Source organism: Notolepis coatsorum, assembly GCF_963971535.1.
Source record: "Notolepis coatsorum genome assembly, chromosome: 14".
In the NCBI taxonomy this organism is placed as follows: Eukaryota; Metazoa; Chordata; class Actinopteri; order Aulopiformes; family Paralepididae; genus Notolepis; species Notolepis coatsorum.
In genome coordinates this window covers 302,501-540,198 of record NC_140178.1, presented here as the reverse complement: position 1 = coordinate 540,198, position 237,698 = coordinate 302,501, and the positions used below count along the sequence as shown (strand labels likewise).

Below are 237,698 nucleotides of genomic sequence, written 5' to 3'. Positions count from 1 at the left end.
CGTATCCTTCTGACGTTGCTCAGGAGGAATCGGCAGGTTCTGGTCGTCGCTGCGATGTGAGCAGAGAAGTTCAACTGGTCGTCGAGGACAACACCAAGGTTCTTGGCGGTCGGGGACGCAGTCACAGCTGCATTCTCGACTGTGATTGAAAGGTCGGTTAGGGGGGAGGATTTGGCCGGCAGGTGGAGCAATTCTGTTTTGCTTAGGTTCAGTTTGAGGTGGTTGGACGTCATCCAGGCTGAGATGTCGGACAGACAGGCCGAGATCCGCACAGAGACGTGGATATCTGAGGGAGGGAAGGAGAGGAAGAGTTGAGTATCGTCGGCATAACAATGGTAGGAGAAGCCATGAGACGTGATAATGTTACCCAGTGATTTAGTGTAGAGGGAGAAGAGAAGGGGTCCTAAAACCGAGCCCTGGGGGACACCCGTCCGCAGGGGGCGGGTGGCCGACAGGGTCCCTCTCCATGACACTTGGTAGGAGCGGTCATTGAGGTATGATGACAGCCATGTCAGCGCAGAGCCAGCCACTCCCATTCCTGCGAGGGCCGCAAGGAGGATCTGGTGGTTGACTGTGTCGAAGGCTGCAGATAGATCTAGGAGAATCAGGACAGAGGAGAGGCCTTTCGCTTTTGCTAAGTGAAGTGCCTCTGTGACCGCAATGAGGGCTGTCTCTGTGGAGTGACCAGTCCTGAAGCCTGACTGATTAGGGTCTAGGAGGTCATTCTGTAAGAGATAAGTAGTAAGTTGGTTGGATACAGCACGTTCAAGTGTTTTAGAAAGGAAGGAGAGAAGAGAGACAGGACGGTAGTTGCCTATGACAGTAGGGTTCAGGGTTGGTTTTTTTATGAGCGGCGTGACTCTGGCTTGTTTTAGGGAGGTGGGGACCACCCCCGAGTTGAGTGAGGAGTTGATGGTTGCAGTTAGGAATGGGAGGATGTCTGGTGCTATGGTCTGGAGGAGTGGGGAGGGTAGCTGGTCCAGCTGGCAAGTAGTCGGACGGTTTGACGTTACCAGTGTCAGGGTCTCTGCTTCTGTAATGGGAGAGAAAGATGACAGAGTGAAGGATGAGGTTCTCGATTCAGCATTTGGAATGGGTGGGGGTTGGGAGAAGGAGCTGCGGATGTTCTCCACTTTTTCCTCAAAGAAGATCGCAAAGTCTTCGGCAGAGAAAGATGAGGGAGGGGGGGGGGTGGGGGGGGAGTGAGGAGGGAGGACATGGTAGCATGCAGTTTGCGAAGATTCTTGGCAGAGGCCTCGATCCTATGGTGGAAGAAAGAAGCTTTGGCATTAGTGATGGTTTTGGAGAATGTTAACAAGAGGTTGTGATATGTGTCGATGTCAGCAGTGAGGCGTGACTTTCTATACTTCCTTTCAGCTGCTCTCAGGACCTGTCTTTGTTCTCTCACTGGATCTGTCAGCCATGGACTGGGTGGGGAACGGCGGGCAGGTTTCTCAACGAGGGGACAGAGCTTGTCGAAGGAGGTTGCCAGGGCTGAAAGGAGGGTGGAGGTTGCCATCTCTGTGGAGAGAGCAGAGAAGGTGTCACTCAAAGGTAGAGCGGATAGTATGTCAGAGGAGAGGGTGGAGGGGGATAGGGAGGGCAGGTTGCGTCTGAGTGAGACTGTTTGAGTTGGGGTGAAGACCTTTCGGTTAAGCATGAGAGTTAGTGAGAAGGATATGAAGGAATGGTCAGATACATGTAGGGGAGTTACCGTGGTGTTAATGATGCTGGAGTTACGGGAAAATATGAGATCCAAGGAGTTGCCTGCTTTGTGGGTGGGAGGCATGGCAGTGGGAGTCAGGTCAAACGATTGTAGGAGGGAGACTACTATGACTGACTGAGATGAGTCAGGCAGGTTGAAGTCGCCCAGTAGAAGGAGAGGGGTACCATCTTCCGGTAAGGAGCTAAGAAGCATGTCCAGCTCATCTGTGAAGTGATCGAGCGGACCTGGAGGGCGGTAGAGTGTAACAATGGTGAGATTGAAAGGATTAGAGACAGATACTGCATGATATTCGAGAGAGGAGAGTGACAGTTCTGGGAGTGGTGTTACGTTTGTAGCCCATGAAGGAGATGTCATGAGGGCAGTGCCTCCACCCCGTCTGGAAGGTCGAGGTGTGTGAGTGAAGTTATAGTTTGTAGATAATGCTGCAGGTGTTGATGAGTTATTGGGGGTTATCCAGGTCTCAGTTAGAGCCAGGAGCTGCAGATTTAGACTATGGGCGTAGGCAGTAATGAAGTCAGCTTTCTTGACTGCTGATTGACAATTCCATAAGCCTCCCCGTACTGTGACAGGTGTATTAGTGGCTGTAGGAGGGTAGGAGAGATTAGCCGGGTTACTAGCAAACTGTCGTGGATGGGTAGAGTCAGTTCTGGAGGAGCAGATTGTGGATATAGGTATGAGACACATTGTATTGTCGAGAGTGGCAGGGAGGAAGTAGAGAAATAGCAGTGTGGGAGGGAAATATAGGATTATGGTGTACTTAGCACTGGGTGGATCGGTGGATCCCTCGGCGGTGAACTCCAGGATAACTCCTCCTCTTTGTCCCTCTTCGTTTCTCGACGCTTCGCTGACGCTACACCAGCAAGCCTTTAAATCACTATCACTAATTAGTGCTGTCTTAGCACCTGGCCCTTAATGGGGGCACTTAACTAAACAAAATGGCCGTTTTAAACACGCCCCTTTAATCAAGTCAGCTGGTTCCTCACTTTTAAGATTCACTAATAAACTTAAAATGGCTTACCCTAGTTTTCAGTATAAAGCAATGTTTCTCAGTGAGAGTGTCCTGTCCTTCCTTAACAGAGCCCAGTACAGAGTGACTTCAACACAGTGTGGACCTCTGCTTTTAAACAGGGCAGCTCTTAATGGCTCACTCAGCAAATCAGATGCTACTAGTAAACAGGAAACAGTCCCTTAATGGGGGCACTTAACTAAACAAAATGGCCGTTTTAAACACGCCCCTTTAATCAAGTCAGCTGGTTCCTCACTTTTAAGATTCACTAATAAACTTAAAATGGCTTACCCTAGTTTTCAGTAGAAAGCAATGTTTCTCAGTGAGAGTGTCCTGTCCTTCCTTAACAGAGCCCAGTACAGAGTTACATAAGCTAGCTAACATCTCTCTGCGGTCTAAGCTAGCTAACATCTCTCTGGGGTCTAAGCTAGCTAACATCTCTCTGAGGTCTAAGCTAGCTAACATCTCTCTGAGGTCTAAGCTAGCTAACATCTCGCTGAGGTCTAAGCTAGCTAACATCTCGCTGAGGTCTAAGCTAGCTAACATCTCGCTGAGGTCTAAGCTAGCTAACATCTCTCTCAGGTCTAAGCTAGCTAACATCTCGCTGAGGTCTAAGCTGCGTCTCTACAATTCGTAGCCGCATTTCTGCAGACCCCTCTCTGATTGGTTGAACTCCATTTTTGCAGACCCCTCCCATTTCTGCAGACCCCTCTCTGATTGGTTGAGCGAAGCCCCTCTCTGATTGGCCCCCCGCATGAGCCGAGACAGGCTCCTCTAGCCAGGAGTCGAAACTCCGTTAACTCCAGAGAGAGAGGCTGAACGCAATTTATACGCATGGAAGTATTGATTACGCCATAACGAATCATTAAAAGATATATACCGTTAACTGGAATATGTTGTGTGTGCCTTTACACATGTTGGATAGGATTATGTAATTGGTTTGTATAGCGTCGCGTATAACGTTATTTCGCGTGACTTCACGGTTTATTCACATTTCACAATTCATCGTCGTGTTTACATCAGGGTCCCCCATGTTCAATTCATGATAACATATATGACATACAGGTAGACAGATGGACAGTACTGCTACATCTAGACATTTATGACATACCAGATTTTGAACTTGTGGTAGGCCTAGACATTTTCAATTCATCGTCTTGTTTACATCAGGGTCCCCCATGTTCAATTCATGATAACATATATGACATACAGGTAGACAGATAGACAGTACTGCTACATCTAGACATTTATGACATACCAGATTTACAAATACAGTACTGTTTGTGATACAAAAAGAGTCCAGAAAAGAAAGGCTATACATTTGACGTAGAAACTGTACATTGGAGGAGGTTGGGTGGGTGGGGGGGACTATACATTGCTTCTTCTAAGTGTCTATGCTTTTTTTTGTCAGTATTTACTGGCTTTCAAAAAAATAACATCTTGTTGCTTGTGTGTTGAAGGACTTTTACCGAAGGGTTACACATATCATGTCTGCACGTACAGACGTGCGGTGAACCCATCCTGGACCTGCGTTGACCATACCTCTTTTGAGGCCACTGTGCGAATGACTCACCAGTCTGAGGAGGAGATCCTGGTGTGGGCAAGGTCGATGCAGGTCACCTGGAGAGTGGCCCATACATATATGTCATATATGTTATCATGAATTGAACATGGGGGACCCTGATGTAAACAAGACGATGAATTGAAAATGTCTAGGCCTACCACAAGTTCAAAATCTGGTATGTCATAAATGTCTAGATGTAGCAGTACTGTCCATCTGTCTACCTGTATGTCATATATGTTATCATGAATTGAACATGGGGGACCCTGATGTAAACAAGACGATGAATTGAAAATGTCTAGGCCTACCACAAGTTCAAAATCTGGTATGTCATAAATGTCTAGATGTAGCAGTACTGTCCATCTGTCTACCTGTATGTCATATATGTTATCATGAATTGAACATGGGGGACCCTGATGTAAACAAGACGATGAATTGAAAATGTCTAGGCCTACCACAAGTTCAAAATCTGGTATGTCATAAATGTCTAAATGTAGCAGTACTGTCCATCTGTCTACCTGTATGTCATATATGTTATCATGAATTGAACATGGGGGACCCTGATGTAAACAAGATGATGAATTGAAAATGTCTAGGCTAATAAACAACTTGTGACAAATAACTCTTGACTTGACCACCAGCCTCTCTCTCTTAAGGCATTAACTGGGTTAATTAATCTAATGTTATATTGTAACTGTCTAGTTATTGATTGATTGAATTGATTGAAAACTTTATTAACAGATTGCAGAATGGGTATACAGTACACAGTACAGCTCAATACATACAATTGTTAAGGGAATGCAGACCCCAGAGAAAGACTTTCGTCTTGTTTACATCAGGGTCCCCCATTTTCAATTCATCGTAACATATGACATACAGATAGACAACTGGGTTAATCTAAATGTTACATTGTACAGTAAGTGGGGAGTGTAAACAAGTTGACCGCTGGCTGTGTTGTGAATTGTGAATAAACCGTGAAGTCACGCGAAATAACGTTATACGCGACGCTATACAAACCAATTACATAATCCTATCCAACATGTGTAAAGGCACACACAACATATTCCAGTTAACGGTATATTTTTTAATGATTCGTTATGGCGTAATCAATACTTCCATGCGTATAAATTGCGTTCAGCCTCTCTCTCTGGAGTTAACGGAGTTTCGACTCCTGGCTAGAGGAGCTTGTCTCGGCTCATGCGGGGGGCCAATCAGAGAGGGGCTTCGCTCAACCAATCAGAGAGGGGTCTGCAGAAATGGGAGGGGTCTGCAAAAATAGAGTTCAACCAATCAGAGAGGGGTCTGCAGAAATGCGGCTACGAATTGTAGAGACGCGTCTAAGCTAGCTAACATCTCGCTGAGGTCTAAGCTAGCTAACATCTCGCTGAGGTCTAAGCTAGCTAACATCTCTCTCAGGTCTAAGCTAGCTAACATCTCTCTGAGGCCTAAGCTAGCTAACATCTCTCTGAGGCCTAAGCTAGCTAACATCTCTCTGAGGTCTAAGCTAGCTAGCATCTCTCTGAGGCCTAAGCTAGCTAACATCTCTCTGAGGCCTAAGCTAGCTAACATCTCTCTGAGGTCTAAGCTAGCTAACATCTCTCTGAGGTCTAAGCTAGCTAACATCTCTCTGAGGTCTAAGCTAGCTAACATCTCTGAGGTCTAAGCTAGCTAACATCTCTCTGAGGTCTAAGCTAGCTAACATCTCTCTGAGGTCTAAGCTAGCTAGCATCTCTCTGAGGTCTAAGCTAGCTAACATCTCTCTGAGGTCTAAGCTAGCTAACATCTCTCTGATGTCTAAGCTAGCTAACATCTCTCTGATGTCTAAGCTAGCTAACATCTCTCTGATGTCTAAGCTAGCTAACATCTCTATGAGGCCTAAGCTAGCGAACATCTCTCTGAGGTCTAAGCTAGCTAACATCTCTCTGAGGTCTAAGCTAGCTAACATCTCTCTGAGGTCTAAGCTAGCTAACATCTCTCTGAGGTCTAAGCTAGCTAACATCTCTCTGAGGTCTAAGCTAGCTAGCATCTCACTGAGGTCTAAGCTAGCTAACATCTCTCTGAGGTCTAAGCTAGCTAACATCTCTCTGAGGTCTAAGCTAGCTAACATCTCTCTGAGGTCTAAGCTAGCTAACATCTCTCTGAGGTCTAAGCTAGCTAGCATCTCTCTGAGGTCTAAGCTAGCTAGCATCTCTATGAGGCCTAAGCTAGCTAACATCTCTCTGAGGTCTAAGCTAGCTAACATCTCTGCAGAGTGGAAGTGGTGGAGAGATGCAGAGAGGGGTCAACAGACAGACCCTTCCAGCAACAACATGGTTACGGCCACAGTAATGTAACCTAATGCAATTACCCTGATGCAGCTGGCACACACACACTGATGCAGCTTGCACACACACACTTTGCCCAGAGCCCTAAGTTATATTGCGCCTTTTTCAAGGGTCCATTATGGGGTCGGGGGGGGGGGGGGGGGGCAGCTGTGATGGTTGTGATAAGGGAATATTCAACCGCAAAAGACATCCAACCTTGACACAGATACAGCGCTCTGTCCCTCGCTGAGGCTGGAGTGCAGCGCTCGCTCGCTCCGCACTGAAGGGGAGTATTGTTCTTTGTTCCTGCCTAAGGAAACAGGGCGCTGGTTATTATTGGCTACGCCGGAGCAGCTGGGTGCTGGACCTGCCTTGCAGCTGGACTAGTGGTGAGCCAGGCCAGTCTACTGTGTGTCCTGTATGAACCAGACCAGTCTACTGTGTGTCTCTGAACCAGACCAGGCTACTGTGTGTCCTGTATGAACCAGACCAGTCTGCTGTGTGTCTCTGAACCAGACCAGTCTACTGTGTGTCTCTCTGAGCCGGACCAGAGGTGTGTGTGTTTGTCCAGAGGTGTGTGTTTGTCCAGATGTTGTGTGTTTGTCCAGAGGTGTGTGTTTGTCCAGAGGTGTGTGTGTTTGTCCAGATGTTGTGTGTTTGTCCAGAGGTGTGTGTTTGTCCAGAGGTTGTGTGTTTGTCCAGATGTTGTGTGTTTGTCCAGAGGTTGTGTGTTTGTCCAGAGGTGTGTGTGTTTGTCCAGATGTTGTGTGTTTGTCCAGAGGTTGTGTGTTTGTCCAGAGGTGTGTGTTTGTCCAGAGGTTGTGTGTTTGTCCAGAGGTTGTGTGTTTGTCCAGAGGTGTGTGTGTTTGTCCAGATGTTGTGTGTGTTTGTCCAGAGGTGTGTGTTTGTCCAGATGTTGTGTGTTTGTCCAGATGTTGTGTGTGTTTGTCTAACCCTAACCCACAATTACTCAACTGCACTCAATATTTAAATACCAATGCTAGTCTAAATAAATGTAGACAGACAATGTATGTATAAAAAAATAAATAATAATAATAATAATAATAATAATAATAATAATAATAATAATAATAATAATAATAATAATAATAATAATAATAATAATAATAATAATAATAATGCAATAAAAGTCTGAAAATGAAGGGATTATGTCCATGAGTGTCATTTTTAGAAATTAAGGCCTGCCTCTTATATAAGCCTCTCTCTAATAAAGGCCTGGTGCTCTTTGCAGCTGAGGTAAATAGAAGGCCATCTTATATTTGAGGATTTACGGTAACTTGAAAAAAACTCAACGAAAAAAGCGCAAAATAGTGGTTAGGAGTTTGTATTCTCCATTGGGTTAGGGTTAGGGTTAGGGTAAGCCCCATCGGGTGGCACAGAGTCAGACAGTGTGCTTCAGCGACTCGTTCATTTCAGTCATTACAGCTTAATGTCGGGTCAGCTTGTCATTTATTTCTGTCAATGTGCTGGTTCTGTAGCAGGACTGGGTCGGTCAACATCCTTGGCTCCCGGCGGCGCACCGAAGATAGTCTACACGCTCAGCGGAGTTGTCTGTGAACTTGACAACTTCATTGGATTTATTTATTCTCTAAAAATATCTATAATCATACGATTAAATATTATTTAAAATTAAAAGCTAAATACTATTATTCTGTGTGTCTGTGTCATGTTTCCAAATAAGATTGTTCACAACGGGAAATGCTGTATACGTTCAATTTGTTGGTTAGACCTCCGTGATCAATCTCGCTCTCGGTGAAGTTTCTCATAGTTTGCTTAGTCCATTATTTCACATTCCATGGGGGTGTTTCATTACCATATATGGTTGATTGGGGGCGGTGTAAACACGCAAAACAACGCATCTGGTCTGTCCACTTTGGCTGGTCCAATGTAGCTGTAGTGTCCATTTTAAATAAACCTTTTCATTCATTCTGTATGCAAATGCTTACAATCGTGCACGAGCATAGACGGTAAGAACACTTGGTATTTATCAACACAGAGTGCACGCATGGTTGATCGATCAGATTTGTCTGTGTGTAGAGACATTCTAAATTCCGTGCGTAGGAACGAAAATAGAACACTTTCTATGCATTATTGATAAATGTAGAGGAGTACATGTGTAAAGGAGGATCCATGCCAGTGGGGGAGTAGCATCAGGTTGAGTTCCCACAGGAACTGGACCCAGAGGTCGTATTACCTCCTGACGTCTCGCTGTCTCTCCGTGACGACACACAGTCCTTTGTCTCTTGGTAACGACACACAGTCCTTTGTCTCTCCGTGACGACAGACAGTTTTTCAGAGCCCTCTTTTTAAAGGGTGATTAAAGGGGGTTCAATTGAAACCACATTTTCTGGCTTCTTTCTGTCGCCTATTTAGTTGCATACAAAAACGGAATTCCTAACTCTCCAATGATGAGAGTAAACCGTTTCCCGCTGTATTTGCATACTACAGTTTAAGCGGGATTCCGTATTCCAACCACATCAGTCGACGTCAGGCAGGTTCATTTGGATTTGACTGTGATCTATATGTAAATGTGAATTAGAACTCCCGCTCTCTATCTCTGCTATCTATTTACTGTGTGTGTGTGTGTGTGTCTGTGTGTGTGTGTGTGTGTGTGTGTGTGTGTGTGTGTGTGTGTGTGTGTGGTGTGTGTGTGGGTGTGGTGTGTGTGTGTGTGTGTATGTGTGGTGTGTGTGTGTGTGTGTGTGTGTGTGTGTGTGTGTGTGTGTGTGTGTGTGTGTGTGTGTGTGTGAGTGTGACTGCTTCACGATGGGAGAGTGTTGCCTGGTCCAGCAGCTCTGCTGAAGTCAGAGAGGTAGAGTGGAATGGAACTCCCGACAACAATGGCGTGTGTTGACAGCCGGTGAGCTTGGACTGGGTTAGAGGAATGTCCCCTTTGAACTGAAACCAGCCTGACAGTGTTGTTGTCTGAGCAACTAGCATTCTGTCTGACAGTGTTGTCTGAGCAACTAGCATTCTGCCTGACAGTGTTGTCTGAGCAACTAGCATTCTGTCTGACAGTGTTGTCTGAGCAACTAGCATTCTGTCTGACAGTGTTGTTGTCAGAGCAACTAGCATTCTGCCTGACAGTGTTGTCTGAGCAACTAGCATTCTGTCTGACAGTGTTGTCTGAGCAACTAGCATTCTGTCTGACAGTGTTGTCTGAGCAACTAGCATTCTGCCTGACAGTGTTGTTGTCAGAGCAACTAGCATTCTGTCTGACAGTGTTGTCTGAGCAACTAGCATTCTGTCTGACAGTGTTGTCTGAGCAACTAGCATTCTGTCTGACAGTGTTGTCTGAGCAACTAGCATTCTGTCTGACAGTGTTGTTGTCTGAGCAACTAGCATTCTGCCTGACAGTGTTGTTGTCTGAGCAACTAGCATTCTGTCTGACAGTGTTGTCTGAGCAACTAGCATTCTGTCTGACAGTGTTGTCTGAGCAACTAGCATTCTGTCTGACAGTGTTGTTGTCAGAGCAACTAGCATTCTGCCTGACAGTGTTGTCTGAGCAACTAGCATTCTGTCTGACAGTGTTGTCTGAGCAACTAGCATTCTGTCTGACAGTGTTGTCTGAGCAACTAGCATTCTGCCTGACAGTGTTGTTGTCAGAGCAACTAGCATTCTGTCTGACAGTGTTGTCTGAGCAACTAGCATTCTGTCTGACAGTGTTGTCTGAGCAACTAGCATTCTGCCTGACAGTGTTGTTGTCTGAGCAACTAGCATTCTGTCTGACAGTGTTGTCTGAGCAACTAGCATTCTGTCTGACAGTGTTGTCTGAGCAACTAGCATTCTGTCTGACAGTGTTGTCTGAGCAACTAGCATTCTGCCTGACACACACGTGTTCCCGTTTACACACGATGCACCAACTGCTGAGATATACTGTCCTGAACGGGAGAAATATTCTATGTAATATATTGAACATGAAAAAATATATGAATATGAATATGTTTTTCCCGGAAGCGTTATTCTCAGTCCCTCCACTCTGCAGTAAACACTCTATGTTACTGACCAGACACTCTATATCAGTGATGACTGTTTACTGCAGAGTGGAGGGACTGAGAGACCCATGTTACTGACCAGACACTCTATATCAGTGATGGCTGTTTACTGCAGAGTGGAGGGACTGAGAGACCCATGTTACTGACCAGACACTCTATATCAGTGATGGCTGTTTACTGCAGAGTCGAGGGACTGGGAGACCCATGTTACTGACCAGACACTCTGTATCAGTGATGGCTGTTTACTGCAGTGTGGAGGGACTGGGAGACCCATGTTACTGACCAGACACTATATATCAGTGATGACTGTTTACTGCAGAGTGGAGGGACTGAGAGACCCATGTTACTGACCAGACACTCTATATCAGTGATGGCTGTTTACTGCAGAGTGGAGGGACTGGGAGACCCATGTTACTGACCAGACACTCTGTATCAGTGATGACTGTTTACTGCAGAGTGGAGGGACTGGGAGACCCATGTTACTGACCAGACACTCTATATCAGTGATGACTGTTTACTGCAGAGTGGAGGGACTGGGAGACCCATGTTACTGACCAGACACTGTATCAGTGATGACTGTTTACTGCAGAGTGGAGGGACTGGGAGACCCATGTTACTGACCAGACACTCTGTATCAGTGATGACTGTTTACTGCAGAGTGGAGGGACTGGGAGACCCATGTTACTGACCAGACACTGTATATCAGTGATGTCTGTTTACTGCAGAGTGGAGGGACTGAGAGACCCATGTTACTGACCAGACACTCTATATCAGTGATGGCTGTTTACTGCAGAGTGGAGGGACTGAGAGACCCATGTTACTGACCAGACACTATATATCAGTGATGACTGTTTACTGCAGAGTGGAGGGACTGGGAGACCCATGTTACTGACCAGACACTCTATATCAGTGATGGCTGTTTACTGCAGAGTGGAGGGACTGGGAGACCCATGTTACTGACCAGACACTCTGTATCAGTGATGGCTGTTTACTGCAGAGTGGAGGGACTGGGAGACCCATGTTACTGACCAGACACTCTATATCAGTGATGACTGTTTACTGCAGAGTGGAGAGACTGGGAGACCCATGTTACTGACCAGACACTCTATATCAGTGATGGCTGTTTACTGCAGAGTGGAGGGACTGGGAGACCCACATTACTGACCAGACACTATATCAGTGATGACTGTTTACTGCAGAGTGGAGGGACTGGGAGACCCATGTTACTGACCAGACACTATATCAGTGATGGCTGTTTACTGCAGAGTGGAGGGACTGGGAGACCCATGTTACTGACCAGACACTATATCAGTGATGGCTGTCTGAATGTAGAGCTATCTAACACTTAACAAAGACAAATACCACTTACAATTGCCTTCAAACATGTCGAGGTCCTCCCAGAGTAGTGTGCTCATGCTGATGTATTACAGTGATTAATAAATCCCTAACATGGCGGCTGGGATTGCCGTTCACATTTCTATCCCAGCCCGTTTGTCTTGCATAGCTCAAAAGCCACAAGTGTCTGCCTGTGTGGGTGCAGCGCAGCGCGGGAGCAACTGGACACAGTGTGTATTCATAGCATGGGGAGCATGCGGCCACACAGCCCTCTCTGAAACACACTTAACCCTGCCATTGGAAGGAAATGCCGGATCTTCATTGATTCTCTCTTGTTGTACGGTCTATGTTGGGTTAAGCTCGAGCAATCGGGACATTAAGAACAATAACCCACTCTGGATCATCTTTTTTGATTCTTGAAAACAGCTTTCAGAAATCTCCGTAAGCCTAGTCTTCACTCAAACACTCCCCGGTGGCAGAGAAAGAGATGGGTTAGAGAGAGGCTCGGTTCCTTTGCGTCTACAAACACATTGAGACATGTTCTTTAGGTTGGGGGTTTTTGTATTGTCAAAGAAGTGGAGTGCAATGCACTCTTCCATCCAGAAAAGGCTTGTATTCCTTGTCTGGCTTATTAAGTGAATATAAAACAACACACTACAACGTGTTTTAGCCTCTAGGGGTTTAAATCAAACTCCATGACGTGTCTTTGGCTTCGTGCGTTTTAACCAGTTTTTGCCAAAAAATTGCCTTGGACTCAATCTCTTTGATCTTTGAATGCTGAACAACTCTCGTAATGAAAATGAATTTCTTTGCTCAGAATCATTTTCCTTCTTTTCTGTCAGGATGAAAGGGCTCGTTATATTATTATATTACAACATTTCCTCTGCCAATAGCTCCAACCGTGTCCCCCCTGGTCCCACCCCCTGGTCCCACCCCCTGGTCCCACCCCCTGGTCCCTGTTCCCTGGTCCCACCCCCTGGTCCCACCCCCTGGTCCCACCCCCTGGTCCCTGTTCCCTGGTCCCATCCCCCTGGTCCCACCCCCTGGTCCCACCCCCTGTTCCCACCCCCTGGTCCCACCCCCTGTTCCCACCCCCTGTTCCCATCCCCCTGTTCCCTGGTCCCATCCCCCTGTTCCCTGGTCCCACCCCCTGGTCCCACCCCCTGTTCCCTGGTCCCACCCCCTGGTCCCACCCCCTGGTCCCACCCCCCTGGTCCCATCCCCCTGTTCCCTGGTCCCATCCCCCTGTTCCCTGGTCCCACCCCCTGGTCCCACCCCCTGGTCCCATCCCCTGGTCCCACCCCCCTGGTCCCATCCCTCTGTTCCCTGGTCCCATCCCCCTGGTCCCATCCCCCTGGTCCCATCCCCCTGGTCCCACCCCCCTGGTCCCATCCCTCTGTTCCCTGGTCCCATCCCCCTGGTCCCATCCCCCTGGTCCCATCCCCCTGGTCCCATCCCTCTGTTCCCTGGTCCCATCCCCTGGTCCCACCCCCTGGTCCCATCCCCTGGTCCCACCCCCTGGTCCCACCCCCTGGTCCCATCCCCTGGTCCCATCCCCTGGTCCCACCCCCTGTTCCCTGGTCCCACCCCCTGGTCCCACCCCCTGTTCCCTGGTCCCATCCCCCTGTTCCCTGGTCCCACCCCCTGTTCCCTGTTCTCTGTTCCCTGGTCCCATCCCCCTGTTCCCTGGTCCCATCCCCCTGTTCCCTGGTCCCTGTTCCCTGGTCCCATCCCCCTGTTCCCTGGTCCCATCCCCCTGTTCCCTGGTCCCTGTTCCCTGGTCCCATCCCCCTGTTCCCTGGTCCCACCCCCTGTTCCCTGTTCCCACCCCCTGTTCCCTGTTCCCACCCCCTGTTCCCTGTTCCCACCCCCTGGTCCCATCCCCTGTTCCCTGGTCCCATCCCCTGTTCCCTGGTCCCATCCCCTGTTCCCTGTTCCCACCCCCTGTTCCCTGTTCCCACCCCCTGTTCCCTGGTCCCATCCCCCTGTTCCCTGGTCCCATCCCCTGTTCCCTGTTCTCTGTTCCCTGGTCCCATCCCCCTGTTCCCTGGTCCCATCCCCCTGTTCCCATCCCCCTGTGCCCTGGTCCCATCCCCCTGTTCCCATCCCCCTGTGCCCTGGTCCCATCCCCCTGTTCCCACCCCCTGTGCCCTGGTCCCATCCCCCTGTTCCCTGGTCCCACCCCCTGTTCCCTGGTCCCTGGTCCCACCCCGTGTTCCCTGTTCCCTGGTCATATATTGTAGCTGCATAGCATAACACACACACTCTCTCCCTCTCTATCTCTATGCATCACTAAATGGCTCCGTGTCTCTGTCTCCGTGTCTCCCAGGTGACCCACGCGGCGCCCCTGAGATGTGACTGACCGCCACCCGTCTCCTCCCGAGCGAGATGACCGCCGGCCCGGACGCGCTCCGCCTCTCCACTGTGTGGATGTGAACACTTTGCCGTAAAGCCGCTGTGCTCTGCCAGCCCGTTGCCATGGGGAGCAAGTACTCCCAGTACACCAACACCAGCGTGATCAGGTCCTACTACGCCTACGCCAAGGAGATGACCAGCCAGCAGCTGGACGACCGCACCGCCAAGAAGAAGGAGTTCTCCATGCTCAACATCGCCGTCGTCATCCTCTGCAGCTTCATCATCCTGGAGAACCTGCTGGTCCTCATCGCCGTCTTCCGCAACAAGAAGTTCCACTCCGCCATGTTCTTCTTCATCGGCAACCTGGCCTTCTCCGACCTGCTGGCGGGCGCCGCCTACATCGCCAACATCTTCCTGTCGGGGCAGCGGACGTTCGGCCTGGTGCCGGTGCAGTGGTTCATCCGGGAGGGCACGGCCTTCATCGCCCTGGCCGCCTCGGTCTTCAGCCTGCTGGCCATCGCCATCGAGCGCTACAGCGCCATCACCAAGGTGAAGGTGTACGGCTCGCACAAGACCTGCCGCATGTTCCTCCTGATCGGGGCCTGCTGGGCCACCTCCATCCTGCTGGGCGGCCTGCCCATCCTGGGCTGGAACTGCATCCTGGAGCTGGACGACTGCTCCGCCGTGCTGCCGCTCTACTCCAAGAAGTACATCCTGTTCGTGGTCACCATCTTCAGCATCATCCTGCTCTCCATCGTCATCCTCTACGTGCGGATCTACCTGATCGTGCGCTCCAGCCACCGCGAGGCCACCAACACCCAGGCCTACGCCCTGCTGAAGACCGTCACCATCGTGCTGGGCGTGTTCATCATGTGCTGGCTGCCCGCCTTCACCATCCTCCTCCTCGACACGTCCTGCAGGATGAAGGCCTGCCCGGTGCTCTCCAAGTCCGACATCTTCTTCGGCTTCGCCACGCTGAACTCGGCGCTGAACCCGGTGATCTACACGCTGCGCAGCAAGGACATGAGGAAGGAGTTCCTGCGCGTGCTGTGCTGCTGGGGCCTGCTGCCCGGCGGGCGCCCCGCCGACCGCTGCCTGGTGCCCCTGAAGAGCTCCAGCTCGCAGGACCACTGCACCAAGCCGGAGCACAAGCACCAGAGCGTGCCCATCATGCACGACACCACCTGTGTCTAGAGGGGACCCGTGTGGGTGTCAGGATGTACGATAGAATGAAGAAGTGTGTGTGTGATGGAGCGAGGGATGACACGCAGGTAAAGAGACTTCAGAACGACGAGGGTGGCTGACCTGGGAGCAGCCTCCTCTGCCCCCTCTATAATGTGGACACGGCTCTCTCGTTACAGGGCTGACCTGGGAGCAGCCTCCTCTATAATGTGGACCCGTCTCTCTCGTTACAGGGCTGACCTGGGAGCAGCCTCCTCTGCTCCCTCTATAATGTGGACACGGCTCTCTCGTTACAGGGCTGACCTGGGAGCAGCCTCCTCTGCCCCCTCTAGTGGACACGTCTCTCGTTACAACAACCAAATGGTGTGAATTCACAATCAACGTTCGATGGATCCACCCGTGCAACAAGGGTGCGTGAGAAGTGAGAACACAATCATTCTAGCGGGAATTCACTTGATTCAATGGACTCGCAATTGTAGCTGAGAACTTTAAAAAAAAGAAAATGTGAAAATTGCTTATTTTTTTTTATGGGCACTGTCACCGATGGGGGAGTGTATTAAGTATTTCTGCCCCCATTAAATATGTCACCAGAATGGTCCACCTGTTCCACAAACAATGCAAAGCATCTTTTACTGTTAGCTAGAATTAGCGCTAACATTAGCTACCAAACATTCTGCTATGTCATCTACCACATGTTACAGCTGTTAGCTTCATCTACCACATGTTACAGCTGTTAGCTTCATCTACCACATGTTACAGCTGTTAGCTTCATCTACCACATGTTACAGCTGTTAGCTTCATCTACCACCATGTTACAGCTGTTAGCTTCATCTACCACATGTTACAGCTGTTAGCTTCATCTACCACATGTTACAGCTGTTAGCTTCATCTACCACATGTTACAGCTGTTAGCTTCATCTACCACATGTTACAGCTGTTAGCTTCATCTACCACATGTTACAGCTGTTAGCTTCATCTACCACATGTTACAGCTGTTAGCTTCATCTACCACATGTTACAGCTGTTAGCTTCATCTACCACATGTTACAGCTGTTAGCTTCATCTACCACATGTTATAGCTGTTAGCTTCATCTACCACCATGTTACAGCTGTTAGCTTCGTCTACCACATGTTACAGCTGTTAGCTTCATCTACCACATGTTACAGCTGTTAGCTTCATCTACCACCATGTTACAGCTGTTAGCTTCATCTACCACATGTTACAGCTGTTAGCTTCTCTTCCTGTCGGGGACGTTCACCCTCGTCTTGGGCGGTACGGTGGCACAGTGGTGAGCGATGGCCTCACGGCAAGACGCTCCTGGTGGAGGCCTTTCTGTGTGGAGTTTGCCTGGGTCTCCCCTGTGTTTGCCTGGGTCTCCCCTGTGTTTGCGTGAGTCTCCCCTGTGTTTGCGTGAGTCTCCCCTGTGTTTGCGTGAGTCTCCCCTGTGTTTGCGTGAGTCTCCCCTGTGTTTGCCTGTGTCTCCCCTGTGTTTGCGTGAGTCTCCCCTGTGTTTGCCTGGGTCTCCCCTGTGTTTGCGTGAGTCTCCCCTGTGTTTGCGTGAGTCTCCCCTGTGTTTGCGTGAGTCTCCCCTGTGTTTGCCTGGGTCTCCCCTGTGTTTGCGTGAGTCTCCCCTGTGTTTGCCTGGGTCTCCCCTGTGTTTGCGTGAGTCTCCCCTGTGTTTGCCTGGGTCTCCCCTGTGTTTGCCTGGGTCTCCCCTGTGTTTGCCTGGGTCTCCTCTGTGTTTGCGTGAGTCTCCTCTGTGTTTGCGTGAGTCTCCCCTGTGTTTGCGTGAGTCTCCCCTGTGTTTGCCTGGGTCTCCCCTGTGTTTGCCTGGGTCTCCCCCGTGTTTGCCTGGGTCTCCCCTGTGTTTGCCTGGGTCTCCCCTGTGTTTGCCTGGGTCTCCCCTGTGTTTGCGTGAGTCTTCCCTGTGTTTGCCTGGGTCTCCCCTGTGTTTGCCTGGGTCTCCCCTGTGTTTGCCTGGGTCTCCCCTGTGTTTGCGTGAGTCTCCCCTGTGTTTGCGTGAGTCTCCCTGTGTTTGCGTGAGTCTCCCCTGTGTTTGCCTGGGTCTCCCCTGTGTTTGCCTGGGTCTCCCCTGTGTTTGCCTGGGTCTCCCCTGTGTTTGCGTGAGTCTCCCCTGTGTTTGCCTGGGTCTCCCCTGTGTTTGCCTGGGTCTCCCCTGTGTTTGCCTGGGTCTCCCCTGTGTTTGCGTGAGTCTCCCCTGTGTTTGCGTGAGTCTCCCTGTGTTTGCGTGAGTCTCCCCTGTGTTTGCCTGGGTCTCCCCTGTGTTTGCGTGAGTCTCCCCTGTGTTTGCGTGAGTCTCCCCTGTGTTTGCCTGGGTCTCCCCTGTGTACTGTCTCCAGTTTCCTCCGACACCATAAACCACTCCTGCCGCTGAGCTCGTGTCTGACCAAGGTACTGGTACTGGAGTCGGTCTGACCAAGGTACTGGTACTGGAGTCGGTCTGACCAAGGTACTGGCACTGGAGTCGGTCCCCCGGGCGCCCGTCTGTCCGCTGCAGAGGGCAGGTTTCCCACAGGGATTAAGAGTATTTTAACTTAGTTAGTGGCAACTTTCGGCAGCGCTGACATTAGCTCTAATTGTGTCGGAATGCGTTGCATTCTGGGTTAAATCAGGAGGACTTCAGTGACCTGGTTGGCGGGGCAGCCGTACTCAAAACAGTCCCCCGGGCAGAGATATCGTCTTCATAGGGAGTTTGTAAAAAAAACATTTTAATGTACTTGCCTGTCCGCTTGTTTAACATGTATACAGATGACCAAATACACACAAATCAAAGTTACGGTGAATTGTTGTGACCCTTTTACAGGTCTGCGACAATACAAAGCTTTGTAGACTTGTAGACATCGTGGGATTGTTTTTATTTTTTTATTTTACTGTGTTACTGTGTTAACCCTTGCTAGGCCTTCGCCACAGAAGTCTGTTGATATTTTGTAGACATTACTTATTGCACCTGTCATGGTTTACAGAGTGACAGGAGGCAGGGCCCCACTCTCCTGAGGGCCCCACTCTCCCAGGGGTCCCCTAACCCAGGGCCCCACTCTCCCCAGGGGCCCCACTCTCCCAGGGGTCCCCTAACCCAGGGCCCCACTCTCCCAGGGGCCCCACTCTCCCGAGGGCCCCACTCTCCCCAGGGGCCCCCCTAACCCAGGGCCCCACTCTCCCAGGGGCCCCCCTAACCCAGGGCCCCACTCTCCCAGGGGCCCCCCTAACCCAGGGCCCCACTCTCCCCAGGGGCCCCCCTAACCCAGGGCCCCACTCTCCCAGGGGCCCCCCTAACCCAGGGCCCCACTCTCCCCAGGGGCCCCCCTAACCCAGGGCCCCACTCTCCCAGGGGCCCCCCTAACCCAGGGCCCCACTCTCCCCAGGGGTCCCCTAACCCAGGGCCCCACTCTCCCCAGGGGCCCCCCTAACCCAGGGCCCCACTCTCCCGAGGGCCCCACTCTCCCCAGGGGCCCCCCTAACCCAGGGCCCCACTCTCCCAGGGGCCCCCCTAACCCAGGGCCCCACTCTCCCCAGGGGCCCCCCTAACCCAGGGCCCCACTCTCCCAGGGGCCCCCCTAACCCAGGGCCCCACTCTCCCAGGGGCCCCCCTAACCCAGGGCCCCACTCCCCAGGGGCCCCCCTAACCCAGGGCTATATACGCTCTATATAACCTTGCATAGAACCCTTTGATTAACTGCGACAAGTTCAAGTACTCCTCTTACATATATTGCATGAGATCCTAACACACGTGTGAGCGCTGATGTGTATAGTATTCTGTTCGCCAGCTCCTGCTTCATCATTAACACCCCCCCCCCCCCCCCCCGCTCTCTATTTGTCGTCATAATCTGTCCTCCTCGCTTTTACTGTTGTCTTTTGTAACTTAACAGTTTCCTGAGAGGAAGGCCCAATCAGAAAGCACGTTTCCTGAAGTGAGTTGGCACTGATATAAATGTCACTCAATGACAGCCCAGACCAACGGGGGGCGCTGTGTCCCGGCGACAGAGCGGCGTTGCCCGGCGACAGAGCGGCGTTGCCCGGCGACAGATCGTCCCGGCGCTCTCTCTCTCTGTTGGTGTCTTCCTCCAGGGAGTCTCTGTTGGTGTCTTCCTCCAGGGAGTCTCTCTGTTGGTGTCTTCCTCCAGGGAGTCTCTCTGTTGGTGTCTTCCTCCAGGGAGTCTCTCTGTTGGTGTCTTCCTCCAGGGAGACAACGCTGAATGTATGAAGTGTTTGGGGGCAAAACGATTTAAAATGAAGCTCCACTGTTGACAGTATTATTGATGATCGTTGTGCATTAACTTGTCATCGACGTGCGGAGAGTGGAATGAACAGGGTGGGACGCTCTCACTGTGAAGTCTTAAATAGTACCATAGAAGAAGAACCTATAAACATCCTGCTTCAATAGGCAAGACACACACACCTGTTGAAACCAGGAGGGTCCTGGTCAGAGTAAACACGTCTCGTCTTTCAAACAAATAAATAAATCCCTTACTTCCTGTCCCATAACGGGCAGCAGATCCGGTTTCAAAAGAGCAGGAGGCCCCGCTGTGGCCTGGTGGGAGGTCAGAGGTCAGCTTCATTCAGCCACAGGAAGTCCTGGTGGGAGGTCAGCTTCATTCACACACAACACACGCTACTTCCTGCAGCCACAGGAAGTCCTGGTGGGAGGCCAGCTTCATTCACACACAACACACGCTACTTCCTGCAGCCACAGGAAGTCCTGGTGGGAGGCCAGCTTCATTCACACACAACACACGCTACTTCCTGCGGCCACAGGAAGTCCTGGTGGGAGGCCAGCTTCATTCACACACAACACACGCTACTTCCTGCGGCCACAGGAAGTCCTGTTGTTCAGGGTTAACCTTCTTCCTTCTGACACACACACATAAAAACACTATAGTTCATGTGTTGGACAGGTAGACAGGTAGACATGTAAACAGGTAGACAGGTAAACAGGTAAACAGGTAGAGATAGACAGGTAAACAGGTAAACAGGTAGACAGGTAGAGATAGACAGGTAAACAGATAGACAGGTAAACAGATAGACAGGTAAAGAGATAGACAGGTAAACAGGTAAACAGGTAGACAGGTAAACAGGTAAAGATAGACAGGTAGAGATAGACAGGTAAAGAGATAGACAGGTAAAGATAGACAGGTAGACAGCCCAGACGTAGAAATGGTAAAAAGCACTTTGGCAGCTTCTGTGATTTCTGCTTCCCAGGTTTTCCCAGATGGAGGCGTGTTTCAGTACAAGCCACCATCACTAACCCTGACCCCTGACCCCTGACCCTAACCCAAGCCACCATCACTAACCCTGACCCCTGACCCAAGCCACCATCACTAACCCTGACCCAAGCCACCATCACTTCATAATGTTGTCTAACTCTGTATGAATTAATTTTTTAATGGCAAATATATGAATAACAATGTATGTATGTAAAGTATGTATGTATGTATCTATGTACAGTATGACGTGTGTCATTGTATGGAATGTCTTGTGTGCAATAGCCTTGTGTGTCCAGTAGAATGCTGCCTGTGTTTAAATCGGTACAATCTTAAAAAACACTAATAGAGGTACATAAACGTTTTTGTTAATTGCATTCCCTTTTTTATAAAATAAAAGAAATACCAAAAGAATCCTGTGTGTGTGTGTTTTCAAGTTCAAGTTTCAAGTTTCTTTATTAGTTGTCATACAAAAATACAGAATACTTTTATATGAAATGCTTTTTTTCTGTTTTGCTCCTGCGAGTGTGCTAGGTAAAAATAGATAAAGTATAAAATAGAAAATCAAAAGTATGTAAACAAAGTGTCAACAAAAGCGTTCATCAATATACATACAATATACAATACATATATACAATAATAATATTCATACACAGTCATTCCGGTGGTGGTAAGCTACAATTGCAGCCAGTAGAATTATTTTTTAACTGAGTTACAATACAGTATACAGTACAATGCAGAACTGGGATGAGGTACAACTTAGGGAAAGGTGCAATGAGGTGTGAATTGGTCAAAAGTACGTCTTTCAAACTGCTGCAGGACTATAAAGGTCTTGTCTCAGTGCTGCTGGACTATAAAGGTCTTGTCTCAGTGCTGCTGGACTATAAAGGTTTTGTCTCAGTGCTGCAGGACTATAAAGGTCTTGTCTCAGTGCTGTTGGACTATAAAGGTCTTGTCTCAGTGCTGCAGGACTATAAAGGTCTTGCCTCAGTGCTGCAGGACTATAAAGGTCTTGTCTCAGTGCTGCTGGACTATAAAGGTCTTGTCTCAGTGCTGCAGGACTATAAAGGTCTTGTCTCAGTGCTGCAGGACTATAAAGGTCTTGTCTCAGTGCTGCAGGACTATAAAGGTCTTGTCTCAGTGCTGCTGGACTATAAAGGTCTTGTCTCAGTGCTGCAGGACTATAAAGGTCTTGTCTCAGTGCTGCAGGACTATAAAGGTCTCAGTGCTGCAGGACTATAAAGGTCTTGTCTCAGTGCTGCAGGACTATAAAGGTCTTGTCTCAGTGCTGCTGGACTATAAAGGTATTGTCTCAGTGCTGCAGGACTATAAAGGTCTTGTCTCAGTGCTGCTGGACTATAAAGGTCTTGTCTCAGTGCTGCAGGACTATAAAGGTCTTGTCTCAGTGCTGCTGGACTATAAAGGTCTTGTCTCAGTGCTGCAGGACTATAAAGGTCTTGTCTCAGTGCTGCTGGACTATAAAGGTCTTGTCTCAGTGCTGCAGGACTATAAAGGTCTTGTCTCAGTGCTGCTGGACTATAAAGGTCTTGTCTCAGTGCTGCAGGACTATAAAGGTCTTGTCTCAGTGCTGCAGGACTATAAAGGTCTTGTCTCAGTGCTGCAGGACTATAAAGGTCTTGTCTCAGTGGTGCTGGACTATAAAGGTCTTGTCTCAGTGCTGCAGGACTATAAAGGTCTTGTCTCAGTGCTGCTGGACTATAAAGGTCTTGTCTCAGTGCTGCTGGACTATAAAGGTCTTGTCTCAGTGCTGCTGGACTATAAAGGTCTTGTCTCAGTGCTGCTGGACTATAAAGGTCTTGTCTCAGTGCTGCTGGACTATAAAGGTCTTGTCTCAGTGCTGCAGGACTATAAAGGTCTTGTCTCAGTGCTGAAGGACTATAAAGGTCTTGTCTCAGTGCTGCTGGACTATAAAGGTCTTGTCTCAGTGCTGCTGGACTATAAAGGTCTTGTCTCAGTGCTGCAGGACTATAAAGGTCTTGTCTCAGTGCTGCAGGACTATAAAGGTCTTGTCTCAGTGCTGCAGGACTATAAAGGTCTTGTCTCAATGCTGCAGGACTATAAAGGTCTTGTCTCAGTGCTGCAGGACTATAAAGGTCTTGTCTCAGTGCTGCAGGACTATAAAGGTCTTGTCTCAGTGCTGCTGGACTATAAAGGTCTTGTCTCAGTGCTGCAGGACTATAAAGGTCTTGTCTCAGTGCTGCTGGACTATAAAGGTCTTGTCTCAGTGCTGCAGGACTATAAAGGTCTTGTCTCAGTGCTGCAGGACTAAAGGTCTTGTCTCAGTGCTGCAGGACTATAAAGGTCTTGTCTCACTGCTGCTGGACTATAAAGGTCTTGTCTCAGTGCTGCAGGACTAAAGGTCTTGTCTCAGTGCTGCTGGACTATAAAGGTCTTGCCTCAGTGCTGCAGGACTATAAAGGTCTTGTCTCAGTGCTGCAGGACTATAAAGGTCTTGTCTCAGTGCTGCAGGACTATAAAGGTCTTGTCTCAGTGCTGCTGGACTATAAAGGTCTTGTCTCAGTGCTGCAGGACTATAAAGGTCAAAAGTACGTCTTTCAAACTGCTGCAGGACTATAAAGGTCTTGTCTCAGTGCTGCTGGACTATAAAGGTCTTGTCTCAGTGCTGCTGGACTATAAAGGTTTTGTCTCAGTGCTGCAGGACTATAAAGGTCTTGTCTCAGTGCTGTTGGACTATAAAGGTCTTGTCTCAGTGCTGCAGGACTATAAAGGTCTTGCCTCAGTGCTGCAGGACTATAAAGGTCTTGTCTCAGTGCTGCTGGACTATAAAGGTCTTGTCTCAGTGCTGCAGGACTATAAAGGTATTGTCTCAGTGCTGCAGGACTATAAAGGTCTTGTCTCAGTGCTGCAGGACTATAAAGGTCTTGTCTCAGTGCTGCAGGACTATAAAGGTCTTGTCTCAGTGCTGCTGGACTATAAAGGTCTTGTCTCAGTGCTGCAGGACTATAAAGGTCTTGTCTCAGTGCTGCAGGACTATAAAGGTCTCAGTGCTGCAGGACTATAAAGGTCTTGTCTCAGTGCTGCAGGACTATAAAGGTCTTGTCTCAGTGCTGCTGGACTATAAAGGTATTGTCTCAGTGCTGCAGGACTATAAAGGTCTCGTCTCAGTGCTGCAGGACTATAAAGGTCTTGTCTCAGTGCTGCAGGACTATAAAGGTCTTGTCTCATTGCTGCTGGACTATAAAGGTCTTGTCTCAGTGCTGCAGGACTATAAAGGTCTTGTCTCAGTGCTGCTGGACTATAAAGGTCTTGTCTCAGTGCTGCAGGACTATAAAGGTCTTGTCTCAGTGCTGCTGGACTATAAAGGTCTTGTCTCAGTGCTGCAGGACTATAAAGGTCTTGTCTCAGTGCTGCAGGACTATAAAGGTCTTGTCTCAGTGCTGCAGGACTATAAAGGTCTTGTCTCAGTGGTGCTGGACTATAAAGGTCTTGTCTCAGTGCTGCAGGACTATAAAGGTCTTGTCTCAGTGCTGCTGGACTATAAAGGTCTTGTCTCAGTGCTGCTGGACTATAAAGGTCTTGTCTCAGTGCTGCTGGACTATAAAGGTCTTGTCTCAGTGCTGCTGGACTATAAAGGTCTTGTCTCAGTGCTGCTGGACTATAAAGGTCTTGTCTCAGTGCTGCTGGACTATAAAGGTCTTGTCTCAGTGCTGCAGGACTATAAAGGTCTTGTCTCAGTGCTGCAGGACTATAAAGGTATTGTCTCAGTGCTGCAGGACTATAAAGGTCTTGTCTCAGTGCTGCTGGACTATAAAGGTCTTGTCTCAGTGCTGCTGGACTATAAAGGTCTTGTCTCAGTGCTGCTGGACTATAAAGGTCTTGTATCAGTGCTGCAGGACTATAAAGGTCTTGTCTCAGTGCTGCAGGACTATAAAGGTCTTGTCTCAGTGCTGCTGGACTATAAAGGTCTTGTCTCAGTGCTGCTGGACTATAAAGGTCTTGTCTCAGTGCTGCTGGACTATAAAGGTCTTGTCTCAGTGCTGCAGGACTATAAAGGTCTTGTCTCAGTGCTGCAGGACTATAAAGGTCTTGTCTCAGTGCTGCAGGACTATAAAGGTCTTGTCTCAGTGCTGCAGGACTATAAAGGTCTTGTCTCAATGCTGCAGGACTATAAAGGTCTTGTCTCAGTGCTGCAGGACTATAAAGGTCTTGTCTCAGTGCTGCAGGACTATAAAGGTCTTGTCTCAGTGCTGCTGGACTATAAAGGTCTTGTCTCAGTGCTGCAGGACTATAAAGGTCTTGTCTCAGTGCTGCTGGACTATAAAGGTCTTGTCTCAGTGCTGCAGGACTATAAAGGTCTTGTCTCAGTGCTGCAGGACTAAAGGTCTTGTCTCAGTGCTGCAGGACTATAAAGGTCTTGTCTCACTGCTGCTGGACTATAAAGGTCTTGTCTCAGTGCTGCAGGACTAAAGGTCTTGTCTCAGTGCTGCTGGACTATAAAGGTCTTGTCTCAGTGTTGCAGGACTATAAAGGTCTTGTCTCAGTGCTGCAGGACTATAAAGGTCTTGTCTCAGTGCTGCTGGACTATAAAGGTCTTGTCTCAGTGCTGCAGGACTATAAAGGTCAAAAGTACGTCTTTCAAACTGCTGCAGGACTATAAAGGTCTTGTCTCAGTGCTGCTGGACTATAAAGGTCTTGTCTCAGTGCTGCTGGACTATAAAGGTTTTGTCTCAGTGCTGCAGGACTATAAAGGTCTTGTCTCAGTGCTGTTGGACTATAAAGGTCTTGTCTCAGTGCTGCAGGACTATAAAGGTCTTGCCTCAGTGCTGCAGGACTATAAAGGTCTTGTCTCAGTGCTGCTGGACTATAAAGGTCTTGTCTCAGTGCTGCAGGACTATAAAGGTATTGTCTCAGTGCTGCAGGACTATAAAGGTCTTGTCTCAGTGCTGCAGGACTATAAAGGTCTTGTCTCAGTGCTGCAGGACTATAAAGGTATTGTCTCAGTGCTGCTGGACTATAAAGGTCTTGTCTCAGTGCTGCAGGACTATAAAGGTCTTGTCTCAGTGCTGCAGGACTATAAAGGTCTCAGTGCTGCAGGACTATAAAGGTCTTGTCTCAGTGCTGCAGGACTATAAAGGTCTTGTCTCAGTGCTGCTGGACTATAAAGGTATTGTCTCAGTGCTGCAGGACTATAAAGGTCTTGTCTCAGTGCTGCTGGACTATAAAGGTCTTGTCTCAGTGCTGCAGGACTATAAAGGTCTTGTCTCATTGCTGCTGGACTATAAAGGTCTTGTCTCAGTGCTGCAGGACTATAAAGGTCTTGTCTCAGTGCTGCTGGACTATAAAGGTCTTGTCTCAGTGCTGCAGGACTATAAAGGTCTTGTCTCAGTGCTGCTGGACTATAAAGGTCTTGTCTCAGTGCTGCAGGACTATAAAGGTCTTGTCTCAGTGCTGCAGGACTATAAAGGTCTTGTCTCAGTGCTGCAGGACTATAAAGGTCTTGTCTCAGTGGTGCTGGACTATAAAGGTCTTGTCTCAGTGCTGCAGGACTATAAAGGTCTTGTCTCAGTGCTGCTGGACTATAAAGGTCTTGTCTCAGTGCTGCTGGACTATAAAGGTCTTGTCTCAGTGCTGCTGGACTATAAAGGTCTTGTCTCAGTGCTGCTGGACTATAAAGGTCTTGTCTCAGTGCTGCTGGACTATAAAGGTCTTGTCTCAGTGCTGCTGGACTATAAAGGTCTTGTCTCAGTGCTGCAGGACTATAAAGGTCTTGTCTCAGTGCTGCAGGACTATAAAGGTATTGTCTCAGTGCTGCAGGACTATAAAGGTCTTGTCTCAGTGCTGCTGGACTATAAAGGTCTTGTCTCAGTGCTGCTGGACTATAAAGGTCTTGTCTCAGTGCTGCTGGACTATAAAGGTCTTGTATCAGTGCTGCAGGACTATAAAGGTCTTGTCTCAGTGCTGCAGGACTATAAAGGTCTTGTCTCAGTGCTGCTGGACTATAAAGGTCTTGTCTCAGTGCTGCTGGACTATAAAGGTCTTGTCTCAGTGCTGCTGGACTATAAAGGTCTTGTCTCAGTGCTGCAGGACTATAAAGGTCTTGTCTCAGTGCTGCAGGACTATAAAGGTCTTGTCTCAGTGCTGCAGGACTATAAAGGTCTTGTCTCAGTGCTGCAGGACTATAAAGGTCTTGTCTCAATGCTGCAGGACTATAAAGGTCTTGTCTCAGTGCTGCAGGACTATAAAGGTCTTGTCTCAGTGCTGCAGGACTATAAAGGTCTTGTCTCAGTGCTGCTGGACTATAAAGGTCTTGTCTCAGTGCTGCAGGACTATAAAGGTCTTGTCTCAGTGCTGCTGGACTATAAAGGTCTTGTCTCAGTGCTGCAGGACTATAAAGGTCTTGTCTCAGTGCTGCAGGACTAAAGGTCTTGTCTCAGTGCTGCAGGACTATAAAGGTCTTGTCTCACTGCTGCTGGACTATAAAGGTCTTGTCTCAGTGCTGCAGGACTAAAGGTCTTGTCTCAGTGCTGCTGGACTATAAAGGTCTTGTCTCAGTGCTGCAGGACTATAAAGGTCTTGTCTCAGTGCTGCAGGACTATAAAGGTCTTGTCTCAGTGCTGCTGGACTATAAAGGTCTTGTCTCAGTGCTGCAGGACTATAAAGGTCTTGTCTCAGTGCTGCTGGACTATAAAGGTCTTGTCTCAGTGCTGCAGGACTATAAAGGTCTTGTCTCAGTGCTGCTGGACTATAAAGGTCTTGTCTCAGTGCTGCTGGACTATAAAGGTCTTGTCTCAGTGCTGCAGGACTATAAAGGTCTTGTCTCAGTGCTGCAGGACTATAAAGGTCTTGTCTCAGTGCTGCTGGACTATAAAGGTCTTGTCTCAGTGCTGCTGGACTATAAAGGTCTTGTCTCAGTGCTGCAGGACTATAAAGGTCTTGTCTCAGTGTTGCAGGACTATAAAGGTCTTGTCTCAGTGCTGCTGGACTATAAAGGTCTTGTCTCAGTGCTGCTGGACTATAAAGGTCTTGTCTCAGTGCTGCAGGACTATAAAGGTCTTGTCTCAGTGCTGCTGGACTATAAAGGTCTTGTCTCAGTGCTGCAGGACTATAAAGGTCTTGTCTCAGTGCTGCTGGACTATAAAGGTATTGTCTCAGTGCTGGACTATAAAGGTCTTGTCTCAGTGCTGCAGGACTATAAAGGTCTTGTCTCAGTGCTGCTGGACTATAAAGGTCTTGTCTCAGTGCTGCAGGACTATAAAGGTCTTGTCTCAGTGCTGCTGGACTATAAAGGTCTTGTCTCAGTGCTGCAGGACTATAAAGGTCTTGTCTCAGTGCTGCTGGACTATAAAGGTCTTGTCTCAGTGCTGCAGGACTATAAAGGTATTGTCTCAGTGCTGCTGGACTATAAAGGTCTTGTCTCAGTGCTGCTGGACTATAAAGGTCTTGCCTCAGTGCTGCAGGACTATAAAGGTCTTGTCTCAGTGCTGCAGGACTATAAAGGTCTTGTCTCAGTGCTGCTGGACTATAAAGGTCTTGTCTCAGTGCTGCAGGACTATAAAGGTCTTGCCTCAGTGCTGCTGGACTATAAGGGTCTTGTCTCAGTGCTGCTGGACTATAAAGGTCTTGTCTCAGTGCTGCAGGACTATAAAGGTCTTGTCTCAGTGCTGCAGGACTATAAAGGTCTTGTCTCAGTGCTGCAGGACTATAAAGGTCTTGTCTCAGTGCTGCTGGACTATAAAGGTCTTGTCTCAGTGCTGCAGGACTATAAAGGTCTTGTCTCAGTGCTGCAGGACTATAAAGGTCTTGTCTCAGTGCTGCAGGACTATAAAGGTCTTGTCTCAGTGCTGCAGGACTATAAAGGTCTTGTCTCAGTGCTGGACTATAAAGGTCTTGTCTCAGTGCTGCAGGACTATAAAGGTCTTGTCTCAGTGCTGGACTATAAAGGTCTTGTCTCAGTGCTGCAGGACTATAAAGGTCTTGTCTCAGTGCTGCTGGACTATAAAGGTCTTGCCTCAGTGCTGCTGGACTATAAAGGACTCAGTGCTGCAGGACTATAAAGGTCTTGTCTCAGTGCTGCAGGACTATAAAGGTCTTGTCTCAGTGCTGCAGGACTATAAAGGTCTTGTCTCAGTGCTGCAGGACTATAAAGGTCTTGTCTCAGTGCTGCTGGACTATAAAGGTCTTGTCTCAGTGCTGCAGGACTATAAAGGTCTCAGTGCTGCTGGACTATAAAGGTCTTGTCTCAGTGCTGCAGGACTATAAAGGTCTTGTCTCAGTGCTGCTGGACTATAAAGGTCTTGCCTCAATGCTGCTGGACTATAAAGGTCTTGTCTCAGTGCTGCTGGACTATAAAGGTCTTGTCTCAGTGCTGCTGGACTATAAAGGTCTTGTCTCACTGCTGCTGGACTATAAAGGTCTTGTCTCAGTGCTGCTGGACTATAAAGGTCTTGTCTCAGTGCTGCTGGACTATAAAGGTCTTGCCTCAGTGCTGCTGGACTATAAAGGTCTTGTCTCAGTGCTGCAGGACTATAAAGGTCTTGTCTCAGTGCTGCAGGACTATAAAGGTCTTGTCTCAGTGCTGCAGGACTATAAAGGTCTTGTCTCAGTGCTGCTGGACTATAAAGGTCTTGTCTCAGTGCAGGACTATAAAGGTCTTGTCTCAGTGCTGCTGGACTATAAAGGTCTTGTCTCAGTGCTGCTGGACTATAAAGGTATTGTCTCAGTGCTGCTGGACTATAAAGGTCTTGCCTCAGTGCTGCAGGAATATAAAGGTCTTGTCTCAGTGCTGCTGGACTATAAAGGTCTTGTCTCAGTGCTGCAGGACTATAAAGGTCTTGTCTCAGTGCTGCTGGACTATAAAGGTCTTGTCTCAGTGCTGCAGGACTATAAAGGTCTTGTCTCAGTGCTGCAGGACTATAAAGGTCTTGTCTCAGTGCTGCTGGACTATAAAGGTCTTGTCTCAGTGCAGGACTATAAAGGTCTTGTCTCAGTGCAGGACTATAAAGGTCTTGTCTCAGTGCTGCTGGACTATAAAGGTCTTGTCTCAGTGCTGCAGGACTATAAAGGTCTTGTCTCAGTGCTGCAGGACTATAAAGGTCTTGTCTCAGTGCTGCTGGACTATAAAGGTCTTGTCTCAGTGCTGCAGGACTATAAAGGTCTTGTCTCAGTGCTGCAGGACTATAAAGGTCTTGTCTCAGTGCTGCAGGACTATAAAGGTCTTGTCTCAGTGCTGCAGGACTATAAAGGTCTTGTCTCAGTGCTGCTGGACTATAAAGGTCTTGTCTCAGTGCTGCTGGACTATAAAGGTCTTGTCTCAGTGCTGCTGGACTATAAAGGTCTTGTCTCAGTGCTGCTGGACTATAAAGGTCTTGTCTCAGTGCTGCAGGACTATAAAGGTCTTGTCTCAGTGCTGCTGGACTATAAAGGTCTTGTCTCAGTGCTGCAGGACTATAAAGGTCTTGTCTCAGTGCTGCTGGACTATAAAGGTCTTGCCTCAGTGCTGCTGGACTATAAAGGTCTTGTCTCAGTGCTGCAGGACTATAAAGGTCTTGTCTCAGTGCTGCTGGACTATAAAGGTCTTGTCTCAGTGCTGCAGGACTATAAAGGTATTGTCTCAGTGCTGCAGGACTATAAAGGTCTTGTCTCAGTGCTGCAGGACTATAAAGGTATTGTCTCAGTGCTGCAGGACTATAAAGGTATTGTCTCAGTGCTGCTGGAGTATAAAGGTCTTGTCTCAGTGCTGCTGGACTATAAAGGTCTTGTCTCAGTGCTGCAGGACTATAAAGGTATTGTCTCAGTGCTGCAGGACTATAAAGGTATTGTCTCAGTGCTGCAGGACTATAAAGGTATTGTCTCAGTGCTGCTGGACTATAAAGGTCTTGTCTCAGTGTTGCAGGACTATAAAGGTCTTGTCTCAGTGCTGCAGGACTATAAAGGTCTTGTCTCAGTGCTGCAGGACTATAAAGGTCTTGTCTCAGTGCTGCAGGACTATAAAGGTATTGTCTCAGTGCTGCAGGACTATAAAGGTCTTGTCTCAGTGCTGCTGGACTATAAAGGTCTTGTCTCAGTGCTGCAGGAGTATAAAGGTCTTGTCTCAGTGCTGCTGGACTATAAAGGTCTTGTCTCAGTGCTGCAGGACTATAAAGGTATTGTCTCAGTGCTGCAGGACTATAAAGGTATTGTCTCAGTGCTGCTGGACTATAAAGGTCTTGTCTCAGTGCTGCAGGACTATAAAGGTCTTGTCTCAGTGCTGCTGGACTATAAAGGTCTTGTCTCAGTGCTGCAGGACTATAAAGGTCTTGTCTCAGTGCTGCTGGACTATAAAGGTCTTGTCTCAGTGCTGCAGGACTATAAAGGTCTTGTCTCAGTGCTGCTGGACTATAAAGGTCTTGTCTCAGTGCTGCAGGACTATAAAGGTCTTGTCTCAGTGCTGCTGGACTATAAAGGTCTTGTCTCAGTGCTGCAGGACTATAAAGGTATTGTCTCAGTGCTGCAGGACTATAAAGGTATTGTCTCAGTGCTGCTGGACTATAAAGGTCTTGTCTCAGTGCTGCAGGACTATAAAGGTCTTGTCTCAGTGCTGCTGGACTATAAAGGTCTTGTCTCAGTGCTGCAGGACTATAAAGGTATTGTCTCAGTGCTGCAGGACTATAAAGGTATTGTCTCAGTGCTGCTGGACTATAAAGGTCTTGTCTCAGTGTTGCAGGACTATAAAGGTCTTGTCTCAGTGCTGCAGGACTATAAAGGTCTTGTCTCAGTGCTGCAGGACTATAAAGGTCTTGTCTCAGTGCTGCAGGACTATAAAGGTATTGTCTCAGTGCTGCAGGACTATAAAGGTCTTGTCTCAGTGCTGCTGGACTATAAAGGTCTTGTCTCAGTGCTGCAGGAGTATAAAGGTCTTGTCTCAGTGCTGCTGGACTATAAAGGTCTTGTCTCAGTGCTGCAGGACTATAAAGGTATTGTCTCAGTGCTGCAGGACTATAAAGGTATTGTCTCAGTGCTGCTGGACTATAAAGGTCTTGTCTCAGTGCTGCAGGACTATAAAGGTCTTGTCTCAGTGCTGCTGGACTATAAAGGTCTTGTCTCAGTGCTGCAGGACTATAAAGGTCTTGTCTCAGTGCTGCTGGACTATAAAGGTCTTGTCTCAGTGCTGCAGGACTATAAAGGTATTGTCTCAGTGCTGCAGGACTATAAAGGTCTTGTCTCAGTGCTGCTGGACTATAAAGGTCTTGTCTCAGTGCTGCAGGACTATAAAGGTCTTGTCTCAGTGCTGCTGGACTATAAAGGTCTTGTCTCAGTGCTGCAGGACTATAAAGGTATTGTCTCAGTGCTGCAGGACTATAAAGGTATTGTCTCAGTGCTGCTGGACTATAAAGGTCTTGTCTCAGTGCTGCTGGACTATAAAGGTCTTGTCTCAGTGCTGCAGGACTATAAAGGTATTGTCTCAGTGCTGCAGGACTATAAAGGTATTGTCTCAGTGCTGCTGGACTATAAAGGTCTTGTCTCAGTGCTGCAGGACTATAAAGGTCTTGTCTCAGTGCTGCTGGACTATAAAGGTCTTGTCTCAGTGCTGCAGGACTATAAAGGTCTTGTCTCAGTGCTGCTGGACTATAAAGGTCTTGTCTCAGTGCTGCAGGACTATAAAGGTATTGTCTCAGTGCTGCAGGACTATAAAGGTATTGTCTCAGTGCTGCTGGACTATAAAGGTCTTGTCTCAGTGCTGCTGGACTATAAAGGTCTTGTCTCAGTGCTGCAGGACTATAAAGGTCTTGTCTCAGTGCTGCAGGACTATAAAGGTCTTGTCTCAGTGCTGCAGGACTATAAAGGTATTGTCTCAGTGCTGCAGGACTATAAAGGTATTGTCTCAGTGCTGCTGGACTATAAAGGTCTTGTCTCAGTGCTGCAGGACTATAAAGGTCTTGTCTCAGTGCTGCTGGACTATAAAGGTCTTGTCTCAGTGCTGCAGGACTATAAAGGTCTTGTCTCAGTGCTGCTGGACTATAAAGGTCTTGTCTCAGTGCTGCAGGACTATAACGGTCTTGCCTCAGTGCTGCAGGACTATAAAGGTCTTGTCTCAGTGCTGCAGGACTATAAAGGTATTGTCTCAGTGCTGCAGGACTATAAAGGTCTTGTCTCAGTGCTGCAGGACTATAAAGGTCTTGTCTCAGTGCTGCTGGACTATAAAGGTCTTGTCTCAGTGCAGGACTATAAAGGTCTTGTCTCAGTGCTGCAGGACTATAAAGGTCTTGTCTCAGTGCTGCAGGACTATAAAGGTCTTGTCTCAGTGCTGCTGGACTAAAGGTCTTGTCTCAGTGCTGCTGGACTATAAAGGTCTTGTCTCAGTGCTGCTGGACTATAAAGGTCTTGTCTCAGTGCAGGACTATAAAGGTCTTGTCTCAGTGCAGGACTATAAAGGTCTTGTCTCAGTGCAGGACTATAAAGGTCTTGTCTCAGTGCTGCAGGACTATAAAGGTCTTGTCTCAGTGCTGCTGGACTATAAAGGTCTTGTCTCAGTGCTGGACTATAAAGGTCTTGTCTCAGTGCTGCTGGACTATAAAGGTCTTGCCTCAGTGCTGCTGGACTATAAAGGTCTTGTCTCAGTGCTGCAGGACTATAAAGGTCTTGTCTCAGTGCTGCTGGACTATAAAGGTCTTGTCTCAGTGCTGCTGGACTATAAAGGTCTTGCCTCAGTGCTGCTGGACTATAAAGGTCTTGTCTCAGTGCTGCAGGACTATAAAGGTCTTGTCTCAGTGCTGCAGGACTATAAAGGTCTTGTCTCAGTGCTGCAGGACTATAAAGGTCTTGTCTCAGTGCTGCTGGACTATAAAGGTCTTGTCTCAGTGCAGGACTATAAAGGTCTTGTCTCAGTGCTGCTGGACTATAAAGGTCTTGTCTCAGTGCTGCAGGACTATAAAGGTCTCAGTGCTGCTGGACTATAAAGGTCTTGTCTCAGTGCTGCTGGACTATAAAGGTATTGTCTCAGTGCTGCTGGACTATAAAGGTCTTGCCTCAGTGCTGCAGGAATATAAAGGTCTTGTCTCAGTGCTGCTGGACTATAAAGGTCTTGTCTCAGTGCTGCAGGACTATAAAGGTCTTGTCTCAGTGCTGCTGGACTATAAAGGTCTTGTCTCAGTGCTGCAGGACTATAAAGGTCTTGTCTCAGTGCTGCAGGACTATAAAGGTCTTGTCTCAGTGCAGGACTATAAAGGTCTTGTCTCAGTGCAGGACTATAAAGGTCTTGTCTCAGTGCAGGACTATAAAGGTCTTGTCTCAGTGCTGCTGGACTATAAAGGTCTTGTCTCAGTGCTGCAGGACTATAAAGGTCTTGTCTCAGTGCTGCAGGACTATAAAGGTCTTGTCTCAGTGCTGCTGGACTATAAAGGTCTTGTCTCAGTGCTGCAGGACTATAAAGGTCTTGTCTCAGTGCTGCAGGACTATAAAGGTCTTGTCTCAGTGCTGCAGGACTATAAAGGTCTTGTCTCAGTGCTGCAGGACTATAAAGGTCTTGTCTCAGTGCTGCTGGACTATAAAGGTCTTGTCTCAGTGCTGCTGGACTATAAAGGTCTTGTCTCAGTGCTGCTGGACTATAAAGGTCTTGTCTCAGTGCTGCTGGACTATAAAGGTCTTGTCTCAGTGCTGCAGGACTATAAAGGTCTTGTCTCAGTGCTGCTGGACTATAAAGGTCTTGTCTCAGTGCTGCAGGACTATAAAGGTCTTGTCTCAGTGCTGCTGGACTATAAAGGTCTTGCTCAGTGCTGCTGGACTATAAAGGTCTTGTCTCAGTGCTGCAGGACTATAAAGGTCTTGTCTCAGTGCTGCTGGACTATAAAGGTCTTGTCTCAGTGCTGCAGGACTATAAAGGTATTGTCTCAGTGCTGCAGGACTATAAAGGTCTTGTCTCAGTGCTGCAGGACTATAAAGGTATTGTCTCAGTGCTGCAGGACTATAAAGGTATTGTCTCAGTGCTGCTGGACTATAAAGGTCTTGTCTCAGTGCTGCAGGACTATAAAGGTCTTGTCTCAGTGCTGCTGGACTATAAAGGTCTTGTCTCAGTGCTGCAGGACTATAAAGGTCTTGTCTCAGTGCTGCTGGACTATAAAGGTCTTGTCTCAGTGCTGCAGGACTATAAAGGTATTGTCTCAGTGCTGCAGGACTATAAAGGTATTGTCTCAGTGCTGCTGGACTATAAAGGTCTTGTCTCAGTGCTGCAGGACTATAAAGGTCTTGTCTCAGTGCTGCTGGACTATAAAGGTCTTGTCTCAGTGCTGCAGGACTATAAAGGTATTGTCTCAGTGCTGCAGGACTATAAAGGTATTGTCTCAGTGCTGCTGGACTATAAAGGTCTTGTCTCAGTGTTGCAGGACTATAAAGGTCTTGTCTCAGTGCTGCAGGACTATAAAGGTCTTGTCTCAGTGCTGCAGGACTATAAAGGTCTTGTCTCAGTGCTGCTGGACTATAAAGGTCTTGTCTCAGTGCTGCAGGACTATAAAGGTCTTGTCTCAGTGCTGCTGGACTATAAAGGTCTTGTCTCAGTGCTGCAGGAGTATAAAGGTCTTGTCTCAGTGCTGCTGGACTATAAAGGTCTTGTCTCAGTGCTGCAGGACTATAAAGGTATTGTCTCAGTGCTGCAGGACTATAAAGGTATTGTCTCAGTGCTGCTGGACTATAAAGGTCTTGTCTCAGTGCTGCAGGACTATAAAGGTCTTGTCTCAGTGCTGCTGGACTATAAAGGTCTTGTCTCAGTGCTGCAGGACTATAAAGGTCTTGTCTCAGTGCTGCTGGACTATAAAGGTCTTGTCTCAGTGCTGCAGGACTATAAAGGTATTGTCTCAGTGCTGCAGGACTATAAAGGTCTTGTCTCAGTGCTGCTGGACTATAAAGGTCTTGTCTCAGTGCTGCAGGACTATAAAGGTCTTGTCTCAGTGCTGCTGGACTATAAAGGTCTTGTCTCAGTGCTGCAGGACTATAAAGGTATTGTCTCAGTGCTGCAGGACTATAAAGGTATTGTCTCAGTGCTGCTGGACTATAAAGGTCTTGTCTCAGTGCTGCTGGACTATAAAGGTCTTGTCTCAGTGCTGCAGGACTATAAAGGTATTGTCTCAGTGCTGCAGGACTATAAAGGTATTGTCTCAGTGCTGCTGGACTATAAAGGTCTTGTCTCAGTGCTGCAGGACTATAAAGGTCTTGTCTCAGTGCTGCTGGACTATAAAGGTCTTGTCTCAGTGCTGCAGGACTATAAAGGTCTTGTCTCAGTGCTGCTGGACTATAAAGGTCTTGTCTCAGTGCTGCAGGACTATAAAGGTATTGTCTCAGTGCTGCAGGACTATAAAGGTATTGTCTCAGTGCTGCTGGACTATAAAGGTCTTGTCTCAGTGCTGCTGGACTATAAAGGTCTTGTCTCAGTGCTGCAGGACTATAAAGGTCTTGTCTCAGTGCTGCAGGACTATAAAGGTCTTGTCTCAGTGCTGCAGGACTATAAAGGTATTGTCTCAGTGCTGCAGGACTATAAAGGTATTGTCTCAGTGCTGCTGGACTATAAAGGTCTTGTCTCAGTGCTGCAGGACTATAAAGGTCTTGTCTCAGTGCTGCTGGACTATAAAGGTCTTGTCTCAGTGCTGCAGGACTATAAAGGTCTTGTCTCAGTGCTGCTGGACTATAAAGGTCTTGTCTCAGTGCTGCAGGACTATAACGGTCTTGCCTCAGTGCTGCAGGACTATAAAGGTCTTGTCTCAGTGCTGCAGGACTATAAAGGTATTGTCTCAGTGCTGCAGGACTATAAAGGTCTTGTCTCAGTGCTGCAGGACTATAAAGGTCTTGTCTCAGTGCTGCTGGACTATAAAGGTCTTGTCTCAGTGCAGGACTATAAAGGTCTTGTCTCAGTGCTGCAGGACTATAAAGGTCTTGTCTCAGTGCTGCAGGACTATAAAGGTCTTGTCTCAGTGCTGCTGGACTAAAGGTCTTGTCTCAGTGCTGCTGGACTATAAAGGTCTTGTCTCAGTGCTGCTGGACTATAAAGGTCTTGTCTCAGTGCAGGACTATAAAGGTCTTGTCTCAGTGCAGGACTATAAAGGTCTTGTCTCAGTGCAGGACTATAAAGGTCTTGTCTCAGTGCTGCAGGACTATAAAGGTCTTGTCTCAGTGCTGCTGGACTATAAAGGTATTGTCTCAGTGCTGGACTATAAAGGTCTTGTCTCAGTGCTGCTGGACTATAAAGGTCTTGCCTCAGTGCTGCTGGACTATAAAGGTCTTGTCTCAGTGCTGCAGGACTATAAAGGTCTTGTCTCAGTGCTGCTGGACTAAAGGTCTTGTCTCAGTGCTGCTGGACTATAAAGGTCTTGTCTCAGTGCTGCAGGACTATAAAGGTATTGTCTCAGTGCTGGACTATAAAGGTCTTGTCTCAGTGCTGCAGGACTATAAAGGTCTTGTCTCAGTGCAGGACTATAAAGGTCTTGTCTCAGTGCAGGACTATAAAGGTCTTGTCTCAGTGCAGGACTATAAAGGTCTTGTCTCAGTGCTGCAGGACTATAAAGGTCTTGTCTCAGTGCTGCTGGACTATAAAGGTCTTGTCTCAGTGCTGGACTATAAAGGTCTTGTCTCAGTGCTGCTGGACTATAAAGGTCTTGCCTCAGTGCTGCTGGACTATAAAGGTCTTGTCTCAGTGCTGCAGGACTATAAAGGTCTTGTCTCAGTGCTGCTGGACTATAAAGGTCTTGTCTCAGTGCTGCTGGACTATAAAGGTCTTGCCTCAGTGCTGCTGGACTATAAAGGTCTTGTCTCAGTGCTGCAGGACTATAAAGGTCTTGTCTCAGTGCTGCAGGACTATAAAGGTCTTGTCTCAGTGCTGCAGGACTATAAAGGTCTTGTCTCAGTGCTGCTGGACTATAAAGGTCTTGTCTCAGTGCAGGACTATAAAGGTCTTGTCTCAGTGCTGCTGGACTATAAAGGTCTTGTCTCAGTGCTGCTGGACTATAAAGGTATTGTCTCAGTGCTGCTGGACTATAAAGGTCTTGCCTCAGTGCTGCAGGAATATAAAGGTCTTGTCTCAGTGCTGCTGGACTATAAAGGTCTTGTCTCAGTGCTGCAGGACTATAAAGGTCTTGTCTCAGTGCTGCTGGACTATAAAGGTCTTGTCTCAGTGCTGCAGGACTATAAAGGTCTTGTCTCAGTGCTGCAGGACTATAAAGGTCTTGTCTCAGTGCTGCTGGACTATAAAGGTCTTGTCTCAGTGCAGGACTATAAAGGTCTTGTCTCAGTGCAGGACTATAAAGGTCTTGTCTCAGTGCTGCTGGACTATAAAGGTCTTGTCTCAGTGCTGCAGGACTATAAAGGTCTTGTCTCAGTGCTGCAGGACTATAAAGGTCTTGTCTCAGTGCTGCTGGACTATAAAGGTCTTGTCTCAGTGCTGCAGGACTATAAAGGTCTTGTCTCAGTGCTGCAGGACTATAAAGGTCTTGTCTCAGTGCTGCAGGACTATAAAGGTCTTGTCTCAGTGCTGCAGGACTATAAAGGTCTTGTCTCAGTGCTGCAGGACTATAAAGGTCTTGTCTCAGTGCTGCTGGACTATAAAGGTCTTGTCTCAGTGCTGCTGGACTATAAAGGTCTTGTCTCAGTGCTGCTGGACTATAAAGGTCTTGTCTCAGTGCTGCTGGACTATAAAGGTCTTGTCTCAGTGCTGCAGGACTATAAAGGTCTTGTCTCAGTGCTGCTGGACTATAAAGGTCTTGTCTCAGTGCTGCAGGACTATAAAGGTCTTGTCTCAGTGCTGCTGGACTATAAAGGTCTTGCCTCAGTGCTGCTGGACTATAAAGGTCTTGTCTCAGTGCTGCAGGACTATAAAGGTCTTGTCTCAGTGCTGCTGGACTATAAAGGTCTTGTCTCAGTGCTGCAGGACTATAAAGGTATTGTCTCAGTGCTGCAGGACTATAAAGGTCTTGTCTCAGTGCTGCAGGACTATAAAGGTATTGTCTCAGTGCTGCAGGACTATAAAGGTATTGTCTCAGTGCTGCTGGACTATAAAGGTCTTGTCTCAGTGCTGCAGGACTATAAAGGTCTTGTCTCAGTGCTGCTGGACTATAAAGGTCTTGTCTCAGTGCTGCAGGACTATAAAGGTCTTGTCTCAGTGCTGCTGGACTATAAAGGTCTTGTCTCAGTGCAGGACTATAAAGGTCTTGTCTCAGTGCTGCTGGACTATAAAGGTCTTGTCTCAGTGCTGCTGGACTATAAAGGTATTGTCTCAGTGCTGCTGGACTATAAAGGTCTTGCCTCAGTGCTGCAGGAATATAAAGGTCTTGTCTCAGTGCTGCTGGACTATAAAGGTCTTGTCTCAGTGCTGCAGGACTATAAAGGTCTTGTCTCAGTGCTGCTGGACTATAAAGGTCTTGTCTCAGTGCTGCAGGACTATAAAGGTCTTGTCTCAGTGCTGCAGGACTATAAAGGTCTTGTCTCAGTGCTGCTGGACTATAAAGGTCTTGTCTCAGTGCAGGACTATAAAGGTCTTGTCTCAGTGCAGGACTATAAAGGTCTTGTCTCAGTGCTGCTGGACTATAAAGGTCTTGTCTCAGTGCTGCAGGACTATAAAGGTCTTGTCTCAGTGCTGCAGGACTATAAAGGTCTTGTCTCAGTGCTGCTGGACTATAAAGGTCTTGTCTCAGTGCTGCAGGACTATAAAGGTCTTGTCTCAGTGCTGCAGGACTATAAAGGTCTTGTCTCAGTGCTGCAGGACTATAAAGGTCTTGTCTCAGTGCTGCAGGACTATAAAGGTCTTGTCTCAGTGCTGCAGGACTATAAAGGTCTTGTCTCAGTGCTGCTGGACTATAAAGGTCTTGTCTCAGTGCTGCTGGACTATAAAGGTCTTGTCTCAGTGCTGCTGGACTATAAAGGTCTTGTCTCAGTGCTGCTGGACTATAAAGGTCTTGTCTCAGTGCTGCAGGACTATAAAGGTCTTGTCTCAGTGCTGCTGGACTATAAAGGTCTTGTCTCAGTGCTGCAGGACTATAAAGGTCTTGTCTCAGTGCTGCTGGACTATAAAGGTCTTGCCTCAGTGCTGCTGGACTATAAAGGTCTTGTCTCAGTGCTGCAGGACTATAAAGGTCTTGTCTCAGTGCTGCTGGACTATAAAGGTCTTGTCTCAGTGCTGCAGGACTATAAAGGTATTGTCTCAGTGCTGCAGGACTATAAAGGTCTTGTCTCAGTGCTGCAGGACTATAAAGGTATTGTCTCAGTGCTGCAGGACTATAAAGGTATTGTCTCAGTGCTGCTGGACTATAAAGGTCTTGTCTCAGTGCTGCAGGACTATAAAGGTCTTGTCTCAGTGCTGCTGGACTATAAAGGTCTTGTCTCAGTGCTGCAGGACTATAAAGGTCTTGTCTCAGTGCTGCTGGACTATAAAGGTCTTGTCTCAGTGCTGCAGGACTATAAAGGTATTGTCTCAGTGCTGCAGGACTATAAAGGTATTGTCTCAGTGCTGCTGGACTATAAAGGTCTTGTCTCAGTGCTGCAGGACTATAAAGGTCTTGTCTCAGTGCTGCTGGACTATAAAGGTCTTGTCTCAGTGCTGCAGGACTATAAAGGTATTGTCTCAGTGCTGCAGGACTATAAAGGTATTGTCTCAGTGCTGCTGGACTATAAAGGTCTTGTCTCAGTGTTGCAGGACTATAAAGGTCTTGTCTCAGTGCTGCAGGACTATAAAGGTCTTGTCTCAGTGCTGCAGGACTATAAAGGTCTTGTCTCAGTGCTGCTGGACTATAAAGGTCTTGTCTCAGTGCTGCAGGACTATAAAGGTCTTGTCTCAGTGCTGCTGGACTATAAAGGTCTTGTCTCAGTGCTGCAGGAGTATAAAGGTCTTGTCTCAGTGCTGCTGGACTATAAAGGTCTTGTCTCAGTGCTGCAGGACTATAAAGGTATTGTCTCAGTGCTGCAGGACTATAAAGGTATTGTCTCAGTGCTGCTGGACTATAAAGGTCTTGTCTCAGTGCTGCAGGACTATAAAGGTCTTGTCTCAGTGCTGCTGGACTATAAAGGTCTTGTCTCAGTGCTGCTGGACTATAAAGGTCTTGTCTCAGTGCTGCAGGACTATAAAGGTATTGTCTCAGTGCTGCAGGACTATAAAGGTCTTGTCTCAGTGCTGCAGGACTATAAAGGTATTGTCTCAGTGCTGCAGGACTATAAAGGTATTGTCTCAGTGCTGCTGGACTATAAAGGTCTTGTCTCAGTGCTGCAGGACTATAAAGGTCTTGTCTCAGTGCTGCTGGACTATAAAGGTCTTGTCTCAGTGCTGCAGGACTATAAAGGTCTTGTCTCAGTGCTGCTGGACTATAAAGGTCTTGTCTCAGTGCTGCAGGACTATAAAGGTATTGTCTCAGTGCTGCAGGACTATAAAGGTATTGTCTCAGTGCTGCTGGACTATAAAGGTCTTGTCTCAGTGCTGCAGGACTATAAAGGTCTTGTCTCAGTGCTGCTGGACTATAAAGGTCTTGTCTCAGTGCTGCAGGACTATAAAGGTATTGTCTCAGTGCTGCAGGACTATAAAGGTATTGTCTCAGTGCTGCTGGACTATAAAGGTCTTGTCTCAGTGTTGCAGGACTATAAAGGTCTTGTCTCAGTGCTGCAGGACTATAAAGGTCTTGTCTCAGTGCTGCAGGACTATAAAGGTCTTGTCTCAGTGCTGCTGGACTATAAAGGTCTTGTCTCAGTGCTGCAGGACTATAAAGGTCTTGTCTCAGTGCTGCTGGACTATAAAGGTCTTGTCTCAGTGCTGCAGGAGTATAAAGGTCTTGTCTCAGTGCTGCTGGACTATAAAGGTCTTGTCTCAGTGCTGCAGGACTATAAAGGTATTGTCTCAGTGCTGCAGGACTATAAAGGTATTGTCTCAGTGCTGCTGGACTATAAAGGTCTTGTCTCAGTGCTGCAGGACTATAAAGGTCTTGTCTCAGTGCTGCTGGACTATAAAGGTCTTGTCTCAGTGCTGCAGGACTATAAAGGTCTTGTCTCAGTGCTGCTGGACTATAAAGGTCTTGTCTCAGTGCTGCAGGACTATAAAGGTATTGTCTCAGTGCTGCAGGACTATAAAGGTCTTGTCTCAGTGCTGCTGGACTATAAAGGTCTTGTCTCAGTGCTGCAGGACTATAAAGGTCTTGTCTCAGTGCTGCTGGACTATAAAGGTCTTGTCTCAGTGCTGCAGGACTATAAAGGTATTGTCTCAGTGCTGCAGGACTATAAAGGTATTGTCTCAGTGCTGCTGGACTATAAAGGTCTTGTCTCAGTGCTGCTGGACTATAAAGGTCTTGTCTCAGTGCTGCAGGACTATAAAGGTATTGTCTCAGTGCTGCAGGACTATAAAGGTATTGTCTCAGTGCTGCTGGACTATAAAGGTCTTGTCTCAGTGCTGCAGGACTATAAAGGTCTTGTCTCAGTGCTGCTGGACTATAAAGGTCTTGTCTCAGTGCTGCAGGACTATAAAGGTCTTGTCTCAGTGCTGCTGGACTATAAAGGTCTTGTCTCAGTGCTGCAGGACTATAAAGGTATTGTCTCAGTGCTGCAGGACTATAAAGGTATTGTCTCAGTGCTGCTGGACTATAAAGGTCTTGTCTCAGTGCTGCTGGACTATAAAGGTCTTGTCTCAGTGCTGCAGGACTATAAAGGTCTTGTCTCAGTGCTGCAGGACTATAAAGGTCTTGTCTCAGTGCTGCAGGACTATAAAGGTATTGTCTCAGTGCTGCAGGACTATAAAGGTATTGTCTCAGTGCTGCTGGACTATAAAGGTCTTGTCTCAGTGCTGCAGGACTATAAAGGTCTTGTCTCAGTGCTGCTGGACTATAAAGGTCTTGTCTCAGTGCTGCAGGACTATAAAGGTCTTGTCTCAGTGCTGCTGGACTATAAAGGTCTTGTCTCAGTGCTGCAGGACTATAACGGTCTTGCCTCAGTGCTGCAGGACTATAAAGGTCTTGTCTCAGTGCTGCAGGACTATAAAGGTATTGTCTCAGTGCTGCAGGACTATAAAGGTCTTGTCTCAGTGCTGCAGGACTATAAAGGTCTTGTCTCAGTGCTGCTGGACTATAAAGGTCTTGTCTCAGTGCAGGACTATAAAGGTCTTGTCTCAGTGCTGCAGGACTATAAAGGTCTTGTCTCAGTGCTGCAGGACTATAAAGGTCTTGTCTCAGTGCTGCTGGACTAAAGGTCTTGTCTCAGTGCTGCTGGACTATAAAGGTCTTGTCTCAGTGCTGCTGGACTATAAAGGTCTTGTCTCAGTGCAGGACTATAAAGGTCTTGTCTCAGTGCAGGACTATAAAGGTCTTGTCTCAGTGCAGGACTATAAAGGTCTTGTCTCAGTGCTGCAGGACTATAAAGGTCTTGTCTCAGTGCTGCTGGACTATAAAGGTATTGTCTCAGTGCTGGACTATAAAGGTCTTGTCTCAGTGCTGCTGGACTATAAAGGTCTTGCCTCAGTGCTGCTGGACTATAAAGGTCTTGTCTCAGTGCTGCAGGACTATAAAGGTCTTGTCTCAGTGCTGCTGGACTATAAAGGTCTTGTCTCAGTGCTGCAGGACTATAAAGGTCTTGTCTCAGTGCTGCTGGACTATAAAGGTCTTGCCTCAGTGCTGCAGGACTATAAAGGTCTTGTCTCAGTGCTGCAGGACTATAAAGGTCTTGTCTCAGAGCTGCAGGACTATAAAGGTATTGTCTCAGTGCTGCAGGACTATAAAGGTCTTGCCTCAGTGCTGCTGGACTATAAAGGTCTTGTCTCAGTGCTGCAGGACTATAAAGGTCTTGTCTCAGTGCTGCAGGACTATAAAGGTCTTGTCTCAGTGCTGCTGGACTATAAAGGTCTTGCCTCAGTGCTGCTGGACTATAAAGGTCTTGTCTCAGTGCTGCAGGACTATAAAGGTCTTGTCTCAGTGCTGCAGGACTATAAAGGTCTTGTCTCAGTGCTGCAGGACTATAAAGGTCTTGTCTCAGTGCTGCAGGACTATAAAGGTCTTGTCTCAGTGCTGCTGGACTATAAAGGTCTTGTCTCAGTGCTGCAGGACTATAAAGGTCTCAGTGCTGCTGGACTATAAAGGTCTTGTCTCAGTGCTGCAGGACTATAAAGGTCTCAGTGCTGCTGGACTATAAAGGTCTTGTCTCAGTGCTGCAGGACTATAAAGGTCTTGTCTCAGTGCTGCAGGACTATAAAGGTCTTGTCTCAGTGCTGCTGGACTATAAAGGTCTTGCCTCAGTGCTGCAGGACTATAAAGGTCTTGTCTCAGTGCTGCAGGACTATAAAGGTCTTGTCTCAGAGCTGCAGGACTATAAAGGTCTTGTCTCAGTGCTGCTGGACTATAAAGGTCTTGCCTCAGTGCTGCAGGACTATAAAGGTCTTGTCTCAGTGCTGCAGGACTATAAAGGTCTTGTCTCAGTGCTGCAGGACTATAAAGGTCTTGTCTCAGTGCTGCTGGACTATAAAGGTATTGCCTCAGTGCTGCTGGACTATAAAGGTCTTGTCTCAGTGCTGCAGGACTATAAAGGTCTTGTCTCAGTGCTGCAGGACTATAAAGGTCTTGTCTCAGTGCTGCAGGACTATAAAGGTCTTGTCTCAGTGCTGCAGGACTATAAAGGTCTTGTCTCAGTGCTGCTGGACTATAAAGGTCTTGTCTCAGTGCTGCAGGACTATAAAGGTCTCAGTGCTGCTGGACTATAAAGGTCTTGTCTCAGTGCTGCAGGACTATAAAGGTCTCAGTGCTGCTGGACTATAAAGGTCTTGTCTCAGTGCTGCAGGACTATAAAGGTCTTGTCTCAGTGCTGCTGGACTATAAAGGTCTTGCCTCAGTGCTGCTGGACTATAAAGGTCTTGTCTCAGTGCTGCAGGACTATAAAGGTCTTGTCTCAGTGCTGCTGGACTATAAAGGTCTTGTCTCAGTGCTGCAGGACTATAAAGGTCTTGTCTCAGTGCTGCAGGACTATAAAGGTCTTGTCTCAGTGCTGCTGGACTATAAAGGTCTTGTCTCAGTGCTGCAGGACTATAAAGGTCTTGTCTCAGTGCTGCTGGACTATAAAGGTCTTGTCTCAGTGCTGCTGGACTATAAAGGTCTTGTCTCAGTGCTGCTGGACTATAAAGGTCTTGCCTCAGTGCTGCAGGACTATAAAGGTCTTGTCTCAGTGCTGCTGGACTATAAAGGTCTTGTCTCAGTGCTGCAGGACTATAAAGGTCTTGTCTCAGTGCAGGACTATAAAGGTCTTGTCTCAGTGCTGCTGGACTATAAAGGTCTTGTCTCAGTGCTGCAGGACTATAAAGGTCTTGTCTCAGTGCAGGACTATAAAGGTCTTGTCTCAGTGCTGCAGGACTATAAAGGTCTTGTCTCAGTGCTGCAGGACTATAAAGGTCTTGTCTCAGTGCTGCAGGACTATAAAGGTCTTGTCTCAGTGCTGCTGGACTATAAAGGTCTTGTCTCAGTGCTGCAGGACTATAAAGGTCTCAGTGCTGCTGGACTATAAAGGTCTTGTCTCAGTGCTGCAGGACTATAAAGGTCTCAGTGCTGCTGGACTATAAAGGTCTTGTCTCAGTGCTGCAGGACTATAAAGGTCTTGTCTCAGTGCTGCTGGACTATAAAGGTCTTGCCTCAGTGCTGCTGGACTATAAAGGTCTTGTCTCAGTGCTGCAGGACTATAAAGGTCTTGTCTCAGTGCTGCTGGACTATAAAGGTCTTGTCTCAGTGCAGGACTATAAAGGTCTTGTCTCAGTGCTGCTGGACTATAAAGGTCTTGTCTCAGTGCTGCAGGACTATAAAGGTCTTGTCTCAGTGCTGCTGGACTATAAAGGTCTTGTCTCAGTGCTGCAGGACTATAAAGGTCTTGTCTCAGTGCTGCAGGACTATAAAGGTCTTGTCTCAGTGCTGCTGGACTATAAAGGTCTTGTCTCAGTGCTGCAGGACTATAAAGGTCTTGTCTCAGTGCTGCTGGACTATAAAGGTCTTGTCTCAGTGCTGCTGGACTATAAAGGTCTTGCCTCAGTGCTGCAGGACTATAAAGGTCTTGTCTCAGTGCTGCTGGACTATAAAGGTCTTGTCTCAGTGCTGCAGGACTATAAAGGTCTTGTCTCAGTGCAGGACTATAAAGGTCTTGTCTCAGTGCTGCTGGACTATAAAGGTCTTGTCTCAGTGCTGCAGGACTATAAAGGTCTTGTCTCAGTGCAGGACTATAAAGGTCTTGTCTCAGTGCTGCAGGACTATAAAGGTCTTGTCTCAGTGCTGCAGGACTATAAAGGTCTTGTCTCAGTGCTGCTGGACTATAAAGGTCTTGTCTCAGTGCTGCTGGACTATAAAGGTCTTGTCTCAGTGCTGCTGGACTATAAAGGTCTTGTCTCAGTGCTGCTGGACTATAAAGGTCTTGTCTCAGTGCTGCTGGACTATAAAGGTCTTGTCTCAGTGCTGCAGGACTATAAAGGTCTTGTCTCAGTGCTGCAGGACTATAAAGGTCTTGTCTCAGTGCTGCAGGACTATAAAGGTCTTGTCTCAGTGCTGCTGGACTATAAAGGTCTTGTCTCAGTGCTGCAGAACTATAAAGGTCTTGTCTCAGTGCTGCTGGACTATAAAGGTCTTGTCTCAGTGCTGCTGGACTATAAAGGTCTTGTCTCAGTGCTGCAGGACTATAAAGGTCTTGCCTCAGTGCTGCTGGACTATAAAGGTCTTGTCTCAGTGCTGCAGGACTATAAAGGTCTTGTCTCAGTGCAGGACTATAAAGGTCTTGTCTCAGTGCTGCAGGACTATAAAGGTCTTGTCTCAGTGCTGCAGGACTATAAAGGTCTTGTCTCAGTGCTGCTGGACTATAAAGGTCTTGTCTCAGTGCTGCTGGACTATAAAGGTCTTGTCTCAGTGCTGCAGGACTATAAAGGTCTTGTCTCAGTGCTGCAGGACTATAAAGGTCTTGTCTCAGTGCTGCAGGACTATAAAGGTCTTGTCTCAGTGCTGCAGGACTATAAAGGTCTTGTCTCAGTGCTGCAGGACTATAAAGGTCTTGTCTCAGTGCTGCAGGACTATAAAGGTCTTGTCTCAGTGCTGCTGGACTATAAAGGTCTTGTCTCAGTGCTGCAGGACTATAAAGGTCTTGCCTCAGTGCTGCAGGACTATAAAGGTCTTGTCTCAGTGCTGCTGGACTATAAAGGTCTTGTCTCAGTGCTGCTGGACTATAAAGGTCTTGTCTCAGTGCTGCTGGACTATAAAGGTCTTGTCTCAGTGCTGCTGGACTATAAAGGTCTTGTCTCAGTGCTGTAGGACTATAAAGGTCTTGTCTCAGTGCTGCAGGACTATAAAGGTCTTGTCTCAGTGCTGCAGGACTATAAAGGTCTTGTCTCAGTGCTGCAGGACTATAAAGGTCTTGTCTCAGTGCTGCAGGACTATAAAGGTCTTGTCTCAGTGCTGCAGGACTATAAAGGTCTTGTCTCAGTGCTGCAGGACTATAAAGGTCTTGTCTCAGTGCTGCTGGACTATAAAGGTCTTGTCTCAGTGCTGCAGGACTATAAAGGTCTTGTCTCAGTGCTGCTGGACTATAAAGGTCTTGTCTCAGTGCTGCTGGACTATAAAGGTCTTGTCTCAGTGCTGCAGGACTATAAAGGTCTTGCCTCAGTGCTGCAGGACTATAAAGGTCTTGTCTCAGTGCTGCTGGACTATAAAGGTCTTGTCTCAGTGCTGCTGGACTATAAAGGTCTTGTCTCAGTGCTGCTGGACTATAAAGGTCTTGTCTCACTGCTGCTGGACTATAAAGGTCTTGTCTCACTGCTGCAGGACTATAAAGGTCTTGTCTCAGTGCTGCAGGACTATAAAGGTCTTGTCTCAGTGCTGCAGGACTATAAAGGTCTTGTCTCAGTGCTGCAGGACTATAAAGGTCTTGTCTCAGTGCTGCAGGACTATAAAGGTCTTGTCTCAGTGCTGCTGGACTATAAAGGTCTTGTCTCAGTGCTGCAGGACTATAAAGGTCTTGTCTCAGTGCTGCTGGACTATAAAGGTCTTGTCTCAGTGCTGCTGGACTATAAAGGTCTTGTCTCAGTGCTGCAGGACTATAAAGGTCTTGCCTCAGTGCTGCAGGACTATAAAGGTCTTGTCTCAGTGCTGCAGGACTATAAAGGTCTTGTCTCAGTGCTGCAGGACTATAAAGGTCTCAGTGCTGCAGGACTATAAAGGTCTTGTCTCAGTGCTGCTGGAGGCTTCATCTGATCACGTGTGACGTCATCAAAAAGTAGTTTAATCCAGACGTGCTCCAACAACGTAGAGAAAAACATGAGCTTCAACATGAAAAGCTCTGAGGCCGTATGCAAATGCTCCCCCCATTAATCATCGTCCTCGAACCGAACTAAATTGTTCATTTGCTTCAAGGCAAGGGCGTGGGTAGGTTTCAACATGCGGTGGGGGGGGGGGGGGGGGGGGGGGGGGGGGGGGGGCTTTAACGGGTGGTCTGTGGGTCCTCCCCCTGGACATGTTCATTTCCTGCATTCTGGTGTACTTTTATGCAATAATTTGTGCCTTTTCTGTATCCATTTATGGTGGGATTTATTCAGACACAAATATAATGGAATATAATGCAGTAAGGCTCTCAGGCATTCTGTATTGCTTTCAAATATTTATTCTCCTGTATTGTTTCTGCACATTCAAAACACATCACAGGTGTTTTGGGTCGTTTTTTTCTAAATCAAGTTCAAGTTTTGTTTTATTTGTCGCATATAAAGTACATTACAGTGAAATGCTTGGTTCACGAGCCTCCTGAGATTGTGCTTCATACAGTAAAACAGTTAAAAGAATAAACACCAAACACTATACAAAATATACAATCTAAAATACAAAAACGAGGTAAGAGATGTAGTGCAAGTCGTTTATCTATTTTAAATAGATAAAATATAGTGTTACAGTTTTTCTCAATTGCTTTGGTGCATTTCTCTGATCAGAATTAAAGTTCTCATAACTGGTAGTTCAACCTCCACAACATTTTATAATTTGTGCACATCATAGTAGCAGTTTCTCATTCCTCCGAACAAATTGCAAATGCTTTTGTACATGCATCAATTGCTTTCATACAATTATCTGCTGTTTTATGACATTATCATTTGCTTATGTCATGTCAGTCAAAATTAACTAAACTTATGACTGCTGAATAGTCATTCCCTATAAAACTAATAGTCCACATTTCATTGCTTGAGTCATTACATACAAAAATTTTGAACTAGTTGTCAAAATCTGTCAATCACAGCCTCACAATGGCTGAGGCTGGTCGAAGGGTGCAGCCAAATGTTGAGAGAACCACTGTAAATAAAATTACTGTATTCAAACATTTAGTCGGGAGAGCAGGTGTGTATACTGGACAGTAATTCAGCACTAAACAATCTGCACTGCACTACTGCCATTGTGTCATACATGAAGCTTGCAGTGGGACAAGAACTTGTCACTTTTTACATTTTACATTTAGACAGCTTTACTGCAGCACAGATTTACTGTATTGTAGTGTAAAGTAATGTTACAGTAAAGATTTGCCATATTTACAGTATGGTACTGTACTGCAGCATTTTACAAGTGGGAAGCACTGTTATTGTACACTACAATAATATGGGTTACTGTAAAGCAGTATATCTCATGTTTGCTGTACATTACTGTAATTTTACTCTGCACCACATAGGATTGCAAGACAACCTCACAGAGGTGGAAGAGGGCCCCTTTTTACTCCGCAACAAGAGGAAGCCATTTGTGCAATGGTGATTGCAAACAATGCCATAAGGTTGAGAGAGCTACAAAGCACAGTTATAGAGGATGACAATATCTTTGGAATATTGAATCTGTTTCAATCGCTACAATTGACAGAGAGCTCAGGGGAAATTAAATGCGCATGAAACAATTGTAGTACAATGTGCCATTTGACCGGAACAGCGACAGAGTGAAGGAGATCCGCCACCAGTATGTACAAGTAAAACATTTATGTGTTCTATGCATACTCTAATGTTCATTGCTGTAAACTGGTTACTTTGTGTAGTGCCATGCAGTACACTTACATGACAGTTCATACTGTACAATATGTTGTCCAAAATGCATTATGTTACACAGGAAAAGTTTATAGTTTTTCTCTCTCTCTCTTCTGGGATAAAGCGTGTACCAGGGAACCGCTGCACACATTCATATACGTTGATGAGGCCGGTTTCAATCTGGCAAAAGGTAGACCGCGTGGAAGAAATCACATTGGACAGAGAGCAACCATTGATGTCCCAGACCAACAAGGGGGGAATATTACAATGTGTACAGTGTGTACAGTAATGTGTAACTGTAGATGTCAAATGGCTGTGCAAATAGTGTTTAGGGCTGTCTTGAGCATTTTCAGGTAGTGTCACCAAGATCTGACTTTTTTGCATTGGAAAACACTTACAGAGTGATCTGTCATAACGAAAACATGGCAAAGCCATTTGACTATCTTGTTCATAAACAATGGTGTCAGGACTTTTCATTTTGATGACAGTGACACTTTCATTGACATGAATACTTGCTTTTGAGGAATGAACTATCCATTTTGAGCAAGTGATACGCTTCTGCAGGTTATCAACTAGGTTTAGCAGTTTGTACTAATTGTTTTGAGAAATGCACTAACAGTTATAATAACTTTAATTCTGATCAGAGAAATGCACCAAAGCAATTGAGAAAAACTGTAAAAAGTGTTTAAAGTGTTTGAAGTGAAGACAAGAAGAGATGTACATATCAACAACAAATCTGGAGTCAAAATCACAAGAAATCACAAGAACTCTTAGGGACGGGCTTGTCTTTCGTGTTCGCTATATTTCTTTGAGGGGTACAGATTTACCTCTTTTCAATATAGATAGATAGATAGATAGATAGATAGATAGATAGATAGATAGATAGATAGATAGATAGATAGATAGATAGATAGATAGATAGATAGATAGATAGATAGATAGATAGATAGATAGATAGATAGATAGATAGATAGATAGATAGATAGATAGATAGATAGATAGATAGATAGATAGATAGATAGATAGATAGATAGATAGATACTTTATTGATCCCCTTGGGGAGATGCATGTATCCAGTAGCAGCTCAGTAAAAAAGGACAATCAATACAACAAACAAAACAATGAAGGTCAGCGCTGAAGTAAAAAGTTCCGATGGAATAAACAAATAAACGGTGAGCACTATTGCACAGTATTAAGTCAAATAGAATCAAATTGCTGTATAAAATTACAGTATACAAATTTACAATTAATTGCACATTGTCCCCTGCAGCCCCCCCCCCCTAAATCTGAGCCTATGTTTGAGTGGAGAGAGAGAGGGTTCTGGTGGGGGGAGGGGAGGGGGGGGGGGGGTTGGACATGGGTGTGGTGCTGGTGAGGAACGGCTATTTATGAGTTGGTTTGTCTGGAAGCAGCGGGAGGAAGGGCCCTGGGAGAGGGGGGGGCCCTGGGAGGGGGGGGGGGCTCTTGGAGAGGGGGGGTGGGGTGGGGGGCCCTGGGAGGGGGGGGGGGCTCTTGGAGAGGGGGGGTGGGGGGGGCTCTTGGCTCTGGAGAAACTGGGAGCGGCTGACAGATCTGGCCTCGGCTGCTGTCAGACGGCCAGGATTCTGGGAGGGAGCGCCGGCTGCATCAGAGCCCCGGGAGGCCGCCGCGCTGCCGGGAAGCCTGCCAAGTGTTTCCCAGCGGGCCACAGGAAGTGACATCAGAGGGCCGCAGCCAGGAAGTGACGTCATCACACTCAGAAGGCTGTAGGTGAAGTTGTGCACACAGAGGACGCTCTGAGCACACGGAGGACGCTCTAGGAGCCTCATACCTTCTGTCGCAGGCCGGCGTGAGCATCTTCACGTCGAAGGGTCTTAAGCAGAGCGTTGACAAGCGTCCGTGGGTAAATAGACAAATAAACATAGTGCATGTGCACTTAAAAAAAGTAAAGACCCACTTAAAATAGGCTTATCCTATGTGAGCCTTTCAAATGACAACTATAGAATAGATAATAGAGATAATACAAGTACATTTGGCTATATATCATACAACACCCACACACACAGGTTACACTAGACATAGCATAGGGAGAGGGGTCCGTTTGAGGATCAACTTTATGAAAAGAGTAGATGATATTTTGGAGATGACTGTGAGGAGCTGGTGGGGAAGGATGGACAGAGGACTGAGCTCCAGACCAGATGAGCCACTGGGTGGAGGTCAGGCGCTATAGCTTGATGTTAACCAGATGTTGTGAAATAAATAGTCAAAGACACAGACTTCAGGTTTCAGACACTCTTTAATAGTGATGTAGTGCCACCTGGTGGTGGTCAAGTATACATATAACTAATGAATTCCTCTCAAATGTATTCAAATTGATTGTCATTATACGGCACAAATACAGTACAACGAAAAGAAGTTTGGAGTCCAACCAGAGTGACAATGTAACAGTAAATAGTAATATACAATGTACAGGTGATTAAACTGGATATAAAATAATATAAATGAGTACTACTGAGTATAGTGCTAATCAGTTGTATGTACAGAGTTGTAGTATTAATGTGTACAGTGATACAGGTATACAGACCTGTAGATTGATAATGGAATTACCATGTTTCTGATTTTATTATCAGTGTCAACGTTTTCAAAGTAATGACATTGGGCACAGTCTTAGAGCCTCACTCTGCCTTTGTGAGGAGACTGCAGGCCGAATCAGTTACACGACCCCCCATAACGGTCAAATCAGTTATACCACACTACTCCATATATACCATATCAGTTATACCACACTACTCCATATATACCATATCAGTTATACCACACTACTCCATATATACCATATCAGTTATACCACACTACTCCATATATACCATATCAGATATACCACACTACTCCATATATACCATATCAGTTATACCACACTCCATATATACCATATCAGTTATACCACACTCCATAACGGTCAAATTGTCTGATAGGATCATTCTTAAGTTATAACACAAGATCCGTTTCTCTGTTTTGCCATCTGTTCTGTAAGAACATTTTGATAAACCAAAAAGACAAGACTGAACTTACAAATACATGTATAATAATAACATAACAACTTATGTTAAGTTAACATCTCACTGGATAACAAAACTAATTAATTTAGGACCTGCTCAGAGGTCATCAATCGGCATGCATGCGATTCGTATCTGCGATTAACCCATCCCGTCGTCCTTCCCCCCCAAGGGCAGCCTGGAGCAGACAGGCGTCAACGTGAGCCGCGCCAGGGGACCAATCCAAGTGCTGCTGTCCGTCTTCGTCAAGGACGCCACAGCGTTAGCGATCTGTTGTTGTGCATGTTTTTTCCGTTGGGTTTTATGTTATCAGGGGGGAAACCCTTGCGAGCACGGGGAGAACATGCAAACTCCACACAGAAAGGCCCGGGAGATACCCCACCTGGGTACCTGGCATCATGAAAACCCAAAACTGCCCATTTCTCTGCTAACTGTTTTATTCCATTAATTAACATATATTGTATATATAACGGTTTCTTAGAGCATCTCTCATGTATATATACATTTATATTTACGGCATATATATTCATATCTGTCTGAATAACATACCTGTGTGTATAATCCTTCTATATACTTACTTATACACCTGCATATAACCCATATAACTCTGTATGATAGTATGTACAATAATGCTGTATATACCATATATATATATATTTATTCTTACCATATACTGTGTAACGGTTGTGACATCATCACCTTAAACTTCGAACCCGGGTCTCCCACACCGCGGGCAACAGCATGAATGAATGAATGAATGAAAACTTTATTTAACAGATTGAAGAATGGGTGCAATACAGCACGGTATTTTATAACATGTATATTTTTGAATTTTTGTATGTTTGATTTTACAAAACAGGGGAAGTTCTCGATAAGCCTCAATATGATTATAACTTATTATGTTTATTTTTTTTACTTTTGTTTAACTGTGTTAATAAATAAATACAAAATACAAATACCAGAGGGAGTTCCACAACAGTTCGGCTTAAACAAGGGACTAAACACGTTTCGCAATTATGCCACATCAATGTGGAACGCCCTACCCACAGCTGTAAAAGAATGTGAATCACTACCCACATTCAAAACCGCTCTCAAAGAGCACCTACGGGAGGCTGCTATTAGAAACTGGCCCGTGTAAATTTCCAACCCCCCCCCACCCAACCCCCTCCAATCTACAGTTTCTTCCCCCTCGTATGTATATATTTTCTGTTAGGATCTCTGTTTAATAGTACTGTATATTTGCATATCTTGTATGTCACAAATGTAACAGTACTGTATACCTGTATCTGTATGTCATGTATGTCATAAATGTCAAGATATATATCTGTATGTTGTGTATGTCATAAATGTCATGATGAATTGAAAATGGGGGACCCTGATGTAAACAAGACGAAAGTCTTTCTCTGGTCTGCATCCCCTTAACAATTGTCTGTATTGAGCTGTACTGTATTGTACCCATTCTGCAATCTGTTAAATAAAGTTGCCAATCAATCAATCAACCAATCAATCAATCAATCAATGTTATCGCTGATAACAAACTATCATTACACATGGGCAAAACAGAGTCCATTCTCTTCGGTTCAAATAACAAACTCAGCAAGACCGACGGCTTCTCAGTTACAGTGGGTGACAATATTGTCACAAGGAAAGATGAAATTACCTACCTGGGTTCCATCCTAGAGGCTAATCTTTCCTGTGACAAAATGGCATCCAATGTAATAAAAAAAGTCAACCAACGAACTAGATTCTTGTACCGGATCTCCTCTCTGGTAAACAAGAATACCCTGAAGACTCTGGCAGGAGCACTCATTCAAGGGTACTATGACTATGCATGCACCTCATGGTACCAAAGCACCTCAAAGGCGCTTAAAACAAAATTACAAACATCACAAAACAAACTGGTCAGACTACTACTTGACCTGAACCCCAGAACCCACCTCACCCCTGCCCACTTTGACAACCTAGGATGGCTTAGAGTAGACGACAGAGTACAGCAACTTGCAATGGGCCTGGTCTACAAGATACACTATACGACCGGGGTGCCCATGTACATGTCAAAATACTTCCCAAAGGTCAGTGAATACCACAACCACTACACCAGAGGAAGCTCAACAAATCATGTTAAACCCAGATTCGGATCAAACAAGGGACTAAACACGTTTCGCAATTATGCCACAACAATGTGGAACGCCCTACCCAAAGCTGTAAAGGAATGTGAATCCCTGCCCACATTCAAAACCGCTCTTAAAGAGCACCTACGGGAGGCTGCAATTCGAAACTGGCCACCGTAAATGCCCAAAACCCCCACCACCTCCTAATAGACAGTCTCCTCCCCACCGCATGTATATATTCCCTCCCCACCGTATGTATATTTCTCTCCCACCCACCCACCCCCTCCTAATGTACAGTCCCCTCCCCATCATATGTATATACTCTGTCAGGATCTAGGGGTAACAGTACTGTATATTTGAATACCGTTTATGTCACAAATGTCCCTCTCCCCCTTCTCTCTGAGTACCCGTCTCCTGGCGCTGACCAAGGTGATGGATGCCTCGGGGTCTTGGCCAAGCTTGTAGTGACTGCTCTACATGCACCTCCGAGGCATTGGATCAGTTATTCACCGCCGTCTGTCCGTGGTCCTGTCAACTGATTAACAGACTGTTAACAGATTAACAGTCAACGCGGTTTCATTGCTGGGTTAAGTACTTCTATTCTATTCACATAATACGCTTACTTCATATATCTACTCCATTCACATATATGCCTACCACTTGTATCTATTGCTATGTCCGCCTACTACAATCTCATGAGCTGTCTAACGCCTGTCCCGTCTCCCTGTCTTCCTATGACTTGCTGTCCTGGAGTGTTGACCGGAGTGTTGGACGTCCCGTGACGAAGGCCGGGAGATTGCGACCCCCTCTGCGTGCCCCCCTGTCTTCGGAGGTTTCGTAGTGGTGACCGGAGTGCCGGATGTCCCGCGATGATGTCGGGGAGTTCGCGACCCTCTCTGTGCCACCCCCCCTTCCCCCTGTCTCCGGCTGTCCCTGAGCAACGACCGGAGTGTTGAATGTCCCGTGACTAAGACGGGGAGGACGTGACCCTCTTGCGCCGCCCCTGTGCTTCAAATAGATCCGCTATCAACTCTATCTTTAATTTTTCAAAATGTACAGTTGCTATTGCATGCACTCATCTGTGTTTCACCACACACATGAGTGCATGCTTACCAACTGTCCGTCTGCAACACTACTATCACCGACATCTAAGAAGGGAGATCCCCCCTTGAACGGCCCTTCTAAGGTTTCTCTCCTCCACATTGCCTGTGGAGCTTTTTTCCCTATTGTTAGGTTTTAGTGAGTTTTTCCTTACCTTCGCGTGGGGTATGTCTGGGAGTGCTTGCATTCTTTCATTTATTTGCATTCATCTAAAAAATGTTTGGACCCTATGGTATTCTTGTTCTGTTCTTGACTTATTGTTATGTTGTCTTCTTGACTTGTTTAAAGAAGACCTGTACGGCCCATGGGGACATTAACGTGTGTTGTCGGGCCCTATAAATAAATTTGATTTGATTTGATTTGAAATGTATCAGTACTAAATACCTATATGCCCCTATGCCATAAATGTCATGTATGTTGTGTATGTCATAAATGTCTATATGAATTGAAAATGGGGGACCCTGATGGAAACAAGACAAACGTCTTTCTCAGATCTGCATCCCCTTAACAATTGTATGTATTGAGCCGTACTGTATTGTACCCATTCTGCAATCTGTTAAATAAAGTTTTCATTCATTCATTCCACCTCTTGTTTGATGTGGTCGTTCAAATAGAGAAGGCATGTGTCAGTGATAAATACCCCCTCCCATCCCTCCGCCCCCACCAACTATGTGCGTCTTGTTAAATGCAAAGACACACTTTCATCCGTATAACATAAAGTATAAAAACATATATTACCATTTAATCATATTAATTAAAGTGAAATCTCTCCCTCGACAGATTCCAATGTACAGTTTCTTCGTCAAATCTTTTTTAGACTCTTCTTGTATCACAAACAGTACTGTATTTGTAAATCTGGTATGTCAAATGTCATAAATGTATAGATGTAGCAGTACTGCGGCATGTTCATGCTGGACCTACAAAAGGCCTTCGACACTGTCAATCACTCCATTCTGATTGACAAGCTAAAAGCAATTGGTTTTGATAGTCTATCAGTGAGCTGGATGCAATCCTACCTGGAGGGGAGAGAACAGATGGTGGAGGTAAACGGTACCCTATCCCCCCCCCTCACAGTGAGCTGTGGTGTTCCACAAGGAAGCATACTAGGACCGCTACTGTTCCTAAATTATGCAAATGACATGTCGTCAGCTTGTGACTGCAACTTGTTCCTGTTTGCGGACGACTCAGCCCTGCTGGTCTCTGACAAGAACAAGTTACAGGTTGAAAAAACCCTCAGCTCGGAACTAGGCAAAATCTGCATATGGCTCGCTGATAACAAACTATCATTACACATGGGCAAAACAGAGTCCATTCTCTTCGGTTCAAATAACAAACTCAGCAAGACCGACGGCTTCTCAGTTACAGTGGGTGACAATATTGTCACAAGGAAAGAAGATATTACCTACCTGGGTTCCATCCTAGAGGCTAATCCTTCCTGTGACAAAATGGCATCCAATGTAATAAAAAAAAGTCAACCAACGAACTCGATTCTTGTACCGGATCTCCTCTCTGGTAAACAAGAATACCCTGAAGACTCTGGCAGGAGCACTCATTCAAGGGTACTACGACTATGCGTGCACCTCATGGTACCAAAGCACCTCAAAGGCCCTAAAAACAAAATTACAAACATCTCAAAACTAACTGGTCAGACTACTGCTTGACCTGACTCCTAGAACCCACCTCACCCCTGCCCACTTTGACAACCTAGGATGGCTTAGAGTAGACGACAGAGTACAGCAACTTGCAATGGGCCTGGTCTACAAGATACACTACACGACCAAAGTACCCATGTCAGGTACATGTCAAAATACTTCCCAAAGGTCAGTGAATTCCACGATCACAACACCAGAGGGAGCTCCACAAATCATGTTAAACCCAGATTCGGCTCAAACAAGGGACTAAACACGTTTCGCAATTATGCCACATCAATGTGGAACGCCCTACCCACAGCTGTAAAGGAATGTGAATCACTACCCACTTTCAAAAACACTCTCAAAAAACACCTACGGGAGACTGCAATTCGAAACTGGCTCCTGCAAATGTCCTGACCCAACCCCCTCCAATGTACAGTAAATGACCAAGTATGGCTTGTCAATATTCCAATGTACAGTGTACAGTGTCCCCCCCCCCCCACCCCCTGTATCACAAACAGTACTGTATTTGTAAATCTGGTATGTCATAATGTATAGATGTAGCAGTACTGTCTATCTGTATGTCATATATGTTATGATGAATTGAAAATGGGGGACCCTGATGTAAACAAGACGAAAGTGTTTCTCTGGTCTGCATCCCCTTAACAATTGTGTGTATTGAGCTGTACTGTATTGTACCCATTCTGCAATCTGTTAATAAAGTTTTCAATAAATCAATCAATCAATCAATCAATCAATCAATCAATCAATCAATCAATCAATCAATCAATCAATCAATCACAGATTCCATTTCCTGTATTGGCCAAACAACCGCGTCGACATCCGCTCAGTCCGCTGCCTAGTTAGTACATCTGGCAAAGTTAAGGGGTAGACCCTTTTAATTAATACATTTAGAGATGTTGATAATCGGGCGAGGGATATAAATATATACAGAAGAGGATCACAATGCAAACTGAGCGTGACATTATATTCCGTAGTGTATCTGATAGAGTCCCAGACGGAACATTACAGCGTGATGTTCACCCCTCACCCCTACAGAGCCTCGAGATGGTTCAGCCCGACATGCCCGGGTTTCCGCGCGAAAACACGGCCCGCGCGCCCTGGCTGCGCGCGCATATAGCGTCGTCCATCACTGAGACCCACGCGCCTCACCTTTGTGAACAGAGAGCGGGATTTTAACGGTTTGTTTTTCTTCCACTTTTAATAAAAGACGTTTTTATAAACTTCGAGTCGCTGATATCGTCAGGATGCTGCCGGTCAGGAGCCCCGCGTGTCCGCTGCCGGAGGAGGTGCGCAGGAGGTACAGTAACTAGAACAATAATAACGTTATTAGTGTTGGAGCGTCACGTCTGCAGCTGGTTGACAGAAGAATAATAAACCCGTCTGTTGCCTTTGTTGTTATTATCACACAACGGTTAACTGTAGTTACTGTATTAACAAACAACATGTACCTGAGCAGAGATATGAGCTGACGTTAGCATGTCCTGTAGTTAGCATGTCCTGTAGTTAGCATGTCCTGTAGTTACATGTCCTGTGGTTAGCATGTCCTGTAGTTACATGTCCTGTAGTTAGCATGTCCTGTAGTCCTGTAGTTAGCATGTTCTGTAGTTAGCATGTCCTGTAGTCCTGTAGTTAGCATGTCCTGTAGTTAGCATGTCCTGTAGTTAGCATGTCCTTTAGTTAGCATGTCCTGTGGTTAGCATGTCCTGTGGTTAGCATGTCCTGTAGTTAGCATGTCCTGTTGTTAGCATGTCCTGTAGTTACATGTCCTGTAGTTGGCATGTCCTAGCATGTCCTGTAGTTAGCATGTCCTGTATTTGGCATGTCCTGTAGTCCTGTAGTTAGCATGTCCTGTAGTTAGCATGTCCTGTGGTTAGCATGTCCTGTAGTTAGCATGTCCAGCATATCCTGTGGTTAGCATGTCCTGTAGTTAGCATGTCCTGTAGTTAGCATGTCCTGTGGTTACATGTCCTGTGGTTACATGTCCTGTGGTTACATGTCCTGTAGTTAGCATGTCCTGTAGTTAGCATGTCCTGTAGTTAGCATGTCCTGTGGTTAGCATGTCCTGTGGTTAGCATGTCCTGTAGTTAGCATATCCTGTGGTTACATGTCCTGTAGTTAGCATGTCCTGTGGTTACATGTCCTGTAGTTAGCATGTCCTGTGGTTAGCATGTCCTGTGGTTAGCATGTCCTGTGGTTAGCATGTCCTGTGGTTAGCATGTCCTGTGGTTAGCATGTCCTGTAGTTAGCATGTCCTGTAGTTAGCATGTCCTGTAGTTAGCATGTCCTGTAGTTAGCATGTCCTGTGGTTAGCGTGTCCTGTGGTTAGCGTGTCCTGTGGTTAGCGTGTCCTGTGGTTGGCGTGTCCTGTGGTTGGCGTGTCCTGTGGTTGGCGTGTCCTGTGGTTGGCGTGTCCTGTGGTTGGCGTGTCCTGTGGTTGGCGTGTCCTGTGGTTGGCGTGTCCTGTGGTTGGCGTGTCCTGTGGTTGGCGTGTCCTGTGGTTGGCGTGTCCTGTAGTTGGCGTGTCCTGTAGTTAGCATGTCCTGTAGTTAGCATGTCCTGTAGTTAGCATGTCCTGTGGTTAGCATGTCCTGTAGTTAGCATGTCCTGTGGTTAGCATGTCCTCCAGCTACGATGAAACACATGGGAGATTTGGCGCCACTGAGGAAGTTTGGCTGCTAGCTCTGCTGTCAAACTCTGCTTCAACGTAACAACAATGCTTGTGACCTTAAGCACGGCTGGATAGCCACTTAGCGTTAGCTTCATGGCTTTATTTGTATGAATCGTCTCCGCATCCTAATCTTGGTTAGTTCTTCGGCACTTGAAGTGACATGTTTTGTTTTCACAGACTGCAGGTGTTGGAGCAGGACGAGGAGGGCTGTTCAGACGAGGTGGGTTTGGTGCTGTCATAGTGGGACGAGGTAGAATGTTAATCTACGGAGTCTTGTTTAAGTCTCTTCCTTTTCATGATAACTATATATCTGTGCTCCATCAATGGGCAATACTGGTAGTTTTTCAGCTATGTATGCTAGTATAATGTATATGATGCCAGTTAGGAAACTTTGTACATACTCACTGATGTTCCGATACCATTCTTTTCCTTCCCGATCCGATATCGACTGATACTGATCCGATACCAGTGCATACATTAAAAATGTTTATATAAATTATAAAAGTTTTAATTATTTTTTTATACAGCTACTGTTTTATATATATACTGTTTTTTAGTAATAACTATAAAGTAATGGTATTTATTCAACAACAGGTGATTGTATAGATTAGTATTAGTATCAGTAATTGAAAACTATCTCAATGAGTTCAACCACGGAAAGGTTGTTGGCACATTAGTTCCACACGGACATTATTTGTTGCTGCACTTGCTTCCACAACGCTCCGTTTAGGTTAACTACTGTAGTACCAGAGACTCTGTTGTGATTTTTGCACAATAAATATTCAACATTCTCTTTTGAGACTCCGCCTCAGACTCTCATTTGGCACTAAAAGCTAAACATTGTCACCGATATGGCTGTCCGCAACATGTCATTAATTGTGTACGCGACGTGGTCGATCAGTGACGACGTTAACGTGAGCTAGGTTAGCTAGCATGAGCTACCGGTAGATGGAAAGACTGTAACGTTACTGGTGAAAATGTGATTTAACTTGGAATACTCCTTTGCCAACTTGCTGTACTTTGCTTGCAGGTCTGCAGCCATTATTGCTGGATTATGAATAGCCCCAACTTTAGCCAAGGTAACGTTAAAGCTAAAACTTTAACGTTAGTTAACGCTAGCTTTCGGTTAGCTGTTCAATGCTAATAACACCACCAAGCGAACCCATCAGAGCTCCCCGTCAACAGCGCTCTGTTGGGACGAAAGTATCTGCTGTTAAAATGGCATTGACACTTTAATTCACGTCGGTTAAAAACACGTTTGTTTTATAATGCTCACTCAGCAGACCGCAGTGTTGTTGATAAATTACGTCATATGGTATCGGAGCGCAGAATTAGAGGGTACTCGCCGATACCAGCATTTTAGGCAGTATCGGCAGCATTTCCGATACTGGTATCGGAACAACTCTACTCACTGTAGTGTTTACTTTTACTCGTAGTATACATTCATATTAAAATTGATTCCCTATATTTATTGTAACTTATTATATAACCAATAGGTCATAGAGACAATCATTTGCACCCTTCTTTACACAGTTTCCTCACATTTCTATATTCAGTTACCGGTAATTATATTGTTTACACTTGTTTATTTTTCTCATGTATTTGTAAAGCCCGACAGACATCACAAGGTATTGTCCCCATGGGCTGGACAAGTCTTCTTTATTAAACAAGTCAAGAAGAAACATTACTATAAATCAAGGACAAAAGAAATATTTATATTTATCCTTCTCGTTTATATTCACAGCTAATGGTATTACCTATATTTATGTCTTTATACTATTGCTCTGCCCATACCTGTACTTCCCCTCCCCATGCTGCTATGAAGCCTGCGTTTCAATAAAGGAATATCTTATCTTGGCTATATCTGCCCCATGGTATCATGGATGTGGTCGTTTAAACCAGGGGTTCCCAAAGTGGGGGTCGCGAGATGATTGAAAAAAAATTATATAAATAAAAAGATTTTTATTTAAATTTTTTATTTTTATTTTTTAATGCAGTCAGGCCACTGAACTTAGAAGCAGGCCAGGCCAGTGTTTCTAGTTGCAGAGATCACTGCAACTCACAAGTTGGAGAACTCTCTCTCTCTCTCTCTCTCTCTCAAACACAAAGGGAGCCGCATGTGAATTGTGGAGGTGGGACCCTTACAAAAAGTCCATCAAAATCAGTGTTGCTAATCATTGACACATGCTAGCCTGTAATAATCCCCCCCCCAGAAAAATTAAAACATTTGATATATTGCAAATATATGCCATCACACACACTGGCATTTAAAGGGTTAGAATTAAAAATGAATTGGATATGTGGTGTTATGATCAGGGCTGAAGTTGAATAAAAGATTTATGAAAGAAAAAGTGGTAAATTATTTCAACATATAGTCATATTTTGATGGCGTTTTTGAAGAGGACAATTTAGTCCCTTATGGTAAGAGTGAGTATTCTTTTCAATCTGACATTACAAAAAAACTGAATCCATCAAAATCAGTGTTGTTGCTAATCATACATTATGCTATCCTGTTAACAATAATTTGTGATGCCATCACAAACACTGGCATTTAAAGGGTACAAATAAAAATGCCTGCACCAGAATGCAGGAAATGAAGTCTTTGTAACAAAATGTCCTGGTGGGGGACCCCAGACCCCCTGCTTAAAAAGTGGCCTAACTGGGGCTATATTTCGCACTATATTTCCTGGCCTGAATGATTTCCCCAGTTTAAAACGTTTCAAACGTCCCTGGTTAAAAGCCTCCAATGCTTATTTAATAGTGTGTGCGTTTGAACGTTTGCATGTTTCAACCATACTTTTCCTTTATAAAATTGTTTAATTCTTTAGTAATTTTCTTTTACCTCCTATAATAGTGGGGGTCACGGCTCTCTGACACGTTATTTCGGGGGTCGCGGCCTGAAAACTTTGTGAACCCCTGGTTTAAACAAGCTGCTTTGGGGATGGATCCCCCTTTGTCTGCCTGGTTAACCCTTTCACTGCCGCACTACAGAAGGTTAACCCTTTACTATCACACTACCGACGGTAACTGTTGGTGGTAACCGTCAGTAGTGCGATAGTAAAGGGTTAACCTTCTGTAGTGCGGCAGTGAAAGGGTTTAGAAAAACAAAACGTGACATGCTCCTATAACTCCCCGTCCAGGAGCGTGTGAAGGAGAAGCTGGGGTTGGTGCGGGAGTTCCTCCACGCTGAGGCCCAGGAGCAGCTCCGCAGCCTGGAGGGGAAGAGGGAGAGCTCGGAGATATCTATGGTGAGCTTCTGACCACGTCTCAAACCACCAGGACACCACCTGCTGGGGAGGGAGGGAGACCCACCTGCTGGGGAGGGAGGGAGGGAGACTCACCTGCTGGGGAGGGAGACTCACCTGCTGGGGAGGGAGGGAGGGAGGGACACCCACCTGCTGGGGAGGGAGGGAGGGAGGGAGGGAGGGAGGGAGGGAGACCCACCTGCTGGGGAGGGAGGGAGGGAGGGACACCCACCTGCTGGGGAGGGAGGGAGGGAGACTCACCTGCTGGGGAGGGAGGGAGGGACACCCACCTGCTGGGGAGGGAGGGAGGGAGGGAGGGAGGGAGGGAGACCCACCTGCTGGGGAGGGAGGGAGACCCACCTGCTGGGGAGGGAGGGAGGGACACCCACCTGCTGGGGAGGGAGGGAGGGAGGGAGGGAGACCCACCTGCTGGGGAGGGAGGGAGGGAGGGAGGGAGACCCACCTGCTGGGGAGGGAGGGAGGGACACCCACCTGCTGGGGAGGGAGGGAGGGACACCCACCTGCTGGGGAGGGAGGGAGGGAGGGAGACCCACCTGCTGGGGAGGGAGGGAGGGAGATTCACCTGCTGGGGAGGGAGACTCACCTGCTGGGGAGGGAGGGAGGGAGGGAGAGAGGGAGACCCACCTGCTGGGGAGGGAGGGAGACTCACCTGCTGGGGAGGGAGGGAGGGAGGGAGGGAGACCCACCTGCTGGGGAGGGAGGGAGGGAGGGACACCCACCTGCTGGGGAGGGAGACTCACCTGCTGGGGAGGGAGGGAGGGAGGGAGAGAGGGAGACTCACCTGCTGGGGAGGGAGGGAGGGAGACCCACCTGCTGGGGAGGGAGGGAGACCCACCTGCTGGGGAGGGAGGGAGACCCACCTGCTGGGGAGGGAGGGAGGGAGGGAGGGAGACCCACCTGCTGGGGAGGGAGGGAGACCCACCTGCTGGGGAGGGAGGGAGGGAACGTCTCAAACCACCAGGAGACCCACCTGCTGGGGAGGGAGGGAGGGAGGGAGGGAGACCCACCTGCTGGGGAGGGAGACTCACCTGCTGGGGAGGGAGGGAGGGAGACTCACCTGCTGGGGAGGGAGGGAGGGAGGGAGACCCACCTGCTGGGGAGGGAGACTCACCTGCTGGGGAGGGAGGGAGGGAGACTCACCTGCTGGGGAGGGAGGGAGGGAGACTCACCTGCTGGGGAGGGAGGGAGGGAGACCACTTACATCCACATTGTCTGTACATGTCTGGTGTAAATATTTTGCATGATGTGCTTTTAACCGTTTCTGCGCCAAAAACTAGTTAACTCGTTATAGCCCTCCAATTGTATTATGCCAACGAGTAATAATAATAATAACTTTATTTGTATAGCACTTTTCATACAGAGGTTGCAGTTCAAAGTGCTTCACAACAGTAAAAAATACAGGCATAAGCGAGCATAAAAAGATAGACGGTTAGCAAGGAGTGTACTCGTTATTATGATCGTTATTTCTTTTATTCGCTATTTCCACATAATTCATCCTGCTGTGGGAATGTTTGGCACTCTGTTTGAGATCGCAATGGCCCGATACGCAGCCTGGTGGTATGCGGCCGATGTTGCACTTTCTGGAGGAAGCTTGACTCTGCGTCAGTGAATGTCTTCCGGGCGGTGTCGTCTTGTAACGTAGATCCAGATACACACTCGATTGCATTGAATCGCCTTCGAGACGCCAGAATCATTATGCTTTTGGAGCTTATGCAGTGGCGTCCATTCAGTAAAAGTGTTGTGAAGGATCAGATTAAACCGAATATATATATTTATTTATGGATATATATTTAATAGTATTTGTATATCGTTTGATATCCCTTGTATATTCCTTGTACATATACACTGAATATCCCTTTAGTCTACTAACAGCCCATAATAGTTTCATTCTCTCATTGGACAAGAACTTGGCGCCAGCAGCCAAGCCCCTTGGTTCAAGTTCAATCGTGCCGACGAACATGTCGTTACTAGCCCCGGTTCCACGTAGGAATACGTCTGGCGAAATACGAATGGTACTATTTGTTCACAGCGCATATATATATGGCGCAAGTAAAGTAGAACCTTCCTTTTAGTCCCTTAGTTCTTTACCCTCCAACCTAGTGGCAAGACGTTAAGCCTCACCCACGATACACGTGTGGTGCAGTATGGTCAACTTGGCCTCAGAATGGCATTGAGACATCGTGTGGATTAATAGTTGAATTGTCATAGTTTGGCACTATACCGTCGAGTGGGACGTATTTCTATTAAGTTAATAATAGTCTATTATGTATGGTGCATCGTTCGGTTAGAGTTATAAAGTGAGCAGTACCCCCATCGTTTCCTCGCGTTATCTAGAGTCTTAACCAGGCTGGGCAGACCACGTGTGGTGCTTTCATCCGAGGAGTTCTGGGCTAGGACGAGTGGACCTGCACATTGGATTACCTTACCCGGACGACGGCGAGCCCTACACGGCTTGGATTATCTACTTGCTTTGGGTGCTTTGATTATGTCATGGATAACAGCCAACACTGGTAAGTGTTGGAACTACCCCCGAGAGGAGTCCAGGTGAGACGGCGCTCTAACCCGAGTGAGGTCGCCTCACGTCTCTTCGTTGTGGACCGGCAGCTACCGTCTACAAGAGGGCCCAACGGTATTCATCTGTGGACCAAGGTTCTGTGGGCACCGTGTTCAGCACTCTGAATTCTCCCAAGAAATCGTTGGCCAGATGGGATATCGCCGGCGGCTCTCCTAACCCCCCCCCCCCCTACTGACTTACAACCAGCGGGACCCCCTTTAGTGTATCCAGCTATAATAATTTAAGTACCATCGCTATAGTTCCCTAAAGAACCAGGTTGTATACTTGCTTCCTGCGTAACCAGAGATTGGACATTCAATGTTGATTTGCCTACGAATACTCATTTGCCTTACAAGTGCATTCAAATCATAAATGTCATTAAGTGAACGTTGTATATACCCTTTGCTATATATTAAATATTCGATTTATACATTTGTGTGGACTTGGTTTCATGGTGGGAAAGTGTTCATCATATCTATATCATGTACTGTGTGGCCAGTAGTTAAAGTACATAAAGCGGTAGTGGTTTAATGATACCATACTTATCAATACAGTCAGGGAATTGTACCCCTCAGTTACAAAAAGGCAAGGTATGGCAAGACGGAGGGAGGGGGGGGGGTCTTTTTTTTGTCAAATCTGTTCTGCAATAGTCACTTTTGGTGAGTTGTTTCTATACAATTCACTTTAGGTAACATTAATGAACAAAGGAGACAAATACAGTATGTAAGTAGTTATACAAGTTATGCTCTATCCATTGAGCTACACAGGACTACAAAAGCATTTAGTATAGAAATGTGTCAACAGACTAAAGCAGGGAACCACAATATTTTGCATACATATTATGCTGAGCAGAATGAAATATCATAACTGTCTATTATTTTTCTTGCAATTGAGCCAATTTTCCTTAGGTATGGTTTTGAGGTGCGTGTTCAACAGAATGTTGTATCAAAAACACGTTCACAAAATGTATGGGTTACTGAATGCTGAACTGCACTGTTATAAACTAAGCCATTAAGACCTTACCTGAGGCTGTGTCAGTCTCTGCTGCCCTTTGATTAAAAAACGTCCGTATATCAATTTCCCTTCTTTTTTTCTCTTTCTGGCGGCGGCATATTCTCATTTGAGTTAGTCACCTAGTAAAAGTGAGATGATTGACAATATCAAAACATGCTTCACTAAAATAACATAGAACGTGTTCGTATATTGACGCAACATAACATGGACTTAATTAATTTGAATCAACAGTATTATGGCGTTTATACAGTTTGTTTAATTTAACCCCACCTGAAATTCAGACAAGGTTTTAGAAAACGTTTAGGCAGCGAAGGCTCCGGCGTTAACGTTAGTAGTCAGTCGCTTGGTTGTTTATTATTAAATAAAGAGCATCACCACCTCTACCTGGCGTTCAACTACAGCGCGGCAGTGCCATCTACAGGCTGGGTGGTGGTAGGGTAGGGTGTCTAACATGACAGAGATCAACGTTGCATCACGCAAATTAGATAATTTTTTCACAGGCCGCCGCCAATGTATGGCGAGTGCCATACCTTGCCATACCAAATGGACGCCCCTGAGCTTATGGCGTCGACCAAATGGACATACGATCTAGCAGATGGCAATCAAATAATTGGAATATTCTTTTTGCAGTCTCCAGAGGTAAGAGGAATATAACGTTAATTTCAGCATGATTGTCCATTGCCATCATTGCCATCGCTCTGATCAACGTATGCTGTTGTACTAACGATTGCCGTTATTGACAATCAATTAATCATAAACGACCCCCCCCTTCCCTGCATGCATGATGCAACATAATATATACAGATCATATGGATTTGAATTTTTTATTGTAGCGTGTATAGGGACCAAATGCCAATGCGTCGCGGCCTATTACTAGCGTTCCAGGAATGACCCCAGACCGCTCTAAAACTATACTTCTATTCACCACGGTATAAAACGGGAATGTATGGATGGAAAAAATATTACTTTTCCACATATTGAACGATAGCTATCCGATGTACGATAGCTACCCTCAGCTCAGAACTAGGCCAAATCTGCATATGGCTCGCTGATAACAAACTATCATTACACATGGGCAAAACAGAGTCCATTCTCTTCGGTTCCAATAACAAACTCAGCAAGACCGACGGCTTCTCAGTTACAGTGGGTGACAATATTGTCACAAGGAAAGAAGATATTACCTACCTGGGTTCCATCCTAGAGGCAAATCTTTCCTGTGACAAAATGGCATCCAATGTAATAAAAAAAGTCAACAAACGAACTCGATTCTTGTACCGGATCTCCTCACTGGTAAACAAGAATACCCTGAAGACTCTAGCAGGAGCACTCATTCAAGGGTACTACGACTATGCTTGCACCTCATGGTACCAAAGCACCTCAAAGGCGCTAAAAACAAAATTACAAACATCTCAAAACAAACTAGTCAGACTACTGCTTGACCTTACTCCTAGAACCCACCTCACCCCTGCCCACTTTGACAACCTAGGGTGGCTTAGAGTAGACAACAGAGTACAGCAACTTGCAATGGGCCTGGTCTACAAGATACACTACACGACCAAGGTACCCATGTACATGACAAAATACTTCCCAAAGGTCAGTGAATACCACGATCACAACACCAGAGGGAGCTCCACAAATCATGTTAAACCCAGATTCGGCTCAAACAAGGGACTAAACACGTTTCGCAATTATGCCACATCAATGTGGAACGCCCTACCCAAAGCTGTAAAGGAATGTGAATCACTACCCACTTTCAAAAACACTCTCAAAAAACACCTAAGGGAGACTGCAACTCGAAACTGGCCCCTGTAAATGTCCGAACACAACTCCCTCCAATGTACAGTAAATTACAAAGTATGGTCTTGTCAATAATCCAATGTACAGTTTTGTTTGTACAGTTGTAGTGTCCCCCACCCACCCCTCCTACCCAACCCCCCCCCCACCTCCAATGTACAGTCCCCCCCCACCCCCACCTACCCAATCCAATGTACAGTTTCTACGTCGAATGTATATACTCTTTTTTTCTTTTTTTTTTGACTCTTTTTGTATCACAAACAGTACTGTAATTGCAAATCTGGTATGTCATAAATGTATAGATGTAGCATGTATAGATGTAGCAGTACTGTCTATCTGTATGTCATGTATGTCATATATGTTAGGATGAATTGAAAATGGGGGACCCTGATGTAAACGAGACGAAAGTCTTTCTCTGGTCTGCATCCCCTTAACAATTGTATGTATTGAGCTGTACTGCACTGTACCCATTCTGCAATCTGTTAATAAAGTTTTCAATCAATGTCAAATGGGCCATAGTATTGCATATATAGCTATAATATTTAAATAGTTATAGCCCTGCAAACAAGGTGAGCGACTCCCACCGTTTACAGTGATGGCGTCAAGCTGCTAAGGATGCGTATATTGCGTGGCAGTTATTGTGTTAATTACCTGTATGCCATATATGTTTGTTTTTTAGCTGCTTTTTAACACCAGGCCCAGGGACAACAGTTGAAAATGAGCTTTGGCGAACACTGTCTTCTCACACATTTACTTTATGTTCATTAATGTGTGCTGTCCCGGTTCAAATCAAGTTTAAACTGAATTGGAACACCTCCATGTAATGTGCCTCTGTTCTCTGCTCCCTCCATGTAATGTGCCTCTGTTCTCTGCTCCCTCCATGTAATGTGCCTCTGTTCTCTGCTCCCTCCATGTAATGTGCCTCTGTTCTCTGCTCCCTACCTCCATGTAATGTGCCTCTGTTCTCTGCTCCTACCTCCATGTAATGAGCCTCTGTTCTCTGCTCCTACCTCCATGTAATGAGCCTCTGTTCTCTGCTCCTACCTCCATGTAATGTGCCTCTGTTCTCTGCTCCTACCTCCATGTAATGTGCCTCTGTTCTCTGCTCCTACCTCCATGTAATGTGCCTCTGTTCTCTGCTCCCTCCATGTAATGTGCCTCTGTTCTCTGCTCCCTCCATGTAATGTGCCTCTGTTCTCTGCTCCCTCCATGTAATGTGCCTCTGTTCTCTGCTCCCTCCATGTAATGTGCCTCTGTTCTCTGCTCCCTCCATGTAATGTGTCTCTGTTCTCTGCTCCCTACCTCCATGTAATGTGTCTCTGTTCTCTGCTCCCTCCATGTAACGTGTCTCTGTTCTCTGCTCCCTCCATGTAACGTGCCTCTGTTCTCCGCTCCCTCCCCCAGGAGGGCTACCTCTCCAAAGTCCAGGCCCTGCTCGGCACGGAGCTGTGCCTGGAGAACGGGTCGCGTGTTGACGGCACGGAGCAGAACGGAAAGAGCAACGGCTTCGCTGCGAACGGCTCCCATGAGGAGGAGGAGGAGGCGGCCATGGACACCCAGGAGGCGGAGCCCATGAAGTCTCCCCCGGCTCCCAAAGGCAAGGGAGGCCGCAAGAGCAAGGCCTCCGAGTCCAAGAGTAGGTCCTCCATCACACCCTCCACCAGGGGCTTTAAGTCCTCCATCACACCCTCCACCAGGGGCTTTAAGTCCTCCATCACACCCTCCACCAGGGGCTTTAAGTCTTCCATCACACACCCTCCACCAGGGGCTTTAAGTCCTCCATCACACCCTCCACCAGGGGCTTTAAGTCCTCCATCACACACCCTCCACCAGGGGCTTTAAGTCCTCCATCACACCCTCCACCAGGGGCTTTAAGTCCTCCATCACACACCCTCCACCAGGGGCTTTAAGTCCTCATCACACCCTCCACCAGGGGCTTTAAGTCCTCCATCACACCCTCCACCAGGGGCTTTAAGTCCTCCATCACACCCTCCACCAGGGGCTTTAAGTCCTCCATCACACACCCTCCACCAGGGGCTTTAAGTCCTCCATCACACACCCTCCACCAGGGGCTTTAAGTCCTCCATCACACACCCTCCACCAGGGGCTTTAAGTCCTCATCACACCCTCCACCAGGGGCTTTAAGTCCTCCATCACACCCTCCACCAGGGGCTTTAAGTCCTCCATCACACCCTCCACCAGGGGCTTTAAGTCCTCATCACACCCTCCACCAGGGCCTTTAAGTCCTCCATCACACACCCTCCACCAGGGGCTTTAAGTCCTCCATCACACACCCTCCACCAGGGGCTTTAAGTCCTCCATCACACACCCTCCACCAGGGGCTTTAAGTCCTCCATCACACCCTCCACCAGGGGCTTTAAGTCCTCCATCACACACCCTCCACCAGGGGCTTTAAGTCCTCCATCACACACCCTCCACCAGGGGCTTTAAGTCCTCCATCACACACCCTCCACCAGGGGCTTTAAGTCCTCCATCACACACCCTCCACCAGGGGCTTTAAGTCCTCCATCACACACCCTCCACCAGGGGCTTTAAGTCCTCCATCACACCCTCCACCAGGGGCTTTAAGTCCTCCATCACACACCCTCCACCAGGGGCTTTAAGTCCTCCATCACACACCCTCCACCAGGGGCTTTAAGTCCTCCATCACACACCCTCCACCAGGGGCTTTAAGTCCTCCATCACACCCTCCACCAGGGGCTTTAAGTCCTCCATCACACACCCTCCACCAGGGGCTTTAAGTCCTCCATCACACACCCTCCACCAGGGGCTTTAAGTCCTCCATCACACACCCTCCACCAGGGGCTTTAAGTCCTCCATCACACCCTCCACCAGGGGCTTTAAGTCCTCCATCACACCCTCCACCAGGGGCTTTAAGTCCTCCATCACACACCCTCCACCAGGGGCTTTAAGTCCTCCATCACACACCCTCCACCAGGGGCTTTAAGTCCTCCATCACACACCCTCCACCAGGGGCTTTAAGTCCTCCATCACACCCTCCACCAGGGGCTTTAAGTCCTCCATCACACCCTCCACCAGGGGCTTTAAGTCCTCCATCACACCCTCCACCAGGGGCTTTAAGTCCTCCATCACACACCCTCCACCAGGGGCTTTAAGTCCTCCATCACACACCCTCCACCAGGGGCTTTAAGTCCTCCATCACACCCTCCACCAGGGGCTTTAAGTCCTCCCTCACACACCCTCCACCAGGGGCTTTAAGTCCTCCATCACACACCCTCCACCAGGGGCTTTAAGTCCTCCATCACACCCTCCACCAGGGGCTTTAAGTCCTCCATCACACACCCTCCACCAGGGGCTTTAAGTCCTCCCTCACACACCCTCCACCAGGGGCTTTAAGTCCTCCATCACACACCCTCCACCAGGGGCTTTAAGTCCTCCATCACACCCTCCACCAGGGGCTTTAAGTCCTCCATCACACACCCTCCACCAGGGGCTTTAAGTCCTCCCTCACACCCTCCACCAGGGGCTTTAAGTCCTCCATCACACCCTCCACCAGGGGCTTTAAGTCCTCCCTCACACCCTCCACCAGGGGCTTTAAGTCCTCCATCACACCCTCCACCAGGGGCTTTAAGTCCTCCATCACACACCCTCCACCAGGGGCTTTAAGTCCTCCCTCACACCCTCCACCAGGGGCTTTAAGTCCTCCCTCACACCCTCCACCAGGGGCTTTAAGTCCTCCATCACACCCTCCACCAGGGGCTTTAAGTCCTCCATCACACACCCTCCACCAGGGGCTTTAAGTCCTCCATCACACCCTCCACCAGGGGCTTTAAGTCCTCCCTCACACCCTCCACCAGGGGCTTTAAGTCCTCCATCACACCCTCCACCAGGGGCTTTAAGTCCTCCATCACACCCTCCACCAGGGGCTTTATCAACAGGGAGGTCAAATCTCTGCAGTCACTGAAAATATAGATCTTTTTATAATTGGTGGTAGAGCCAATATTTATTTAAATAACTTATCGCCTCTAAGATGGTCTACAACACGAATTGGCACGAGAGGTAAATTGGGATGGGAGAAAAATAACAGAAAAAAGGAGAAAAAAGTAGACAAAAAAAAATCTAAATATTGGGTTTTAATATTTATTTAAATAACATATCACCTCTTAGATGGTCTACAACATAAAAAAAGAAATCTTGGGTTTTAGTGGCAAGAAACTTGTTACGGCAACTTCTGTATGGATCATGGAAAACTGCCTCGAGCTCAGAGGATCGTAAATGGCGGCGCTAGAGGATTGGAATGGAGGGAACTCTCGCCACATTGAATTCCTAATGGGTGACGGTGCACAATCTGACTTCACACGGTTCCTAATGGGTGACTGGGCACAATCTGACTTCACACGGTTCCTAATGGGTGACGTGCACATGCACAATCTGACTTCACACGGTTCCTAATGGGTGACGTGCACAATCTGACTTCACACGGTTCCTAATGGGTGACGTGCACAATCTGATTTCACACGGTTGTAGTCGAGACTTGGGGCAACATTTGGATGAAACCCATAGTTGTTGGCTCCTATTTTTAAGGGGAGCAGCAGCCATTTGAATGGAAAACGCTGATGCCATTTTCTCCAACAAATCATCAACTGACTAACTCCATTATGTGGCACAGGGGGCGTGATGTTTGTTCTACCAGTTGAAAGTATCGTCTGGGACTTTAGCTCTTTGAGGGAAGTGGCTCGAGGAGCTGAAGCTGTGGCGGAGCTCCCATCTGATTACATTATGGCAGAATGTTTGACCTCTGACCTCTCTATAAGACTTGCATCCAATGACATGACATGGAATGGTTTGTTAAACGTACTCGTGTCCTTTCTTGTGTTGCTCTTTAGAATCCCCTGCCAGGGTCACAAGGAATGCTGGGAAACAACAGCCCACCATCTTGTCCATGTTCGCCAAAGTGTGAGCGCAACACACCTTACAACACAACACACCTTACAACACACCTTACAACACAACACACCTTACAACACACCTTACAACACAACACACCTTACAACACACCTCACAACACAACACACCTTACAACACAACACACCTTACAACACACCTTACAACACAACACACCTTACAACACACCTTACAACACAACACACCTTACAACACAACACACCTTACAACACACCTTACAACACACCTTACAACACAACACACCTTACAACACAACACACCTTACAGTACAACACACCTTACAACACAACACGCCTTACAACACAACACGCCTTACAACACAACACAACACACCTTACAACACAACACACCTTACAACACAACACAACACACCTTACAACACAACACACCTTACAACACAACACACCTTACAACACAACACACCTTACAACACAACACACCTTACAGTACAACACACCTTACAACACAACACACCTTACAACACAACACACCTTACAACACAACACACCTTACAACACAACACAACACACCTTACAACACAACACACCTTACAACACAACACACCTTACAACACAACACAACACACCTTACAACACAACACACCTTACAACACAACACGCCTTACAACACAACACGCCTTACAACACAACACACCTTACAACACAACACCTTACAACACAACACAACACACCTTACAACACAACACACCTTACAACACAACACACCTTACAACACAACACACCTTACAACACAACACACCTTACAACACAACACAACACACCTTACAACACAACACAACACACCTTACAACACAACACACCTTACAACACAACACGCCTTACAACACAACACACCTTACAACACAACACACCTTACAACACAACACACCTTACAACACACCTTACAACACAACACACCTTACAACACAACACACCTTACAACACACCTTACAACACAACACACCTTACAACACACCTTACAACACAACACACCTTACAACACACCTTACAACACAACACGCCTTACAACACAACACAACACGCCTTACAACACAACACACCTTACAACACAACACGCCTTACAACACAACACGCCTTACAACACAACACAACACGCCTTACAACACAACACACCTTACAACACAACACACCTTACAACACAACACGCCTTACAACACAACACGCCTTACAACACAACACACCTTACAACACAACACGCCTTACAACACAACACGCCTTACAACACAACACAACACGCCTTACAACACAACACGCCTTACAACACAACACGCCTTACAACACAACACACCTTACAACACAACACACCTTACAACACAACACACCTTACAACACAACACACCTTACAACACAACACACCTTACAACACACCTTACAACACACCTTACAACACAACACACCTTACAACACAACACACCTTACAACACAACACACCTTACAACACAACACACCTTACAACACAACACACCTTACAACACAACACACCTTACAACACAACACACCTTACAACACAACACACCTTACAACACAACACACCTTACAACACAACACACCTTACAACACAACACACCTTACAACACAACACACCTTACAACACAACACACCTTACAACACACCTTACAACACAACACACCTTACAACACAACACACCTTACAACACAACACACCTTACAACACAACACAACACACCTTACAACACAACACACCTTACAACACAACACACCTTACAACACAACACACCTTACAACACAACACACCTTACAACACAACACACCTTACAACACAACACACCTTACAACACAACACACCTTACAACACAACACACCTTACAACACAACACACCTTACAACACACCTTACAACACAACACAACACAACACACCTTACAACACAACACACCTTACAACACAACACAACACACCTTACAACACAACACGCCTTACAACACAACACACCTTACAACACAACACACCTTACAACACAACACACCTTACAACACAACACACCTTACAACACAACACACCTTACAACACAACACACCTTACAACACAACACACCTTACAACACAACACACCTTACAACACAACACACCTTACAACACAACACACCTTACAACACAACACAACACACCTTACAACACAACACACCTTACAACACAACACACCTTACAACACACCTTACAACACAACACACCTTACAACACAACACACCTTACAACACAACACACCTTACAACACAACACACCTTACAACACAACACACCTTACAACACAACACACCTTACAACACAACACACCTTACAACACAACACACCTTACAACACACCTTACAACACACCTTACAACACAACACACCTTACAACACAACACACCTTACAACACAACACACCTTACAACACACCTTACAACACACCTTACAACACAACACACCTTACAACACAACACACCTTACAACACAACACACCTTACAACACAACACACCTTACAACACAACACACCTTACAACACAACACACCTTACAACACAACACACCTTACAACACAACACACCTTACAACACAACACACCTTACAACACAACACACCTTACAACACAACACACCTTACAACACAACACACCTTACAACACAACACACCTTACAACACAACACACCTTACAACACAACACACCTTACAACACACCTTACAACACAACACAACACAACACACCTTACAACACAACACACCTTACAACACAACACACCTTACAACACAACACACCTTACAACACAACACGCCTTACAGTGCAACACAACACACCTTACAACACAACACACCTTACAACACAACACACCTTACAACACAACACACCTTACAACACAACACACCTTACAGTTCTAGGTTTCTTTCTTCCGGCTCCTCATTTACCAAAGAGGATCTGAACACTTCTTAGTGGATGTTTTTATAGCCCTTGTTGAATAAACATGCCTGTTCCCTGTATACATTCAGATTAACATTTTATAATGCCTATTTATAATATATCCGATGCAGCATACAGACTCATCTGCACCCTTGTTACACTGTTTATTAGGGGTGGGACGGTTCACAAAATGGACGGTTCGTTTCGTATCACGGTTTTGGGGTCACGGTTTTCGGCTTGGTTCGATATATAATTTATAAAAAAAAGAAAAAAAATTACACTCAAAAATCTAAACATGCTTCATTTATTATATATATATATATATATATATATATATATAAAAAAAGTTTAGTGTTTACAGCCTTAAATAATGTTTGGTACACAAAGACCGAACTGACAATTTGTCAAAGTATTAACTTAGTGCAAACAAACAATATGCTCAGCCAGCACTAGACTTTCCTTTCTTTAATATAAACACAAAAAAACAATGTCAACCATGTTTAAATTCCCTGATTGTCGGTTCTTAATGGAAAGGTTAGTTTTCTGCTTGAAATTAAAGTGCAGTATTTGAAATACAATGAAAGGAATATGGCTGGATTTTTTATCAAAGGGAAAAGTGTCAAGTTATTTAAAATAAATAAACAAATTAGAAGGCCATCGATATAAATGGCAGCATACATCAAACTAACACACACACTGTACTGTTTAAAAACAACACTGCTCTGTTCATTCTATTTTTAAAATACGTACATTATCTGTCTACATTTATTTAGACTAACATTATTTAAATATTGAGTGCAACTGTGGTGGATTACGTAATTCGGTGAGTTGGAACTATCTATGGGTTGGCGGGTCCCCACGGACATTTTAGCGTGTGGCACCTTCAGCTCCGGTAACGTTAGGAGGAGTTCATAACGTCAACAAGTAGCACGAAAGCGGCAATAGTCCCGGTTGGATTTAGTAAAACACAGTTGTATGTTAGCCTTCTTGGATGTTGAATAAACTCCTATCATTGTCTTTAAACACCCCGCCTCTCAGACTCCCATTTCCTCCTCTGCTAGCTAGTAGCCACGGTAACATTTCGTTGACTGTATTAGCTGGCGGGCTAGCGGGGCTACCATAGTTAAAACGTGCGTTGTGTTGTACAAACTGCTAACGCTATGGCAAGATGTGTGTAGGCCTATGTAATGTTAATGGCTATGTTTTTAAAGTTGTAATGAAGATTGATTTATATTGTGCTTGCCATTTTTACACAAACTGACTAGCACCTGGCTGCAGTGCTGCTGCTGCCTGCAGCCAGCGCTCACCTCTCCCGGCTCCGCCAAATTAAATTTTATTTATTTGCGCGTCATCTGAACCGTACGATACACAGACGCCCCGAACCGGTTCGAATGCGTATCGTCCCACCCCTACTGTTTTTATTTCTATATTTGAATACAATTTTATTGTCTGTCTTTCTACAATTACCCTGCCCATACCTCTACCCCCCCCCCCTCCCCATGCTGATATGACCTGAATTCCCCCCCAATGGGATCAATAAAGAAATATCTTTTACAGCCAAAAGCGCAAATCTGATGAGGTGGATGGAGAGCCTACAAATGCACTAAAGGAACCTACAAATGCACTAAAGGAACCTACAAATGGACTAAAGGAACCCGAGAAAGAGGAGGAGGATGATGATGTTGAGGAGGTGAAACAAATACTGATCAACATGTTGTTTAGGATGTTTTAACTTGTTAAGCAGCCAGTAAGTGACTAACCTGCCTCGTTTAGGATGTTTTAACTTGTTAAGCAGCCAGGAAGTGACTAACCTGCCTCATTTAGGATGTTTTAACTTGTTAAGCAGCCAGGAAGTGACTAACCTGCCTCATTTAGGATGTTTTAACTTGTTAAGCAGCCAGGAAGTGACTAACCTGCCTCATTTAGGATGTTTTAAACTCGTTAAGCAGCCAAGAAGTGACTAACCTGCCTCATTTAGGATGTTTTAAACTTGTTAAGCAGCCAGGAAGTGACTAACCTGCCTCGTTTAGGATGTTTTAACTTGTTAAGCAGCCAGGAAGTGATTAACCTGCCTCGTTTAGGATGTTTTAACTTGTTAAGCAGCCAGGAAGTGATTAACCTGCCTCATTTAGGATGTTTTAACTCGTTAAGCAGCCAGGAAGTGACTAACCTGCCTCACCATCTGTTCTGTTCTAGTGTCGGGAGGAGAAGCGTCTTAAAGTGGATTCAGATGAAAAGTAAGTGGGTTCAGATGAAGAGGTATAATTTTCCCCTCGATGTGCAGACGTACTAATGCTGTTCTCTCGATGTGCAGACGTACTAATGCTGTTCTCTAGATGTGCAGACGTACTAATGCTGTTCTCTAGATGTGGAGACGTACTAATGCTGTTCTCTAGACGTGCAGACGTACTAATGCTGTTCTCTCGATGTGCAGACGTACTAATGCTGTTCTCTAGATGTGCAGACGTACTAATGCTGTTCTCTAGATGTGCAGACGTACTAATGCTGTTCTCTACATGTGCAGACGTACTAATGCTGTTCTCTAGATGTGCAGACGTACTAATGCTGTTCTCTAGATGTGCAGACGTACTAATGCTGTTCTCTAGATGTGCAGACGTACTAATGCTGTTCTCTCGATGTGCAGACGTACTAATGCTGTTCTCTAGATGTGCAGACGTACTAATGCTGTTCTCTAGATGTGCAGACGTACTAATGCTGTTCTCTACATGTGCAGACGTACTAATGCTGTTCTCTAGATGTGGAGACGTACTAATGCTGTTCTCTAGATGTGGAGACGTACTAATGCTGTTCTCTAGATGTGCAGACGTACTAATGCTGTTCTCTAGATGTGCAGACGTACTAATGCTGTTCTCTAGATGTGCAGACGTACTAATGCTGTTCTCTCGATGTTCAGACGTACTAATGCTGTTCTCCTTGCAGGCCGGCTGCTGTCGTGGTGGAGAGAGAGAAGACTAAGCCTGTTTCTGCTGTAAAGGTAATGTACACCGTTTATCTTCCTAATTCTATATATAGATATTCGGATCAAATTGTATTGCCTATAATGTCTCTACTATTACCCTGCCCATCCCTGTACCTCCCCTCCCCCCTCCCCCATGCTGCTATTACCCTGCCCATACCTGTACCTCCCCTCCCCCCTCCCCCATGCTGCTATTACCCTGCCCATACCTGTACCTCCCCTCCCCCCTCCCCCATGCTGCTATTACCCTGCCCATACCTGTACCTCCCCTCCTCAAGGGGATCGATGAAGGAACATCTCTGGATGCATTGAGCAGCTCTCACCCGGTCAAGAGGAGTAATAAATAATCCTGATGGGAAATGACTAGTTTTAAAAATGTGTTTCTTCAGACGCCGCCCCCAAAATGTCCAGACTGCAGGCAGTATCTGGACGACTCGGACCTCAAGCTGTTCCAGGGAGATCCTGATAATGCGGTGAGACTAGATCAATTAAATCAACTTTCTTTAATGAATATAACTAATCAGTTTATTTTAATACTATAATATTAGTGTAGCCTAATCTTTAACTGTGAAGAAAAACCCCATTGGTTTAAACTGAAAAAATATAAAAAAAAAAAATCGAATGTTGATTTAGAATTCGAATGCCTTAATGTTCGAACGTTTGGGCTCAGCCCCAGTGAGGAGGTCAGTAGGTCAGTGGGTAACGTTTGGGCTCAGCCCCAGTGAGGAGGTCAGTGTGAACGTTTGGGCTCAGCCCCAGTGAGGAGGTCAGTGTGTAACGTTTGGGCTCAGCCCCAGTGAGGAGGTCAGTGTGTAACGTTTGGGCTCAGCCCCAGTGAGGAGGTCAGTGTGTTCAGCCCTGGTCAGTAGGTCAGTGTGTTCAGCCCTGGTCAGTAGGTCAGTGTGTTCAGCCCTGGTCAGTAGGTCAGTGTGTTCAGCCCTGGTCAGTAGGTCAGTGTGTTCAGCCCTGGTCAGTAGGTCAGTGTGTTCAGCCCTGGTCAGTGGGTCAGTGTGTTCAGCCCCAGTGAGGAGGTCAGTAGGTCAGTGTGTTCAGCCCTGGTCAGTAGGTCAGTGTGTTCAGCCCTGGTCAGTAGGTCAGTGTGTTCAGCCCTGGTCAGTAGGTCAGTGTGTTCAGCCCCAGTGAGGAGGTCAGTAGGTCAGTGTGTTCAGCCCTGGTCAGGAGGTCAGTGTGTAACTTGACCCTCCACCTGCAGCTGGACGAGCCGGAGATGTTGACGGATGAGCGCCTCTCTCTGTTCGACTCGAACGAGGACGGGTTCGAGAGCTACGAGGATCTGCCGCAGCACAAGATCACGCACTTCAGGTGAAGAATTCATTTAAATCAACATTTAAAGATTTTACACTTACTGTGTATTTGTATTTTAGAATCGGGCTTCGCACAAGGTCATTAAAGAGCATAAAGTTCTGTGATTTTTCTCCCCAATTTACCTCGTGCCAATTCTCCCTCCCCTGTCCTGATCGTTGCTCGCATGTGCCCCCCACTGGCCGGTCGTAGGGAGGATAGAAGCCTTGCATCACGTGTCCCCTCCGGTACATGTGGAGGCAGCCAGTCACATCTTTTCACCTGCCAGCGTGGACTCATTGGCGAGGTGTAACGTGTGGGAGGCTCACACTGCCCCCGCCATTTTCCTGTCTTTGCTATGCAGGCGCCCTGACCGACCTGTAGGAGTCGCTGTTTACAACGACCAGACTGCGTCTATACTTCCCACAAGCCAGTTGTCCTTCCGCGTTCGCCTTTTGCGCTCTGATTGGCCACTGACCTACGCTAGTTTTGCCCCCACGCCGGTATGAGCGTAATGCATGGAGGGGGAGAGCGGAGAGCGAGCCTCGCACACACGCACTTTGAAATGGGTATCACAGTAGTACGCCCTACTGTAGAACATGACATATTAGCATGACATCTGATTTATTAATGCCAATACTAAAGATTCGGGACAAACGCAATTGGCACAAGTATATATCATGGATTAGTCACTACTATCTGCTGACTTAGCTCAACTTGTTAGTCAGCTAGTTAGTCAGCTGGCTGTGGAGCCTGTGGTCACAAGTTCAAATCACTCTTAGTTAAAAAAAATTAATAATTACGTTTAATTAATTTATCCACTCTGGTTGGATGGTGTGTATGTATATGTATGTATTGTGCTGTATAATGACAATACATTTGAATCAAATCTCATTTTGAAATCGCTACGCTGCCTATGGACACAACAGTGGCAGACAGCTTCGGAGGTGATCCACTCAACGGGTAGCGATTTCAAAATGAGATTCGATTAAAATGTATTGTCATTATACAGCACAATACATACATACACACCATCCAACCAGAGTGGATAAATTAATTAAACGTAATTATAAATTTTTTTTAACTAAGAGTGATTTGAACTTGTGACCACAGGCTCCACAGCCAGCTGACTAACTAGCTGACTAACAAGTTGAGCTAAGTCAGCAGATGTTAAAACTGAGTGACTAATACATGATTTACACTTGTGCCAATTGCGTTTGTCCCAAATCTTTAGTATTGGCATTAATAAATCAGATGTCATGCTAATATGTCATGTTCTACAGTAGGGCGTACTACTGTGATACCCATTTCAAAGTGCGTGTGTGCGAGGCTCGCTCTCCGCTCTCCCCCTCCATGCATTACGCTCATACCGGCGTGGGGGCAAAACTAGCGTAGGTCAGTGGCCAATCGGAGCGCAAAAGGTGAACACGGAAGGACAACTGGCTTGTGGGAAGTATAGACGCGACCAGACTACCACCCATCGACTTCCCACCCGCTAACTCTGCCAAATGAGTCGGTATGACGGCCGGCCCAAGCCGGAGGCAACGCTGACAGCCGGATTCGATACCGGTGTCTCTTGCGTTGGTGACGAGCGCAATGTCCGCTGCGCCACCCAGCCGCCATAAGGCCTGGAATTCCTTAAATAACAAGGTGCTTTAACACTTTGAATGCCCAGCAGGGGGCGCACATTTAGTGCTTGAATGCCCACCATCCGCTTCAATGTTAACGTTAATATCTCCTAATCTATGTTTTAAATTATGGTTATGTGTCTAATCTGCCCGTCGCATTATCAATGACCCATTTCCAGTCAACATTGTCGAAGCGGATTGTTTTTTTATCTGTTCATTTCCGTTTTATAGCGTTTTGAAAAGCCCTTGTTTTCACGGAAAAAAGAAGAGATTCCATGATCGCCTTGTACTGTAATATTCTAGAACGTTGTAATTTTTCGGCCTATTTATGAATTGTTTTCAAATAAACGCTAGATTATCGATAGTATATGTGTACGTGTGCACGCTGGTGCCGCGCGCTGAAAATCGATTCTCTCAGTTCCTGATCGCTCTTACAGTCAAACAGCCATATCACATTATAGGGGAAAAGCTTATATCTCCATGAAAACGGGTCTGATTATCCTAAGACTGGAAAAATAGATTCCTTACCTGAGATCAGATGGTATCCAAATGGATTATTCCAATTCCTGATAGCATTCCAAAAATCGATCCTTTTATTGATCCCACGCTTATACTGTAAAACACAGTAACCACACTGTGCTGAGGGTCCAGCATGAAGCTGATCGGCTCCGGTTACATGCGTGAGAAGTAAAATGTGGAGTCAGAGTTTTATTTTCTCATGCATTTTCATTGAGTCCAATCCAAAAGGGTGAATTACCATCTGGGAGATGATAGGGGGTGCTTTTTTCACATCTGAGCGCCTGGGGTGGCTGATTTACCAACGGTAGACTCGGTTGGTTGATGAAATATGAATTCGGATCGCTAATAAAAAAAAACAAGAAACTAATATTCTCGTTATGGGCATTCAACCCGCGGGGGGTAAACCCGAGAATATTCGTTATGGGCATTCAAAGTGTTAAAAGTCCTTGCAAATCAACCATTCGTATTGAACGTTTTCTTCCATGATAAAATTGTTCTGAATCAAGAAATATAATTTAAAGTGTAACTAATTTCGGAAATTGTTTTAAGCCATAAATATTGGATCCGATTATATATATATTTTTTAAAGTGAATTGGATCCTTTATTGCTTGGAAAAGTACTTAAGTCCTTGAATCTCATTTTGCAATGTCGGGGAACCCTGTAGAATGTGTGTACTGTATACACATCAGATTGTATATCCCGGAGCGTATTTTATTCTTTGTGACTTTTGTTTTTGACTACTTAAATGTTGACTGAGCGATCTGTAGTGCTGAATTTCCCTCGGGAAAGTATTTCTATTCTGGGTCCAAGTGAACATGCCCTGCCTTCAACCCGACGTCTGCTTAAATGTGAGCCGTTCTCTTGCAGTGTGTACGACAAGCATGGACATCTTTGTCCGTTTGATGCCGGACTGATCGAGAAGAATGTGGAACTCTACTTCAGCTGTGCTGTCAAGCCCATCTATGATGACAACCCCTGCTTCGATGGTATACAAGTCCAGACATCATGTACCTGGGAGTAGGGAGGGTATACAAGTCCAGACATCATATACCTGGGAGTAGGGAGGGTATACAAGACCAGACATATACCTGGGAGTAGGGAGGGTATACAAGACCAGACATCATATACCTGGGAGTAGGGAGGTTATACAAGACATCATATACCTGGGAGTAGGGAGGGTATACAAGACCAGACATCATATACCTGGGAGTAGGGAGGGTATACAAGACCAGACATCATATACCTGGGAGTAGGGAGGTTATACAAGACATCATATACCTGGGAGTAGGGAGGGTATACAAGACCAGACATCATATACCTGGGAGTAGGGAGCGTATACAAGACCACACATCATATACCTGGGAGTAGGGAGGGTATACAAGACCAGACACATACCTGGGACCACCTAGAGCAGTGGTTCTCAAACTGTGGTACGCGTACCACTAGTGGTACTTGGTGGTACTGCTGGTGGTACTTGAAAACATTTACAAAAAAGCACTTTTTTTTTTTTTTACATTTTTTTTTTTTTTTTAAACATAACATCAAATTAGACACACAGGCATTAAAGTGGAAATGAAGCAGTGCGATAAATACATATTCATAGCATCACATTAGTATTTAGATAAGCCACAGAAGAAGTCACGTTATAAAAATAAGCAGTTTCTAAGAAAAAACGATTTGTTGTGTAAATTTCTGAAGCATTTAGCTGTTGCTGACGTCATACCGTGGGTTGGGTGTATACACTCTGGTTAGCTGCCTATAGTGAATGGGTCAGTCAGCAAATAAAATGTTGCCTACAAAACAACGGGACCGCGGTGGTTCTGTTTGTATTGCTCCTGGCTGTTCAAACTAATTTTACCATGTGAGAGAGAGGAAAGTTGGTTAATTTCCACAAACTACCAGTGAAAAAAACAGTGTTGTTGACATGTTGGCTCGGGCTGGCTGCACTCAGGCGGCGCGACCAGCCTGTTGGACAGGGAAGGAGGATCTGCAGAGAACACTTCATTGCCTCGGATTATGTTGTTGGGGTGGGATGTTTGTCCAGAAGACCACTAATCAGCTGAAGCCGGACGCGGTTCCCTCGGTCTTCGACAGACAGACCGGCGTTAGCTCTCGGGAGCGATCGCTAGCTAGTTGGCACCAGCCGGGGCCCGGCGTTAGCTCTCGCTAGCTAGTTAGCGTTAGCAACCGGAGCGTCGCGGAGCATTCAGCCTGCTTGCTACACAACTTGTCGGTGTGCTGGAGACTGGAGCCAGCTACCGTTGCAGAGGCTCCAGCACACCGACAAGCTGTGTAGCCAGCAGGCTGAATGCTCCGCGACGCTGGTTGAAGTGGGTCTAGGTAGCCAGCAGGCTGAATGCTCCGCGACGCTCCGGTTGCTAACGCTAACTAGCTAGCGAGAGCTAACGCCGGGCCCCGGCTGGTGCCAACTAGCTAGCGATCGCTCCCGAGAGCTAACGCCGGTCTGTCTGTCGAAGACCGAGGGAACCGCGTCCGGCTTCAGCTGATTAGTGGTCTTCTGGACAAACATCCCACCCCAACAACATAATCCGAGGCAATGAAGTGTTCTCTGCAGATCCTCCTTCCCTGTCCAACAGGCTGGTCGCGCCGCCTGAGTGCAGCCAGCCCGAGCCAACATGTCAACAACACTGTTTTTTTCACTGGTAGTTTGTGGAAATTAACCAACTTTCCTCTCTCTCACATGGTAAAATTAGTTTGAACAGCCAGGAGCAATACAAACAGAACCACCGCGGTCCCGTTGTTTTGTAGGCAACATTTTATTTGCTAACTGACCCATTCACCATAGGCAGCTAACCAGAGTGTATACACCCAACCCACGGCATGACGTCAGCCATGACGTCAGCAACAAAATGGCGGCGCCCATGTTGAAAACAGGGATATTATATTATATTTTTCAGACAAATAAGATAGATTTCACATTTGATTATAGAACCCTGTCTTACACAAGGTACACAACAAACAAACTAGGATCACATTGCTCACTGCTTCATCTCCACTTTAACAGTAAACATCCAGTAAAAATTTTTTTTGCAGTCAGGCCACTGAACTTAGAAGCAGGCCAGGCCAGTGTTTCTGGTTGCGGTGGCGCGATAGTTAGATAACCTAAGTGGGGAACAACCAGGAGATCACTGTGACAGAGAGTAATGCAGTCTAAACAGTCATAAATCTTTAATTCAACTTCAGCCCTGATCATAACCATTTATTTTTAGATTTTTTGTAATGTCAGATAAAAAATCTGACATTACAAAAAATCCATCAAAATCTGTGTTGCTGCTAATCATTGACACATGCCTAGCCTGTAACAATCCCCCCCCCAGAAAAATTTACTTTGCATTTGATATATTGAAAATATTTTACTTTTTGTGTTTTTTTAACAATAATTTGTGATGCCATCACACAAACTGGCATTTAAAGGGTAAACATTAAAAAATGTATTGAATATGTGTTTTCTTTTCTTTTTTACAATAATTTGTGATGCCCATCACAAACACTGGCATTTAAAGGGTAAAAATTCAAAAATGCCTGCACCAGAATGCAGGAAATTAAGTTTTTGTAACAAAATAATTGTGTGTGTGTGTGTGAGAGAGAATGATGGACAATCGCTTGCTGTGTGAGAGAGAGAGATAGAGAGAATTAAGTACATTTGCTGAAATGCAGTTGTTCTTAATTTTCTCACTTGCTATGTGAGAATGTTAGTTATTATGTTCTCAATGCCCCTTGCATTGTATGAGTTGTGTGGAAGCGTTTGCTAGTTTTAGTGTTACCCTTTGTACATTGTGGCTGTGGCTGACAAAAGTTAACAATAAATAATGCTATTAGGAATACATTTGCCTCCTGCGTGAACTGTGCTTAGCTGAATAGACTGCATTTTAACGCCAGTCATATGGTGGTACTTGGAGAGCCAGCTACGTTCTCAGGTGGTACTTGGTGTAAAAAGTTTGAGAACCACTGACCTAGAGGCTACAGAGTGATCTGTATCAAGGTTACTGGTCCATCACTCACTGGGCTGTGTATACCACCATCTAGAGGCTAGAGAGTGTATTGTGTATCAAGGTTACTGGTCCCATCACTCTTTCTACCAAGTGGCAGTAATGCATAAAGTTCAGTGTTTCCACCTTTTTAAATTTCATGAGGAAGAAGCTGTTTTCTTCTAGGTAGAAAACCTGAGTTTTCTGATGGCGCGGTAGTTGTGAGAATGTATTGGCTGTACTACATCGATGGGAAGTACTCCCTCGAATCTCTTGATTTAAACTTGTGATTTAGGCCTCTATTGCTGCAGAAATCTGCTTGAATGCCGGGGTTGTGTTTCTTCCAGGTGGTGTTCCTGCCAAGAGTCTTGGGCCCATCAACGCCTGGTGGATCACTGGCTTCGATGGTGGAGAAAAGGCTTTGATTGGCTTCACAACAGGTAACTTAAATGTCCTGTGTCTTATAAATGGCCTTTTCCAGTGTTTAGCATTGTTTTATAGCAATGGGGGTTTGTATCAATGGGTCTGTTTCTCTAATCCTCATTTTGGCGCATTGCTCTAATTCAGTTGAGACAATCTCCTCCCCCAGTGAACTAAGCTATTCTGATTTGACTCGCTATCCTACGTAGCAAGGAGCTGATCTGCAGTAACGCCCCCTCTATGGTCGTAGCGCAACCATTCGCTCAACAACAGTGAGTGGAAATACCCGACACTTCCTCAAGCAGGTTTTGACAGAGGCAGAGAGGGAGAGGGACGAGAGCTTCTGTCGGGGAAACGCACGCATTTACACACGCACAATCTCGACAGGCGCGCAGAGAAACGCACGCATTTACACACGCAAACCCCGACCGGCGCACGGGGCTGGTATGGGTCTCCCACGCACACGCCCATATTCCGATCCGTGCAATAATATTCACAGGGGTATAGTCATTTCAAACAAGTTACCAATGCATTGTCACGTGGGATTATGCCCCTCCGTGGCAAAATTAATTAGTATCCCCCTCAATCTTTCTCTCTCTCCGTCTGCCAGTCGCAGACTGTTGGTCACTGTCACTCAAAGCGCTTATGGGCCCAGCCAAAACGGCTTGAAATCTTGAAGTCGAAATTTTTTGCTTTTGAGTACTTGATTAAAAATATAAAACAATGAATTATTCCATAGACTCACAGGAATTGTGTAAAGTTGCCCAAATAGTGAAAGGAATAGCAATGAATGTCCCCTTTAACCTCTTCCACCCGACGGGACCGGTACCGGTCCCGAAATGACATCTGGTCATAAATCAATATTTTTTAGACTGTTGTATAAAAGTTGCGATTTTAATTTCAAACGTATTCAAGTATTAACATCATACACATGTCACAACAGCATGTAGAATGTATATTATCATCAATACGTTAGTTTAGCAATAGGTTAAAAGTGTCATTAGATAGATTTAACTTTTCGATGTGGTCAAGTCTATTCCGAGAGGGTGACCATTTTGGAAATTTTTAACCATGGGAATTGTAGTTTCTTTGTGGCCATTTTGTAATAGACATCGCTAGCTGTCGATCAGCGTTGGAATTTTTCAAAACGACACTTCCTGTACATTTCTATGGGGTTCATGCGACAATTGCATCTGAAATTTGTTTCAAAATGGTTGCGCTGTGGTGAAAATAAAAAAGTACAGTAGATTTCATTATCTGTTCTTATGCACGCCTGGTGATACTAAATCCAAATTGAACTCGGGCATTTGAAAGATAATATATGTATATATTAGTGCTGTCAATAGATAAAAAAAATTAACTACACAATTTTCTGTATATTAATCTAGATTAAAAATAGCATTTTTCTACTTGAGACCAAAGCTTGTAACAGATATTTACTTGAGTAAAATCATGGAATTAATGTAAAATCAACACAAAGTATATTTAGATTCAAAGACTAGCTTTCTTTGAATACAGTTTCTCTCCTGTGAAATACATGAAGCATGAAGGGTAAGTGACCCTAGTATATACAAGACAAACAGGAAGTGACAACATAGGAAGTGACAACACATTCCCACAAGAGATCTACAAAAGTGCGTGCCTGGACATTGTTTCCCTATTTTTATGTATGATATTAGAGGTTACAGCACCCAGTGTCAAGTCTAGTGAGGTGAGCGCGTTCTACTACTTTTTTCTCCTGTGAAATACAAATGTTCAACAAAACCATCAACATTGACTCAGCTAGACCTCTTTCTTATATCTGCGGCGCTAAAATTGAAGATTTTTCACTCCATAGATTAATCTAGATTAATTTATTTTAATGATTTAAATAATTTAAATTAATCTCAAGTTAAAGCATTAATTTTGACAGCCCTAGTATATATATACATGTGCGAATTGGCTATAATAAGGTAATTTATAAGCCTCCTATTCTATATTCTATAATATTTCAAATTGCATTGGTCCGGATGGGAGAATTCAGTACTGTATCTACAGAACCTTCTGTTTAATCATCTTCCCTTTATTAGATCAGTGGCAGTTTTCAATGTTTGGTCATTTTTAACATGGTGTTATTCACTGTCAAAGATGCAATGAAAAATCATAATTCATATTCTCCTTGTTTCATCACAATTTAAGCAAGCCTAGTAATAGACACAATATTTCTGACACTGAATACATTCCCGGAGGTCCATAGATGTCCCTAGATACCAAGAACATGCAAGTGGACCTTGTAGAAGTGGAGTAATATTCCATTTACCTAGGTATCTATTTTAGACTGATTTTCAGAAAATATTCCACGGGTGGAACAGGTTAACATAAACCCGTTTTAGATATTCCCTCCAGTTTCTTAATGTTTATTACCTGTATCGGTAACTCACTTAATATTGGTCCCCTCCCATCTCAGCCTTTGCCGACTACATCCTGATGCAGTCCAGCGAGGAGTACGCCCCCATCTTCGCCCTGATGCAGGAGAAGATCTACATGAGTAAGATCGTGGTGGAGTTCCTGCAGAAGAACCCTGATGTCTCCTATGAGGACCTCCTCAACAAGATCGAGGTGAGTGCTTGTGAATGTTTGAGCAATATTGGGCAGATCGGCGAACATATGTTTAGCATTTCTGTGTTTTATTGGAAATTATGTTTTTCTGTCTATTTTTCTCTGTGCTGACTAGGGCTGACCTTAGAATTTTTTTTTGGCATTCGAAGCTTCGGGCCGCGATTCGATTTTAATTCGAAGCTTCGAGATAAAAATAATAATAATAATAATTTTTTCTATAAAAAAAAAATAATTATGTTGTGGGACTTGTACAGCACTTTGTTCAACTTTGTCAGTGCTGTAAAGTTTAAACCTTTTTAAATCTTAGACAAACAACACTTTGCTTTCATGAAATATTGTAAGCCGTCATTTGAGGCTTTATAAAAGCAGCACAATGAACACATCTGTCAGTGCCGAGTCCGACCTCATCTTAAATAACAAACAGCATTGCTGTAGTTAACAAAGAGGCAGAGTTGATTTTGCACAAAAAAAAATAGAATATATATATATTTTTTATATATACCGGTATTCGAATCTTTTATTTTCCCATTTTGAAAAGTATTTGAGACAGCCCTATTGCTGACCCCCTGCCCTCTGTGACCTCTGTGCTGCCCCCCCCCCCTCTCTCTCCTCAGACCACAGTGCCCCCTGCTGGGCTGAACTTCAACCGCTTCACGGAGGACACGCTGCTGCGCCACGCCCAGTTCGTGGTGGAGCAGGTGGAGAGCTACGACGAGGCGGGGGACCCCGACGAGCAGCCCATCATCGTGACGCCCTGCATGAGGGACCTCATCAAGCTGGCCGGGGTCACGCTGGGCAAGAGGTAACCTTTAACCTTTAACCTTTAACCCTGCATGAGGGACCTCATCAAGCTGGCCGGGGTCACGCTGGGCAAGAGGTAACCTTTAACCTTTAACCCTAACCCTGCATGAGGGACCTCATCAAGCTGGCCGGGGTCACGCTGGGCAAGAGGTAACCTTTAACCTTTAACCCTAATCTAGCTGCTTTTATCCTACAAATATGATTATTATTGTACATCTAGCTGCTTTTATCCTACAAATATGATTATTATTGTACATCTAGCTGCTTTTATCCTACAAATATGATAATTATTGTACATCTAGCGATGGTGTGTCAAATATGATATGAAATAAATATAATATAATCGTTAAACATGTCGTCTGAAACTTATTTTAGGTTCAACTTTAGGTAGAAAAGTGTGAGCTGCAATATTGTATACGTGCATTTTCTCAAGATATCATCTTCACATGCGTTACATCTTCATACGTTACATCTTCATAATCATCTATTGGTCTTTAATTGCTTCTGGAAAGTGCGGAGGGAGGCAGGAGGAGTGGCTGTGCTTACCGCTCCAGTAATGACTAATATAGCATTAAAAAAAAGTAGGGCTGTCCCCAACTTAACCAAATAACGTGCACGGAACGCACGAAAGTCACGGCACTTTGCGAGCGTCTAGCGTCTGCATTTTTCGGCAAACATAAATTACTGTTCGAAATATCTATTTGTTGCCCGTCGAACGCCACCTCACTCGACCAAATCTGTTCTCGACTTACATGGCGATATGCCAGGCGAGCGTCTTTTTACGCGGCACGCGGCGGATGACCACCCGGACTCCCGACGCTCCAGAACTGCCAATCATCCACTGATGGCGAAAACTATTGGTCAGTGTTGTAGCCAATGAGTGGCAAGTTTCCATTTAAACCAAATGTGCAGCATTTGGAACGGTACAGTCTCCGCAACTGCCCTTTTTATTTACCAATATTTATATTTTTGGTATCTAATGTAGGGATGGGCATTGTAACTGAGGGGTACAATTCCCTGACTGTATTGAATAAGTATGGTATCATTAAACCACTACTGACTTATGTACATTACTACTGGCCATACAGTACACAGGTATATGAGATGAACACCTCCACAATGACACGGTTCCACAACAATATTGGTTAGAATAATATTTATTAGCAGCACGAAGATTATCTTACATTACTTGAGAATTAGAGTTGCGCTTGTAAGGCGAAGAATGTGCATGAATAGGTCAAGAGCGTAAGTCCATTAGAATATTACGCAGGAGATAATGAATACCACCTGTATCATAGGAATTATATCTATGGTACACTAGTAGGGCAGCGGGAGATACTAGTAGGGTCCCTCCGGTTGTAGGCCAGCAGGGGAGAGGATTTGTCGGTAACGAAAGTCTGGGTCAACGAAGAATAGGGAGACTCCAGGTACAGGAGACAGTGCAATAATCTCTTGATCCGCAGACGAACAACAGCTATTCTCCGGTATGCAGTGCAGCATGGAGGAAAGCTAGCCAGCCTCAGGCGTCCTAGAGGCGGGCTCGACGATGCTCCTCACAGGGTAAATCCCACACAGTTGTGGGTGTAGACGATTCTCCGCTCCATCAGATACAGGACCAAAGCAAATATAATCCAGCCGAAAAGGGCTCTGTAGTCGTCGGGTAGGTTATCCAGTGTACATATCCACACTGTCCTCGTCTAGGGCTCCTCGGATGACGGCACCAGGTTAAGCCGCCCAGCCTGGATAAGCACACTAGCTAGGTACGAGGAAGCGTTGGTAATGCTGGTCACTGTAGAACGGTAGCCGCACGATACACTATACATAGACTATTACTGAATAATAGAATAGGTCGAACTCGACGGTACAGCGTTAAACTCTGACACTTCAGCTATCAATTCGCACGCGGTCTCAAGGCTCTATTTTGGGGCAAAACGGGCCCACTTCACAGCACGTTGTATCGTGGTGTGAGGCTTCAACTTATTGGGTAACAGTACTTCTGTATTCACCTGCGCCGTATTTATACGTTAGGTGAACAAACTAGTACCAGCCTTATTTCTGTCTCGTATTCTTGCGCAGAGCCGGTCATGTCCAGGCATGTCTTTGGCGGTGACTTTGAACTAGACCTTGGGGGTATGGCCGTGGCGCCTAGTGGATCGCTATCCAATAGGAGAACGAAATATTATGGTCTGTACTAGGTAAAAGGGATATTCCGTGTATATGTACAAAGAATACACAAGGGATATCAGACGATATACAAATACTATACAATATATATCAAGTAATAAATATATATATTCGGTTTAATCTGATCCTTCGTAACAGGCATCCATATTCCAGTAGTCGTTAAATTAAATTATATATATTTATGTTAGAGGTTACCCCCACCACCTCCTAATAGACAGTCTCCTCCCCACCGCATGTATATATTCCCTCCCCGCCGTATGTATATTTCTCTCCCACCGACCCACCCCCTCCTAATGTACAGTCCCCTCCCCATTATGTATATACTCTGTCAGGATCTAGGGGTAACAGTACTGTATATTTGAATACCGTTTATGTCACAAAATGTATCGGTACTAAATACCTATATGTCCCTATGCCATAAATGTCATGTATGTTGTGTATGTCATAAATGTCTATGAATTGAAAATGGGGGACCCTGATGGAAACAAGACAAACGTCTTTCTCAGGTCTGCATCCCCTTAACAATTGTATGTATTGAGCCGTACTGTATTGTACCCATTCTGCAATCTGTTAAATAAAGTTTTCATTCATTCACCCTATTAACCGTTACACCGCTGAACGGCATGCTGGGTACAGCTCTCTGCCAGGTAGCATAACGGTAAAGAAGGATGAAGAGACCGGTTACATAGTAGCGTTGAATGCTTTGTTTTCTCTGTATTTCACTAATTCCCCGAAAAACCTCAAACGTTCGACGGTTTGGACCTCGTTCGTTACGTTGGAACTCTAATCTTAATTAATGGGTTAGAGCTAGGCCATATGGCCTAAAAATTAAATCTCCGATTTTTTCACACCACATCCGATTTACGATCTTAATTGATTTTCTTCTCTTAAAAACTAGAAATGCCGGGGCGCCCTCGTGGCGCATACCATAGTGCCTCGCGCACCTACGCGGCCGACCCGGGTTCGATCCCAGCTCCCGTCGTTATTTGTCGCATGTCCTCCCCACCTCTCCTCCCGTTCGCCCTCTCCTCTGTCGGTCCTGCGTGACCAATAAAGCTGTAAAAATGCTAAAAAATTATAATAATAAAAAAACAACTAGAAATGCCAAGGAAATCATTCAAATAAGCTTTGTTTTTATTTTACACAAAAAATTATCAAACCAAGAGGAATTTCCATTGGGATTGAAGTGCAAACCTAACTTTCACCAATCTTCATTTGAATAAAAAAAATAAAGGTTACTCTTGATCAAATGTCCCTATTGGGATTAATAGTGCAATAACTTGCTTTTTCACCAAACTTCACTTAAAACAAATAAAAGGTGCCTCTTGAAAATAAAATCGATTAATCGCCCAGCCCTAGTTCGAACCTCCGCTTTAAATCTTTTTCCCTGTTATTTTACACACAAAAAATATCATATCACCGTACTATGTGTTAACAATAATTTGAAGTCACACGCAACACAGTCGTGGTGAGGAGGGGTCACGTCATACATGATCAGGAAATTAATCGATGCTATGCACGTTTAGCTTGCTAACGTTAAGATGGCAGGAGCAGTCTGCCAACAAAGATGTTGTTTAAACAAATGTATTCACAAATGAGTGGCGCAGGGGGCAAGGCGCTTGCCACTAACGCAGGAGATGCTGGTATCGAGCCCAGCTATCGGCGTTGCTACCGGCTTGGCCCGTCGTTCATACTAACACAATTGGCAGTGTTAGAGGGTGGGAAAGCTGGTGGGTGGGGATTGGACGTTGTGGACAGCGACTCCTACAGGTCGGTTGGTGCGCCTGTACAGCAGAATCGGGAAGTATCGGGGGCAGCGTGAGCCTCCCACGCGTTACTCCTCGCCACTGAGATCGCACTGTTCAGGTGAAAAGATGCGACAGGCTGCCTCCTCGTGTACCGGAGGGGACACGTGATGCAAGGCTTGGTCCTCACTGCAGCCGACCAGTGGGAGGCATGGCCTAGCAGCGTTTGAGACAGGGGAGGGGAGAATTGAAGGGAGAATTGGCGATACGAAATTGGGATGGGAGAAAAAATGAAAAATAAGGAGAAAAAGTGGATAAAAAAAAGATTATTCACAAAATGAAATACCATCGTTATTGAAGACTCCTGTGACCAGTAAGTCGATGCTGCTACTACTCTTACTAACCATATGTTCTACGTTATGTGCGGCGCAATGTGCCTAAAGTCGAGACTCGACAGTACTGAACCGGAAATTTTTTTCTGGGAGCACATGTGACCGTTCGATGACGTAAACTAATGTTGGCTGATAATGTCAACTGGTAGGGCCCGATTTTTATCCTACAGTGAGGGTTGGTGTGAGTCTCTCTCTCATATGATTTAAAATCGATGGTCCGTTTGAAAAACCCTGCCGAAGTTCGAATCCTAAAAACCGTCTTCGGGACGGCTCTCGTTCCCAGTGTTGTGAGCTGTGCCCCTCCCTGCTCTAATGCTTCAGACCTTTCTGACTGTATCCTTTGAGTTTAGCTGGTTGTGTTCCTGCTTGTTCCCCGTTCTCATGTCTAACGGTCCCTGATGTTCTCCTCGTGTCTAACGGTCCCTGATGTTTTCCTCATGTCTAACGGTCCCTGATGTTCTCCTCATGTCTAACGTTCCCTGATGTTCTCCTCGTGTCTAACCCTCCTCTAACGTTCCTTAACGCAGCATGCTGTTGTCCTGGTAGGTAGGCCTGGTTCTGAACGCTTCCTCCACCTGTTTGTGACGCTAAGTGTGAAGCATTTTGAGGTCGTCTAGACCAGGGGTGTCCAACCTTTTTTGAACCAAGATCTACTTTTTTATTTACCACCTAGCCCGAGAGCTACCAGCCAAAATTGTATATTGTAAGCCGTCATTTGAGGCTTTATAAAAGCAGCATAATGAACACAAATCTGTCAGTGCCGAGTCTGACCTCATCTTAAATAACAAACAGCATTGCTTGTTGTAGTTAACAAGGAGAGGAAGAGTTGATTTTTTTTTTTTTTTTTTTTTTAATAATCGAATTTTATTAATCAAGATCTACTTGAAATCAGCCCGCGATCTACCTGTCGATCGCGATCGACTGGTTGGGCCCCACTGATCTAGACTATTACCAGCATTCTTACCAGAGTTCATGCTAGGATTTAAAAACAGTTTTCATTGCACCAATTTGTGTTTTTCATTGCATCTGGTTCAGCTGAGCTTGGTGTACAAATGTATTCTGCTGAGCCAACATTCCACTTTTTAGCTTTGAGAGTTTGTCTGCCCGCATTTCGCCTTGCAAGCTATCATACTTGTCTTTGTGATGGGATTCATAGTCTCGGCGCAGATTGTAGTCTTTGAATACCGCCACTGCCTCTCGACAGATGAGACAAACAGCCTTTTCTTTGCGTTGAACTAAAAAATTATCGTTTGACCACTGCATGTTAAATACCCTGCATGCTGAATAAATTGTTTTCTTACCTAACCTTTTCTCCATTATTCCGTTCTATTTGACATTGGAGAGTCTAGGATTCACATGGCCAGACTGAAAAGAAATCATAATGCGTCTCTGGTATTCAGCGGGCCGGGCCAAATGTATCGAACTACTGCCAGGACAGGCAGAGATGCAGTCCCTACTATCCAAAGTGTCTTTTCCCTCCTGGATAATAATAATAATAATGCATTTTATAAGGTGCCTTTCAGGACACAAAAAGAAAGTCCACAAATCGGTGAATGAGAAAATTATAGGATCAAATGAAAACTACTACTTACTAAAAATGGATGTTTAAAAGTACTAAACCAACAAATATCAAACACTAACAAACATTCAGCACAGACCATGGAAATGCTGTCACAAAAAAAATAAAATAAAAATCAATTTCTATATATATATATTATTTTTTTAAGCTCTAGGGGGCCGGGCCAAATGTGGAGGCGGGCCGGATCTGGCCCGCGGGCCGTAGTTTGGGGACCCCTGGCGTAGACTCTTGTCTCTAATGGGAATAGATGGTTGAGTTCTGAACACTAAGTGGGATCTAAAGGAGCCATGACGTCTGCTGTAACTTGAAGTTGGCATTCAAGCTGGATGTCTAGTTTTGTAATTCAGAACTAGTGCCGTCCCCAACTAAATACATTCTGTCGCGGATGCGGAGCTAATGATGGAGCATCGCCGTCGGTTGTGTGATAGTAAAGGGTTAACCGGCTGTCGTGTGGCAGTAAAAGGGTTAACGCGAACTCTGCATGGAACATCTTCCTGTCTTGTCTGCTTGTTTCTCATCGCATGGCTCCATGGTGTGGCGGTGCGGGTCCTTCATCCCCTCGGCCAATCAATGAGCGCTCCCTCCTCCTCCCCTTGTGTTCGCAGGAGACAGGCCCGGCGCCAGGCCGTCCGCCACCCCACCAAGATAGACAAGGAGGGCAAGACGCCCACCAGGGCCACCACCACCAAGCTGGTCTACCAGATCTTTGACACCTTCTTCTCCGACGAGATCGATCAGAACGAGGCTAATGGCCTCAAGCGGCAGCGCTGTGGTGTCTGTGAGGTCAGTGGGTCTGGATCTTTACCATAGTGTCTTTATACCTGTACATATTAACACTTTGATCGCCATGGTTAAATTCATAATTTACCATCCCTCGCCAGCTCTATTTGTCTATGGAGAAGTTCCCCTTCTTTGCAGGGCTATAACTTTTTAAATTGTATTGCTACATTGACATTATTATGGCCCATTCAAGGTCCTATATATATTGTACAGGGTGTAGCAACGTTATACTTTTTCATTCACATATTCATACTAAAATACGGTCTAAAGTATAAGTATGTTTTTATCGTTTTCTGCAGCTTTCTCCAGAACTTGATTTATAGCCCTAAATGCATTATATTGATGATCAAATACAGTTTGTTAGGAATCTGTGCGAGATAAAAAATGTCAACTGGACGTGGTTCTAGGAGTTACTACGTATCATCTGATGTTGACCGGATGGGCGGGGGGTCGTTTATAATTCCGTGGGCAACGTTATATCATTCATCTAGTGTGGGTGATATGATCATCAGAGCAGTTTATATGGAACACGTTAAAAAAAACGCTGAATCTTAACGTAGCTTCCTCATAGCGTTGGGCGATGAGCGTGGAGCAGAGATATTCCTATTATGGGATGTAGAAATACCTGATCCATTTCCAGGTTGTATAATAGTATATACGTCCAAATCATGTTGTTTACCGAGTTATTTGCAACCGATCGCTGTCCCGTGTTATCAAGATGGAGTCCCTCTAACGATAGCGAGTGCCCGGACGAAATATGGGTGAGCACCACTTCATCCACATGACTTCCTGTTGGGCGATCTGCCGATCGGCCACCAGATGGCGCTCTTTAACCGTTAGAGTTGAGTGGTGCTCTGCAGTATATCTCAGGTCTCCAGGGGAGAAATATGATTTCGATCACAGATTTTTGAAATATTGATATCAAAGACGTGTTTCGGCGTCTCCGGCGATTAAAGTGTTAATACTGTATCTATATCTGTACATATCTCTTACCTACTCTTACTAGTTACACTGCTGGCCAGTATGACTTACTACCATAGTGTCTTTATACCTGTATCACTGTACATATTAATACTATATCTATATCTGTACATATCTCTTACCTACTCTTACTAGTTACACTGCTGGCCAGTATGACTTACTACCATAGTGTCTTTATACCTTTTATCACTGTACATATTAATACTATAACTCTGTACATACATCTGATTAGCACTATTACTCATTAGTACTATTTTATACCCAGTTTAAATCCCCTGTATATTGCTGTTGCACTTTACTGTTACATTTGCACTCTGGTTGAATGCCAAACCTCTTAGAAAATACATTAGTTCTATTCACCTATATTGGATTCAAAAGTGAATAATAGAAGTAAATTGAATAGAAGCTCTTAACAGATTTGACCATAAGGAACGTCTTGCATGTTCCTACTTTTTCTGCTCTTAGGTTTGTCAATCTTCGGACTGTGGCAAGTGTACGTCTTGCAAAGACATGATCAAATTTGGAGGAGGTGGCAAAAGCAAGCAAGCTTGTCGGAAGAGGAGGTGAGTCGGTGTTCTTCTCCCAGATCACATTCTGTGGCTTGGAATCCAATCCGCTAACTATGTTCCAAACACATGGTCCCAAGTTCCATGACCTCATTCTGCCTATTTTGTAATGAACTCCAGAGCCTCCTTTAAAAACAGCCTAGAAGGAACGAGCTGTTTAATAAACGACTGCGCTTTGCTGTCGACAAAAGAAATACATACGTTTGTTCACATTCTCTCACATTTGCATGTTCTTGGCATCTATGGACCTGGGGGAATGTATTCCCAGTGTCAAATGTTGTGTCTAGGGTTGAGTAAATTGTAATGAACCAAATGAGAATATCATTTATTTTTGTACATCTTTAATGGTTAATAACACCATGCTACATTGACAAAGTGAAAAATTGCCACTGAGCTCATTCAGCACCTGAGATCAAGTGTACTAAAAATCTAAGGAAATTAATAAAGGGCAGATGATTTACAGGGGTTACCGCCATTTTTACCGGATTATGACATGTTTATTTATTTTTTAATTAGACGTTCACAGAAAGAAACGGTATACGTTGTATTTCATGACATTGACGTTTAAGTTTTGTTCGACCCGTGAGATATAATCACGATTTTCTTGTCTTTTATTCACGCCAAGCGGCTGCAGCTTTGACTGCAGTGATGTGAGATGGTTAGTGTCGTTTTATGAAAGCCCTGGGTCTCCTCTTCCTTAGGACTACACCGATTTCATGACTGTGGTTTCTGGTGCAATGCGCTGATAACTTAATGCTAATAACAGTTAAAGTCATTGGTAATCAAACGTAGTGCTGAAAATATACACTTTGACTGCTGTTTCGATAGGGTTAGGGTCTTTACTCTTGGCTACATTTGAAAAAGAAACACTGCATCATTTAATCACTATTTGTGACATAAATAAATATTGTACCGGGTTGATCAGGCATAAGAGGTTAACCCTTTCACTGTGACAATACAGAAGGTTAGCCCTTTACTATCGCACAACCGACTGCGATGCTCCATCATGCTATTGATGGAGCATCGTCGTCGGTTGTGTGATAGTTAAGGGTTAACCTTCTGTATTGTCACAGTGAAAGGGTTAAAGGGGTAGCCTACGGTGACATTTTGAATCACAGTTGATTATTTATCTTCACTTGTCTCACTGGAGGAAACGGTTTGTCCGTATGTCCTCTAGTTTCTCCAAAATTACATAGAATAGAATAGAAATACTTTTTATTATCCAGAGTGAAATTTGACACTGCAAATCGCTCAACATTAAACAGTTAAACGGAACGGGTCACGAATAAGAATAACAAAACAAATCAAATTGCCTAAGATAAGAATAGAATAAAATAGAATAAAAATGGAATCAAATATACAGTAAAGTCTACAGTAGGTGTAATATTGCACAGTGCTGTTTCAAAAGTAAGAGTCCAGGAAGATGGTAACTGTCACTCTGTGCTCAGTGATGCAGTGAGGCACAGTGATGATGCGTTAGTCTGATGGCTGTCGGAATGAAGGACTTCCTGTGCCGTTCAGTGCTGCATTTAGGTAGTGTGAGCCTAGCACTGAACCCTTGTCCATTCTGGCCATATGATGGACTCTAATAGTTTTCTTTGGAACCCTTGTTCAGGCCAGGATGGACTCTAATAGTCCTAACCCTACCATAATTTAATAGTTTTCTTTATATATAATTTGACACTTTCCGCCCGCTCTCCAGATGTCCCAACCTTGCAGTGAAGGAGGCGGAGGATGACGAACACATCGAGGAGGATGATGTCGTCCCTCTCCCGAAGCCCATGAGCAAGAAGCAGTCTCAGGCCAAGAGGAAGAAGCAGACTCAGAGCAAGCTGTCCTGGATCGGAGCGGCTGTCGAGGTACATCTCTCACGGTGTTGGAATGGTGCCTTCCTGTGGGGCTAATGATGCCTTCCTGTGGGGCTAATGATGCCTTCCTGTGGGGCTAATGATGCCTTCCTGTGGGGCTAATGGTCCCTTCCTGTGAGGCTAATGGTCCCTTCCTGTGGGGCTAATGATGCCTTCCTGTGGGGCTAATGATGCCTTCCTGTGGGGCTAATGATGCCTTCCTGTGGGGCTAATGGTCCCTTCCTGTGAGGCTAATGGTCCCTTCCTGTGGGGCTAATGATGCCTTCCTGTGGGGCTAATGGTCCCTTCCTGTGGGGCTAATGATGCCTTCCTGTGAGGCTAATGATGCCTTCCTGTGAGGCTAATGGTGCCTTCTTGTGAGGCTAATGGTCAACAGTAAACATGTCCTTCCTGTGAGGCTAATGGTCAACAGTAAACATGTCCTTCCTGTGAGGCTAATGGTCAACAGTAAACATGTCCTTCCTGTGAGGCTAATGGTCAACAGTAAACATGTCCTTCCTGTGAGGCTAATGGTCAACAGTAAACATGTCCTTCCTGTGAGGCTAATGGTCAACAGTAAACATGTCCTTCCTGTGAGGCTAATGGTCAACAGTAAACATGTCCTTCCTGTGAGGCTAATGGTCAACAGTAACAGTAACGTGTGTGTTCTCCCAGACGGTGGGGAAGAGGCAGTACTACAGGAAGGTCCACGTGAACAACATGGAGGTGGAGGTGGGAGATTGTGTCTCCGTCTCCTCAGAAGACCCGTCCACTCCTCTCTATTTGGCCAGGTATGTTATTAATGTCTTAACATGTAATACCACACTCTCTGATTAACATGTAATACCACACTCTGATTAACATGTAATACCACACTCTGATTAACATGTAATACCACACTCTGATTAACATGTAATACCACACTCTGATTAACATGTAATAGCACATACTCCGCTGTGCTGCTCATCCCACAAATTCATGTTCCTTACAAATGGGGCGCCATTTAAAAGGGAAATAAAACGGGCTTTCCAACGGTATAAAATGTAACGAGAAGCATTGTTACAATAGAGAAATAATCTACCAAATGCACACTTCTAAACTTTTTGTCTGTTTATATATCTTTAGGATCACATCCCTGTGAATTGAAAATGGGGGACCCTGATGTAAACAAGACGAAAGTCTGTTTCTGGTCGTCATCCTCGTAGCATTTGTATTGAGCCGTACTGTACTGTACTGTACTGTACCCATTCTGCAATCTGTTAATACAGTTTCAATGTGGGAGGACTGATCTATAGCTGACGTATATCTTCAGGATCACATCTCTGTGGGAGAACAGAGGGAAGGTGTTCTATAGCGGATATATATATATCTACATCTTCAGGAGAACAGAGGTGTTCTATAGCTGATATATATATATCTACATCTACAGGAGAACAGAGGGAAGGTGTTCTATAGCTGATATATATATATATCTACATCTTCAGGAGAACAGAGGAAGGTGTTCTATAGCTGATATATATATCTACATCTTCAGGAGAACAGAGGTGTTCTATAGCTGATATATATATATCTACATCTACAGGAGAACAGAGGGGAGGTGTTCTATAGCTGATATATATATATATATCTACATCTTCAGGAGAACAGAGGAAGGTGTTCTATAGCTGATATATATATATCTACATCTTCAGGAGAACAGAGGTGTTCTATAGCTGATATATATATATCTACATCTTCAGGAGAACAGAGGTGTTCTATAGCTGATATATATATATATCTACATCTACAGGAGAACAGAGGAAGGTGTTCTATAGCTGATATATATATATATCTACAGGAGAACAGAGGAAGGTGATCTATAGCTGATATATATATATATCTACATCTACAGGAGAACAGAGGAAGGTGTTCTATAGCTGATATATATATATATCTACATCTACAGGAGAACAGAGGAAGGTGTTCTATAGCTGATATATATATATATCTACATCTACAGGAGAACAGAGGAAGGTGTTCTATAGCTGATATATATATATCTACATCTACAGGAGAACAGAGGGGAGGTGTTCTATAGCTGATCTATATATATATCTACATCTACAGGAGAACAGAGGTGTTCTATAGCTGATATATATATATATCTACATCTACAGGAGAACAGAGGAAGGTGTTCTATAGCTGATATATATATATATCTACAGGAGAACAGAGGAAGGTGTTCTATAGCTGATATATATATATATCTACAGGAGAACAGAGGAAGGTGTTCTATAGCTGATGTATATATCTACATCTACAGGAGAACAGGTGTTCTATAGCTGATATATATATCTACATCTACAGGAGAACGGGTGTTCTATAGCTGATATATATATCTACATCTACAGGAGAACAGGTGTTCTATAGCTGATATATATATCTACATCTACAGGAGAACAGGTGTTCTATAGCTGATATATATATCTAAATCTACAGGAGAACAGAGGGGAGGTGTTCTATAGCTGATATATATATATCTACATCTACAGGAGAACAGAGGAAGGTGTTCTATAGCTGATATATATATATATCTACATCTTCAGGAGAACAGAGGAAGGTGATCTATAGCTGATATATATATATATCTACATCTACAGGAGAACAGAGGTGTTCTATAGCTGATATATATATATATCTACATCTACAGGAGAACAGAGGAAGGTGATCTATAGCTGATCTATATATATACATCTACAGGAGAACAGAGGAAGGTGTTCTATATATATATATATCTACAGGAGAACAGAGGAAGGTGTTCTATATATATATATATATCTCTACATCTACAGGAGAACAGAGGAAGGTGTTCTATAGCTGATATATATATATCTACATCTACAGGAGAACAGAGGTGTTCTATAGCTTATATATATATATATATCTACAGGAGAACAGAGGGAAGGTGTTCTATAGCTGATGTATATCTACATCTTCAGGATCACATCCATGTGGGAGGAGAACAGTGGGAAGATGTTCCACGCCCACTGGTTCCTGCGTGGCACCGACACGGTGCTGGGCGAGTCCTCTGACCCCCTGGAGCTGATGCTGGTGGAGGAGTGCGAGGACATGCAGCTCAACTACGTGGAGGCCAAGGTGGACGTAGTGTACAAGGCGCCGTCCGACAACTGGTTCATGGAGGTGAGGAGCCCTGGGCAGAGTGAGGGCTGGGCCATCAATCGATTTTATCGATTAATTCGAATGAATGATTTGAGGACTATTTTAAAAAGAAAGAGAAATTTATTTTACGTTTGGTGAAAGTTAGATTTGCACTTTATTAATCCCAATAGGGAAATTCATTCTAGTTTGATGATCAAGAGGCACCTTTTATGTGGCTTCCTAAGGATTTTGACAAAAATGGGCCTTGGATCAAAGCCATATAATTTTAACTGTTTACTTTTTTTTTTTTTTTTTTTTTTTCATGATTAACATTAATAGCCTAATCTCAAGATATCTGTAACAAATGACATATATTTTGGAATTTTAACCACTTAAATTCGTGTTAGTTTGATACCACGTCAGTTTTTATCGGAAAAAAACGGAGAAACAGTCATATTTCTATACATTTCTGATGCCACATTACAGCGTATGTAAACTCGACGAAATACCTCTGAATAAGAATCTGCCATTAGAAAAGAGGTTGACTAATTCGGTCAGAAATAGCGGAGACGCTAAACGTTAGTAAGCGCTGATTATTATTAATATATTCTGCGGGCGAGCAATACTCAATCTCCCGGTATAATTCTGAACACAGATCGCTGTCGGCCGACTACCAGAGTACTTCCGCAAAGAGAGCTCTAGTCACACTTCCTCATAGAAGCGGAGGCGGGCCTGGGGGTCTCGTATGTCAGCCTGTAACACGCGCTAGGAGAGAGGACGCGGAAGAGAGGTGGAAATGTGGTTCATTTGTGTTGAGCGCTGCCCCCCCCCCCACCCACCCGAGCAGAGTGGTGAAGTTGCAGCCACATTCGCCGGCATGATCACCGCCCCCTGTCTGCTTATGTGCCGGCAAAGTTGGCTGTAGAGTAATTGCGCCACCGTGTGTCCTACATCGTGAACAGCACATTTTAAAATTCGTTCTAGCATTGCATTAGACATTACACATTGCATTTGGTAATTCTATCTAGAATTGAACGAATGATGGCAGAGAAAATGCCTTTTAACATGGGAGCGGTGCTGATGAAAACGGACCCCAGGTACAGCGTAGGGTACCCTATGCTAATCTTTGTTTTAGAGCGTTTCAAATCATAAGCTTTTGACATAATGAAAATATATGTAAAATGAAAATATTTTCCCAATTTCATGAAATAATAATAAACACAGACACCGCTGTGCTCACACACACACAAAAAAAAATCCCAGAAAGTAGAAAACGGTACCAGGAATGGACAAGGGTTAAGTGAAGTTTGGTGAAAAAGCTAGTTATTGCTGCCCACACCCTATAGGGTGAGGGGAGCCCTGTGGAGGGTGAGGTCATGGTTCAGTGTGGTCGTTGACACCATGGTGTGGTTCTCAGGGTGGCGTGGACGACGACGAGGACGAGACAATCGAGGACGACGGCAAGAGCTTCTTCTACCAGTTCTGGTACGAGGGGGACTGCGCTCGCTTCGAGCACCCCCCCGCCGCCCCGCAGGAGGAGGACTGCAAGTACAGGTGAGCAGAACCCTAACCCCGCCTCCACACCGAACCCTAACCCCGCCTCCACACCGAACCCTAACCCTGCCTCTACACCTAACCCTAACCCCGCCTCCACACCTAACCCTAACCCCGTCTCCACGGCCATGTTTCCATTGACTATATTCACACACTGGCCATGTTTCCATCGACTATATTCACACTGGCCATGTTTCCATCGACTATATTCACACACTGGCCATGTTTCCATCGACTATATTCACACACTGGCCATGTTTCCATCGACTATATTCACACTGGCCATGTTTCCATCGACTATATTCACACACTGGCCATGTTTCCATCGACTATATTCACACTGGTCATGTTTCCATCGACTATATTCACACACTGGTCATGTTTCCATCGACTATATTCACACTGGTCATGTTTCCATCGACTATATTCACACTGGTCATGTTTCCATCGACTATATTCACACACTGGTCATGTTTCCATCGACTATATTCACACTGGCCATGTTTCCATCGACTATATTCACACTGGTCATGTTTCCATCGACTATATTCACACTGGTCATGTTTCCATCGACTATATTCACACACTGGTCATGTTTCCATCGACTATATTCACACACTGGCCATGTTTCCATCGACTATATTCACACACTGGTCATGTTTCCATCGACTATATTCACACACTGGTCATGTTTCCATCGACTATATTCACACACTGGTCATGTTTCCATCGACTATATTCACACTGGTCATGTTTCCATCGACTATATTCACACACTGGTCATGTTTCCATCGACTATATTCACACTGGTCATGTTTCCATCGACTATATTCACACTGGTCATGTTTCCATCGACTATATTCACACACTGGTCATGTTTCCATCGACTATATTCACACTGGTCATGTTTCCATCGACTATATTCACACTGGTCATGTTTCCATCGACTATATTCACACTGGTCATGTTTCCATCGACTATATTCACACTGGCCATGTTTCCATCGACTATATTCACACACTGGCCATGTTTCCATCGACTATATTCACACTGGCCATGTTTCCATCGACTATATTCACACTGGCCATGTTTCCATCGACTATATTCACACACTGGCCATGTTTCCATCGACTATATTCACACACTGGCCATGTTTCCATCGACTATATTCACACGCTGGCCATGTTTCCATCGACTATATTCACACGCTGGCCATGTTTCCATCGACTATATTCACACGCTGGCCATGTTTCCATCGACTATATTCACACTGGCCATGTTTCCATCGACTATATTCACACTGGCCATGTTTCCATCGACTATATTCACACTGGCCATGTTTCCATCGACTATATTCACACTGGCCATGTTTCCATCGACTATATTCACACTGGCCATGTTTCCATCGACTATATTCACACACTGGCCATGTTTCCATCTACTATATTCACACTGGCCATGTTTCCATCGACTATATTCACACTGGCCATGTTTCCATCGACTATATTCACACTGGCCATGTTTCCATCGACTATATTCACACTGGCCATGTTTCCATCGACTATATTCACACTGGCCATGTTTCCATCGACTATATTCACACTGGCCATGTTTCCATCGACTATATTCACACTGGCCATGTTTCCATCGACTATATTCACACACTGGCCATCAGGGGAGGAAACTAACTTTTTGGCTTACCAGCCAACTGGCGGGTATCTGATTTTTTTTACCAGCCAAATAGATTTTTTACCAGACAAAAAAAATCGCTAATTGTGATAATTACTTCTTTGTACGTCTTCGTCTAAATTGATTTTCAATCATAGTAAATTAATCACACTGTCTCTACTCTTCAAAATATTACATCATTAAATCACATATTAACATGAAAGAGGGAACTATTCTGGACTGGGTTGGGCTGAACTGGGCAGTGAAAGATGCTGGGTTGGGCTGGTCTAGGTTATACTGAATTATGAATTGAAAATTAATTGAAAATGGGGGACCCTGATGTAAACAAGACGAAAGTCTTTCTCTGGTCTGCATCCCCTTAACAATTGCATGTATTGAGCCGTACTGTACCCATTCTGCAATCTGTTAAATAAAGTTTTCATTCATCACAGCTCAACTACTAGGAATGTGTGTCTGACTCTTAAGTGCAGGAAATATTCATCAGAAAGGGGGGACATGATGGAGGGAATGGAAAGAGCAGGTTTGACAGGAGCAGGGTTGAAGGGATTGATTGATTGAAAAGTGTATTAACAGATTGCAGAATGGGTACAGTACAGTTCAATACATACAATTGTTAAGGGGATGCAGACCAGAGAAAGACTTTCGTCTTGTTTACATCAGGGTCCCCCATTTTCAATTCATCATAACATATTGGAGTGTGGAGGAAGTGGACAAGGCATTAAGCAAACAGGACTGAAATGGGGGACCCTGATGTAAACAAGACTAAAGTCCTTCTCTGGTCTGCATCCCCTTAACAATTGTGTGTATTGAGCTGTACTGTATTGTACCCATTCTGCAATCTGTTAATAAAGTTTTCAATCAATACTGGGTTGGGCAGTGAAAGAACCAAGCATTTCACTGTAATGTAATAGCTAAATAAAACAACTTGAACTTGACTTGTTACATTTGCACTCTGGTTGTATGCCAAATGTATTCTGGTTGTACTGTACTTGTGCTGTAAGATGACAATACATTGGAACCGAATCGACAACGCTAGGGGTTCAGCGGGTGTATTCTGAATGCCAAATATGACAACATCACCGTTGTGAAGGGCATATGGGCGAGTGGTGATATGCTGGGAAACCCGGTAATAATAAAATGTCACTCGGCTGCATTTAAGCAAAGCCGCTCAGTATAGTCCACTATGATGAATGCGCGTTATGGTAGCTTGTTACATGCTAGGTAGCTAGCCGGCTAATGTTGTTGACTTGTCATTCTCATCCGACTCGAAGGAGACGCGTCGCGTGCTGTTGTTCGCCCCCATGTCAGACCGCACCGATATCCGAAAGCGACGACTCTACATGCAATTATTTTCATCCACTCATGTGTTTTTGTAAGTTTGTCTACGTTGTCAAGCCGGCTGCCGGTGGCAGGAGTTTGTAGGTCTGCGCGCAGTCAGTGGTCTGTCCACTTCCCCTAGATGGGCGGCATCTTCTAGAAAACGAGTGTTCATTGGAGGAGCTTAGAGCGCATCTGTACAACGATGATGTTCATTGGTTATGGTCTGATTATTATGTGGCGCAAATGGGAGGAATCAAGGGGGGAGTCAGAGTTCGGTTTGTGTCAGTGAGCGAATCAGCAGATTGCAGAATGATTTTTTTGTTTTGTTTTGTAATTACTAGTACTCGCCAGACTGGCGAGTGCTCTTCATGAATTACTCGCCAAACGTAAAAAATACTCGCAATTGGCGAGTAAAGTGGCCTAATTTCCTCCCCTGCTGGCCATGTTTCCATCGACTATATTCACACACTGCCTCTGTGTGTGATCAGGTTCTGTGGAAGCTGTATGTAGTATTGATCTGTGTGTATGTAGTATTGATCTGTGTGTATTGATCTGTGTGTGACCAGGTTCTGTGGAAGCTGTATGTAGTATTGATCTGTGTGTATTGATCTGTGTGTGACCAGGTTCTGTGGAAGCTGTATGTAGTATTGATCTGTGTGTATGTAGTATTGATCTGTGTGTATTAGGGGTGGACGGTATGGTCTAAAATTTATATCACGGTATAATTTGAAGCATAGACGGTAACGGTATATATCACGGTATCATCGTTTTTGATTAAATTTTTTTTTTTTTTTTTTATATATATATATTTTTTTTTTATATAAAATATATATATTATATAATTAGACTTGTACTTGTATTATCTGCGAGACATCGCCACCACGCAACAAGCTCCACTGTCTGTGTGTACATTAGTAGCCTCTAGCTACGGCCAGGATTCTCCGGAGCTGCAGCTGGACCTATACTCGAGTAGCCTCGAGCTACGGCCAGGATTCACCGGCGCTGCAGCTGGGCCCTAGTATTGGTATAACGTTAAATCACATTCACAAGCCCTCAGCTCGAATACGCATCGAATCAGTGTTATAAGACATTGATATCAGGAGCTATCTGTAGCTACTGCTAGCCGGATATATAACGTTAATACAACGCCTCAGTGAATTATTTAGTTCAATGGGACATTTCGTTTTGAACGGTGAACTAACTTGTGTTAACGTGAGCTAACGGCTAACGGAGCTATCATACACGTCTACTCTCTACTAGACTTGATGGAGCGTTTGTTGATGTCAGGAGCTATCGGTAGCTGGCCGACTAGATACCGTTCGGTTAGACAATGCCTCATCATGTATTAAACTAAAAGTGAATAGTTGACTGGGTCATTTTGTAACGGTAGCTAAGCTAACGTTAGCTCAGGGAGACGTCCCGTCCCACTAGACTACTAGTAGTAGACTCGTGTTTACATGCGTGCGGGAGGGGCTGGCACGCCCACTGCGCGAAGCCTCCTAAATAACTTTTTCCAGTTCGCACATATCTATTATCTATGACTAATTCTATCTATTTTTAGGGGCAAATGCGAGTGAAATAGTCGCGCTGTGGTTACATGACGTCATTGCTATTTTAGAGCTGCACTACCGGTTACACGGTATAGGCAAAATCCATACCGTAGAGCAAATTCATACCGTTTATACCGTATACCGTTTATACCGTCCACCCCTAGACTGTGTATTGATCTGTGTGTGATCAGGTTCTGTGGAAGCTGTATGTAGTGATTTGATTTGATTTGATATTTTTTATTTTCGTGTCTTACATACAGATGTATGCCCAGCCCATATGGGCTTACAAGACACATAACAATAAGTATATAATAATATACTTTACCAATTACTTAACAAATGACATAGACCAAGATGGCCATAAAAAAAGAAAAATACAAGAAAATACAATAAAACGTAATATAACACAAGCTGTACTCAATGTAAATAAACAGAAAAACAGAAAAACAAGGTGAATTCAAATACAATTATATAGGATACAGTGTGTTTTGTCTCAGGTGCCATTGATGTAGTGTAGTATTGATCTGTGTGTATGTAGTATTGATCTGTGTGTATTGATCTGTGTGTGACCAGGTTCTGTGGAAGCTGTATGTAGTATTGATCTGTGTGTATGTAGTATTGATCTGTGTGTGACCAGGTTCTGTGGGAGCTGTATGTAGTATTGATCTGTGTGTATGTAGTATTGATCTGTGTGACCAGGTTCTGTGGGAGCTGTATGTAGTATTGATCTGTGTGTATGTAGTATTGATCTGTGTATTGATCTGTGTGTGACCAGGTTCTGTGGAAGCTGTATGTAGTATTGATCTGCCTGTATGTGTATTGATCTGTATGTAGTATTGATCTGCCTGTATGTGTATTGATCTGTATGTAGTATTGCTCTGCCTGTATGTAGTATTGCTCTGTATGTGTATTGATCTGTGTGTGACCAGGTTCTGTGGGAGCTGCAGCAGGGTGAAGGCCAGGGAGGAGCAGGAGACAGTATTGATCTGTGTATTGATCTGTGATCAGGTTCTGTGGGAGCTGCAGCAGGGTGAAGGCCAGGGAGGAGCAGGAGACAGTATTGATCTGTGTATTGATCTGTGATCAGGTTCTGTGGGAGCTGCAGCAGGGTGAAGGCCAGGGAGGAGCAGGAGACAGTATTGATCTGTGATCAGGTTCTGTGGGAGCTGCAGCAGGGTGAAGGCCAGGGAGGAGCAGGAGACAGTATTGATCTGTGTATTGATCTGTGATCAGGTTCTGTGGGAGCTGCAGCAGGGTGAAGGCGAGGGAGGAGCAGGAGACAGTATTGATCTGTGTGTATTGATCTGTGATCAGGTTCTGTGGGAGCTGCAGCAGGGTGAAGGCCAGGGAGGAGCAGGAGACAGTATTGATCTGTGTGTATTGATCTGTGATCAGGTTCTGTGGGAGCTGCAGCAGGGTGAAGGCCAGGGAGGAGCAGGAGACAGTATTGATCTGTGTATTGATCTGTGACCAGGTTCTGTGGGAGCTGCAGCAGGGTGAAGGCCAGGGAGGAGCAGGAGACAGTATTGATCTCTGTGTATTGATCTGTGATCAGGTTCTGTGGGAGCTGCAGCAGGGTGAAGGCCAGGGAGGAGCAGGAGACGCCGCGCGCCTCTGAGCCTCTGGACCCTGAGGGCCGTGAGTCCAAGGTGCTGTACGCTCTGGCCTGCTTCAAGGGAGAGCAGTTCAGGGTGGGGGACAGCGTCTACATGCCCCCCGACACCTTCAACTTCAGGTGAGCCCTAACCCCCTACATGCCCCCGACACCTTCACCTTCAGGTGAGCCCTAACCCCCCCGACACCTTCACCTTCAGGTGAGCCCTAACCCCCTACATGCCCCCGACACCTTCACCTTCAGGTGAGCCCTAACCCCCTACATGCCCCCGACACCTTCACCTTCAGGTGAGCCCTAACCCCCCCGACACCTTCACCTTCAGGTGAGCCCTAACCCCCCCGACACCTTCACCTTCAGGTGAGCCCTAACCCCCCCGACACCTTCACCTTCAGGTGAGCCCTAACCCCCCCGACACCTTCACCTTCAGGTGAGCCCTAACCCCCCCGACACCTTCACCTTCAGGTGAGCCCTAACCCCCCCGACACCTTCACCTTCAGGTGAGCCCTAACCCCCCCGACACCTTCACCTTCAGGTGAGCCCTAACCCCCCCGACACCTTCACCTTCAGGTGAGCCCTAACCCCCCCGACACCTTCACCTTCAGGTGAGCCCTAACCCCCCCGACACCTTCACCTTCAGGTGAGCCCTAACCCCCCCGACACCTTCACCTTCAGGTGAGCCCTAACCCCCCCGACACCTTCACCTTCAGGTGACTGCAACATTTGATCACGATAACGTTTTTCATATAGATAGTTATCGATATTTGTATTGGTATTAAATTATTTTTCCACACGGTCCAGCTGAACTCTGCCGCTGCTTGTTTTCAGCGTGAAGGCGGCGAGCCCCGTGAAGCGCTCCCACAGGAAGGAGGACGTGGACGAGGACCTGTACCCCGAGTACTACAGGAAGTCCTCCGACTACATCAAGGGCTCCAACCAGGACGCCCCGGAGCCCTTCCGCATCGGACGCATCCGCGAGATCTTCTGCCACCGGCGCAGCAACGGCAAGGCCGACTCGTCGGAGGTCAAACTGCGCCTCTACAAGTTCTACAGGTAAAGTTCAGTTACATCATCAGTTCAGCAGGTTAGGTTTAGGGCTGACCTTCGAAGCTTTTTTTGGCAATCGAAGCTTTGGGGCCGAGCTTCGATTTTAATTCGAAGCTTTGATTAAAAAAAAAATAATAATAATAATTGTATCTTATGTTGTGGGACTTGTACAGCACTTTGGTAAACTTTGTTGTTTTTAAATGTGCTCCATAAATAAAGTGGATTGTTCACACACACACACAAATCGAAGTAAAAAATTAAAATCGAAAAGCGAGAGACTAAACCTGTTGTTGTTAGCTTACATGCTAACGTGAATGGGATCGACCATAGCATTGCGGCTAGGCTAGCTACCATAGCAGTACAGCAGCTAGTTGAATGGATAAACGTTATTTCGAGCTTCGAACAGAAAACAAAATGGAAGTTAAAAAAAATAAAACATTTTTTTTTTTTAACACTTTAACCGCCAAACGCCGGAACTCGTCATTCCCCGCCATGCTCATTCCGCCGAGGACGCCTTAACTCGTCTTTGATGTCAATATTTCAAAAATCTGTCATCGAAATCATATTCCCTTTCCGGGGCCCTGAGACACAAGTGTGATCTCCTCTCAACTCTCTAGCGGTTCAAGAGCGCCATCTGGTGGCCGATCGGCAGATCGCCAACCGGATATTAACCTTTGAACCAGTAGTACTCATGCAAATGTGGTCCGGCCACTCTATAGCTCCCGCGACTCCATCTTGAAACACTGGATAATACTGCCCTGTCAAGGCAGACCGCAGTAACTCAAAAAAAGTCAAAATTGAGTTATGAGTGAAATTGAACTTGTCAATAAATGTTTTATCTTGTGACCAAGTTTCAGATGTTAATGTCGCTCAGTTTTGGAGATATGGGGTTTTAAAAACTGCAGTAACTACAAAATCACACTCAAAAACCAGGCAGACCTGTTATAGGTAGATAGATGATAGTACCCAGATTTAACATGTATTAATGAAGTAATATTTAGGCATACAAAAATATGACATAATTATTTTAATTGACCCCAAAAAATCAGATACTGCACTCTGCTGCACGATTTCCTTAAATAATTATACAGGTAATGTACAGGCAAAGTGCAGTAACTTCAAATACAATGTTGTTTTCCCTCCAGCTTTCATAACTTAACCTAGCCATTTTGAAAATGAAATTTAACACCTGAATATATTGGAATGATGATGATCCAAATAAAATGGCTAGGTTAAGTTATGAAAGCTGGAGGGAAAACAACATTGTATTTGAAGTTACTGCACTTTGCCTGTACATTACCTGTATAATTATTTAAGGAAATCGTGCAGCAGAGTGCAGTATCTGCTTTTTGGGGGTTAATTAAAATAATTATGTCATATTTTTGTATGCCTAAAGATTACTTCATTAATACATGTTAAATCTGGGTACTATCATCTATCTACCTATAACACATTTTGGATGGCAAGTCAAAACACTTTAAAGCCATTTTTCTCAGTTTCACTTTTTTGAAGTTACTGCGGTCTGCCTTGACAGGGCAGAATAGATTGCTCGCCCTAACTCAATAAACGTTATTTGGACGTATATACTATTATACAACCTGGAAATGGATCGGGCATTTCTACATCCCATAATCGAAAACGGTCTACTCCACGCTGATCGTCCAACGGCGCGAGGAACATACGGTAAGATTCAGCGTTATATTCTAACGTGTTCCATATAAACTGCTATGATGAACATATGACCCACTCTGGATGAATCATCTAACGCTGCCCACGGAATTATAAACGATCCCCCGCCCATCCGGTCATCATCAGATCATACGTAGATCATTCTAGAAGTACGTCCAGTTGAAATTTTTCATCTCGCGCCGATCGCTACCAAACTGTATTTCATCATCAATATAATGCATTTGGGGCTATAAATCAAGTTCTGGAGAAAGCTGCAGAAAACGATAAAAACATACTTATACTTTAGACCATATTTTAGTATGAATATGTGAATGAAAAAGTTTAACGTTGCTACACCCTGAACAATACATATAGGACATTGAATGGGCCATAATAATGGCAATGTAGCAATAGAATTTAAAAAGTTATAGCCCTGCAAAGAAGGGGAACTTCTCCATAGACGAATAGAGCTGGCGAGGGATGGTAAATTATGAATTTAACCCATGGCGATCAAAGTGTTAAACTTCGATTTTTTTTTTTAAATGTTCGAAGCTTGTGCCATTGAACGAAGCTTCGAAGTATTTAAGACAGCCCTACACCTGTTCAGTTACATCATCAGTTCAGCAGGTAAACTTCAGTTACATCATCAGTTCAGCAGGTAAACTTCAGTTACATAATCAGTTCAGCAGGTAAACTTCAGTTACATCATCAGTTCAGCAGGTAAACTTCAGTTACATAATCAGTTCAGCAGGTAAACTTCAGTTAGGGGTGTGACTACTAGGGCTGACCCCTATTAGTCGACTAATCGGTCGAAAGGAGCCGTAGTGGACTGCCAACCTCTTAGTCGAATAAAAAAAGAAATTATGAATAAAAAAAAAATAAAAATTATTCTTTCCAAAAGCAAAGGGGCCTAGAAGCGTGGCTAACGCTAATGACACGCATACCAGAGGCTAACTGCCTACGAAAACAGGCACAGAGGCACTGAAAGAGGATTTCACCCATCTAATGAACACACTAGACTAGACAAATATCGATGTATCTATCAGTGGACCAATCGCATGCTTTCGCAGAGGACAAGAAGCCTTCTGTCGACTCCTTCAGACATTAACACATTCGGGGCCATTGGGATGAGTCTAATTAATCGCAAGAGGACCGGGGAATGTAAACAGACGTGGGGCTGTTTGTACAGCTAAATCTATACTTTATAGTATTGCTATCTGTCCATTCTCATTGTCAATTGAGTCCATAAACCATCCCTTCAAAATGGCTTAAAGAAAAAAAAATCATCAATAGGTTCTCATTTTATAGCGTCGTGAATATAAGCGTTATACGGGATTTGGGACTAGTATATTTTCTGGAAAGCTAGATATAGGGCTAATAGCTGCTAACGTTATATCCAATGGCATTTCCGTTTTACAGATGCTACAGAAATAACTCAAACTGCATATGATCGGCACGATCCCAAAGCATGTATGCATGAAAGGGGGGGCTGGCGGGGGACGTTGTTTATTATTATTGATTACCAATAACCGTGTTCGTCTAACTAGCCACATAGGCCGATCGCCTGGATGGCTATCAAAACAATGCCCGATCGGGCTGTAATTTACGTGAAAAAGATCTTACCATCAGCCGGTTGGATCCCCCCAAGCATTTCCCCGTTAACCATCGCCATCTGGTAGATCGATATGTCCATTGGCTGATGATAAATCCCCTTATTGCATAGTGAAATCCACAATTCAAAACGTGTCCCGTGCAACAGACAATAGCTATCGCTTCAGATGAGTAGAAAACTACATTAGAGATCCAAAAAAAGAGAACTTCTGCCACAGGGAACACTCTATTATCGCGATAGCGCCCCTAAGAGGATCTGGCCGGTATTGCATGTTGGCGAATTCAAAGAGTAGGGTAAATCTGCAGTGCCGCTCGGCGACCTTGAATAAGTTATTAAAATGGAATAAAAGCAATAACAACTTCCCACGGATATATCCGTGCTTCTGTCCACAACGCATGGATTCGAAACACGTATTTCTCCGTGGTCCGTCCCCAATGTGTTAAGCACCCCCCACAGCCCAAATGGAATGATACAAAAAAATTAAATAATAAAATAAAATACAAATATTATACTTTTTTCTTGTCGACTAATAGTCTACTAACTGCAAATTTTGGCCAATTATAAGTCGACTATCCAAATCCTTAGTCGGGGACAGCCCTAGACTCTACTTAATTGAACATCATAAAGTTGTAAATTGACTGATTTCTATTTTTTTTTTTTTTTTTTTTGATATTTTTCCCCCTCCTTTTTCCTCCGATTTTCTCCCATCCCAATGTTAGTCGTTATGCCAATTCCCAATCCCCTTCCTGGTCGCTGCGCACTTACCCCCACAGTCGGTCTGGGAGAGTGGAGGCTACCACGTGCTTCCTCCGACACACGTCTAGCCAATCAACCGCTTCTTTTCACCTGGCAGCGCGGACTCTCACTGAGAGGGTGTAACGTGTGGAAGGATCACACTACCCCCCTTAGATCCTATCCGCGCTGAGCAGGCGCCCCGACCGAACTGTAGGAGTCGCTGTTTACAACGACCCGGACCCACCCCGCCAGCTTCTCCCACCCTCTAATACAGCCAATTGTATTAGTGTGAACGGCCAGCCAAGCTGGTGACAACCCCGGAGCTGTGAGCTGGATTCGAACTGGCGAATCCAGCGTCTCCGGTGTTGGTGACGAACGCAATCTCCGCTACGCCACCTGACCGCCCTGACTGATTTTATTTTAATACTTCAGAATTGTCTGCAACTCAAATGTTTTGATTGATCAGGTTCTGATCATGTTCTGTGTTAAATTTGACAGTTGTCTCTCCCCCAGACCTGAACACTAAACTAAAGCACCAGTTCTCGTCTCTTGTCTCTCTCTTGTCCCCTCTCCAGACCCGAGAACACTCACAAAGGGATGAAGGGCGGTTACCACACGGACATCAACCAGCTGTACTGGAGCGATGAGGAGGCGACCGTCAGCCTGTCCGAGGCTCTGGGCCGCTGCCGGGTGGAGTACGCTGAGGACCTCATCCAGTCTGTCCACGACTTCTCCAGCGGAGGACCAGACCGCTTCTACTTCCTGGAGGTCAGGCTCTATTTCCAGTAGATTACAATTTGACCAATTATGCGATTGGTTTATTAACCTCTTAAGCCCTAGCCATATTTTCTGAAAATTCTCCTAAAAGTACATACCCAAGTAAATGGAAGATTGCTCCACTTCTACAACGTCCATGTATCTAGGGACCTCAGTGAAGGTATCTAGGGACCTCAGTGAAGGTATCTAGGGACATCTATGGACCTCAGTGAATGTATTCCCAGTGTCAGAAATATGGTGTCTATTACTAGGCTTGCTTAAATTATGATGAAACAAAGGAGAATATGAATTATGATTTTTCTTTGCATCTTTGACAGTGAATAACACCATGCTAATAATGACCAGACATGAAAAACTGCCACTGAGCTTGTTCAGTACTTTTTTATTTATTTTTTATCCTCTCTTTCTCCGATTTTTCTGTTTTCTCCCCGTCCCAATTTAGTCGTTGTGCCAATTCCCCCCCTCCCGTACCTGGTTGTTGCGCGCATGTTCTCCTACCGGTCGGTACAAGGGAACCCTGAAGTCATCCGCACGCTTCCTCCGACACATGCGGCGACAGCCAGTGACTCTCTTCTCACCTGGCAGCGAGGGCTCTCATTGGTGAAGTGTAACGCGTGGGAGGTCATGCTGCCTTCACCACTTCCTGCCTTTCGCTGAGCAGGCGCCCAGACCTGACCTGTAGGTCACAACGCCAGATTACCACCCACGGCTTCCCTCCCCCTAACCCAGCCAAACGGGTTAGTATAGCGATCAGCCCAAGCCGCAAGCAATGCTGACTCCGGGAGTCGAGACCGCAGCCTCTTGCATTGGCGACGAGCGCAATCTCCGCTACGCCACCTGACCGCCCTCGTTCAGTACCTTCTTGAGATCACGTGTACAAAACATCTAATGTGATGGATCCTTTCCTTATCTTATCTTAACCCACAGGCGTACAATGCCAAGACCAAGAGCTTCGAGGACCCCCCTAACCATGCCCGTTCGAAAGTCATCAACAAAGGCAAAGGAAAGGGCAAAGGTAAACGAGTTGGGCCCTTTCTAGCCTCTGAAAAGTTAATTAGTTTAGTCTTGGTTTGACTGTTTGGGGCGTCTTCACTGAGCTCAGAGCTGTTGTTGCAGGTAAAGGCAAAGGGAAGCAGGAGCCTCAGGACACGCAGGAGCCTCAGGAACCTAAAGTGCCCAAGTATCGTACGCTGGATGTGTTCTCTGGCTGCGGCGGTCTGTCTGAAGGATTCCACCAGGCGGGTGAGTTCTCACAGCATCTCCTTAACTACGCTGTTCTTTTGTTCACTAGTATATGTCCTAAATTTGAGGAATGGAAGAACTTAAGTTCATCCAAGGGGAGGACATTCGGTCTTTGTTGGCCGTGAAAACGCCACGCAGCATGGCTGCCCTCAGACTCTGAGGTGTTAAAGTTCTGGATGGCCATAAGGCGGTCCTTGGCAATCCTGTGATAATCAGTCATCAGTAGTGAACGTTCTATAGTGACCATCTCCCCCCCCCCCCCCCCCCCCAGGTATCTCCGAGACGCTGTGGGCGATAGAGATGTGGGACCCCGCAGCGCAGGCCTTCCGGCTGAACAACCCCGGCACCACGGTCTTCACGGAGGACTGCAACGTGCTGCTGAAGCTGGTCATGTCCGGAGAGAAGACCAACTCTCTGGGCCAGAAGCTGCCCCAGAAGGGCGACGTGGAGATGCTGTGCGGAGGGCCCCCCTGCCAGGGCTTCAGTGGCATGAACCGCTTCAACTCCCGAGACTACTCCAAGTTCAAGAACTCTCTGGTGGTCTCCTACCTGAGGTGAGCCCTAACCCTAACCTACTCCAAGTTCAAGAACTCTCTGGTGGTCTCCTACCTGAGGTGAGCCCTAACCCTAACCTACTCCAAGTTCAAGAACTCTCTGGTGGTCTCCTACCTGAGGTGAGCCCTAACCCTAACCTCCAAGTTCAAGAACTCGCTGGTGGTCTCCTACCTGAGGTGAGCCCTGACCCTAACCTACTCCAAGTTCAAGAGCTCTCTGGTGGTCTCCTACCTGAGGTGAGCCCTAACCTTAACCTACTCCAAGTTCAAGAACTCGCTGGTGGTCTCCTACCTGAGGTGAGCCCTAACCTTAACCTACTCCAAGTTCAAGAACTCTCTGGTGGTCTCCTACCTGAGGTGAGCCCTAACCTTAACCTACTCCAAGTTCAAGAGCTCTCTGGTCTCCTACCTGAGGTGAGCCCTAACCCTAACCTACTCCAAGTTCAAGAGCTCTCTGGTGGTCTCCTACCTGAGGTGAGCCCTAACCTTAACCTACTCCAAGTTCAAGAACTCTCTGGTGGTCTCCTACCTGAGGTGAGCCCTAACCCTAACCTACTCCAAGTTCAAGAACTCTCTGGTGGTCTCCTACCTGAGGTGAGCCCTAACCCTAACCTACTCCAAGTTCAATAACTCTCTGGTGGTCTCCTACCTGAGGTGAGTCCTAACCCTAACCTACTCCAAGTTCAAGAGCTCTCTGGTGGTCTCCTACCTGAGGTGAGCCCTAACCCTAACCTACTCCAAGTTCAAGAGCTCTCTGGTGGTCTCCTACCTGAGGTGAGTCCTAACCCTAACCTACTCCAAGTTCAAGAGCTCTCTGGTGGTCTCCTACCTGAGGTGAGCAGCATGGCTTCATTATTCTCACCAGGGATGGGCACAGATTCAATTAGTATTCAAAGTGACTATCGGATGACTATCAAGTCTTGCCCATCCCCAATTCTCATGTTGAGAAGCGGTGACAGTGGCTCAGGAGGTAGAGTGGTCGTCTGGTAATAAGGTTCCTGGTTCGATTCCCGGGCAGTATGTCTAAGTGTCCATGAGCAAGACACTTAACCTCTAATTGCTTCCGATGAGCAGGTTGGCACTTTGCATTGTTGCCTCCGCCATCTGTGTGAGGTGAATGGGTAAGATGTGAGGAACAAATTGTAAAGCACTTTGGATAAAAGCTGTTATATAAATGCACCATTTACATAGAGCTTGTGAAATGTTCCGTTGCCCCAACAGATGGTTGGATGCGTTTGACTATTTCTTGGTAGAGTTCGCAGTACAATAACTAGTTTACCTTCTCTTGCAGTTACTGTGATTACTACAGACCCAAGTTCTTCCTGCTGGAGAATGTGAGGAACTTTGTCTCGTTCAAGAAGTCCATGGTCTTGAAGCTGACGATTCGCTGTCTGGTGCGCATGGGTTACCAGTGTACCTTTGGAATCCTTCAGGTGAGTGATTGATCACCTTAGGTACTTTCTGTAGTGTGTGAGATTGCCAGGCGCTTTAAGATGCCTTCTAAAAGGGTGGCTACGTGGTGCAGTGGGCAAGGCGCTCACCACGAATACTGGAGACTGGGCTCGAACAGGTTCGCCTCCCTGTTCGAGCCCAGCGCTCCACATTGCTTTCAGTTTAGCTGGTCGTCCGCACTAATACACTGTCAGTATTAGGGGGAGGGAAACTGATGGTTGGGGATCGGGCGTTGTGGACAGCGACTCCTACGCAGTAGAATCAGGAAGCGACGGGGGCGGGGCCCCTCCAAAGCCCAGACCCCTGACGCTGAAAGATCGAGCCGCGCAGGTGGAAAGATGCGACTGCTATTACCTCATATCGGAGGGGACTCGTGCTATGTATGACTTAGTCTACATTGCAGCTGGCTTGTGGGAGGCAAGAAACGGTGTTCAAAGACGGGGGAGGGTTGAATTAGGGCTGGGCAATATAACGATAAATATCGCGATATATTTTAATCTATCGAATTTTTTTATTTATTTTTTGACCTGCAACAGGGCAGTTTTAAAACCAGAGACAGTGGACAGACTTGTCTTTCTTGCCTGCAACTTAAAGTAATGGCTTTGCTTGTCCAAATGACAATACTGACCAAATTGAGATTTATTTTTCTCTCGTCCATTTATTTTGTTTGCTTTCTAATTTAAAATAGTTTGAAACCGTCTGTACACAGTAGGCTATGTGTGCTAGCAGAGCTAGTCACCAGTCACGGTGCACATGTGCGGTGGTTTGTCCACCAAAAAAGCGCCAAAAGATCGAAAATAAACTAGCAGAGCCAGAACTGTTCAACTCCCCTGGAGCCACAGCCAGCAGAGAAGCCGGTTTACTTTCGCTTTTAAACCAGCTGCAGCCTGAGAACTAGTGTGAGGGGATGTAACACTAAAGATGGAGCCTGAGAACTGGAGTGTGAGGGGCTGTAACACTAAAGATGGAGCCTGAGAACTGGAGTGTGAGGGGATGTAACACTAAAGATGGCGGCAACGACAAAGAATTGCTGCAAAATAAACATAAATCTGTTCTGTTTAAAAACATTTTTTTTTTTATACTTATAACAATTTCGATAATTATCGATATCGAGAAATATGATAACATTATCATATCGTTATCGCAATATGATTTTTTTCCATATCGCCCAGCCCTAGGTTGAATTGGATGATACGAAAATTGGGATGGGAGAAAAATAGAAAATGGGAGAAAAAGTGGATAAAAAAAAAAGATGCCTTCTAAAAATAGATTTCCCTAAACAATTACTCGAGCACTAAAGTAATTCATAAAGTACTCTTATCTGGTAAACATTACTCGTGCCCGTCCCTGGAGTATAGTGTTTAGATTTGGTGTTCCAACCTATCAACCCGTCCGTGAAGTCTGCGTTGTGTTTGTTATTTTGTTGATAATCTTACTGGCTGTCGCACTGTTTCACCCCGTTGATGCATCTGTAATCAGAAGAATTAACACTGGAAATGTGATCTCTTTCCTGGATGGTTATGTTCATTTTCATAAACAAAACGTCTCGTACAAACGAAACAAATTGAAAGGTGAAAACTATTAATTAAATTAATAACTATCTCTCTTGATGGTTGCGGCCTAGCTCCCTAGCCGAAGCCTGTCCTATTAGCCGGAGCTTGATGGTTGCAGCCTAGCTCCCTAGCCGAAGCCTGTCCTGTTAGCCGGAGCTTGATGGTTGCGGCCTAGCTCCCTAGCCGAAGCCTGTCCTGTTAGCCGGAGCTTGATGGTTGCGGCCTAGCTCCCTAGCCGAAGCCTGTCCTGTTAGCCGGAGCTTGATGGTTGCGGCCTAGCTCCCTAGCCGAAGCCTGTCCTGTTAGCCGGAGCTTGATGGTTGCGGCCTAGCTCCCTAGCCGAAGCCTGTCCTGTTAGCCGGAGCTTGATGGTTGCGGCCTAGCTCCCTAGCCGAAGCCTGTCCTGTTAGCCGGAGCTTGATGGTTGCGGCCTAGCTCCCTAGCCGAAGCCTGTCCTGTTAGCCGGAGCTTGATGGTTGCGGCCTAGCTCCCTAGCCGAAGCATGTTCCGTTGGCCTCAAGCTATGTCCTTGTGGCTCCCCTCCTGGAGCTATCTCTGCTGTCTCGTTGTCGACGCTCGTCTGGCTTGTCTGACTCGAACCGGAAGAAACTCTCAGCTATAACGTCTTTCCCCTAGCAACTGCGACCAGCCCATAGCAACCCCACCCTATCATCACTATAGCAACGGCTTCTCCCCTCCCGAGCCGACCAGCTATCTTTGTTGATGCTAAAGCACCTCTGCGGATGACCTCTGTGCTGCCGTCTGCAATCGCTCCCACAGCGCCTGTGCCCAGACCCTGTCTGTACAGTTTCAAAGTTCACCACACAATACCATGTTTAAACTAATATACAGAGTGATGCTAGCTAGGCCTCATGTCTCTAACTGCGCCCCCTCCGCCCGCAGGCTGGTCAGTACGGCGTGGCCCAGACCCGCCGCAGGGCGATCATCTTGGCTGCAGCTCCCGGGGAGAAGCTTCCTCGCTACCCGGAGCCGCTGCACGTGTTCGCCCCCCGAGCCTGCTCCCTGAACGTGGTGGTGGACGAGAAGAAGTACTTCAGCAACGTCACGCGGTAACATCAGCTACACACACGGTTACACTAACATCAGCTACACACATCAGCTACACACACGGGTTACACCAAGGAGTCACACAGTTACACCAAGGAGTCTAACATCAGCTACACACACAGTTACACCAAGGAGTCACACAGTTACACACACAGTTACACCAAGGAGTCACACAGTTACACCAAGGAGTCTAACATCAGCTACACACACAGTTACACCAAGGAGTCACACAGTTACACCAAGGAGTCTAACATCAGCTACACACACAGTTACACCAAGGAGTCACACAGTTACACCAAGGAGTCTAACATCAGCTACACACACGGGTTACACCAAGGAGTCACACAGTTACACCAAGGAGTCTAACATCAGCTACACACACACAGTTACACCAAGGAGTCACACAGTTACACCAAGGAGTCTAACATCAGCTACACACACAGTTACACCAAGGAGTCTTAACATCTCCAGAATGGGAACCCTGACAATTCTATTATCAATCTTACCAGCTGTCTTGTCTAGCAGTCTTTTTCTTTATCCTATATAATCATAACTGTTTGCTTTCCTCCCCCCCACAGAGGTAACGGGGGAATCTACAGGACCATCACAGTCCGGGACACCATGTCTGACCTGCCGGAGATCCGTAACGGAGCGGCTGGCCTGGAGATCTCCTACAACGGGGAGCCCCAGTCCTGGTTCCAGAGGCAGATCCGGGGCACGCAGTACCAGCCCATCCTCCGAGACCACATCTGCAAGGTGCGTTCACACCAGCAACCCCCCTGAATCTAACTAACCCTCCGAGACCACATCACACCAGCAACCCCCCCCTGAATCTAACTAACCCTCCGAGACCACATCACACCAGCAACCCCCCCCTGAATCTAACTAACCCTCCGAGACCACATCACACCAGCAACCCCCCTGAATCTAACTAACCCTCCGAGACCACATCACACCAGCAACCCCCCTGAATCTAACTAACCCTCCGAGACCACATCACACCAACCCCCCTGAATCTAACTAACCCTCCGAGACCACATCACACCAACCCCCCCTGAATCTAACTAACCCTCCGAGACCACATCACACCAACCCCCCCTGAATCTAACTAACCCTCCGAGACCACATCACACCAACCCCCCCTGAATCTAACTAACCCTCCGAGACCACATCACACCAACCCCCCCTGAATCTAACTAACCCTCCGAGACCACATCACACCAACCCCCCCTGAATCTAACTAACCCTCCGAGACCACATCACACCAGCAACCCCCCTGAATCTAACTAACCCTCCGAGACCACATCACACCAACCCCCCCTGAATCTAACTAACCCTCCGAGACCACATCACACCAGCAACCCCCCTGAATCTAACTAACCCTCCGAGACCACATCACACCAGCAACCCCCCTGAATCTAACTAACCCTCCGAGACCACATCACACCAGCAACCCCCCTGAATCTAACTAACCCTCCGAGACCACATCACACCAGCAACCCCCCTGAATCTAACTAACCCTCCGAGACCACATCACACCAGCAACCCCCCTGAATCTAACTAACCCTCCGAGACCACATCACACCAGCAACCCCCCTGAATCTAACTAACCCTCCGAGATCACATCACACCAACCCCCCCCCCCTGAATCTAACTAACCCTCCGAGATCACATCACACCAGCAACCCCCCTGAATCTAACTAACTCTCCGAGACCACATCACACCAACCCCCCCTGAATCTAACTAACCCTCCGAGACCACATCACACCAGCAACCCCCCTGAATCTAACTAACCCTCCGAGACCACATCACACCAGCAACCCCCCTGAATCTAACTAACCCTCCGAGACCACATCACACCAGCAACCCCCCTGAATCTAACTAACCCTCCGAGACCACATCACACCAACCCCCCCCCCCCTGAATCTAACTAACCCTCCGAGACCACATCACACCAACCCCCCCCCCCTGAATCTAACTAACCCTCCGAGATCACATCACACCAGCAACCCCCCTGAATCTAACTAACCCTCCGAGATCACATCACACCAGCAACCCCCCTGAATCTAACTAACCCTCCGAGACCACATCTGCAAGGTGCGTTCACACCAGCAAGTTGGATAACCCTAACCATGTACTGTATGTTCAAATCATTTGGACTGATTTACACCTGAAAATACAAAACCTAGTATTTTTTATAACTGATGTACTTCCTCTGCTTCAGGACATGAGTGCCCTGGTCCTAACCCTCACCCTCTGCTTCAGGACATAGTGCCCTGGTCCTAACCCTCACCCTCTGCTTCAGGACATAGTGCCCTGGTCCTAACCCTCACCCTCTGCTTCAGGACATGAGTGCCCTGGTGGCGGCCCGTATGAGACACATCCCTCTGGCCCCCGGCTCCGACTGGAGGGACCTGCCCAACCTGGAGGTGCGGCTGAAGGACGGCACCATGAGCAAGAAGCTCCGCTACTCGCACCACGACAAGAAGAACGGGCGCAGCAGCACGGGCGCCTTGAGGGGGGTCTGCACCTGTTCAGGAGGTAATGTGTTTAACCCTGCGGGGGGTCTGCACCTGCTCAGGAGGTAATGTGTTTAACCCTGCGGGGGGTCTGCACCTGCTCAGGAGGTAATGTGTTTAACCCTGCGGGGGGTCTGCACCTGCTCAGGAGGTAATGTGTTTAACCCTGAGGGGGGTCTGCACCTGCTCAGGAGGTAATGTGTTTAACCCTGAGGGGGGTCTGCACCTGCTCAGGAGGTAATGTGTTTAACCCTGAGGGGGGTCTGCACCTGCTCAGGAGGTAATGTGTTTAACCCTGCGGGGGGTCTGCACCTGCTCAGGAGGTAATGTGTTTAACCCTGAGGGGGGTCTGCACCTGCTCAGGAGGTAATGTGTTTAACCCTGCGGGGGGTCTGCACCTGCTCAGGAGGTAATGTGTTAATGTGTTTAACCCTCTGCAGCTGCTCAGGAGGTAATGTGTTAATGTGTTTAACCCTCTGCAGCTGCTCAGGAGGTAATGTGTTAATGTGTTTAACCCTCTGCAGCTGCTCAGGAGGTAATGTGTTAATGTGTTTAACCCTCTGCAGCTGCTCAGGAGGTAATGTGTTAATGTGTTTAACCCTCTGCAGCTGCTCAGGAGGTAATGTGTTTAACCCTCTGCAGCTGCTCAGGAGGTAATGTGTTAATGTGTTTAACCCTCTGCAGCTGCTCAGGAGGTAATGTGTTAATGTGTTTAACCCTCTGCAGCTGCTCAGGAGGTAGGACCATGTGTTAATGTAGAGCCATATGAAATCCGCGTTCACGGAATCGCGGAATTTACCAATAAAAACGGAATCAACTGTAAACGTGGAATATTGCAGAATTTGCCCTAATCTGGACTGAAATGCCGTGTTCGGGAGAACATGGAACGTTTGGTGCAAAGTAGGGATGTCCCGATCACATTTTTTTGCTCCCGATCCGATCCCGATCATGTGATTTTGAGTATCTACTGATACCGATCTTTCCCGATCCGATATCTACTGATACCGATCTTTCCCGATCCGATAAATTTTCTTTTTTTACATCCCAATTTCTCACATTACATTCACCCTGAATGTTGACGTTATCCAGGTGAAAAGTTAACTTCATTCAAGCGAGGCATTGCAATCCTTGACATAAATCATTTGATGTATAATTAAATCAAGAGGGTCTGAGAGTGTGGCTGGTCTGCCGTTCTGCAGCTGAATACTATTGGTTTGTTTTGGCAAAATTCTTCTGCTCTGTGACAATAAATAAATGAATGATGATATGCAATTTAAAACCAAAACTAAGGCCTCAGTATGAGTTTAAGATGTGAACATGGTCATGGTTGTTGAATACATTTTTTTTTTTTTTTTTTTTGCCCTTCCCGATCACATGATCGGATCGGGACATCCCTAGTGCAAAGCAAACAAGACCGGGGACGCTACACACAACACGCAGCATTGTCCAAGCGTCTAGCTGCTTTGGTGTTAACGTCGGAAGAAATTCCACACTAGGCCCTAAATTCAGAGCAGCGCAGTATCCTAATGACTTGTATATGACCGGCGATAAGGTGTTTTGCTAATTCTGTCAACATGCCGTGGACTGGACTCTCAAAACACGTGCGAAGATCACTCTCCAAAAGCCATGTCAGGAACACGGAAAAACACTGTGCTTCAACACACACCAGCTCTCTAACGATGATCCCTGGTGATCACAATAGATACAGCTAGAGGGCGAGGCTAATCACTGACACTATTGTGATGAAATAGCTATGCAACGTTACAGTACATAGGACTAGAAAGGATAGCTTCTTGGCTTCGCGATTCACTACAGGGGTTTAATGGCTTAAGCTGGGTTTTGATTATCACTTAATCAATGCAGAATCAATTTTGTGCATCTGTGTAGTTGTGTACTACTGTCGTGAGTTTGTGACTCACATTGCTCTAATTTCAGCCTCCATTATACGTTATTTGTTCCGTATGACTCATTTCGTATCCGTCTCGAATGTGCGCGCTGATTTGTTTACATTGGCAACACGGGTCGCTAAGGAATTTAGGTTTGAGGTTGAAAGTGCACTTTTAGGTTGAAAGAACGGCCCTAATGTCAACGTGTTTCAATATACCGTAATTCCTCTAATAGTAACCGGGTCCCAAATACAAGCCGGGTCTCTATTAATGGCCGGGTGCGCTCTTGAGCTAAGCAATTATAAGCCGGCCTCCTAATACAAGCCGGGTTACTAATATACTGAGCTGCATACTGAGCTAGTTACTTGATTTCACTTTGAAAACGTGGAAATGACCAGTGACCACCTGTAATTGCACTGTTTACTATTTCATACAGTACTTGGTTTCAATAAATGAACCCAGTACATTTTACTGGGTTCAAACTGACACAAAATGTTGATTTATTCATTATGATCCGTTTGAAAATTTGAAATATAGGCCTCCCTCTTATACAGGCCTCCTCCTAATACAAGCCTGGTACCTGCTACAGTTTAAGCAAATACAAGCCGGGGTTACTATTAGAGGAATTACGGTAAGCGTTATGTATGGTGATAACTAGTATATTGTTAACTTAGCTCCGCTCCGCTCCCCCCCCCCCCCCCCCTCCCAAGCCGAGAATAGATATAACTAGGCTACTTACATTGTGATAAAAAAAAATTGTTTACACTTGAAATGTGTTTTTATTTTGTCACAATACTATTTGAAAAATATTGTGTAAAATTTAACTATTTCTGAGTTGCAGCACTTAAAAACATTAAATGGACTGTTATATCTTATTAAATTGTGGACATTTATTCATTCCCACTTATTAGACACTATTTCTGATGGTAAAATGAGCGTACAAAGCAAAATACAGAATTCTGAAATATTCTGCTGGCAGGGAGGCACTGGGAGTAGAATAATGCTTCCCTTAGTGAAAAATGCCCCAATTTAAATTTAAACACTGTTTAGCGCGGCCTGAATTTTCTCTGCAATATCCAGAATGACTGCAGATTAGGGGTGGACGGTATGGTCTAAAATTTATATCACGGTATAATCTGAAGCATAGACGGTAACGGTATATATCACGGTATCATCGTTTTTGATAAAAAAAATTTTTATTTTATATATATATATATATATATTTTTTTTATAAAATATATATATTATATAATTAGACTTGTACTTGTATTATCTGCGAGACATCGCCACCACGCAACAAGCTCCACTGTCTGTGTGTACTCTAGTAGCCTCCAGCTACGGCCAGGATTCTCCAGAGCTGCATCTGCACCTATACTCGAGTAGCCTCGAGCAGAGCTACGGCCAGGATTCTCCGGCGCTGCACCTGGACCCTATTGGCATAACGTTACTTGACTGTGCTCAGCAAGCCCTCAGCTCGAATACGCATCGAATCAGTGTTATAAGACATTGATATCAGGAGCTATCTGTAGCTACTGCTAGCCGGATATATAACGTTAATACAACGCCTCAGTGAATTATTTAGTTCAATGGGACATTTCGTTTTGAACGGTGAACTAACTTTCGTTAACGTGAGCTAACGGCTAACGGAGCTATCATACACGTCTACTCTCTACTAGACTTGATGGAGCGTTTGTTGATGTCAGGAGCTATCGGTAGCTGGCCGACTAGATACCGTTCGGTTAGACAATGCCTCATCATGTATTAAACTAAAAGTGAATAGTTGACTGGGTCATTTTGTAACGGTAGCTAAGCTAACGTTAGCTCAGGGAGACGTCCCGTCCCACTAGACTACTAGTAGACCCGTGTTTACATGCGTGCGGGAGGGGCTGGCACTGCGCGAAGCCTCCTAAATAACTTTTTCCAGTTCGCACATATCTATTATCTATGACTAATTCTATCTATTTTTAGGGGCAAATGCGAGTGAAATAGTCGCGCTGTGGTTACATGACGTCATTGCTATTTTAGAGCTGCACTACCGGTTACACGGTATAGGCAAAATCCATACCGTAGAGCAAATTCATACCGTTTATACCGTATACCGTTTATACCGTCCACCCCTACTGCAGATCTCCGGTGTTTATCTGCCTGGTACGCAGTGAGTCTCTTAAGCAGTTCAATGTGGCAGACCTCAATCCTGGCCAGAGCCAAGGATTGCAGTCTTTCCAAAATATTTTTTAAGCAAATCCATCCCCAGACGGCGTTCGCTCCCAAACCGATCAGCATGAAGCGAAAATCCAAATATCTTCAGCGTCCTCGACTTCGAGCGGTTAGACACGGATGGCATTCCAAGCCCCCCAAGAGTATAGAGTAGCCAGATTGAAATGTTCCGAGCGGGCAGAGCAGATGTGTTAACTCATTCACCGCCACGCCCATATGACCAAATTAGGGCTAGCACGCCACCGCTTTAATCAATGGGAGGATGGGGAAATTTGCGAGTGCTTAAAATATATCTCAAATTATGGCTATGGGTCTAACACACCCGTCGCTTATCAATGACTTGCTTGCAGTCAACATGTACGAAACTGATTGTTTTTTCATCGGTACATTTCCGTTGGTTACACCGTTTTGAATAAGAGTATAGGTTTGGAGATTTTCTAGTAATTCCAGAGAAATACACGATAATAGCCCTTTAGTGGAATACACAACACGTTGTCATTTTCCCCCTAACCCTAGATTATCTATAGTATATGTGTTATCGTGTATATATAACCCTAACCCTAACCCTATATATGCACGATACAAAAGCGGGCTGAAAAATCTCTTATCCGTGCCTTGCTCAGCACCAACGTTACGCACACACACACAGACACGTTGTGATCACTATGAAAGAAACAACTGATTAACCCAATACTGTCCTTACCTCACTGTCCTTACCTCACATCAGATGTTCTGCAAAAAGATTAATCCAAATCCTGATCACCATTCCAAATATCGATCGTGTCCATTGATCCAACGTTATAGTCCAAAACGCATAATCCACGCTGCTCAATGTCCCCAGTCAACGTGGTACAACGATACTGCATGGGCGAGAAGCAAAACCCGGACCGGACATTTTTTTTTTATGTACAGTCCCAGCCAAGCCAATCCAATGATGTGCAATACCATCCGGGAGACGATAGGCGGCGATATTTGCCCTTTTGCGAGCTCAGACCCATTCCCAACGATAACATCAGGTTGGATCGATTAAAATGAATGGATATCGCTAATAAAATAAATGCTGATTAAAACCCGACTATACTCGTGATTGGCGCTCAAGCGTTGGGGAGTTAACCTGACTATACTCGTGATTGGCGCTCAAGCGTCGGTGAGTTAACCCGACTATACTCTTGACTGGCGCTCAAGCGTCGGTGAGTTAACCCGACTATACTCGTGACTGGCGTCCCATGAGTTGATGTTGATGGTCTTGTCTGGTCTCAGGGACGCCATGTGACCCGGCCGACAGGCAGTTCAACACCCTGATCCCCTGGTGTCTTCCTCACACGGGGAACCGCCACAACCACTGGGCCGGGCTGTACGGCAGGCTGGAGTGGGACGGGTTCTTCAGCACCACCGTCACCAACCCCGAGCCCATGGGCAAGCAGGTAGGACCAGCAGACTGTAGACTGTAGGATCAGCAGACTGTATTGACCAAGCCCCGCCCTCTTCTCCATCCTCCAATCGCAACTGTTTCTTTCAAGCAGCATTTGTGATTGGAGTATCAAGAAAAGAGGGTGTGGCTTGACATGGGTCCATAAGTAACTCTTGTTTTTCTCACGATGGTCTTCCAAGCCTATAGGGCTCCGACGACACTTTACTGTCACCACTACACACTTACTGTCACCACTACACACTTACTGTCACCACTACACACTTACTGTCACCACTACACACTTACTGTCACCACTACACACTTACTGTCACCACTACACACTTACTGTCACCACTACACACTTACTGTCACCACTACACACTGTCACCACTACACACTTACTGTCACCACTACACACTTACTGTCACCACTACACACTTACTGTCACCACTACACACTTACTGTCACCACTACACACTTACTGTCACCACTACACACTCACTGTCACCACTACACACTTACTGTCACCACTACACACTTACTGTCACCACTACACACTTACTGTCACCACTACACACTACACACTTACTGTCACCACTACACACTTACTGTCACCACTACACACTTACTGTCACCACTACACACTGTCACCACTACACACTTACTGTCACCACTACACACTTACTGTCACCACTACACACTTACTGTCACCACTACACACTGTCACCACTACACACTTACTGTCACCACTACACACTGTCACCACTACACACTTACTGTCACCACTACACACTTACTGTCACCACTACACACTGTCACCACTACACACTTACTGTCACCACTACACACTTACTGTCACCACTACACTTCAAGAACCCAATGTGAACTTTGTCAACACTCGTAACACGGATCACAAAACGGGTATTCACATACAACGCAAGATGCAACCAAAGATGCTCCTCTGGGTTGACTGATGGTTGTGTTGCTGCTCTGGGTTGACTGATGGTTGTGTTGCTGCTCTGGGTTGACTGATGGTTGTGTTGCTGCTCTGGGTTGACTGATGGTTGTGTTGCTGCTCTGGGTTGACTGATGGTTGTGTTGCTGCTCTGGGTTGACTGTGATGGTTGTGTTGCTGCTCTGGGTTGACTGTGATGGTTGTGTTGCTGCTCTGGGTTGACTGATGGTTGTGTTGCTGCTCTGGGTTGACTGTGATGGTTGTGTTGCTGCTCTGGGTTGACTGTGATGGTTGTGTTGCTGCTCTGGGTTGACTGTGATGGTTGTGTTGCTGCTCTGGGTTGACTGTGATGGTTGTGTTGCAGGGGCGCGTCCTGCATGCGGAGCAGCACCGTGTGGTCAGTGTGAGGGAGTGCGCACGCTCTCAAGGATTCCCCGACACCTACCGCTTCTTCGGCAACATCCTGGACAAACACAGACAGGTACAGTCCTACAAACTTAACCCCTCCAGGTACAGTAACCTAACCCTCCAGGTACAGTAACCTAACCCTCCAGGTACAGTCCTACAAACCTAACCCTCCAGGTACAGTAACCTAACCCTCCAGGTACAGTCCTACAAACCTAACCCTCCAGGTACAGTCCTACAAACCTAACCCTCCAGGTACAGTAACCTAACCCTCCAGGTACAGTAACCTAACCCTCCAGGTACAGTAACCTAACCCTCCAGGTACAGTAACCTAACCCTCCAGGTACAGTAACCTAACCCTCCAGGTACAGTCCTCCAAACTGAAGCTCCAGGTACAGTCCTCCAAACTTAAGCTCCAGGTACAGTCCTCCAAACTGAAGCTCCAGGTACAGTCCTCCAAACTGAAGCTCCAGGTACAGTCCTACAAACTGAAGCTCCAGGTACAGTCCTACAAACTGAAGCTCCTACAAACTGAAGCTCCAGGTACAGTCCTACAAACTGAAGCTCCTACAAACTGAAGCTCCAGGTACAGTCCTACAAACTGAAGCTCCTACAAACTGAACCCTCCAGGTACAGTCCTACAAACTGAAGCTCCTACAACAGTCGGTACAGCAGAGCAGGTGGACTGTACCCTGTACAGCTCCCTGGAGCTTGTACTCTCGGGGGGGAAATGTACCAACATTTTAATAATTTACTTTATTTGTAGCACCTTTCGTACAAGAATCGCAGCCCAAAGTGCTTTGCAGCAGTGATGACATAATGGGCATAAAATGAGCGTACAATTTGCATAAAGATTAGCAGAGAAAATAAAAGCAATGCATAAACTGCAGACATAAAATTGACTAATATTGTGAAGAGGTATGTTTTTAACACTTTAACTGCCGAAGGTTAAATTCATGATATACCATCCCTTGCCAGCTCTATTTGTCTATGGAGAAGTTCCCCTTCTTTGCAGGGCTATAACTTTTTAAATTCTATTGCTAGATTGCCATTATTAGGGCCCATTCAATGTCCTATATGTATTGTTCAGGGTGTATGAACGTTAAACTTTTTCATTCACATATTCATACTAAAATATGATCTAAAGTATAAGTATGTTTTCATCTCTTTCTGCAGCTTTCTCCAGAACGTGATTTATAGCCCCAAATGCATTATATTGATGATCAAATACAGTTTGGTAGCGATCGGTGCCAGATGAAAAATTTCAAATGGACGTGCTTCTAGAAGTTTCTACGTATCATCTGATGATGACCGGATGGGCGGGGGATCGTTTATAATTCCGCGGGCAACGTTATAACATTCATCTAATGTGGTTCAAATGTTCATCATAGCAGTTGGTGTCGAACACGGTAATACTACACGCTAAAACTCACCCCAGTCTCCGCAGGCCGTTGGGCGATCAGCGTGGGGTAGACAGTTTTCCATTATGGGATGTCGAAATACCCGGTCCATTTCCAGGTTGTATCATAGTATATACGTCCAAATAACGTTGTTTATTGAGTTAGGGCGAGCGATCTATTATCGAGTGTTTCAAGATGGAGTCGCGGGAGCTATAGAGTGGCCGGAAGTAATATGGGTGATCAGCACTTCATCCACATGACTTCCTGTTTGGCGCTTCTGCCGATCGGCCACCAGATGGCGCTCTTGAACCGCTAGAGGGTTGAGAGGAGGCCAGCACTGTGTCTCAGGGCTGCGGAGGAAAAATATGATCACAGATTTTTGAAATATTGATATTAAAGACGAGTTAGGGCGTCCTCGGCAACTTTAGCATGGCTAGGAAAGACGCCTAAACACGTTTTCGGCACTTAAAGTGTTAAACATACTTTTGAAAATATTTAATGCACCCCCTATTGTCCATAGGCAGGGTGTTCCATAGCTTTATCTAGCCTCCCTAATGTCCATAGGCAGGGTGTTCCATAGCTTTATCTAGCCTCCCTAATGTCTATAGGCAGGGTGTTCCATAGCTTTATCTAGCCTCCCTAATGTCCATAGGCAGGGTGTTCCATAGCTTTATCTAGCCTCCCTAATGTCCATAGGCAGGGTGTTCCATAGCTTTTAGTTTAATTCCGTGATCGTCGTTAAATGCTTTATGTAGTATGGGTGATATATTGATCAGAGCGGTTTGCATGGATAATGATAAACAAACAGGCTGAAATTAACGTCAGCCTCATCTTACCGTTGGGCGATGAGACTGGAGGAAAAAGATCCCACTTATTTGACGCGATCGCCTAAATCCATTTCCGGTATCGATTATTGCGTTATGGCAGCGATCGCTACACATGGACGTGTGTATACAGTCCCGCAACAATATGCGAGTGGCCGGACGCATTTCGGAGATGCAGAGATCCAACCGGCCATTTCCGGTTTGGCAACTCGCCGATCATCCACGAGGGGGCAGTATTGAAGCGTTGCAGAGTTGTGCCGAGTCCCACTGCATCAGACCAGGCTCCGTGAGGGAATTAGGAATAACATGGCGAAAAATTTAAATATGATCTCAATAACGTTGTACGCCGTGGATTGGCAGAATTCGCATGAACTTGAAACCCGTTGTACGACGTTTATGGCGCAGGATGTGTTGAGGAGCAGCCAGTCACTAGAACTGGTTCCAAAATTCCATTCCAATAATGATGTAGTATAAGGAGGTAGCTTACCAATAATGATGTAGTATAAGGAGGTAACTTACCAATAATGATGTAGTATAAGGAGGTAGCTTACCAATAATGATGTAGTATAAGGAGGTAGCTTACCAATAATGATGTAGTATAAGGAGGTAGCTTACCAACAATGATGTAGTATAAGGAGGTATCTTACCAATAATGATGTAGTATAAGGAGGTATCTTACCAATAATGATGTAGTATAAGGAGGTATCTTACCAATAATGATGTAGTATAAGGAGGTAGCTTACCAATAATGATGTAGTATAAGGAGGTATCTTACCAATAATGATGTAGTATAAGGAGGTATCTTACCAATAAGGAGGTAGCTTACCAATAATGTAGTATAAGGAGGTAGCTTACCAATAATGTAGTATAAGGAGGTAGCTTACCAATAATGATGTAGTATAAGGAGGTAGCTTACCAATAATGATGTAGTATAAGGAGGTAGTTTACCAATAATGATGTAGTATAAGGAGGTAGTTTACCAATAATGATGTAGTATAAGGAGGTAGCTTACCAATAATGTAGTATAAGGAGGTAGCTTACCAATAATGATGTAGTATAAGGAGGTAGCTTACCAATAATGATGTAGTATAAGGAGGTAGCTTACCAATAATGATGTAGTATAAGGAGGTAGCTTACCAATAAGGGCCTTAAAAGTGAACTAATGCTTCCTACTAATGAAAGGAAAGCCGTTTCTGTATAGGAAGCCAATTTTCTGTCAACTTGGAGGCAAGGTTGTCCACATGGAATTTAAATGTAAATTTCTCATCTAGCCACAAAGATATTTATATTCAGTGACTCATGCTAGAACCACTTACGGTAGATATGTGTAAATCATCATACATTCCAGACAGAGTTTATTTTTTTAGCTACAGACCAACAGCCTCTTGATGTATGAAGATGCTTCTTGTTGACATGTTCCCCCCCCCCCCCCCCCCCCCCCGCTGTGTGCCAGGTTGGGAACGCTGTGCCCCCGCCCCTCTCCAGGGCCATCGGCATGGAGATCAAGAAGTGCATCTTGGAGCGGATAAAGGAAGAGAATGAATCCGCTATAAAGGAAGAGAATGAATCGGGTAACTCTTTATAAACTCTGTCACTTCAGAATGACTTCATACTTGAGGTTATGAACATTGTTCAATTTTCATCCGCTCTGTTCAGAGGATGAAGGAAGAACATAGTTTTGTGTTTTAGGATCTCAATGAGCTACAGCATCGCAGAAGCTACTCTTCCTGGGGGGGGGGGGGGGGGGGGGGTCCACAACATCATAACATACAAGTAAACATGACAACATAATACTGACATCATAACATACAAGTAAACATGACATCATAATACTGACATCATAACATACAAGTAAACATGACATCATAATACTGACATCATAACATACAAGTAAACATGACAACATAATACTGACATCATAATAATACAAGTAAACATGACAACATAATACTGACATCATAACATACAAGTAAACATTAGAGACTTGGACTACTCCACATGACGAGCTCCAATAATCAAACTATGTGAAATGGGGAAGAATACAAACTGTACACACTATGCCACACATTTGTTCAAACAGCCTAATGTAACTAAATTGATGTTGATGCATAATGACGTTGCAATGCATAGTTCAACTTCCAATAAGCGTATTTGACCTCAATTGTAACTCACTTTTACATCACATTTGGAAAACATTTATATACAGTATATATATATATAAAATTAAAAAAAGACTTTCATACATTTCAATAGTTTCTACATTTGTTCAGATATCACTTGCCAAAAGATGCTGTTTTAATAAAAGTTTAAATGGTGTTACCGTGTTGTGATGAGCAGGGAGGTCGTTACAGAACCACTGCAGTAAAGGTTCTACCTGTAGCGTGTTCATAGCGTGTTCATGTCTTAGCGTGTTCATGTCTTAGCGTGTTCATGTCTCATCTAAACTGACGGATGTGTCAAACGCTTTACTTTATTATAATAATGTAGACACTGCATCTACAGGGAATTCAATTCTCAAGGTATTAAAGTCTTAGATTTAATTTGCACAAGTATTAATTTTTTTGGGGCCTGGCTGTCGGGATGAAATATCGTTGGTATTTAAGTAACTTGTTTGCGGGTTACTGTGAGCTCGGTGCGTCCGAGAGCTCGTATGTAGCCGGCGAGAATTTAAATTGGCGTGAAAGTGAAACCGGCTGTTCAGTGTTTTGCCACAATGGTCGTGAAAATGGATTTGGCTCTTAATTAAGTGAGACACTCTGGTATCTCTACTCATGTCTGCTTCACGTTTCCCTGCAGGCGACGTCGTGAAGCAAGAGAAGATGGAGTCGGACTAGAGGCCTGCGTCCCTCTAACCACCAGAACCCTCTCCCAGCAGACTAGGCCTGCGTCCCTCTAACCACCAGAACCCTCTCCCAGCAGACTAGGCCTGCGTCCCTCTAACCACCAGAACCCTCTCCCAGCAGACTAGGCCTGCGTCCCTCTAACCACCAGAACCCTCTCCCAGCAGACTAGGCCTGCGTCCCTCTAACCACCAGAACCCTCTCCCAGCAGACTAGGCCTGCGTCCCTCTAACCACCAGAACCCTCTCCCAGCAGACTAGGCCTGCGTCCCTCTAACCAGAACCCTCTCCCAGCAGACTAGGCCTGCGTCCCTCTAACGACCAGAACCCTCTCCCAGCAGACTAGGCCTGCGTCCCTCTAACGACCAGAACCCTCTCCCAGCAGACTAGGCCTGCATCCCTCTAACGACCAGAACCCTCTCCCAGCAGACTAGGCCTGCGTCCCTCTAACCACCAGAACCCTCTCCCAGCAGACTAGGCCTGCGTCTCTCTAACGACCAGAACCCTCTCCCAGCAGACTAGGCCTGCGTCCCTCTAACCACCAGAACCCTCTCCCAGCAGACTAGGCCTGCGTCCCTCTAACCACCAGAACCCTCTCCCAGCAGACTAGGCCTGCGTCCCTCTAACCACCAGAACCCTCTCCCAGCAGACTAGGCCTGCGTCCCTCTAACCACCAGAACCCTCTCCCAGCAGACTAGGCCTGCGTCCCTCTAACCACCAGAACCCTCTCCCAGCAGACTAGGCCTGCGTCCCTCTAACGACCAGAACCCTCTCCCAGCAGACTAGGCCTGCGTCCCTCTAACGACCAGAACCCTCTCCCAGCAGACTAGGCCTGCGTCTCTCTAACCACCAGAACCCTCTCCCAGCAGACTAGGCCTGCGTCCCTCTAACCAGAACCCTCTCCCAGCAGACTAGGCCTGCGTCTCTCTAACCAGAACCCTCTCCCAGCAGACTAGGCCTGCGTCCCTCTAACCAGAACCCTCTCCCAGCAGACTAGGCCTGCGTCCCTCTAACCACCAGAACCCTCTCCCAGCAGACTAGGCCTGCGTCCCTCTAACCACCAGAACCCTCTCCCAGCAGACTAGGCCTGCGTCCCTCTAACGACCAGAACCCTCTCCCAGCAGACTAGGCCTGCGTCCCTCTAACCACCAGAACCCTCTCCCAGCAGACTAGGCCTGCGTCCCTCTAACCAGAACCCTCTCCCAGCAGACTAGGCCTGCGTCTCTCTAACCAGAACCCTCTCCCAGCAGACTAGGCCTGCGTCCCTCTAACCAGAACCCTCTCCCAGCAGACTAGGCCTGCGTCCCTCTAACCACCAGAACCCTCTCCCAGCAGACTAGGCCTGCGTCCCTCTAACCACCAGAACCCTCTCCCAGCAGACTAGGCCTGCGTCCCTCTAACCACCAGAACCCTCTCCCAGCAGACTAGGCCTGCGTCCCTCTAACCACCAGAACCCTCTCCCAGCAGACTAGGCCTGCGTCCCTCTAACCACCAGAACCCTCTCCCAGCAGACTAGGCCTGCGTCCCTCTAACCACCAGAACCCTCTCCCAGCAGACTAGGCCTGCGTCCCTCTAACCACCAGAACCCTCTCCCAGCAGACTAGGCCTGCGTCCCTCTAACCACCAGAACCCTCTCCCAGCAGACTAGGCCTGCGTCCCTCTAACGACCAGAACCCTCTCCCAGCAGACTAGGCCTGCGTCCCTCTAACCACCAGAACCCTCTCCCAGCAGACTAGGCCTGCGTCCCTCTAACCAGAACCCTCTCCCAGCAGACTAGGCCTGCGTCCCTCTCTTCTCAACTGAAGTGGTTGTTAATGCGTTGTTCCGTCACTGAGGCCTCTGGACAGGAAGTGGTTGTTAATGCGTTGCTCCGTCACTGAGGCCTCTGGACAGGAAGTGGATGTTAATGCGTTGCTCTGTCACTGAGGCCTCTGGACAGGAAGTGGATGTTAATGCGTTGTTCCGTCACTGAGGCCTCTGGACAGGAAGTGGTTGTTAATGCGTTGCTCCGTCACTGAGGCCTCTGGACAGGAAGTGGTTGTTAATGCGTTGCTCCGTCACTGAGGCCTCTGGACAGGAAGTGGTTGTTAATGCGTTGCTCCGTCACTGAGGCCTCTGGACAGGAAGTGGTTGTTAATGCGTTGCTCCGTCACTCTCTGGACAGGAAGTGGTTGTTAATGCGTTGCTCCGTCACTCTCTGGACAGGAAGTGGTTGTTAATGCGTTGCTCCGTCACTCTCTGGACAGGAAGTGGTTGTTAATGCGTTGTTCCGTCACACTCTGGACAGGAAGTGGTTGTTACTGCGTTGTTCCGTCACACTCTGGACAGGAAGTGGTTGTTACTGCGTTGTTCCGTCACACTCTGGACAGGAAGTGGTTGTTAATGCGTTGTTCCGTCACACTCTGGACAGGAAGTGGTTGTTAATGCGTTGTTCCGTCACTCTCTGGACATTCTATATCATTCCGTGTACGAGTTTCTAAATGTGGTTTTAACATGTATTTGGACATATCCACCTAATGTGGAATAAATTGTATGTAGTTTTTATATGTTGTAATATTTCAAATAAAGCTCTTATCAAATGGGTCTGTGTCCGTCTCACCTTATTAATTACGTTCACCCTGCAAGCCTTTGCACTCATTCAGTTTTATTGCTCGTCTATTTGTTTTTTACTTATCTTTTTAGATGGATTTAAACATGGAGTTAAAGTTTCTTTATTAAAGTACTTCTACTTCATTAACTTTGTAAACCACTATAAACCACTGTTTAGTGAAATACTTATAGTATGAAAGTACTTCTACTTAAGGAGTGGCCATGTAATTCCAGCCATGCACGCTGATTGGTACTGTACTATAACAAGGTGTGTTTTTATGACTATATGAGTATCGTATATATATATAAAAACACCCTGCAGGCAAGTAGAGCGCTCTCTATTCTTGATCGCCTTTTTTTGCCTTAAAGATCATGCGACTATATTTGTAGACTTATTGGAATAATTGTGCATTCTTTTGTATGACTTTACCTTTTTCACAAAACTCTGTAAACTCTTGTATTTCTAATTAAAACTTCACTTTTGAAAACTGGATCTTTTCTTCATGTTACTCTTCACAAATACTGGTAAGCTACACTATGATTCTATTTTTTTTAGCGTCTATATTACAAAGCCTTGCGGTGTATTGAAGCTTGGAATTAGGCCGGTTGAATAAGGAATACCTCCCTCAGATGGTGTTCCAACTTTTTTCTAAATGTTAGATTTACAATGCTGCACTTGGCGTTCAGCTCATCTTTCGTGAGGAATAATATATAGTATTATTGTCCTTCGGGAAGAAACATGACATAGAATACTGCATTCAGTAGGCTATGTACAGGTTTTAGGTATACTGTGTAAAGATGTCTGTTTTTGCTCTAAAACCAGAGTAAAATAGGACAGAAAGACGAGGGGGTTTCCTGACAGCAACCATTTGGTAGATTACAAATGGCTCCTTACTAGCTCCAATCCTCTTCTCCATCTATATAAACAACATAGGCCAGTTCGCTGGAAACGCCCTAATTCACCTCTATGCTGATGACACAGTCCTGTACACCTCTGGTCCCTCCCCGGATGCTGTCCTGAAAACTCCAGGAGAGCTTTCTAAAAATCCAAGCTGGTTTCTCCGCCCTTTGCCTGGTCCTAAACACCAGCAAGACCAAAGTTATGTGGTTCGGCCACAAGGGTACCTCCCAGACTGGCACCATTGTAGCCGCCGATGGCAAAAAGCTTGAACTGGTCACCTCTTATAAATACCTGGGAGTGTGGATCGACACCAAACTCTCCTTCTCTGAACACCTAACTAAACTGCAGGCCAAAGTCAAAGCAAGGCTTAGCTTTCTGTATAGGAACCGTTCCTCCTTCACTAGATCTGCTAAACTCACCCTGGTCCAGATGACTGTCCTGCCGCTATTTGATTTTAGCGATGTAATCTACAGCTTGGCCCGTAAAGGTGATCTAGAGCGCTTAGATATCCTATATCACTCCGCCATTCGCTTCGCTACCAATGCCCCCTACAGGACCCACCACTGCGAGCTATACTCCCTAGTAAACTGGCCCTCCCTGGAGATTAGACGCAACATCCACTGGCTAGCCTTTGTATATAAAACACTTCTAGGCCGTAAGCCCCCTCACCTTACTCGCCTAGTCCACCCTCGTCCACTCCCAAATTACCACACCCGGTCAGCCACACATATCCTGGTAAACGCCCCCCATGCCAACTCCTCACAAGGCCGTTCCTCCTTTCAGTACGCAGCAGCTGATAGCTGGAACACACTACAAAACACCTTAAATATGGAAACGTTTATTTCAATTAGATTGTTTAAGGAAACTTTAACAAACTCCCTAGAGCACTCATGTAGATGTTTCTCCGTGTGCTAACACCATGCTGCCACTATTGTTCTGTTGTCCGCCAGTTGTTGTTCAGTTCAGTTGTTGCTCTGTATGTATGTCCTGCCTTTTTAATAATGTTCCTTTGTGTTTTATTATTATTTTATTTTATGCCCCATCCCCTTTCCCCTAGGGGGCTTTTTACCCCCAAATAGGCCGTTATTGAAAATAAGAACTTGTTCTTAAATTAACCTGCCTATTCAAATAAAGGTTTGATGATGATGATGTAACGACCATATCAGCTGCATGAGATGTACACTCACCAGTGACTATGGATTTACTAGGAAATTATTATCTAATGATTATCACTATTTGCTTGCTAAATAAAATGTAGAGCTTGCAACTCTCAAGACTAGCAACCTTGACGCGGGGGGACAAGGCGAGCATCAGACTGTTCGACGGACTTATCAGATTTGAGGGGGCCTGGAAGTCTCAGCGTGGAGGACGCTGTGCGCTGGACGGTCAGATCACCGGTTTATGAGTCTGTCAAACTGATTAGGAGGTTCTGGGGCTTAGAACAGTAAGATACCTCCTTATACTACATCATTGGTAAGCTACCTCCTTATACTACATTATTGATAAGCTACCTCCTTATACTACATCATTATTGATAAGCTACCTCCTTATACTACATTATTGGTAAGCTACCTCCTTATACTACATTATTGATAAGCTACCTCCTTATACTACATTATTGATAAGCTACCTCCTTATACTACATTATTGGTAAGCTACCTCCTTATACTACATCATTATTGGTAAGCTACCTCCTTATACTACATCATTATTGGTAAGCTACCTCCTTATACTACATCATTATTGGTAAGCTACCTCCTTATACTACATCATTATTGGTAAGCTACCTCCTTATACTACATCATTATTGGTAAGCTACCTCCTTATACTACATCATTATTGGTAAGATACCTCCTTATACTACATCATTATTGGTAAGCTACCTCCTTATACTACATCATTATTGGTAAGCTACCTCCTTATACTACATTATTATTGGTAAGATACCTTATACTACATCATTATTGGTAAGCTACCTCCTTATACTACATCATTATTGGAATGTTGGATCCTATGGAACCCGTTCTAGTGACTGGCTGGTCCTTAACACTTTGAATGCCACTCACGGCTTTTCTCGGGTTTACCCCCCGCGGGTTGAATGCCCATCACGAGAAGATCTGAAATCATATTGCATCAAGCGAGCCTACCATTGGAAATCCAGTCACCCCAGGCTCTCAGATGTGAAAAAAGCGCCCCCTATCGTCTCCCAGATGGTAAATCACCCTTTTGGATTGGACTCAGTGAAAGTGAATGGGAGAAAGGATTTGACTCCACATTTTACTTCTCACTGATGTAACCGGGGTCTACCAGAGTTCATTCTGGAGCCTTGGTGCCGCGGCGAATGTGTTTTACTGTATACACGATGGATCAATCAAATGAGCGATTTTTTCGAATGGCGATCGGAAATTGGAATAAACCATTTGGATACCATCTGATCTCAGGTAAGGAATCTATGTTATCAGTCTTAGGATAATCAGACTAGTTTTCACGGATATATAAGCGTTTCCCCTATATGTGATATGGCTGTTTTGACTGTAAAAGCCATCAGGAAATAAGAGCAGCGATTATCAGCACGCGGCACGAGCGTGCATGCGCACACATACTATCGATTATCTAGCGTTTATTTGAAAACTATTCATAAATAGGCCGACAAATGACAACGTTCTAGAATATTCCAGTAAAAGACGATTATCATAGAATGTTGTTTTTTCCACGAAAACAAGTGATTTTCAAAAATTTAACAATTAAAACATTAACGTTAACATTGGAGTGGATTTGGGCATTCAAGGGGGTAAAAAGGAAAACACGGACTGGCTCTCAAAGTGTTAAGGTCCCTGAGTTTGCTCTGAACAGGGTCAATCTGCATGTTGCTATGATCGCGCTCTGCGTCGTGGCCAATCAGAGAAAAGCTGAACACAAGTTGGTTGCCTTTAATGTTCACGCTGCCCCTCTAGCTCATGGAATGAACTCCAACGGTCCTTAAAGCTTGAGATTCTCCCCTCTGTTGCAGTTTAAAACCTTGATCGCCAACCTTTGTCAATCAAGTTGTACATGTTTTAATGTCATTGTTATGATTGTCTATCACTGTAGAGAGTATCGGGTTTAAATAAAGGTTTAAATGAAATGTCCTGTAGTCTACAAGGGGCCTTTTGGTGAATGCGTCACTTTTTAAAACTACATAAAGCGTGATTGTATTCATGTCTGTTGGCAGGCACTGAATATTTCCAAACATAATCGTATTCTCATTAAGTCTTTGCCATAACTATTTGGCACCGTGCCACAGGTTGTCACTTCACCTGTTTGAGACCAGTGTCTGCAATAAAATCTTTCACTATTTCAGGTTTTCTCCATATCTTGGTCTTCTACGTGAGGAGTCCCTTAACACTTTGAGAGCCAGTCCGTGTTTTCCTTTTTACCCCCTTGAATGCCCAAATCCACTCCAATGTTAACGTTAATATCGATTTGATTATATTCCTCCAATAGAATAATCATGCACACCCGAGCCGCTAGAGGTCGGCAAAGTGGCGCGTTGCGAATCGTCCTCATGTTACGTTTTTTTTGACAAGAGTAACGACCATAACCCTATCAAAACAGCAGTCAAAGTGTATATTTTCATTTTTACCGATGTTTTGTAAGATTTACCGAAAATACGAATTTATCGAAAAAATGCTAATTATATCTCTTTTATCATAAAACCGCAAGGAAATGACTAAATCCAGATGTAACCCTGCCATTGGAAAGAGGAGCCTTTTCCCTATCCATATATGTATGATTTGGCCATAATAAGGTCAAGTTCAAATATGAATTTATAATTAAAATCGATTATCATTTATTACTGCATTTACAAATCCTTCCGTTTAATCATCTTCCCTTTATTCATTTGCTTAGATTTTGTACAGTTGATCTCAATAAGGTGGTGAATGAGCTCAGTGAGCGAGCTCGGTTTGCGCACAATTGTAACAGTGTTATTCACCGGCAGATGCAAAAAAAATATCATAATTTATTACATGCAAATTGACCTTGCAGAAGTGGAGCAATCTTCCATTTACTTAGGCATGTACCTTTAAGCAAAATTTCTGAAAATAGGGCTACAGCTTAACAGGTTAATGAGAAAGAGTTTTGCACAACCAGCCCCAGGGCTGATCTGAGACTTTAAGTTTGATATATACAAGCCCTGGTTATTGAATAATATATATATATATAAAGAAAAAGGTTTGTTCCACCATTGTGGAGCAAGGACCGAGAATAGCCTGCTTCTCTTTGATGATACGTTTTTGATCGATGTACCTTTTTTGGTGCCCAGCCCATAATATACTTGACCAATAAAGAGCAATCAAGCATAAGGATATGAGAGAATGCAGTGTCTTCAGTTTCTTTCACATCTCGGCTACACAGCTAATTATTCCAGATGTGTGACGAGGGAATTATGACGATGAATCACTTAACACCTCTTTATTTAGGGAACAGCCACATTTTACAACAAGAATCAAATCTGGCGTCCTCCTGGAATATTCTGGATGCCTCCTCAGTTGTTCGACGGTCTGCAAAGACAAGCAGTGGACGGTAAGTAACATGTCTGTCTGTCTGTACATACAATCCTTTTTACATATCTGTATATACCGTACTACTCTTACTCTTGGCCAGTATGACTTACTACCATAGTGTCTTTATACCTGTATGTATCACTGTACATATTAATACTATATCTATATCTGTACATATCTCTTACCTACTCTTACTAGTTACACTGCTGGCCAGTATGACTTACTACCATAGTGTCTTTATACCTGTATCACTGTACATATTAATACTGTATCTATATCTGTACATATCTCTTACCTACTCTTACTAGTTACACTGCTGGCCAGTATGACTTACTACCATAGTGTCTTTATACCTGTATCACTGTACATATTAATACTATATCTATATCTGTACATATCTCTTACCTACTCTTACTAGTTACACTGCTGGCCAGTATGACTTACTACCATAGTGTCTTTACCTGTATCACTGTACATATTAATACTATATCTATATAAATAAAGGTTTGAAATGAAATGAAATGAAATATCTGTACATATCTCTTACCTACTCTTACTAGTTACACTGCTGGCCAGTAGGACTTACTACCATAGTGTCTTTATACCTGTATCACTGTACATATTAATACTATATCTATATCTGTACATATCTCTTACCTACTCTTACTAGTTACACTGCTGGCCAGTAGGACTTACTACCATAGTGTCTTTATACCTGTATCACTGTACATATTAATACTGCAACTCTGTACATACATCTGATCAGCACTATTACTCATTTATCGTTATCTTAATGTATACCCAGTTTAATCACCTGTACATTGTATATTGCACTTTAATGTTACATTTGCACTCTGGTGCCAAACATATTTCTGTTGTGCTGTATGATGATGATACATTAGAACCTAATCTAAAAAATGATCAACATGCATTATGGCTTCTTTAAAAAGGGCAACAGCATAAAATGTTTCCCTCGGATGAAAGTAAAAGTGTAACCGTTTCCTAACAGAAACAGGATTCCCTGTTAACCCTTTCACTACAGAAGGTTAACCCTTTCACTACCACACCTAACTAACCTTCTGTAGTGTGGTAGTGAAAGGGTTAACCCCTTGTCGTGTGGCAGTGAAAGGGTTATCCTTCTGTAGTGTCGCAGTGAAAGGGTTAACCTTTTGGTAGAGTGGTAGTGAAAGGGTTAAAGGGATATTTCCGTATAACTAGTCTCAGCAGTCTTACCTCTTATCTAAAGTCATCTACTAGTAAACTAGTGACCCCTGCTGGTCGTCTGCCGTCAACACCGGTCCTCCCAGGCTGCTCAATCACTTCCATTCATTTTGAGGACCGAGTCTAAATATCATACTTCTGACAAACCACTGCTGTGCAGATTTCAATAAAGCAGAATATTTTAAGTCAAATGTACATGTTTGTTTTGGCATTTGATGAGTCTTTGATTTACAGAAAAATATATTACACAGAATAATATTGCTGTATCTTTTGTTCATAATTCAGAAGTATGATATTTAGACTTGGAGCCTGACATCTGGTGTTGACAGCAGATCAACTAGCTGTGGTCACTAGCTTTACTTGTAGCTGACTAGATAAGAGGTAAGTCTGCTGCTTTTTGACAAGTTCTACTAAAGTGAAATATCCCTTTAACCCTTTCACTGTGACAATACAGAAGGTTAGCCCTTTACTATCAACCACTAATGATGGAGCATTGCCGTCGGTTGTGTGATAGTAAAGGGCTAACCTTCTGTATTGTCACAGTGAAAGGGTTAACCGGCTGTCGTGTCGCAGTGAAAATGTTTTTTTTTAGATTTCAAAAGGTGAGGAGCCAAACAGCCACTTCCTGTTTTTAAACTAAAAGGTGAGGAGCTACCAAACAGCCACTTCCTGTTTTCAAACAAATAGAATATTGCCCTCTGAGGATTGATGACTATTTTGACCTTAGTAGCAAATCCTCAAAACATCCAGACTCTGGAACATGGAACTGTCAGAGCAGCTTCCAATCAGCAACACGTGTTCGTTCCTCCAAGGCTCTAGTCTACGAGATCAACAGACACAATAAGACTTACTTGGCCCATTCCACGTTGAGAATGAGATGATCGTATCCGAACCCTGACACGCCTGCGATCGCTCTGGCTGCATCCTCGCGGCGGTGGAAGCTGATGAAGGCAAAGCCCTGGAGGACAAACAGACGAGACGAGCGTTTGAGACCCATAACCCACTGCTGAGTACTGTGAGATGGAACTGAGACCCACTGCTGAATACTGTGAGATGGAACTGAGACCATAACCCACTGCTGAATACTGTGAGATGGAACTGAGACCCACTGCTGAATACTGTGAGATGGAACTGAGACCCACTGCTGAGTACTGTGAGATGGAACTGAGACCATAACCCACTGCTGAGTACTGTGAGATGGAACTGAGACCCCACTGCTGAATACTGTGAGATGGAACTGAGACCCACTGCTGAATACTGCGAGATGGAACTGAGACCATAACCCACTGCTGAATACTGTGAGATGGAACTGAGACCATAACCCACTGCTGAATACTGTGAGATGGAACTGAGACCCACTGCTGAGTACTGTGAGATGGAACTGAGACCATAACCCACTGCTGAATACTGTGAGATGGAACTGAGACCCACTGCTGAGTACTGTGAGATGGACCTGAGACCCCACTGCTGAACACTGTGAGATGGAACTGAGACCCACTGCTGAATACTGTGAGATGGAACTGATGCAATGTGATCCGTCAATATGAATGTGGACGTCCATCTGCATCAATCGAAAGTGAATGTTTATTTATAAACATAATGCTGTGGTCTAACTAAGGGATGGGCAAGGCTCACATCGATCACTGGGAACTATTGGGATAGTCACTGGAACTATTCTAATGCTAATAATCAAGCTAGCTGGCTGCTGACATTAGTAACAGCCAACGCTAGTGGAGCAGGCAACAAGCATATCTTCCAGGAACAAAAGCATTCATTCACTTGAAATGTGTGAACTTCATCTTTCTTCTCCGTTCCCCCAGCTGTTAACAGACTGTTATGCCACCTGCTTAGCCAGCGAGCCGTACCCAGCATGATGTTCAGCGGTGCAACAGTTAATAGGGTCCCCTCTCATGCCAGTAAAACGGGGGGAAATATATTTTTTGGAGACAAAGCGATATTGGCATAAAATACCGTGAATGAAATCTACTGTACAGAAGGTAGACAAACTAACTGCGCTCAAATCTATGCCAATAACGTTCAGTTTTGTGGTAGATAATCCCGAAAATAAGAGAAATTCAATTCAATTCAATTCAATTTCTTTAATGACCACCCAGCCAGGCTGGTGGAATTTGGTTTCAGTGCATAGCATAGCAGTTCCAGCAGTTCCAACATAAAAACATAGAACATATAACATCACTTACAGCGTACATAAAAGAAAACACAATTACATAGATACAGTTCAGAGTTTGTCCATGTCCATGTCAGCAGAGGTAAGGGGGGTTGCGGGGGGTACTACAGGGAGGGGGGGGGGGGGGGTGCTACAGGGAGTTCAGTGTCCGTATGGCAGTGGGGAAGAAGCTGTTTTTGAACCGGGATGTTTTGGTGGTCAGGGATCTGTAGCGCCTCCCGGAGGGCAGCAGCTGGAAGATGTGGTGTGCTGGGTGAGTGGGGTCAGAGATGATTTTCCTGGCTCTCCTGATTGTGATTTGGCGGTGGAGTGATTCGAGAGAAGGGAGGGGGGGTGCAGATTATTTTTGAGGATTTATTGATGATTCTTTGTAGTTTGTTTTTTGAGTGAGTGTCCAGATTGCTGTACCAAACAGTTATGGAGAAGGTGAGGATGCTTTGTATAATGGCCTGGTAGAAACGGAGCAAGAGATGTTTATTGACTCTGTATTTCTTAAGCTGGCGGAGGAAGAAGAGTCTTTGATTTGCTTTTTTGTGTATGTGGTCTGTGTTGGTTTTCCATTTGAGGTTATTGCTTATGTGAGTGCCGAGAAATTTGAAGGAATCTGTGGTGATTATGGGTTTGCCGGAGATGGATATGGGGGTTTTGGAGTTTGGCTTAAACCCCAAATTAAAAAAAAAAATTTAAAAAGTTATTCCACAAGTCATTTGATTGACAGAAGCTGGCAGAAGTGTCGTTTATCAAAATTCCGACGCTCATTGAGCGCTCCGTCTCTCCTTCCTCATAATGACTACAACATTTATTTCTGGTCGAAATTAGATCGTATATGAATACAATTCCTAAACTGATATTTCATTAATAACACTTTAACTCATTGGTAAACAAACGTATGGCTGAGAATATACACTATGACTGCTGTTTTGACAGGATTAGGGTCTTTACTCTTGGCTACATTTGAAGACAGAAAACGCAACATTAATCCATACAGTCTGTAGACATGGATTTATGACGTGATGTGATTTTGGGTCCGGTACCGGACCCGTCGGGCTTAAGAGGTTAAAAATTTTAAATCAATGGAATTGGAACCATGGTCAAAATATAAGACTTCACTCAAACCATCAAGTGACCTATTTAAACAGGCCTGATCCAATGAAAACAGCCTGGATTCAGCCCCCATCACTAGCTACTAGCACCTACTTAACCCTAACCCATCACTAGCTACTAGCACCTACTTAACCCTAACCCATCACTAGCTACTAGCACCTACTTAACCCTAACCCATCACTAGCTACTAGCACCTACTTAACCCTAACCCATCACTAGCTACTAGCACCTACTTAACCCTAACCCATCACTAGCTACTAGCACCTACTTAACCCTAACCCATCACTAGCTACTAGCACCTACTTAACCCTAACCCATCACTAGCTACTAGCACCTACTTAACCCTAACCCATCACTAGCTACTAGCACCTACTTAACCCTAACCCATCACTAGCTACTAGCACCTACTCAACCCTAACCCATCACTAGCACCTACTTTAGAATTATTTGATTTAGGGCGTGCCGCTTTCACATATAGTTTGGTGGACTCGGTGCGGTTCCGGGGGGGGGGGGTTGTTGCATTGTTGCATTCTTCATTTGGTTCGGTCTGCATTCACACTGCAATTTGTCAGGCGCACCAAACTTTTTTTTTTTTATAAATTCTTGATAAAATTTGTTCAAAATCATCCTAAATCATTCATTCGAATTAATCGATAAAATCGATTAATCGCCCAGCCCTAAGTGGAAGTGTGTGACTGCAAGCCCTAACGTGTGTGCGCGCGTGCGTGTGACTGCGAGCCTGCGATTTAGTCGTTATGCCAATTCCCCCCCCTCCTGCCTTCACCATTTCCTGCCTTTCGCTGAGCAGACCTGACCTGTATGTCCACAACGCCAGATTACCACCCACAACTTCCCTCACGCTAACTCAGCCAAACGAGTTAGTATGACGATCGGCCCAAGCCGCAGGCAATGCTGACTCCGGGAGTCGAGACCGCAGCCTCTTGCATTGGTGACGAGCGCAATCTCCGCTACGCCACCCGACCGCCACAACTATATTAAATAGTCTAATTGATTTTTCAGCCCGTTAATAAATATGTGTCGTTAATTCAGTATTTAACTTCTTGAATTCATATTTATTTAGGCTATGCTAATTAAAAACACAAATGTTATGGACATCTAATTGAATTATCTGCTTATTTATTAATATATTGCTGACGCAGTTTTTTTATTTTGACATGGCATTGATCCATTGTTCTATTGAAGCCCATTACCACCATCCCCTCGCTAAACAACTTGTACACCGCGTTGTTTCTATGAGTGCCCACAAGTAGCTGTTTAATTTGCTCATCTGACCATATTTCTATCAGGGCTTTCACCTCGTCATTCGCCCACGTCTGTCCACGAGACATGTTTACTGTGTGCTTGTTTTGCAGTGAATGCCGCGTGCCGCGGTGTTTGTTTTGTTTCCTTCTACCCAAGATGCAGTTTATCAGGTCACTTCCTATAGGTCTTGCGTTTGGTCCGATGAAGCGAACCGAGACCTACGTTTTCAGGCGGACCAGAGTTTGCGTGTTTGGTCCGCACCAGAGTTCGACTGAGCATTCACACCACCCCAAAACAAGCGGACTATCCGAGGAAACAAACTCTGGTCCGATAGTCCGGACCAAACAGCTCTGGTGTGAAAGCACCCCAAGGGTCTGGGGTCCTGCTGCCCCGATTGGTTCCTTCTCTGGTTGGGACTCCCTCCTGGGCCGATCTCTGGTTGGACTCCCTACTGGGCCGATCTCTGGTTGGACTCCCTACTGGGCCGATCTCTGGTTGGACTCCCTACTGGGCCGATCGGCGTCCGTTACTTGACAGAATCTACCTAATGGGCGAGGGCCCGGCTAGGAAACTGAAGAACGCATGACTCACCTTGGACTGGCCCGTGTTCTTGTCCTTGGCCAGGTAGATCCTGGAGATGGAGCCGAAGGGCCGGAAGAGCTCCTGCAGGTCGGTCTCCCTGGTGTCCTCAGACAGGTTGGTCACTCGGATGGTGGCGTTATCATCCGCCGCTGAGGGACGGAACAATCCTGTCAGACAATACCACCAAGTCTGTCTGTACCATTACATTAATAATAATAACTTTATTTGTATAGCACTTTTCATACAGAGGTTGCAGTTCAAAGTGCTTCACAACAGTAAAAAATACAGGCATGAGCGAGCATAGCAAGGTATGGTAAATCACAGTGTTTCACATTAGGATCTAGCGTCCCAATTGGCTCTCTGTTTACGGTTTCATTCAGTAATGCAAATAATAAAAATAGTCTAAAAATTATAAAATAGAACGGACATACAACAGGGTATTTAACATACAACAGAGCAGTGCATCAGTAAGAAGTATTAAATTACAGTGCATACGGGTAGTGAGATAAAATTAGCATAGAACCGACACATGAATTTGATAGGCAGTGTATAAAAGTAGGCAGGGTAAGAATAGTGCAGGTAAGTCATTGAAATGCCTGAGCAAAGAGATAGGTTTTAAGCTGTCTTTTGAAGATGTCTAGCGAGTTGGCTTCCCTGATGTTTTGGGGCAGTTTGTTCCACAGTTTTGGGGCATAGTTGATAAAGGCTGCATTACCGATCCTCTTTTGACTGTTTCTGGGAGCCTCTAGTAGTCCAGCAGCTGATGATCGCAGTGTTCTTGCTGGCGTGTCATTTATTAGAGTGTTGGCGATGTAGCTAGGTCCCTGTCCATTAAGCCACTTACAAGTTCTGTACAACAAGTCAGCAGGAAGGGAACAACTCTGGCAGAGTCGGTAAGATTGTTCATCAAACAGTGTTGAACTTGGGTGCTACAATCTTGAGTGCATTGTGCATATTAGCGTAGTATAGGCTAGGTAGATTACTTGGTAGCTAAATGCTATAGGCTAGGTTAGGCCTGCCACGATAACACATTTTGCTGGGCGATTAATTGCCCCCGAAAATATCGCGATAAGCGATATTATTGCGACCGGTTAGAGAATTTTTTTTTGGAGAAATGTATTTCCCAAAACTTTTATTTTGAAGCCCACCGCTCCGTCTTTTCCGGTGTTTTAGACTTTAAAGTGCAATAAACAAAGGATACAGTCACTGTGTATTCTGCCTCATTTATTGATTAAACAAAACCGACATCAACACAATTTGCCACCGAGCGGAGAGTTTAGTCTCGCAAAAAGATCGCTGACTTGTTAAGGCATGTTGTTAGGTTAGGTGCTAATGTTGTGCTAGCGTTTTAGCATGGCTATCGTACATAGCGTGATCAATATAACTCGCTATTGATTGTTTGTATGAGTAACGTTAATGCTAGTAGAATAGACACAACGTGAGGTAATCACCATCCATTTTGGATGGTGGTGAGCTGGTGAGGAAGGCTAGCTCTGTGGTGGGAGTCGAGCTACCTAGACTTGAGGTGATGGTAGAGAGGGGGATGATAAGGAAGCTGGATGCCATCATGGAGAACCCCTACCACCCCCTCTACGACGAGCTAGTCAAGATGAGAAGCTCGTTCAGCCACAGACTCATCCCCCCCCGACACTCAACTAACCGCCTCGGACAGTCCTTCATACCAGCGGCCATCAGGCTCCACAACAGTGGGCAGCGACTAGCAGCCTCCAGGCCCCACAACAGGGGGCAGCGACAGCGACTGCTACCAGACATTGACCTGGGACTTATAGGAACCCAAGGGGGACAAAGTAGACTACCCTGGTACTTTGATTAATGTATACTCAGTAGATAGTAAATTATTATAACACTACCTCTTGCATACTGCACCTCATGTGACACTGTGAATAATGTGAATATTCCTCAGCTAGTCAGATAGTAAATTATATTGACCATATTGATCAAATTGTTTACACTGCCTGTGTTGTCTTTTACTACCTGTATACTGTGTTGTTTTACTACCTGTACCCCTCCCCCCTCCCCCCCCATGCTGCTATGATGCCTGAATTTCCCCAAGGGGATCAATAAAGGAATATCTTATCTTATCTTATTTTAAACCGGTTATTACCTAATGCTAACGTTAGCAAATAGACGCGACTGGTAACGTTACAGCTAACGTTAACGCTTGAAGAATAGACACAATGAGAGGTAACGTTAGCGTTAGCAGAATAGACACAACGAGGGTCTCGTTAATGTTGTTATTGATTGATTGAAAACTGTGTTTACTCTGTTTGTATGAGTAACGTTAATGCTAGTAGAATAGACACAATGAGGGGTAACGTTAGCCCCACGGAGCTCCTGTGCTGTGCTCTGTAGTAAAGCCAGCGGCCCGCCTCCCAACACGGACAGTGACTGACAAGGGGCACTGGGTCCGCCTCATTAAAACAAACGCGCAAATAGCAATTAATCGCGCCCGTCAAAATCATTGCATTCATTTTAATTATCGCGGCAATTAATCGATTTATTGCTTATCGCGGCAGGCCTAGGCTAGGTAGATTACTTACTAACAACATGCTACTAATATAGATAAGGTAGATTACTTAGTGGAAGAGTGCATACTAGTAAAAGCCAGTACGATGGTTATTATAATTTTTTTTCTTCTTCCTCTTCATTTCAGATATTTTTTGTCAACGGTGGAAATTGGGTGGGTGTGTCCCGACTGTGGGGGGAGTTTGCTCCTCCCCCAGTGTGGAGCGAGGTAGAGCGGTTTCCCCGAAGCCAACCTCAACTTTTTCAGAGTTAAAATAAAGGTTTGAAATGTAATGAAATGAGGGTAAATGTACAGAGTGGATAAGAGACCAGTGGCGTCCTGCACAGTGCATTACTCATAACCTGTTACTGTATGTAGAGGTTTTTGGATGACGAGCAAACAGCATTTCATATCTCCTCGTCCGTCAACACAGCGGAGCCAACTGGACAGCAGATCATCTGGACTTGATATATTTTTATCTCCAGTTTCAGAGCATTATTGAGCAACAGCTGACACATTATGACACTTAATAACGCTTTCACACGGTCTCTAAAACACTGAGAAGCACCTTTCATATAAATATAGGTTATATATATACTGTATATAGATACTTACATCCCCCTCTCCGGTTTGGCTGCATGGACTCGCCCCTCCGCGTGCCCCCGTCCCTCAGGCTGGGAGGGACATACTTCCCCGTCTTGCTGCCCGCGGCGGGCTGGGCGGGCTCTGCAGACTCCGCTGGGGGGGGGGGGGGGGGGTATACCATGATTTATACTGAGTGTGAACCTGTTATAACCTGTTATACTGAGTGTGAACCTGTTATACTGAGTGTGAACCTGTTATACTGAGTGTTAACCTGTTATACTGAGTGTTAACCTGTTATACTGAGTGTGAACCTGTTATAACCTGTTATACTGAGTGTGAACCTGTTATAACCTGTTATACTGAGTGTTAACCTGTTATACTGAGTGTGAACCTGTTATAACCTGTTATACTGAGTGTGAACCTGTTATACTGAGTGTGAACCTGTTATAACCTGTTATACTGAGTGTGAACCTGTTATACTGAGTGTGAACCTGTTATACTGAGTGTTAACCTGTTATAACCTGTTATACTGAGTGTGAACCTGTTATACTGAGTGTTAACCTGTTATAACCTGTTATACTGAGTGTGAACCTGTTATAACCTGTTATACTGAGTGTGAACCTGTTATAACCTGTTATACTGAGTGTGAACCTGTTATACTGAGTGTTAACCTGTTATAACCTGTTATACTGAGTGTTAACCTGTTATAACCTGTTATACTGAGTGTGAACCTGTTATAACCTGTTATACTGAGTGTGAACCTGTTATAACCTGTTATACTGAGTGTGAACCTGTTATAACCTGTTATACTGAGTGTGAACCTGTTATACTGAGTGTTAACCTGTTATAACCTGTTATACTGAGTGTTAACCTGTTATAACCTGTTATACTGAGTGTGAACCTGTTATAACCTGTTATACTGAGTGTGAACCTGTTATAACCTGTTATACTGAGTGTTAACCTGTTATACTGAGTGTGAACCTGTTATAACCTGTTATACTGAGTGTGAACCTGTTATACTGAGTGTTAACCTGTTATACTGAGTGTTAACCTGTTATACTGAGTGTGAACCTGTTATACTGAGTGTTAACCTGTTATACTGAGTGTGAACCTGTTATACTGAGTGTTAAGCTGTTATAACCTGTTATACTGAGTGTGAACCTGTTATAACCTGTTATACTGAGTGTGAACCTGTTATACTGAGTGTGAACCTGTTATACTGAGTGTGAACCTGTTATAACCTGTTATACTGAGTGTTAACCTGTTATACTGAGTGTGAACCTGTTATACTGAGTGTGAACCTGTTATACTGAGTGTGAACCTGTTATAACCTGTTATACTGAGTGTGAACCTGTTATAACATGGTATACTGAGTGTTAACCTGTTATACTGAGTGTGAACCTGTTATACTGAGTGTTAACCTGTTATAACCTGTTATACTGAGTGTTAACCTGTTATACTGAGTGTTAACCTGTTATAACCTGTTATACTGAGTGTGAACCTGTTATAACCTGTTATACTGAGTGTGAACCTGTTATAACCTGGTATACTGAGTGTTAACCTGTTATACTGAGTGTGAACCTGTTATACTGAGTGTGCACCTGTTATACTGAGTGTTAACCTGTTATAACCTGTTATACTGAGTGTTAACCTGTTATACTGAGTGTTAACCTGTTATACTGAGTGTGAACCTGTTATACTGAGTGTGAACCTGTTATAACCTGTTATACTGAGTGTTAACCTGTTATACTGAGTGTGAACCCGTTATAACCTGTTATACTGAGTGTGAACCTGTTATACTGAGTGTGAACCTGTTATAACCTGTTATACTGAGTGTGAACCTGTTATAACCTGGTATACTGAGTGTTAACCTGTTATACTGAGTGTGAACCTGTTATACTGAGTGTTAACCTGTTCTAACCTGTTATACTGAGTGTTAACCTGTTATACTGAGTGTTAACCTGTTATAACCTGTTATACTGAGTGTGAGCCTGTTATAACCTGTTATACTGAGTGTGAACCTGTTATAACCTGGTATACTGAGTGTTAACCTGTTATACTGAGTGTGAACCTGTTATACTGAGTGTTAACCTGTTATAACCTGTTATACTGAGTGTTAACCTGTTATACTGAGTGTTAACCTGTTATACTGAGTGTGAACCTGTTATACTGAGTGTGAACCTGTTATAACCTGTTATACTGAGTGTTAACCTGTTATACTGAGTGTGAACCTGTTATAACCTGTTATACTGAGTGTGAACCTGTTATACTGAGTGTGAACCTGTTATAACCTGTTATACTGAGTGTTAACCTGTTATACTGAGTGTGAACCTGTTATACTGAGTGTTAACCTGTTATACTGAGTGTTAACCTGTTATAACCTGTTATACTGAGTGTTAACCTGGTATAACCTGTTTGTGAATATGAGGACTGTGTGTAACTAGGAGAGATATGAGGACTGTGTGTAACTAGGAGAGATATGAGGACTGTGTGTAACTAGGAGGGATATGAGGACTGTGTGTAACTAGGAGGGATATGAGGACTGTGTGTAACTAGGAGAGATATGAGGACTGTGTGTAACTAGGAGGGATATGAGGACTGTGTGTAACTAGGAGAGATATGAGGACTGTGTGTAACTAGGAGGGATATGAGGACTGTGTGTAACTAGGAGGGATATGAGGACTGTGTGTAACTAGGAGAGATATGAGGACTGTGTGTAACTAGGAGGGATATGAGGACTGTGTGTAACTAGGAGGGATATGAGGACTGTGTGTAACTAGGAGTGATATGAGGACTGTGTGTAACTAGGAGGGATATGAGGACTGTGTGTAACTAGGAGAGATATGAGGACTGTGTGTAACTAGGAGAGATATGAGGACTGTGTGTAACTAGGAGGGATGTGAGGACTGTGTGTAACTAGGAGGGATATGAGGACTGTGTGTAACTAGGAGGGATATGAGGACTGTGTGTAACTAGGAGGGATATGAGGACTGTGTGTAACTAGGAGGGATATGAGGACTGTGTAACTAGGAGGGATATGAGGACTGTGTGTAACTAGGAGGGATATGAGGACTGTGTGTAACTAGGAGGGATATGAGGACTGTGTGTAACTAGGAGAGATATGAGGACTGTGTGTAACTAGGAGAGATATGAGGACTGTGTGTAACTAGGAGGGATATGAGGACTGTGTGTAACTAGGAGGGATATGAGGACTGTGTGTAACTAGGAGGGATATGAGGACTGTGTGTAACTAGGAGGGATATGAGGACTGTGTGTAACTAGGAGGGATATGAGGACTGTGTGTAACTAGGAGGGATATGAGGACTGTGTGTAACTAGGAGGGATATGAGGACTGTGTGTAACTAGGAGAGATATGAGGACTGTGTGTAACTAGGAGGGATATGAGGACTGTGTGTAACTAGGGTTAGGGGTATGAAGGTACCTGAGCCGACAGTCTTGGTCGTGTCCCCGGTGGTCAGACCCAGCTGCTCCGCCAGCTCCTTCTGCATGGGACCCAGGGTGTCCTTGTAAGGACAGCGGGTGGTCCAATGGTCCCCTTTGCAGATACGACAAGACACAATCTTCTGTCCCTTCAGCTTGTTCATGGGATCCTCGTCCTGGTCTGTAGCATTCAGGTCCTACAAGGGGACAGGAAAAAATAATGACAGATTAATAGACTGAACTGAAACAATCACCAAAGTTCAAGCACCCAGGTATTCTGTTGTGAAGCTGCCATTATAAGATTTGGTGGAAAGTGTCCCATTGGAGCGGAACATCATTTATCTCCATCTCCTTTCAGCTGGGCTTCAGGCTTCAAGCTCAGTCGTGTTGCAGCAGTGAAATTATTGCGAATAGACAATATAGGTGCGGTGGTGGACTCCATTTCCGTTAGCAAACCAGATAACACTTCAGATTTCTGTGGCTCATCCCAGTCTCAGCATTGCCTTCGACTTGGACCGGCCGCCGTACTGGCTCATTTGGCAGAGAGCCAGCGGGTGGAAGTCAAAGGGTGGGGATTGGACGTTGTGGACAGCGACTCCTACAGGTCGGTCAGGGCGCCTGCACAGCAGAGACAGGAAGTATCGGGTGCAGCGTGAGCCTCCCACGCGTTACTCCTCGCCACTGAGAGTATGCGCTGTCTGGTGAAAAGATGCGACAGGCTGCCCCCTGGTGTACCGGAGGGGACACGTGATGCAAGGCTTCTATCCTCACTACAACCGACCAGTGGGGGGCATAGTCTAGCAACGTTCAAGACAGAGGAGGGGAGAATTGGCATGGGAGAAAAATAGAAAATAAGGAGAAAAAGTGGATTAAAAAAAAAATCTGTGGCTCATTCAGTTTGCTCTCAAATCACACAGCCCACACATCTGGACTCTAAACTCACACATCTGGACTCTAAACTCACACCTGGACCCTAAACTCCCAGCCCACACATCTGGACTCTAAACTCACACATCTGGACCCTAAACTCCCAGCCCACACATCTGGACTCTAAACTCACACATCTGGACTCTAAACTCACACATCTGGACCCTAAACTCCCAGCCCACACACATCTGGACTCTAAACTCACACATCTGGACTCTAAACTCACACATCTGGACCCTAAACTCCCAGCCCACACATCTGGACTCTAAACTCACACATCTGGACTCTAAACTCACACATCTGGACCCTAAACTCCCAGCCCACACACATCTGGACTCTAAACTCACACATCTGGACTCTAAACTCACACATCTGGACCCTAAACTCCCAGCCCACACATCTGGACTCTAAACTCACACATCTGGACTCTAAACTCCCACAGCCCACACATCTGGACTCTAAACTCCCAGCCCACACATCTGGACTCGGGCTGCACAGGTCCAGGATACCGTCTCCATCCTCACCTCTTTGGCGGAGATGAAGACCATGAACACGTCGTCACTGACGGTGGTGGACGCCACGTTGGGCCCGTTTGCATCGAACTCAGAGTTGCCAAACTTCTTCCAATTCTGAAAGGAGATAAAAGTCAATGTCAGACACACGTAGGCACTTTAAACACGTCACGTATACCATAGTTTCTGAAACCGACTACTGTTCCAACACATCTCTAAAAGCAGACCTTTCTCCTGGCGACAGCCTTTGAGGCTTTCCTTGTCTCAATCTTGAAGGTTCGCACAATCTGAAAACCAAAGACATTGCATGACTTATAATACATAATACATTTTAATTTACAAACCATTGTGGTAATGCAATACAAATAATACAGAATGATGCCACATATCAGTCTGTGTTGGCTTATAATGTAGCTTTATAAAACAAATTACCTTGAACTTTTTCCCATCTTCATCGATCTTATATTCTGTAATGGTTTTGATATTTCCTTTGAGGGTTTCTTTGGGAGCTGGTAGTGTACCTGGAAAAATAGTATTAAAATTTCGTTAGCTGGAGGACCCTGATGTAAACAAGACGAAGTGTAACTAGGAGGGACCCATTCTGCAATCTGTTAATAAAAGTTTCAATCAATCAATTGATTGAACATTTTATTAACAGATTGCAGAATGGGTACAATACAGTACGGCTCAATACACACAATTGTTAAGGGGATGGAGACCAGAGGAAAACTTCCGTCTTGTCTACATCAGGGTCCCCCATTTTGGTGGGGGTTGGGTAGGTGGGGTGTGGTGGGGTAACTGTACATTGGATTATCGACGAAACCTTACTTGGTCCCAAGAAGAGGGTCTCGTGTATTATTGTGTTTAATAGGACATTTATTGTACATTGGAGGGGGTTGGGTTAGGACAGGGGCCAGTAGGTGTTCTTTGAGAGTGGTTTTGAAAGGGGGTAGTGATTCACATTCCTTTACGGCTGTGGGTAGGGAGTTCCACATTGATGTGGCATAATTGCTAAACGTGTTTAGTCCCTTGTTTGAGCCGAATCTGGGTTTAACATGATTGTGGAGCTCCCTCTGGTGTTGTGATCGTGGTATTCACTGACCGTTGGGAAGTATTTTGACATGTGGGTACCTTAGTCGTATAGTGTATCTTGTAGACCAGGCCCATTGCAAGTTGCTGTACTCTGTTGTCTACTCTAAGCCATCCTAGGTAGTCAAAGTGGGCAGGGGTGAGGTGGGTTCTAGGAGTCAGGTCAAGGAGTAAGGTCAAGCAGTAGTCATTTGCATAAATTAGGAACAGTAGCGGTCCTAGTTGCTTCCTTGTGGAACACCACAGCTCACTGGGAGGGGGGGGGGGATAGGGTACCATTTACCTCCACCATCTGTTCTCTCCCCTCCAGGTAGGATTGCATCCAGCTCACTGATAAGACTATCAAAAGCAATTGCTTTTAGCTTGTCAATCAGAATGGTGTGATTGACAGTGTAGGTCCAACATGACCATCAAGCTATAGTCCAGTTCAGGTTATTTTACTAACGGAAGATAATGCAGAAGAATAAGCATTTGCGTTGTTTGTTAACGTTACCGGCTGGTGTCTTTGGTTTGTTTTGTGTGATTATTATATGGTAAATAATGTTGAATATAATAAGATCCAAGTCAACATCATTAACAATGCACAGTTTCTATGTCAAATGTATATACACTATTTTTCTGGATTTTTTTTGTATCACAAACAGTACTGTATTTGCAAATCTGGTACGTCATAAATGTATAGATGTAGCAGTACTGTCTATCTGTATGTCATGTGTCATATGATGAATTGAAAATGGGGGACCCTGATGTAAACAAGACGAAAGTCTTTCTCTGGTCTGCATCCCCTTAACAATTGTATGTATTGAGCTGTACTGTACTGTACCCATTCTGCAATCTGTTAATAAACTTTTCAATCAATCAATCAAACACCATTACTGGCTGCTGACTGACATTACAGTTAGCTAGCTGACGTCACTGCTGATGGGCCATAATGTCAGTTGTTATATAACGTTACTTTAGGAAATGGTGTTTGTCAGCCAATAACCAAACATATCGATAATCCACATTAGGGTTAGGGTTATTAAAGATAATCAGCGACAGTAAGATGCTCCACGTGAAGCAGCCTGAGGCCTTTAGCTCCTCTGTTAGCTGTTAGCTGCTGTTAGCTCCTGTTAGCTCCTCACCTTCGTCTCCCTCCTCCTCCACCTGGTCGGCCCAGCTGGGCTTGGAGCTGGTGGGGAAGATTATTAGAACAAATATTAGATGATTGAACGACTTGAAATAGTTTTATAATAATTGTTTAAACGTTTCCATGAAGACTCACTCGTCGTATTCGATAGACGGCATCCTCCCGGTGTAGCTTAGCTTAGAGACCGGAAGCGCGTCACGGGGCGGGACCTGCAGCAGCAGCAGCAATAACACTTCCGGTCAGGGGTTTTCAAAATAATAGTTTCAAGTTTCTTTATTAGTTGTCATACAGAAATACAGAAATACAGAATACTTTTGCATGAAATGCTTCTTTCTGTTTTGCTCCTGAGAGTGTGCTAGGTAAAATAACAAGATACAATAGTATAAGTATAAAAGAAAGTCAAGTACGTAAACAAGTGTAAACAAAACAAAAATGTTCAATATACATAATATACAGTATTATGTACAGTCTATACAATGCAGATACAGTACAGTGTAGAAATGGTGAGGTATAAATAAAGAAACGATTCTGCTCAAGTCTCTAAAGCACACAGACGCTATTGGATTTTCTTTAAATTTTGCACATTAATACAACAAACGTGCAATACCGGAAGTAGACGCAGGGGGGGCTCGTGAATCGTTTTCAAAAGCTGCGCGCGCAGAGGAGGAAACCCATCAACCAGGAAGTGAGAAGCTGCGGCAGGACCTCAGATCAACAAGAAGATATTAATATTATATATATTCTATATTATATCCAGATGGCACCGAGCGGGCTGAAGGCGGTGGTGGGAGAGAGTAAGTTATTATTATATTATCCACACAGTGTGCTTTCACAACAACAAGAGTGTTTAATGAGAGGCAGGGTTCGGGTTCAGACGCTGACGGTACAGATCAACGGTATTGTTTATTTATTTAATAAATGCATCTGATTGATTGAAAAGTTTATTAACAGATTGCAGAATGGGTACAGTACAGTACAGCTCAATACATACAATTATCAAAAACATACAAAAATCTTATTGTTATTCATATGAATGATGGTGGTTTATTGCCACGGCGTGTGTCTAACTGTTGGACGGAGTGAACTAGTGACCTGTTGCCCAGCTGGTGGGCAACGACGTTGATTTACATTAATTGGATATTAATATAACATAACCCTATTAGATATTATAACATATCCCTATTAGACAGCTAATCTTCCATTATTTATTATTAATGATGCCGTTAGACTGTATCTTTAATGTGACCTAGCTTTGCTAACGTTACGGTACAGACTGTTGTTTTTCACAATATCGTGAGGTTTCACATAATACGGTGATATTATTTATTGGTTTGTAACACACACGGATTATAACTTGTATTTGCTTTTCAACTACTTCAAATGTGTATTAATGTATTAATGTAGTCTCCATCAGCCAGTGACCCTGACGTCATGGACTGTCTCTCTCTGCTACTGTGTGTGTGTGTGTGTGTGTGTGTGTGTGTGTGACTCACGTCGGTCAGGTGTGTGTGGGGGGGGGGGGGTAGAATGTCATAGTTTCCGTTCAGTCATCAAATGTAACTCATATCCAGTATTATTGCTTTTCTTGTGACACTTGGGAAACGTCCGTGTGCGTGTGTGTGTGTGTGGTGTGTGTGTGGTGTGTGTGTGTGGTGTGTGTGTGGTGTGTGTGTGTGGTGTGTGTGTGGTGTGTGTGTGTCATGATGTGGTAACTTGACTCTTATCTTCAGCACACAGAAGCTTGAGTAGGTGTTGACATGTCTTGAAAGAATATAAGCTGCTGTCCATTTTTGAATTACTGGTCGTATATCAATGAGTATAATATCAATCAATCAATCAATGCTTGTTGCCGATTTGTACAATTAATAGATGTTTCATTCTTAACCCTTTCACTGCCACACGACAGCCGGTTAACCCTTTCACTGTGACAATACAGAAGGTCAGCCCTCTACTATCGCGGAGCTAATGATGGAGCATCGCAGTTGGTTGTGTGATAGTAAAGGGTTAACCTTCTGTCGTGTGGCAGGACTGGCCGCTTATAGCTTATCCGCAACAGTAAGTGACTTCCGGGGTAGGCCTGATTGGCCCCGACAGGCATGTGACGCGCAACTTTCTCTGCCGCGCGGCACGCTCCGCGGAGCCGAGCGGCAGAGCTTGCGGAATTACGTAACCGTCCAAATACGCCATGACTTTCAATCGGCGCTTCAGCTCACCTGGCAGAGCAGCGGTCCTGCGATCCTGCGGTCCGTTGTTGGTGAGTTCGAATCCCATCAAATCTTTTTTTTTTAACGTGATTTTTTTTTTAACGTGTATTCTTTCGCTGGTTAAGGTTAGGCAAGGTTAAGGTTAAGGTTAGGCATTGTTTCGGAGTTGGTTAAGGTTAGAACGGTTAAGTTTAGGCGCTGTTAAGGAGCTGGTTAAGGTTAGAGTTTGTCTTAGAGCATGGCAATATTCTTTCTATGGTTAAGGTTAGGCATGGTTAAGGTTAAGGTTAGGCATTGTTTCGGAGTTGGTTAAGGTTAGAACGGTTAAGTTTAGGCGCTGTTAAGGAGCTGGTTAAGGTTAGAGTTTGTGTTAGAGAATGGCAATAGACAGCCTATTTCCGCGCGACAGCTCTCAGCAGCCTCGGTGCGCGTCCTGAGTTTGCCGCGTCACGTGCCTGTTGGGGCCAATCAGGCCTACCCCGGAAGTCACTTACTGTTGCGGAACAGTTACACGCGGACTGGCCAGATGGTGCTCTATGGTCAGATGGAGCTCTATGGTCAGATGGAGATGGTGCTCTATGGTCAGATGGTGCTCTTTGGTCAGATGGAGATGGTGCTCTATGGTCAGATGGTGCTCTATGGTCAGATGGTGCTCTATGGTCAGCAGCTCTATGGTCAGATGGTGCTCTATGGTCAGATGGAGCTCTATGGTCAGATGGTGCTCTATGGTCAGCAGCTCTATGGTCAGATGGTGCTCTATGGTCAGATGGAACTCTATGGTCAGATGGTGATCTATGGTCAGATGGTGCTCTATGGTCAGATGGAGCTCTATGGTCAGATGGAGCTCTATGGTCAGATGGAGCTCTATGGTCAGATGGTGCTCTATGGTCAGATGGAGCTCTATGGTCAGATGGTGCTCTATGGTCAGATGGAGCTCTATAGTCAGATGGAGCTCTATGGTCAGATGGAGCTCTATGGTCAGATGGTGCTCTATGGTCAGATGGTGCTCTATGGTCAGATGGAGCTCTATGGTCAGATGGAGCTCTATGGTCAGATGGAGCTCTATGGTCAGATGGAGCTCTATGGTCAGATGGAGCTCTATGGTCAGATGGAGATGGTGCTCTATGGTCAGATGGAGCTTTATGGTCAGATGGAGCTCTATGGTCAGATGGAGCTCTATGGTCAGATGGTGCTCTATGGTCAGATGGTGCTCTATGGTCAGATGGAGATGGTGCTCTATGGTCAGATGGAGCTCTATGGTCAGATGGTGCTCTATGGTCAGATGGTGCTCTATGGTCAGATGGAGCTCTATGGTCAGATGGAGCTCTATGGTCAGATGGAGATGGTGCTCTATGGTCAGATGGTGCTCTATGGTCAGATGGAGCTCTATGGTCAGATGGAGCTCTATGGTCAGATGGAGCTCTATGGTCAGATGGAGCTCTATGGTCAGATGGTGCTCTATGGTCAGATGGTGCTCTATGGTCAGATGGTGCTCTATGGTCAGATGGAGCTCTATGGTCAGATGGTGCTCTATGGTCAGCAGCTCTATGGTCAGATGGTGCTCTATGGTCAGATGGTGCTCTATGGTCAGATGGTGCTCTATGGTCAGATGGAGCTCTATGGTCAGATGGTGCTCTATGGTCAGATGGTGCTCTATGGTCAGCAGGTGCTCTATGGTCAGATGGAGATGGTGATATATGGTCAGATGGTGCTCTGTGATTGGCCAGCTGGTGCTTGACGATGTGTGCACGCTGCACTAGGGCTGTCTTAAATGCTTCGAAGCTTCGAACGTTCGATTCGATGGCACAAGCTTCGAACATTAAAAAAAAATCGAAGTTTAAAAAAAAAAAAAAATTCAAATTCAAATTCTTTTCAATTTTTTTTTTTTACTTCGATTTGTGTGTGTGTGTGAACTACCCATCCCAGTTAGGACAGCCGAATCCCGTCCAATCTTTCGCCGTCGACTAAAGACTCACTTCTTCAACCATTATCTGAAATGATAAAAAAAAAAAAAAAAAAATCTAACCGTGACTAACCTTACTGTCATGCACTTGTCCTAATAAACTAACCTACACTGTAACACGCAACACTTTGATGAACATTGTTACTCAGCTGATAGAGTTGTACCCTTCTTGCTGTCTTGTCGTACAGAACTTGTAAGTCGCTTTGGATAAAAGCGTCAGCTAAATGACTAAATGTAAGTGTGTGTGTAGGTGTGTGTGTGTGTGCGCGCACCTTGTAGAATTCCACACATAAGAAAGAAAGATACTGGGATGAATAAACAAAATAGGAAATAAAATGTAGAAATGCATGCAATACATAAATAAATATGAATCTCCATATATGAAATATAACATTTAGATAAGGTGCTACTGAGATGTTTTGGTGAGTTCTTTGTTTTTTTGTGGAAGTTGCCCTTCTTAAAAATGCATGAACATTCACTGATAATTGGTCTGTAGTGGAGTCTACAAGGTCTACATTGCCGGACCATGTAGAATCCGGACCTTGTAGACTGACATAATTCTGTGCATAGTTTAGTCTACACAGGCCATATTTCAAATAATCAAAATCTTACTTCATTCATCTTAAACACTCTTGATTTGGGGGATTGGTAGTTCCCATGAAATCTGAAGTTGTTCAAACGATAACAGCGATCCACCTTGAATTAAATCACACAGCCGAGTGAAACCTTGTTGGATGCGTCAGTCACGAAAGGGGCTACTTAATTAATTAATCCAACCCACTTTATTTATAGAGCACATTTAAAAACAACAACGTTTACGAAAGTGCTGTACAAGTCCCACAACATAAGATAAAAAAAAAATTAAATAAAAAAAAAATATTAAAAAAAAAATATTAAAAAAAAAATTATTTTTTTTTATTTTTTTTCGACGCTTCGAATTAAAATCGAAGCTCGGCCCCGAAGCTTTGATTGCCAAAAAAAGCTTCGAAGGTCAGCCCTACGTTGCACAGAGATATAGAGATATGTTCTCTGCATAGTAGGGACGTGTAACGATGCGACCTCACAACGATTAATTTCGATTATGATTATTCAGGCAACGATTCAATGCATCATGAAATCTCTTCATTTGACCACGATTCGATAAATTTTCTAATTCCCCAAAAATGTTTTAATACACTATTAATGTGGCTGGGGGAACTGATTCACTCAGCATGAATGGACTATAGGTCAATAAAAACAATACACACAAAAAACAACATTAGGGCGGCTAAGTGGCGCAGTGGGCAAGGCGCTCGCCCAGCTCTCGGCGTTGCTACCGGCTGGCCGGTCGTTCATACTAACGCAACAGGCAGTGTTAGGGGGTGGGAAAGCTGGTGGGTGGGGATTTGACGTTGTGGACAGCGACTCCTACAGGTCGCTTTGGTGACGCCGGTGCGGCGGAAACGGGAAGCAACGGGGGCAGCGTGTCCCTCCCACGCGTTACTCCTCGCCACTGAGAGAACGCACTGTTCAGGTGAAAAGATGCGACAGGATGCCTCCTCGTGTACCGGAGGGGACACGTGATGCAAGGCTTCTATCCTCACTACAACCGACCTGTGGGAGGCATAGTCTAGCAACGTTCAAGACAGGGGAGGGGAGAATTGGTATATGAAAATTGGGATGGGATGGGGAGAAAAAGTGGATACAAAAATAAAAAAAAACATTAAAGAAAATGTATTTCGATTAATTTAGATTATAATCGATTCTAACATTTTCAAGATGCAGTTGAATCGTCTCATTAGAATTGATTAATCGATGCATCGTTACGCCCCTAATGCATAGAGATATGTTCTATGCAGAGATATGTTCTATGCATAGAGATATGGAATATGCAGAGAGATATGGAATATGCATAGATATTCAAGAGTTGTATTTGTCCCATGCAGACATGAGACATGCAGTGACATGTAGGCGGCCATGTCCGCCTCGATTGTGCAAAGATAAAAAAAAAAAAATGGAATAATAAAATAGAGTAGACATGATAAAAAAGCAATAAGAATAAAATACAATGCTAAGCTTAAGAATAAGGCAATGAGTAATGTATACAAATATACAGATCAGTTTTTTAAAGTGACCTTTTTGTAGTGTATTTGTGTGAGAGAGTGTAATTGAGGATGTGCTTGTGTGTGGAGAGATCAGTGTTCTGCTGGCCTGGGGGAAGAAGCTGAGCCCGAGTCTCTCTGTTCTCGCTGTGTGTATACGGAGGCGCTTGCCTGACCGCAGCAGCTTGAACAGGCTGTTGTTGGGGTGGTGGGGGTCTGTTGTTGGGGTGGTGAGGGTCTGTTGTTGGGGTGGTGAGGGTCTGTTGTTGGGGTGATGAGGGTCTGTTGTTGGGGGGGTGGGGGTCTGTTGTTGGGGTGGTGAGGGTCTGTTGTTGGGGTGGTGAGGGTCTGTTGTTGGGGTGGTGAGGGTCTGTTGTTGGGGTGGTGAGGGTCCTTCATTATCCTGCAGGCTCTGGATTTGCACCTCCTGTTATATAAGTCCTGCAGGGGTGGTAGTGCAATACCCGTGGTACGCTCTGCGTCGCGCACCACTCTCTGGAGGGCCTTCCTGTCCTGGGAACAGACTATGCATAGAGATATATATATTATGGACTCTGCACGTTACTTTGTCCACACAACATGTGTCTCTGTGTCTCCTCAGAGATCCTGAACGGTGTCATCAAGAGTGTGAAGAAGGAGGGAGAATGGAAGGTAAACGGTGGTTGTTTCCCTAAAGTATGATTTTCCTGATGTCCTGATGTGGAGCTGCTCTGAACCTCTGGCTCCTGTGTTCCTTCAGGTCCTCATCGTGGACCACACCAGCATGCGCATCCTGTCGTCCTGCTGCAAGATGTCCGACATCATGGCAGAGGGCGTGACCAGTAAGTAGAGGAGGGGCTACATCAGGGGTCAGAGGGCGTGACCAGTAAGTAGAGGAGGGTCTACATCAGGGGTCAGAGGGCGTGACCAGTAAGTAGAGGAGGGGCTACATCATGGTACAGAGGGGGAGGGGCTACATCATGGTACAGAGGGGAAGGGGCTACATCATGGTACAGAGGGGGAGGGGCTACATCATGGTACAGAGGGGGAGGGTCTACATCATGGTACAGAGGGGGAGGGTCTACATCAGGGGTCAGAGGGCGTGACCAGTAGAGGGATGATATCGCGATTAGCCGAATGGTGACCGAAGTCGTCTTGGTTTTCCCTGCATTGTTAAATGTGCTGAAAAAGTAGTAGTAGGCTACTAATAACGTATACAGGAGCTGTAAGTAGTATATATATATAAAAACTCTACATGTTAAAATAATAGCTCTACATTTTGACAGCTATATAGAGTATCTGGTCAGTAACATGGGTCTCTCAGTCCCTCCACTCTGCAGTAAACAGTCATCACTGATACAGAGTGTCTGGTCAGTAACATGGGTCTCTCAGTCCCTCCACTCTGCAGTAAACAGTCATCACTGATATAGTGTCTGGTCAGTAACATGGGTCTCCCAGTCCCTCCACTCTGCAGTAAACAGTCATCACTGATATAGTGTCTGGTCAGTAACATGGGTCTCTCAGTCCCTCCACTCTGCAGTAAACAGACATCACTGATATAGAGTGTCTGGTCAGTAACATGGGTCTCTCAGTCCCTCCACTCTGCAGTAAACAGACATCACTGATATAGAGTGTCTGGTCAGTAACATGGGTCTCCCAGTCCCTCCACTCTGCAGTAAACAGTCATCACTGATATAGAGTGTCTGGTCAGTAACATGTGTCTCCCAGTCCCTCCACTCTGCAGTAAACAGACATCACTGATATAGAGTGTCTGGTCAGTAACATGGGTCTCACAGTCCCTCCACTCTGCAGTAAACAGCCATCACTGATATAGAGTGTCTGGTCAGTAACATGGGTCTCCCAGTCCCTCCACTCTGCAGTAAACAGCCATCACTGATATATAGTGTCTGGTCAGTAACATGGGTCTCCCAGTCCCTCCACTCTGCAGTAAACAGCCATCACTGATATATAGTGTCTGGTCAGTAACATGGGTCTCCCAGTCCCTCCACTCTGCAGTAAACAGCCATCACTGATATATAGTGTCTGGTCAGTAACATGGGTCTCTCAGTCCCTCCACTCTGCAGTAAACAGCCATCACTGATATATAGTGTCTGGTCAGTAACATGGGTCTCCCAGTCCCTCCACTCTGCAGTAAACAGTCATCACTGATATAGAGTGTCTGGTCAGTAACACGGGTCTCTCAGTCCCTCCTGCTCTGCAGTAAACAGCCATCACTGATATATAGTGTCTGGTCAGTAACATGGGTCTCCCAGTCCCTCCACTCTGCAGTAAACAGCCATCACTGATAGTGTCTGGTCAGTAACATGGGTCTCTCAGTCCCTCCACTCTGCAGTAAACAGCCATCACTGATACAGTGTCTGGTCAGTAACATGGGTCTCCCAGTCCCTCCACTCTGCAGTAAACAGTCATCACTGATATAGAGTGTCTGGTCAGTAACATGGGTCTCCCAGTCCCTCCACTCCGCAGTAAACAGTCATCACTGATATAGAGTGTCTGGTCAGTAACATGGGTCTCCCAGTCCCTCCACTCTGCAGTAAACAGCCATCACTGATATAGAGTGTCTGGTCAGTAACATGGGTCTCCCAGTCCCTCCACTCTGCAGTAAACAGTCATCACTGATATAGAGTGTCTGGTCAGTAACATGGGTCTCTCCACTCTGCAGTAAACACAACATACATTTCCAGGTATCAAAAATGGTCTGACAAAAAATAAGCTAGTTTTAAGCAAATATATGAGCTTGAAACAAGTACAATAATCTACCAGTGCAGTAAGCAAATTTGAATTGGCAAGATTTCCTGAAATAAGTAAAAAGAGGGATTTTACTTGTGAACAATTATATAGCAAAACCGATTACCATTCCATCCCTAAGACGGTATTATCTGTGTGATTCTTAGGAAATCAAAGCTTCACCACCGGAGTTGTATACGCATACAATTAAAATGTCCACTTTAATTTGAATGAAGCAAGTGAAACCATTATGGTAAGCGTATGAGGAAGTATATTAAAGCATAGCCCCTTTCGTGACTGTGATGCACTGAAGGACTGGTTCTGCCCCAACCTTCCGTTATACAAGTATCACAGAGACATGTCAAAGGTCCTCACAGCAGCACGAGGGGTTCGGACAGAGATACGGGATGGTTTGAAAGCTCTGCGCTGCTAATAAACATTTAAAAAAAAAATTAAACTGGTCAACATCACAAGGCAGCGTTGCATGCTGGGCGCACCAGGCATGATGTCACACATGCAGAAGAAGAGACGAAGCCATTTTAATGGAACGCTGCCTCTGTGATGTTTACAAAAATTATTTAAAATGTTTATTAGCAGCGCAGAGCTTTCAAACCATCCCGTATCTCTGTCCGAAACCCTCGTGCTGCTGTGAGGACCTTTGACATGTCTCTGTGATGCTTGTATAATGAACGGTTTGGGTAGGACCAGTCCTTCATGGTAAACCTAGGTTGGTTTGCTATTGAGGAGCAAGTGACTGTGGATTCACTCGGTGCATCACAGTCAGGAAAGGGGCTGATTAAAGCAGCGATTTGGCAGCTCTGTTATGGTGTGAGGTGCCTTTCCTGACCACGTGTTTTTGACTCAAACACTGTTATGAGGAAGTGAGTCGGACTGGTCTGATTTAACTACTGGTACATCCCCCCCCCCCCCCCCCCCTCAGTTGTGGAGGACATCAATAAACGCAGAGAGCCCATCTCCAGCCTGGAGGCCATCTATCTGATCTCCCCCGTGGAGAAGGTAAGACATCTATCTGATCTCCCCGTGGAGAAGGTAAGAGATCTCTCTGATCTCCCCGTGGAGAAGGTAAGAGTCCACACCTCCCTTCATTACGCCACAGTCTGACTGGGCTGTAAGTGGTTTATTTTGTTAAAATAAGTGGTCTACGTGTTAGAATAAGTGGTCTACATGTTAGAATAAGTGGTCTACATGTTAGAATAAGTAGTCTACGTGTTAAAATAAGTGGTCTACATGTTAGAATAAGTGGTCTACATGTTAGAATAAGTGTCTACGTGTTAAAATAAGTGGTCTGTGGTGCTTCCGGCTTGGCCGACCGTCCATACTAACACAATTGGCAGAGTCAGTGGGTGGGAAACCCGGTGAGGGTGAGTCCTGGTCGTTACATGAGACCCATGTTACTGACCAGACACTCTATATCAGTGATGGCTGTTTACTGCAGAGTGGAGGGACTGGGAGACCCATGTTACTGACCAGACACTCTGTATCAGTGATGGCTGTTTACTGCAGAGTGGAGGGACTGGGAGACCCATGTTACTGACCAGACACTCTGTATCAGTGATGACTGTTTACTGCAGAGTGGAGGGACTGGGAGACCCATGTTACTGACCAGACACTCTGTATCAGTGATGACTGTTTACTGCAGAGTGGAGGGACTGGGAGACCCATGTTACTGACCAGACACTCTGTATCAGTGATGACTGTTTACTGCAGAGTGGAGGGACTGGGAGACCCATGTTACTGACCAGACACTCTATATCAGTGATGGCTGTTTACTGTAGAGTGGAGGGACTGGGAGACCCATGTTACTGACCAGACACTAGAGCTGCCGCTGTATTGATGTTTTCCTTACCGCACAAATTTGCAAAATATTTCCTACCGCCGCGGTTATTACCGCACACACACAAAAAAAAAAAAAGTTTGAATGCATTTTTTTTGTAGTCTACTCTTTATAGCATATAGCCTGCCTCTAGTCTAAATGTCTATCTTTAGAGGATGACTTTGCAGCATGAATATTGTTTGGGATTCGGCATGCACACATTCGTTATTAAAAGTGAAACATGGATACGAAGTCTCCCCTCGGTGTTGCGAGCAGGGGTGGTAGCGGCGCGCCCGCCGGTTACCCCCCCGACCCTTTCTTCTTCTTATTATTATAACGTTACTACTTATGATTACAAAGGCATTCGATTTGTGGCATTAACGTTAGTATAGTTACACGTTCGTATTTACCGGACCATAGCAAGGCAAGCGTTACTCAATTAATATCTAAGTTCCTTTCTTTGCTCAGAGCGTGCCGAGTTGTACCCATTCTGCGGTCTGTTAATAAAGTTTTCAATCAGACAAGTGTATAGAACGAAGGGCTTTTATTATAACATTTCGTTGCAGTAAAATCATTATGCCTCATTCCCCGAGGAGCGACGGCGTCGGTAATCCACTCCGGTCTCCGGTGGGAGCTAACGTACTATTAGCTGTGTTGTGACTGTGAGCTCTGATCAATGGCTCATGGCTGAGATTCAGGAAGTAAAAGCACTGCAAGATGCTCCAGCATGTGACGCGTATCTCTTCTGACCAATCAGTGGTCTGCAGTGTTTCATGTGACTTTTCTGGTACCCAATAGGGTCGCTTGGAATCTCGACAGAGAATTAGGGTATATCTGCAGAGCCGCAAGCCCAACGAGAGCGTAATAATAATATAATAAAAAAACAGTGGTGATGCCGGTATTCAGCCCAACGCTGCGGTGGGCATGATGTAACAGCGATACCGCGGTAATACCGATACCGCGGCAGCTCTACCAGACACTCTATATCAGTGATGGCTGTTTACTGCAGAGTGGAGGGACTGGGAGACCCATGTTACTGACCAGACACTCTATATCAGTGATGACTGTTTACTGCATAGTGGAGGGACTGAGAGACCCATGTTACTGACCAGACACTGTATCAGTGATGACTGTTTACTGCAGAGTGGAGGGACTGGGAGACTCATGTTACTGACCAGACACTATATCAGTGATGACTGTTTACTGCAGAGTGGAGGGACTGGGAGACCCATGTTACTGACCAGACACTATATATCAGTGATGACTGTTTACTGCAGAGTGGAGGGACTGGGAGACCCATGTTACTGACCAGACACTCTATATCAGTGATGACTGTTTACTGCAGAGTGGAGGGACTGGGAGACCCATGTTACTGACCAGACACTCTATATCAGTGATGGCTGTTTACTGCAGAGTGGAGGGACTGAGAGACCCATGTTACTGACCAGACACTGTATCAGTGATGGCTGTTTACTGCAGAGTGGAGGGACTTGAGAGACCCATGTTACTGACCAGACACTCTATATCAGTGATGACAGTGTTTACTGCAGAGTGGAGGGACTGAGAGACCCATGTTACTGACCAGACACTGTATCAGTGATGCCTGTCAGAATGTAGAGCTATTTAACACTTATTTTAACAAAATAAATACCACTTACAGCACCTTTGCTCCTAATCCTTTGAACTCTTACTTGAATCCTCAGTCTGTCGACGCTCTGATCCAGGACTTCAAAGAGACGGCCTTCACGTACAAAGCAGCTCATATCTTCTTCACTGACAGTAAGATTATTAAATATTAATTAATTTATATTCACATGCAACTACCTAGTATACAGTTTTATTTATGCAGCACTAGGGCTGAGCCCGAACGTTCGGACCTTCGTTCGTTACCGCATGTATATATTCCCTCCCCGCCGTATGTATATTTCTCTCCCACCCACCCACCCCCTCCTAATGTACAGTCCCCTCCCCATCATATGTATATACTCTGTCAGGATCTAGGGGTAACAGTACTGTATATTTGAATACCGGTTATGTCACAAATGTATCAGTACTAAATACCTATATGTCCCTATGCCATAAATGTCATGTATGTTGTGTATGTCATAAATGTCTATATGAATTGAAAATGGGGGACCCTGATGGAAACAAGACAAACGTCTTTCTCAGGTCTGCATCCCCTTAACAATTGTATGTATTGAGCCGTACTGTATTGTACCCATTCTGCAATCTGTTAAATAAAGTTTTCATTCATTCATACGTTGGCATTCGAATTCTAAATCAACATTCGAATTTTAAAGTTTTTTTTTTAGATATATATTTTATGTGTCTATTCATTCATAAACCAATGGGGGTTTTCTTCACAGTTGCAGATAAAGATTAAGCTACACTAATATTATAGTATTAAAACTGATTAGTTATATTCATTAAAGAAAGTTGATTTAATGGGCGGCTACGTGGCGTAGTGGGCAAGGCGCTCGCCACGAATGCCGGAGACGCTGGGCTTGCCTGTTCGAGCCCAGCGCTCCACATTGCTTTCAGTTTAGCTGGCCGTCCGTACTAATACACATTGGCCGTATTAGGGGGTGGGAAACTGATGGGTGGGGATCGGGCGTTGTGGATAGCGACTCCTACAGGTCGGTTGGTGCGCCTGCGCAGTAGAATCAGGAAGTGTCGGGGGCAGCGTGAGCCTCCCACGCGTTACTCCTCGCCACTGAGAGATCGAGCTGCGCAGGTGAAAAGATGCGACTGCTGTTACCTCAAGTACTGGAGGGGACTTGTGCTATGTATGACTTAGTCCACATTGCAGCCGGCTTGTGGGAGGCAAGAAACAGCGTTCGTGACAGGGGAGGGTTGAATTGGATGATACGAAATTGGGATGGGAGAAAAATATAGAAAATGGGAGAAAAGGTGGATAAAAAAAAAAAGTTGATTTAATAAAAAAAAAATTAAATCATTTAATCAGATGAATCACTTTATTCAAATTGAGGATTTAGTTGGAGCATATTTATAAAAAAATTTATTAAATTTAAAAACAGTAGGCCCATTAGTATTTTACCAGTAATAGGTAAGTTATTGGAAGGAATTGTGTTCAAGCAGATTCAAAAGTATTTCAACGAAAACAACATTAATTCTGATTTCCAGCATGCATACAAATTAGGATACTCTACAGGAACTGCTTTAACATCTCTTACAGATAGCTGGCTACAGCTGATCGATAGGAAGTTAGTTGTGGGTACCCACCCACCTATCCTGTACCACACCACACCACCCACCTATCCTGCACCACACCACACCACCCACCTATCCTGTACTGCACCACACCACCCACCCACCTATCCTGCACCACACCACCCACCTATCCTGTACCACACCACACCACCCACCTATCCTGCACCACACCACACCACCCACCTATCCTGTACTGCACCACACCACCCACCCACCTATCCTGCACCACACCACCCACCTATCCTGTACCACACCACACCACCCACCTATCCTGCACCACACCACCCACCTATCCTGTACTGCACCACACCACCCACCTATCCTGTACTGCACCACACCACCCACCTATCCTGTACTGCACCACACCACCCACCTATCCTGTACTGTACCACACCACCCACCTATCCTGTACTGTACCACACCACCCACCTATCCTGTACTGTACCACACCACCCACCTATCCTGCACCACACCACCCACCTATCCTGTACTGTACCACACCACCCACCTATCCTGTACTGCACCACACCACCCACCTATCCTGTACTGTACCACACCACCCACCTATCCTGCACCACACCACCCACCTATCCTGTACTGTACCACACCACCCACTTATCCTGTACTGTACCACACCACCCACCTATCCTGTACTGTACCACACCACCCACCTATCCTGTACCACACAGTGCTCTTGAATTTCAGTGCGGCTTTTGACATCGTAGATCATGACCTATTATTATTGAAATTACACACATGGGTTTGAAGACACTGCCATGGAATGGATGAGAAGCTACTTGTCTAATAGACAACAATGTGTTATATTTAATGGTTCCATGTCAAATATGGTAACACTCCAGTGTGGTATTCCCCAAGGAAGTTGTCTTGGACCCCTCCTTTACTCTATATTTGTAAATGATATGCCTTATGTATTGGAAAGTGCAGGTACAGCGATTAATGCTGATGATACAACTATATATGCATCCGCTGAGAGCACAGAACAAGTGAATAAGATACTTCAGAGTGAATTATTTATGATTTCGAATTGGATAACTGAAAACAGACTAAAATTAAATGTAGCAAAAACAAAATGTCTTATACTCGGCTCTAAATATGCCTTAAGGTCGGAGCATAGACTGAGTCTCTCATTACAAGACGCTGGTATTGAACAAGTGAAGGAGGCCAAATTGTTGGGTGTAACTATTGACGAGGCACTACTTTGGTCTACCCAGATTAATAACATGGTTACCAGGATGAGTAGAAACATCTCCATAATAAGAATAAATGCCTACCTCCTAACGAATACAACAATTAAAATGGTAGTACAATCTTTAGTCTTGTCCCAACTTGACTACTGCCCAGCAATTTGGTCTAGCGTGTCAAAGCAAGAGCTTAGTAAACTCCAGCTCACTCAAAATAGAGCTGCCCGACTCACTCTTCACTGCTCTATAAGGAATAGTGTGGAGGGAATGCATGCTAGACTGTCGTGGATGAGGGTGGAGGAGAGACTAGCACGCAGTTGGATTAGGTTTTTAAAGAACATTTGTACCTTGGGTAAACCCACTCAATTGTATTCTATGCTTTATCCACCAATGATAGACATGACCATAATACCAGACATGCTTCAAGTAGTCGCTTCACCCTACCTCTGCCTAGAACCAACGCTCTAAAGAAAACTGCAATGTATAGAGCCATAACATACTGGAATAGGATCCCATTACATATCATACGGACGGAAAACAAGGACAGTTTCAAAAAGAAACTCAAAGGAGCCATAATCCGGAAGGAAATTAATATATGTCATGCATGAGTGTAGCTGCAGCCATGTTATCCAAAACTTCTTCTGATTACTTTGTGTGTTTTTTTTTAAAGGTATGGTGAAATTGATGTTTTAGTAACATTGATGAGCATTCTAAAAGCAATTCTTAAAAATATTCAATTTTAAAAACTATCTTAAATTGTATTTAACACTGTATTTTGTTTTTTGTTTTTTTGTTTTCTGTTTCTTTGCTTGCATGTAATTTTAGCCATCTTAATTGTTAGTTTCATTGTGTATTGTATGTTGAGTACTGGCTTTTAATAATTCTGTTTTGCAATAATTGTTTTTGTATGTTTTTTTTTTGTGTGGACCCCAGGAAGACTAGCTGGTTGCCATGGCACCAGCTAATGGGGATCCGTAATCAAATCAAATCAAATCATATCAAATGTAATGTTTATTTCTTTTCTTTTGTAGCTTGTCCAGATGGTCTCTTTGCTAAGATCGGGAGGTCCAGAGTGGCCCGAGTCATCAAGACCCTGAAGGAGATCAATGTTGCTTTCCTGCCGTACGAGTCTCAGGTGCGGAAGACACACTCGTGACAAATACACTCGTGACAAATACACTCGTGACAAATACACTCAGGTGACAAATACACTCAGGTGACAAATACACTCGGGTGACAAATACACTCAGGTGACAAATACACTCGGGTGACAAATACACTCGTGACAAATACACTCGGGTGACAAATACACTCAGGTGACAAATACACTTGTGACAAATACACTCGTGACAAATACACTCAGGTGACAAATACACTCAGGTGACAAATACACTCGTGACAAATACACTCGGGTGACAAATACACTCGTGACAAATACACTTGTGACAAATACACTCAGGTGACAAATACACTCGTGACAAATACACTCGTGACAAATACACTCGGGTGACAAATACACTTGTGACAAATACACTTGTGACAAATCTTCCACGCCGATACAAAATCCGCCCTCCTTTTCTTGAATCAAGAAAAGAGGGTGGGGTTTGAGCCTAAATCGTATCGTCCAATACAGAGTACCGATCCATGTCACTGAACAGTTTAGACTTGGTTAGTGTTCGGTCTTTACAGGAAAGAGATTTGAGATGTAATCCATTTCTGACATATTAAGTTCAAGTTCAAGTTCAAGTTCTTTAATAGTTGTCATACAGAAGTACAGAATACTTTCATACAAAATGCTTCTTACTGTTACGCTCCAGAGACTGTGCTAGACAAGATAGTATCAAATAACATAATAACATAATATAGCATGAATTTAGAAGAAGAAAATGAGGTCACAGTGTTCGGTATAGACATATGTACAATGTTCTGAGTTACCATATAATATACAATACACAATACTATGCAGTGTACTAATGTACAGTACTATCTAGTGCAAAGCAGAAATGGGATGAGGTACAATTTTAGGTACAATTTACAGTAAGGTGTACGAGTTGTAGTGCAATCCTTCATCCATAAATATAAAGTGTGGGGAGTGGGTGCTACAGTGTGTTTGTTTAAAGTGGGTGTGTGCTATAAAGTGTGTGGAGTGGGTGCTACAGTGTGTTTGTTTAAAGTGGGTGTGTGCGTGTGGATGTGTGTGCTATGTGCGTTTGGTGGTTGTTGTTGTGTAGTGTTCATTCATTGTTCGTTTAGCAGCCTGATGGCCTGGGGATAGAAGCTACTTCTGAGTCTTTCTGTGCTCGCCTTGAGACTCCTGTATCGCTTGCCTGACCGCAGCAGTTCGAAGAGGCAGTTGTTCGGGTGACTGGAGTCTTTAATGATTCTCTTAGCCTTGCCCTTGCAACGCTTGTAGTAAATGTTCTGGAGGGTGGGGAGCCCCCCTCCAATTGTGCGTTCGGCTGAACGTGTCACTCTTTGTAGTCTGCTTTGGTCTTTTGCAGTGCTATTCCCAAACCAGGAGGTGATGTTGCCAGTCAAGATGCTCTCTATTGTACATGAGTAGAAGTTCTTAAGGATCTTCTGGCTGACTTGGAACTTCCTTAGGCGCCTGAGGAAGTAGAGGCGTTGTCGTGCCTTCTTCACCACACTGTTAATGTGTGTGGTCCATGTCAAGTCCTCGGATATGTAGGCTCCGAGGTACTTGAAGCTGTTGACTCTCTCAACCGGTGCCCCGTCGATGCTGAGGGGGCTGTAGTCCTTGACCCCCGACCTCCTGAAGTCCACAATCATCTCCTTTGTTTTGCTGACGTTCAGGGAGAGGCTGTTTTCCTGGCACCATCCCGCCAGGACCTTGACCTCTTCCAGGTAGGCCCTCTCGTCGTTGGCAGAGATCAGGCCCACCACCACTGTGTCGTCAGCAAATTTGACGATTGTATTGCTACTCCGCTGAGCCACACAGTCGTGTGTGTACAGGGAGTAGAGGAGGGGACTCAGAACACAGCCCTGGGGGGCCCCTATGTTGAGGGTGATGGATGAGGAGGTGCAGTTGCCTGCTCTCACCACCTGGGGTCTGCCAGTCAGGAAGTCCAAGACCCACTGGCAGAGGTCATAGCCCAAGCCCAGGTCCCTGAGCTTGGCTATGAGTATGGAGGGGACTATGGTATTGAATGCCGAGCTGTAGTCGATGAATAGCATTCTCACATAGTTCCCCTGCCTCTTGTCCAGGTGTGATGCTGCTGTGTGCAGCACATGGGATATGGCGTCCTCCGTGGACCTGTTGGGGCGGTATGCAAATTGCAGGGGGTCCATGTTGATGGGGAGGGAGGAGCAGATGTAGCCCTTTACTAGCTTCTCAAAGCACTTCATGGCTATGGATTACAACATGTATCCGATTTCTGGCGTCTGGGTTATTGATCTATACCCTATTTGAGCCTGGTGTCAGGTCGATATCAATACCAGGATAAGATCAGGTATTCCATTATTAATACCAGGATAAGGTATTCCTTTATTAATACCAGGATAAGATAAGGTATTATAAGATAAGGTATTCCTTTATTAATACCAGGATAAGATAAGGTATTCCTTTATTAATACCAGGATAAGATAAGGTATTCCTTTATTGATAGCAATTCGGGCATCATAGCAGCATTGGGGAGGTACAGGTATGGGCAGGGTAATACTAGAAAGACATAAATATAGGCAATACAATCTGAAATATGAGAGAAATTGTGTCTATTTTTCATTCTAATTTTCCTTCAGTCAAAACAACAAATTGACCTAATGGAGAAGCTGAACTTGGTCCCTCCCCTCACAGGTGTTCTCATTGGTCCCTCCCCTCTCAGGTGTTCTCATTGGACAAGCCCACCTCCATGCACTCCTTCTACAGCCCCGCTGCTTCTGCAGACAAAGGCCACATGGAGGCGCTGGCGGAGCAGATCGCCACCCTCTGTGACACGCTGAAGGAGTACCCAGCCATCCGCTACCGCAGGTACACTAACCCCCCCTCTGTGCCACGCTGAAGGAGTACCCAGCCATCCGCTACCGCAGGTACACCACTACTACTAACTAACCCCCCCTCTGTGACGCGCTGAAGGAGTACCCAGCCATCCGCTACCGCAGGTACACCACTACTAACTAACCCCCCCTCTGTGACACGCTGAAGGAGTACCCAGCCATCCGCTACCGCAGGTACACTAACCCCCCCTCTGTGACGCGCTGAAGGAGTACCCAGCCATCCGCTACCACAGGTACACCACTACTAACTAACCCCCCCTCTGTGACGCGCTGAAGGAGTACCCAGCCATCCGCTACCGCAGGTACACCACTACTAACTAACCCCCCCTCTGTGCCACGCTGAAGGAGTACCCAGCCATCCACTACCGCAGGTACACCACTACTAACTAACCCACCCTCTGTGACGCACTGAAGGAGTACCCAGCCTCCACTACCGCAGGTACACCACAGGTTTACTACTAGCCCACAGGGTTTTATAATGCACGTTACTTTATTAGTTATGGCTCTGTGTTCTCGCGCTCCGTCTAAAGTTCCATCCCCCTCTCGTCTCCCAGGGGGCCGGAGGAGAACGCTCGACTAGCTGACGAGGTCTACCAGCGTCTGAACGCTCACAAGGCCGACAACCCTGGCATGGGAGAGGTATGTAGGGTGTAACCACGCCACGCCACGCCACCCACCTATCCTGTACCAACCACCCACCTATCCTGCACCACACCACCCACCCACCTGTACTGTACCACACCACCCACCTATCCTGTACTGCACCACACCACCCACCCACCTGTACTGTACCACACCACCCACCTATCCTGTACTGCACCACACCACCCACCCACCTGTACTGTACCACACCACCCACCTATCCTGTACCACACCACCCACCTATCCTGTACTGTACCACACCACCCACCTATCCTGCACCACACCACCCACCTATCCTGTACTGTACCACACCACCCACCTATCCTGTACTGCACCACACCACCCACCTATCCTGCACCACACCACCCACCTATCCTGTACTGTACCACACCACCCACCTATCCTGTACTGTACCACACCACCCACCTATCCTGTACTGTACCACACCACCCACCTATCCTGCACCACACCACCCACCTATCCTGTACTGTACCACACCACCCACCTATCCTGTACTGCACCACACCACCCACCTATCCTGTACTGTACCACACCACCCACCTATCCTGCACCACACCACCCACCTATCCTGTACTGTACCACACCACCCACCTATCCTGTACTGTACCACACCACCCACCTATCCTGTACTGTACCACACCACCCACCTATCCTGTACCACACCACCCACCTATCCTGTACTGTACCACACCACCCACCTATCCTGTACTGTACCACACCACCCACCTATCCTGCACCACACCACCCACCTATCCTGTACTGTACCACACCACCCACCTATCCTGTACTGTACCACACCACCCACCTATCCTGTACTGTACCACACCACCCACCTATCCTGTATTGCACCACACCACCCACCTATCCTGTACTGTACCACACCACCCACCTATCCTGCACCACACCACCCACCTATCCTGTACTGTACCACACCACCCACCTATCCTGTACTGCACCACACCACCCACCTATCCTGTACTGTACCACACCACCCACCTATCCTGTACTGTACCACACCACCCACCTATCCTGTACTGCACCACACCACCCACCTATCCTGTACTGTACCACACCACCCACCTATCCTGTACTGTACCACACCACCCACCTATCCTGTACCACACCACCCACCTATCCTGTACTGTACCACACCACCCACCTATCCTGTACTGTACCACACCACCCACCTATCCTGTACTGTACCACACCACCCACCTATCCTGTCCTGTACCACACCACCCACCTGTACTGTACCACACCACCCACCTATCCTGCACTGTACCACACCACCCACCTATCCTGCACTGTACCACACCACCCACCTGTACTGTACCACACCACCCACCTATCCTGTACTGTACCACACCACCCACCTATCCTGTACCACACCACCCACCTATCCTGTACTGTACCACACCACCCACCTATCCTGTACTGCACCACACCACCCACCTATCCTGTACTGTACCACACCACCCACCTATCCTGCACCACACCACCCACCTATCCTGCACCACACCACCCACCTATCCTGTACTGCACCACACCACCCACCTATCCTGTACTGTACCACACCACCCACCTATCCTGTACTGCACCACACCACCCACCTATCCTGTACCACACCACCCACCTATCCTGTCCTGTACCACACCACCCACCTATCCTGTACTGTACCACACCACCCACCTATCCTGTACTGTACCACACCACCCACCTATCCTGTACTGCACCACACCACCCACCTATCCTGTACTGTACCACACCACCCACCTATCCTGTACTGCACCACACCACCCACCTATCCTGTACCACACCACCCACCTATCCTGTACTGCACCACACCACCCACCTATCCTGTACCACACCACCCACCTATCCTGCACCACCCACCCACCTATCCTGTACCACACCACCCACCTATCCTGTACCACACCACCCACCTATCCTGTACTGTACCACACCACCCACCTATCCTGTACCACACCACCCACCTATCCTGTACCACACCACCCACCTATCCTGTACCACACCACCCACCTATCCTGTACCACACCACCCACCTATCCTGTACCACACCACCCACCTATCCTGTACCACACCACCCACCTATCCTGTACCACACCACCCACCTATCCTGCACTGTACCACACCACCCACCTATCCTGTACCACACCACCCACCTATCCTGCACCACACCACCCACCTATCCTGTACTGTACCACACCACCCACCTATCCTGTACTGTACCACACCACCCACCTATCCTGTACTGTACCACACCACCCACCTATCCTGTACTGTACCACACCACCCACCTATCCTGTACTGCACCACCCACCTATCCTGTACTGTACCACACCACCCACCTATCCTGTACTGTACCACACCACCCACCTATCCTGTACTGCACCACACCACCCACCTATCCTGTACTGTACCACACCACCCACCTATCCTGTACTGTACCACACCACCCACCTATCCTGTACTGTACCACACCACCCACCTATCCTGTACCACACCACCCACCTATCCTGTACTGCACCACACCACCCACCTATCCTGTACTGTACCACACCACCCACCTATCCTGTACTGCACCACACCACCCACCTATCCTGTACTGTACCACACCACCCACCTATCCTGTACCACACCACCCACCTATCCTGTACTGCACCACACCACCCACCTATCCTGTACTGTACCACACCACCCACCTATCCTGTACTGCACCACCCACCTATCCTGTACTGCACCACACCACCCACCTATCCTGTACTGTACCACACCACCCACCTATCCTGTACTGTACCACACCACCCACCTATCCTGTACTGTACCACACCACCCACCTATCCTGTACTGCACCACACCACCCACCTATCCTGCACTGTACCACACCACCCACCTATCCTGTCCTGTACCACACCACCCACCTATCCTGTACTGCACCACACCACCCACCTATCCTGCACCACACCACCCACCTATCCTGTACTGTACCACACCACCCACCTATCCTGTACTGTACCACACCACCCACCTATCCTGTACTGCACCACACCACCCACCTATCCTGTACTGTACCACACCACCCACCTATCCTGTCCTGTACCACACCACACCACCCACCTATCCTGTCCTGTACCACACCACACCACCCACCTATCCTGTACCACACCACCCACCTATCCTGTACTGTACCACACCACCCACCTATCCTGTACTGTACCACACCACCCACCCACCCACCTATCCTGTACTGTACCACCCACCTATCCTGTACCACACCACCCACCTATCCTGTACTGTACCACACCACCCACCTATCCTGTACTGTACCACCCACCTATCCTGTACCACACCACCCACCTATCCTGTACTGCACCACACCACCCACCTATCCTGTACTGTACCACCCACCTATCCTGTACCACACCACCCACCTATCCTGTACCACACCACCCACCTATCCTGTACTGTACCACACCACCCACCTATCCTGTACCACACCACCCACCTATCCTGTACTGCACCACACCACCCACCTATCCTGTACTGTACCACACCACCCACCTATCCTGTACCACACCACCCACCTATCCTGTACTGCACCACACCACCCACCTATCCTGTACTGTACCACACCACCCACCTATCCTGTACCACACCACCCACCTATCCTGTACTGCACCACACCACCCACCTATCCTGCACCACACCACCCACCTATCCTGTACTGTACCACACCACCCACCTATCCTGTACTGTACCACCCACCTATCCTGTACTGCACCACACCACCCACCTATCCTGTACTGTACCACACCACCCACCTATCCTGTACTGTACCACACCACCCACCTATCCTGCACCACACCACCCACCTATCCTGTACTGTACCACACCACCCACCTATCCTGTACTGTACCACCCACCTATCCTGTACTGCACCACACCACCCACCTATCCTGTACTGTACCACACCACCCACCTATCCTGTACTGTACCACACCACCCACCTATCCTGTACTGTACCACACCACCCACCTATCCTGTACTGTACCACACCACCCACCTATCCTGTACTGTACCACACCACCCACCTATCCTGTACTGTACCACACCACCACCTATCCTGTACTGCACCACACCACCCACCTATCCTATCCTGCACCACACCACCCACCTATCCTGTACTGCACCACACCACCCACCTATCCTGTACTGTACCACACCACCCACCTATCCTGTACTGTACCACACCACCCACCTATCCTGTACTGTACCACACCACCCACCTATCCTGTACTGCACCACACCACCCACCTATCCTGCACCACACCACCCACCTATCCTGTACTGTACCACACCACCCACCTATCCTGCACCACACCACCCACCTATCCTGCACCACACCACCCACCTATCCTGTCTTTTACTCTTGGCTTAACCCTTTCACTGCCACACGACAGAAGGTTAGCCCTTTACTATCACACAACCGACGGCGATGCTCCATCATTAGCATCATTAGCTCCGCATGATGGAGCATCGCCGTCGGTTGTGTGACAGTAAAGGGCTGACCTTCTGTATTGTCACAGTGAAAGGGTTAACCGGCTGTCGTGTGGCAGTGAAAGGGTTAAAACCAACTCATCCTAGTCCCGTTACGAAGCTAAACCAGCTCGGCCTCATTATTTATTAAACCGGTTCCTACTGAGATGATGCCGCTCCAACACTTTTCACACTTCAGGGCTTGTGTCCGTGTGGCTGAATGCACATGTGTGTGTGTGGACTACTGTACTATTACAGGTATTGAAATGAACAATGCAACTTCCTTATACAAAAAAATATATATAATTTTTTTTATAAATAATTAAATATCGATACAGTATCTATCGCCACGCAAAGTATCGCGATACTACTACGTATCGATATTTCCCCCCACCCCTACTAGACGGCTGTATGCTGTTCCTCATTAGGAACGATTGAAAGCCGCCGCTATAATATCGACACAAGCCCTTATGTGTTTGTGCCGCTTGGTTTCTACTTTGTTTGTGCTGCTTTTGTTTCTACTTCCTGGTGATTATCTTTCTCAATCTTCTTCGCGGGACCTTTCTCTCTCTCTCTCTCTCTCTCTCTCTCTCTCTCTCTCTCTCTCTCTCTCTCTCTACCTGGGACCTTGCTCTCTCTCTCTCTCTCTCTCTCTCTTCCTCTACCTGGGACCTTGCTCTCTCTCTCTCTCTTCCTCTTCTCTACCTGGGACCTTGCTCTCTCTCTCTCTCTTCCTCTACCTGGGACCTTGCTCTCTCTCTCTCTCTCTCTCTCTCTCTCTTCCTCTTCTCTACCTTTCATAGTTGACATTTCCTTGCGCCTGAGTTGGATCTCAAAAGGCACGTATTACCATTTTCTCTCTCTTCCTAAGTACACCTGATGTTCGTCACAACATGTAGCATTGGCTTCCTCTGCATCTCTTCTATAAAAAGATTTCCTGACATATTAACTCTGGCTTTAAGGGAAGCGTATGAACCCTGACCCCATGAAGTGCTGAGTCTGCCCTCCTCCACTTCACTTCTGTCCTAAAGAGAACATTTCAAGTGTCTGTAGCAGGAGTTTGTTAACCCTTTCACTGCCACACGATCCGCGGAGCTAATGATGGGAGCGTCGCCGTCGGTTGTGTGATAGTAAAGGGTTAACCGGCCTTCGTGTGGCAGTGAAAGGGTTAATATCTTATCTGTAGACTCTCGACACTAAGCTCTTGTGGGCAGACACCTCGACCTAATGCCCAACAGCGGAAATTCCATTTTTAAACGAACGCCAAAGATTTGATTAAAACTAAAATGTATTAACACTGGTCAACACAGTTACTATGTCGGGGATCTTACTGCTTAGAACACCTCAACAATGTATTGTTCACATTCTTACCATGTGTTCTGTTGGTTGTCTTAAAGGAAAACTCCAACATTTTGGGAAATTAGCTTATTTGCCATCTACCCTGGAGTTAGACAAGAAGACGCATACCCTTTTCTTCTCTGTGCGTGCAGTAGGAGTAGGAAGACACGCACCGTTAGCCTAGCTTAGCGTCAGTCACTGGAAGTGGGTTCCTCCATTAGCCTAGTTCCCAACGTCTTCCTACTCCTACCTCATGCACAAAGAAGAAAAGGGTATGCATTTTCTTGTCTAACTCCAGGGTAGATGGCAAATAAGCTAATTTCCCAAAATGTTGGGAGTTTTCCTTTAATGGGATCAATAAAGTAATATATTATCTTAAGGGTGCTGATAAGGCACGGTCCCAGCTGCTGATTGTGGATCGTGGCTTTGACCCCATCTCGCCCCTTCTGCACGAGCTGACCTTCCAGGCCATGGCCTACGACCTGCTGGACATCAGCCAGGACGTCTACAGGTGAGTTAGGGTCAGGGGTCAGCCAGGATGTCTACAGGTGAGTTAGGGTCAGGGGTCAGCCGTGCTGCTGATTTGGCTAAATGTCATCCAGCAGTTTTAGTTTGAAACAACTTTTAGTCAGGGGAGTGTCATTGGAATTAATTAATCATAATTCAAATAAATATGACTATAGTCTTAGTCATGGACTAAGTATGATTAAAAAAAGGACGACTGGATGGGTCAAGCGCCGAGACTCAATTTCATCGGCAACCCAAAATAATTGCGTTTGTGTTCCTGTGTGCCCCCCATCGCATGTGTCGCTGCGTGATGAATAAAGACTTCTTCAAAAGTCCAGTTTATTATCATTATCATTAGGAGATGGTATATACTGTATGAGCTGCCCCATAGTAGTACGTACAGTACACATCTTAGCGTGCCATCTTAACCCTTTCACTGCCACACGACAGAAGGTTAGCCCTTTACTATCACACAACCGACGGCGATGCTCCATCATTAGCATCATTAGCTCCGCATTCAGTCAACGGGTTAACCGGCTGTCGTGTAGCAGTGAAAGGGTTAAGGCCGCCACGGAGTTGGGCGTGCTGTGAGCGCACCGGACTCTGCGTGGCACGGCCACAATCGTTTGAGGTTTCAGTCGAGCGCACCACCGCTTACAGGTTTAATGTCCTACATGTCTCGTGCCAGTTTACTACATTTACTGCAGGTCGACATCGACCAACACGCCTTTTGTGGGACACTGGGGCGTCTGGTCCGCTCACGCCCCCGACTCTGTGGAGATGTCATGCTAAGATGTGTACTGTACGTACTGTACGACTGTAGGGCAGCCGCGCAGTATCTGATCTAATAAAACAAAGTCATTCGAATAATATAAGCCTACTGTTCATTCATTACGCAGGTAGACTATACAGTACGTTGGTGCGTGTATGGAATATTAATAGTCTATTCCACTATAGGTATATTATATAGTGTGATGCCAATACTGTAGCGACCCTGGGATTGGGTTGAATACATTTTAATCAAATTTTGATCCGTCGCGAAGCGCTTCCTCGCTACCTGTTGAATACAGGGCAAGGCTGAACCATTTTTTGCCCACGGCCCTCGCATTATAATGAGCTGGACGGGCGTGTCTGTGTGCAAATGAAGTAAACTGGAACACGCGTTCAAGTTGTCAATGAGTGACGTATCTCATTCTGGGCGTCGCAGCTGTGATCATTTTGGCGAGTTAAGACGGCCTCTCCACGCGCTGGTGAATCCGGGGGTAATTGTCGTCGACTTTCTCTCATGACCTTCCAAGGAGGTCGTCGTAAGAGAAATATTATGACAATGTTGGTGAATGAGGTCCAATGTGTTTACAAAATAGAAACCCGTCTATACCAAGAAGGACACACTGGCATAGATGCATCAGTGCATTTCCTGTGAGCGGCCACTTGGGGCAGAGAGGCTAACTGAGTTACTGAGTGAGTGAGTGAGTGAGGTGCATCTCAGGTCATATAGAAGTCTATATAATTGGAATGCCTTGCTAGAAATTGTGCCGTCGCTTTTCTGTGTTTTCATAGCTTTTCTGTGTTTTCATAGCTTTTCTGTGTTTTCATAGCTTTTCTGTGTTTTCATAGCTATCAAACAACTGGAATTGGAGATTCAAAGGAGAAGGAGGTTTTACTGGATGAAGATGATGAGTTATGGGTGCAGCTCAGACATATGCACATAGCGGACGTCGGCAAGTAAGTTTGACACAATTACTGTCATAGTGCAAGATATTCCTTTATTGATCCTACATAGTTACACCTGCAATAGTAGAGTACATCCACTTCCTCCACCTGAGGCTCTAAAACTCTTTAACTCGTTACAGGAAAGTGACCGAGCTGCTCCGCACGTTCTGCGAGAGCAAGAGGATGTCGACCGATAAGGTATGTTGTTGTTAATAGTTTTGATTTTATTGTTCAGTAATTGTTACAAATGTCATGGCATTTTTCTTGAGAATGCGTCTTGTTCTTTAGGCCAACATAAAGGATCTCTCTCGTTCTTTAGGCCAACATAAAGGATCTCTCTTGTTCTTTAGGCCAACATAAAGGATCTCTCTTGTTCTTTAGGCCAACATAAAGGATCTCTCTTGTTCTTTAGGCCAACATAAAGGATCTCTCTTGTTCTTTAGGCCAACATAAAGGATCTCTCTTGTTCTTTAGGCCAACATAAAGGATCTCTCTTGTTCTTTAGGCCAACATAAAGGATCTCTCTTGTTCTTTAGGCCAACATAAAGGATCTCTCTTGTTCTTTAGGCCAACATAAAGGATCTCTCTTGTTCTTTAGGCCAACATAAAGGATCTCTCTTGTTCTTTAGGCCAACATAAAGGATCTCTCTTGTTCTTTAGGCCAACATAAAGGATCTCTCTTGTTCTTTAGGCCAACATAAAGGATCTCTCTTGTTCTTTAGGCCAACATAAAGGATCTCTCTTGTTCTTTAGGCCAACATAAAGGATCTCTCTTGTTCTTTAGGCCAACATAAAGGATCTCTCTTGTTCTTTAGGCCAACATAAAGGATCTCTCTTGTTCTTTAGGCCAACATAAAGGATCTCTCTTGTTCTTTAGGCCAACATAAAGGATCTCTCTTGTTCTTTAGGCCAACATAAAGGATCTCTCTTGTTCTTTAGGCCAACATAAAGGATCTCTCTTGTTCTTTAGGCCAACATAAAGGATCTCTCTTGTTCTTTAGGCCAACATAAAGGATCTCTCCCAGATGCTGAAGAAGATGCCACAGTATCAGAAGGAGCTGAGCATGGTGAGTGTAACCCTAACCTTTAACCTTTAACCCTATAACTAACCCTATAACTAACCCTATAACTAACCCTAACCCTATAACTAACCCTATAACTAACCCTATAACTAACTGTTACAAAGGGTCAGATTAAACCGAATATATGTATTTATTGATTGATATATATTGCATAATATTTGTATATAGTTTGATATCCCTTGTGTATTCTTTGTACATATACACGGAATATCCCTTTAACCTACTACAGACCATAATATTTCGTTCTCTTATTGGATGGCGTGCCACCAGCGCCAGTGTCTTACCCCCAGAGTCGAGTTCAAAGCTACCGTCAAGACATGTCTGTACATGCCTGGTTCTGCCCAGGACTACGAGACAGAAATAAGGCTGGTACTAGTTTATTCGCCCAACATATAAATATGGCGCAGGTGAATACAGAAGTAGTTCAGTTCAGTTCAAGTCTTAGTAACAAGTTGAAGCCTCACACTACGATACAACGTGCTGTGAAGTGGGCCCGTATTGCCCCAAAATAGAGTCTTGTTTTATCCTAATACGTTTGTTCAACGTATCGTTCGCTCCTTACTAGTAAAGCCTTCATCACGAGTCAACGACCAAGTGAAGGGAGCAACCGTGCGTCTAAATAGAGCACTTATAGCCGCGTGCGAATAGGATAGGAAAGTATCAGAGCTTGGTTGAATAACGTCAAGTTCAACTTAGTTAATGTGAAGTACCGCGCACTGGAGGATCTACACCGGGGAATGCAGAGCCCCTTTCCGGCTGGAGTATTATTATTATTGCTTTGTACCAGGCTGTTGGATCGGATAAGAGTCGTCTACACCCACTGCTGTGGGATCTACCGTGAGGAACATCATTCGAGCCCGTCTCTATTGGAGAGGCTGACCGGCTTCCACCTGTGCTGCACGCATACTGGGATTACAGCGGCTGCCTTTCGTCCGCTGATCCAGGGAGTAATACCGCCTCCCCGAGCAGGAGCTTATTGAGTCCCCGTGGAACCAGACTTTGCATTAGAGCATTGCCTCCCCCTGCTGGCTTACAACCGGTAGGAACCCCCCTACCAGTATCCCCTAGATATAATTCCTAATATTCAAGTTGTATTATTATCTCATGCGTAATATGAGAATGGACATTCATTATTGATTTGCCTACGCACATTCCTTTGCCTTATAAGCGCATTCAAGTAAAGTATATTATGTATTCTTGCTGCTAATAAATACTTAAAGACAACTTTGTGTAGAACCGATTCATTGTGGGGAAGTGTTCTCATCATATACTCGTGTACGGTATGGCCAGTATAATGTACATAAGACGGTAGTGGTTTAATGATACCATACTTGATTAATACAGTCAGGGAATTGTACCCCTCAGTTACACTAACCCTATAACTAACCCTATAACTAACCCTATAACTAACCCTATAACTAACTCTATAACTAACCCTATAACTAACCTTATAACTAACCCTATAACTAACCCTATAACTAACCCTATAACTAACCCTATAACTAACCCTATAACTAACCCTATAACTAACCCTATAACTAACCCTATAACTAACCCTATAACTAACTCTATAACTAACCCTATAACTAACCCTATAACTAACCCTATAACTAACCCTATAACTAACCCTATAACTAACCCTATCTCTCTGAGGTCAGACGTTCTGCCTCAATGTAATCAGATGGGAGCTCCGCCCACGATGCTATTTAGAACACAGTTTAACCCTTTCACCACCACCCCCCCCCCAACCTGTTGTGATGTTTGTTACTGTGCCCCCCCCCCCCCCCAACCTGTTGTGATGTTTGTTACTGTGCCCCCCCCCCCCCAACCTGTTGTGATGTTTGTTACTGTGCCCCCCCCCCCCCCAACCTGTTGTGATGTTTGTTACTGTGCCCCCCCCCCCCAACCTGTTGTGATGTTTGTTACTGTGCCCCCCCCCCCAACCTGTTGTGATGTTTGTTACTGTGCCCCCCCCCCCAACCTGTTGTGATGTTTGTTACTGTGCCCCCCCCCCCCAACCTGTTGTGATGTTTGTTACTGTGCCCCCCCCCCCCCCAACCTGTTGTGATGTTTGTTACTGTGCCCCCCCCCCCCAACCTGTTGTGATGTTTGTTACTGTGCCCCCCCCCCCCCCCAACCTGTTGTGATGTTTGTTACTGTGCCCCCCCCCCCCCCAACCTGTTGTGATGTTTGTTACTGTGCCCCCCCCCCCCCAACCTGTTGTGATGTTTGTTACTGTGCCCCCCCCCCCCCCAACCTGTTGTGATGTTTGTTACTGTGCCCCCCCCCCCCCCAACCTGTTGTGATGTTTGTTACTGTGCCCCCCCCCCCCCCCAACCTGTTGTGATGTTTGTTACTGTGCCCCCCCCCCCCCAACCTGTTGTGATGTTTGTTACTGTGCCCCCCCCCCCCCCAACCTGTTGTGATGTTTGTTACTGTGCCCCCCCCCCCCCCAACCTGTTGTGATGTTTGTTACTGTGCCCCCCCCCCCCCCAACCTGTTGTGATGTTTGTTACTGTGCCCCCCCCCCCCCCCCCCCAACCTGTTGTGATGTTTGTTACTGTGCCCCCCCCCCCCCCCAACCTGTTGTGATGTTTGTTACTGTGCCCCCCCCCCCCCCAACCTGTTGTGATGTTTGTTACTGTGCCCCCCCCCCCCCCCCAACCTGTTGTGATGTTTGTTACTGTGCCCCCCCCCCCCCCCAACCTGTTGTGATGTTTGTTACTGTGCCCCCCCCCCCCCCCCCCCAACCTGTTGTGATGTTTGTTACTGTGCCCCCCCCCCCCCCCAACCTGTTGTGATGTTTGTTACTGTGCCCCCCCCCCCCAACCTGTTGTGATGTTTGTTACTGTGCCCCCCCCCCCCCCCAACCTGTTGTGATGTTTGTTACTGTGCCCCCCCCCCCCCCCCAACCTGTTGTGATGTTTGTTACTGTGCCCCCCCCCCCAACCTGTTGTGATGTTTGTTACTGTGCCCCCCCCCCCCCAACCTGTTGTGATGTTTGTTACTGTGCCCCCCCCCCCCCAACCTGTTGTGATGTTTGTTACTGTGCCCCCCCCCCCCCCAACCTGTTGTGATGTTTGTTACTGTGCCCCCCCCCCCCCAACCTGTTGTGATGTTTGTTACTGTGCCCCCCCCCCCCCCAACCTGTTGTGATGTTTGTTACTGTGCCCCCCCCCCCCAACCTGTTGTGATGTTTGTTACTGTGCCCCCCCCCCCCCCAACCTGTTGTGATGTTTGTTACTGTGCCCCCCCCCCCCCAACCTGTTGTGATGTTTGTTACTGTGCCCCCCCCCCCAACCTGTTGTGATGTTTGTTACTGTGCCCCCCCCCCCAACCTGTTGTGATGTTTGTTACTGTGCCCCCCCCCCCCCAACCTGTTGTGATGTTTGTTACTGTGCCCCCCCCCCCCAACCTGTTGTGATGTTTGTTACTGTGCCCCCCCCCCCCCCCAACCTGTTGTGATGTTTGTTACTGTGCCCCCCCCCCCCCCAACCTGTTGTGATGTTTGTTACTGTGCCCCCCCCCCCCCCAACCTGTTGTGATGTTTGTTACTGTGCCCCCCCCCCCCCCAACCTGTTGTGATGTTTGTTACTGTGCCCCCCCCCCCCCCCCCAACCTGTTGTGATGTTTGTTACTGTGCCCCCCCCCCCCCCCAACCTGTTGTGATGTTTGTTACTGTGCCCCCCCCCCCCCCCCAACCTGTTGTGATGTTTGTTACTGTGCCCCCCCCCCCCCCAACCTGTTGTGATGTTTGTTACTGTGCCCCCCCCCCCCCAACCTGTTGTGATGTTTGTTACTGTGCCCCCCCCCCCCAACCTGTTGTGATGTTTGTTACTGTGCCCCCCCCCCCCAACCTGTTGTGATGTTTGTTACTGTGCCCCCCCCCCCCCCAACCTGTTGTGATGTTTGTTACTGTGCCCCCCCCCCCCCAACCTGTTGTGATGTTTGTTACTGTGCCCCCCCCCCCCCAACCTGTTGTGATGTTTGTTACTGTGCCCCCCCCCCCCCCAACCTGTTGTGATGTTTGTTACTGTGCCCCCCCCCCCCCAACCTGTTGTGATGTTTGTTACTGTGCCCCCCCCCCCCCCAACCTGTTGTGATGTTTGTTACTGTGCCCCCCCCCCCCCCCCAACCTGTTGTGATGTTTGTTACTGTGCCCCCCCCCCCCCAACCTGTTGTGATGTTTGTTACTGTGCCCCCCCCCCCCCCCAACCTGTTGTGATGTTTGTTACTGTGCCCCCCCCCCCCCCCCAACCTGTTGTGATGTTTGTTACTGTGCCCCCCCCCCCCCAACCTGTTGTGATGTTTGTTACTGTGCCCCCCCCCCCCCCAACCTGTTGTGATGTTTGTTACTGTGCCCCCCCCCCCCCCAACCTGTTGTGATGTTTGTTACTGTGCCCCCCCCCCCCAACCTGTTGTGATGTTTGTTACTGTGCCCCCCCCCCCCCCCAACCTGTTGTGATGTTTGTTACTGTGCCCCCCCCCCCCCCAACCTGTTGTGATGTTTGTTACTGTGCCCCCCCCCCCCCCCCCAACCTGTTGTGATGTTTGTTACTGTGCCCCCCCCCCCCCCCAACCTGTTGTGATGTTTGTTACTGTGCCCCCCCCCCCCCCCAACCTGTTGTGATGTTTGTTACTGTGCCCCCCCCCCCCCCAACCTGTTGTGATGTTTGTTACTGTGCCCCCCCCCCCCCCAACCTGTTGTGATGTTTGTTACTGTGCCCCCCCCCCCCCAACCTGTTGTGATGTTTGTTACTGTGCCCCCCCCCCCCCCAACCTGTTGTGATGTTTGTTACTGTGCCCCCCCCCCCCAACCTGTTGTGATGTTTGTTACTGTGCCCCCCCCCCCCCCAACCTGTTGTGATGTTTGTTACTGTGCCCCCCCCCCCCCCAACCTGTTGTGATGTTTGTTACTGTGCCCCCCCCCCCCCAACCTGTTGTGATGTTTGTTACTGTGCCCCCCCCCCCCCCAACCTGTTGTGATGTTTGTTACTGTGCCCCCCCCCCCCCAACCTGTTGTGATGTTTGTTACTGTGCCCCCCCCCCCCCCCCAACCTGTTGTGATGTTTGTTACTGTGCCCCCCCCCCCCCCAACCTGTTGTGATGTTTGTTACTGTGCCCCCCCCCCCCCAACCTGTTGTGATGTTTGTTACTGTGCCCCCCCCCCCCAACCTGTTGTGATGTTTGTTACTGTGCCCCCCCCCCCCCCAACCTGTTGTGATGTTTGTTACTGTGCCCCCCCCCCCCCCAACCTGTTGTGATGTTTGTTACTGTGCCCCCCCCCCCCCCAACCTGTTGTGATGTTTGTTACTGTGCCCCCCCCCCCCCCAACCTGTTGTGATGTTTGTTACTGTGCCCCCCCCCCCCCCCAACCTGTTGTGATGTTTGTTACTGTGCCCCCCCCCCCCCAACCTGTTGTGATGTTTGTTACTGTGCCCCCCCCCCCCCCAACCTGTTGTGATGTTTGTTACTGTGCCCCCCCCCCCCCCAACCTGTTGTGATGTTTGTTACTGTGCCCCCCCCCCCCCCCAACCTGTTGTGATGTTTGTTACTGTGCCCCCCCCCCCCCCAACCTGTTGTGATGTTTGTTACTGTGCCCCCCCCCCCCAACCTGTTGTGATGTTTGTTACTGTGCCCCCCCCCCCCCAACCTGTTGTGATGTTTGTTACTGTGCCCCCCCCCCCCCAACCTGTTGTGATGTTTGTTACTGTGCCCCCCCCCCCCCCAACCTGTTGTGATGTTTGTTACTGTGCCCCCCCCCCCCCAACCTGTTGTGATGTTTGTTACTGTGCCCCCCCCCCCCCAACCTGTTGTGATGTTTGTTACTGTGCCCCCCCCCCCCCAACCTGTTGTGATGTTTGTTACTGTGCCCCCCCCCCCCAACCTGTTGTGATGTTTGTTACTGTGCCCCCCCCCCCCCCAACCTGTTGTGATGTTTGTTACTGTGCCCCCCCCCCCCCCCAACCTGTTGTGATGTTTGTTACTGTGCCCCCCCCCCCCCCAACCTGTTGTGATGTTTGTTACTGTGCCCCCCCCCCCCCCCAACCTGTTGTGATGTTTGTTACTGTGCCCCCCCCCCCCCCCAACCTGTTGTGATGTTTGTTACTGTGCCCCCCCCCCCCCCCAACCTGTTGTGATGTTTGTTACTGTGCCCCCCCCCCCCCCCAACCTGTTGTGATGTTTGTTACTGTGCCCCCCCCCCCCCCCAACCTGTTGTGATGTTTGTTACTGTGCCCCCCCCCCCCCCAACCTGTTGTGATGTTTGTTACTGTGCCCCCCCCCCCCCCCAACCTGTTGTGATGTTTGTTACTGTGCCCCCCCCCCCCCCCAACCTGTTGTGATGTTTGTTACTGTGCCCCCCCCCCCCCCCAACCTGTTGTGATGTTTGTTACTGTGCCCCCCCCCCCCCAACCTGTTGTGATGTTTGTTACTGTGCCCCCCCCCCCCCCCCAACCTGTTGTGATGTTTGTTACTGTGCCCCCCCCCCCCCCCAACCTGTTGTGATGTTTGTTACTGTGCCCCCCCCCCCCCCAACCTGTTGTGATGTTTGTTACTGTGCCCCCCCCCCCCCCCAACCTGTTGTGATGTTTGTTACTGTGCCCCCCCCCCCAACCTGTTGTGATGTTTGTTACTGTGCCCCCCCCCCCCCCCAACCTGTTGTGATGTTTGTTACTGTGCCCCCCCCCCCCCCCCAACCTGTTGTGATGTTTGTTACTGTGCCCCCCCCCCCCCCAACCTGTTGTGATGTTTGTTACTGTGCCCCCCCCCCCCCAACCTGTTGTGATGTTTGTTACTGTGCCCCCCCCCCCCCCCAACCTGTTGTGATGTTTGTTACTGTGCCCCCCCCCCCCCCCAACCTGTTGTGATGTTTGTTACTGTGCCCCCCCCCCCCCCCAACCTGTTGTGATGTTTGTTACTGTGCCCCCCCCCCCCCCAACCTGTTGTGATGTTTGTTACTGTGCCCCCCCCCCCCCCCAACCTGTTGTGATGTTTGTTACTGTGCCCCCCCCCCCCCCCAACCTGTTGTGATGTTTGTTACTGTGCCCCCCCCCCCCCCCAACCTGTTGTGATGTTTGTTACTGTGCCCCCCCCCCCCCCAACCTGTTGTGATGTTTGTTACTGTGCCCCCCCCCCCCCCCAACCTGTTGTGATGTTTGTTACTGTGCCCCCCCCCCCCCCAACCTGTTGTGATGTTTGTTACTGTGCCCCCCCCCCCCCCAACCTGTTGTGATGTTTGTTACTGTGCCCCCCCCCCCCCCAACCTGTTGTGATGTTTGTTACTGTGCCCCCCCCCCCCCCAACCTGTTGTGATGTTTGTTACTGTGCCCCCCCCCCCCCCAACCTGTTGTGATGTTTGTTACTGTGCCCCCCCCCCCCCCAACCTGTTGTGATGTTTGTTACTGTGCCCCCCCCCCCCCCCAACCTGTTGTGATGTTTGTTACTGTGCCCCCCCCCCCCCCAACCTGTTGTGATGTTTGTTACTGTGCCCCCCCCCCCCCAACCTGTTGTGATGTTTGTTACTGTGCCCCCCCCCCCCCCAACCTGTTGTGATGTTTGTTACTGTGCCCCCCCCCCCCCCAACCTGTTGTGATGTTTGTTACTGTGCCCCCCCCCCCCCAACCTGTTGTGATGTTTGTTACTGTGCCCCCCCCCCCCCCAACCTGTTGTGATGTTTGTTACTGTGCCCCCCCCCCCCCCCCAACCTGTTGTGATGTTTGTTACTGTGCCCCCCCCCCCCCCCAACCTGTTGTGATGTTTGTTACTGTGCCCCCCCCCCCCCCAACCTGTTGTGATGTTTGTTACTGTGCCCCCCCCCCCCCCAACCTGTTGTGATGTTTGTTACTGTGCCCCCCCCCCCCCCCAACCTGTTGTGATGTTTGTTACTGTGCCCCCCCCCCCCCCAACCTGTTGTGATGTTTGTTACTGTGCCCCCCCCCCCCCCCAACCTGTTGTGATGTTTGTTACTGTGCCCCCCCCCCCCCCCAACCTGTTGTGATGTTTGTTACTGTGCCCCCCCCCCCCCCAACCTGTTGTGATGTTTGTTACTGTGCCCCCCCCCCCCCCCAACCTGTTGTGATGTTTGTTACTGTGCCCCCCCCCCCCCAACCTGTTGTGATGTTTGTTACTGTGCCCCCCCCCCCCCCAACCTGTTGTGATGTTTGTTACTGTGCCCCCCCCCCCCCCAACCTGTTGTGATGTTTGTTACTGTGCCCCCCCCCCCCCCAACCTGTTGTGATGTTTGTTACTGTGCCCCCCCCCCCCCCCAACCTGTTGTGATGTTTGTTACTGTGCCCCCCCCCCCCCCAACCTGTTGTGATGTTTGTTACTGTGCCCCCCCCCCCCCCAACCTGTTGTGATGTTTGTTACTGTGCCCCCCCCCCCCCAACCTGTTGTGATGTTTGTTACTGTGCCCCCCCCCCCCCCAACCTGTTGTGATGTTTGTTACTGTGCCCCCCCCCCCCCCCAACCTGTTGTGATGTTTGTTACTGTGCCCCCCCCCCCCCCCAACCTGTTGTGATGTTTGTTACTGTGCCCCCCCCCCCCCAACCTGTTGTGATGTTTGTTACTGTGCCCCCCCCCCCCAACCTGTTGTGATGTTTGTTACTGTGCCCCCCCCCCCCCCAACCTGTTGTGATGTTTGTTACTGTGCCCCCCCCCCCCCCCAACCTGTTGTGATGTTTGTTACTGTGCCCCCCCCCCCCCCAACCTGTTGTGATGTTTGTTACTGTGCCCCCCCCCCCCCCCAACCTGTTGTGATGTTTGTTACTGTGCCCCCCCCCCCCCCAACCTGTTGTGATGTTTGTTACTGTGCCCCCCCCCCCCCCCAACCTGTTGTGATGTTTGTTACTGTGCCCCCCCCCCCCCCCAACCTGTTGTGATGTTTGTTACTGTGCCCCCCCCCCCCCCCAACCTGTTGTGATGTTTGTTACTGTGCCCCCCCCCCCCCAACCTGTTGTGATGTTTGTTACTGTGCCCCCCCCCCCCCCCCCAACCTGTTGTGATGTTTGTTACTGTGCCCCCCCCCCCCCCCCAACCTGTTGTGATGTTTGTTACTGTGCCCCCCCCCCCCCCAACCTGTTGTGATGTTTGTTACTGTGCCCCCCCCCCCCCCCAACCTGTTGTGATGTTTGTTACTGTGCCCCCCCCCCCCCAACCTGTTGTGATGTTTGTTACTGTGCCCCCCCCCCCCCCAACCTGTTGTGATGTTTGTTACTGTGCCCCCCCCCCCCCAACCTGTTGTGATGTTTGTTACTGTGCCCCCCCCCCCCCCAACCTGTTGTGATGTTTGTTACTGTGCCCCCCCCCCCCCCAACCTGTTGTGATGTTTGTTACTGTGCCCCCCCCCCCCCAACCTGTTGTGATGTTTGTTACTGTGCCCCCCCCCCCCCCAACCTGTTGTGATGTTTGTTACTGTGCCCCCCCCCAACCTGTTGTGATGTTTGTTACTGTGCCCCCCCCCCCCCCCCCAACCTGTTGTGATGTTTGTTACTGTGCCCCCCCCCCCCCAACCTGTTGTGATGTTTGTTACTGTGCCCCCCCCCCCCCCAACCTGTTGTGATGTTTGTTACTGTGCCCCCCCCCCCCCAACCTGTTGTGATGTTTGTTACTGTGCCCCCCCCCCCCCCCCAACCTGTTGTGATGTTTGTTACTGTGCCCCCCCCCCCCCCCCAACCTGTTGTGATGTTTGTTACTGTGCCCCCCCCCCCCCCCAACCTGTTGTGATGTTTGTTACTGTGCCCCCCCCCCCCCCAACCTGTTGTGATGTTTGTTACTGTGCCCCCCCCCCCCCAACCTGTTGTGATGTTTGTTACTGTGCCCCCCCCCCCCCCAACCTGTTGTGATGTTTGTTACTGTGCCCCCCCCCCCCCAACCTGTTGTGATGTTTGTTACTGTGCCCCCCCCCCCCCAACCTGTTGTGATGTTTGTTACTGTGCCCCCCCCCCCCCAACCTGTTGTGATGTTTGTTACTGTGCCCCCCCCCCCCCCCAACCTGTTGTGATGTTTGTTACTGTGCCCCCCCCCCCCCAACCTGTTGTGATGTTTGTTACTGTGCCCCCCCCCCCCCAACCTGTTGTGATGTTTGTTACTGTGCCCCCCCCCCCCCCCCAACCTGTTGTGATGTTTGTTACTGTGCCCCCCCCCAACCTGTTGTGATGTTTGTTACTGTGCCCCCCCCCCCCCCCCAACCTGTTGTGATGTTTGTTACTGTGCCCCCCCCCCCCCCCCCCAACCTGTTGTGATGTTTGTTACTGTGCCCCCCCCCCCCCCCCAACCTGTTGTGATGTTTGTTACTGTGCCCCCCCCCCCCAACCTGTTGTGATGTTTGTTACTGTGCCCCCCCCCCCCAACCTGTTGTGATGTTTGTTACTGTGCCCCCCCCCCCCCCAACCTGTTGTGATGTTTGTTACTGTGCCCCCCCCCCCCCCAACCTGTTGTGATGTTTGTTACTGTGCCCCCCCCCCCCCCCCCCAACCTGTTGTGATGTTTGTTACTGTGCCCCCCCCCCCCCCAACCTGTTGTGATGTTTGTTACTGTGCCCCCCCCCCCCCTCCCCAACCTGTTGTGATGTTTGTTACTGTGCCCCCCCCCCCCCAACCTGTTGTGATGTTTGTTACTGTGCCCCCCCCCCCAACCTGTTGTGATGTTTGTTACTGTGCCCCCCCCCCCCCAACCTGTTGTGATGTTTGTTACTGTGCCCCCCCCCCCCCAACCTGTTGTGATGTTTGTTACTGTGCCCCCCCCCCCCCCAACCTGTTGTGATGTTTGTTACTGTGCCCCCCCCCCCCCCCCCAACCTGTTGTGATGTTTGTTACTGTGCCCCCCCCCCCCCCCAACCTGTTGTGATGTTTGTTACTGTGCCCCCCCCCCCCCAACTGTTGTGATGTTTGTTACTGTGCCCCCCCCCCCCCCAACCTGTTGTGATGTTTGTTACTGTGCCCCCCCCCCCCCAACCTGTTGTGATGTTTGTTACTGTGCCCCCCCCCCCCCCAACCTGTTGTGATGTTTGTTACTGTGCCCCCCCCCCCCAACCTGTTGTGATGTTTGTTACTGTGCCCCCCCCCCCCCCCAACCTGTTGTGATGTTTGTTACTGTGCCCCCCCCCCCCCCAACCTGTTGTGATGTTTGTTACTGTGCCCCCCCCCCCCCCCAACCTGTTGTGATGTTTGTTACTGTGCCCCCCCCCCCCCAACCTGTTGTGATGTTTGTTACTGTGCCCCCCCCCCCCAACCTGTTGTGATGTTTGTTACTGTGCCCCCCCCCCCCCAACCTGTTGTGATGTTTGTTACTGTGCCCCCCCCCCCCCCCAACCTGTTGTGATGTTTGTTACTGTGCCCCCCCCCCCAACCTGTTGTGATGTTTGTTACTGTGCCCCCCCCCCCCCCCAACCTGTTGTGATGTTTGTTACTGTGCCCCCCCCCCCCCAACCTGTTGTGATGTTTGTTACTGTGCCCCCCCCCCCCCCCAACCTGTTGTGATGTTTGTTACTGTGCCCCCCCCCCCCCCCAACCTGTTGTGATGTTTGTTACTGTGCCCCCCCCCCCCCAACCTGTTGTGATGTTTGTTACTGTGCCCCCCCCCCCCCAACCTGTTGTGATGTTTGTTACTGTGCCCCCCCCCCCCCCAACCTGTTGTGATGTTTGTTACTGTGCCCCCCCCCCCCCAACCTGTTGTGATGTTTGTTACTGTGCCCCCCCCCCCCCCCAACCTGTTGTGATGTTTGTTACTGTGCCCCCCCCCCCCCCAACCTGTTGTGATGTTTGTTACTGTGCCCCCCCCCCCCCCAACCTGTTGTGATGTTTGTTACTGTGCCCCCCCCCCCCAACCTGTTGTGATGTTTGTTACTGTGCCCCCCCCCCCCCCCCAACCTGTTGTGATGTTTGTTACTGTGCCCCCCCCCCCCCCCCCCAACCTGTTGTGATGTTTGTTACTGTGCCCCCCCCCCCCCCCAACCTGTTGTGATGTTTGTTACTGTGCCCCCCCCCCCCCCCCCAACCTGTTGTGATGTTTGTTACTGTGCCCCCCCCCCCCCCCAACCTGTTGTGATGTTTGTTACTGTGCCCCCCCCCCCCCCCAACCTGTTGTGATGTTTGTTACTGTGCCCCCCCCCCCCCCCCCCAACCTGTTGTGATGTTTGTTACTGTCGCTCTATGTTTCTGTGTATCATGCTGTTTCCCCTGCTGGTCTCATGTTCCTTTTGTTCCTTAGTGTTCCTTCATGTTCCTTCCTTTGTTCCTTAGTGTTCCTTCATGTTCCTTCCTTTGTTCCTTAGTGTTCCTTCATGTTCCTTTTGTTCCTGTGTATCTCATGCTGTTTCCCTGTTTCCCCCGTGGTCTCATGTTCCTTAGTTTCTCTGTTTCTCTGCTTCTCTGCCTACTGTCAGAGACTTCGGGTTCCTGAGAAGCGTTTTACAAATAAAATTAATTATTATTATTACTACAGAAGGTTAACCCTTTACTATCACACTACAGACGGTTAACCGGTCTGTAGTGTGATAGTAAAGGGTTAACCTTCTGTAGCGTGGTAGCGAAAGAGTTAACATGCTGTCGTGTGGCAGTGAAAGGGTTAACCGTCTGGTAGTGTGCCGGTGAAAGGGTTAACCGTTTGGTAGTGTGCCGGTGAAAGGGTTAACCGTTTGGTAGTGTGCCGGTGAAAGGGTTAACCGTTTGGTAGTGTGGCGGTGAAAGGGTTAACCGTTTGGTAGTGTGGCGGTGAAAGGGTTAATGTAACCAATGTAACCAAATGGGAGCCACTTAGAAAACAGCAGGCAGCCACAGACAGGCACCCGGGGACCAAGTTGTAATGTCGATACCTTGGTGAAGCGAGGGGCATCTCATTATGTCTCATATCCTAATAATGATCTCTGTCTCACCTGCTCTGACCCTCAGTACTCCACTCACCTGCACCTGGCGGCAGCCTGCATGAAGAAATACAAGGCCTCTGTGGACAAACTGGCCGAGGTGGAACAGGTCAGTAACACTAACTCGAGGTGGAGCAGGTCAGTCCTATTTGCACACAGTATACAGTAGGGATGCCCCGATCGATCGGCCACCGATCGTTATCGGCTGATAATCGGTATAAATATGCGATCGGTGAATTCCGATAATGAGTCATATTCGCCGATCGCGGAAACCGATCAAGCGGAGATCTCACTCGCTGTCTGTCTCAGACACACAGGACCTGCAAACTGCCGCTCCTCCTCCTCCCTTGCCCCGCCCGCACCCGTGTACAGTTTGTAAACACAGAGGACTGAGAGGAGGCTCCTCTGCTCGAGTCTATAGTGCATTCGACCGTGAGCTAACGTTAGCTACCTAGCTATCGTTACTGTTTAAACAAAATTACCCAGTCAACTATTCACTTTTAGTAGGCATTGTCTAACCGGTATCTAGCCGGCTAGCTACTGATAGCTCCTGATATCAACAAATGCTCCAGCAAGTCTAGTAGTGCATGTTGATACCTCCGTTAGCTCACGTTAGCGCACGTTAGTTCACTGTTCAAAACGAAATGTCCCATTGAACTAAATAGTTCACTGAGGTGTTGTCTTAACGTTATATAGCCGGCTAGCAGTAGCTACAGATAGCTCCTGATATCAATGTCTTATAACATTGATTCGATGCGTATTCGAGCCCCGGCTTGCATCGCAGTCACAAACGGGGCTAGCTGAGGGAGTAGGGTATATCTGCAGAGCCGCAGCCGCAGATATACCCTGCTGTGGAGATAGCGAGCATTTTGACTTGTTGCGTGGTGGCGATGTCTCGCAGATAATACAACTACAAGTATAATTATATAATATATATATAAAAAAAATATATATATATATTTAAATTAATTAAAATTTTTATATAAAACCAAAAACGATCGATATCGGATCGGTATCGGCCGATATGGCTCAAGACGATCGGTGATCGGTATCGGTGGCGAAAAACGTGATCAGGGCATCCCTAGTATACAGAAGTCACTAACCTCTTCCTCTTATGCAACACGGTACATACAGTATGAGCTCTTTTTAGTTTGTACTGTTTGTAACTCCTGGTTGGAACGCTGAGCGGAGCACATTAAAGTTGTTTTACACACATTTATTTTACAGCCAGTGGAGAAAATAGTAGGTCAATGTAATTTGGTTCTGTTGACTGGAGAATATGCACCACCCCTAACTTGACGGGAGTATCTGTGGGGTTTTTAAAAAGTCTTGAATTCATAATTCTCAATTTAAGGTCTTAAAAGGTATTACAAAGTCTTCCATTTAATTTGCACAGGTATTATATCTTTTGGGGGGCCAGCCCGGCTGTTGTTAACAAGGTGTTGGTACATTTGATTTAACAAGGTGTTGGTACATTTGATTTAACAAGGTGTTGGTACATTTGATTTAACAAGGTGTTGGTACATTTGATTTAACCAGGTGTTGATTTAACCAGGTGTTGGTACATTTGATTTAACCAGGTGTTGGTACATTTGATTTAACAAGGTGTTGATACATTTGATTTAACAAGGTGTTGATACATTTGATTTAACAAGGTGTTGATACATTTGATTTAACAAGGTGTTGGTACATTTGATTTAACCAGGTGTTGGTACATTTGATTTAACCAGGTGTTGTTGGTACATTTGATTTAACAAGGTGTTGGTACATTTGATTTAACCAGGTGTTGGTACATTTGATTTAACCAGGTGTTGTTGGTACATTTGATTTAACAAGGTGTTGATACATTTGATTTAACCAGGTGTTGGTACATTTGATTTAACCAGGTGTTGGTACATTTGATTTAACCAGGTGTTGTTGGTACATTTGATTTAACCAGGTGTTGGTACATTTGATTTAACCAGGTGTTGTTGATACATTTGATTTAACAAGGTGTTGGTACATTTGATTTAACCAGGTGTTGGTACATTTGATTTAACAAGGTGTTGGTACATTTGATTTAACCAGGTGTTGGTACATTTGATTTAACCAGGTGTTGGTACATTTGATTTAACAAGGTGTTGGTACATTTGATTTAACCAGGTGTTGATTTAACAAGGTGTTGGTACATTTGATTTAACCAGGTGTTGATACATTTGATTTAACCAGGTGTTGGTTTAACAAGGTGGTGGTACATTTGATTTAACCAGGTGTTGGTATATTTGATTTAACCAGGTGTTGATACATTTGATTTAACCAGGTGTTGGTTTAACAAGGTGGTGGTACATTTGATTTAACCAGGTGTTGGTACATTTGATTTGTTGTAACTGCACAGTTGACTCAGTTTAGTGTGTTGAGGGACGTGGCCCTCTGTTCATTGAAAGGAGAGGTCAGTTTAGCATCATAATACATGAAGCGTTCTAAAGTCAACAAATTAATACATGAAGCGTTCTAAAGTCAACAAATTAATACGTGAAGCGTTCTAAAGTCAACAAATTAATACGTGAAGCGTTCTAAAGTCAACAAATTAATACGTGAAGCGTTCTAAAGTCAACAAATTAATACGTGAAGCGTTCTAAAGTCAACAAATTAATACGTGAAGCGTTCTAAAGTCAACAAATTAATACATGAAGCGTTCTAAAGTCAACAAATTAATACATGAAGCGTTCTAAAGTCAACAAATTAATACATGAAGCGTTCTAAAGTCAACAAATTAATACGTGAAGCGTTCTAAAGTCAACAAATTAATACATGAAGCGTTCTAAAGTCAACAAATTAATACGTGAAGCGTTCTAAAGTAAACGAATGCATGGGATCAGTTCCACTCCTACACAGAGTGGCCTCTACACCTATACTGAGAGAGAGATGTTTGACAGCGAAACATGACCCAACATGATTGATTGCTATGGGAGATAAAAATGTACTTAACCTGTCCAGGTGATATATTAATAGTCACTGATGCTGTGGATGTTTTTGAACCACTAAAATGAACAGAAATGTAAGCTAGTTTCATTACTTGTTTGTCGACTATCTAGCTGATCTTTTTTTTACAACTTGTGACAACGGATAAACTGACAGATGGCCGAATCAGGATAGTTCAAGTTCAAGTTCAAGTTCTTTAATAGTTGTCATACAGAAGTACAGAATACTTTCATACAAAATGCTTCTTACTGTTACGCTCCAGAGACTGTGCTAGACAAGATAGTATCAAATAACATAATAACATAATATAGCATGAATTTAGAAGAAGAAAATGAGGTCACAGTTGTTCGGTATAGACATATGTACAATGTTCTGAGTTACCATATAATATACAATACACAACTATGCAGTGTACTAATGTACAGTACTATCTAGTGCAAAGCAGAAATGGGATGAGGTACAATTTTAGGTACAATTTACAGTAAGGTGTACGAGTTGTAGTGCAATCCTTCATCCATAAATATAAAGTGTGGGGAGTGGGTGCTACAGTGTGTTTGTTTAAAGTGGGTGTGTGCTATAAAGTGTGTGTAGTGGGTGCTACAGTGTGTTTGTTTAAAGTGAGTGTGTGCGTGTGGATGTGTGTGCTATGTGTGTTTGGTGGTTGTTGTTGTGTAGTGTTCATTCATTGTTCGTTTAGCAGCCTGATGGCCTGGGGATAGAAGCTACTTCTGAGTCTTTCTGTGCTCGCCTTGAGACTCCTGTATCGCTTGCCTGACGGCAGCAGTTCAAAGAGGCAGTTGTTCGGGTGGCTCGAGTCCTTAATAATTCTCTTAGCCTTCCCCTTGCAACGCTTGTAGTAAATGTTCTGGAGGGTGGGGAGCCCCCCTCCGATTGTGCGTTCGGCTGAACGTGTCACTCTTTGTAGTCTGCTTTGGTCTTTTGCAGTGCTATTCCCAAACCAGGAGGTGATGTTGCCGGTCAAGATGCTCTCTATTGTACATGAGTAGAAGTTCTTAAGGATCTTCTGGCTGACTTGGAACTTCCTTAGGCGCCTGAGGAAGTAGAGGCGTTGTCGTGCCTTCTTCACCACACTGTTAATGTGTATGGTCCATTTCAAGTCCTCGGATATGTGGGCTCCGAGGTACTTGAAGCTGTTGACTCTCTCAACCGGTGCCCCGTCGATGCTGAGGGGGCTGTAGTCCTTGACCCCCGACCTCCTGAAGTCCACAATCATCTCCTTTGTTTTGCTGACGTTCAGGGAGAGGCTGTTTTCCTGGCACCATCCCGCCAGGACCTTGACCTCTTCCAGGTAGGCCCTCTCGTCGTTGGCAGAGATCAGGCCCACCACCACTGTGTCGTCAGCAAATTTGACGATTGTATTGCTACTCCGCTGAGCCACACAGTCGTGTGTGTACAGGGAGTAGAGGAGGGGACTCAGAACACAGCCCTGGGGGGCCCCTATGTTGAGGGTGATGGATGAGGAGGTGCAGTTGCCTGCTCTCACCACCTGGGGTCTGCCAGTCAGGAAGTCCAAGACCCACTGGCAGAGGTCATAGCCCAAGCCCAGGTCCCTGAGCTTGGCTATGAGTATGGAGGGGACTATGGTATTGAATGCCGAGCTGTAGTCGATGAATAGCATTCTCACATAGTTCCCCTGCCTCTTGTCCAGGTGTGATGCTGCTGTGTGCAGCACATGGGATATGGCGTCCTCCGTGGACCTGTTGGGGCGGTATGCAAATTGCAGGGGGTCCATGTTGATGGGGAGGGAGGAGCAGATGTAGCCCTTTACTAGCTTCTCAAAGCACTTCATGGCTATGGAGGTGAGAGCTACAGGGCGGTAGTCGTTGAGGCAAGCAGGCTTGGATTTTTTGGGTACAGGGATAATAGTGGACTTCTTCAGGCAGGTGGGGATGACAGCCTGTTCTAAGGACAGGTTAAATATGTCAGTGAATACTGGGGCCAGTTGGTCGGCACAGACTTTTAGGACGCGGCCGGGATAACTGTTTAGATGATGCGATCTATTACAGGAAGCAGATTGGCTGGCTATCTGAAACAGTTTGATCATGTTGACAACCAGCTGTACAATACTTTGTACCGATTGACATGGCTTTCCTTCTGTTAAAGGTGCACTATGTAGCTTTGAGTCAGAGAAGTGAATCATGTCTAAGGTATATTTTCACAACTGAATAAACCAGCTGTCTTCGGAGGAAGATTGGATCCCTGGAACTCTGTTTGAAGCCAGAAAGCTTCCTGACAAGTTACTGTTTCACTGCTGCTGTTTACAAAGGCAGGGCCCGCAATTTAGTTAACAAACATATTCTAGGCTTACAACTGGTTCACAGTGCCCAATTGTTTTGAACTATAATTGATTGATTAAAGCTAATGTATGTGATTGATTGAAAACTTTATTAACAGATTGCAGAATGGGTACAATACAGTACAGCTCAATACACACCAGGCCAGAGAAAGACTTTCGTCTTGTTTACATCAGAGCCCTCCATTTTCTTTTTTTTTAATATGTTTTTGTAGATTTGTATTGTGTTTTTACTACCGGGCAGTCCGGTAGAGAGAGAGGAGGAAATGGGAGACCGAGCAGGGAAGACATTTGGCAAAGAACGCAGTGTCCGGGAATCGAACCCGGTCGGCCGTGCCGCCACGCAGAGCGTTACGTGGTTCGCCACTTGGGCGCCACTTAGTCCTCCATTTTCAATGTGTTTTCAATAACTAGTGATGTTTTCAGCCACAAGTAATGTTTTCCCAGATGGAGTATGAATTACTGTAGTAGTGCTCAAGCAATTGTTTAGGGAAATCTATTTTTAGAATGCATTTTTAAGAGCGTTGCAGCAGCAATAACCAGGTATTGCACGGAGTCACACACGCACACTACTGATTTTATTATGTCTAACAATGCACAGCAATATACCTGATGCTTAATGCGTCAGTCAGAACAGTTGGTTACCATTTGTAATAATAATAATATTACCTCCACTCTGTCTGCAGCACGTCCCTTCGTTCATGCAGCAGCATGTCCGCTTCAATATAAGTGTACAACATGTTGTTGGCACAATTTGGGAATGCACAAAAAACGCTGTTTTTATCTTTTAGATGACGCTAAGATAGCTGTAAAACACACCTTTCGCAGTGACTCTAGCAGAGAGGCTGGATATAGAGGCTGGATACAGGAGGACCGTAGGCAGAGAAACAAAAGGAACATGAGACCACGGGGGAAACGGGGAAAGCAGCATGAGACATAAAGCCACAGTAACAAAGATCAAAACAAGTTGGAGGGGGGGGGGGGTGTAAGGTTGTAGTGAAAGGGTTAAACGATCTTCATGAACTCACACCTTGTGGGATTTCAAAGCGAGATTCCTGTTTCAGTGGCAAACGCACTGGAGTGATCGATTACTCACAACTCTTCTGCACAGCTGGTTAATCTGAAGACTTAAAACCCTGACCCTGCTGTCCTGCAGCGTGGCTACCTGAGGAGAGCTCTGGACTCTCTGCTGTCCTGCAGCATGGCTACCTGAGGAGAGCTCTGGACTCTCTGCTGTCCTGCAGCGTGGCTACCTGAGTAGAGCTCTGGACTCTCTGCTGTCCTGCAGCGTGGCTACCTGAGGAGAGCTCTGGACTCTCTGCTGTCCTGCAGCGTGGCTACCTGAGGAGAGCTCTGGACTCTCTGCTGTCCTGCAGCGTGGCTACCTGAGGAGAGCTCTGGACTCTCTGCTGTCCTGCAGCGTGGCTACCTGAGGAGAGCTCTGGACTCTCTGCTGTCTGGCAGCGTGGCTACCTGAGGAGAGCTCTGGACTCTGCTGTCCTGCAGCGTGGCTACCTGAGGAGAGCTCTGGACTCTCTGCTGTCCTGCAGCGTGGCTACATGAGGAGAGCTCTGGACTCTCTGCTGTCCTGCAGCGTGGCTACCTGAGGAGAGCTCTGGACTCTCTGCTGTCCTGCAGCGTGGCTACATGAGTAGAGCTCTGGACTCTCTGCTGTCCTGCAGCGTGGCTACATGAGTAGAGCTCTGGACTCTCTGCTGTCCTGCAGCGTGGCTACCTGAGGAGAGCTCTGGACTCTCTGCTGTCTGGCAGCGTGGCTACCTGAGGAGAGCTCTGGACTCTCTGCTGTCCTGCAGCGTGGCTACCTGAGGAGAGCTCTGGACTCTCTGCTGTCCTGCAGCGTGGCTACCTGAGGAGAGCTCTGGACTCTCTGCTGTCCTGCAGCGTGGCTACCTGAGTAGAGCTCTGGACTCTCTGCTGTCCTGCAGCGTGGCTACCTGAGGAGAGCTCTGGACTCTCTGCTGTCTGGCAGCGTGGCTACATGAGGAGAGCTCTGGACTCTCTGCTGTCCTGCAGCGTGGCTACCTGAGGAGAGCTCTGGACTCTCTGCTGTCCTGCAGCGTGGCTACCTGAGGAGAGCTCTGGACTCTCTGCTGTCCTGCAGCGTGGCTACCTGAGGAGAGCTCTGGACTCTCTGCTGTCCTGCAGCGTGGCTACCTGAGGAGAGCTCTGGACTCTCTGCTGTCCTGCAGCGTGGCTACCTGAGGAGAGCTCTGGACTCTCTGCTGTCCTGCAGCGTGGCTACCTGAGGAGAGCTCTGGACTCTCTGCTGTCCTGCAGCGTGGCTACATGAGGAGAGCTCTGGACTCTCTGCTGTCCTGCAGCGTGGCTACCTGAGGAGAGCTCTGGACTCTCTGCTGTCCTGCAGCGTGGCTACATGAGTAGAGCTCTGGACTCTCTGCTGTCCTGCAGCGTGGCTACCTGAGGAGAGCTCTGGACTCTCTGCTGTCCTGCAGCGTGGCTACCTGAGGAGAGCTCTGGACTCTCTGCTGTCTGGCAGCGTGGCTACCTGAGGAGAGCTCTGGACTCTCTGCTGTCCTGCAGCGTGGCTACCTGAGGAGAGCTCTGGACTCTCTGCTGTCCTGCAGCGTGGCTACCTGAGTAGAGCTCTGGACTCTCTGCTGTCCTGCAGCGTGGCTACCTGAGGAGAGCTCTGGACTCTCTGCTGTCCTGCAGCGTGGCTACCTGAGGAGAGCTCTGGACTCTCTGCTGTCCTGCAGCGTGGCTACCTGAGGAGAGCTCTGGACTCTCTGCTGTCCTGCAGCGTGGCTACCTGAGGAGAGCTCTGGACTCTCTGCTGTCCTGCAGCGTGGCTACCTGAGGAGAGCTCTGGACTCTCTGCTGTCCTGCAGCGTGGCTACCTGAGGAGAGCTCTGGACTCTCTGCTGTCCTGCAGCGTGGCTACCTGAGGAGAGCTCTGGACTCTCTGCTGTCCTGCAGCGTGGCTACCTGAGGAGAGCTCTGGACTCTCTGCTGTCCTGCAGCGTGGCTACCTGAGGAGAGCTCTGGACTCTCTGCTGTCCTGCAGCGTGGCTACCTGAGGAGAGCTCTGGACTCTCTGCTGTCCTGCAGCGTGGCTACCTGAGGAGAGCTCTGGACTCTCTGTTGTCCTGCAGCGTGGCTACCTGAGGAGAGCTCTGGACTCTCTGCTGTCCTGCAGCGTGGCTACCTGAGGAGAGCTCTGGACTCTCTGCTGTCCTGCAGCGTGGCTACCTGAGGAGAGCTCTGGACTCTCTGCTGTCCTGCAGCGTGGCTACCTGAGGAGAGCTCTGGACTCTCTGCTGTCCTGCAGCGTGGCTACCTGAGGAGAGCTCTGGACTCTCTGCTGTCCTGCAGCGTGGCTACCTGAGGAGAGCTCTGGACTCTCTGCTGTCCTGCAGCGTGGCTACCTGAGGAGAGCTCTGGACTCTCTGCTGTCCTGCACCGTGGCTACCTGAGGAGAGCTCTGGACTCTCTGCTGTCTGGCAGCGTGGCTACCTGAGGAGAGCTCTGGACTCTCTGCTGTCCTGCAGCGTGGCTACCTGAGGAGAGCTCTGGACTCTCTGCTGTCTGGCAGCGTGGCTACCTGAGGAGAGCTCTGGACTCTCTGCTGTCCTGCAGCGTGGCTACCTGAGGAGAGCTCTGGACTCTCTGCTGTCCTGCAGCGTGGCTACCTGAGGAGAGCTCTGGACTCTCTGCTGTCCTGCAGCGTGGCTACCTGAGGAGAGCTCTGGACTCTCTGCTGTCCTGCAGCGTGGCTACCTGAGGAGAGCTCTGGACTCTCTGCTGTCCTGCAGCGTGGCTACCTGAGTAGAGCTCTGGACTCTCTGCTGTCCTGCAGCGTGGCTACATGAGGAGAGCTCTGGACTCTCTGCTGTCTGGCAGCGTCGCTACCTGAGGAGAGCTCTGGACTCTCTGCTGTCCTGCAGCGTGGCTACCTGAGGAGAGCTCTGGACTCTCTGCTGTCCTGCAGCGTGGCTACCTGAGGAGAGCTCTGGACTCTCTGCTGTCCTGCAGCGTGGCTACCTGAGGAGAGCTCTGGACTCTCTGCTGTCCTGCAGCGTGGCTACCTGAGGAGAGCTCTGGACTCTCTGCTGTCCTGCAGCGTGGCTACCTGAGGAGAGCTCTGGACTCTCTGCTGTCCTGCAGCGTGGCTACCTGAGGAGAGCTCTGGACTCTCTGCTGTCCTGCAGCGTGGCTACCTGAGGAGAGCTCTGGACTCTCTGCTGTCCTGCAGCGTGGCTACCTGAGGAGAGCTCTGGACTCTCTGCTGTCCTGCAGCGTGGCTACCTGAGGAGAGCTCTGGACTCTCTGCTGTCTGGCAGCGTGGCTACCTGAGGAGAGCTCTGGACTCTCTGCTGTCCTGCAGCGTGGCTACCTGAGGAGAGCTCTGGACTCTCTGCTGTCCTGCAGCGTGGCTACCTGAGGAGAGCTCTGGACTCTCTGCTGTCCTGCAGCGTGGCTACCTGAGGAGAGCTCTGGACTCTCTGCTGTCCTGCAGCGTGGCTACCTGAGGAGAGCTCTGGACTCTCTGCTGTCCTGCAGCGTGGCTACCTGAGGAGAGCTCTGGACTCTCTGCTGTCCTGCAGCGTGGCTACATGAGGAGAGCTCTGGACTCTCTGCTGTCCTGCAGCGTGGCTACCTGAGGAGAGCTCTGGACTCTCTGCTGTCCTGCAGCGTGGCTACCTGAGGAGAGCTCTGGACTCTCTGCTGTCCTGCAGCGTGGCTACCTGAGGAGAGCTCTGGACTCTCTGCTGTCCTGCAGCGTGGCTACCTGAGGAGAGCTCTGGACTCTCTGCTGTCCTGCAGCGTGGCTACCTGAGGAGAGCTCTGGACTCTCTGCTGTCCTGCAGCGTGGCTACCTGAGGAGAGCTCTGGACTCTCTGCTGTCCTGCAGCGTGGCTACCTGAGGAGAGCTCTGGACTCTCTGCTGTCTGGCAGCGTGGCTACCTGAGGAGAGCTCTGGACTCTCTGCTGTCCTGCAGCGTGGCTACCTGAGGAGAGCTCTGGACTCTCTGCTGTCCTGCAGCGTGGCTACATGAGGAGAGCTCTGGACTCTCTGCTGTCTGGCAGCGTGGCTACATGAGGAGAGCTCTGGACTCTCTGCTGTCCTGCAGCGTGGCTACCTGAGGAGAGCTCTGGACTCTCTGCTGTCCTGCAGCGTGGCTACATGAGTAGAGCTCTGGACTCTCTGCTGTCCTGCAGCGTGGCTACCTGAGGAGAGCTCTGGACTCTCTGCTGTCCTGCAGCGTGGCTACCTGAGGAGAGCTCTGGACTCTCTGCTGTCCTGCAGCGTGGCTACCTGAGGAGAGCTCTGGACTCTCTGCTGTCCTGCAGCGTGGCTACCTGAGGAGAGCTCTGGACTCTCTGCTGTCCTGCAGCGTGGCTACCTGAGGAGAGCTCTGGACTCTCTGCTGTCCTGCAGCGTGGCTACATGAGGAGAGCTCTGGACTCTCTGCTGTCCTGCAGCGTGGCTACCTGAGGAGAGCTCTGGACTCTCTGCTGTCCTGCAGCGTGGCTACCTGAGGAGAGCTCTGGACTCTCTGCTGTCCTGCAGCGTGGCTACCTGAGGAGAGCTCTGGACTCTCTGCTGTCTGGCAGCGTGGCTACCTGAGGAGAGCTCTGGACTCTCTGCTGTCCTGCAGCGTGGCTACCTGAGGAGAGCTCTGGACTCTCTGCTGTCCTGCAGCGTGGCTACCTGAGGAGAGCTCTGGACTCTCTGCTGTCTGGCAGCGTGGCTACCTGAGGAGAGCTCTGGACTCTCTGCTGTCTGGCAGCGTGGCTACCTGAGGAGAGCTCTGGACTCTCTGCTGTCCTGCAGCGTGGCTACCTGAGGAGAGCTCTGGACTCTCTGCTGTCCTGCAGCGTGGCTACCTGAGGAGAGCTCTGGACTCTCTGCTGTCTGGCAGCGTGGCTACCTGAGGAGAGCTCTGGACTCTCTGCTGTCCTGCAGCGTGGCTACCTGAGTAGAGCTCTGGACTCTCTGCTGTCCTGCAGCGTGGCTACATGAGTAGAGCTCTGGACTCTCTGCTGTCCTGCAGCGTGGCTACCTGAGGAGAGCTCTGGACTCTCTGCTGTCCTGCAGCGTGGCTACCTGAGGAGAGCTCTGGACTCTCTGCTGTCCTGCAGCGTGGCTACCTGAGGAGAGCTCTGGACTCTCTGCTGTCCTGCAGCGTGGCTACCTGAGGAGAGCTCTGGACTCTCTGCTGTCCTGCAGCGTGGCTACCTGAGGAGAGCTCTGGACTCTCTGCTGTCCTGCAGCGTGGCTACCTGAGGAGAGCTCTGGACTCTCTGCTGTCTGGCAGCGTGGCTACCTGAGGAGAGCTCTGGACTCTCTGCTGTCTGGCAGCGTGGCTACCTGAGAAGAGCTCTGGACTCTCTGCTGTCCTGCAGCGTGGCTACCTGAGGAGAGCTCTGGACTCTCTGCTGTCCTGCAGCGTGGCTACCTGAGGAGAGCTCTGGACTCTCTGCTGTCCTGCAGCGTGGCTACCTGAGGAGAGCTCTGGACTCTCTGCTGTCCTGCAGCGTGGCTACCTGAGGAGAGCTCTGGACTCTCTGCTGTCCTGCAGCGTGGCTACCTGAGGAGAGCTCTGGACTCTCTGCTGTCCTGCAGCGTGGCTACCTGAGGAGAGCTCTGGACTCTCTGCTGTCCTGCAGCGTGGCTACCTGAGGAGAGCTCTGGACTCTCTGCTGTCTGGCAGCGTGGCTACCTGAGGAGAGCTCTGGACTCTCTGCTGTCCTGCAGCGTGGCTACCTGAGGAGAGCTCTGGACTCTCTGCTGTCCTGCAGCGTGGCTACCTGAGGAGAGCTCTGGACTCTCTGCTGTCCTGCAGCGTGGCTACCTGAGGAGAGCTCTGGACTCTGCTGTCCTGCAGCGTGGCTACCTGAGGAGAGCTCTGGACTCTCTGCTGTCCTGCAGCGTGGCTACCTGAGGAGAGCTCTGGACTCTCTGCTGTCTGGCAGCGTGGCTACCTGAGGAGAGCTCTGGACTCTCTGCTGTCCTGCAGCGTGGCTACCTGAGGAGAGCTCTGGACTCTCTGCTGTCCTGCAGCGTGGCTACCTGAGGAGAGCTCTGGACTCTCTGCTGTCTGGCAGCGTGGCTACATGAGGAGAGCTCTGGACTCTCTGCTGTCCTGCAGCGTGGCTACCTGAGGAGAGCTCTGGACTCTCTGCTGTCCTGCAGCGTGGCTACCTGAGTAGAGCTCTGGACTCTCTGCTGTCCTGCAGCGTGGCTACATGAGTAGAGCTCTGGACTCTCTGCTGTCCTGCAGCGTGGCTACCTGAGGAGAGCTCTGGACTCTCTGCTGTCCTGCAGCGTGGCTACCTGAGGAGAGCTCTGGACTCTCTGCTGTCCTGCAGCGTGGCTACCTGAGGAGAGCTCTGGACTCTCTGCTGTCCTGCAGCGTGGCTACCTGAGGAGAGCTCTGGACTCTCTGCTGTCCTGCAGCGTGGCTACCTGAGGAGAGCTCTGGACTCTCTGCTGTCCTGCAGCGTGGCTACCTGAGGAGAGCTCTGGACTCTCTGCTGTCCTGCAGCGTGGCTACCTGAGGAGAGCTCTGGACTCTCTGCTGTCCTGCAGCGTGGCTACCTGAGGAGAGCTCTGGACTCTCTGCTGTCCTGCAGCGTGGCTACCTGAGGAGAGCTCTGGACTCTCTGCTGTCCTGCAGCGTGGCTACCTGAGGAGAGCTCTGGACTCTCTGCTGTCCTGCAGCGTGGCTACCTGAGGAGAGCTCCGGACTCATGATCAGAAGATCACCGGTTCGAGCCCCGGTCAAGGCTGCTGTCGGAAAGTGGTGTTGTTGTCCAGCAGGGGGCACTCTGTCCTCTGGACTTAACGAGGCCCCTGTTACGGTGATGGGACACCTTACAGCTGCGAGTGCAGTCATTCGGATGAGACGCTAAACCGAGGTCCTGACGGAATTCAGTCGTTAAAGAACCCAGGACGCCTATCGTAAAGAGTAGGGGGTTCCCCTGGCGTTTCTGGCCAAATTCCCAATCAGGTCTCTGACATCAAGGCCACCTAATCATGCCTTCCCCTTAATTGACTGATATCAATCCCCTTCTCCCTTCTCTTGAGCCGTTCACCCATTGTGTAGTGTGATGTGTGCCTGGTGCCAGTGTATGGTAGTCAGTGTGTAGTGTGATGTGTGCCTGGTGCCAGTGTATGGTAGTCAGTGTGATGTGTGCCTGGTGCCAGTGTATGGTAGTCAGTGTGATGTGTGCCTGGTGCCAGTGTATGGTAGTCAGTGTGATGTGTGCCTGGTGCCAGTGTATGGTAGTCAGTGTGATGTGTGCCTGGTGCCAGTGTATGGTAGTCAGTGTGATGTGTGCCTGGTGCCAGTGTATGGTAGTCAGTGTGTAGTGTGATGTGTGCCAGTGTATGGCAGCCATTGAGCCTGTAGCCCAAGGTTGGGTGCTGCTACCAGTGGTGGTGAAGGAGGCAATTTCCACCCTACATTTGCTAGTGTCTAGAAAAGCGCTTTATAAATGCAATTTATTATTATTATTCTCATGGAATTAACTCGATCAAGTTCTACATGTTTTTGATTTGTTATCCCTGCTCTTTGCCTCGTCTTGTTGGCTTATTTTATATCCTTTTTTCATTTCTGTATGTAACACACTCGATGTGACTGTAAATGAGGGAAACCTCAGTTACCCTTTGAGTTAAAAAAAAAAAAGCTTTGAAATGAAATATTTAAAAAGGGATCTAAATGATAACGTTGCGTAAAGAGCTTGAGATGGGAAGCCGTTATGTCACAGCTGAGCGTAAATACCTCCACACTGTGCCGCGCACAAATCCCTTTCAGCGAACATGAGTGCGGGATAAAAGCCCCGCTGTAAGCCCCTCTGCCCACCTCGCTGTCAACCCCTGGACCGTGTATTGTCTGGCCCAGTGTGTTGTCCTCATGGGGGTGTTTTGATGCCGCTGGATTTAGGCCTATATCGGATGAGTGTCGGGCACAGAGGAAGGAATTATCTCTGTATGACTGGTTTTATGAGATGAAGTGTTAATGGAGGCTCTGAGTTGCTTCACTGGACAGCAGAGCTAATGGAGGATGGGTTTGTCTGAAAGACGTCTCTTTAATCCTACAGGCATGTGTTGATCTCAAGATGGATGTCTCTGCCCTCATGGTCTGCTTGGTTTCTGACTTGGTGTGTGTGGGAAGACTATTATTCCTGGGGTCCACACAAATCACATGATGTTACAATTATCAATAAAAAAAAAACTATTTTAGGGCGGCTAGGTGGTGTAGTGGGCAAGGCACTCGCCACCAGTGTGGAGACGCTAGGATTCGCGTGTTCGAATCCAGCTCTCCACATTGTTTTCAGTTTAGCTGGTCGTCCGCAGTAATACACATTGGCCGTATTACGGGGAGGGAAAACTGAAGGGTGGGGATCGAACGTTGTGAACAAGCGACTCCTACAAGTCGGTTGGTGCGCCTGCGCAGTAGAATCAGGAAGTGTCGGGGGCAGCGTGAGCCTCCCACGCGTTACTCCTCGACACTGAGAGATCGAGCTGCGCAGGTGGAAAGATGCGACTGCTGTTACCTCAAGTACCGGAGGGGACTTGTGCTATGTATGACTTAGTCCACATTGCAGCTGGCTTGTGGGAGGCAAGAAACAGCGTTCGTGACAGGGGAGGGTTGAATTGGATGATACGAAATTGGGATGGGAGAAAAAATAGAAAAATGGGAGAAAAAGTGGATAAAAAAAAAAAAAACTATTTTAAATTATGTCAGAACGCAGCGGCCCGCCTGATCTCAAACCTACCGAAGTCGGCACTGGCTCCCCATTGCTGCACGAATCCGCTTCAAGGCCCTCGACCTAGCATACCATGCGGCAAAGGGAACCGCTCCCGCCTACCTCCGGTCAATGGTCTCTAACTACACACCCTCAAGACCCCTACGCTCTGCATCTTCTGGCCGCCTCAGACCTACTCCTATCCAAGCTCCGCGAGGGTCATCAAAGAGAAGCCTTTTCTCAGTCCTTGTCCCACAATGGTGGAACGAGCTGCCCACCCCAGTTAGGAGCAGAGACCCGTCCAATCTTTCGCTGTCGACTAAAGAGGCACTTCTTCAACCATTATCTGAAATTTAATAAAATCTACCCCTAACTAACCTTACTGTCATGCACTTGTCCTAATAAACTAACCTACACTGTAGCACTCAACACTTTGATGAACATTGTTGCTCAGCTGATAGAGTTGTACCCTTCCTTCCTGATGACTTGTCGTACAGAACTTGTAAGTCGCTTTGGATAAAAGCGTCCGCTAAATGTACAGTATTTGAACGGTGTGTGTGTGCGCACATAACTCTCATTGCAAATGGTGGTGTGCATTTCAAAACCTTCACTAATTTGATCGTGGCATTGATTGGCTTATATTTCTGGAGACACCGGACTCTGCCTTGTCTGGGTTCGAGGATGCCCCCCCCCGCCTCTACCTCCCTGTAAACATATAGGCCTTACCAATAGTGGTGGATGGTTTTTAAATGGTTAATGGATCATGCTATGAAAATGCTCTCATACCTCTATAATCACTGCTCTGTGTGGGTCTTTGTGGTGGCTGGTTAATTTCAAACCTTTATTTGAACTCGTGAGACACTGAGGTCACCCTCAGTTACAGCCACGACGAGCTCACAACACAGTTCATCAGCCAGTTCATACATATAGGCACAATAAATACAAATAAAAAATAATTCAAATTGGAATAATTATCTTGGAGTAAACAAAGGTGCAGATGATATATTATGTTACAATACATATAATAATACATATATAATAATACATACAATATACTATAATAAATAAAATACATGCAATATACTAGAAAACAGAGCAGTAGCTGGTGAGGGTGTAGTTGTGATAATAATACATATAATAATACATATAATAATAAATATAAAAACAGAGCAGTAGCTGGTGAGGGTGTAGTTGTGATAATAATACATATAATAATAAATATAAAAACAGAGCAGTAGCTGGGTAACACACTTTATATTCATTAGTAAAGAGATTTGCATTACAATTCATACCTCATTGCACCTTACCCTCATCCCATTTCTGCATTGTACTGTATTGTACTGTAACTCACTGTTACTATTTTTGTTACTCTGTATTGTATATATCATGTATATTGACTGAACACTTTTTGTTTACGTACTTTTGATTTTCTATTTTATACTTTTTATCTATTTTTATCTATAGCACTCTCCCAGGGGCTCATACAGGGAAAAGCATTTCATGGAAAAGTATTCTGTATTCTTTACTATGACAACTAATAAACAAAGTTATAAAAAAGTTGAAATCCAAGGCAGCGCTACAAGTTTTAAAAAGTCTTTATTTTATGGCTCACATTATTTAGAGAATTTAAAATAATTGATGCACGGCGGTAGTGAGTTAGTTGATAGTTAGTAGTATATTGATGCAGGTAGCCAGGTAGCTGATGTGATGGACTTGTGGAACTGAGAGAAGTTCTGAAAGTTAGGAGCGAGCGTTAGGAGTAACGCGATTGGGCGTTGAGAGAAGCGTCAGTGGCGTAAACCGAACGCAGAAGGACAACTGCCTTGGGGAAAGTATTCACGCGACCTGGCCCTGGGGGCCCACATGGAGGGGGGGCCTCTGAAAGGGTTAGGGCAGTAGTTGACCTCTGACCTCTCCCTGTCTGCAGGACCTGGCCCTGGGGGCCCACATGGAGGGGGGGCCTCTGAAAGGGTTAGGGCAGTAGTTGACCTCTGACCTCTCCCTGTCTGCAGGACCTGGCCCTGGGGGCCCACATGGAGGGGGGGCCTCTGAAAGGGTTAGGGCAGTAGTTGACCTCTGACCTCTCCCTGTCTGCAGGACCTGGCCATGGGCACCGACATGGAGGGGGAGCCCCTGAAAGACGCCATGAAGAGCATTGTGCCCGTCCTGCTCAACACCAAGATCGAGCCCTTTGATAAGATCCGCATCATCCTGCTCTACATCTTCCACAAGAAGAAGGGTAGGTCCTTAACCCTTTCACTGCCACACGACAGAAGGTTAACCCTTTCACTGTGACAATACAGAAGGTTAGCCCTTTACTATCACACAACCGACGGCGATGCTCCATCGTTAGCATCATTAGCTCCGCATTTGCGGAGCTAATGATGCTAATGATGGAGCATCGCCGTCGGTTGTGTGATAGTAAAGGGCTAACCTTCTGTCGTGTGACAGTGAAAGGGTTAATGCCACCCCAGAGGAGCACAGACTTTGTTTGGTTGTTCACATGACTTGGATTGAAAAAGTGGTAGCTTGACGATCAAAACTGTAATATAGGACCGAATGCATGTTTTTAAGATCCATATTCCTTAGAGCAGTGGTCACCAACCTTGTTAAGCCCAAGACCCCTGACCTCGGTCTATAGGTGAAGGCAAGATCTACCTATTGAAGCGTTGAGAGAAGAAGACAGCCAGGATTGTACTTTAAACTTAATGACTTTTATTTGCCTGTATTCTAATTACATGCAATGCTTTGGTCCAACATTAAAACGTCAAAGTAGAACTATTATGTACTTTCTCAGGCAGTGCTAAGTGCAGTCATCTTATGCAGCATCACTTTTCACATCAAAACAAAAGTAGAACTGTAATGTGGACTTTCATATTATTAACATTGACAAACATATTTACAATTAGCATTTTATAAAGTAGAACTGTAATATGTACTTTCTCAGTCAGTGCTAAGTGCAGTCTTCTTATGCAGCATCACTTTTCACATCAAAACAAAAGTAGAACTGTAATGTGGACTCTCAGGGAAAGATCTAAAAAAAAAAAAGTTTTAGGCTTAGGGAACTGCCGCACCGTTAGCCTAGCTTAGCATCATTCACTGGAAGTAGGTGTGCCAGTGTAGCCTAGTTCCCGAAAGTCACGAAATAGTTATTTGTGTTGTCTCCTTCAGGCGTTGTGGAGGAGAACCTGACCAAGCTCATCCAGCACGCCAACGTCCAGGCCGACAGCAACATCATCACCAACCTGCAGCGCCTGGGCTGCAGCGTCATCGCGGGGGTAACTGTCTCCATCACTGTCCCCTAACCCTAACCCACCTGGGGGGTAACTGTCTCCGTCACTGTCCCCTAACCCTAACCCACCTGGGGGGTAACTGTCTCCGTCACTGTCCCCTAACCCTAACCCACCTGGGGGGTAACTGTCTCCATCACTGTCCCCTAACCCTAACCCACCTGGGGGGTAACTGTCTCCGTCACTGTCCCCTAACCCTAACCCACCTGGGGGGTAACTGTCTCCGTCACTGTCCCCTAACCCTAACCCACCTGGGGGGTAACTGTCTCCGTCACTGTCCCCTAACCCTAACCCACCTGGGGGGTAACTGTCTCCGTCACTGTCCAATTATCTAGCAGTCACTGTCAATAAAACAGCCAAGAAAGCCTTTTTGTTCAAAGCCCCTTCTGATTGGAATAACTTGCCTGCAAATACTCGTTCCATCTCATCTTTTTATTTATTTAAAAATGCGCTGTCTTCTTACTTTCATAGTACATGTACATGTTTTTAGTTTATAATTTTTAGTTTATCATTTATATACTGCATACTATCATGACTTTCATTACTTATCTCGTACGAAGTAACGATCCATTCCTATCCTCGCTTGATTTGTGTTTTGTTTTGTTTGTCCTGTTTATTTTGTGATCTTGTATGTTATTTTGTAATGTCATTTCTCAGTAGATTTTGTTGTTGTAGACTGTTTCGATGTCCAATGTTTTTTGTGTTTCTTTTTATAAAAAAAATCTGAAAATGTACATGCGTTGTGTTGTGTCAGGAGCCCCTCGAAAACCAGATGCTACATCTCAAGGGGTTATTCCGAATAAAGAATTTCAATATAATGTGTCAACTAAATGTCCCCATTGGAAGGGCGTAGGCGAACGACTGAGAATAGGAACCAAAGGAAACGATTCCTACTTTGCAAGAATGGTGTTTATTCGGACTCAATGTCTAAACATTCAGTCATTTTAGACAACTGTATTGCCGTTAACACCAGGTGGCCAATTAGCCAGCAGTTAGCTGGTAGCTAGCAGTGAGTAGTTAGTAGCTAACTAACAGTTAGTCATTAGTTGTCGATGGATAGAGTCGATACAGCAGTAGTCAGTACTGTTATTAGATTATTTACCTATACAAAAGAAAGGGAAATAAACGGCATACACTAGCAACACGTTATACATGTAAAAGATGATTGCGGATATAAACGGTGCATACAATGCAACGTACCGTTGGCCAGTCAGTTGGCCCACAGGGCTTTTCACCGTACAGGCCTGTGGCCAAGAGAGTCATTTAAATAGCGTGTCGCGCCGGCGCAGAGGCAGCTTACCTGTCCAGAGTCACAACACGCATTCCTAAGTCAGTCCACTAGGCGGCACCAGACAATAACTAACGCTTGCAATAAATGTCACTTATGATAATAATAATAATGAACCCTTTGTGGGAAAACGTCGGATAATTCTCCAATCACATTCTGTCTCTCTGTTTAATAAATATTGGCACCTTGTTTAACCACCTGTACATTGTATATTACTACTTTACCGTTACATTTGCACTCTGGTTGCATGAAAGGATGAAAAGGTATTTTGGTTGCACTGTACTTGTGCTAGAATCTAACGTGGTCTGTGTTCCGTCAGGGCGCCAACGCTGGGAGGACTCTGCCTGAGAAGAAGGAGCGGACGGAGAGCACCTACCAGCTCTCCAGGTGGACACCCACCATCAAGGATGTGATGGAGGTATGGAACCCTAACCCTGTAGACACCCGCTGAGCAGGTTGGCACCGCGCACGGCATGTAGACACCCGCTGAGCAGGTTGGCACCGCGCACGGCATGTAGACACCCGCTGAGCAGGTAGGCACCGCGCTCGGCATGTAGACACCCGCTGAGCAGGTTGGCACCGCGCACGGCATGTAGACACCCGCTGAGCAGGTTGGCACCGCGCACGGCATGTAGACACCCGCTGAGCAGGTTGGCACCGCGCACGGCATGTAGACACCCGCTGAGCAGGTTGGCACCGCGCACGGCATGTAGACACCCGCTGAGCAGGTTGGCACCGCGCACGGCATGTAGACACCCGCTGAGCAGGTTGGCACCGCGCACGGCATGTAGACACCCGCTGAGCAGGTTGGCACCGCCGTCGGTGTGAATGTGCGAGTGAATGGGTCAAATGTGAGGAACAAATTGTAAAGCGCTTTGGGTTAGTATTCAAGTGGTTTGTAGGGTTAGTATTCAAGTGGTTTGTAGGGTTAGTATTCAAGTGGTTTGTAGGGTTAGTATTCAAGTGGTTTGTTGGGTTAGTATTCAAGTGGTTTGTAGGGTTAGGGTTAGTATTCAAGTGGTTTGTAGGGTTAGGGTTAGTATTCAAGTGGTTTGTAGGGTTAGTATTCAAGTGGTTTGTAGGGTTAGGGTTAGTATTCAAGTGGTTTGTAGGGTTAGTATTCAAGTGGTTTGTAGGGTTAGGGTTAGTATTCAAGTGGTTTGTTGGGTTAGTATTCAAGTGGTTTGTAGGGTTAGGGTTAGTATTCAAGTGGTTTGTAGGGTTAGGGTTAGTATTCAAGTGGTTTGTTGGGTTAGTATTCAAGTGGTTTGTAGGGTTAGTATTCAAGTGGTTTGTTGGGTTAGTATTCAAGTGGTTTGTTGGGTTAGTATTCAAGTGGTTTGTAGGGTTAGTATTCAAGTGGTTTGTAGGGTTAGGGTTAGTATTCAAGTGGTTTGTTGGGTTAGTATTCAAGTGGTTTGTTGGGTTAGTATTCAAGTGGTTTGTAGGGTTAGTATTCAAGTGGTTTGTTGGGTTAGTATTCAAGTGGTTTGTTGGGTTAGTATTCAAGTGGTTTGTAGGGTTAGTATTCAAGTGGTTTGTAGGGTTAGGGTTAGTATTCAAGTGGTTTGTTGGGTTAGTATTCAAGTGGTTTGTTGGGTTAGTATTCAAGTGGTTTGTTGGGTTAGTATTCAAGTGGTTTGTTGGGTTAGTATTCAAGTGGTTTGTTGGGTTAGTATTCAAGTGGTTTGTTGGGTTAGTATTCAAGTGGTTTGTTGGGTTAGTATTCAAGTGGTTTGTAGGGTTAGTATTCAAGTGGTTTGTAGGGTTAGTATTCAAGTGGTTTGTAGGGTTAGTATTCAAGTGGTTTGTAGGGTTAGGGTTAGTATTCAAGTGGTTTGTAGGGTTAGGGTTAGTATTCAAGTGGTTTGTTGGGTTAGTATTCAAGTGGTTTGTTGGGTTAGTATTCAAGTGGTTTGTTGGGTTAGTATTCAAGTGGTTTGTTGGGTTAGTATTCAAGTGGTTTGTTGGGTTAGTATTCAAGTGGTTTGTTGGGTTAGTATTCAAGTGGTTTGTAGGGTTAGTATTCAAGTGGTTTGTAGGGTTAGTATTCAAGTGGTTTGTAGGGTTAGTATTCAAGTGGTTTGTAGGGTTAGGGTTAGTATTCAAGTGGTTTGTAGGGTTAGTATTCAAGTGGTTTGTAGGGTTAGGGTTAGTGCTCGGTGTGTGAGAAGCTTGTATGGAACGAGTGAGAATTTAAATTGGCGCGCAAGTGCCACCAGTTCAGGGTCGCTATTTTTTTATTTAAATTTTTTTCCGCTAGTATGGTTGTGAAATTGGGATTACATTTCACTCTGAAGTGGTCTTAAAAAGGTCTTAACAAGTCTTATATTTAACTGCAGCTTTTCAGACATGTCCATCTCCAGATAATCCAAGTGGTCATTGTCATTGTGTACTTCAAACAACAGTTTTGGTTAGTGTTATTCTGTTGTCCACTTGGCATTTGTATTAGGCAACAAACTAAAAAAGAAATCACAAAAATACCGTTGACCATATTCACACGGCAGCCATTTTGTCTTGGTTTCCCAACCCGAGTGTGACATAAAAGCAAAATGCAGTGTAAATACGATCAATTGCGACATAAAGATGTGATCACACCGATACTGATCGTGTGCTTTTTAAGGCTGATGAGATTCTCCAGATATACGGGAGTGTCCCTACATGCAAATGTACTTGGTGAGTGATTCTGATTCTGTCATTTACCACAACTGTATGTTTTCAGTTTTCTCTGCGCACCACTCTGTGTCTCCCTCCCAGAACGCCATAGAGGACAAACTGGACAGGAAACAATGGCCGTTCATCTCAGACCCTGTTCCCATCGATACAACCCAGACGGCCGTCAGGTGGGTGTGCTCAGTAGAGCTGGGTATTGGGGAGGGGCGTGAGTAACCTATTACTCCACTACTCCCGTTAGGGTTAACCCATTACTCCAGTACTCCCGTTAGGGTTAACCGGTTCAACTCTGCGCCCGTTTGTGTCAATGACACGGAAAACTGTTTGAAATCCTGCGAGGTGTGAATTGTTGCAGGAAGCTGTGAGCATGGTTAGTACAAACAAATGTATTGTCATCAATCATACAGCACAAGTACAGTACGACAAAAAGACGTTTGGCATCCAACCAGAGTGCAAATGTAACAGTAAAGTGCAACAGTATTATACAATGTACAGGTATGTACAGACGGGTGTGGATATATATAGTAAGAATAATATATATAGCCTACATCACAGCTTTTCCTTAATTGTTTTTCATTTATTTTTTAAGACAAAAGCTCAGGCTTGATGTAGCCAATGACCGATCAATTGAAATATGTTGCGATCGGCTCAGATTATGTCTCCGCCCCTTTCCCTGATACAGGGATGATCAACGGGACAGCAGATGGATTATTATCACACAAAAGCTTTTATGTCTATTTCAATCAGGCTAAAGTGTGAGCTGGAGGTCAGAGGGCAGGTTTGCTTTGCCTATGATGCCATAATCCCCTTTCCAGCTCGATGGTAATGGTGCTTCTAGAAGCTTGTTGGGCCTGCAGGCCCGGGGGGCTGCTAATGGACCGGAACCTTAAGGACCAGCCAGTCACTAGAACGGGTTCCATAGGTTCCAAAATTCCATTCCAAAAATGATAAGGAGGTAGGTTACCAATAATGATGTAGTATAAGCTTATCAATAAGAGCCTTAGATCATAATGTCACATTATATTAGTGTGTAGATCATAATGTCACATTCTCTAAACGGTGGTCTGACAAGAAGATACAAATATATATATTTTCATATTATAATTCTCTGGAGTTGGGGCAATATTATAACATAAGATATTCCTTTATTGATCCTCTTGGGGGAAATTCAGGCATCATAGCAGCAGGGAGGTACAGGTATGGGCAGGGTAATAGAAAGACATGAATAAAAAACAAATTTTTAATCAATTATCCCATTATGTTAATGAATCTCATATTTTATCTCCATGCCAATCTGGTTTCAGGCCAAACTACTCCACAACTACAGCCCTTCTGAAGTTGACCAATGATGTTCACTCAGCAATGGACAATAACATGGTTACTGGTGCAATATTTATAGATCTCAGTTCCTATCTCCACCAGAGACGTCAGTGTGTATCATATCAGGGTAAACAGTCTGATTTTTTGATTATGGATAAAGGTGTTCCTCAAGGTTCATCTTTAGGACTATTATTATTTTCTATATTTGTTAATGATCTCACCCTGATACCATCAGACTGTCTTACTCAATTGTATGCTGACGATAGTGTTTTATTCCTCTAAGTCTGATATTCAACAAATTAAGTACTCTTTACAGACTCATTTTGATGCTGTCCAGAAATGGTTATCTATTAACAAACTTTTATTAAATAAGAAGAAGTCCTATAGTATGCTGTTTGGTACTAGATCAAATCTGGTGCAAATATCAAATCAGTTGTCGATTACGTTTTTAGATGATGCTCCTCTTGAAAATGTCGATGAATATAAGTATCTGGGTCTTTGGCTTGATTCTCTACTCACCTTCAAGTCACATATTGATGCTGTGATGAAGAAAACAAATTGTAGCCTGAGAATATTGTATCGTTCTATTAACTGTTTTTCTCTTCAGGTTAGAAAAAGAATCATTATACATACTTCCAATAATGGATTACGCAGACAGTTTATCAAAACACCACACTAACAAATCTCCGTCCTTTAAATGTTACTTATAATAGTGTTTGCAGATTTATATTGAGGTGTCCTTATAGAACCCATCACTGTCTTATGTTTGAGTTGTTAAACTGGCTTTCTCCCCCATTCAGAAGACATTTTCATTGGTTGCTTTTTGTTTACAAATGTATTTACTTTAATTATCCCCCTATCTAAAGCAGTTCTTAACACCATATAGTTCAACTTATAATTTAAGACACACGGATCTTCCTTTCTTTTTTTCAGTTCAGTTCAGTTCAGAGTTTTTATTTGCCACATGGAATAATACAATCATAGTTTCTTCATTAAAAAATCATAAATAGCCATTCCATGGACAAAAGGAGCAGGAAGAAGAATAAATCTTATAGTTACCTGCCCCTTATTCCTAAACTAACATGTATTTTCTTAATGGTCGGCGTATAACCTTACTTACACAAATAATCATTTATACCATTATAAAAGAAACACAATCCACAGTTAAACAAGAAAAATTTAAATAATAATAATAATGATAAAGAATAAAAAAGAAAAGAAAGAGAAGAGAAAAAAAAAGATCTCACTATTCAGATCACATTTTGATTTTCATACTGACTAAATATTTATTTTTTATAAATTTTTTTGAATTGATAAACACTGTTACATCCCTTAAGCTCGCTATGGAGAGAATTCCATAACTTTACACCAATAACTGAAGGACACATCTGTTTAAGTGTGGTACGTGCAAACTGATGTTTAAAATTTTATTTTCTCCTACTAAACTCACTTTCTAAATGAAAAAGATTTTGTAGTTTTTCTGGCAGTGTATTATTTCTTGCCCTAAACATAATTAACATTGTTTGAAACTTAACCATGTCTTCAAGTTTAATTATTCTAGATTTAATAAATAATATATTTGTGTGCCTCGAACCATCAAAGCTATCGGTCGACTTGCCTTTAAATATAAAGCACCACCTGATTGGAACAAACTGCCTAGTTCACTCGGATCTCTTACTTCTTACCGGTTATTCAAGATATCTTTGTTCACTCATCTACAGACTACTTGCACCTGTTATTGATTTACTGTGTTAGGGCTTACATGTCGTTTTCAGATCAAATTATAATTTTTGTATGTGTTTTATAAGGGAACATATATATATATATTGGTGATCCTCTTGGGAGGAGTCAGTGTGGATTGTGGGGGTGAGATTGGGAGAGCGTCTGTCAGTGTATAAGTGCATTTGTTGTCCTGTTTTTTGTTTTGTTATGTATTGTATGTTTTGTATCCTATGTTAAGGACCCCCTCGAAAACGAGATGGCATAGGGGTTTATCCTTAAAATAAATTTCAAATACAGGCAATCAAATTAGATCTGAAATATAAAAATATGAGAAAAAATTAGCGGTGCAAGCAATATAATTAACTCTGAATATAAAAATACAAGAAAAAGAAACTAGTGTAAACAAAAGTGCAGATGATGGTCTGTATGCCCTCGGTTATATTATACGTTACAATAAATATAGGAACATATAGGCTACTTTTGATCTGCTGGCTCAAATAAATCAAAGCATTACTATTTGCTCACGCTTCTTATGTGATGTTGCAGCACATCATGATTAATAATGAGATGTGTCTGAACAGACCTAGCTGTTGAATTACTGTTCTTTTATTATCATTATTGTTCATTATTATTTGTACCATTATTGTTAACACTTTGAGCGCCTAGAGGTCGCTGTTTACCTTGTGGTAAGAAGGCCAGCGCTTTAAATAATAGGGGTGGGTGCGGTGTTTGCAGGGCTAAAAACTATATTAAATATTATAGCTATGGATCTAATAAACACGTCGATTGTCTGAGTTTCTTCCGGTCAACATGCAAAAAACAGATACTTTTTTCATACATACATACATCCGTTTTATACCGTGGTGAATATGAGTATAGTTTTAGAGTGCTCCTGGCTCATCTCAAGAAACTTCAGCAAACGGCGCTTCAATGCATTTCCTTAGAAATCGTGCCATTTGTCACTTGATTTATGAATCGTTCTGAAATAAACGCTAGATTATCAGTATTATATTTCATCATGCACGCACGGAAGCGGGGGAGGAAAAGTCGCCCCTCCATGCTTTGGTCGCAGCCAACGGCAGGCACGCACACACACACACACACACACAGACACGTTGTGTTCGCTGCGAAAAAAACATCGAATTAACCCAAGATTGGTAACATAGAGTCCTTACCTCACATCTGATGTAGTGCAAAAAGAATAATCCAATTCCTGATCGCCATTCCAAATATTGATCGCAGTTGTCTTTCCAACGTTTCTCAACCAAAACGCATGAATCCACGGTGCTGGAGTCTCCCCAGTCCATGTGTTATAACGTTAGTCATGCCCGGAAAGGAAAACCTGCACCGGACTTCTTATATCACTGCACAGCCCCAGCCAGAGGGATTCCAATGATGTGCAATACCGGCCGCAAGGCGTTAGGCGGCGGTATTGGCCGTTTGCGATCTCAGAGCCATTCCCAATGATAACATCAGGCTGGATGGATGAATTATGAATGGATATAGCAATTAAAATAAATAACTATTAAAACCCGACTTTTCTCGTGATTGGCGCTCGACCACCGGCGAGATAACCAACTTTTTTTTGTCCTTAGCTCCCAATGTGTTAATTATTATTATTAATAATATTAATTTATCATTATTGTTCATTATTGTCATCATTATTGTTGTATGTATTTCCACAGCAGTGCACGGTTTGGACACTGGCACAACAAGAACAAGTCTCCCGCCGAGTACCGCTCCGGGCCGCGCCTCATCGTCTTCGTGATCGGGGGCGTGTCGCACTCGGAGATGCGCTCGGCCTACGAGGTCAGCCGCGCTACTGGTGGGAAGTGGGAGGTGCTGATCGGTAAGCGGAGCGCCACAGTTAACCCTTTCACTGCCACACGACAGCCGGTTAACCCTTTCACTGTGACAATACAGAAGGTTAGCCCTTTACTATCACACGGCGGAGCTAATGATGCTAATGATGGAGCATCGCCGTCGGTTGTGTGATGGTAAAGGGTTAAACTTCTGTCGCATGGCAGTGAAAGGGTTAAAGCATCGTTTAAATGGAGACCATTTACCTTCTCAAACCTATCAAAGCTTTCAAGAGGTCTTGAACCTGTTCCTCTCAGGTTCCTCTCAGGTTCCTCTCCAGGTTCCTCTCAGGTTCCTCTCAGGTTCCTCTCCAGGTTCCTCTCCAGGTTCCTCTCAGGTTCCTCTCAGGTTCCTCTCAGGTTCCTCTCCAGGTTCCTCTCCAGGTTCCTCTCAGGTTCCTCTCCAGGTTCCTCTCCAGGTTCCTCTCAGGTTCCTCTCAGGTTCCTCTCTGTGTTCCTCTCCAGGTTCCTCTCCTGACCCTCTCCTCTCTCCTCTCTCCAGGTTCCTCTCTCTCTCCAGGTTCCTCTCACATCCTGACCCTCTCCTCTCCTCTCTCCAGGTTCCTCTCACATCCTGACCCTCTCCTCTCTCCTCTCCAGGTTCCTCTCACATCCTGACCCTCTCCTCTCTCCTCTCTCCAGGTTCCTCTCTCATCCTGACCCTCTCCTCTCCTGACCCCTGACCCTCTCCTCTCCTCTCTCCAGGTTCCTCTCACATCCTGACCCTCTCCTCTCTCCTCTCCAGGTTCCTCTCACATCCTGACCCTCTCCTCTCTCCTCTCTCCAGGTTCCTCTCTCATCCTGACCCTCTCCTCTCCTCTCTCCAGGTTCCTCTCACATCCTGACCCTCTCCTCTCCTCTCTCCAGGTTCCTCTCACATCCTGACCCTCTCCTCTCTCCAGGTTCCTCTCTCATCCTGACCCTCTCCTCTCTCCTCTCTCCAGGTTCCTCTCACATCCTGACCCTCTCCTCTCTCCTCTCTCCAGGTTCCTCTCTCATCCTGACCCTCTCCTCTCCTCTCTCCAGGTTCCTCTCACATCCTGACCCTCTCCTCTCTCCAGGTTCCTCTCACATCCTGACCCTCTCCTCTCTCCAGGTTCCTCTCTCATCCTGACCCTCTCCTCTCTCCTCTCTCCAGGTTCCTCTCACATCCTGACCCTCTCCTCTCCTCTCTCCAGGTTCCTCTCACATCCTGACCCTCTCCTCTCTCCTCTCTCCAGGTTCCTCTCACATCCTGACCCTCTCCTCTCTCCTCTCTCCAGGTTCCTCTCTCATCCTGACCCTCTCCTCTCCTCTCTCCAGGTTCCTCTCACATCCTGACCCTCTCCTCTCCTCTCCAGGTTCCTCTCACATCCTGACCCTCTCCTCTCCTCTCCAGGTTCCTCTCACATCCTGACCCTCTCCTCTCCTCTCTCCAGGTTCCTCTCACATCCTGACCCTCTCCTCTCCTCTCTCCTCTCTCCAGGTTCCTCTCTCATCCTGACCCTCTCCTCTCCTCTCTCCTCTCTCCAGGTTCCTCTCACATCCTGACCCTCTCCTCTCCTCTCCTCTCCAGGTTCCTCTCACATCCTGACCCTCTCCTCTCCTCTCCAGGTTCCTCTCACATCCTGACCCTCTCCTCTCTCCTCTCTCCAGGTTCCTCTCACATCCTGACCCTCTCCTCTCCTCTCTCCAGGTTCCTCTCACATCCTGACCCTCTCCTCTCCTCTCCTCTCCAGGTTCCTCTCACATCCTGACCCTCTCCTCTCTCCTCTCTCCAGGTTCCTCTCACATCCTGACCCTCTCCTCTCTCCTCTCTCCAGGTTCCTCTCACATCCTGACCCTCTCCTCTCCTCTCTCCAGGTTCCTCTCACATCCTGACCCTCTCCTCTCCTCTCTCCAGGTTCCTCTCACATCCTGACCCTCTCCTCTCTCCTCTCTCCAGGTTCCTCTCACATCCTGACCCTCTCCTCTCTCCTCTCTCTCCTCTCTCCTCTCTCCAGGTTCCTCTCTCATCCTGACCCTCTCCTCTCTCCTCTCTCCAGGTTCCTCTCACATCCTGACCCTCTCCTCTCTCCTCTCCAGGTTCCTCTCACATCCTGACCCTCTCCTCTCTCCTCTCCAGGTTCCTCTCACATCCTGACCCTCTCCTCTCCTCTCTCCAGGTTCCTCTCACATCCTGACCCTCTCCTCTCTCCTCTCTCCTCTCCAGGTTCCTCTCACATCCTGACCCTCTCCTCTCTCCAGGTTCCTCTCACATCCTGACCCTCTCCTCTCTCCTCTCTCCAGGTTCCTCTCACATCCTGACCCTCTCCTCTCTCCTCTCTCCAGGTTCCTCTCACATCCTGACCCTCTCCTCTCTCCTCTCCAGGTTCCTCTCACATCCTGACCCTCTCCTCTCCTCTCTCCAGGTTCCTCTCCTCTCTCTCCTCTCTCCTCTCTCTCCTCTCTCTCCTCTCTCCTCTCTCTCCTCTCTCCTCTCCTGACCCCTGACCCTCTCCTCTCTCCTCTCTCCAGGTTCCTCTCACATCCTGACCCTCTCCTCTCTCTCCTCTCTCCTCTCTCCTCTCTCCTGACCCCTGACCCCTGACCCTCTCCTCTCTCTCCTCTCCAGGTTCCTCTCACATCCTGACCCTCTCCTCTCTCCTCTCTCCAGGTTCCTCTCTCATCCTGACCCTCTCCTCTCTCCTCTCTCCTCTCTCCAGGTTCCTCTCACATCCTGACCCTCTCCTCTCTCCTCTCTCCAGGTTCCTCTCTCATCCTGACCCTCTCCTCTCTCCTCTCTCCAGGTTCCTCTCACATCCTGACCCTCTCCTCTCTCCTCTCCAGGTTCCTCTCACATCCTGACCCTCTCCTCTCTCCTCTCCAGGTTCCTCTCACATCCTGACCCTCTCCTCTCCTCTCTCCAGGTTCCTCTCACATCCTGACCCTCTCCTCTCTCCTCTCTCCTCTCCAGGTTCCTCTCACATCCTGACCCTCTCCTCTCTCCTCTCTCCAGGTTCCTCTCACATCCTGACCCTCTCCTCTCTCCTCTCTCCAGGTTCCTCTCACATCCTGACCCTCTCCTCTCTCCTCTCTCCAGGTTCCTCTCACATCCTGACCCTCTCCTCTCTCCTCTCCAGGTTCCTCTCACATCCTGACCCTCTCCTCTCTCCAGGTTCCTCTCCTCTCTCCTCTCTCCTCTCTCTCCTCTCTCTCCTCTCTCCTCTCTCTCCTCTCTCCTCTCCTGACCCCTGACCCTCTCCTCTCTCCTCTCTCCAGGTTCCTCTCACATCCTGACCCTCTCCTCTCTCTCCTCTCTCCTCTCTCCTGACCCCTGACCCTCTCCTCTCTCTCCTCTCCAGGTTCCTCTCACATCTTGACCCCGACCAGCTTCCTGATGGACCTGAAGAGGCTGGATCAGGTGCTCGCTCCTCCCGACTGCTGAAAAGGATTGTGGGTAGAATGCACATGTTGGGGATACTAGCGCTGATTGGCTAACTGGTACTTTGTCCACACGGTTAGACGACTGAGGTGAAACACAGACGTCTCATTTTAGATTAATAATGAGGGGAAACTTGCTTTTGATTCTCCTTTTTTAGAACATTCTTTTTATTGTAGTGTTTGATGTGAAATGGATTATGTATATACTACTGCTATAATTTGAAATTGTATTCAAAATATTTAATTTAAACGTAGACCTTGATGGAAGGTTATTTGATTATTGTTCATTGTGCTGTTATTGTAAATTCACACCCTTATTCTGTACTCATAACATTGCATTATTTCCACAGAAGTGGGTAATGCCCTTCCAAAATGTACTAAATCTCAAGCCCGCCCTCTTTGCTTGATCCTCCACCGCAGCAGTTGTGATTGGACGATCAAGAAAGGAGGGCGGGGCTTGAGATAGGTCGTGTCACTCAACTTGCCATCCTCGTCGTTTCATTCTTTAAACGGTCGGTCTCCTGATGAGGCGTTGTTTTGTATCAACTGTCAATCATTCATCTCAGTCACAATGTCTTAACTACTGTCTTCTGAAATCATGCACTTTTATCATGTACTTTTTATCTAAGATTGGATTTTGAGTGTGGTGGGTCTTTGTTGTACTTGGTCAAATTGATGAATAAAAGCAACATTACTTATTCATTAATGTGTTGTCTTTTAGACGTTACTGTCTTTTTAATTTAGAGGACGGGTTCAAGATGCCTACCTTATTCATTAATGTGTTGTCTTTTAGAAGGTGCTGTCTTTTTAATTTAGAGGACGGGTTCAAGATGCCTACCTTATTCATTAATGTGTTGTCTTTTAGAAGGTACTGTCTTTTTAATTTAGAGGACGCGTTCAAGATGCCTACTTTATTGATCATGGTCTGAAACTGCCTTTCAGTCACTTCATAAAAGAAACAGTCTTACAACAAAAGTCAGAAGAGATATTCCCCTTTTAAAGCCACGTTTCTCTCTGGCACAATAATATTATTATTATACACATTTACATTTAGTCATTTAGCTGAACGCTTTTATCCAAAGCGACTTACAAGTTCTGTACGACAAGTCATCAGGAAGGTTACAACTCTATCATCTGAGTAACAATGATCATCAAACGGTGCTGAAACCTGGGTGCTGCAGTGTTGAGTACATAGACATAAGATATTAGTATAGTAGGAGTGCATGGTAGTATAGGACAGTAAGAAGGTTAGATATTTTTTTTTGATTGATTGAAGTGTGTTTTTAGTCGACAGTGAAAGATTGGTCTGGATTCGGCTCCTAACTGGTGGGAAGTTCGTTCCACCGTTGTGGAGCGAGGACCGAGAATAGGCGGCTTCTCTTCAGCTCGGACAGGAGTCGGTCTGAGGCGGCCAGAGGATGTAGAGCGGAGGGGTCTTGAGGGTGTGTAGTTAGAGACCATTGACTGGAGGTAGACTGGAGACGTTCCCTTCGCCGCGCAGTATGCCAGGTCGAGGACCTTGAAGCGAATTTGTGCGGCGATGGGGAGCCAGGACGGAGGAGAGGCCCTTTGCTTTTGCTAAGTGAAGAGCCTCTGTGGCCGCTATGAGGGCCGTCTCTGTGGAGTGGCCAGCCTAGCCTGACTGATTAGGGTCTAGGTCTAGGGGTATGATTCTCGCTTTAGGTGCCAGAGGTCCCGGTTTCAAATCCCGGACGAGCCCTTGTACTGCGGATCTTTATAAGCTTTGGCTTCTCTTTCCTTAGTATGGTAAGCCATGACCATATGCGCATCATACTAACAACACATGTCCAATGTGCAAACAGACTTTGCTGCTGATGGTGTGCAGGCAGCTCTGGAGATGGTAGGTCTGGTCAGGTACAGAATCCGGCTCCCTTAGTTCAGTGAAAAAGCATGCATTGGCTGGGAATCGAACCCGGGTCAACTGCTTGGAAGGCAGCTATGCTCACCACTATACCGCCAACGCTGTTGGTAGGTGTTAGATCAGCTGTTTTTATATTTTATATTTATCTTGATATAATGTAATTTTGCTTCCTGGTGAATGCCACATGCAAGCCCCTTGAGGGTTTTTAGGCAATTCTCCTACACATCCCTTGTGGACTATATTGTATTATATATGTAACTGTTTTTATATGTGTAAATAAACAAACAAACAAACAAACCATTGCTTTTTTTCTTAGGTAGATTACCATTGATTCAGATATCCTGGATCATAAAGAGTGGTAAAGCAATCTGTTTCCATCTTCTTAGCAAACAACTATTCAGTCCATGATAAGGAAACTGGGAATTAACAGCAAGAGGTTTGTACCTGGTTGTCAGAGAAGCTACATTTTTGGGCTTTCACCTTTAATTACCTTAATTGGTCTCTGAGTTTATCATATAAAATTTAAGCCACAACAACGGTCATCAATGCTGTACCGTAGTTGGTAGGATTCGAACCTACGCGGGGAGACTCCAATGGATTTCTAGTCCATCGCCTTAACCA

General features: G+C 46.4%; 4 protein-coding genes across 6 annotated transcripts; 3 read left to right on the top strand and 1 right to left on the bottom strand.

Moving 5' to 3' along the window:
- Positions 1 to 14,287: 14,287 nt before the first annotated feature.
- Positions 14,288 to 16,542, top strand: s1pr2 (sphingosine-1-phosphate receptor 2). The gene has a single exon (XM_084328189.1). It carries the CDS (start codon positions 14,426 to 14,428, stop codon positions 15,494 to 15,496), a length of 1,071 nt encoding a protein of 356 aa, XP_084184315.1. The 5' UTR covers positions 14,288 to 14,425; the 3' UTR covers positions 15,497 to 16,542.
- A 42,150-nt stretch (positions 16,543 to 58,692) lies between these two features.
- Positions 58,693 to 138,176, top strand: dnmt1 (DNA (cytosine-5-)-methyltransferase 1). Its single transcript, XM_084328771.1, has 34 exons — positions 58,693 to 58,854; positions 60,403 to 60,445; positions 63,366 to 63,473; positions 70,258 to 70,489; positions 73,722 to 73,791; positions 78,269 to 78,401; positions 78,908 to 78,948; positions 79,652 to 79,706; positions 80,078 to 80,161; positions 80,902 to 81,011; positions 84,006 to 84,124; positions 87,475 to 87,567; positions 89,994 to 90,145; positions 90,760 to 90,947; positions 97,452 to 97,629; positions 99,073 to 99,170; positions 100,876 to 101,032; positions 101,696 to 101,811; positions 103,999 to 104,200; positions 105,576 to 105,712; positions 111,827 to 112,006; positions 112,712 to 112,936; positions 117,521 to 117,713; positions 118,650 to 118,737; positions 118,839 to 118,964; positions 119,236 to 119,518; positions 120,810 to 120,951; positions 123,427 to 123,593; positions 124,170 to 124,347; positions 125,938 to 126,133; positions 131,475 to 131,638; positions 132,945 to 133,061; positions 136,663 to 136,780; positions 138,006 to 138,176. The coding sequence occupies exons 1-34, from the start codon at positions 58,802 to 58,804 to the stop codon at positions 138,041 to 138,043; spliced, it is 4,584 nt and encodes a 1,527-aa protein (XP_084184897.1). The 5' UTR covers positions 58,693 to 58,801; the 3' UTR covers positions 138,044 to 138,176.
- Positions 138,177 to 145,975: 7,799 nt separating this feature from the next.
- On the bottom strand, positions 145,976 to 162,859 carry eif3g (eukaryotic translation initiation factor 3, subunit G; the record flags this gene model as incomplete). Of its 2 annotated transcripts, XM_084329924.1 has the most annotated exons (10): positions 162,786 to 162,859; positions 162,646 to 162,692; positions 160,865 to 160,953; positions 160,660 to 160,719; positions 160,445 to 160,549; positions 158,995 to 159,190; positions 155,583 to 155,705; positions 152,450 to 152,589; positions 148,155 to 148,261; positions 145,976 to 146,079 (listed from the first exon to the last, which is right to left on the bottom strand). In XM_084329924.1, the coding sequence occupies exons 1-10, from the start codon at positions 162,806 to 162,808 to the stop codon at positions 146,064 to 146,066; spliced, it is 906 nt and encodes a 301-aa protein (XP_084186050.1). In that variant the 5' UTR covers positions 162,809 to 162,859. The 2 variants fall into 2 exon arrangements, with proteins under 2 accessions (XP_084186050.1, XP_084186051.1); XM_084329925.1 differs by lacking the exon at positions 145,976 to 146,079 and having other exon boundaries at positions 148,151 to 148,261.
- Positions 162,860 to 163,320: 461 nt separating this feature from the next.
- On the top strand, positions 163,321 to 235,901 carry stxbp2 (syntaxin binding protein 2). Of its 2 annotated transcripts, none has more exons than XM_084329923.1 (19): positions 163,321 to 163,444; positions 169,500 to 169,549; positions 169,638 to 169,719; positions 172,566 to 172,642; positions 175,163 to 175,238; positions 178,924 to 179,027; positions 181,735 to 181,880; positions 182,461 to 182,545; positions 188,845 to 188,975; positions 190,589 to 190,696; positions 190,825 to 190,882; positions 191,686 to 191,751; positions 204,657 to 204,737; positions 221,739 to 221,880; positions 222,813 to 222,919; positions 224,539 to 224,637; positions 226,977 to 227,062; positions 231,623 to 231,783; positions 235,117 to 235,901. In XM_084329923.1, exons 1-19 carry the CDS (start codon positions 163,408 to 163,410, stop codon positions 235,197 to 235,199), a joined length of 1,779 nt encoding a protein of 592 aa, XP_084186049.1. In that variant the 5' UTR covers positions 163,321 to 163,407; the 3' UTR covers positions 235,200 to 235,901. The 2 variants fall into 2 exon arrangements, with proteins under 2 accessions (XP_084186049.1, XP_084186048.1); XM_084329922.1 differs by having other exon boundaries at positions 231,620 to 231,783.
- Positions 235,902 to 237,698: the final 1,797 nt, after the last annotated feature.

What these genes read in the sequence shown, in the direction of transcription:
- s1pr2 (XM_084328189.1), top strand. Translation starts at nt 14,426, where the DNA reads ATGGGGAGCAAGTACTCCCAGTACACCAACACCAGCGTGATCAGGTCC.
- dnmt1 (XM_084328771.1), top strand. Translation starts at nt 58,802, where the DNA reads ATGCTGCCGGTCAGGAGCCCCGCGTGTCCGCTGCCGGAGGAGGTGCGC. An exon ending in CCCGACACCTTCAACTTCAG is followed by an intron (nt 112,007 to 112,711) that starts GTGAGCCCTAAC and finishes GCTTGTTTTCAG; the next exon opens with CGTGAAGGCGGCGAGCCCCG. An exon ending in TCCTGGACAAACACAGACAG is followed by an intron (nt 133,062 to 136,662) that starts GTACAGTCCTAC and finishes GCTGTGTGCCAG; the next exon opens with GTTGGGAACGCTGTGCCCCC.
- stxbp2 (XM_084329922.1), top strand. Translation starts at nt 163,408, where the DNA reads ATGGCACCGAGCGGGCTGAAGGCGGTGGTGGGAGAGA. An exon ending in TCCTGCCGTACGAGTCTCAG is followed by an intron (nt 179,028 to 181,734) that starts GTGCGGAAGACA and finishes CTCCCCTCTCAG; the next exon opens with GTGTTCTCATTGGACAAGCC. An exon ending in ACAACCCAGACGGCCGTCAG is followed by an intron (nt 227,063 to 231,619) that starts GTGGGTGTGCTC and finishes GTATTTCCACAG; the next exon opens with CAGTGCACGGTTTGGACACT.